The following is a 282,938-nucleotide window of genomic DNA, read 5'->3' on the forward strand; positions in this document are numbered from 1 at the left end:
AAAGTCTGCAAACACTTTGGTGAGAGGTGTCTCTTAGTTTCTCAGATCATTAAATAAAAGTGAGGTTTTTCTGCATGTGAGCATGTTGGGACAAAATGGCTTTAAACACCCCACAAACTGACTCACGGGATATTCTGAGAGATTTGTTTATCATCGCAGCAGTGTGGGGCTGAAGTTAATTACGGCTTCATTTAATCTTTTAATGCAGGAAGGGTTGCCGTTTACGAACAGTTCTGCAAGACATGTTTCATGCTGTAGCTCTTTCAGAAAGATAAGTCGTGATGTAAATCGGTAAATCATTTGCAATCTGTTTATGCAGCAGTGTTGAAAACAAAACATAAATGGCTGAAACTAAGAAATGCTTTGAAAACAGCTCTAACCAATCAGAATTTGAACTGATCCTGCAATTTAAACACACCAAATGACCATAAGTGGTCAAAATCTTGTGACTGATGGGTGTATTAGCCTAAAATCTGTGAGTGACTTGCCAAACCACCAAACACATAATTTGAGCGTAGACATTATTTTGTGGAGGAATTTGGTGTATAAATTAACAGATATATCAACAACAAAAAAAAAACATCAAAAGTGAACATTTTATTTTGGACTGCATTTGCTTTCCTTCCAATTGAAGAGTTAAATGCCAACATGCAGGTGGAAAAGTAATTTTAAAAAAGTTAACAGAGAGGTGAAAGTACATTAAGGCTCCCAAGTGGAACATAAAATTAGATTACAGTGTGGCTTCTCATTATGAAAATGTTTCAAGGTTGTTTCAAACCCGCAACATTTTCCTTATTTCTGCAAGCTGAAGAGCAATTGCAAATGCAGAACCAACTTCTCATGTTTGTTCAGTGCCTTCTCAGTTCAAAACAGAAAGTAAGTTTCTAGCCTCCTGCTCACCCTGTGCCCAATTCTCCAGAATCATCTCCCTCCACAATAAATAATTGCTGCCTTCTTTGTAATTGTTGACTAATACACTAATCAGTTGCACAGCACACCAAAGAACCGTTCTTAGTGTGTATTCTCCTGTGCACCACTAACACACCCAGCAACTGTAGAGTCATTTGAGGATTTCTAGAGTTGGGTGGTTTGGGTGCAGGGCATTTTTCAAACAACCGAAACCTTTGTCTGACTGATTCGAGGCAGGTGAGGTCTTAATTTCTACATGCATAAAACTGATTTATGAAGTACCTCTGAAATGTTTTGCCACCCCTGGAGAACGGGACGTTAAAACATCGCACAGTAATGCGTAAGAAAAGGACTTTAGATTTGAGTTAGACTGTGGAGAGTTTATCCATGTCAATTAATAAATGGTTTCTGTAAAATTACCTTGGCCATTCTTACTTTGCTAATAGTATTTACAACTTAAGTTGTTTTTTCCAGCACTATACATAATTGTGTGCAAATTAAGTACAATCAAATTATATCTGCATAAAAACAAAGAAGAGCCTTTAAACTTGGTATAGGCGAGGATACAATTTAAAAAGTCAGATTAAAGTATAGAGACACAATAATGTACACTGCACAAAGGTCTGTGAAAGGCCTTTGAATTCAGAAGGATGTAACCTGGAGAACGAAATACTACCACTGTAAATATGAATATATATATATACTGTAAAAATATATTTACAAGGGTAATATTATGAAATGGATCTGGATATGGTAACATATTTGCATGCATAGTATATTGCTTGTGTTTAGAATGTGATCAGGCAAATGAACTTTGAGATTATGCAAAGTCACAACACACATACTACAAAATGCAAAAGACTCAGTGCCGCTGCTGGTTTTACAGACAAAAAAAAAAAAAGAACAAACAAAAAAAAATGAATTCATACATTTTTATATAAATATCTAACAAATGTGGGCAGGTTAAACATTTATCACTCGTTACCTTTCAAAGTAACCAAACTTGAAAACTATTCCTTTAAATCTTGATGACTTCATGTGAGGTGTCTGCATTTTATGTCCGTTGCTCGTCCCACAAAGCTACCTCAGGGCCTCCACATTCTCAGTAGTGTTTCCTCAGTGAGGCAGCTTCTATATTAAGCCCTGAATTAGACTGAGCGCATTGTTCACCTTCTCAGATTTTCTGTCTTTTGAATTTGCATGAGGAGCCTTCCTTTTAAATTTCAAAAGAACAACTACTTGCTTTGCTTGTTTGGCAGAAGCCTAATTTAAGGCAGACATATTGTAAAATGGACTCAATCTATTTCTAACTGGCGCTGAAACACTGTATAAATATTGTATTTGTTACATCTTTTTCCTCCCTGCTGTGATTAGGATTCCTTTGAAGCTTTTACCTGAGCACATAGCTCATAAATTTGGATTCTTATGGTAATCAGGCATCTCATTAATACCAATTAAATTCAAGTGTGGAACCAATAAACTCCTCCTGTAATGACATAAATTATATATTTGGGTTTCATCTGCACACTTCTCCTAACAATTCCCTCTCAGCAAACAGGAGCCTGCTCTCCCTGACTGCATTTACAGGTCTGTTTTCAACAGGGCTTCTGCGTTTGATGCCTCCGCTGCTGTGAGTGCTATGCCAAGCCCCTTCCCACCCACCTCCCATAGCTAAGCCTTATTCTCAGCCAGTGCCAGCCTCCAATATGTGCACTCATCTCATCCGCGCTGTGAGATCTTAGCACCAGCTCGGCCGTACACTACGCTGGAGAGTGGGTGGCATCACATGGCCCGCCGTCCTACCTTCTGGGAGTTGGCTTGGAAGATTGTGCAAACACAGAGGCCCCAGTGTGATTAAGACCACCACTCCTGCGGGTTCTGACCAGCTCCTTCCCCCTTCCCTGCTTGTGGAGTAATTCTACCGATTCTCAAATCATAGTTGCCCACACACCTCAGTGGAGCATAGACCCTTTCCAGCCAGCGGAGCCTCCCACGCCTCGGATGATTTGAGGACAACTTGTACCACCCAAACGCTCTCTCATTTGTGTTGTGCTTTTTTTGTACTCACTGTCCTCTACTTCAGAAAAGAAGAATATTTTAAGTTTCTGAGCCTAAGTTTCTGCTGGGTGCAAAATCTCACGTGGGAACTGTGCTGACAATCCAAAGAAAAACTGTGACTATAGAGATAAATCAATCAAAGTGAAACCGCCTCCTCCACCCCCACATCCTGTCTGCAGGGTGATACTAGCAGAGATGAGTTCCCGCTGCTCGTATAAATGTCTGTACTTTGCCCCGCGTCTGCAGCAGTGTACCTTGGTTAAAAGAAGAAGCCTGGCTTCTCGTGACATTCAAATCCATCAGATTTAGACAGAACATCTACAAAGGCGTGCATCTTTTGCACAGTTCTGTTATGCGCAAAAGATGCGCATAAGATAATTATCAGCAGAGTTTTGTGGCAGGACTCCAATACACTCCACTGTTGTCTGACCAGAACTTAAAGAAAGATGCAGGACTGAAACATTTTTGATGTGACCAGTTTAATTTTGCTAGATGCTAAGTCTCCAACATCAAAACAAAGATAATCTACTTAGCTTTCCTCAGAAAAGTCATAATACTCATTCTCCTTTTCACTGTTTTCGTATTACAGTTACATGTGTTATAGTGATATATATTTTTTTTTTTTTTTTGCCCAAAACAAAGTTTCAAATAACTGTAATGTGGAAGAAATTGGAGAATCTGAAAAGTGTGGCCCGAACTAGCATTTTCTCCCTCTGTGTCAATAGAACCGCCATTCCAGCTGCAAGTGTCCTGGTGCATGTCTCTGCCAGCTGTGCTGTTCTAATGAGAGATGCTTTTCCTCGTTTGCAATCTCATTTAAGCTCCATCCACCTTCCCATCAACTCCAACGTCTTCTTTGTCCCACAGGATGATGCTGCCACTACCATGTTTCATGGTGTGGATGGAATTTTCAGCAGTGCAGTATAAGTTTTGTGCCATGCATTATATTTTTGTGGAAAACTATTAAAATGTTAAATTTCAAGTTTTATCTGACCAGTCCACCTTCATCCGCACGTTACATGGCTTGTGGCAAACAGCTGAGGACACCCTTTGTGGCTTTCTTTAAAAATAGTTACATCTTACCACTCCTCCATAAAAAAGCATATTTAGTGAAACACACACATTTCTCACCTGAAATGTATATCTCTGATGCGCCCTCAGATTTGGGTACTGGTTGTTTCTTTGATTTATAATCCCGGTAACTCTTAGTAGGTTTTTATGTTCCGCCATAATCTTTTACAAATCATACCTTGAATAGTCCTCTGGGAGATATTCAGAGCTTTAAAACCAAACTCGCTTTAAGAAATTCTCCAGTACATCTTACCTGACTTATCTTCTGTGTAACTTGGTCATTCTGATGCCATTTGCTCTCTTTTGCTCCCTAATAAAACTATGAGCTCCTCACAGAGCAGCTACATTTATATTGAGATGAAAATGAAAATGGTAGGGAGGGGGGGGGACACAAATTGTGGTGCTGGATTTCATTCAGGGGTAAAAGAGGATTGCTTTGTTTTGTTTGTAAAAGGAAATTTGAGAATATTTCACTTGCACTTTATGACCATGGTTTGTGTTGTCTATATCTGTCATGTTGGAATAAGCCAAAAAATGTGAAAGGATTAAGGAATCTGTACGTGCGTTCTTGTAAGCATTTTCTCTAAAATGCTGTCAAAAATAGGCTTTTGGAAAACGCCGCCTGTCGTGGCCAGCCGTTGTACTGAGGTGGTGCCAGGGGTGACAGCTTGTCTGTGTCTGCAGCTCCAACCTGCCTGGAATCAAGAGGAGTGCAGAATGAGGAGGAGAACACCGGGCTCTTCATTGGAAAAAATATACCGCCTGCAGGCATTGTGTTTCTTTCAATCTAAAACCACATATGATTCACTTTTAACCACACCTGTTACCTTTATTGGTGTCAGAAGCCAAACTCACATGAAAACAGGAAGGGGCCGCATTTGGCGATTTTGCTGTAAAAGCGTTTCGAGATGAATTGAGGGACTCTGTTGGCTTGTATCAGGTTGACTCTAGTGTGTGTTCTGCACAAATAAAAGCTGAAGCACGTCTGTAAATGATCTATTGCGCCGCAGCAGCAACTTCAACCGAACCATACACAGATTATCTTTCAGTTTGACCTGAAGTTGCAACAAGGAAGGAAGGAGTCCCCAGCAGTTGTTGCTCCACCCTCATATGATACCCCAGCAGTTACTGTAAATATTTGCATGCGTGAAATGCGGGAACAAAGTGAACTTCCTGTTGCAAGAATAATACAGACTTGTGAGAAGTGTAACCGGGGAGTGCAGCTCTACAACTGTTCAGTGACTTGTGCTTCTGTTCCCAAGAACATATTTACAGTAATAAAGAAAGACCAGACTTCATGGCGCAGGAGGGGGACTGGCAAAAATAGTCCTTCAAACACTACTAAAGGTGCAAAAATAAATCTTTATGACACCCTCTTGACTTGGTCAGTCTAACAGAGCTTTTGCTAGTGATTGCATATTGAAATTTTTAGAGGATTAAATGTGTGAAATGTGTGATGCAGGAAAATCATTTGCCTTGTTATGACCCCTGCAGAAGAAAGCATTTACTTGTGTGCTGTAACACTGATTAATGTAATATGGAACCTGGAGTTTCTCTGTGGTCTCTCACCGGCAAGTTGACACCTCTTGTGTCATTCTTCATTTTGGCTCCATTTTGCAGCACTTGCAAACACTTTGTACGTACCTGACAAACCACTGATTTCACTTACTTTCACATCCAAATGTCTAATCTGTGAAATTTAGATTTTTAACTACATTTGGATTAAATGCATTAAAGAATAAGAACTTTCATAAACAGCGTTGCACCTTCTCGTCAGATCTCTCTCATGTAGCCTCGAAAAGTATTCTGTATTCTTCTGGCTAAAAGGAACCTACATTGTTGCAGACTTCACACTGGATTTCTTGAGGCGTTCTTTCAACAATGACTTTCTTCTTAGTTTCACGTAATGCAGGATTAATAGTTATCCTGCTGACTTGGTAGTTCAAGTTGCTGTTGTGCCATACTCTCCGTTTTTAAATGATGGATTGGACTGTAGGACGTCAACAGCTTGGAATGATGTTTTATAACATAACAGATTTAAATTTTATCCCAGACCTATCTGCTGTGTTTCTTGGTCTTCACAATGTTGTTTGTTCTCTAATGTTCTCGAACAAAATTGAGGATAATTATAGTACATCACAACAGGATAATGACATTCACAGTATAGTTGTCAGTGATTCAGAAAATTTTGGAAAAAGCTGCATAGCAGTTTTTCAGAAGCTGCTCACAGTGATACTCCAGACAATATATTTCATAAAAATGACTTCTGCATTGGGACCGTACATGGTTTGCATGTATGTCTGTTCCAACACACTTTGTTAAAATGGCCGAATGATTTCCTAAGCATCCCATCAAATTCAGTAGGATCCTGATGTTAGATCACAAGCAAATTATTTATTATAAGATGAAGCAGAGCAAAACTTAAACAGGTTCTGACCTGCTTTAAAATGTCTGACCACAGAGAGTTGTAAGTCTAAGTAATTTTTTCTCCCATATGACACATGCTTCAGTGTTTGTTCTGCTAAATGAAGGTGTAAGAATAAGTATTTAAGATATTTTACTTAATATTGCAGAGAATTAACCAGCCTATGCTTGCCTCAGTTTCGGGGTCATTTCTCTCTGATTCAATCCTTATAAATTAAAATGTATTTTAAGATATTACCTTTTAAGTAAGAGTTGTCTTTTCTGGATCTCAGAAGTGTTGCTTTAGTGACTTCCTGATGTTGCTTACAAAATGCAAAACTGGTTGTTGTTTACATTACCTCTGGAAACAGGTGACCTGCTTCCCTTTTTAGCTGCGTTTTAGCTGCTAGGTTACGTTAGGTACCTTGTGTAAAGTCTATTACATAAAGTCCTAATTTCTTTTATGGTCAACATCAAATGGATTAAAAAATTACCAGTTTTTACTGACAAATTTAATTTAAAACGTATTGTAGCTTGTATTGAAACCAGACTCACTGTAACATCATACAGATTTCATGTTTTTTTCACCTTAGCTGTGTTTGTGTTTGCATATTGTAGATCTGCTTCTTTGTTATAAAGATTTGTCCGGATAGCAGTACTCAAAAAAAGCTACAAGGTACAATGAGGTCTAATTAAACTCTAAATGACACTTGGTTACTCACTAACCTTTTGGAAATATGACAAAGCTAATTATTGTGGCTTATTTTATGAATTTATTTCCAAATGTAAACTCACTATTTCATGCATACAAGTTATGACAACATACATTATTCAACAATCTGTTATTTCTCATATTTGCATAGGACATGGTCACAATATATTGTCTAACATGTAAAAAATAATGCCATAAAAAGATACAACAGAGCAGCTAAGACCAGCACATTACACGTGTGTTGAATTCATTGAACTGTACAACTGTAATACTTGAATGTAGTGATTTTGGTTTGCTGAAGAAGAAAAAAAAAAAAGAAACACAATAAAAATAGAATAACAGAATCACCTGAAGGTTTTAAGTGAGGTCATTGAGAGGAATGTACTGGCCATAGCTGAGCTGAGAGTTATTTACAGAACAGATTATAATGGTGCTATAAGAGGGGAAGCAGCACCATGGAGTCACTACAACAGGCAACTGATGGTGAGGGTGCAGAGGAAAAAACACACAGAGGTATCAAGAGAGCAACATTACACTGAGGAGGTGCACTGAAGACAAACAGGTACAGGAAACAGAACCGAAAAGGCTGGTGAGAGGCTCTCTGTTTGTCAAAGAGGTCATTGACACCACTGTATGCTGCATAACCTGAAACGAGCTAATCCTTAAAGGACAAACATTATCCAACAGACTTTCTCTGCAGTGAGGAACAGATGCTGCACAGCGTCTCTTCAAGCAGACAAGTTCAAACTAAAAGTACCAACAGTTTGGATCTGCTTGTTTAATTTTTTTTTGTTTTGTTTTGTTTTCGTTTTTGTTTTTTGTTTTTGTCTTGTTCATTTTAGACTCAATCTGAGTACGTTGGCTTGGGTGACTGAATGATTTTAGTTCATTCAAATGACTTTGCAGAGAAAAAAAAAAGAAGAAACGTTGCCTACTTGAGATGTAGAAAAAGGTCCATGTCAAGCACGACATCCATCTATCAGCTAGTACAACACATTGAATTTGAACTCCATTGGTACAAACAGAGCTGGATTCAAAACTACTCCAACATTCATTCTTTTCCCTTCAGAGCCTTTGGTAACAAAGATCAACAACCCTTCTTTAACTCTATATGGCGGCCTCTTAAAAAACACAAATAAAAGAAAAACCCCGACTGTGAAAAGCAAAAATTTTAGGTTTTTGTCGTGTGGGAAGACATGCTCTGTAACTTTTATGTTTTGTAGGTAATTTTGTAGGTAATTCGTTCAAATTGGCTTAGTACAAACATAGTCTAATGCATGTGTGGCATTAGAAAACGTACCTTGTATACTGTCAGGACACACTTCTATTCAGAAACCCACAAAAAATGATAATAAATCAGGTCAAGGGAAGCAGCACTTTCAGAGCAAATGCAATCTTAAATCCTTTGGAATGGACAAGCGACTATCATCAAAAGTTGTTAAGATGTTAAAAACAGCTGCAGTAAGCAATATACACTGCTTCAGCATTGAACAGAAACAACAGCAACAAAAAGGAGCAAAATTAATGACAATAACAACACAGTTACACAAAGCAAAATGCTCACATAAAGCATAAAGAACAGAAACATTTAACTTAGAGCAGAACTGCTTGATCAAATCCTGTACATAACATTTGACAGGTCAAACTCTATATAAAACTATACAAGATTATTTTTTTTATATAACGTCTGATAGAAGCTAGATTATTTACGCTCAACATTTGTATCCTCTTCAAGAAGTTACAGCTATAGTTTTGGCACACGACTGCGCGGATCATGCTTGTACTTCTGCTGACGATGTTTGATCAGTAACACACTGATGTCTTTAATTAAATATATATTGTGAACTTTAAATTGCTAGCTTGCTGCTTGAATTTGTACATGTATTGTCAGTATTTGAGAATCCTTGCATGTAGAATTATGTGATCTTCAGCAGAAATATGGATCTGAAGTCAAAAGGATGTAAATGCTGAGGATCACTTTGATACTCAAATAGCTTCTTAGCATGAAGCAATAAAAATATACAAATATTGTCTGGGAAAGATGTTTTTTTTTCTTTGTACTTTGAGTTACATGCAGGATCTGGCAATATGGAACGGTTACGTAAAATGCAGCCCAGTGTTTCTGTTTTAGTTTTTTACAGAAAAAAAAAACAAACTCTCTTTGTCTACTTCTTCATTCAAGTAGGAATAAATGAAACCAAATTTTTTTTTGCTACTCATTAAGCAAACATAAGCTACATGATGGATGCTCTGAAAAGATATGAAGGTAAATGAAAATTCAAATATCTCAAGAGGTATAATTCTGCAAAAAAATAAAATGAAAACATAACCTCACACAACAACAACAATAATAATAATAATAATAATAACAATAATAATAATAATAATAATACAAATAATGACTACATTGCTAACTCACAATTCTGTGGTCTCTAATAATATGGAAAACATTTCAAATAATCTAAAGCAATAAAAAGAAATCAATCACTGAATCTGAAACTGACATAGACAGAGGTAAAAAAAAAAAAATACCCATCCACCCCAAAGTTTCTTTAGTTTTTTTTTTTTTTTCATTTAAAGGAACTTTTTGGAATTGCAGATAACAGGATTTACCCGCATCCCTGACATCAACAGAGTAGTCAGGGGGAAAAAAAACCCTGCTAATAGCGCACAAACTTTAAATTTACACATAAACAAGCTCGAACCTCGAGCTGCGATGTACTCTAAAACAGTTACTGAAATGAACTGACAAAAAAATCTGAAATTAATAAGAAAAAAAAATGAAACAAACAATTCAGGCGATTATATGCCTTTTTCTCTCAAAGGCTCGGACAGCAAAAAGCAAAGAACAGTAAAATCGGACATGTACAAAATTGTGTTCAATGGCCTTGCGTGTTGGAATTATTCAAGTACATTAGATACAGTGAGAGTAAAGGTTTTTTTTGAGACGCTCTGTCTGTGGATGCCTACATGTCACTTTTGCAGTCTGGCTGAAGGTACAGGCTTTTCTGTTCAAATGGTTGTATAAGTTAAAACAGCTTCAGAGTGGATCGATAGCAGGATTGTGCGATGTTATCAAGACATGTAATAGGCGAAAAGGGCTGCACTGAGGTTGGTCCTGTGTTACCAGCATGGTCACACACTGACCAGCAGTGAACACTGGGCACCGAGGACCACCGATGGGGCAGCCACATGTGGGCAGCCTGACATATGCGTGCGGTGACTGGTTTTACGACAAAATCCACAAACTGTCCCATATCTGCTTGGCAGATGTTGACCCTGAGGAAAATGTGCAGATTGCAGATTAAAAACTGATTAATGCGTAATTTTTTTTCTCCTATTTTTTTTTTCTTTTTCTTTTGCAAGTGAGCGCTTTAAACCAGGTTCGAAAAATTATAACCAAAACAGGAATATACAGAAGGTAAGCTGATCAACAGCAGTTGTTGCTTCAAGAAAAAAAATGGTGAACTCTCACACCTCTGTCTTTGAGAGCTGCAGATCAGTGGCATTCAAAGTGTCATCTTGCAGCCCGCAAACTATTTTAACATCACACAAAGGATTGTGTTTTGAGATAAATTCATTGCTTTTCAAGCTAAATAAGGGAGAATGAGAGGGGGATTCATAATGACTTTAAAGAGAAGATGGCTGCAGTCGAGGAAAAAGGACAAGGCCTGACATTCATGAACTTACACCTGCCAGACCGACTCAAAGGGGGAAAAAAAAGGAAATACTCCTCGCTTTCAGAGCAAAGTTAACATGCATGTAGCGTCGAACGCAAGATACCGCTTGAGTTAGCTCTGATGGCAGTAAGTCTGAAGGAGTCTGAACTGCATGGATGCGGATCCAACTGCAGCAGTGAAGCACTTAAAAAGTGCGGGCATAACATATAGACCGGCAGGGGTGCAGCAGTTCTGATAGTGGTGCTTGTTTCCACTTTCGCCTGACTTACTGAGGCATGTCTGTCGGCTTTCTCACAGGGACATTTGAGCTTCAAATGCTGGGTTGACATCAGTCTGGTGAGAGCTGCAATTTGCTGATATGTTGATTTTGGTTCCGATGTTTTTGCAACTCTTCGAAAGTCCCCCAAATCCCCCCCACCTTGCAAAGAGACAGGAAGTTTGAAAGCAGCTGTTTGGAAGCTCAGGTTTATCAATGCAAGCCCAGAGCGACGGTTTCCTCTGCATTGTGAAATCTGATTCTCCGGCTCGTGTGAGAAGGAATTCTGTTTGTGCTTTGGATGGAGTCAGGCACTTCCCACCCACGCTGCTAGTGCTGTCTACAAACAGCTCTTGTTCGTACACATTTCCTCTTATCCTGCAGTTCAGATCAAGCTACCAATTACAGCTATTTTTCTGCTGGCTGTTTCTACAGTTGGAGGGGGGAGGAAATGGGGGGTGTCTGCTTCTGTGTGTCTCCTCCTTTGTGCTGTTCGGCTTGTGATAAAACCTCTCCTCTTTTATCAGGACCTGCCCTCTCTTGCCTGTTTGTTGCTGATATCTGCTTTGTTCCCTCAGCTCAGATCAGCCAACGTCTGACCTCCTAATTAGGCAATACTAATGTAATTCAGCTGGCTCGCTGAAAGAACAGGTAGAGCCAGATGAGAAAGGCCTCGCCGGGCGAACGACATGCTAGCACTACCTCCGGCGGGGTGGGAATGTCTTCTTTTGGGTGCAGCTGTTTCCTCCAGGGAACTTGAGCCAGGAGGAAGTGACTGAGTGTGTGACTCTACCTGCGATGCTCCCTACAGCACTGAATAAAAAGCGCTTCTTTGGTACATTCTCCCATGTGCTTGATGAGATGGAAATATCTTGCTGCTACAGAAGCTGTTTTGTCTCCATTTCAAGTGAAATATGTGCTGATCAGAGAGTAATCAGGGTTTTTGCAAGGTTTCCAAAAGTCCTACTTTGAGCTATCTCGAGTTTAGGCCTGATTTTTTTCAGATTCAATCCTAAAGTACATTTAGCTATGGCTTACCTCATTCAATCATTCATTCACTGCTTCTTTGATTAATCTTTGTGTCCTAAGTTGGTGATTTGTAGCTCTGGCTGAAGAATGTTATTGTTTTCATGCTGTGATAAAACTACATAAAGCATCATTTGGCCTTAAAATTGAATGTTTAGATAATCAAAATCTAAGAATTCTAGTTGTTATCCACAACCAGCTCCTTCGTCATAGGAAAGTATTTACTCAAAGAGGTTTGGTGTGAAAACAAGGATTTTCGTTTGGCTAAAACCCGTCATCAGTAATTGTTCTGAAGCTTACAATAAGCTACAGGAAAGTACATGGACCTCCTAAATTTGACCTTTCATTTCCAGTGACTATTCGTTTTCCTGCCCATTTGAGCTCATGTGTCTAGATTTTATGGTTTTGACAATATTAATCTCTAGTTTAGCCCTTCTTTCTTTCTTTGACTTTTGCGCCCTATCTGTTAAGTAGGATATTAATTATGTTGATATTTTGCACAGAAGTCTTTTAGATTCAACTTTTTATTTAATTAAGAGATTAAAAAAATCTCCCTTAAGAAGATGTTTTGACAGATTACACTATAGATCTTGAGACTGAGTTATTTGTTGACTTTAAAAGAGTTTAATGTACCTCATTAACTCCAAAAATGCCTTGAAGGGTTGAGTAGCCTTAATGTAAAGGAACTCAGCTGGAAAACACCAATTAAAGTTGGCAATGCTGTGTTTACGTTGCTTAAGCTAATAATTAAGCAATTACAAGCTTTTAAGTAAATGTTTTTACGTTATTCCTCATAAATCATGCAGGTCTTTAATGTAAATCAAAATAGTCTTCAAAAGCATTTCAGTGAACTTACAGAAACTTGCAGGAACTCTGTTACTTTTAGGCACCAACAGCTGCTTTTAAACTTCGTTCTCAATGTGTAAAGGTTCAGTAGGGTTTCTTTTTTTTTTTTTTTACCTATGTACATTTATAAAAAAAATATTAACCCAATATAATCCCAATCCGCCTGAACATGTAGATTCACACACTTTGCACTGCCAGAACTTTTTAATGCAGTGCACATCTTATCCCCAGTGTAGCGTCAAAAGGTATTAGCTCTGACGTATTTGTTTTCCACGGCAGGTTCAATGATTGTTTTCTCGGAAATGAAGAGTTACATTGGACCTCCACCTTAGACGTAGGACAGAACACGAACTGAAGCTTCGCAAAAAAATGACCGCATGACTTTATGACTGGTTTCTTCAAATGTGAAAGCCAACAAACAAAGCATAGAGTGCAAATTGTGTTGAGTGTAAGGCTGAAGTATAGTATGTACTGTATGTTTCTCTTCACCGTGTTCATTCTTTCAAGCTAACAAGGCCATCCCTGAGCAGGGCGCAAAATTCAACTCCCCGTTGAATTTTCGAATAAAGTGATGAGTATATTGTGCAGTCAATGTGAGTACTCTTGAGTACTGTGGTATTACAGAAAGAGCAACTGTCTTCGATCCTGAGGTGTGTGTGTGAACCCCTTCTCCTAACCCATTCAATAAAATAAAAAGAAATCTGTTAAAATCAAAACATTTTGAGAAGACATATGACGATGCCTGTTTTGTTTTCCTTCTTCTAAACTGTGAATATACAATAAACAACTAGCCATAGTCAGAAGCTTAAAAAATACAGACATGTGGTACAGAATGGAGGTATCGCCATCTGGGAAAGGCATTATCTTCTTTTAGGATCACACAAGTAATTGCACTACAATAAGCACTTATGTACAGTATGGTACACCACAGCAAGCGCAGGAATAGCAAAGGAGGGGGTGGCGGGTTGCTGACAACTGTGCAACAGAAGTGTTATGATGAAATTGCAGGCCTCACGTCGGTGGGCCTGGAAAGTGCGACCAGGTTTCAGTTTAAGGCGAGCTGGCTGGACTGAGGGTGGGGCTGATGGTGGGACTGGATGCATCCGAGCGGCTGTAGTCGCTGAGAGAGCTGGGGCGCGTGGCGCTGCCACCGTGGGGCTTCTTCAACATGCCGGGCTGGAAATCTGAGTGGCGCCGGGCGTGCTTCATCAGGTGGTCGCTGCGCATGAAGCGCTTGTCGCAAAGTGGACAGCCAAACTTCTTCTCGCCCGTGTGGGTGCGGTAGTGGCGGGCCAGCTCATCAGAACGGGCAAACTTCTTACTGCAGTCGGGCCAGGTGCATGGGAAGGGCCGCTCACCTGCAGAACACATACGGGAGAAATATGGAGTAAAAGTTAGATCCTTCTAGTGTCTGGATAAATTGTCTCGTTAAGACTGTAATTTATTTTGTCAAGACAGACGAGGAGAAGAAGGCAGCAGTAGAATGCTGCATGCCGAATGAGACGTAAAAACCTGCAGAGATTACTGATGAACAACTTGTTCATCAGTAATCTCTGCAGGTTTTTATGTGTTCTATCAGGATTAGTGAAAATGTCTGATATAGAGTCCTTAGAGACAGAGGTTGACCCTTCATGGCCACAGGGGAGAGATAAGACGTGATAATGTCCATTTAATGGGGTGATAACCTCCAAAGTGGGATGGGTTCCATTGATTGCAATGTTACAAGAAGATTAAGTACATTATGTAAGGTTTGTGTGAGGCCACACTGTTTTTAAACTCAAAACGCCTGTGTAACTTCTAATAACATTAAAGTACAATAGAAACTTCCTCTGTGGATTTTGCTTCCAAACTGAGAAATTTCAAGTTCCCGTGCTAAGTACACACACACACACACATACAGACACATGTGTACAGAGCCACGTCTGGCTCATTTCTTTTGCCGACATACTGGTTTGGAGCTGTTTCAACATACGTTTGGTAGTGTCAATCAATTGCTGAATGAAAAATTGTGATCCATTTTGTTCGATTACAGGAGAGAGCAGCAGGATTCTTGTGATTCTTTAGAGACTTCCATTTTGAACTATTCAGTGACTCATTCAGACTTCCTGATCTCTTTCACAGGAGGAAACAAGAAATGGTAAAATCGTGGAAATATTTGGTCGGTTTAAAATATTACCTTTCAAAAAATGTTGGTATACATTCATGCTGGTAAATGACTAATTCTGCGTAGCCAATAACAGATTGGTTGCTTTTTAAAAAGTCACATGTTTTACTGTGGAACTAATGTAAACCTAAAAATCAGTTAAATTAACCCAAACATCACTTCATTTGTAATACAACTTGTGGCTTATTCTGTCCATGCTGTTTTTAGTGTTAAAATGAAATCATTCCCTTTAGTATCTAACATAAAGTATTGACTGTAGTTATGTTGTTTGTGTATGCTCCCTATTATAAATCTAGAAGTGAGTGTTTTTAATACTGTGGTCAGAAACGACTGACTAGTTTGGAGGTTTAAAGAACAAAGTCGAAACATGATTTAACTTCTGAAAAGGTAAAATATTTTTTTGGAGAATGGCATGCAGGAATGTAAACTGCATGTGATTAGCAGTAAATGGGCCACAACAGGCCTCTGCTTTCATTTGATGTTTGATTACGTTGCTATACCAGGCTTGCTTGGCAGCACTAATAGTTTGAGTGTATGTGAGGGAGCCATATGGAACCTGATAATAACACTGGTTATCTTAATCAGATAAACACCTCATCACCAGGAGTGATGACTCATTCGCTGTGAATAAACAAACAACGTTACTCCTACAGTCTAATAACTCTGTAAGAAGAATATTAAAAATCATAAGAGTTTTCTGAAAACATGACAAAACTAATAAGCTGTAACTGCTTTAGTAGTGATAAATTACTAACAAACTGGCGTGACACTGAACTAGCAGACACAGTTTAATTATACAGCTCCAGATGCTAATCACACTCACAATGGCTGCCCAACCCATTTTCAAACATGCAGCGATTTGTGCTTTGGAACATGGAAATTCACACATTCTCCCTTACATCATGCAATTAAAGTGGGGATTTAAGCAAATCTACTAAAAACTGCTGAATACTACCCCATACATTATGTTTTAATGTCATTCTACTCTGTAAACTGTGCGCATGAAAACGACCCACAAAGTTTGCCTGATAGATCATGCTGTTGAGTACATATTCATTGAGTTTCTGAATAATAAAACAACACGTCCAGCGAACACAGGACTTAATCTTTAAACATTTAGGGTTTCTCCTGTGAATAAGAATTATCAATCATTATAAAAACCTATGCCAGTGGTTTGAGGCATGAATGAGAAAAAATAATGGGATGCATAAATGTTTATAGATGGCACAAAAAGGGGGAAAAAAAAAAAGGCCACCAAAGGCTTTCTTTGTTCTTCGGTTTCCCATGTGGGCCACAATGGAAACAAGCACTGTTCACTGTCAAACATTCATACGCTAGCATATGCCAGGGAGTCTCAAAAACATGAACTCGGTTCACTACAAGTCTAGATCCCTCCTAGCCCCCCACCCCCGCTTTTTGCATGCTTACAAAACATGCAGACAGACAGAGCAAGTCTAGACAGTATAGCTTGTGTTCCTGTCTCTGACGCCTTACCTCAGCTCCAGACAAACACAGCCGGCCCTGCCTACTGCAGTTCCTGCAGGTTCACGCATCACTTCATGTATTTAAACTCACTAACCGATGAGTATAAATTTGCATATGGACATAATGTGTGTTTATTTTTGGGGGTTTTTATGAGAACTAGTAAAAACACATTGATTTTCCAACTTGAAACTACAGTAGGAATACATATAGTGCCTGGTTAAAAATGAGTTTAAATTACTAGACACTCATCTGACTGAGGTGTGTCATGTTGGACTGATTTAATATCATATCAGCAGCAGGAGGGAGCTTGGGCTTAACCCTCCTGCCACTGCAAAATGAGTTACTGCCCTAAAAGTAGAGCCAATTTCTGCAGGCTGCTTAAGGGTCAATAACCAGAGTAACAGATCCAACCAACATTAATATTTGAACAGATGAAAAGCTGAGCTACCCCGTCTGGTTGCCCTGATAAAGTAACGTATCGTGGAAGCATCAGATATCTAACTTCAGTAAATGAGACGAAACCCCAAAGCATTCTGAATAAACTTTAAAAAGGTTTTAGATTTAAAGACTACAGTATACAGGCATAGTCCCAAACAACTCTTTGCTATGTGGTGGGTCTCATATACTAAAATGCTGCAGACTCCAAGGTTTTACGTGGCCTCCAAATGGGGCCCCATAAAATCATTATAAAAAAAAACTAATCTGGTGAGAAGACAAAGTGGTGAAAAATTTTTCAAAAGTGCCAAAACCTGGTTGGATATTTGATCACGCAGATACCTGAAGGCATCGATGAAGAGGAATTTAATCTTTCTGCATCACTGTGGGTCCGTGCTTGAATTAATAAAATGAAGATTTGAGTTTTGGATTTGCTGAGGCAAAGTCCAGATCTAAATTCTGGACTTTGTGGATTAGAGCTTAATCTCATAGTTTTGGAGAGTTACCTCAGGGCAAATATTGAAAAATTAGTGGGATGCTAATTGACTCCCAGCATAAAAGACTTAAAATTTAATGAAAAGTTGTTCCTCCTAAAAAGTATTGAGAGTGGCCATTTTTTTGCAACCTGTTTTTTTGGGGGGGGTTTAACTTAAATTTTACATTAAAAAAAAAGAATTAATTTTGAAAAGATTTATCATGGACTCACTTGTTACATTACCAAAAAAAAACCCTACTCATGCATGTTTAGATGCTTTGAATGAAAATGATAACGCTGCGTGCGCCGTTGGGATGTCACTGTCCAGGCTATTTTTGTAGACTGCAGCGATTACTCAGCATCTCTGCTGAAAAAAGAATGTGACCAGAGCTTGCCTTTCTTCCCATCCAGTTAGAGTCCTCCCACAGCGGGGCAGCGTGGCGACTGTGATGTCAGGCCCCACCGATTGGTTATCCCGTCCCTGGCAGTTTGCCACATGCATGGTTTGCCTTTCGCAGAACGTGTCAGTTGCAGAGGGCGAGGGCAAAAGGAGGGGCTGGTGGAGGGAGACAGGAGGGAAGCTTCTCTCAAACGAACACAGTGACCTAGTTACCCATAAAGTGAGTTACATCATGCACGCAAAAAAACCCCACCTCTGCTAAGCACCAGTGTCCCCCACCTACCCCCCCACTCAAAGGTGGTGTGATTATGTCACAGGTGCTGCAGTTATATAACTGTTCTCACCGAGTCCAGTGGGTCAGTAAATAAGCAGCTCATCCCTCTGTCCTCAACTCATTCATATCTCAGTGGTTTCGCAGAAAACGCTCGAGAGAAATGGAATCTATCCCTGAGGTGTAAAGGACTCTATCTGCAAAGGCGAGATCAAATCTCTCTTCTGACGCAGGCAGACGCAAGCACCGGTGCAGGAACTCGATCACCTGCTCCAACAAGGGCTACCAGCATTTCAGCTAAATGTAGATAAAATTCCTGTTGCATCCTCAGGCATAGGCACACAGCATGCACCTGAAAAACTCTATTTGACTCCCTGCCTGAAGTGAGCAAGAGTAAATTCCTTGGTTGGGGTGATTGGGAAAATTACAGTTTCTTAACATAATTCAAAGATCACCTTGAAGTTAACTTTCTGTTTCCTGCTCAGTTACAACCTGGATACATATTTTACAGAACCTAACACATAAAATGTGTTCTTTTTGGATACTTTGACAGCGTGGAGTTTTGGTAAAAGGTTTTGAGCAGCTAATATCTTCCCCGCAGCTGAAAACGCTCCTGAGATCTTTATTTAGCATAAACCCGGATTAGTTGGTCCCTGACACAAACAACTACTCTGAGCAAGACCGAAGCAGACGTCCGTCTTAAAACTCAAAGATGCCAGAACAGTTAACGTGATTGGTACTTTAAACTGTTATTGTGTTTGCTTCAAGCGTTTTAACAAAGTACGTTATTATGAAAATTGAACTGGTGGGTTTTTTATAAAATTATTTTTATAAAAATAGTCATTGTCTTCTCTTTAATAGCCTCTCCGTATGAACTGCACATAAACCTAGAGTCCTACTAAATGACAATGCCAGAGGTGGGTTTTTCTGAGTCACACTTAAGTTGCAAAAAAATAAAGCTTAATGCTTGACCTTAAATCCATAGGTCTGGGATTTAAGTCCCATGAACAATCGTTCTCACAAGTTATCAGGAATCAAAGTAAGCCAGTAGTTAACAATTTGAGGTAATGACTAATATTGTCGGTTTCGCAAAAGACAATGACTGGTTGTAATTGTAATTGTTAGCGTCATGATAAGGACCACAAGAATGCCTCAAAAACTGAAATGTGCATTAAATAACTTCAGGCCAGGTTATTGCTAAATAAGCACAGCTTAAATCTGACATTTTATTCTAATACACTTAAATTAGGGCGGCAGTTCAAATACATCTCTGATTCTTTATAATAAAAGTACATCCTGTTAATTCAGAAATTCAATATTAACTAGTATTAGATTTTTAGTAAGATAAATATTGTAACCTACTAGGCTTCTAAAAGAAATGCTTAAATTTTAAATCTTTTTGCATATTCAGAAAATAATTCATATGTGTAGTTTTTATGTGCTAAGTTTGGCTTAAGGTTAATGGCTTGAATTAACACCTTCTTTGCTGTCAGTAGACCAAATGACACATCTGCAATGTGAAAATGGAAATTTCAGCCATTATGGATTTAACTTGAGTTTGAACAAAAATAACTTGAAGGACGCCATGACAGTAATCTACTTTAGGCAGCATATTCACTGCTTCTAACCTTTTGACGAAGCTCAGGTGAAAAACCCTGAAGCATTTCTTTAAACATGCAAAGAATTTTAGAAGCAAACGTCTCAAGAAGGGAACAAATTATTCTAGCCAGAATGCAGCCCGTACCTTATAGGAGTTGGATTTACTCCACATTTGTGTCAGTTTAGTGGAACAGCCAGCTTGGCAACATGAAATGAGAGGGACACTCACTCCAGTGGTAGAGCTGAGCACAACCCAATAATTTTGTCTCATGTTTACAACACTATAACCTGCAACCAGCTCGGAGCCAGCAGACAGACCAGTCGCTTGGCTTTGAAGAACACCAAAATGATCACCGAGTCCCTCATTGCCACAAACTGCTGGAGCAGACGGGGTTAACCCACCGCACCCGCCCTCTTTCCCTTTACACGCACCATCACGTGCCAAGACGATATAAACACTAACATGTGTGGGCAAGACAAAAAAATATATATATACATTAAGGCTTCTGCAGCTCCTCCTATCATTGTTCACAAAGCAGCATACACAGGCTCTGGATATGCAAAAATAACAACACAGACATGCGGTTTGCAGAAAGACACAGCTTGAGTCGAAACACATCTGTGATCAGAGCGACTGTTTATCCGTCTGCTCGGCTATGAGAGAATAACTCGTTGGGAGAGAAGACAAATTAGCAGGGGAAAAAAATCACTAAGTAGCAACATGTTTTTTTTGGCACCTTAATTAAGAGTAAATTGCAAACAAGCTCTACTGGAACACCTAAGGTGATGTCAGGTGTTTCAGAAACATCTATGTTTCCTGTATTATCATCTTTTGCCTTTATTGATAGGGCCCTAGCTAGCTTGCTTCTGTTCGTTAGCCGGTAGCTGTCACATTGAGAACAATAGCAGCAGCCTTTCTCCCAGCAGGAGTGGCTCTCTTGTAATGCATTTCTGTCGGACGGGCTGCTCGCGCTAACCGTAACTCTCTCCCACCGGCCAGCTTGCAGGCCTATTGACATTCACACACAGCCATGGAGGTGAGTTAAATGGGACATTCTGATTTCTGCTCACACTTTGACACACATTACTTCATCCATCCAATTATTTAGGGAAAGGGCAGTCTGCATTGAACATCTCTTTACATTTTCCAACACTCAATCACTGTGTCAGACCTGAGGACGCGGCGTTAGATGTGCTGCAGGCAGAGTTATGCTTCAAAGCCAAGTTAACCGACAGCAGACAAATAGTCGTTGTCATTAAAGGGTGTTTACAGTGACTCCACAGTGATGTCCAATCATTATCTACAATTGTCAAGCAGGATGATGCCAGTTCACATGACATTTTTGACACCGTCGCTCCCATAATATCAACATCCTCCATGGGCAGTGAAAAAAGGCCAGATCCTGTTAGGCTGTGATTGGAGGAGATACAGGCTGGAGAAATTTCCAGTTGCCTTAATAAAGGCTAATGGCGGATGAGAGAGAAAAGTTTTGAAGTTTTTCTGACAAAAACAATGAGCCACTCTCTTCCTTAACCCGTAACAAATAACTGCTCATTTAATCATACACTATTGTTCACATTGTCCACACGTTGCACAATACAGTGAAGATACTACTTCAAATTCAGTTTTTGATGACCAGAAATTAAAGTGCATTTCATTAGGATATGCTGAGATGGAGAAAAGGAAGTACTGCATAATTGTGATGTAGAAGAAGAAAGACACATGACTAAAATTTTGTTTTTCAGTCCATACATTGTATACAACTGCTTGTACTTGTGGTTTAAGTGGTATATCTCCTAAAGCTGGGCATACACTAAACTATATTTTGAGTAATTGCATTCAGCTCCTACTCAAACTGTATGACTACATCATAGGGTTCAATAATTCATAGCTCACAAATTGTTCTCACATTGTACGACCTGACTGCTCACGCTGTACGTGTGTGTGCAACAAGTCAGTCTCTTGAATTCAGAACTGCAATATAGAAGGAGGAAAAATCCCAGAAGTGAAGGAAACACACCTGAGAATGAGATAATGTCCAATAAAAACAAACATCTTTGGCACCATGCTTGCCGTTCTTTCACTCCCTCTTCTGTGTCGACGCATGCGCAACGTGAGAGGTTTAATATAAATTTGACTTGAGGCTCTGCTTTAATTGTGCCATACTTTCACGAGGGGTCAACAGAATTTCAAACTGTTTTGATTTTTGTGTCACCCTAAGATTGTTGATTAAGGGTGAGTGTTAATCGTTTGTCGTTGTCCCCATGTGCTACACAACGGCTCGACACACGATTAAACCGAAAAAAATCATCACACGATTAGAAAACTGACTCAAAATGGCACAAAAATTGTACAGTGGATGCCCAGCTTAAGGAGAATTTAAAATATAAAATGTGTACCGTACAATTGCTTTCAGGGCCCCGTACTTTGCTAACCCCAAAGTCTCATCAGCAGACTTTAGAAGTCACTTAATTAGAAAAACAGAGTCCACCTGTGTGTAATTTAAACTCTCAGTTTGTTGGGGAACATTAGAAAACAAACCACACCACAAAGACCAAGGAACACAACAAATAGGACAGAGACAAAGTTGAAGAGAACTTTATAGTGGTTAGGTTATAAAACAATATCCTAAGCTTTCAGCTTTTCTAGAGGACTTTTCATCTAAGAATGGAAATATTATGGTTTGTGTGTGCAGTTGTAATGTGCCAAAATCGAAAAGATCCAGAGGTACTAATGGTTTTACAAGATACTGTAGAGGAACGAACTGAGACGCAAAGACTTGAGTTAAACTTCTCCCACTGAAAGTGCCTAAAGTTGATCTCTTATTTAACCTGCTTTTAATAACACATAGTGAACACAGTTAGTGTAATTTGCTGACCGAAGGGGGTTCTGCTCCTAAGGTTGTGCACCCACAAACCTTAATCAAATTGGCTGTAGATGCAGTTGAATAAATGACCTACATTAATAGATGGCACTGACAGTGAATACCCTGGTATATAACCCCACCCCCATCCCGCCGCACTCTACTGTACATTCTGTCTTTGTGCTACAGATCCCTTCATCGCATGCAACATGTAGCAGTTTTCATACTGTGGTTGTGGAGAAAAAAACTCACAGTCTTCCACAGGTCTGTATCCTTCTATTTCCAATCAACCCCACTCCACAAGACGTGGCCAGATCTTGATCTCTCAACACAAACCGCTTCAGCACCTACTACGCTTCTCAGGCAGGAAAGCAATGGGAGAGGCGGGTGGAGGACAGAGCAGCTTTTATAGAGTTTCTCCACAGCTAGCTAAAGAATACATGAACCCTGGGGGCCACTGAAAACACCACAGCCAGGGCAGGGGCTGACAGAGGCCATTCAGCACTATGATTGTCAGCGCTGCATGCTCGACTGCTTCGTTCGCAGTCAAATTGAGAATATATTGCTTCTTTATCAAGAATCTGATCTGCTGCCGGCACATGTAGGATAACATATGGTTAGCATATGCACCAAGAAACGCCTTCGAGATATCTTCAATGGGACAGTAACCCTGCACCAGAGGATTACCAGGCAAGATGGTGGCTCCACTCTGGCTTTATTATCATCATGAGGATCAAGTAGATTGAACTAATACCTTGTTTCTGTGGACACATAAAGTACTGGTCCACTTGGGCCAACCAGTTATAATGTCACACGCTGTTGCTTCACAGCAGAACAGCAAAAATATACACTGCAACAAAGGAACATTTGTACATGTACAGCAAAAGTTTTCCAACGTGAAATTGTAATTTAGACTAAAATAATGAAAGCTAACATGCAGACAAGGCATGCTAATTGTTGTGAGAGAAGTTTGTTGTGACAAACTTCTCTCAGCAATACCGGCTAATAACATTTTTCTTAAATCAATACATTTAAGCACGTTTTTACAAAAACAGATTTTACTGAAGCATGTGTTTCTGACTCAATATTATACAAAGTCAGATGTGAAATTAAAGCTTATTCCTCTTTGAACATGTCTTTTTAATGTATGATAGATGTACTGGATAGTGAGATCTGTCTGGCTCAGGGGTCTCCATCTTTCCTATTTGCAATACTGACTTTTCTAGAACTCAATAAAATTTGACTTCAAGTACAAAAAGCTTAGGATGTTTGCTCATGATCATGTTTTAAGCCCAATTTCAAATAGAAAATAGTGAAAAGGACCATATATGGAATATTTCAAAAAATATTAACAGGGCCAAGTAACCAAATAGAAGAAGGGCTAGACCAGATATATACATGACTCCCATATGGATTTTTCTTTTCTTAAAGGGTGAAAATAGGAAATGACAGGTTTCTTTTATGGGTCTGAGGTCGTTGCCGGGTCTCAAATATGTATCAAGAAATTCAGTCATCTGACACAACTCTGCCCCATTTATTATCCAGGGCTGCACTGTATTAACATGTAATTGGTGGTTAAAAAAGGGCCAATAACTAACCTATGAAAAATACCATCTGGGGGTCATTATCAGCCCATTCTCTACTCATGCGAGTCTCATACATAAATGTCTACAGGCTCATAGTCATGACTACAAAATATGACATAAATACTAACCTACTCTTAAAAAGATCTGAACTCACCAAGGGTTTCTTGCATGAGACCCACTTAAATTTACAAAATGCAATATGCATTGTCAAAAACCATTATGGCACCCAAAATAGGTCTTAGTCGGTTTTCAAATAGATATCTAGGAAAGGCAGTTCAAATTGCAAAATATGTCTTTGCCAAATACAAGCCCAAACTTTTCTCTACAGTTTTCTTGCATCAGACCTAAAGGCAATTAAAATACATAACCCACAAACAAAAGCATTTGGGATATTCTTTGACCTATTTCCCAATTGCTGTAACCCCAGATTTAAATTTGGCTGAAATATTCTTATGGCTGCTGCAAAAATATTGAATAATAAAAAAAAATAAAAAAATAAATTAATTATGCAATGTATCTTGGTGCTTATAGGTTATGCTTCTTGTCCAGAGCAAGCCATTTTCTACTTGAATAGGCCCTATATAAAAATGCTAGCAGGATGTAGCAGCAGCAGCAGCAAAATCTGACATCATTATCTAAATATCTGAATGTGATTCAAAGGTATCATAATATGTTGTACGACGGCATTATTTGGTGGAAGTCCTGCTGCTGGTCAGTTAGTCAGACTGAACTCTTCAGCCCCTCAGTATTTTATTTTTTTTACCCATTAGCGTGCCAAGAATGGATTCAGGAAAACCCAATCCCCACCCTGATACCTCATCACTGCCACCAACCACACAGGAACACTGAGCACTCTGTGTTACAGTTCAGCCAAATATAAAACCACTGGCGGGGATGAAGCATATATAATGAGGGACTCCTGCTGCTCTTTCCATGTGGAATTTGGGATAATTTCCCATGTAAAAATGTCATTAACCAGAGTTATTTGACTAAAAATAGGTAGCACATTTGAAGAACCAGGCTGTAGCTGTGCTGCCAGGTGGTACCACTTATTGTTTAGGACAGTAAAGGATTTTACAACCATCTAACAGAATTAGCGGTACCAAAGCAGAACACAAAAGAGGTTCCGAAAAAAACATTAACCCAACTGTAAAATATGTCATTAGGCTCTTTGTCATTAAGAAATATTGGCCCCAGACCCTTCTGTGTGAACAGCAGGTTTCACATGTGTATTGTACCCTGAAAAGACAGGCTTTTGTAAGATCTGGCTGTGGGGGGGGGGGGGGCTTGGTTGGAAGACAAGCGAGGGGCCATCAGTTTTCTGGAGATGGCAGTGTGCATGACATGATTACGGGATGTTAATGAGACTTCACTTAAAATCATAACACATCACTGTGCGTGGGTCTAATACATTAAAACTTGAGAAAATTTGAATTAATGTTGAAAAAAATATAGACCACTACTCATTCTATTTGTAAATCAGTCTGAAGTCACCACATTTTTTCTTTCTGCTTTTTTCACGTTTTACTGGACGCTTGCAGTGGAAAAAAAATGGCTCCACCTCCAACATAAGGATACCAAACAAAAGCCGTCTGGTAACCTTAGACCCCTAAACTGCTCTGGATTCCTAAGCATCAAACTCAATGCAGTATAATGAGTGATTTAAATTCAGTGTGTACTCCTGTGTGTGCTACACCCAGGATGTCCCCGTTGAACCCAGCGTGAACAAAAGGAAACGTAAAATGAAACCTATTTATCTCCAATGAGGGGGTCCCCTCAAACGGTAACTGTTTATGCATTCAAACTTGGGAGTTCCAAGATTTCAAATCACAGGCCAGAGAAGAAATGTGTATTTACATCTTAAGAAAGGGAAGAATTAGAATATGTAATGCAAAGGAAGTAAGGGGCAAAACCAAATTAGCAGCATAAAATAAATGCTTTAGTTTTGTTCTTGTTTTGAGGAACTGGCCCTTTACAAACCCCCTTAACAGCTTGCAACATACTTAAACAAACTAAAAATGATAATTACATGTTGTTTCAGGAATTTTCAAATAACATTATAAAATTTCAATGTTATAGGCCAGGGGTTTTTTTTATTGGTCATGAACATTTTGTAAAAGAGAGAGAAAAAAAAAACACAAACAAAAAAAAAACAGACTGCTCCTTTAAAAGGCCTCTACAAAAAAAAATCTGGCAAACCTGAGTGTCAGAAGCCAGAGGGAACATCTTGTCCCTGGCTCTTTGTTTGTTGTCTACAGTGTTTCTCCTTCAATTAGAAAGCAGCACTTGGCTGAACCTGACTAGGCTGGGATCAGTTCTCTCGTGATTCTGCTAGTATGGGCTGAAAGGAAGCAGGCTGCCTGAGTCTGACTCCATGAAAACATGCTAAGATTGGCTGAGGCAGCCCTGCTAAACTCAGATGACCCACATTTTGGACCTGCCCAGTAAAACGGGAAGAGAGGGTCATTATTATCAGAATTTATAGGACACTGCCCAGTGGAGCAAGCCAGACGACGGAGCATATCCAAACAGAGAGGCAGGCGAAAGGAAACGCTTATTAGGCACGGAGACGAGGGCAGGGCTACCACGGAGCAATAAAAACCGCACAAAACTCACATGGTCTGGGCTGATGGAGGGGGGAACTGACTGCTGGAAGCAAGGCTGGAGCTTTCTCTGCGACAAGGCAGCAAAATTAGGAGTTTCTGGAACTTACCAATTAAATCAAAACAAACCATCCTTATTAAAACAAATTAAAGGACAAAAGCCGAGCAACAAGACAAAAGAAAAGGCTTGAAAGGCCAAACGAATAATGAGCTGTGGTAACGCTGCACTAAAACAAAACAAAACAGTAATTACAATAGACACAATCTTCTTTGTTGTAATTATAAGCCACATTTCTCTCCTTTAGCGTTTTCCTAACAAATGGCGATTTAACAGCCGGCAGTCGGCTCTGCTGGAGCAACAGTAAAAGTTGACTCCAATCAATAGTAAATGACTTTGTACCAGCCACAGAGAAAATCCTCAAGCATTTGGCCTCCCAGTGTGTTTAAGGCTGGTCTGTTCTTTTTGTTTTCACCGGATAGTATATCTTCGTGCAGTTGTTGCGAATGCTGCTAAACCTACCAATAAAGTGAGACGAGTTTGAGACGAAGGAAAGACAAAGGCTGAATCCCATTTCTCCCCAATAGAGATTTTTTTTTTAGGGGTGTGGCGTTCCAAAGCTTTCTGTAGAGCAGGAGGAGGGCTTTCTACCCTCTAAAAATGGACTCCCGGTTAACATATTTTTGACGGCACAATGACCATTGTATTACATGTGGTTTCATTGTTAATTATTGCTAATCTGCATATGGTAAAATTAATGTACCTTGGGACATTTACTGCCCACTTATATATATATATATATATATATATATATATATATATATATATATATATATATATATATATATATATATATATATATATATCCCTCCAAAATTTATCAGCATAGTAATACCTTTCAACTTTGGAGACTATTGTACTAAAATTGTACTAAAATCAGCTAAAATCAGCTGTTTTGTAACAACTCTGTATGAAATGGTTAGTACACTGGATTACTGACCTTTTATAGATTTAATCAAATAAAGTGTATATTAAAAAAATGCTTGTTTCTCTTTTTTTATTAATCATATTATTTATTAGCAGCAGCAATACTAATATTTCAGTCGTTGCGGTGCAATATCGTATGACTGTAAATGAAGATTGATACTCAGAAACACAAAAAGAACAGAAGAATTCAGTTTTGTCTAACAATTGTAAATATTTACATATGTAACTACTTATATTTCTCACTCATGGAAAAATCAAGAGTCAGATTTTTATTAGGGCTTGTTTTTTTTTTAAATAATTTTTCACAGGTGTCTGTGTCTAAAGTCTCACCTATGTACCATGGGACATTTACTGCCCACTTTAGAAACGATTTAAAGCCATTGTCCATCCTGTACACTAACGTGATATGTTCTATGAACACAAATAATACCAGCAGGAGGTTAGCCAATTTGTTTTTTGTTACAATCTGTTACATTTTATAGTCTAAACAAGGATCAGAACCGGGCTGCACAGTGGCGCAGTTGGTAGAGCTGTTGCCTTGCACAAGAAGGTTCTTGGTTCAATTCCCGGCCCGGGTCTTTCTGCATGGAGTTTGCATGTTCTCCCTGTGCATGCATGGGTTTATTGGCCTCTCCAAATTGTCCCTAGGTGTGAGTGTGTGTATGAGTGGTTGTTTGTCCTGTGTGTCTCTGTGTTGTCCTGCGACAGACTGGGTCCAGGGTGATCCCGCCTCACACCCGAACGTTAGCTGGAGATAGGCACCAGCACCCCTCCGGACCCCACTAAGGGACAAGGGTGTAAAGAAAATGGATGGATGGAATGATCAGAATCACAATCCAATGTAAGTGAGTGTAATACAAACTTCTTCTAACAAACAACTGAACTAAATTATATGTGAGATTTACACATTTTTATAATTACTTATCTCCATTGTTTATGAATACACTAACCTATGAGGAAGAATACAATAAGTTTTGACAAAGGGGCAAATTGACCCAAAGGCTACTTTTTTTTCTTCCTGAATAAATATTTAGAAAGTATGGTATGCGAGTGGCTATTTAGACTGCTTGCTTTATTCAGTCTGGCAGAAATCAGTAGGAACTGATGATGAATCAGCTCCTTGAAGGAGTGTCCCATTTCCCATAACCACTACATGAGCTAAACGCTGTGGGAAAGGGGAAAATGGCTAGAATTGGAACTCAGACTAAGGTGTGTAACTGTGGATAAAAAAAATGCCTTGAAGATGAGGGTGCCCTACATATGTTGGATCTCTTGAAGCTGCTTCTTCATGCTTGCACGTTTCTGCAGCAAGTGACTCAAATGTGGGTCACGCTCACGCAAGGTGCTTCATCCTGTGATCCAGAGAGCTCAGTTTTCTTCTCAGCCCTGTCAAGATGATGCATGTGCCTGCGTGTGCAGAAGAAGAGGAGCGAAAAGATGAGGTGTGAGCTGCAGCGCTCCCATCACGAGGAAACGGCAGTGAGACTCCTCAGTCGAGGCTCAGCTAGCTGAGTCTGTTGCTGGCCAGATCAGCTGGCAAGTCTGTCTAGCGGGGGTGTGGCACATCATAACAAAGGGCTGTGGGCAGACAGGCGACTGACTGCACAGCTCTTATCAATCCCCCAATTTCAGTCGATCTGTATCTCCCCTCCCTTCTTCAGTGTCCTATCCTGTGGAATGCAAAGCGCTAAAAGCTGGAGGTATGGGCATTTTTTTGGGGGCTATATGTGTGTGTGTGTGTGTGTGTGTGTAAGGGAAGGTCACATGCGACACACGCTGTTGATTCACAGCGCATTTATTGGACTTTTTGGACTGATTCTGCAAACTTCCTGCATGCCCATGCACACTTGACTGATTCTGCGCATTTATGGCTACATGTTTTGCTTTTTTTTTTTTCATAAGCTCATGCTGCTTTGAAGCAAACCATTTCTTTTTACTTTTTTTTTTTTTTTTTTTTCAAAAGGAGCAATCGTCTTCAGGAAACGTAGCTTAATGTAGTTCTACGTGTACACCGCAGTTTCAGTTTGAACATACTGTCCAATGCGGTGGTGGATGTGCGTGCGTGTGTTCAGTGGGGTGGAGGAAGAGTGGAGGGGGGAGGACAAAGCTTAAAGACTTGAGTGGGAGTGGCACTGTTTTCAAGCCTCCCTTCCCAGAAATTAAAAGGACATTATAAAGTTTATATAACTCAGAGCCGTGATCAATCAGGCATGTTATCATTATGAAGCTATGCAGCGCGAGCGCGTTAGTTTCATTTATTTCAGGTGGATTCCCGAATGTCACCAACAACAAAAGCAGTTTTAATGTATAGGCTACCTTATTTAGATCAGACAGTATTCTCAGTTTTATTTTACTCCCGTGTGAAACGGGAACACAACAAAGCAGCATTCAGCACCTGCATCCGATCGAACTGACCTGTGTGTGTCCTTAGATGAGCTTTGAGGTGGGAGGATTTGCCATAAACTTTTTCACAGCCAGAATAGTTGCATTTGTGCTTTTTCTGAGGTGGCTCCTGCTCTGTCCGACCTCTCGATCTCTTGCCTCTTTGTCTGAGCGCAGGATCGGAGGTGGCGGTAGGTGTGGCAGAGTTTCCATCCTCTCTCAGGTTCGGCGTGCTCTCCTCCTTTATCTTTGCCTGCTCGGCAACGCCGTTGGGTGTCTGCTGGTTAAAATCCGCCAGGATCCTCGCCACCACGAAAATCGAGGAGTTCTCCTTCACCAGGGGCTCCTTTATTTCCTCCCCTGTCCTGGAAGAGGTTGGGATCTCCGGTTTAATCTCCCTGTTGCCCTTAGGAGGGTGAACAACTGCACGACTGGACATTGAAACAAGGCACTCTGCTGCAAAGTGATCCATTCTGTCTTTGAAACAGCCTCCTCTGCTTCTTAATGACATTCGGGGGAGGAAAAATGAAATAAATCCGCGTGTAGGAGGTTGTTAAAAAAAAAAAAAAAGTACTTGCACCGTGCTTCCCTTTGTGTAGTGGCGGTGAGGTGGAGGTCGTTCTCATCGGAGAGAACTGACTTTATGATCTTACCCGGCTTTCCAAAATCATCAACATCCTGTGCGAGAAACGCCTCGCACCAAAAAAAAAAAAAAAAAAAAACAACAACAAAAAAAAAAAACGCAGAGATCTCTCTCTCTCACACAGAAAGAGAGGGAGGGAGAGAGATAGAGAGAGAAAGAGAAAGGGAGGGAGAAAACGGAAACCGGAGTCTTTGTTTAGTGCAGCGACACCGGTAGCAGGAACTCTTGAAACTTGGATGCGTTAACTCCCATTGCGGCTTCAGACTGTCTCCCGCACAGTGAGCGCGTCTCCCGAGCGCCTGCTCCAGCTCGCTGTATCCATGCTGGGGGCGTGTCGAGCCGGGCAGCGCTCGGCAGCATCGTCAGAGGAGTGGCTCATTCATTGGGTACAGCTTGTCCCCAAGTGCTCCGAGCAACACGAGTTACTAGAAAGTTTGAGCTGCGCTGTTTCTATGCGTCCAGAGGATGCAGCCCTCTACCTGCCGCTAGGAATTGTCGAGGCAGCCACACTGATGCAGCAGAAAGAAACCCGTGACTAGGTGTATCTTATTTGGTGCATTTTTTTTGATCAGCCGGGCAGAGGAATATCACCAGGGACGTTTCGAGATCATTCAGTGTCACGTGACCTCTTTGTGCGACCCTGGTCACAGAGGTCACCTCTGAAAAACAGAAGAAGAACCAAAGCACAGACCTTAACTGATAAACACACACCGTACACTCGTGGGAGTCAGGTTTGCTGTGTTTTCAAAAGTATTCATAACCCTTGAAGTTTTTAGCATTTTGTCATGTTTCTGCCTCCAACCTCAAAGTACGTTAATGGGATTGAACATGATGCAAACAATTCAAAGCCTGCAAAGTGAAGGAAAAATTATACCTGGTTTTCATTAATAATGACAATGATAACAATGACCCTTTTCCCAAGCACCCTTCAAAACACACCAGGACCTTGTACAGATGCACCTTTGCATCAATTACATATTGAGTAATTAACAGGAGTCTGTAGAACCTGTGCATATGAGGAGATCATTCAGTTATTTCATTATGGTGTGTTGGACGTCCAAAAGTTGCAAGACACCCAAGCCTCAAAGACCACAACTCTGTGGTTAATGCTCTGCTTATTTGGTTGGAGTTTGACCAACCAAATTCTGTATTTCCCCAGTCTTATTATTTGCAGTAATAAGTCTGGAAAACGTGGAATTTGATTCAAACAGAAAAAAAGAAGAAAGCGGAAAAGTTTCCAATCTCTAATGGATGAACATCTCAAAATGTAATATATAGTTCCAGTAACCTGAGTTCTTGTTTTACTCACAATTCGTGAGAGTCAAATTTTGTTATCAGGATGTCAATGTGACAAAAATGCCAGTAAATGCTGTACTTTATGTGAATGTTTAGGTTCGAAAGTGCTAATAAAATGTGTATAAACTCTGTGGGTGTGGTTGTGTCTTTATAGTTGCAAAACATGTAATTAAATATTAAAAGAGGGCAGGGACCCCCCCACTGTGCCTCTTCACCATGCTAATCTGCAATCTGCCCAAAGAGGGCAAACAAAATTCTAGATCAAATAAGGACGGATGGGCAGATAGACATTTTTGGCATGACCAACTGCACCACTGGTACATTCAACATGAGTGCCATTCAATATGGTTGCTTTCAACATGCAACATTTTTTATTTTGCAAAGAAAAAAGCTTTCCATAGTTTCTACGGGCATGCAATCTGCCATAAAGACTTGGTTAAATATGAATCTCTTGTCTTGAAGACATAAAATAATTTAAAATAATGGAATTTGAGAAAGAATATTCTTCATTTCTGCATTTTTAAAGTTGAATGATGCATCTAAGGGGCAAGATAGAAACACTTATTGGGTTTGTTTACGAGATGCAGTAGGACATACGATGGCTGGTCTATTCCTATGAATTCACTCACTTTCCTGATAAAGTGGCTTTCAGACCGAATGTGGCATTCGCTGAACTTCCCTTGGATGTTTTACAGGGAAACCTGTGTTGCTAAAGTGAAAATATCCCTGATAGTGCCAGGCTCTATTAAACCGCAACAGAGAACATTTTAAAGAAATGGATGTTTCATAAGTAGATGATAGCCATATTTTATCTTCAAATGCATTTTTATTGTGCTAAAACCATCAATAAAAATGAACATTTTGTTGTGAGATATGAAATAGCTAGATACTCCGTCTCCATTGGTTGCACAAGTATCCGCCAACCACACAGCCGGCCGCACACCACGGTTAAATTTTTAGCAAATTCCAGCTTTGGAAAGAGTGCAATACAAGCTCCACTAAGCTGCTCACACCTACACAGCAAAGTGGGATGTGTGCGCCACTTGAGCTTTGTTTCGCGCAACGCAAAACCTTTGTTGCACAGATCATGAGGTACAAATGAATGGATTTGAGAGCACAGCAAAGTTAGTGAAATATTCAGCCTGAAAGCCCCTTAATGCCTGCCGAAGCTTGATAAATAGAACTTTGTGTCAAGTCACTTCTATTTTTCCTGCACAAGTTAAGTAACATACTGTACAAAATGGAGATTGTGCAGTGACCTTCGTGAGATCTGTTGGTGGTACTTGGCTTTAGTGGTGCTGGAATTGTGATAAGCCTCCAACTTTGCCACTAAAAATGGCAACTTCTGTTTACCTCTGTAACCTGGAACTGATTAAATGGCATCTTTCAATTAAATGTAATAATTCAATGAAAAAGTATGTTTGTTACTCCTATTTTTTATTTTATTTTTTTTGCATCAATGACAACCCTTCCACATGACAAAATTCCTTAAGAACTGCTGTTCTAAAATGGTCGCCGTAATAGTGATTCATGAAAAACAGCAATTACTGAGGTTGTTATGAAAGCGCAGCTCTATCAAGTTAATAAGTGACAGATGAATTACACAAGCTTTTATGTCACATCATTCTTAACATTTGCTGGTGTCAATAACAATAAAGAGAGATTCTACATGTGACCTTCCAGTTGCCAGGACAAAAACCACCATCAACAGCCTTCTAAATGTTAATGAAAACATCTGTATGTGATCATCTGCGAGTTCGATGAGAACCTTTCTTTTACCACAGAAAATATTACGTAATCACCTGTTTTAAATGTGTCAGAAGTTATGGACTTGTTGTCAAGATGTGTTGAGTTGATGAAGAATTTGTAATTTGTAATTTTATCTACTTTATCTTGAACATTCTTTACAGACAGCAGGCTACAGAGTTGGCAATGAATTTGTCCTTATCATTAAGTGATACATGAAGAGAAAAATAATGAATGAAAACCAGTGGTGGGAAGTAACGAAGTATAAGTACTTCGTTACTGTACTTAAGTACAATTTTCGTGTATCTGTACTTTACTTAAGTAGATTTAATAATGGATACTTTCTACTTTTACTCCACTACATTTTACAGTAAGTATCTGTACTTTCTACTTCACTACATTTCTACAAAAGTGTTGCGTTACTCGTTACATCATTGCTCTTTTTTTCTGTTAAAATGTGAAGTTCTGGGATTAAAGGTGGCGCCGTAAAATCCAAGCAATAACGTGACTTACGTGTCTGTTGTCACCCAGGACCTCCACCTTTACTCGCACACGAAGCTCCAAGACATGCGCAGTGGTTTCCTCAGAGCGGGAGAAGGTGTCTGTCTAATGGTCTGTAATAGCGCTGCATAAATAATAGATTTGGCGACATGTAAAATAAGCAGCGCTTCATTTTCACAGACGGTGGGACTTCATCTAACTTTTAGCGTCACTTCGAAGGAAAGCTTAAAGAAAGGTAAGCTCCGTGGACGTGATGCTAGCAAAGCTAGCTGTACTGACTGAGACACACATGTTGCATCTGCGATGAAAAAAAGTTGTCACTCATGCTCTGAATTATTGTGTGGAGGTTTTGACTGAGGTGTTGCAAATATGGGACAATGCTGTGACCAAAGTCTGCATTGATATGACATTCAGGAACGATCCGATTCTTCTGGACGGATCTTTACTGATTAAATTTATTTAAGCTCTAAGTATTTAATGTCTAGGTGTTTTATGGGAATGTGGATCTTTCAGATCAATTTGAGAAGCAATTTTGATAGGTAAAACTTAATTTTTTGTGTCATGTAGCGCGGGATGCTGGTCTTGACTTGGTCTTGGGTAGGTGGTCTTGACTACAACTCTGCTACATGGCTCCTCGGTTGCCTGTCCTCTCCCACCCACCTTCTTTCCATCCCCTTTCTGTTGGATTTCTTTATAAATAAATCCCACTAGTGGCAAAAAAGTGAAGTTCATGCTGTTAGGACAGGAGACAAGATGTTTCCATCCCTGAAATTATGATGCATAGAATCACATATCTAAGTCTAAACTATGTTACAGAGTAAACACAATAAAAACATGCTTTATCTGTGGCATTGTTAATTAAAATGGCACATTTCTAATGTATTAAAATTAAATATGATGTCTTCACTTAACGATATTTTATTAGGGATTAGGTAATGCATTCAGCAAGTACTTTTACTTTTAATACTTAAGTAATTTTAAAAGCCAGTACTTTTTTACTTTTATGTTAATGTGGCAGTTTTACTTTTACTTGAGTACATTTTTGTCTGTGTATTTGTACTTTTACTTAAGTACATATTTTGAATACTTTCTCCACCACTGATGAAAACACACATTAACACAGAAGTGCCTTGTGTCATTAAGAGAAATCAATCCTGATTTTACTATTTGTGAAGCATTGCCAAATTTAGCCCAGTTGTTTTCCAACCTGAGATGGAAATTTTAATTCCTTCTTTTGTTTTGTCTTGGCTGGATTATTGCAGGGTGCTTTTCAGCTGTTAAATTAAGACCGGCTGTAGTCGGTACAAAATGCTGCTTTGCTTCGGACTAGATCTTAAAAACTTTGTCACATGACTCAATTACTAATGCAACTTCAGTGGCTCCTGGTTGATTATTGAGTGCACTTCGAGGTTAATTGTTTTGACCTGGATAGCTTTACATCGTCAGACACCGGTCTACATCTCTGGACTACTACATCATTACACCTCCATTAGGGCCCTCACGTCCTGTCATCAAAACCTACTGATAGTCGTCCATACAAGATTGAAAACCAAAGGAGAGACAGCCATTCTCTTCTGTGTCTGCAAGACTTTGAAATGTCCTTCCTCTGACTCTAAAATCAGTGGATTCAGTGGCTTCCTTTGAAGGCATGATGAAACATTATAATTTTGTTTGGTTTTTTTAGATTATTTAATATTGTCTTGTGTGTCTTTATTGTCTGATGAAGCTATATCTTTTGTTAAAAACTTTGTGATTTTTATATTGAAAAGTGCTGAATAAATGAAGTTTTACTTACAAAAGTTTTACATGCATCATGTCACCTTTTTGGAACAGTTTTGCACACAGTAAGGGCTCTGAGACTTGCAATAGCGCACCAGCAGCATTTACCGCTGCCAAATTATTGGTTTTATTCTGCAGAGATTCCCCAGAGAGAGAATAATTCTCCACCACAGGATCTCAAATGAGTTTAATTATGTTCTCGACAGAATAGACATGTAAGTGTGTGGGGTGAAGTCAGAAGTTTAAAGACTCTCATCATGGGAATTAAGGTCATATTAATTTGGAGCTTTTCTGATGATTTAATTGTTGTGCTCCTTTTCCAGGGTGAGATTATCATGCAATAAAAAATGCTGGGGTTTTAAAAATACAAATTTTTTGGATAAGTTTAAATTTACTAGCGATTTTCTTAATAAATGGCCAGAATAAACAATTCAAATATAAACATACATCCAGACAAATCCTTTAATAAGTGACCTCAAATTGACCTCTAATGAGCTATCACGATTGAATGCAGATGGTAGTTCTGCTGGTGTTAAACTATCATTTATTTTTATTAGATAGCATACATTAGATTAAGCTTTACTCAGAAAAAGTATCTCTATAACAATTTAAGAAGGATAATTAAAGATTTCCACAAATTGGAAAAGTCTTCTGGAGCCTAAACCACTGCAGATTCCAAGAGCTCTAGTTCAACTAAGTACAAGTAAATCATTATGTTAAGGTTGGTTATGATGTTCAGGCACAACACAGTCACAACCAAGGTCACTCCCCGTTCCTGAACTGGAAAGTGCCATAAATGCAATTTAATTCTTCACTGAAGCCCAGGAGCTCAGATGATGCAAGAAGAAATCATCGTCCAAAATGGACAATTCTAAAATATTTTGCTGCCCACATTAACAATCCAAATTTATTCTGGGGAAACATGGCTGTTAGGAGTAAACTTCAGGAGGTAAGGTTTTCAATACCAAACAGTATTCTAAATGTCCAGTTTGTTGGGAAGTTGGGGGCCTGTGTCACTGTCAGCAGTACTGGTGCATTGCACAGAAAAATGTAAAAAAAAAAAAAAAAAAAAAGAGAAAGCCTACAGTCTTCAAAATCTTTTAACTTTAACCCAAATTCACATCTAGATAATTAGAACTGGGAGTGGATGTTTGAACAGGACAGTGAAAACGGATCATTAATTGAACAAAGCAAACTAACATTAAGCATCTGGAATCGTCTTCCCAAATCAATCAATCAATCAATCAATCAATCAATCAATCAATCAATCAATCAATCAATCAATCAATCAATCAACTACACTTGAGTTTATTCACACAAATGTTATTATTAATTAACCAGCCCATCCGCTCACATTTTTTACAGCAGACGAGTGAAAAGGGAGCAGGAAGAAAAAATTGTCCCAGGAAGCCAAACAATTTTAATGAACTCAACAAATTCTGCCAGAAAGAGTGACCAAAATGGCCAAAAAGGCCAGATATAAGCGAGGAGCTTGCTGGTGGCTGCACAGGCAAGTGGTCAAAGTACAACTTGTTGATCAACAGTTCACCAAATATTAAGGGGTTCCATGTGAGCAGCATGAATCTATTGGCCCCTCTTTAGTCTTGAGAACCGCCTTTATTCTTTGTGAAATAGATTTAACATGATGTTGGAAACATTCCTCAGAGATTTTCTCATTGACATCACACAGCTGCTGCAGATTGTTTTGGTGACACATCTAGGAGACAAATCTCTTGTTTCAGCACATCCCCAAGGTGCTCATAGTTTAAGATCTGTGACCGTGAAGGCCAATGGGATACAATGAATTCAGGTTTAATATGACATATCCATCCATCCATCCATTTTCTTTACTCCCTTGTCCCTTAGTGGGGTCGGGAGGGTTGCTGGTGCCTATCTCCAGCTAACGTTCCGGGCGAGGGGCGGGGTTCACCCTGGACAGGGCAACACAGAGACACAGGACAAACAACCATGCACACACACACTCACACCTAGGGGCAATTTGGAGAGGCCAATTAACCTAACAGTCATGTTTTTGGACTAGTGTGAGAAACAGGAAACCGGAGTATCCGGAGAAAACCCACACATGCACAGGGAGAACATGCAAACTCCATGCAGAAAGACCGGGGCCGGGAATCGAACCCAGAACCTTCTTGCTGCAAGGCAACAGCTCTACAAACTGCGCCACTGTGCAGCCCTTTTTTAATATGAGATATTATTTTAAATTATTTGATGCTTTGTGACATGGTGCATTATCCTGCTGGAAGTAAACGTCAGAATATTGGCAACACTGCAGTCAAACAGGGATGGACATTACTAGACCGTTACTTAGTGCTAAGGGGCCCAAAGTGTGCCAAGAATCCCCCACAACATTAAACCAACACGACCAACCTTATTTGTTGATGCAAGGCAGGAAGGATCTGAGCCATGGTTTCAGGTTTCAAATATAATATTGAACAGACAAGCCTAATAAAGTGCCTGATGAGTGTGTGTGTTACTGAATCCAAAATAACTTTGTGGAGTCTCGGTATTTCATCATATCTTAGTGTGCAACGTCCTTCTAAATGCATGTGTTGTGCATTTTTGGAGAAGCATTGCTGCGATTCAGCAAACCAGCAATTTGATTCAAACCCCTGCTCTGAGCAGCTCATTGGTCTGAGCCAAATGAAATCCAGCCAGGAGCCACAAACACAGTCTTCCTTAGTTTATCCTCCAGCAAGAGACAAGTGACACCATTATTGAAAGAAAAGAGGAAAGCTACAAAGCACTGCAACACGATGGCTTTCTAGTTTCTAGGCTATTACGTAGGTGATGAAGCTATTGATTTTGATAAGTTTGATGAAATTCTTAGGTAAAACGAATTTAGCTTTTACACTTTATGTTTAAAGTAACACAGTAAAGTCATTCAATTAAAAAAAGAAAGTCATAACTCACTCAACAGTACTGATTAAAGTGACACACACACTCTTGTTTTTCCATGCTTAAGTTGGTCCTTTGTAAACTTTTGCTTAGATTCTCTCATTTCATGGCAACATTTGCTAATATTTTCTCTATTTCATGTTTAAAAGTCAGTGAAGCAGTTCGGTACAAAAAAAGTTTTTAAGGGGAATCAACTCATGCTTTACCAAAAAAAAAAGCCTATTTTCCTGCAGCTGCTGAAATCCTTGTGTGAGGATGAATGCACATTTTCTGTATTGTGCACAAAAGCTCACATAGTGAAGTTCCCAGTGTTTAGTGTGAGCAAGGCAATGTGGCATTCAGAGGGCCATCTGGCTGTATTATTTTACATATTCTTTCACCACAAAAAAAACCCCCCAAAAACAACGTGGCGTTCTTGTGTTTCATCTGGTGCTCTAGCAATCTTTTCTAACGAGAGCACAGCAAGAGGGTATAGTTCCTCTTTCACAGAGTTATTTCCCAGAGCTGTGCAGAAACTGTGAGTGTTTATCAACTACCAATGGGCGTCAAGTGCAAGAAAGCCAAGCGAGACAGAGAGACGAGAACATTGTACAACTGATTCTCAGTGAAGTAAAAAGCAGCGGTAAAAAGTGATCTTTAAACTCGGATTCAAAGCGGAGTTTATCTATCGGCGGAGCTGGAGCATTGTGATGATTCAAGAGCGCTTTTGTACGTTCCCAAATCCTCGCACCAACCCCCGGTGTGCAGTGTCCAAACAACACACTGTCTGGCACTGACATAATGTTCTCAGGCAAGAACAGCGATTTGATTGGCCTCTTCACTTCTGTTTGCAGTGGAAAAGATCCTCTGTGTGAGCACAGGGCAGTCTGACCACTGTAACAATCAGGCTGCTTGGACTGCTGTGTCAAAGCTCTGGTGGCAGAACAAAAAGAAGATCCCCTCCTCCAACAGGGGGAATTGCTATAAAAGCCACAAACATAAATGAGTTTAAATGAGGTTTTCTTCTCTTGGCAGAAGGTTGTGGTGATCAGTGGAAAATACTGAGCTCTGTGAGGCTGATAAAGTTTGAGTAAAGAAAGACGCTGTTGCCAAACTTTAAAGAGGTACTATGCAGTTGTTGTTTGTGAGTGCAAAACCCCTTGCAGTGTGCAAGGAAGTGAAACTCAGACGGAAAGTTTGCTTTAAAAAAGCAAAGCTTTTAGAAAAACTAAGGAACATGATTCAGTTTAAATTCACGTCTTTACATTGCACATTCCTGAGAGCTGTAACGCAAAATCATCGTTAAAATAACACAAATTATGTCGAATGCATCAAGAAACCACACACGTTAGTAGATTTGTACATTAATGACATCTTTATTAGTATACTTTAACAAATTTTCTGCTTAGTGTCATTTGTTGTAAGCAATATATATATACTTTTTACAGCATGTTTCATCTGAAATTACAAAATATATTTCAAAAAATGTCATCTAAGGCTGAATTTTGAACAAAGCGAGAACCAAAAACAAATCACTGGAGCAAAATGTAGGTTTATCAGGAAAAAAGAACATAGCAAACACTCAGTTACATCCACTAACCTGTCAACCTCAGAATGGGTTTTTCAAGTCAATAAAAATATGTGGTTGTGTTACAAAAGAAGGCTGCATACCTAATGGTTGAATTATAAAAAAAATATACCATCCAAAAAATAGAGCATACCTATGTGGGTAAAGAAAAACATGGACTTTTAAGGGAAGTGTACATAGATTTTACTTTTATTTCCCAAATTCAAATGTTATAATCTCAAACATGGACTTAACAGCTTCAGCACAGAGCTTGAAGGTTGGATTTCAATTTTACTGGAGTGTCAAACCTTGAATTGAGGAATGACGTCAACCAACTGAACTGTATTTGAGTTGCAAACCACAAACTGGTGAAATTTCCTCATAGTTTAACTCAGAGTCAATAACATTATTCTGTGCTCCATTTCATGCATCCAAGCAGGTAAAACAGGTACGGACCTGTTTTACCAATCAGGGATTGGGGACTGTGCGTGCGCCCAATGGTTTCTGTATTCACTCAGGCCATCTTTGCCCGATTTTAAAATTTGATTCATCTGACACATTTAGTGTGAGAAACAAAAACAGAAGAAATAAAGTTTTTTTTTTTTTGTTTTTTTTTTACAGCACTATAGTTTAGCGCAGGAGCTCCCTCAAATAAATGGCAACACATTCAAAATAATAAAACAAGCGCCATGTTTAAAATCTTAATCTTGCTAATGCAGAGTGTATATCTAAATCCATAAAGATATGTGGATGGTTTTACTGTTAAGGGACCAAAGTTTCAGACAAATTACAACTTTGACCCAGTGTTCTACAGTTAAGCATCTCCTTGCCGCCTTGGTTGCTTTAAATTAAAATGTAACTGCTCATAAACCCGATAATTTATTAACTTAAACAATTTGTCACCATTTCCTTTAAGCCACTGTTGCCGTTAAAAAGGCACTTGTCAAAAATCTCTGAAAGCAAAACTGACTTATCATAGCAGAAGAAGTAATAAAGCACTTAAAAGTGTTTTAGTGCAGTTCAGTTATAAAGTTAGTACTTCTGGTAATGTCACATTTTCTTATCAAATATCAGTTTCTTTGGAATTAAGACACTGTGAGTCAGGAACTCGCTGACACACACACACGCACATGCACACACCCACGCACACACACACACACACACACACACACACACACACACACACAAAGTTGTTTGACGACAGCAGAGTAAGATACCAGAGACAGGGTATGAAAATACACAGTTTCTCTTTTGTGTTGCACCTCCTCAATCTTACTCATAGTTAATAAGACACTAGAGATCAGCGGTTGGGCCTCATGACTAATGATGACAAAACAAGATCACATTTTCACCAGTAGAGAAAATAAGATTAGTCATACAAAAGACACGCAGGTGCTAAAGTCTAAACATGTAAGTTTAATACACGTGATTAAACACAGAGCTTACACCCGCCCACCTTACAGCCTCCCACATGTTTGTGTTTCACTGAAGTGCAAGTGAAAGATTGTTCCTTGTTCCTTTGACCAGGAAGCGAAAGGAACACCAGATTGTGAACGCAGTAATCTCTGATGAATCCGTCAGGTGTAGCCGAAACAAGAAAACAAGTTCAAACTACATGTAATTGTAGCAAAGTGAGGCCTGTCTGCCTGCCTGCCTGCCGCTCAGCAGGATTTACTGGTTACAGTGTTACTGGGTTGCTATAAAGATTCAACTGTCATGAGATCCCCATCAGATGGCAAAAATGCACGTGGGCAGAGGGTGAGAATGGACAAACACTGTCGTGTCTCAGGCATGAACCAAATTACTTTTCTGTTCTCAACCTCCATATTGTGTCATCCAAAAAAGCCTAGCTTGCTAAACCAGGGCCAGCCCCCTAATATTTAATTTTTTTCCTTTGTTTTGACTGGAAGTAATATTAACCTTTTGGTGTGGTTCACCCAAAGTTCTGACTTGAATCTGAAGAGAATCATGAAGCGATCAAAAGATGAGGGTGCTGGCAAGGAGTCCGTTGAGCCTCGGGGTTTTGGAGATAATAACAATTTTAAATCTAATTCTGCCAGGGATGGAAAGGATTTTTGGCTTGACTGTAGCTGACTGAAGTATAAAAAGTCCCCTAATCATCTTTTGAAGAAAAAAAAAAAAGTCTTTTTTTTTTTAATTCAGTACAAGATCCTTAGCAAGTGAAGCTGTAAACTGACAAACTGCTGATTTGGCAATGCTTAGTAGTTTTTCTGAACTTCCTTGTTATTTATCTTGTACTCTTGTTTACACACAATGCTTGATAGTGGCTAGGTCACAGTTCCTTAAGTAGTGTCGGTAGTCTGTGTGATAAACTGCAACCTTTTTTCTTTTTTTTTTGCCATCTGTCTTATTTTCTGTTTTTCAGTACAGAAGAGGGAGATGAGCCTGATCTGTGCTGGGAGATGTTTGGCCTAAACGTTGAATTCGGTTGTCTCCCCTCTGCCTTCAGGCTCTCGACATTCAGCCACATAACAGAAGCTGCTTTTTTTCACCACTATGTTAATCCTGCCTGCATCCCCCGCCACGCTGCCGCCGCCACAAAGAACAGAGCGCTGCCCATCATCGCTGACAGACCCTGTTGTACTTCCCTGCATAACTTCAAAAAATAAGACACTTATTTTGCTCATGTGACGCAAACGTGACGACCCTTATGTATGCAACTGAGCTGAGTTCACAATAACTGCGTCAGTCAGCTGACCCCGGGCTGATGCTGAGCCACGATGACTTGGTACTGCCATCATTGTTGATCCTCACCACCACCACAGCGTGGGGGCTTTGTCTCTTCCACACAATGCAACTCAAAAGAGCAAAGTGAAGGCGACACAGTTTTGTTTTTGTTTTTTTTGCTTTCATTTGCTCAGTGGCAGCAGCTCTGTTCAAACTGCATGGATCACTCCAGTGTGTGGATGTCGGGGGGCTGGGGCACAAGGCATCCGGTGAGGGAACCTGATTCTGAAACACAGAATTCAGTCTGCAGAGTCTGCATCATCTTGCACTTTTTATGCTGTAGGGATGACTAACTTTTCTTTTTCTTTTTTTTTTCAGAGCCATTCAGTGGAAGGTGTAAATGACATGTAGCCCACTGGGAATAACCATTGATGAAAAAACGAAAGCCATTACACACTGAAAAAGAACCTCATCAGAGCATCTATATAAAGGTGAAACAAGCAACACATGAGGAGCTGAGGATGACTTTATCACTTCCACACATGTGGAAGATAAAATATTACAAAGCAGAAGGCACGAAATATGTTATGTTAATAATATATCATAATCAAAAGTATCAATGGCCAAAAGTGTCACATTGTGATAACTACTTTATTAAATCATTTATTTTTTATATGTTCAAATTTAAATGTAAATAGCTTTAATAAATGAAAAATTAAATGCATTTTGCGTGATTTAAAAGTCTCAGTAATTAAGTATAAATATAAAAATCAACATGTCAAATTAATTCATTAAACGTGTATCATTTTATCTGTTACAATTCATAAATAATTTGTTCAGAATTTAATTATTGGACCCCAGGAATTGATTGGACAATCTGCACAACAGTTTAGCTTCAGAGCAATTGCAATGATAAGAACAGTGGTAATAATCCTGATTACGATGTTTGAGCTGACAGATCCATGATGTGCTTCAGCAAATAACCGCAAATTTAATAAACCGTGACATAATCATGTAAGCTATTTGTAAATTGATGTATTACATATTTAAACAATTAGCTATGCATCTGTTCTTATAAAATGTAATAATTGATTTGCTTTTTGACTGTGGAATATATGTGAAATGAAACACATTTCGAAGGGCTAGAAGGCTGCTCTGTTTTGTTTTGTTTTGTTATTGTGGTTGTTTCTAAGGAAGTTGTTTGATTTTGCTCTTGCTTTGTTAGAATATGCAAAAACATGTCCACCGCATTACGTGCAACTTATGAGGAGATGTGACTGGGAAAAAAAGGAACTCAACAAAAAATGTTCTTGTGAATTAAAAATGTGCTTTTTAGCATTTATACTCTTTCCGCAGCATCGGAACACCAAACAGTGCATCTACATACAGAAAAGAATAAGAATATCCTTTATTGTACTGCATCAAGTAGGTCTTTCAAGGAATTTGACCCTTTCTTCCTTGCATTATTGTTTTAGTTATATAGCCACCGTCGGTTTTGTGTTTCTGACCATTAACTGCTTATCCAACAACATCTCAGTCCGAATTACCCTAATTGATTAGCTTATGGTAGCAACTGATAGTTTGAGATTCTCCTTCAGGATGTACTTATAAATTCATAGCTCTCTATATTAAAGCATTTCTAAAATGTTGTCTTAGTTTTGATCTCACACACAACAGGACAGTTTTCAAAAAAAATCCAGTTTTGTCTCTTTCGTCCAAAGAATATCTCCAGGAAAGTCTTGATTGTTGAATTGAGAACACCGACCTTAGCTGAGGCAAATTATGTATTTACTGGTAAGTCATTTACTGGTCCCAAGGTTTGGCAGAAACCAGGCAAAGGTAAGGCTTGTGAATCTGAACTCAGCAGTCCAAATTTTGATTTTCTTTTAACTTTGGTTATTTTTTGTCTGGCGTTACAATCCGCATTATAATCTAAAAACATTTAAGTTTCTTAAAAAAAAAAAAAAAAAAGATCCAAGGCAAAAGACATATCTGAAAAGTGTAAACACTGCATTGTCCCACTCCTGAACCGTTGTCTTTGTTGAAGCTCCATTATGACGTTTGCATTTTACAACTTTTCGCCGTGCACCTTTAAGACGCATGACAGGCTCGCAGTTTAAAAATGTGGGAGAAAAGGCTGTCCTTTCGGCGCCCCCTTTAAATACTCTACGGTGCAAAGAAAGTTCAAACGAAAAACAGGCAGGCTGAATTTCAAAACAAACGATTTCCACAGAGGTGTTCTTACATCACATGGCTGTTTTCATGGCTCCGACCAGTGTGTGCACTGGTGTCACTGGGTTCATAAGTGGGCGAGGCTCCACGCACACAACCCCCGCAGCTCGACGCATGAACCCGCTTGACCGCGGAGATGCTTCGGGTGCGTGAGTGGGGGGAGGCCAGAGTGGCTCCCTGGAAAAAAAAAAAAAAAAAGAAAGAAAGAAAACTCGTCAATCCATCGCTCCTGCCTCGCCACAGTGACACCGATTATAGGGGACTGTTTATCCTCAAGTGACCCCGGCGCTGTATAGAGAACATCCCGTTCCTTAGATATTAATAGTTCCCCTTGCGTCACCAAACTGTGGCGGTCCGCTCTGCTAGGCACGCAACGGAGCCGTAAAGTGTGCCAACAACATGCCCCGCTCCAAAACAAACAGGTAGTCATCATTCTCCACCAGCTGTCTGCGGGTGTGGACAACCAGCGTGATTACCGCTTTTAAACTGTTGCACACGGTGTTATTAAGGAGTCTGTCCATGACAACAAGTCAATCAGGGAGCGCACTAAAGTTTTAATAGAGAACTGCTCGGATTTGCGCACAGCAGCAACGCCATGATTTTTGGCTTCCCTGAAATCATCCATCCTGCACTTTTAGTCTGTGGCTTTTGGACAGCGTTGGGGATCTGAAAAGCTATATAGCCTGCAATGCACAATAAGCCATATGTTAAACCAGTCCCTGCACCCACCTCCCCCTCCAAAAAAAAAAAAAAAAAAAAAAAAAAGCTGAAGCAGGAGCCGAATGCAACGAGCCCGCTGCCTGCCTGGCCCGCATCGCTCCAGCCCCAGCCAGGAAGGGGAGGGGAGGGAAAGGTGGGAGGAGAGTTTCTGTTGCTATGTTCTCTGGGAGTCTCCCGTCTGCAGGATGCATGCCCAGCCTGACTTTCTGGGCTGACATGGCAAGTTGAATGTAGGTCACCAGCAGTGTGAAGCCACTGCAGCGACTTTCTTTTTTGATTTAATGCGGGAAATCTTCAGTTAGTTTACAGGCATGTAAACAAAAAGCTCACAGACTGAGACTGTGTCTCGGCCACAATGATCCATCTGTGCATATCTTCCAGACCTAATGTGGCTGCATGGTTTTTAGAGCAACAGTTGTCTTTGTTCTTGTAGTATTCTTTTCCCATCAGATTAGTACCAAGTAAAACGTCCCAAAGAAAACACTAAAGCTATGTGAAAATTGGGGGGTAATATTTCGTCATGTAAGATGTTACATAGGCTTTCTTCGACACAAGATAGCCATTGTTAGAACACTTTTCCCCTCAGATTTTAATGATTGTTAATAATCTTTCTCTATGGTCTCACCTTATAAAGCTACATATAGGCACTATCCTGGAATATCATTTTAATAGAGCAAAACAGCCATCTCCTTTGTATGGTAAGCCTTAAATGCCAGAATAGGACAGATGAACAAAATAAATGATAAAGAAAAAACAAGTATCTTTAGGCTCATCTTGTGAATAAAAATAAATTTGCTGAGGCTGTTCTCAACCAAAAGCATCACTATGCTTTGATATCTCTTGGATGCTATGCTTTGCTCTTTCTCTCAGATACATTTGGTCTCTGTCAAAATATGTATTTGTGATTTGGCAGAGGGCAAATCTGCCAAAACTGCACTGCTTACATTTTTTTTTTTTTGTGTAATGTAACTTAATTGTAATAGCTTGAGATACACCTATAATGCAATACATTTACAGTACCCAAATGTTAAATTCCCACACTAGATTTAAGTATGTTCTGGTTGCAGGGTAAAAACAAAAATCTATGGGAATTACAATTTGCTGCTATGCTTATTATTGTTATCAATAAAAGCCAATAAAATCTAATTTTCTTTCATTGTGTGAGCTCAAACATCTTCATAAATAGAAGTTGTATGACACTATCAGCTGCCACTGATTTAAAGGATACAGACCATTGCAGATTCTAATAAATAGTTTGCACGTGCAAACTTTCAGAATCTTTTGTGAGTGGTGCAGCCATATCGGGCATAAAACTAACGGCTGTGAAAACTAGTTTGCGGGTCTTGCAGTGACTGAACACATTCCAGAGAGCATGCAGCCTACATAGGATTCATTTATTTTTAGTCATAATTTGTTTTATTCATTTCACACACCTACATTTCCATAAAGATCCATTGGTCCAAATCCATATTTAACACGAGACACTGAATCGACAATAAATGACTGCAGACAGTTTGGTTTGGCTCATTGTGCTGGGCATTTCGCCTCAGCTCAGTTCGGTTCTTCACTGGTTCGTCTGCTGCCACTGCCTCAACAGATTACCCCTGTGGTATTTGCTTAGGCTCACCAATACCATCTGTGTTTCAGATCATGCAAGGCAGTTCTAATTACAGTCACTGCCAGGAGCCCACAGATAATGACGACGCTGCTATGATCAGCAGGATTAGATAGGTGCCCGTCGACTTGCACCTATCTAATCAGACTCGGGTCTGTGTGACCTGCAGCCGAACAATCAACGGAAAGCCTCTGCTGTCTGCAGCTTTCTTCAACAGGTGTTTGTTTTGCCCAGTTACCCAGTGAAGACAAGTTTCATAACAGTCGCATAAATGGAATAATGAAGTCGTTTTATGACAGTGCCAGTCTGAAGTTTGCATATGGTTTCAATTAAAGCATTTCAACAATTTACTTTCCAGGGTGAAATAGCATTACAACTTAAAGCATAAATGCAAATTATATAGACTTGCTATGCATTTAAGTTCTGCATTTTTATTCTCCTGCCCAATTTAGATTTAATATTATTTGCATTCAACAAAGACGTTTGTTTCTGGTAGAAAAAGAAACAGAAATGTCTCAAACAATGGTAATACTATGTATTACCATTGTAATACATAGTTTACGGTAATACATTGTTTATGGTAATACATAAACAATGGTTTATGTATTACCATAAACCATTGTTTATTACCATAAACTGGTTTATGGTTTATTACCAGTTTTGTCAAAACTGAGTTTTGTCAGTTTTGACAAAAGTCTTTTGTTTGTTATTAACTTCCATTACATTTTTTTATTTAAAAAATTTGTATGTCAAAAAATATAAATAATTTCATCAGTAATCACATTCATATCAGTCCATATCTTGTTACAGATTATTAGCTGGAATTAGGTATTGACATTGACTAGGCCATGTATTTATTTTAATCAAAACCGTTCCAGTGTAGCTCTGGCTGCATGTTTGGTCATTGTCCTGCTGGAATTTGAGTTGATCTCAACTATTTACCTTTATCACATTTTCTTCCATGGTTTGTTCCTCCACTTGTCATGATCCGTGTTTCTATGTGTTTATTTTCTAGTTTCTGTGTGATTCTGTTCCCTGTTAGTCCTGTCTCTGCGTCTTTCCCCGTTGATTGTCTCCCAGGTGTGTCTCGTTCCCGTGATTACCCCGTGTGTATTTAGTCTCCCCTGTTGTCTGTGTTCTTCGTCGGGTCCTTGTCTACTGACTGTCAACTGAATGTCAATTGATGTCACCTGTCTCCGTGTTGCCAGTCTCCTCGTGCTGTTTTCCCCGTTGTTCCTTGTTAGTTTTTGTCATTAAATTCATCATTTTCGCTACATCCTGGTTCCTGCCTGCGTCTCTACTCACCACAAACCATCGCCTCATGACAGAAGGACCCGACCACTAAGGGTGAGGAGCGCAGCCTACTCCGCCATGGACCCAGCAGACCGTCGTTCCCTGTTAAGGGAAATCAGGAAGTATGACGTCGAAATGGCAAATCCGAGTTCCCTGTTCAGCCGTCTCAACGCCACCACACGTATGGCGGTCCACCTGGACGGATGGATCCCATTTCTTCCTCTGCTGGGCTTGGAGGACTTCTACAAAGAGGTAGAGCAGGAACGGCGGGCAGTGGTGGCGGCGCTGGCTGCGAGACCTAAGCCAGCTCCGTCTCTTCCCACAGCCTGCCCGTCTCCAGCCGCCACAGCCTGGTCACCCTGTCCTGCGCCCGCTGCCGGCGTGCAGCTCCCCGAGCTTCCTAGCGTCCCTCCAGAGTCCCCTAGCGTCCCTCCAGAGTCCCCTAGCGTCCCTCCAGAGTCCCCTAGCGTCCCTCCAGAGTCCCCTAGCGTCCCTCCAGAGTCCCCTAGCGTCCCTCCAGAGTCCCCTAGCGTCCCTCCAGAGTCCCCTAGCGTCCCTCCAGAGTCCCCTAGCGTCCCTCCAGAGTCCCCTAGCGTCCCTCCAGAGTCCCCTAGCGTCCCTCCAGAGTCCCCTAGCGTCCCTCCAGAGTCCCTAGCGTCCCTCCTAGCGTCCCTCCAGAGTCCCCTAGCGTCCCTCCAGAGTCCCCTAGCGTCCCTCCAGAGTCCCCTAGCGTCCCTCCAGAGTCCCCTAGCGTCCCTCCAGAGTCCCCTAGCGTCCCTCCAGAGTCCCCTAGCGTCCCTCCAGAGTCCCCTAGCGTCCCTCCAGAGTCCCCTAGCGTCCTCCCAGAGTCCCCTAGCGTCCTCCCAGAGTCCCCTAGCGTCCTCCCGCCTGAGCCCCCAGCGCCCGCAGCAGCCGGCGCTCCGCCAGAGCTCCCAGCGCCCGCAGCAGCCGGCGCTCCGCCAGAGCTCTCCGAGTCCGCTGCCGGTGCGCAGCTCCCCGGTGATACTCCCGAGACTCCAGCCGGCCGTCCTGCCGGTTCCCCGGCCTCCGCTCCGCCCGAGCCCACGGCCTCTGCTCCGCCCGAGCCCACGGCCTCTGCTCCGCCCGAGCCCACGGCCTCTGCTCCGCCCGAGCCCACGGCCTCTGCTCCGCCCAAGCTCCCAGCTCCAGAGCTCCCCGAGTCCGCTGCCGGTGAGCAGCTCCCTGGTGCTCCTCCCGAGACTCCGGCCGGCCGCCCTGCCGGTTCCCCGGCCTCTGCTCCGCCCGAGCCCCAGTCTCCAGCGCCTGCAGCAGCCGGCGTTCCGACCGGCACACCGCGGCACAAGCTCCGCCTCCAGCGTCGCCGCCCACCGCGGCTCAAGCTCCGCCTCCAGCGTCGCCGCCCACCGCGGCTCAAGCTCCGCCTCCAGCGTCGCCGCCCACCGCGGCTCAAGCTCCGCCTCCAGCGTCGCCGCCCACCGCGGCTCAAGCTCCGCCTCCTGCGTCGCCGCCCACCGCGGCTCAAGCTCCGCCTCCTGCGTCGCCGCCCGCCGGACCGCCCACGAGAGGTCTACCTCCTGTGCCGTGGTCGGCCCCCGGAGGGTTTTGGTGTTAGTTTCGTTTTGGATTTGTTTTTTGTTTTCTGGACTCTGGCCCTCCTGCCGTCGCCCCTCCGCCCACCCTGTTGGGTTGTTTTTTGTTTTTTGGACCTTTTGTTGGGCGCCTGGTAGTCGCCCCTTGAGGAGGGGGTACTGTCATGATCCGTGTTTCTATGTGTTTATTTTCTAGTTTCTGTGTGATTCTGTTCCCTGTTAGTCCTGTCTCTGCGTCTTTCCCCGTTGATTGTCTCCCAGGTGTGTCTCGTTCCCGTGATTACCCCGTGTGTATTTAGTCTCCCCTGTTGTCTGTGTTCTTCGTCGGGTCCTTGTCTACTGACTGTCAACTGAATGTCAATTGATGTCACCTGTCTCCGTGTTGCCAGTCTCCTCGTGCTGTTTTCCCCGTTGTTCCTTGTTAGTTTTTGTCATTAAATTCATCATTTTCGCTACATCCTGGTTCCTGCCTGCGTCTCTACTCACCACAAACCATCGCCTCATGACACCACTCATCTTTCCAGCAACTCTGATTAGATTTCCTGTCCTTGCTGAAAAAAAGCGTCCGCATCATAGAACGTAGTGGTGGCAGCAAATGTGGTGAGGACGATGTTACTAAAATTACGTTACAATAAGGTGTAAAATAAGGCTGCCGGTGGTAGTAGTGCATTACATAAATGAGTGACAAAATGAAGGAGACCAACTATTCCCAACTTCATCAACTCCACCACATATAATTAATTAGATGGGTTTAACTTTGGGCAAAGCTAGATGTTCCAGCAGAATATGGATCCCAGAACACAGGAAACTAGTTTTGGAAAGGATGAATGGATTAGGTTATGAGATAACTCTGTCCTCAAACCTATTGTTTAAAGTAAAGCCAAATGCTTAAAACGGTGTTTCTGGAACAAAGTCATCTAATCCAAGTGAATTCTACCAATTCTGTATCTCTATCTGAAACTTGAAGTTGTAAATCTAGAATTCCCTTCAAAAATATCTTCAGATATTCAACCTTGCCAAAAAAATTTGAGTTTGAATTTGCTGAAATCAGTTGAAAATTAGCCTAGAGTCTATCCAGTACATTCTGACAATAATGTGATCCAACTCCAGATGTTTTTCATTCTGTATGTTCACATGTGTTCATCACCAGAGTCCACATCCACTGCTGTGCCATAAAAACGGACCAATCAAAATGTCTGTACTTCTTTGAATCCCGGAATTCAGCATGAGTTGAAGTCGGAACAAAATACTCAGAGCTCATGGTTGTCTCACGCCACACACGGATGTTTATGTGTGATCCGGTAACAGAAACATTTTGGTGGACTACACAGAGCCGCCACAGCATTAATAGCAGCTGGAGCAGTGAAAACGTCGACTGTTTTTGGGGTTCATAATGCTCAGTGATCCTTTTCACACCAGCTCTTAAGCTGATGGGAAAATCAAACGAGCACAGCGCCAATTATTGATTTTTACTTGTTTCGTGGTGTTCTGACATTTATTTGCATCTGCTATACTGTGGTCACGCTCTGACGTAAAGACAATTTTACCATGTGGCTTCAGTTCCTGGTGCAGAAGTGATGATCAGCAGTTTTGGGCTTTTTGTTGGTCTAGCTGTCTGCTCCCATCCTCAATCTCCGAGTGTTACTGCAGACCAGATCAGATTATTCATCTTTTTTTCTTTTTTCCTGTAAATCTCTGTGGTTCCATTAGAAGGTCAGGAAAAGTGTTTCGGAAATAAGGCTTTTAAGTTCAAATCCCACTTTGGGGTGTTTGGATGTTGGCCTGTGACCTGATTCTAGAAGTTTACGCAGCTGAGCTCAGGATTGAGGCAACTGTTCTGCTTCACTGCTCTCTGGGAAAGTACAGACTCAGTTCTCACAAACATGTAGACTTATGAAACCCTTATGATCAAAGGAAGGAGCTACTTTTCATTTCTGTTAGGGGCAGATTGCGAAATGAAGACAGCAGTTGGGGGAACTTCCTCCAGCTTGTTTTATGGCCCCAGTACAATATATGGATTCCCTGTTTAACCTTTGTGTGGGCCTCCATTCGGTCGATGCTGGAAATTCCTTACGCCAGCGGAAAAAAAATGGAATAGAGTTAAGTATGTTGGCTGGATGATAAAGTATGAGATTCATAGAACCCATTTCTCCAGGGAAAAAGGCTTTCCAGGAATATCCTTGCTATAGCGGTGCGTAATGAGCCAGACTGTGAACACAAGCAGACAGAGCAGTCTGCAGAAGCCTGTGTGTTCATCTGGGAAACTGTCAGCCACATGGAGGCCTAGCGTCTATCACACCTCCTCCTTCCTACTTCCGTAAAATCCTGTTTGTGCTGACATGAGAGTACAGATCAACCACCACCAAATGAATGACTGCATTAGATTTTAGTCTCCCTGAACATGTTACTGAGCAATCGAATTCCAATCTCCTCTGCACGGCAGATTAAAAGAACTTTTTGTTACTTTTAACGAACAGCCATTAATTCAATGAAAAGTGTGAAATGAGAAACATACACAGGTTTTCCACTATAAAGGACTTTTTGGCACGCGAATGAACTTTACCGCTTTTAAAATTACATTTAGTACAACTTAGTTTATTTATTTAAAGGTTTCCTTGATTTCTTAGTAACAGCCACAAATTATACCTAATGCTTTTATATGTGGATGCACTTTGGCAGTGTGGTCAGCACTGCTGTCTTGCAGCAAGAAGATCCTGGGTTTAAATACCAGTCTGAGCTGTTTCTGCATGGAGTTTGCGTCTTCTCCCTATGCATGTGTGGGTTCTCTCTGGGTTCGCCCCACAATCCAAAAACAGAAGTGTTTGGTAAACTAGTTACTTGAAAATGCCCTTAGGCATGAGTGTGTGAGCGTGGTTGTTTATCATGTGTTTCGTGGTTTTACCCTGTGATGAACTAGCAATCTGTCTAGTGCGTACTCTACCTTACAGGTATACACAACGGATGGATGAATTTTCATGCATCTCAAAGAAGGAAAAGCAAATGTAATGTAAAACTTTTTTTATTTTTTGGAATTATTATTTAAGGAATAAGTCTGAAATGTAGACTGTAAAGCAGTTAAATTAGGTAAAGTTATTACCCTCAGCATGGATGGATTTGTGATGAGTGTTTTATTATTCCTTTTAAACTTTTATTGTACAATGAAAATCTAAAACACGATAAGTTGCAGTTATCTTGGGGAGGGGAAGGAACAGAAGCACTCACTCATTACGCATTGCACATGTAAAAGATAATTCAACAAAATTCTAAGGATATGTAAAGTTACCCTCTAATTTGGTTTTATTTTGGGTTCTGGGCACACGGCTTTTATCTTATTATGCTATATAGGTTATAATTACATGAGAAGACCTGAATACTTTCTGGGAACTCATGAAGAGCACATGTAGGGAACATGTCAGTACATGACCCAAATCTCTAAGCATCACTTCCTTCACTGAAGTTCCCGCCTTCATCAGTTAAGACAGGAAAAAAAATGTCAATAGTCTTAAAGGTCATCATCTATGTGATGCATTATTTTCCTCTGAATGCTTTGTGTACCTTATCTATATTTCCAACATTGTGGACTGTATTATCAGATGAGCGTGTTTTCCTCCTGGGCAGCACGAGGGGACTGAACTCACCTGAAGCACCAAAGTCTCCGAAGAGGGTGTTGTCTGTTTCCTTAGCAACCAGGACAAACATTGGCTGATCACCAGGTCAGAAACAAACAACTTTTGCTGATTTGTTCCTGCAGGTCAGTGTTGATCACCTTGATAAAAGCCAGAGTGCCCACATATCTTTGTTTGGTGTGGTGAGCCCTCCACCTCCCCAAAAACAGGTTTCTGTGGTACTGCTCTGTGCACTTCAATATTTGGGTTTCCTTGCTCGAGGCTGTACCAATAGACTCTTCACCAAAACAAAGAACAACTTCTACAACAAGGATCATCTCCCCTTCCTGAAACGAGTAATATTCCCTGTTGGAATCACATGTGGAAGCAGTTTCAGAAAAAACCTTTCCAGCTGCTGGCCTTATGCCATCTGGTTTAAATGATGAGATGAGTCAAGCCCGTATTTACAAATCGTCAAATTAAACACAAGAAGGTAAACTGAGCCTCGCATTACAGGGAGCAAGCAGGGACACCGTTGTAAACGTCAAATGTGTAGATCCAGACCCAATTTTTCTGCGTGAGCATGCAAATTTCTTTTTTACGTGTTCAACCTTTGAAACAGTACAACTTTTGAGACAGCTGATCATAACAAGCAGGGGCCAGCACTGTGAACAAACTCACTCCTTCCCTTTGAACATGGTGCACTCTAGTGGCTTCGGTTGAGAACTGTCCTTGTCTCTAGTGTTTCTTTTCTGCTCGAAACAGGTAGTGCTCATTGCATTAATGTTCTCTTAATGCTTCAAGTGAAACGGATTAGCAGAACAGATGCAGAAACAGCTGATGAGAGATTAAAATATGCAGAAGCATTTGAAAAAAATTAAATCTTAGAATAAATCTGGGTGAAAATCTGGGTGTTGCTGAATTATTGAATCCCAATGAATCGATTCACACAGTGGCAGTTCTTGCATGAATAGTCCCATAGATGAGCATCTTTTTGGTTTTCAGGAATAAGGGTTTCAGATATTAAAAAAAAACAAACAAACAAACAAACAAAAACTGTTTTTACAACCCTAATTGCTATGGTAAATTATTCAGAAAAAGTATCAAAGTTATGAATTAGAAGATATCCAAGCCATTTGTTGCTTGATAGAGTGGAACCAATCAGTAACTAAAAGACTGAAGTAGCACAAAAACATCAGAAATAGTTAGAAGACAAAAGAATTTGAAAAAAGAACAAATAATCGAAGGTTTAGTCGAGGCTGAATGTTGCAATAATCAGGACGTGATACAGGGTGCATCTGCTAATAATTAATATGAGGCAGGCGTATCAATCATTAACATAAAGCTAGGTAACAGGCTAAGGGTTAATGGAAAACAAATTCGTGTGGATACATTTGGTAGGAGGTTTCTTCAGTGCTAAATTTATGTCAGTTTTGTGTTGCTTAAAAAAGTTTTAATATGAAGTTTTTGACTCTAACGTATTAACTTTATGAAGTTTCAGTTTACTGACTGAGTTTTCTGATCATCAAAGTCAACTGTAAGGCAACAGAAGAACTCAAACCACAGACAATTTGACTCATGGAAAAGTAAAACCTCAAGTCTGCATGACTTACTTTGCAACTGATTCCATCAATATTTAAGTCAATGGTGGCAGTTTACACAGCAACGAAATACAGTCATGAAAATTTGAATTCAATTACTCACACCATTTATTTCACATAACCACAAAATGCCAGGCTAAATGCAAAAGTTCACTTCTGTTTAATAAACTTTGTTTATGTGTTCGCAGGAGTGGCCTATATATTTTTATGCTGCCACATGTTTCAGTGAATGTTCCTCCCTCCTGTGTGTCCTACTCCTCACTGGGCCTAACTAATCTCCTCCACTGACCAATGCAAAGCCACTGACAGATAATAAAGCTCATCTGTGCCTGCTTACAAGGAGAAATTGCGCATTATCTCTTATGAGACGCATTCAGATGCGTTCGACACACCCAAACAAGGAAGTCATCTACCAGTGGTTTGCATGCAGTGCTTGTGATCATTGCCAAAGGGGATCTGAGTACAGCAGGTACAGTTGTTTCTCATGGCTCATAGTGATTGACAGTGCAGTCAGGAGAGTAACCGTCTCCTGTTCGTTTTTAAATGCTGCACAGCTCTTCTTCAGAAAAGCTGTTGATAGCTATCATAACATTGTAAAGCTCAGACTGTCATTTTATTTTACTTCATTGGGATTATATGGCAAGCCAGTGCTAAAATATTGCATAAATGTAAAGTGGAAGGAAAATAAGACATTGTTGTTACGAATAAAACAAATTGAAAGAGTGGCATATGCATTTGTATTCAGTCCCTCGTTAGTTTAGACTTTGTAGAACCATCTTTCACCAGCTGCAAGTGAAGAATGTCTCGACCAGCTACATACATCAAGAGGCTGACATTCTTTCTTAAATTAAAGCTCACTTGAATGGATGTAGAGCCTTGCTCAAAATACTCAATTAGATTATGGACAGAACTTTGACTGGGTCATTCTAACAAACAGGTTTTGATCTAAAATATTTTTGATTAGTGTCTTCCTGGCAGGTGAACCTCCACTCTACCATGTTTTCTTCCAGTATTGCTCTGTATTTCGCTCCATCTTTTTCTGCCCAGCTTCCCGATTCTTGCCGAGGAAAAAAAAAGGCCTCAACACAATATTATGCTGTCACCAGCATGCTGCATTGTGGGAATGTCTATCCAGGTTTTCCTCCACATTTACCATTTTGCATTTAGGGTAAAAGGTTTCATGTTCGTCTCATCTGATCAGAACACCTTTACGTCTCACTGTAGAGGTAAATTCTTATGGCTATGTCTTGGAAAGGTTTAAGTTATGCCATACTACTCCCACGTTTTTTTTTTTAAAGTAACAGACTGAACAGTGCTCCTTAAAATATTAAAAACCTGGGCCATGGTTTTCCAACCTAACCCTCAAAAAAATGTTCACAGGTCCATATCTGACCGGTCAACTCAGTTCTTTGGTCATAAGCTTCTTTATTTACTGTTGTTCTCTAATAAACATCATAATACTAAAACAGGCAACGATTTTCTGATTATTGTATATGAATGGTGTTTGAAAAACACATGTCTTTTTCCTTCCACTTCAAAATTTGTTGTTGTAAGATGACAAAATGTGCAAAAGTGATGTGGTGTGTGATGATCACTGTCGCATCGAACACAACTGAATGCTTCTATTTTCACTCAAAAGATCATTACAACGTGTGTCCAGCAGAGGGAGTTGTCCAACATCTACTTTTTCAACTGGAACGTTGTTTCTTCTGAAACATTTTAAATGACATTAGTTCTACTTTTTAATCTTGGTTTTCACATTCTCACAAAGGCTATAAAGGAGCGCTGGTGAATATCATGCATATTTTGTTCACTTGGAGCAAGACGAACTTTGAACAATACTCAGTAATGAGCTTCTCTCTGTCCATGCTACTCGAAAGCAGTGGAATTTGAACATGCTGAAACACATGGCAACATAATTTAATACAACGCATCAGTTCAGAACATTTTAGCATTTTTGCTAACTCAGTACAGCTACTACAGTGGAACTGCTTTTGAGTATCTGCTGTTCCCTGCACCCTGCTGAGTTCTTACTGTCTCCCCTTCCAGACACATGGAGCTGGGAGCCTCATCTGGTGAAACGACTGTCTGCTCTCGGCCAGTTAACACTGGCATCACAGCTTTCACGGCCCCTCTCAGCCCTTTTCAGCGTTGTGGTGTACCAAAGCAGATTTACCTTCAATAACCATTTATTAAATCTCTATCCATTAGACTCTGAGGCCTCAAGAGCTGGCTGCATTAAGCCTGATTATGGGATGCCTGGCAGAGGAAAAGGGTCTATGTGTCAAGTGTGTCATCAAGTGATTTATATCCCTGGCTGGAATATCTGTCTTGTCATTTGAGTGAAAGCTGCAGAGAGGGGAGAGAAGCACTCAGACCAGCACTGATGGAGAATTGTAGGCCTAATTATTTCGTAGTTTGAATTTAGAGGAGGCAGTCATGCCTCAGCTTTGTGGCTGAAGCTCATTGAGGATCCCTTTTCTGTGCTAAAGCTTTCAAGATGGACACTAAGGGCCAGGCTGGCACTTTTAAAAGATCCTCCCTGAAACGCAGCACATCTGGCTCGCAAAAGGTAAGAAGAAGCCTGCAGAAAACAGGCTATTTTCAGTGTTTTTAAAGTTGTCATCTGGAATTGACGTCGTCTGGTTTTAGTAACCTGCAGTCATTTGGAAAATTACTTTTACCTCTTGAACTTTTTCACATATTCTCATGTTACAGTCAAAAGTTTATATTACTAGGATTTCATGCAATAGACAAAAACACAGAAGCTAAAAAAATTGTAAAGTGCTAATCAACTCTGATCACATTTCATGTTTCTCCCGAAAACATTAATCAGTCAAATTTTATTTGTATAGCACTCTTCAGCAACAAGGCCTTTCAAAGTGCTTTAGATCATAAAAATACAAACACACAGTCAACAATATGACATTTTGCACATCAGATGTAACGTCTTCCTACAGCATGACGTTGCCACCGCCATGTTTGGATCGTGTGTTCAGGGTGATATTCAGAGTTAGTTTTCCTCAAAAAACAGAATTTTCCATGCAGTCTACAGAAAGAACCTTTTTCTTATGATTTTTCAGATAAGAGGTTGAACAGTATTCCATGAAATGCTCAAAGCTTGGATACCGATTTCCAACCCAATCTTGCTTAAAAGAAAAAATCCCTCAGATTTCTCCCTGACCTGCCTGCTGTGTTTCTACTTCTCCATGATTCTGTTTGTTCACTAATGTTCTCTAACAAACCTCAGAGGACGTCACAAAACAGACGTATTTATACTGAGGTCATGTCGCACATATTTACTCAATTTACTAACCGATCGACAGCTGAATGGGAGTTTGTTGATCTGAGTTTCATATGAGGTTTTTTGAATAAATAGGGCTGAATTTAAAAAAAAAGGCACACTGCAGCACAAAACACTGGAATCCACATATGATCACACTTGTTATCACACCATGAAAAACAACAACAACAAAAACATGTTGACTCTTTCACAGAAATGCAGGTTTGTTCAGGTTATATGGACAGAAGTATGGCTATAAGGTCAGTATTTTCATCCAAAACCCATCTAAAGTCACCATTAAGTGGTGTTTAAAACTGAGCATCTAGTTTCCCCTGAACACAACTTTAATCCTTTAAAATGGTCTCTCTGTGGAGTCATGACAGATTGCAGACTCTTTCTAAACTCTGCTTTCATGTGATTAATACGCTTCAGTTCACATCATTGAAAGCATGAAGGATCTAGCTTGTATATTTTTCATGAACTAAGAGAGAGCAAATCAACAATTAAGCTTTTTTTTTAATTTTTTTATTTTTTTTACCTATTTTGTGGAAGAACACAGTAGTGCCAGAATGCTACAAAGACCCATCATGTGGTATAGAACTATGGTTCATTTCAAGCTTTTTGGATCATTCAGTCGATGTCGAAAACTTAAACATCAAAGGGTAGCCGTGATTATTAGACATTAATGAGAACAGACTATGATAAACCTTGCTCTTTTTGTGAATATTTTAGCAACCTTTAAATGTTTTGGTGCAACCAAATTAGAATACATTCCTCAAACTATTTATATGAGGTTTTTCCACTTGGCAAACTTAAACTATGCTCCAAAGTGAACAGTTCCGTGATATTAATAGTATCAAAAATCAACGAAGTACCACGTTCAATGTTTTTTCTGGTCACATATAATATTTTGGTTGCTTTCATTGTAGATTTAATTTTCTATTCCAAAATAACCGTAATTTATGGTGCTTCGTGGTATGGACCACAAATTCTTTTTCATCCTTGTCATTTAGAAATTAGGTTTAAAAAAAAGTCACGAATTAAAACAATGAGGGCAGATGTCGTGCTCGTTGGGAGCATTAGCCACAGGTTCCGCATCACCAAGCACATTCAGCTAAGCGTGCTCAGACTATATCACCATGTTGCCATTAATAAAATTAGGAAAGCGTTCATCTCTATTCATCCTATTCTGAGAAAAAGGTTCAGCTTGGAGTATGAAAGAAAGAAGTACATCCAAAACGCCTTTAGCCTGAGGGGTGAAATTGTGGGATAAATTTTTATGAACAAATTAATCGCTTCCATTGTTCAAATACACAAGGGCAGGACAGCCAGTGGAAATTTGATTAACAAACCCAGTGATTTTCAGCCTCATATGACTGTGTGTGATGTAAGAGTCAGGCTCAGGTCAGGTGAGGGCCAAAGAGCGTTAAAAAGCTTAAGGGCTCACATCTTGAGAGCGAGGTTTCACTGTTTCAGGCCGAGGCACAGCAGGCTCTTTGTGTGAAGAAAGCTCATGAAAATGAAAACAATCTTTAAATGTGGCAGCATTACAGAAAGGTTCCTTAATGCTAAATGAAAGCAATATGGTTGTTGTACTCAACTTTTATGAACTAAAATTATTTTGTTCTAATGAAAAATAATAAGAAAAGGAACTTTAAGATGAAATTTGAAGGTTTGCAATAGGATTAAACATTCTACTAATTATTAAATGTAAATCAGATTGGATTATCTGGAGCACATGACAAATTTGGATGACCCAATAAAGCATGTAGAAAAATCCTAATATAAACTCAATATTCACCGAATAGAAATAAGCATTTTTAGCATAGTCAAACTTTATATATACAGGTGTAAAATGCATTACATTTATGTATATTGTGGAAAACTACTTGTATGTTATCACACAAACATGCCCCTATGGTATTTATCTGAAAGCTGAATGAATACTGAACAGGAAGTTAAACTGATGCTCCATCACACACACTTTAACTGCAATGGTGTTGTACATATCCTTCAGGAAAAGAGACAGGCTTTGTGTTCCAGAGATTAAAGTGCTTTGGTGGGGAATGTGTAAATGAACCTCGGAAACCAAAGTAAATATCTGGTGAAGATGTTGGCTGCAGCTGGTTAAAAGTCTCATTAGTCACAGTGAACTAATCGCATGGGCTAACGAGAAGAAGATTAGGTTTTTGGATGGACTAAGGAACAAAAGAGAAAATTTCTAGAGAAACAACTCAAAGTGTTAGGCCATAATGATCCTCTTTACATTTCGTTGAAAAAAAATTGGAAGGTTGTAAACCTGAAAACAGCATCTGTGCTGGGGAGCAAACAGGTGGCAGCATCATGCCATGTTGTGGTGGTGTTTTAATTTAGGTTAATAGTACACTTTACAAAATAATGGTACCATAGAAAAGATATTATGTAGAGATACTGTAGAAACAGGAGCCAGGAAGTAAAAACTTGGCCCCGAGTTAATTTTACCAATGGACAATGACCATAACCATACAATCAAATTAGCTACAAAGTGATTCAAAGACAACAAAGGGAATGTTTTGTGCTCATTGCAAGGTCCTGATCTCAGTTACAGAAGATTTCTAGACAGGTCTGAAAAGTGTGTGTGAGACTCTATTCCACCAGTTTTGCCAAAAGGAATGAGAGGAAACCCCAGCAACCTACTGAAAGAAGCTTAAGGAAGGAAACCCAGAACATTTAACTCAAGTTATACAGTTTAAGAGAAAAAGAAAATTTATTAAAACGTCAGAATTTGGAGAATGTCTATCTCCGCAAGATTGGACTGAAAAATGTCCAATCTTGAGTTTCTAACACAATTTTGTCAAAGAATATAATATAACTGGATATTTTCAACAAATTACAGTTTTATAAATTATCTTTGTCATGAATGACAGTAGAAAAAGGACTAGTTATCATACTCTTCAAAATAGGAAAGAAAGGAGAACAGAGCATTTTGTGCTGACAAGCTGTGCTGACAAACCAACTGTGCCACGGCTGCACAGTGGCGCAGTTGGTAGAGCTGCTGCATTGCAGCAAGAAGGTTCTGGGTTCGATTCCCGGCCCCGGTCTTTCTGCATGGAGTTTGCATGTTCTCCCTGTGCATGCCTGGGTTTTCTCTGGGTACTCTGGCTTCCTCCCACACTCCAAAAACATGACTGTCAGGTTAATTGGCCTCTCCAAATTGCCCCTAGGTGTGAGTGTGGGTGCGTGGTTGTGTGTCCTGTGTCTCTGAGTTGCCCTGCGACAGACTGGCGATCTGTCCAGGGTGAATCCCGCTTCTCGCCCGGAACGTTAGATGGAAATAGGCACCAGCAACCCTCCCGACCCCACTAAGGGACAAGGGTGTAAAGAAAATGGATGCAAGCTGTAAGTTTGTTAACAAGTAGTAGCTAGCAGCAGAAATTTCATGTAAAAAATTTAATTACACTGCTTAAATTAGTTTTTTTTTTTTTTTATCTATCTCCAAAAATAAAAACCACTATCTAGTTTCTCTGAGATTGGCTGTAATTCTCCTAAATGTTTACATAAAAGCAAAATAACAACTGAAAACTGCTGCGCACTTACCCATATTTTCATCATTTTCCACTTAAAAGCTTTTTTCATAGGTGATAAATACGCCTTATCAACACACCAGTACAAAAAGACATATTGCGTACTCAAAATTCTGTTATTTTTTGTTTTTATGAGTTCATTTATTTCTGCCTTTCCATCTTTGGGGGAAAAACAGCAGCTCTAAAACATGTCTCATGACTCCTCTGACTCTTGGGGATAATCAGCGACATGTCGGACTCGTGACGCCTAAATGGATTTTCAAACTCTGGAGGACAATGAGTTCATTTACAAGCAGGGCCGTCTTAAAACAGCCTGCCTCACAGCGGGAACCAATTTGCCAAACCAAAGTTTCAAAACTGGAGAAATTTAAAAATCAATGCAAAAATCTTCTACCCTCAAGTCAATCCTTGTAAAAGAAAGCTTTTTATGTGTCCAGCACATTTATTACAACTGTGTTTTCTTTGTGCCACAGCTCATTAAGCTCTAACTCTATTGCCAATCAAAGCCGAGCAATTAGTTGCTTTTATTTTCCACTTCAGTGGGATCCCGATAGCAGCTTGAAATGAATCGTTGCAACTTGTTCAAATGGCTTTTAGGGGTTTAATGGTGCAATTGTAGCTCCACTGAAACAAATTAGCTGCTAAGCTGTGGGTCAGGAGACCAACACCATGTGATTTCAATAAAAAAAAAAAAAAAGATGAGAATGGATGGCATGCTGCCTATGTGGCCTGTATGTGTTTGAAAATGTACAGAAAATCTACAATTTGTAAGTAAGTGAGGAAAAAAGTTATGGAGAAACATGTGAGGGCTATTAATGGGGTTGGGGGTCACAGTTTCAAGAGAACAAAATAATTCTACGTACAACCTATAAAACTCTAGTTTTATAGTTTTTAATATTCATCTCTTTCAACAAACAAGAACTTATCATGTTCAACTTGCACAACTTTCCTTTTGTTTTAGGCAAATATCTTCCCAGAAAAGCATGCGTTCCAGAATGAATGTTGGGTTTTGTTTCGACGCTAGCGTTAAGTCTCGACTACTTGCTTGGTGTGACACAATCTGTTCCCGCGACGTCTAAATTCTCCAGGGTCTTTGCTGGTTAAGCGCTAAAGGCAAGCTCCTAACGAGGGCAGCAGTTTTGCTGGCCGACTGGATTCTGGCTTTAGTTGCTGTGGTTAATGAGTTTAAATAAGCTGAAATAAATGCGTAATTACTCGCCAAATATCCCCTGCTGAAAATGCGCTTTACTTTTGCTGTGCTGAAATGAACAATGGCTTAAACTTGAGCAGGACAAAAAACAGGAGAACTCTGTGGATGTTGGGGTTCTCCCACGCTGTATTTTCTATCGTCAGCTCAATCAGGCTCCAACTGCTCTCTTTAGCCATAAAAGGGGCTCGTATGAGAGTGTTGACAGAATACATTTAATGCAGAACTGCTTGAGGTTTTTAACCAGATTTCACCTTCTTTTGCCATGGTTTAAGCACATTCTTTGTAACACAAAGTGAACAGGATAATTAAAAAGCCTGATTGTTTTTTTTAACAAGTTAACAATCGGAAAAGGCTGGTGTGGATCTGTGTTTAGTCGGCCATGTTCTGTTTGTAAAAGAACAGGGCGACGAGTGGTTGTAAGTTGAGCAAATGTGACCAAACTCAAGGGGTGTGAATAGATTTGCTATTTTTTTCACTTCTCTCCATAAAAATGTGGTGTGTGGAAATAGAGATTAACTGCAATTAGCATTGACTGACCTTGCCCCCGTCTGGAAACGAGTCATTCTTTAACAAGGTGTCCCACAAAAGTATGTCTGCATCCAATTCTCCCAATTATGCAAATGAAGTTGAAATCAAGGGAGATTGGAGGGGGGCAGGGGGGCTGGTAATGACGGGGGTTGAAGATTTTCAGATGAAAACCTGAAGAGTCTCTGACCAACTAGTTTAGGCGTTCTGTGCCGTCTTCCCCAGACACATGCACAAGATCATCCACAAGATCATCCACAGAAGTGCAGGGGGAAAACAAAGAAATGAGGTTTAAGCAAATTGGGAGATTAGGGGCTGGTTATCAAAGTAGATTTATTGTGCCTTGTTTCAAGCCAAGGATGAAAATACCCCGTGGGCATGCAGAAGGGGGTCATGGGACTCCCAAAAGGATTACCTTGAACTGGAGTCATGGGACTTGGGCGAACAAAGACCTTGCTCACATGCTCATCATATTAGGCTGCCCTCATAAAGTGAAGAAGTTTCATGTCCAGTGGGATTCAATGGGAGAGCTTGGCAGGGTATGCAGCACGAGAGGAAGGCTCAACCAAAGGAGCAGCAGACTTCTCTTCACGTCTCAAACCCTAACGTGTTGTAGTACCGGAGAGGGGGACTGTAAGGCTACAACAGAGGGCTGCATGTAAGTGAATTTACAAATCTAATTTATAACAATATTTCATAAATACCTAATAGACTGGGAGGTAATTTGCTCTGCAGACCCTGAAGAGTGAATTCAGACGAGTTAAATATGAGCAGGCAGCACAGCAGGAGCTCTAGTTGTTTAATGATGCATGATAAGACTGCAAGCCAAGACGATTCAGAGGGAGAGAAAAATAAGATGGAAAAGGCAACAGTAAAATACAACGGGTTGCTGATAAGCAGGCGAAATGCCTTTCGTTTCAATGACAAAAATAAAACTAATAAAAGATTATGTTTCCACTGGTTTAGAAGACCTAAACAAAGTGTGGGAAGAAACAAACTAAAAGGCTCAACCTTTTACATTTTTAATACATGTGAGTTTGAGGTGAGAGCGGTTTGTGTCTGCAGAACTTATGACAAGTCACAAGACACCAGCAGAGTTTGTGCATGGCCTCTAATTCATTCTCATGTGACTCAGTTGGATATGCTTTAACATAATTTAATACCTTTTGTTCTGCCTGAATTTTTATTTCTAATTGATTGGACGGTATGTCAGCAGATTATTTAGCAGATTTGACTGGAATGCAACTGTTCTAAAAAGCTCTCTGGGAGGGAGCTGGGGGGGCTGAAGAAAGATAGAAAGAAAACATGTGTCGTGTTCTGGGAAACTTTGATCCACCCTGGAGAACAAGAAATGTGTGGGATTCTTCTTTTTTAACTTGTATCAAGTTCTCACTCTGCAACATTCTGCGCTATTAAAAGAAAACGGACTGGTTTTCTTCTAAGCTGGAGCCACTGGATCGAAATCCACCACTAACTATATTCACTCTATTTCAGGCTGAAATATTTTCCCCTGTCAGTTATTTATGCATTCTTTGCACATTTCAAACTATCAGCATCTTTTAGCCAGGGATTACAACTAAGAGGATTTGGAAAGTGCAACTTAAATTCAGACAGATCGCTGAGGCTGATCTCCTGGGGAAGCAATGATAAAGCTCGTAATGCTCACGTAGGTTCTGTCATGTTTTGTCTTCGCAGGCACAGAAAGCTTGGATTGAGAGGACATTCCTGAAAAGGGAATGTGTTCACATATTTCCCAGCAAGGACCCAACCAGGTAAGAAAAAAATAACAATAAAAAATAATTTTGTGACATGTCAGATTTTCAACAAGGATTTGCAGTTATTAACAAATGTTTAGATCAGTAATTCTTAAATTTGGTGTCATGGAAAAGGAAGAGTGTGGTGTTAGGATTCTTCACATAAATTCAATGATATCAAACAATGTTTATGCTGTAAAATAAAAACAGTTCTTAAGAATTAATCAAATTTAATTATTTGCAGTTGATCTTGTTCAGAAGAGTTGAATAGAATAAAATAAGAAATCTTGTCCATTGTAACTTTGTTGGTCAGAAGCTGATATGTAATTAAAGACATTAATAAAAGACAATGAATCCTAACCTTCACCCATAATAAGGAATTCATATCTATCTAATCTATCTACATACTTCTATTTTTTGTTAGAAATATGTTCTCTGTAGTGTGCAATTGGTTTTCTAAATTATTTAGTGCTCATTAAGCTCAAAGTACCGTCATTGGAGATTTTACAAAACGTACTTATTGCCTGGTGTGCTGCTGACAAGAAGTGCACATTTTTCAAAGAACATGAAAAAAGACACGTTCAGGAAAAGCCCGTTTTAACCAGGTCATTTCTCTCACAAGTCTTTGAGGGAAAAAAGTCAAAGCATTTCTTAATTCACAAGCAATGCATCTGCTGCAGATGTGTCTGTGGTCAGCTGGTGACGCAACACGTGGCCATCCCTCCTGGTGCCAATTCCATAGCAGAGGCGACCCCACTGGTGCAAATCGAGACACCGAATGATAAGTGGAGTGTGGTGAAGCACACCAGGACCTACCCTACAGACTCTTATGGGATCATTGAGTTTCAGGGAGGAGGATTCATCAACAAGGCGATGGTGAGTGACTTGAGATGTTCCCCATTTGTCACGCAGCTTAAAGCAAACACAACCAAGTGAAATGATTTTCTTCCACAGTACATTCGCGTCTCTTATGACACCAAGCCTGACAACCTCCTGCATCTGATGGTGAAGGACTGGCAGCTGGAGCTGCCTACGCTGCTCATTTCGGTACATGGGGGTCTCCAGAACTTTGACCTCCAACCCAAACTCAAGCAAGTGTTTGGCAAAGGCCTGATAAAAGCGGCCGTCACCACGGGAGCTTGGATCTTCACGGGCGGAGTGAACACAGGTTATTCTAATGCTTTTACCGTTCACTAAATAAATACCAGATTGTGACATTAGAAGATTACCTTGACTCTAAAATGTCATTGCATAACACCTCTACTGTAATTTCCTGAGGGAAGAGGTTTATCAAGCACATTGTCACAGATTTAAGCTCTATAATTAGAACCATTGCTTGGAAATTTAGCACAAATTGCAATTCGTGTGGATTTTGCCAAAGTATGTCCCATGACAAAGCTCCGTGAGGTTTCTGGAAAAAGGTTTTATTCATCGTAATCTGTTTTGCTAATCTTACTTTAGGCGTGATCCGTCACGTTGGGGATGCCTTAAAGGACCATTCATCCAAGTCACGAGGGAAGGTGTGTGCAATAGGGATTGCTCCTTGGGGCATCTTGGAGAACAAAGAGGATCTCATTGGAAAAGATGTAAGAGCAGAATTTCTTTCTTTCTTTGTTTCTTTGATAGCTCTGTTTGACAATTTTCTTTCCATTGCTTTTCTAGGTAACCAGATCCTATCAATCGATGGCAAACCCATTGAGTAAGCTGGCAGTGCTCAACAGCAGCCATTCTCATTTCATCCTCACCGACAACGGAACCTGTGGGAAGTATGGCTCTGAGGTCAAACTCCGCCGACTGTTGGAGAAGCACATCTCCTTGCAGAAGATCAACACTCGTAAGCAGGGGTGGATTCAGGAGATCTTGGGCCTCTTGGCCAGAGATTATGTACATGTCCCAGTGTGGTGCATCCAAATTATCTTAGATTTGTAGTTAACTATTATTTTTTAATGTCTTTAGCCTTTGTCCATATAAAAAAAATTCTAAACACCTGTGTTCTGTCTAGAAATGTCATCCATGCAAAAACATTGACCTAGAATATTGTAACTATACAAAGCCTGAATGCGGCAATGTAACACTGTTACTAAAATACACAGAGATAAAAGAAGAGGGCGTGGTGCATTCATCAACGCTGTGTTCTCACAGCTGGTTTGCTTGGGGATGAGTTTGAGGATTTAGATAAAAACCCAACAGACTGATAGAGCTCACACAAATGTGGGCTTATATGCAGAACTTGCGAGTGTGAGCGAGGTTCTTAAAGGACAAGTTGTTGGAGAGCTCCCCTGTGACCCGTGGGCTTCCCTTTGTCATCCTATGCCTGGAACTTCGATAAGGCAGGGACAGCAAAGGGATGCTCAGCTGTCACCACTGACTTCACTCCCTTCTTCCTCCATCACATGAAGTTCTGTTTCTTTTTCTTTAGTGTCTGAGTTGACTGGTTGGACAAACTCTTTGTCTTTGTGTGTTCCAGGTTTGGGTCAGGGTGTTCCTCTTGTGTGTTTGATAGTGGAGGGAGGTCCCAATGTCATCTCCATCACCTTAGAGAGCCTAAGGGATGAGCCTCCCATCCCTGTGGTGGTCTGCGATGGCAGCGGCCGCGCCTCAGACATCATATCCTTCGCACACAAGTTCTCAGAGGATGGAGGGTGAGGTCTCAGATAATTCGTCTCTCGCAACGCCTTGGTGGCATTCTCAGGTCAAAGAAGTTTTAAATATGATTTATCAATCCTCTCCTGAAGCCTGGTTAACGATGACGTCCGAGACCAGCTCTTAGTCACAATCCAGAAGACGTTTAATTATAGCAAAAGCCAGTCCCAGCAGATCCTGCTCATGGTAATGGAGTGCATGAAAAAAAGGGAGTTGGTGAGTAACAGCGGAGGTATTATTCATGTTTGAAATCATCTTTCATGTGGGAATATTGTGTGTTTGTCACATAATAAACATTTCTGAAATCATCCAGTGTCCATTGTCATTCATGCATCCATTTCACTCATCTGTGTATATCTCCATTAACAGTGTGAATAAACAAATAAATTGTGTTTTTAGCTTTTTGGATCATGTCGGCAATTAAATCCTTTTTCTAAATTCATTTGCAAATATATTTATATTCCTCTAACTTCTTCACATTTTATGACTTTACAACCAAAATCTTCACCATATTTAAGACAACATTTGCAATACATTCAATGTTATGCAGTACTTTGAAGTTGAGGTAAAAAATGAGACATGGTTTTCCAAGCTTTTGACAAATAAAGATCTGAAAAGCATATCATGAATTTGCATTCAGCCTAAATAAAATCCAGTGCAAACAAATGACATCAGAGGTCACTGAATTAGTAAACAGAGTCCACTTAAAAACAATTCAAATACCACTGCTATGTAAAAGCCTCATGGGTTTTGATAGAGAACATGATTGAACCATCGTGGAAGATTGTACCAAGACCAAAACTCAACTTTGTGCCCAGCATACAAATCTATGCAGCAGGGAAATGAAAGCTGGGCAGAAAATATGTTGGAGGTTGCAAAAGTCTTAAGCAGGGGTGAAGGTTCACCTTCCACCAGAGAATTGACCTTTAACACAAAGCCTATTTAAGTTTTACAATGGCCAAGTCAAAATTAAGACTTAAACCCCAATCAAGAATTTGAGGCAAGGCTTGAAATTTGTTAGTTTCAAACACTTTCCTTCCCCCGAGATTAAGCTCTTTTGCAAAGAAAAATAAGCAAAGCTTTTAGGTTCTAGATGTGCAACGCTATTAGAGACACTCAAAATACTTGCAGCTGTAATCAGTCTCACATGAAGCCCCATCCCCCCAAAACTAAATTACAATAAAGTATGTGATTGTACCTCATCAAATATGGGAAAAAGTTCAAAGGAAATATAAACACCTTTCTAGGACCCTGAATGTAGCATTGACCAGGCTTGAAATATGCACAAGATTAATCCTAATTATAAAAATGTTCGCAAAACACATTTTTCAAAAGTAGCATCTGGAGCAGAATCCTCACAAGTGATGCGATGAGGATTACCCAGCATATAAAGCCTTGATGAACCATATAGAGCTAGATGAGGAAGATCAGTGCACACTCAGTCTTGCTTGGTGGAAGTGCTTAGTTTATGTGTTCATAGAAAGCATGTTGCACGCAGACACAGAAGAGGTTCTATGTCGCTAATCCTCCCTTGGCTTTCAGAGTGCCATCACTCCTCCGACACACTCTGATGTTTTAGGCTGCATAATTCTCCGATAGACCAGGATAAGCAACTTAAACAGCTTTTTCAAGGATCATGTCACTGTAGGCTTTACACAATCTGATGCTGCAATGTTTTAAGCGCAGGTGAAAGTGTGTTGACCTGATACAATCCTCCCATTCTATGATAAGTGCACCACTTGAAGCAGCTGGATTAAACTGGTGAAAAAGCATAAATAGTGAGACACTTTTATCTAATAAGAAAACACAGACAAAACAACTGGCAATTGCATGAACAAAAAATGTTTACAGTGTTTAAACTGTTGTGTTATGCTTATTGTTAACCTATCTCGTGGCCTGGTGTGCAGTGTCAGCGTTCAGGCAAGTCTAATTCAATTTGCTATGAATGCATGTGACAGAATGGTCTGCATAATATTGTTGGATACAGCTGAATGTCTAACAAAGCGAGCGCTATTCCTCCTTGCTGAGAAAAGTGGCTGATTGTTTTCATAAGGATGGACATAGAATGTAGAAGTCTGAAGTTCTGGTTAAAACCGAAAGTGAGTGGGAAAATACTTTCCAGAAAAATTATAAACTCTAAGGTAATTTAGTTCTGTTTTCTGTTGAACCATTAAACCATTATTAAACTACTCTCTTTTTCTCCTTCCATGTAGATCACGGTTTTTCGAATGGGCTCTGAGGGGCAGCAGGATATTGAAATGGCTATTCTGACTGCCTTGTTAAAAGGTATTCTAGTGTTGGTTGATTACTTTTCCACAAATCCAAAGTCAGAGCAGCCATCTTCCCAGACATTTTAGACTACCTAATCCTTCATTCAAATGACGCACCAACCGAGTATCGTCTGAGCTGAAAATATTTAGTTTAGGGTTACAATATCCTCTGAAACACTTGAGACTTGCCAAACACTTCCAACTTTAACTCACAATTAGGATCATTTGTAAATAGTGAATATTTTACATTAAGATTCAGTATTTGGTTACATAACATGAGCTTTTATTATTGCTGTTTGGCAATTTGGCCATTTAAAAAAAAATTATGAATGGTTGCAAGTTTTAAAATTAGCAGTCCTGAATCATGTTGATCTGTGCTGTACTTGCAGAATAACTTCACAGCAATATTTTTTTATTACTGCAGGCAGCATTGATCTGTTTCTTACAGGTTCTCTTTGCTTTTGATTGTTTGTTTGCATCAGGCACTAATGCATCTGCGGCAGACCAGCTCAGTCTGGCCCTGGCCTGGAACCGAGTGGATATTGCCCGCAATCACATTTTCGTTTACGGGCACAACTTACCAGTGAGTGGTCCGTGTATATTAACCAATCAATACAAAATGTTCCGCAGCAGCTACGCTGCTTCTTATACATGGCATTTAGGACATAAAATATGGATATGATGTGGACGAAAAGGGAAACAGCCTTAAGCAGTGTAGATGAAAGCTCAGTGAAGAGAACTTTTTTCTGTTAAAGATAGAAGGGTGATACAAGTATTTATTTATTTTTTTATTTCCAATGTAAAAAAGCTAAATATTCAAATCAAATTAGAGGAGGACCCCAAAAATTATTGATGTTTATTACTCAAAAGAGAGACAAAAGTTTTCTTCTTTAATTTTACTTCCTATCAGCCTGCTGGAGCCATTGCCATGACAACAACTAGTGCTGCCACAACTCAGGAAAAGCCAAAGAGTCCAGCCAGCGCTCCACGCAGCAAGATGAGGGCCAAAAAGGGGAAAGGAAAAGGAAAGACCAAACCTGAGCCTCCTGAGGAGACAGATCCCAGAAAGCTGGAGCTAATTCGCTGGGTGAGGATGAAGATTGTAGGAAACATTTAATGGAAAATGAGAAAACATAATTAAGGCTAAATTAGTGGCTATGTTCCATATCTTGCCATGTGCTAGGTGAACTCTTTGGAGCAGGCTATGATGGATGCTCTGGTGTTGGATAGAGTGGACTTCGTCAAACTGCTGCTTGAGAACGGGGTCAACATTCATCATTTCCTCACCATCCCTAGAGTGGAGGAGCTGTACAACACTGTGGGTCTAAAACACAAAGACATAAACTGAGGTGAAAATATAACTAAAACGTGTAGAAACATTATTACTAACCTTCTTCCCATCATTAATTTTCTCAGAAACTTGGCCCTGCAAATACACTGCATGCTGTGGTTAGAGATGTTAAAAAGGTAAATTATATTTCACAAATTCAATAGTATAGAATCAAAATTTCATTAATATTTCAGGCGAAATATTTTGAAAGTCCTAAATATCTTAAACGTAACTTTTGATTCTCCAGGGAAATCTTCCTCCAGATTATCAGATCACTTTGATTGATATTGGTCTGGTGTTGGAATACCTCATGGGTGGAGCTTACAGAAGCAATTATACAAGAAAGGCTTTCCGCAACCTCTACAATAATCTATATGGCCTGAAAAGGGTATGTATAGATGGAAGAGAATAGATGAATGATCCACTCAAAGTAATAGCATTTTAATTAACCTTCCTTCTTGTGCAGCCAAAAGCTTTGAAACTCCTGGGAATGGAGGTGAGGTTGAAAACTCATTTTAGTTCATTTATTTACCAGCTGCAACAAAATGCTCGAGTCCAAGTTTGATTTTTTATTATAATTTTTTTTTTTCAGGATGATGAACCGAGACCAAAAGGCAAGAAAAAGGCCAAAAAGAAGAAGGAAGAAGAGGTGGAAATAGATGTGGATGACCCAGAGGTCTGCCGATTCAAGTACCCGTTCCACGAGCTGATGCTGTGGGCAGTTCTTTTAAAGCGCCAGAAGATGGCGCTGTTTCTTTGGCAGCGTGGGGAGGAGGCTATGGCGAAGGCCCTGGTAGCTTGTAAGCTGTATAAGGCCATGGCCCACGAGTGCTCCGAAAGTGAACTGGTGGACGACATATCCCAAGACCTGGAGAACAATTCCAAGTCAGTGCTGCAGAGTGAAACACTGAAATAAAAACACACACTTTAAATGTTTTTTTTTTGGTTTTTGCTTGTTTAGGTCTTTTACATAATGCTTACAGCTGTCACCTTTTTTCAGAGAATTTGGGCAACTAGCTTATGAGCTGTTGGATCAGTCCTACAAGCGCGACGAACAAGTAGCCATGAAACTCCTAACATACGAGCTAGTCAACTGGAGTAACTCGACCTGTCTGAAGCTGGCGGTAGCTGCAAAACAGCGGGATTTTATCGCTCACACCTGCAGCCAAATGTTGCTCACTGACATGTGGATGGGCTGTTTGAGGATTGGAAAAAATCCTGGCCTCAAGGTGGATCCTTAAATAGTTTTTTGCTAAGCATTTTTGGAAACCTGTTTAAAAATAATTTTGTAATCAAATTGATGATGTCCCACCTAGGTTATTCTAGGAATTATATTCCCCCCACTGATTATGCTCCTGGACTTCCGAATTGGAGAGGACACTTCTTATCAAAGACCCGGAGAAAAAGAAGAGGGAAAGGACAAGGACGATGATGCAAAATCCAGCAAGGTCAGAGTTCATGCTGATGACTAGTTTCACATTCTGTTATCGTCATGATGAAAGATGACAAGACTTTGCGTTTATGTTGTAGGACCCCAACAATGATGGGACTTCCCGCAAAGGAGATGAAGAGGAGGGAAATGCTAATGTGCGCAAAATTCCCATTACAAAAAGGTTCTTTGAATTTTATGATGCGCCTTTTACCAAATTCTGGTTCAACACCGTAAGTTCAACTAAAACTTACTCAAAGATCAAACATTTTAAAATCTTCTGAGTAAAGATTATCTTGAATGTCTATTCTTACATTGTTTCCCCATTAGATTTCCTATCTGGGTTATTTGATGTTGTATAATTACATCATTCTTGTAAAAATGGAGCGATGGCCATCTATACAAGAGTGGACGGTCATTGCTTACATCCTCACTCTTGGCACAGAAAAAGTTAGACAGGTAACAGATACTAAAATGGTCCTACTAAAAATTGGAATAATATTTAAACTTCGATTGGTACAATGTTAACTTATAAATCCTGGTGTCTAGATACTGATGTCAGAACCAGGAAAGCTGAAGCAGAAGATAAGTGTTTGGATGGAGGACTACTGGAACATCACAGACCTTGCTGCCATCTCTACCTTCCTTCTGGCGCTGATGCTGCGGCTACAGCCTGAGCCATACATGGGCTATGGCAGAGTCATCTACTGCATAGACATCATCTTCTGGTACATTCGTGTGCTGGACATCTTTGGAGTCAACAAGTACCTGGGACCATACGTGATGATGATTGGGAAAATGGTAAACACAATAACGTCATACAGAATCTTTGCAGGTTTAAAAAGCAAACTGAGCTCAAGTGTGTTTGCTTCTTTTTCCTTCAGATGATTGACATGATGTACTTTGTCGTGATCATGCTGGTGGTACTGATGAGCTTCGGCGTGGCTCGGCAAGCCATCCTTCATCCGGATGAAGAGCCGACGTGGCGCCTGGCCAGGAACATCTTCTACATGCCCTACTGGATGATCTATGGGGAGGTTTTTGCGGACTCGATAGACCGTAAGACTAGAATTCATAGTAAGATTCTGTTTCCTGATTCTGGGCAGATGATCAGTGTCTTAAAATTTCAGTAAAGTTGACACTCTGTTGTGTACAAAATGGTACACTCCATACTTTAGCTCCCTCTGCTGGCAGATTTGTGACAATTCTTGTGGCATTTATGGCATTCATGGCAATAATGCTGCATGGAACAGGAACAGAACAGACAATACATGTCTTCTCACTAACAATCATCAGCCATTAAGATTTGTTTTTCTGTGAAAGCCGCTTCTGTCAAGTTGAAGACATCAACACATAGTCAAAATTGGCAATTAGCAAACAACATGTAATGTTTTTACATTTTTTAAACCCAACAATGACAAAAGAAATATGTATGACATGAATGTCAAACAAGAATCATTTGGTTTGCACATTTGCTCAAACATTTTCTTACAATAAACAACTTTGCAGTATTCTGTAAATGTTCAAGAATTGCAGAGAGCAAATTTTTATTTTTTTTATATAATGCTTTCCTATTCTTTTCCAATAAAAAAGCTGGTCTTGATTTCTGGAATTTCTATTCCTAATTCATAGGCTTTGGTCTCCTTGGCCTATGACATTGATCTCAAAATCATTAAGGTCAAATATTTGCACACACTGTGACATAAGGTTGTAGAAATGTTTATCACATGGAATAAACACCATTTAGAAATTCAATAAATGAGGACTTTGTCTGACTTTTAAAACTCTGCTGATGCACATGCTTTCAATTAATCCTGGGTTTATAAAATTTAAAAATTATTACATTGTTGTATATGGCTAATTTAAACTGTAAACTAGTTATGTGATTCAACTCAAAAATTACAGCAAATCATAAGACAGGGATAAAAACATTCATAAGCACCCAATTTGATGGAAGTGCTCTAGTATGATCTTTTCCTTTTTTTCATATACCATCTTCACCTTGACAGAAATCGAAAACATGATTTCTTTTTACATTGATTTTAACCTTTTCCTTTTGTCCTTCTGCAATTGTTTCTTTGTATTTTCATAAGTCTATGCAATGGAAATTAATCGTAAGTAGTCTTTAAATCATGGATTCTCAACTCTAATCCGTTTGCCGCTGAACTGTTTTTAATAGCAAAGCTAATTTTATCGCCTCTCTCCTCACAGCTCCGTGTGGAGAACATCTATATGATGAAGATGGGAAAAAGCTTCCTCCATGCATCCCCGGTGCATGGCTCACACCTGCAATTATGGCTTGTTATCTTCTCGTGGCAAACATCCTTCTGGTTAACTTGCTCATTGCCGTCTTCAAGTAAAAAAAAAAAAGAAAAAAGGATGAATGACTCTAATTGAAACATCTTCAGAGTTAAAATGACAGTCATTATTTTTTTTTATCTTTTCTATCTTACAGCAACACCTTCTTTGAAGTCAAGTCCATCTCCAACCAGGTGTGGAAGTTTCAAAGATACCAGCTAATCATGACTTTCCACGACCGCCCAATCCTGCCTCCACCTCTCATCATCCTGAGTCACCTCTACATCCTCTTCAACAGGCTTTTCCGCCGTTGCATCAGGAAAAATAAGGAAGGAGAGCTTGATGAGAAGGATCGGGGCCTCAGTTAGTCTCCTTCAGTTGAACAAAATTACAAAGATCTTGTTTTACCAGAAAACGGTTCTGTTGATTAAGCTAAAGTTTTGACTAACTTCATGTTCTAATCTTTCTTGCAGAGCTCAGACTTAATCCAGAGGAGCTAAAGAATCTGTATGAGTTTGAGGAACAGTGCGTGGAGGAATATTTCCGGGAAAAGGAAGATGAGCAACAGTCTTCAAGTGACGAACGCATCAAGGTTACTTCAGAGAGGTAAAATGCATTCTCAGTTGTACTTTTTGTTCTTCCAATTACAGCTGTTTTATGCTCCCTCTCTCATCTTATCTGCAGAGTTGAGAACATGTCAATGCGTCTGGAGGAGGTCAATGAAAGGGAGAACACCATGAAAGCATCTTTGCAGACAGTAGACCTGCGTCTGGCCCAGCTGGAAGAGCTCCATGGACGTATGGCTTCCGCACTGGAAAAGCTTGCAGGGCTGGACAAACTGGAGCTAACCAGAACCTTCTCTAGAAACTCGTCTGTGTGTGATCATTCTACTCTCCTCCGGCAGGGCAGTATTAACAGCGCAGATGGTTACAGTCTCTACCGCTTCCACATGGACATGGAAGAGTTTGCGACCAGGCAGAAGGACACGGACGAGAAAGTAGGCCTAGAAAGAGAGCGGAGTGTGCGACAAGCCTCGAGCACATGTGCTCTCAACGCAGCACAGACGCTAGAGGTTGGTGGTTTGGAGAGATCGCGACCTAGCTCATGTGTGGACATTCTCATATCTCCATGTGAACAGAGGCTTTCCTCTGGGGCTTCAAGCCAAGAGACCATAGCCAACATAAAGCAAGGCAGCACAATGTTTCTGGACAAACTGTCAGACCAAAACAGGCTAAAACCTTTATCGCCTGCCAAAAGGGCCAAGTCCCTGAAATACTTTCCTGCTGAAGACCAGCCCTCATCTCCTTTAACAAAGAGAAGATCTAGGAGCACCACCACTGCCCACCCCACTGATAAACCAGAGAGATCTGTTGAGCCTACAACCGAGGCAAAACCTCTGGTAGCACCTTCCTCTTCTCCAAGGAGGGCAAAATCTCTAAGAGATCTTCCACTTGAAAGCCAAACATCTCCCATCACTAGGAAGAGGGCTACCAGCAGCATCATCTATGATCCAGTTGAAGCAGGTGATACAACTCAAACAGCAGCAGATTTAAAACATCAGGTCCATTCTAGTGGAAAAGCATCATCAGTCAAAACCCTGGCTCAGCAGTTTCAAACTGCTGCTTCACCTGAAGAGTTAGAAATGAATCACACAGATGTAGTTCCTTCAGATAGTGGGACAGGACAAACAGAAATGGAGCAAGACGAAGACCGCAAGACAACAAAGCCCAAAAGAAACCCCTCAGATGGTACCGACTACCTGACTGTAGCCGATGAAAGGTATATGCGGTCTCAAAGGTCAAAGAGCTGCAATGCCAGCGACAGAAAAGTAAAGCCCATGGTGTTCTTAAAAGAGCCGAGAGCCTCCAGCAGTGAGAGAGACCTCGTCGAAGCAAGCAGAGTGTCGGACCTTGGATGGGAAGAAGAGAAGAAGATGATGAAGGCGGGAAAAACACATGAGGGTTTGCAAGACAAGAAATAAAAGCAATCAAGAAAAAAAACACATGGACTATAAAACCAAGACAAGAAATAAAATCATCCTTAGATAGTGATGGTAAAATTATTTGTTAAATGTTAAGGGGTTAAAGCAAAATCACAAGAAATTTCTGAAGATTTTTCTAATTTACTGTTGCTCTTTTCTGTAGGTGTAACATATGAGAACTTACAAAGACTACCAGTCACATTACAGTTTTTTTCCCCAATTATGTGTTTTCATGGACAGGAAATGTGAATGAAAATCTACTAAATATTGTCAGTTTCAGTAAAAAAAAAAACATAAGAAAAATGCATGCATATACAATGTGAACAGCAAAACACACCAACATTCTATATATGGTTGACATTTTCAAATACTATCTGTAAACATTTTCTTTTGTCAGATACTCTGTGCTTAGTACTGAGCCCCCACTGGGATCTCACTACTGCTTTCATGCAAAAACAATACACTTGTATAACACCGTGAATTCAGTCCTGCTTCTGAGAAAAAAACACTCCTTCCACAGTTTCATTTTAACACTGAAACATCTATAAATGTTGGTTCTATGAAAAAATAAAAGAATAAAAAAAATATTAGAATACATAAGTTGTATTAGTATGCTTATTTTTTAGCTATTCTAATTTCTATCACAATTCTCCTTAGCAGCAGAGCTAATGTCAGTGCAACAAAAAGGCCAAAAGCTTAGTAACATACATGAACTTCACACAGACACATACAATCAATGCTTAAACCTGATATCTCAAAGCATCTTCATAGGAATTCTGATAATAGGTAGTATATATATATTATAAAAATGGTGCTACGGTAAGTAAAATAAAAAGACAACAATGTGCAACCTATGTATTTTTATATTATAAACGGCATCAGAATTATTGCCCACTGCAAGCAGGCACTGCAGGGAAAGCTACAAACCCCTGCACGAGTATTTTGTATGAGCAGACACAAAGTATCAGGCCTTCAGTCCATCGATACTCCTCTGATCAGCAAATCAGGGCAGCGTCTCGACTGCCCAAGACCTCAGGTGGCAGTAAGACCGTGTGTGCAAGAGCAGTGCTGCTGCAGCGAGGAAGCCCGAGAGGAAGGAGTCCTCTAAAACAGGCAAGGTCACGATAGAAATGTGACAACTGTCCGCCTGCTGCTTAGAGAAGTGAACACTTGAAGAATTTAATTCTCTTTGACTTCTTATCAGTAATCTTCACCGGTCTTCCGGTTCCTCCGCCGCTGCTGTCAGTCTACCAGTCAAAGAAACAACAAACTGAGAAAAACAGCAGCATCTTTTTTTAAAGAGTGTCTTCACTACCTACCGTCTTTGAGCACAGATTGTTCAATATGTCTCTTGCAATAGTATAAAAGGCCTGAGAGGGAAAAAAAAAAGAATAAAAAATGTTAATTATGTAAATAATTTATTTTATGTGTGTTAATACAAATTTTTTCACATTACAAATTTCAGAACAATTTCAATTTCATGTGACTGAACCATTATAAAGTAGAGCATAAATATGAAATGTAAACGGGTATTTCTAAAAAACAACAATCTGAAAAGTGTGGTGTGGATTTGCATTCAGTCCCCTTTTCTCTGGTAGTGCTAAATAAAATACAGTGCAACCAATTGCTTTCACAAAAAACCTAATTACTAAATACTGTAATTTTTTTTAAGTGTTAGAGGTAAATACTCTAATGCTTAAAAAGGTGACCGATTCACCGTCCAGCAGAATGACGACCTTAAACATACAACCAGATCTGAAACCGAATGGTTTCAATTTGAGCATATACATTGGACCCAAATCCAATTAAGATTCTGTAACAAGATATAAAATCTGGTGTTCAAAGACATTCAATCTAACTAAGCCTGGGCTATTTATTTTGGAAAGAATTCCAATACACTGTGTTTGAAATGTGACAAAATATATAAATACAAGGGGTACTATTGCTTCTATCAAGCTGAAAATGTTTCACTTACCTCTTCTACATTTAAGCCAGACTTTGCGCTAGTTTCTAAGAACTTCACTCCATAATCAATAGCCAGCTGAGGGAGATTAAATACAAGTATTTATTTCAAAACTGCATTTGCTTTTTAGATTTGTTTTTAGTGTGTTTTGACTAACTAAAGACTCACTTTTTCACCCCGGTCTTTCGACACCTGCCTCCTGTCAGTCATGTCACATTTGTTACCCAGGACCATTTTCTCCACATCAGATGAGGCATGCTAAAAATATTGAAAAAGATAATTTAAAGAAATAGATTGTTGAGAGTAAAAACAAAAGTAAAGCACAATAATTTTGACAATTCTTAATCAGCTTTTAGAAGAAAAAAAAAGCATTTTACGTTGTTATGTAAGGAGAGTTTACCTCTTCAATGTTTCTAATCCAGTTTTTTATGTTGTCAAAGGACTTCTCGTTGCTGATGTCGTAGACTAACATAATACCCTACAGAGGAGAAAACCTTCTGAAGTTTCTGAACCCTGTAATGAAAATGCATGGTAGATTTACAGTGAACAGATTGAAAAGGCAGGGACTTACCATTGCTCCTCTGTAGTAAGCTGTGGTAATGGTGCGAAACCTCTCCTGTCCCGCAGTGTCCCTGAGAACATCAATTAAAAAGAAATACGATTTGGCTACATTCGTACAGTTTTTCTTCCCCCCCCCCTTCAGGATTAAACTCTCAAAAGGTTCAGTTACCAAATCTGGAGTTTAACTCGTTTCCCATCCAGCTCTATGGTTCTGATCTTGAAGTCGATCCCTGTGTCGGAGCAAACAAATGGGCTTAGAAAAGGAATTCAGGGTTCCTACATGTATTTCATGTCAAAATGCTGTATTTTTCAGTTAATCAAGTATATTGGCATAGCACATTTGAACAAAAAGTCAGTTCAAAGTGCTTTACGTAACAAAAACACAAGAATAAGAAGTCATAAAAGCAACATACAGGCAATAATTGAGAAACCAGTGACAAACATTACGTTTTGACAAGACGGATACCTAGATGCACAGTTGGATGGATGGATGGTTAAATAATTAGGTAATGGATGGATGTTGGATGGTGCAAATTACCATGGGTGAGGGGAGCTTTGACCCTCTTAATTAAGGCTTTGACCTCCCTAAATAAGGTTAAAAATACAAGGTATACAAGAGAGTATAAAACACTTAGCGATTCCATGCTACTTGTATTATACAATTACATTAAGTGTGTTGAAATAAGCTGAAAATACTCTTGTAATAACCAACTTTCCCCTAAAATGGAACATATCTTCAAACCTTGTCAAAACGTGATTGGCAGTAAGTCACGAGTTTGTGTAATGATGCATTCACATTTGGCTTTTTCACCTCAGAGTTTCTTAATTATAGTTTGGAAAGAGTTTCAGGAGGGAATACCATGATTTGTCTATGTAAGGTGAAGTTAGTTTACGATTTGTACCTAGTGATGGGCAACTTAAAGAACTGACTAAATTAAATCAAATGCAGACTTCAATTTTATGTTCTCCCTCTGGAAAGAGTGGTGAATTGATAGTGTAACAGCTAGAATTCATTCCAGATTTAGTCAATTAATATAGGATAAAGTCTGAGAACAAAAATATTTTTTTTAATGTGTTTTTTCATATTCAGACTTGAAAGATACTAAAATCAAATTCCATAGTTTTCCAGAGGTTTCTCTGAGCATTAGATTAATCTTGCCGTTGATCACTACATTATCAAACACTTCTCCACATATTAAAACAGTAATGATCATTTTGTAAAAGCTAAAAACAATTAAAAGAATATTGGTACAGAGGGATAATCATTGTTGACCACAAAAGCCTTATGAGGTTATGGAGACTACATCAGTATCATATCAATGGTATCAGCCATTAATCAGTGTAGTATCCTGTACTGAACCTAATTGATGGACGTAGTAAGCTTACAGGAAAGAACCATTACCATTTGCCTCTCACGTCCATTGTCTGGCTTTAAAACCCTCACAGATCATTAACACAAAGCAGGTCTCCGTGATATGCATTAAAGCTGCTTTTTTACGAACGTTACTACCAACAGAGTCTTATCGAAGGTTCAGTAAACCATTTTTTAAGTTTAAGATGTGTATTTTTTTTCCTTGAGGCGTCCTCGGGATACTCACCTATTGTAGATATGAAGGTGGTATTGAAGGAGTCCTCGCTGAATCTGAACAGCAGACATGTCTTACCGACGCCGCTGTCTCCGATAAGCAACAGTTTGAAGAGGTAGTCGTACGTTTTCGCCATTTTAAAAAATAATAGAGTCCAGTGTTTAGGTCTTTACAAAATGCCGTTAGGAGCAGGCGGAGTCCGCCTGGGTGGATATCCTCAGCTGTCGGCTGCCGAATCGGGGCAGACTGGCTGCACAGCAAAACCGGTGCCGGAGGTGTTGACGTCATTGTTTTCGCTTTGCTTTGTGGGATATGTAGTTTCAAATAAAACGGCGACTTAAAGGGATATGAAGCCGGAAATAGTAAATCTCCTGCCCCCTCTCAGGTGCGACTATTTGTTTTGTTGCTTATTACAATTTAACACGTATTTATCTCCTTTTTGTTTATTAAAAAGCAAAATAAACATTTACACAAAAAGATACTTTACAGTGTTAAGTGTCACTGGTATAACAACCCACACACCAGAGGTGATTGGTTTATGCTGGCACTGCATCTCATTGATACTTCTCTACATTCTGTCTAGCTATATTGGAAACTGACCTTAGGGTTGCTTTGAGAGCTCTGACTTTGCAAGTACAATCAGAACACGTAATATTTCTGGATTTTAAAAAGCTATAAGCAATTAAAATTTTAGCTGTTGTGAATGACTCTCACAATGATGATGATGTCTTAATATGAATTCCTGTTAAGATATCCCAAGAGACTAAAACTGACTGGTCCAAGAGGAGCAAACACCAACAATTAGTGCAAATACTGTATTATTGAGCTTTAAATTAAAACCATGATTGTATTAGGCACCTATTTTCAGAGAGGTCCATTATTATTTACATGGGAAACTAAGTCAGGAGGTGGATTCGCCACCAATAGTCTTCCTGTGTGAAACATTTTTTTGAATGCAACATGTTCAAACAAATTAATAATTGATATTATCTATTTAATATCAAAGTAAAGCACAGAATAAAAAAAACACAATTATATTAGGTTAAGTGAGACCTTCTTTCTGTCAGTTACTATGGCTGTTTACATTCTAATCATTTTGCACATACCCTGACTTTCCCAACCTTAATTTTTTCATGTAAAGAGCTGCACATAAGTTAAATCTTTAGTTTATTTTTGAGTCTGGAGTCGTTTCAATAGAAATTCACTTTGGTCTTGTGTCGTAGCTGCTTTGCTCAGAATTCTGACCTTTAGGGAGACATTGGGTTTTAAATATTTTAGTCCGATTAAAAAATATAAAAAAAACATCTTCCGTTTGTAACATTCATTAAAATAGGCTGTAAAACAATTAATTGGTAATTATATTTTAGGCTGGACTCAGATTAAGGTTTCCTTCACCTTCACTGATTTTTTTTGTCTTGAAAGGTTTCTCCGTCAGGCCATCCATCTACTTATCAGAAACAACTTAGGCAAGAATACAATGTGCAAACTACTGGTGTGATGACATACATGCTGAAACATGCATGTAAAACACAAGAAATAAAAAAATAAAATCCAGATGAAGATCCCTATACTTTATTAAATGACCCCAAATGTGTCATAGTTGACGTTACCTTCACAGAAAGCATACGAATCGTCCTTACAGGCTCTGAAAACAAAGAATGAGTGTAGAATTGATAACGAATACATACAAACAAATAAAAGGAAAATAATTCTTAAAATACAGAAACAGTGACATGAAAATGCAGTTTGTAAAACAAAAGACCACTTCTTCAGTTACATGTTTGTGTCAAACACACATATAAAGCAAATAAAAAATTGGCAGCTGTGTTGTTTTCGAGTCGTTCTCTCCTTTTAAGTCCATACTTTGAAAACTGCAGTGAATCAAACCTATTCAAAACCAAGAACTGGAACCTAGATTACAATCACTGTGTCTGACATTGCACTCCGCCTCTGGGACCCTCTTCTTCCTCCTCATAGGCTTCTCTGTGGTAGCGTTTCTGTTGTGAATTGAGATCAACCTCACAGAGGTCCACCTCCTCCATGTCCTCCGTGATCATCACATCCTCTCTGGGAGGAAGCAGTCTTTCCAGCTGGAACATGAGATGCTCAGGGAGCCAGTGGTTTTCTGGAAACTCCACCTGGAAGCAGAAAACATGATCAACCAGTTGCCGGATACGCCACAAAGGTTCCACTTAAAATCTGTGTCGGTTGTGTAAAATGCGTCAAGAAACTCACCTGGAACTGAATGATGAGCATTCCTCTTTCATAGGGATCCCGGTGGATAGGCATGCCCTCATTTTGAACACATTTGATGTCGTTGTGCCTGATGACTTCGCCTGAAAGAGAACAAAAAGTGAATACATCTATAAACCTAACAGCAAAAACGCAGGTAAAGACAGCTGGTCAACCAAAAGAATTGCTGTACCTGGCATTGTGCTGATGATGAGCAATCTGCTGTCTAATGTCCGGATGGTCTTTCGGAAGCCACACAGGGCCTCTGCAAGTTTGATGTCCATCTTCATTAGCAGATCGTCTCCTTGCCTCTGGAAAACCGGGTGCTCCTTCTGATCCAGGACAATGACAACGTCTCCAGGTTCTAGTCCCGGTTCCTGGTCACCCTCTCCGTGAAATGTAATTTTCTGGCCATCTTTCATACCTGAAACGATTAAAATCAACATTTTATCCAAGTTTCTCGTCTAAGTTATATCGGATTACTTTACTTTTGCATATTTCAAGTCTTACCTTTGTCAATGTGAACTTCAAGAATTTTCTTCTTGCGCTCCAGTTTGTGTCCGTTGCAGTTCTTACAGCGGTCCTTTGCGTTAAACTTCTCCCCTTGCCCCTGGCAGTCGTGACACATGCTCTGGATCTGCTGAATCATGCCCGGCCCGATCTGTTGCACTCTGATTTGTACTCCCCTGCCTTTGCAAGTCGAACACTTCTCCAAAGTCCCTTTTTTACCACCGTAACCTTTAAAATGAAACCATGATACATTTATTTTCTGTCTTGAGAAACCGTTTTTGGAACTTTTTAAAAAGTATCCTAAAAAAGGTCCAGTACTTACCGTCACATTTTTCGCAAATGACATTCTTCTGAAGTCCAAGCTTCCTAGTAGAACCATTGTACATTTCTTCTAGTGTGACACCAAGCTGGTGAACAACATTTTTTCCTTCAGGAAAAAAAAAAAAGCAATTTAAAACATAAATATTCAAAGCACATCACATCCAAGTTGGAGTTCTTAGACTGTAATTATATCCCACCTCTTCTCTCCCTCTGCATTCGACCTCCACCTCCAAAGAACATGTCAAACACATCCATTGGCGAAGCCCCAGAGTTCATGCCTCCCTCTTTAATAGCTTGTTCCCCTCCTTGGTCATATAGGTCCCTCTTCTTTGGATCAGACAGCACCTCGTAGGCATGAGAGATGAGCTTGAACTGTTAAAAAAAGAGAGAGTTTTAAGTGGCTTTAAACTTGCAGTTATACATGTTAGACATACTTTATTCTCTACTAGAGGAAGACGGGTGATTCTTCTTTCATACCGGATTTTAAAACAGCATTTATATTTCTATCAGCTAAACTATGGAGGTGGTTTTGACAGATTAGTGTGCTACCTGATCAGCCTTCTCCTCGAAAACAGCTCTTTATTTATACTTAAAATATCGGTAGTTGAACAAAGTAGTTTTGATATGACAATATTGTGTTTGATTTGCCTTATACAAGAGGTTTCTCTAAATCCTCCACAGTGTTCTGTTATTTAAAGTTTTCTAGCACTTATAGCATGTTCCACTGACATGCATCAATTTGTAACCATCACCAATTATTAAAGATCATCTGGAGACTGAGGGAAATCCATTCAAAACTTTTTAAAATCAAGTCATTTGCGATTTTAGGTCAAGTTTTTTTTTTTTTTTTTTAAGATTTCTGTTTAGACTGGGGAACATAAATTGCCCCAGGATTTTAGCTTTTAAAAAACTGCAGCTGTTTAAAATGCAATTCCTGAGACCTAATTAAAATAATAATAAAAACACACATAAACTATTAAATGGAATCGGTTAGCTCTTCCACTCCGGTCTAATCTCCTCCAGTGTTAACACAGAAGCAGCGCTGTGGATGTTTCCAGAAAGTTCCTCCTGTCTCGTCTCTCAACAAGGAGGTTTAAAAACGAAAAGCAACGGTCCACTAACTGAACATTTTCACACATTAGAGTAATCTCTGCATTTACCTTTTCGCCTTCATTTGGGTTCTTGTCCGGGTGATATTTCAGTGCTAGTTTTCTGTAGGCTTTTTTAATTTCGTCCGTCGAGGCTTTTGGGCTGACCCCCAGGAGATCGTAGTAACCAGTTTCGTGCACCATGGTGACTATACTGTAAAAAAAAAAAATAAAATAAATAAAATACATAAATAAAATAAAATATATTCTATTTAATTCCGATGCGTTATCCGAATTGCAGGCTTGGAATAAAAAAAATGTAAAAAGAAATTAGAACAAGTTGTGAACGTACTCCCTTATAAAGATATTTAAAATGGAATTTCCTCTTTCAGTTTTAATACACAAAAATGAACTAAGCAGACTGCATATTAAACTTGACGTTAAAGGGTGGTTAAATAATATTAAAAACAGCAGCTTACTCTGACCACTGAGTTTAATTAAACTACATAGCTTTATAAAGATCAGTGTAACAAGAAAAAGTATCCCACTTACTTGCTGTATTTCCTGCAAGAGCTGTTAAGAGCGGTTAACTGACAATGGACGAGGAGGACACGGCTCCTTTTTATAGCCGAACCGCTGTGCAGAAGTTTCTGGAGAGCTCGGAGCAGCGCCACCCGGATGTGTCGTAGACTTACGCATTGAGTCTAGAAAATACCAGAGCGGAAAAAAAAATGGCGCGAGGGAGAGGGGTGGCGGTGGCGCTTCCAAACCGGCTTCTCGAATGACTTGACCTAATTCCTGTCTTCATATACGGGGCAATAGGTGAAGGTCTTTCAAAGAATATTATGCAACACCGCTCGGAGAGAAGGAGATAGGGGGATAGTGTTGCTGTAACGTAAAGAAAAAAATTAGCAACAACAGTTAAACACAACTGTTTTAGGAAAGTTTTAAGGTTGCCTGTGCGGTTCATGCTTCGAACCGATCTTCCAAACTCACACAGACTATACTGATTTCCTCAGTAATCTAATCAAAATAGTCAGATATTCCTGCTGTCACTTACTCCAAAAATGTTTCTTGCTTCTTAAGAGGAAACATCTCTACAGTACTAGTATTCAAGTTTTCTTTTAGACTTCTTTTTTCTTTCTGGAACCTGAAGTAATTATTTTCCTAGGAAACGTACAAAGACTCAAAGGGTATTTTAAAAGTGTTTGCCTCGTGCTGTATATAAACAGCTGGGGGAAAAAAAATCAGAATTTATTTAACTGAGTGCATTGGAAATGTTTCCCAAAATTACCACTCTGCCAGATTATGATTCCAAGAAATCTGTTAGATGTACCCACATGTTTTTATTGCTGGAATTATTATGTTTTGGAGAGGCCCAGTCCTTACTGAAATCTGTCTGACAGAGAATATGTGGAGAGAGCTAAAGATTATGATGGCAAGGAGGTTTTGCTACCTCTCGGATTATCTGCACTCAGTGGAAACATTGAAAATTAGATGGATATGCTGAAATGATAAAGATTAGATGGACACTGAAATTCTTTGCTAAGTATGCAGATTGGACTGAGACAGGGCGTCGGTGTATTAAAAGAAGGAATTTTACTAGCACCCATTTACTTTTACAAAATAAAGACTGTATTTTGACACGGTAACACATTTTTGCCTTGCAGCTAGAAGGTCCTGGGTTTGAATCCTGGTCTGGGGTCTTTTTGCATGGAGTTTGCATGTTCTCCCTGGGTATGTGTGGGTTCTCTTCAGACACTCCGGCTTCCACCCACAGTCTAAAATTATCACTGTTAGGTTAACTGGTCTCTCTAAATAGCTCCCAGGTTTACTGAGCATGGCTGTTTGTCCAATGTCTTTAAGTTGCCCTGTGATGGACTGGTGACCTTTCCAGGATGTGCTCTGCCTATGGCCCAGTGATTTCTGGAGATAGGCATTTGCAGCCCTGCAAGAGTAAGTGGATATACACAATAGATAGAAAACAAATAAAAATTAAGTTTTGGTTAAAAATGCTTTGTCATTAAAACAAACAACAAGCAGGATAGTCACTGCTTCAAAGTATACTATTGTGAGGACATGTTTATTTCCTCTCTTACATTGGGAGTCCTGCTGGAACACCACAAGGTACAAGATGTCCTCCGAATACTGTTAACTAACGACTACTGCCACTCAGACACAGAGTATCTGAGATATCCATGTGTAATTAAAGTGGCTTGGCTGGTTAGCTTACAGTTGAGTGAAGTACTGATGTCCTTGGAAAAACTGCAAAGAGCAAAGAAAGCTGCTGGAGCTACTGCAAGATTATTTTCCACTCTTGACTGTTCAAATGAAAGCAATAAAAACTATATTCTGTTTCACGTGCAAACCTTAAAGAATCAGCTTGATCCTTGCAGCTCATGAGTTGACTGTATGTTGGCAACCCTTGCTACAAATCAGCTGAAGCAAAGGTTAACTCAGATGATAGGGGCAGTGCTGAAATTACAAATAAGACCATACTACGCTTTTTGTAGATGTCTGCATAATTTTCCTAATGTAGAAAGGACTGCATTTATCAGATTTAACCTGTGTTCTCTATATAGGACATAAAACCAGCAGTGCTTCAAGCATGTAATAATTTATATCAAAGTTGTTAAGTATAGGAACCAGCATGCATTGCTGGAAAAAATGAATGGGGAAAGTGGAAATGTGTTTTTTCAGAAGTGCAAAAGCTTTTCAATGCAGCCACAGTTTCTTCTCAATTGGATGCATTATGACAAAGTAGAGGTCCAGATTTCACTGAAATAATCTGATTTGCATCAAGCTTATATATGGAGCTCTTCATGACTGTGAACATAACGTGAAGTTTAGCTGTTAGCACTCCTTGGGGGTTATTTTAAGTTAGCTTCTCAAATGTCTTCACATGATTCCTGTCTGCATCAAAAGGGCAGTGGGTGAAGAGCAACGTGCAAAATAGTTTAGGGCGAATAAATCTGAACAAAGCAAGGGACACAAAAGATAAAAATTGACAATGTGAAATATGCTTGTAGAATATGACTAGTCTGTGTAATTTGTCAATATTTGTAATGAAATTTAGACAGCAAGCTATTACACAACTATTCCACTTTTACATCCAGTGTTATGTTTCTAAAGCGATTACAAATTGTGATTTCAGTGAAATCTGAATTTAATCAAACTCTCACTCTCAAAGAATATAACTCTAAAAGTAGAACTTTTATTTTTTTTACCCCCTTTTTTGTACATGCACACTTTATAATGCCTTTAAACATTAGAAAAGTTTACCTGTCACAATGAATACCTCTAAACATAAGAAACTGTCTTTAAAAAATAGTCTCAAACCAAGATTGGATATATGAAAATTTTGTCATGAACTTTAATAGCAAGCTAGATTGAAAAAAAAAATCTGATTATAGTTTCACATTTCTATTGGAAGAACAACACCTAGTGGTTTAAAAACATACCAAGTTCAAAATGATAAGGTTTTGTGCATAAAGAAGCATGTTTTTTTCCCCACCAGTATCAAGTGCACAATCTCTGGGCACCATAATGGAAGACTTCTGACATGTTCATGAGGACTGTCTCTCTTATTTTAAAGTGAGTTTTAAACACATTAAAGATTAATGTACAACCGTCTTCAAAAATCTTGCTTAGCATGTCATATATACAGATGTTCTTGATGATGCGGTTAAGACAATTCTTTGTTAAAGGTGCTGCAATCTAAACATTCAAGTTCATAAGCACCAGAATTCTAAATACATGCTCTGGGTAAACGTTTTAACATGGAGTCACACAGTGCAACGTAATACTATACTAACAGATTATGAGAAGCCTCACTAGCTCCTTTTACTTCATGTCCCGAACTCTTTGACAAATTACTTCTGTGAACTCTGAGCACTTGGCGTTTCCTCCCAAGTCTTTGGTTAGAACCTTAAAGAAAATTATGAAAAACTTTAGAAGGAGCATCACGTTATCAATACACCCACAGCGAGTTGTCTTTAAAAGTGAATTACCTTTTTGTCCTGAATGGTGTCAAAGCAGGCAGTTTCAATTTTCTGGGCGTGGCTATGTAAACCCATGTGGCGCAGCATCATGATGCCACTGAGCAGCAGGGCAGTGGGGTTTGCAAGATCTTGTCCTGCAATATCTGGAGCAGTTCCATGAACCTGGCAGGAGGAAAGGAAAAATACCAGTCAGCCACCATGGTTGATCAAAATTATTTGATTTTAATTATGTTAATTAAAAATATGTGTAGTAAAATATAAAACGTACCGACTCAAATATGGCCACCCCATGGGCACCAATGTTTCCACTTGGTGTTACTCCCAAACCTCCAATTAATCCAGCACAGAGATCACTGCAATGAATTAAAAAAAAAACAAACAAACAAATGTAGATTTGTTTCCGTTATATGCTGATAAGGTTTACTCTTTTTGCCACTTGTAATTATTTTCTACTTGTTATTTCTGGTTCAGTCAAATATCACCACATTTTCTGACCGGATTCTTAAGTTTTAATTTTGGAAAAGTTTATAAGGAAGAACTTATGATATATTTACTATGTAATTACCTCAAGATGTCTCCATACAAATTTGGCATCACCAGGACATCAAACTGCGAGGGATCCTGGACTATCTGTAGGAGGATTTTGACAATGTTGCCTTTAATTGCAAATGTCAAGAATGCCACAGAAATGCACATGGATTGTATGGGAATCAAATGTTGCCAATCGAGGCTCATCCAAGACCGGTGATGAGTTGACAACTGATCTGACACATGCAAAGTAAGTATACTTTAACCATTTCCTTGTAGTAAAACAATGTATCACTTATTTATCTTATTCCAACAAAGTCCATGCAGTCTTTGTCTCTATTTGAAGTTTGTATTCCATTAAATTTGTGACACATAGTTATTACTCCCTCTTGTGGTAATAAGTTGCAATATGTATGGCCTACATAGTCCGGTTACCAGTATCACCGTCCTAAAAAGTTATATTTTCAGAACCACAAAAATGTCTTCATCATGCTGTTTCTACAGTTTTAAGAACTTTTAATAAGATACAAGAGACACTGCTGGAGTGACTGGGATATTTGCAGTCTGGATGGAACATCCTCCCCTCATCATGCTGCTAGGCACTGAAGGTCAGCTGGCTGAAAGGCTACTACTTTATAATTTATTTAAAAGGAGTTTAAAAAAAAATGCCACCCGTCATTGTATCTTTTAAAACTACAGTGAAAAGACTAATATTCTCCACAATAAGCATATTTAAAGGATAGCTATTGGTATTCATTTAACGCTTTTAATGTCATCAATGTTAGAAATATCTATTAGTTATGTTTTAAATAAAATCAATTAGATAATGTAAATATCACAATACTGTAACACTCTACACACCGAGTATCTCATACCAGCTAAGGCCTAAATAAAACAAGAGAGCTAATTTGATTCCTAATAGAAGTTGCTGGAACTTACATTAAGGCACACAGTATCCAAGTACATCTCTGTGAATTTGATATCTTTGTGCTTCTCTGCGGCCTCCCTGCACTTTCGCAGGAAAAGTCCATCCGACATTCGCCTGAAAAGACGAGCAAACATCGGACAGTCATTTAGCATCTTTAGCAGGACAAGCTTTGATGGCATCTGTAGAGGAATGTAACATACATGATATTAGCCTTGTGAACAGCAGTAACACTGGACCTCTGATTGTTTTTTGCGTATTCAAAAGCATACTCTGCAATGCGGTGGCTGGCTTGTTCCGTGATGAGCTTAATACTCTGCACAACTCCGTCAACAATCTGAAAGTAGAGGTGCGTCATTAAAAATGAACATGACTAACGCCTAAAGAAACTCAATGATAAATTATTGTAAGTGAAGATAACAGTGAGATGGGATGTTTTAATATTAAAAGCAATAAAATAAAATGGCTCTAATCAAAAGAGTGTGTAAAGAGTTTTACCACGTGTTCAATCCCACTGTACTCTCCCTCAGTGTTTTCCCTGATGGTAACCAGGTTCACATCAGTATAAGGCGTGTCATAACCCTCAATGGACACGCAGGGGCGCACATTAGCGTAGAGGTCAAACGTCTTTCTCAGAAGCAGGTTCATGGAGGGATGACCTGCTCCTACTGGTGTTTTCAAAGGGCCTGCAGGTAGAAATAGTGGAAAAATATCCGCCAAATAAACTTATTTAAAATTCATTTTTCAACAAAAGTGTGAAATTGAATAAAGTAGAGCAATCTTTTCTATGTGGGAAAATGTGTAGAAAACTGGGCTTTGCAGCAAAAAGGGTTTAGGTTACCTTTCAGGCCGATTTTTGTTTTATCCATCGATTCTTTAGCATCATGAGGAATCATCCACTTTCCACCTGGTCCCTGTACAGCTGTGACGTTTCTTTCCTCCCACTCAATGGGAACCTAGTTTAAAATATATGCAAACAACAAGCACAACACTATCTTCTCAGATGATGCATATCTTGTAGATTGAGCAGCATTTTAAAAAAAGCTATATTTCTCACAATTATCCTGTCTGTCAAAAATCAGTAGAAAAAACAGATTGACAGTATATATATATATATATAAAAAAAAATGTAATAACCGACTTCAGCTGCTACAAATATCTTCACGACAGCCGCGGAGATCTCTGGACCGATGCCATCACCGGGGATTAATGTAACAGTTTTCATCTGTGTGGAAAAAGAGAGACAAAGACCAAAATAAAGATTGTGTTCACCCGTACACCCATATGTCTTAAACATTAAAACAGATTTTAAAAATGATTGTAGTAATCTAAAGTAAATTTGAAAAAAAAAAAAATAAAAAATCTACATACCCCACGGATGAAACTCCTGGATTGTAGAAGCTCATTTTTCAAAGAAGCAACTACACGTGATGCCTGCAATTTCAGAAACACCACTTTAGTAAAACACTCAAGTCATCCATTGTGAAGCTCGATAGATGACCCACTCAAAAGTTCCAATTTTCAAAACTTTTTCCTTGAAGTTCTGCAAAGAGAACTTAAAGCAGGAAAAATTCCAAAGACTTAGAACAAGCAAGCCCCTTCAACAATTCATGGTTAATCTTCAGCAATGGCCTTTGCACCACCCAAAAAAAAGCAACCCTCACCTGCATCATCCAAAAACAAAAAACTAAAATCAAAAGCAGAAATATTATGTGAAAGAATACCATTAACATCCCCCAAAAGACTTCCACATACTGTAGAATCAGTGCATCTCTTGCTGTAATGACAAACTATGGTTAAACAACTCGAGGATCAAACTCCAGCAAAGACTTGTGCAAGACAAGGATGTTAATCCAGTGTGTCATGCTCCTCATTTGTTTATTGGTGTAGAAACTCACTGTCCTCTTTATTAGAGACAACATTTTTCATACTGCATTGGGTTATATTTGCCATCAGAACTTCTTCAATCCTTCATGGTAAAAATACAACAAGTGGACAGGAACATACTTCTGATTTTTTTGGTCCATATTGACCTGATGGCATCAAATATTGGCTGAAAATTTCAAGTCTCATCACATCCGTAAGGGTGTTATTTAACTGAGATGTGGTTACTATGAACGCCGTTGGAGAACAGTGATCTTATTGACATGTTCAGAAGACAATTTGAGATAAATTGAGCTTTGAGACACATTAATGTCCCATTCTGGTGAGCCTGTGATAAGTGTAGCCTCTGAGCGGAACCCTGAGCCTGTAGCCCATCTTCTTCAAGGTTTTGCTTGTTGCAAATGCTGCCACATAACTGGTTTATTTGAAATTTGTATTCATACACAATTAAACAGGTGTATCTAATAAGTTGTCCAGTGAGTGTAAATTACTTCCAATTCAATGTGAGGATAAATGTTTACTTTTAGTCTTCTGGCCAATAAGAAGAGAATTTACTTGACAGTAGGGTTGATGATCAACCGCTTTTTTCCGGAGCAGGAAGCAAAACTTCACAGCCGCGCTGTGAAGCCGGGAAAAAGCAGTTGATCACCAATTGACATTTCACCATTTTTAAAGCGGGTGAACCACGAGTAAACTTGAGCTCGACACATAGCGTCATCCTTGTAAGCGGTCTTCAACATTTGAACGGTTTCCGTTCAAATGTTGCTCATAGAACTTCTCCATGAAGAAAAACGACGGCTGGACAAAATAGCTCTTACAAGAAAATTCACTGAGGGTAGACGAAACCTTCCACATCAACGCCGCTTGGCACACTGATTGAGAAGGCGTGGTTGAACAAATACCTAGCGGCAGAATCGTGTACTACGAAAACTGCGCGTGCAGCAGCGTCATTCTGGAAACTTTTGGGTACCCCCTCGTAGTCAAGTAGACTAAACTTTCTTGCTGTGGTTTGATTTTGTCCTTGCCGTTGATATAAAAACCAAACTTTGTTAGCAGATGAATAATCTGTAGACATGTGTTGCTATTTCTTAGGTCTAACAAGTATCTTCAACAGAAACAGCTCCCAAAATGATCTGCAGAAGAGGATAAACCATGTAGTTAGCAAGTGAGCTACTAAACTAGCAAGATTCTAGTTACTATAGTAACCATAAAGCTGTAGCTCATTTTTAATAAGCATAATTATCCTCGTAGCTTTGTCTTCCTTTTCAGCTTGGACGCAATTTACAAAAATCGGACACAAAGAATAAAAGATTTAGTGAATTGCATAAGACAGTTAGGTAAATTTTATGGATGCATACCGTTGACCTCCACATGTTTCCTGCGATTGTGAGGTAGACGAGGTCGAGCTCTGAGGAGCGGCGGCGGCTTGTCAAACTGGAAAAGACGTAACGCAAACTTCCGGCTTTCAAAATAAACACAATTTACTAAAATACATACCGATGACTGTACCTGTTTATAGTGGTTAAAATAATTACTTTCTTCAACAAGGAAACGCAATAAACTAAATGTCAACGCTTCTATTACAGATAAATATCAAATATTTCCAATGTGTGTCTAATGTCTGTTAGGTTATTTATAAGTGTATTGGACAATCACCAGCAGGTGGCAGCATGGCATTATTTGTTGGACTGCCTTATGACTTGTAAAGATCTTATTTGTTTTAACAAATACATCACAATGTATTTTGCTCTGATCGTAAAGTGGGTGATATAGGTATGCATCTTATCTGAATTTATTGTAAATAATCAAAGTCAGAATTAAATACACATTTACAGGCTTACAAATAATGTATTTTCAGCAAGTTGGTTGCACAGAGAAACCCTATGATAAAAAAAAAAAACAAGTAGAAAGAGCCAACAATCAATCAGTCAATCTTTGCATAAGCACAAGAACAAACAATAGATGACACATTTACTTTTTAAATTAACCAGCAATGTAAAATTAAGGACACCCTGTAAGCAAAGACCAATACAAATTCTAATGAGCAGCATAGCTATCAGCATTATTTCAGGCTACAGCATTGTACAAAATGCACATTGTGCAAGTTAAGACATCGATGAGCCAAACTGAGGGGCATCAGTATGGGTCAAGGTTTTCAAACCGCCTCTGTATTTATTCTGTCAACCAATGCATAGGATGAATACAGTAACAGCGAAATTCACACACTGCGGCACGGAGCACGTGTGTCAGGCAATGATATTTAAAAAGCATTTGGATATAGCATGGTTGTTTGAAAAAAGCTACAGTACATCTGTCATAGTACATCATTACAAAGCAAAAAAAGGCGGCTGAAAGTTACATAAAAGGTTTGTACAAAATAGCCCAATTCAGATGGCGTATTGCTTTGGCTGCTTCTTCAAGCTCATTGATCGCTCAGTCTGGGAAATCACATGAGTGGCTCTGTTGTTCAAGAGTCTGCATTCGTGAAGAACATCTGGAGAAGAAGAAAAAAAGAAAAGACAATTACATGAACAGGTGACATTAATTCATTAGAATGACACTGTGAAGTTAGTTCAATACTGTTATTTCTTTTTAAAAGTGAAACTCAAAAGGAGATTCATTATATACACAATTGCAAATATTTGTGGATAAACTTTTGATGCTCATCTAATGTATTGAGACGCACTTGTAATTTCAGTATAAATAATATCAAAAGAGTTGACAAATGGTAAAAAAAAAAAAGAAAAAACACAGCGAACCTCACCATTGAACTGTTTGTAGGCTTCTTCAATAATGGCATTGTTTGATCGCTTTATCTCCCAGTAACCGTCTTCTACCCATGGCTTGCAATCGGGATGTTCAATGAGCTGCCCATTCTTATATGAACCAGCTGATCACATAGAGAAAAATGAACAGTTCAACGGTATTTTACAAAAAAAAACAAAAACATTGCATTAAACACACATCCATGTAAGACTGTTGTTGGTCATTGAATAGACGTATATTTGCAGCAAAGAAAAAAAATAGTACCTTTTATGGTATCATCAATGTCTTTGCATAACTGGTACAATTCACTTCCTCGTCCAACAACTCTCTCTCCTGTAATTCAAAACAGATAGTATAAGCATATTCAGCCAAAACACAGCAATGCCTTCAAGTACTAATAGTATTGCCAAGATAAAGAATTACAGAAAAATAAATCTTACCATCCAGAACCTTGATGTTCGGGAACATCTCGAGTACAACAGCTCTGTATGATGCGCTCCTGCACACTGACAAAACCAAAGCAGCAACATAACAAACATCAATCACCATCTTCCATTTACTGGAATTGCAGATAAATTTCTCATAAATTACCTGGGTTACTGTAATTGTAGGTGTTGTCTCTCAGACGTATGTTTTCTAGCTTTTTCAGAGAAACAAGGCAATGTAGGCTCTCAGTGCTGTTGAAAAATAGCACATTAGACGTAAGGTTTTATATATATATATATATATATATATATATATATATATATATATATATATATAATTCAGCATAGACCTTAGTTAATAAGTGACAAAATCTAAATATGATGATGCATTTCAGCATTTATCAAATGAGTTGAAGTAAAATCTAGTTTATTTGTATACATTGTAAAACTAGAATAATGGCAGAAAAACCTTATGCAATTTATAATCAGTGACATTAACCAGCAATTCAAAATGATCAGTTCTGATTTATTTTCAAAAACGATTAAAATATTGTTTTGCAATGGTATCAGCATGTAAATTTGTAACATACCTGGATATGACATTACCAGCTAAATTTAAAGTTTGTAAATTTTCACAACTACGAAGTGGCTCTGGGAAAACAACCAGAAACAGAGAACACAAATAAATTTTACACAATGTCATTCTGAAAAAAAAAAAAAAAAAACTGAAATAAAGCCCGTTTGCCTTACCTATATTAGAGATTCTGTTAGAAGACAAATTAAGCACAGAAAGAAGACGAAGAGATGATAGAGGTCCTAGATTTGTGACATTGTTGCCAAATAGGTCCAGCCTCTCCAAATTTACACATTCCCCAATGCATCCAAGGTCATGTATACCTTAAAGACAAAGAGCAAATTTTTATAAATAGTAACTTAATGAACATGAACATTAAAAACGTGCACTAATCCTTACCAAGGACTCTGAGTTTCAGAAACAGAATGGATTCCAAATCAAATTCTCCTGTCCGTGACTTCAGCTGCAAAGCAGTTACCTTCTCATACTCTGCATCTGAGGGAACCAGAGTGATAAGACCGCACAAAACAAAGCACATTCACTTTCTATTCTTAATATGCAGTGCAACTACAGATCCTATAATTTGTGACTCAGCGATGCAAAAGATAATGCTGGAAGCACTGTTTGTTCTGTTAACAGGGAAGGGAAAAGAAACTTTAAATAGAAGCAGCATATTATTATTTATTTTCCTGACAGCACACAGAGGATTTTTACAAAGGAGAGGGTCACAACAGACAGATGTGCTGATGTGCTCACTGTTGTGTAATGTTATAATCCCACTAGCATGCATGAGTAACAGCTGAGGGAGTTATGTTTGCTTTAGTCCTACACATGAATTCTCCTCACTCACTGAACCATAGATAATGAGGATAGTGTCTTTTTATATGTAAATACCAGTCCGTTATTTTATTTCATGTTATTTTTTTTTTTAATTTAGCTTACTGAATTGTAAACAAGAGGAAATCAAAGTGGAAAAACAATATTGGTGAAAATATAGGAGCACCAATTGTGTCTTATCTTTGAGAAGAAATACATGAGAAATGTGAACTTTCTTTACGGTCATCTAGCATCAGCGTTAAATAATGTTAGCTACATTTGTGCTAACAGTGAGCGTCGTTCCTATGGCAGCAGCTAGGAAAAATTATGATAATCATTCAACATATAAAAAGGTGTGTAAAATAGAATAGTAGTAGAGCTCATGTTTATTTTTTTTCTCTAGAGATGACGAAGCAACAGGAAGAAATTACAAACACAGACGCGTTGTTAGCTTCATTTTCTCTGTGGACACAGTTAGCTACAGTTAGCACAGGCTGCTAGAGGCTAACACAGTAACGTAGCAACAAGCTATCAGTGAAACTTACCCTGCTCCTTGTCTCGCTTACAGTCCATGCTGGGCAACTTTGACAGTTAGAAATCAAACAAATGTCACAAAGGGTGACAATTAAACCAGCGCAAATCAAGACAGGAATTATTTACTGAGCGTGAAATTATCATTTGTCCAGAGGTGGGATAAGGACACGCTCATTGGTGCTGTAATAACAGGCAGGTGGATTAGAGACGGACATCACACCAGCCTCTGCAGCTCAACGGGGGGGAGAGTTTACAGGGAAGCGATAATCTCTGGAGCAGAAGATAAACTAGTTTATTTTACTTCAGAAGCAACAGGTTATTTGATAGAAACTAAATTATTATTATTATTATTATTATTATTATTATTATTATTAAACGTCTAACCTGCAAGATCATGGACAAGACCAAGTTAATCAAATTATTACTACCTGGACTTTTATAATTAATGTAGGCTCTCAGTACATTCGAAGTAAGGTACTCTATAGGTCTTTATAATTAACAGGATTTAATATATACATTTAAATTAGGCCTCTCATTAAACGATCTTATTTTTCAATATTTATCAAATAAAGTGATAGTTCAATAGAAGTTCTATGGCCTTCTTTGCTGTTATATCAACCATGTTGCCAGCAGGTTCTAGTTCAAGTTTACTTATTTATTTGCCTGTGGGTTGTCTGATTGGTTTGTCTGCACCCTGTTGGAAACACCACCTGGGTTCTTAAGGAGAAGCAGATCAGTTTGCGCTGAACAGGGTTTACAGGAAAATCCACTCCTCTGGCTCAACTGTGACAAGACACCAGCTATGCGGTCTTTTTACATTTTATTTTCCAGCGAATATTTGCTCTCATGGCAGGAATCTCCTGAATGGACATCAACAACAATCTTTTTTAAGTTCTTGCAACAATACTCGGCTCAACTTGTGTGGAGACTTTGACTCCACCGACCCCCTAAATGCCTTTCTCTGAGAAAAGGTGGTGGACGTTCTTTGCTTTGAATGTGTACAAGCAACAAATTACTTGATAAAGATGGGTAATAAGCAAACAATATTCACAGACGAGCAACTTGATGCTTATCAGGTAAGATGAATGCATGCTTTGCTTGTATTATGATGGAGGACGGAGGAAAGTGATGCATAACTTCCTTACAAGAAAAAATATTTCTCATACAAAACATTATAAGCATTTTGAATTGAAAGATATTTAGATAAAGTTAGAGAAGAACCATTCAGGCTTTTTTCCTTCAAGGTCTGACTGAGTTAGTTTATTAAATATTATTACTCTAAGGACTTTAGAAGAGTAAGAAGTGTCTCAAGTTTCTGTTCAGTTTCTGTTAGGTTACTTAACAGAACATGTAGGACTTTTGAGGTTTATCAATGCAATTGTCCCTGCTCTAGTCTTTTCCAAACAAGATGACAATAAGAGAAAAATAATATTGCAAAAATGAAGTTTTGAACTCCATTGCTGTCATTTTTTAATGTTAGGCATTATCTATACTTGTTTGCATTATTGTTCTTATGTTTTTCATATTGAAAACTGAGAATAGGAAATTGGTATCTACAATTGATTGCACTGTACTCCTTGTTCATTGAAGGAATGATTTAAAATGATCTGATTGACTTGACAGTCAGATTAGACTTGACATTGAAGAATGAACACAAACTCATTGTATGAAAAAAATAATAACTTTGTCCAGTTTAACTAGTAATCCAAGTATCAGTCTGATAAATACACCACTCCGTGTGCAACAGTTCACCTTGTGATTTGCTGGGGGATTAATAATTGATGCCAAGCCAGTGATATGCTGTGAAACTCTACTCTCAGGACTCAGCTTAGTTCTCAAGAGTTGCTCTGGTTACTATAGTGGCTCTTTAAAAATTCCTCTTAGAATCCCATTGCTCTTTGTTTTGTCCTGTTGGTATTTTTCGCTATTCAGATTTTCAGGCTCTGACCCCTACAGCTTGAGCGTCTTTCTGAGCTTCAGAGGCATTTATACAAACATAGGATTCATACCGTTACTAAGCTAAAGCATCTGGTATAAGACACAATCACTGCTATACTCCAGACATTTACAGTACACTCTGTTCTAGAAATCCACAGCTGCGTTCTGTTTCTTACACCTATGAACACAGGTCAGACAGTACAAAAGGCTGATGTAAACCAAGGCGTTCTTCTGTTGGGCTATTGGATATTACATGTGCCAACACATGCATGTTAGACAACAGCAGATCATGTTGCTGTGTGTACTCTCACAGCCATCAGCGCTTTAGAGAAACCAGACACCCGGTCAAGCCTTTTATCGGCGGTCTCAAACTGCAGTTCTCAAGGATCAGAGTTCTGTAACTTTAAGATGTGTTCCTTGTCCTATACACTTGAATTAAAAGCCTCGCTAACATGCAGTCAATGTCTACAGAGCTCTGCTAATGAGCTGATATTCAAGCTAGGTGTCCTGAAGCAGAGGGTCATTTTAAAGTTGCAGAACCAGGCCCTGAGGACCCGAGTTTGAGACCAGTGGTACATTTAGAAAATCTGTCACACTATTTAATATGATTTGATAGATGGGTCACTGAGTGACCGATGTAGGCTGATGCTATACTTCAAACGGTGTCATAAAAATATACGTATCAATTAATGAGGCATAATAATATGACCAGGATGAGCACACCTCTTTGCCTCCTATGCACAGCAGTGACTCAGTTTATCACTGTTTCTTTCTTGGAGCACTTTTTATAGACACTAAACGCTGAACATCAATGCAACACAAGAGCTGCATTTTTGGAAATGCTCTGATCGTTCGTCTACCTATTACAATTTGTCCCATTTTTTCTGCCTCTAACACGTTAACTCTGAGGACAGTATGTTCCTCTGCTGTCTAACGCAGGCAATCTAACAGGTGACCTGACGAGGAGATGAGCATTTTATTATTTTCACCTGTTAGTAGTCGTGTTGTATATACATATATACTGCATATATGTGTATATGTACATATATACTGTATTTCTTTTGAACTAGAGCTTTGATCTTCTGTCTACTCTTATTGCAGGACTGCACATTTTTCACTCGCAAAGAAATTTTGCGGTAAGATATTTTTCTTTGTATTGTTTGGTTCGGATTAATTGGCAATGTGCTTGTTCTGATGATCACCAGACTAAACATTTGGCCACATGTTTTGACTATGAAATCAGTGATTATGTTAGCCTATATGTTAAATGTAAGTTAAAGTTTCCTTGTTAAACAAGGTTCCACAATAAACAATAACCTCTCCAGACTGTTTTCCCCTCAAAGCTTTATTTCTTAAATCTGCCTGCAGGATCCTGTGTAAGTTATCTTAGACGTTCCACCGATTTTCTACAGATTTATGAGAAATACATTTCAAAGTCTTAGATGACAGTTTCCAGCTGAAAAATAATGGCTTTAGCAGAATAGTGTGAAAATCTTGGTACCTTTTTGATAAAGGTACTTTATGAAATATGAGTTTGTTGAATAATCTTCTGTTACTATTTGTGTTGAAACAGATACATTTCGAGTGGTTCTGAGATAAGGGTCTTCTTAAGTTCATTCATTGATGTCTTCCAAGTACTCCTCCTTTCCTGTTGCCCAAAACATTGACAAACTTAAGCCGAATTTACTTTGCCCTCTTCTTCTGTTGCCTTTTAGTCTGCAGTTTAACCAGATTTATCACCCAAAATTCATGCAAAGGTTTGTTAACCATATGAAGGTTGAATGTTGTCTCTCACTTGTAATCTGCTTTGCATAAAGTGTTTCCTAAGTGATTACAGGTAAATGAGCTGATCAACACCAGTAAGCAAGACGCAGTCAGGACACAAACAGAAAACTGTGGTCAAGAATGACAGTGAACAAGGCTCATTCAGTATCTCAGAACTTGCTCTTGACCAAAACATGAAGGCTAAAGGTTGTTGTCCATGGAGATCAAGAGAATTTTGATGCACTGGAGTTTGAGGACACTTCAAAATCTTGAAAAATTATGAATTGATGGGTAGCATCACCTCTCTTTTCATATCACTCACCAGGAGACTGACATGCAAAAATGACCTGTAATTTTCTTCATGGAGCTGAGTAGTGTTGCTCATCTTTCAGTGTTTAGTTCATAGAAGTTGAAAAATTAAGCTAGTATGTTAAGATTCACAAAGAAGGGGATGCTGTGGTGCCACAGGGGTAAAGCACAACCCTCATATGGAGGCCCTTGTCATCAGCGTAGAGGTCACAGGTTCAAGTCCCAAACCTGGCGACCTTTGCCACATGTCCTCTCCCACTTTTACCTACTTTCCTGTTTAACCACTCTCAAATAAAGGCTGCCTGAGCCATAAAAAAAAAAAAAGATTCTCAAAGAAGATTGTGAAAAGTAAAGGTGACAGTAAATAGAGTGTTTGGACAGGTTCTTTATGACTTTCTATTAAATGAGTTTGAGGGTAGCCACATTTTGGCCTAAGAGGAAACAATAAGTTGGGTAAAGCAAAAGTTTTAGTTAAATGTGAGCTTTTCAGATATCTGTTTAACATCCACATGGCAACTGATGTAAATATTACTCAGCGGGTTTCTGCAAGTTCCTTATTGGCACGGAGGTAACACAGACTAAATTTGCATAGTCAACTTTCCCTTAGAAAGAATGTTCCATCAATTGCAGTGGTTAAAAGGTGTGGCACACATTTCCAGAAATTCACAGCGAGCAGAAACCATGCTAGCAGGGGTATTCAAATCCATTCCTCAAAGGCTCGTGTCCTGCAGCTTTAGGTGTGTCCCTGGTCTAACAGACCTGAATCTAATTGCCGAATTACCTCCTTCGTATGCAGAGAGCCATGCCTTCTTGTCTACCAAATATGCTTCTGAATGAAGGTTAAAAAATACCTACACACACTCCTAAACTTAAGAGGCAGCCTTGCAAGCAAGGTCAAAGCTGTTGTAGCTTTGGTGGTTTGGCTGACGTTACTTTTCACACTATGGATGGAGTTTAAACATGAATGGTATATTTTGCAAATTATAAATTGTATTTGTTCCCATCTGCTTTGTATTTAACCTTAGGTTGCACAGCAGATATCATGAGTTGGCTCCACATCTTGTACCAATGGACTACACCAATGAACCGGATTGTAAACTGCCCTTAGCGCTGATTGTCGACATGCCAGAATTAAAGGTATAACAAAGATGATCATTTTTAAAAGCTTTTTTAAAACATCTGACAATTTATGTCATTTTGGTCTTTCTTAAAATTTTACCTGCATTCTGAACTGTTAACCTACATCTATTTTTTGATTATGGGTCATCATTTATTTTTAGCCACAAATAATTTTTTTTTATCAGCTTAACCAGTCCGAAGTCAAACATTTTTGATTAAATTACCTTTTCATTTTGGGCCAGATTGGTTTGAATAGCATCTTCTGAAGTTTTTGGTCAGCAAAATCCAATAAATGCAGTATGCAAAATCATATGTCTGTTTCTAAAACTCTTTTGAATTATGAAGTTAATGTCTTGCCAAACTATTCATCTACTAAAACCATATGTGATTCTCATGTGAAATGAGAATATTTTCAGAATATTTTTGCTTAACGACATTTGTATCACTCTGAATATTTTTGCCTGATGTGCAGGAAAACCCATTCCGCAATCGGATTGTGGAGTCATTCTCCGAGGATGGGATGGGGAACCTCAGTTTCAATGAATTTGTAGATATGTTCTCAGTCCTCAGTGAAATGGCTCCAAGAGAACTTAAGGCCATATATGCCTTTAAGATATATGGTAATAACAACATGTAAAAAGGCTTTTATGCCTTTTTATAACGTAAAATTTTATGAAATTATGTTTCAAAGTAATTCACTCAGATTTATTTCCATCTTAGATTACAACGTGGATAATTACCTGTGCAAGGAGGATCTTGAGAAGACTTTAAATAAGCTTACAAAGGAGGAGTTGACTCCTGAGGAGGTTGAATTGGTGTGTGAGAAAGCCATCGAGGAGGCAGATTTGGATGGAGACAGTAAACTCTCCTACGCTGACTTTGAAAACATGATAACCAGAGCTCCAGATTTTTTAAGGTAATGCTAACTTAAATAAGGTTTTTACCCTATGTTGTAGAGTTGTTTCTCCAAAAACCATTCCTATTAATTGAAATTAACACTACTGTTTTCTATACTCTTCCAGCACCTTTCATATCCGTATCTGAGATGGATGGTTTGACCGTTCTGATGTCAGCAGTTTCATAAACCTGGGGACTGAACCAGAACTGTCCCTGCCACATCACCACTCTGACCTTCAGTTACGCAGTAAACTCTGCTGAATGTGATCTTATCTAAAGAAAACCTGCAATCCCAAATTTAGGGTAAAAGGATACAATTGCATCAAAAGCCAATCTAGTCATGTTCAGTAAATAAGAACCCGTGTTCTCATGAGTCTCTTTAGTCAGATTAAAAATAGAATTAAATGAAATGACATGTGACTTAAATAGGGCTTTATTAGGACACGTAAAGATGTTTTACAATAAAATGAGCCATTTCTCTTCACTCACACATTCGCATGCTGATGACGGCAAGCTGCTGGAGTGGAGCTACATCTAACAGTCTGACAGAAGCGATGTTAAACGAACCTTTTGAAAATAAAAACTTTATTCAGATTAAAATTATTTTTCATAAAGCATGCATGTATGTGCCCTGCGACAGACTGGCGACCTGTCCAGGGTGACCCTGCCTCTCGCCCGGAACGTTAGCTGGAGATAGGCACCAGCAACCCTCCCAACCCCACACCCTCCCGACCAAGGGTATACAGAAAATGGATGGATGGATGGATATATTTATGTATTGAAATTATTTTTTATTGGTCTGATGGTGTAGTCTAATTCAAAATGTTTTCATTAGCTGTATGTGGAAATTAACAGAAATAAAGGCTTGAAAACGTCAGTCTGTGTGTAATGAATCTAAATAATGTGTTTCACTTAGTATATTGAGTTACTGAAATAAACGACGTATTTCAAGCATTTTCTAATGATTTTGATGATTATGACTTATAGCTGATTAAAAAAAAATTCTGGTTATCTGAAATTTTCAACATTACATGTCACCAATTAAAATAACAAATTTTAATACAGAATGTTAGCTCCCCATAGATGGTCATTGATCCCTTTGCCCTTTCACATCATACTAGTCAATCTGGAAAGGTCATAGGCCTTGTGTGCTTTCTGAACATGCAGCTGGGGAACCAAATGGGTGTGGCTTATATGCAGGATTCACTTGAGCAATTTGTGTAGATGTGCATGCTTCTAATGGAACGTTGTGTTGCGTTACTCTATTGCTGACTATCCAAATGTATTTGGTGCTTTTTTTTTTAAATTAACGCAAAATTAAGCACCATCCCCAAAGTCTTATGTTCACAAACTTTTCCCTGGACATTTTCCTTTTCTGCTAGAAAGCAGTGGTCATGACTCCATGAGTGACACCAAGTTATCCATTTGAATTTGAACTCAAAGGAATATTTTCATCTTCTGCCAAGTTGGTTTGGACAGCTGCTTTCTGTAAGGAATTAACATAATCATTTTACTTCAGGAAGATGTAGTCTGGAATGATCTGCCCCCGTATTCAAACACATTCTTGAATCCTGCACACATAGGCGATCTCATTGGAAAACAAGAGGAAATGGTCTTGCCTATGATGGTTGATGATTACCAGGTGTTGGTTTTGGTGCTACAGATTTGCATTATGTATGTATTGAGCACAGTGTTCTGTGTTGATTCTGTGCACTTTATACCAAGCCCACTTTGTTTCTGGATATTCATGTATGACTTTTAGGTAGTTCTATAAATCTTTAGTCAAAACGGTTGTATTTGTCTGACTGACTTAAACTCTTTTGAGAGGGCAGCAAATAGATTACTCTTCTCTCCCAGTTTTTTCTTAATTTTATTTTTTTTTATAAAATATTCAGGAGCCTCGATAATTACTGGTCTTAGTGGGATCATCAGCAAAAAAATTACAATGCAACGTGATAATGGGACTATGAGTAAATGTTTCTAACACCAAAAGTGAAAAAACTCACACATTGCATACAAGACTAGGGAGATCACTAACCCACTGAAGCCATAAGACATTTTACACATAAGCCATAGAGCTGATGGAGAGGAGATTCACTCCCTAAACATAAAGCCGCAGCTCCAGTGGAATAACATGAGTCTGGGTGTATTAATGTGCTGCAATGACCAAGACTTAGTAACATTAGTAAAGGAGAGAATTAGTCAATAAGCATTTCTATGTGAAGTGTTCCTTGTTATGTGAATTTGATGTAGATGAAGTGTATTTCATAACATCATACAGAGATACCACTATTGCTCAATGAGGAACTTATGCAATAATTATCCATCGCAGCTTTACACCATTTGTCGTTTGTTTTCCACTGTTGCACAATCACACACTTATTACATAAAGCTCTGCTACGACTTTACATTGTTATTAATTTTCTTAGTAACGACATTTTATCATGCAGTTCTTGGTTGTGAAAGAGCTGGTAGCAGAAAGGTCACAAAAACTGGATGATTAACATTTCGGCAGTTTAACATATCCTGGTTTCCCTTAGAGGACTTATAGGGGAAACACCTTATATTCTAATTTCTAAAACTTCTGTTCCAAACGCAACTCTGCAACAGATGTATTTCTGTTTTAGTGCAGATACACTACGTCGTGTGTCTGCACAAATTCATGCAGGCACACGAGCATGAAAATAAGCTTTATTGTCGTTTATAGGGCCCACTAAAGCAGTAACCAGAAAAGTAAAAAAAAAAAGAGCCACATGATAAAAGATACTAGAAGGCATTTAGGAACCTTATACTTATTTCCCCATTGCTGTTGAATGCGTACTTTTAAAAATCTTTATGCAAATTAGTTTTCCGTGAAAATAAGTGAAGCTCTTATGGCAGCAAAATATCAGGTGCAAGCCTTTTCCCCCATGAGCGCGCTGTATTTCTCTGAACGTGCCCACACGAGGCCTTGCATTACAGGAATGCTTCTCCAGGCAGCTATGGAGAGCTAAAGTAAGTAAGAGCGAACCATACACAGCAAGAGTTTTGATAACACTGGGAGGTATTTCTCCTACGTTGTAATTCAGCAGTTATTTGCATTTTGATATCTGCACATAGAAATGCCTCTGCCGTTCCACAACAGCCCAGCATTTTGCATTAGTGTTTCCTTATTAGGACGCAGAGGTCATCTATCATTAACCTTGCTTATTTTCTTCTTTTTAAGTGGCCAAACTGGCTCATTAGTCTGGACTTCTCCAGGAACTCATGTGAGGCAAATCATTTGACATTCTCCCCTACAAAAATATCAGATTGTTCTTCCCTTCCAGATGACAGCAATTTCCATACAAGTTTCCATTAAATGTTTGTTTTTCCTCCATGTTTCCATGCCCATATATGAACATGCATTTAGTGCTTATTATCTCTCACAGCAGTTTAGTTGTAGCTCTAAAAAAAAAGTGATTTAAATATGTCTAATTTACTGAAATGGGCTTATTGAAGCAATTTTATACATTTTCAACAGCTTTAATAAATTCAATTAGATGGGTACAAAGGTAACTTTGATCGGTTTTAAATAAATACATTGAAAGCAAATATACAACAGAAGTAGCAAAGTAGTGTTAGATAAGTGAAATTAGGTGAGCCTTTTCTTCGTTAGTTGGTTTGTCACTTCCTCTTGGTCTCGGGGAAAAGCCATTTCCATTTGTCATTCTGCAAAAAGTAAATATATAACCTGTCAATATTAGAAAATAAGGCAAAAATACATAATAATGAAGGAGTACTGAAAGAAAAGCTTGCAACTCACCTTTATCCCCCAGGACGCGTGGCTACACTTGCGTTTGGTCTCCTCCCCAGGCTCTTGAGTGTTGCTGTTGGCTTTAGGCTTGACGGGCTCCTTGTGGTTGGGGAGGATCTCATAAGTGTTGTCATTATCAACGACGGGGGCTTCAATGGAGACCTCGGCATACAGGGAGTCTTCGAGCTGCTCTGTGGATGATGCAGTTTCAGATGCTGTTGGGCTGTGGCTGCCAGCCAGGTGATAGACCGAGTGGTCGCTCAGGGCGTCCAGGCTGTGGCTGCTGTTTGACTGCGAGATGCCGCCAGAGGCCTGCCGGACTGGCCTCGGGGAAAGTCGTGGCGGCGTGTCAGGAGGTACGCTCAGTCTGTAGCATTGCTCGCCATCAGAGATGTTGTCCAGCAGAGGCAGGGACATGCTCTTGCTGTCAAGCGCGTTGAGCTCGGAGTAGAGAGATTCAGGGTCAGATGAAGGACTACACCTGCCGTTCTTTTGCTCCTTAGTGTTCAGCCTCTCGGCTTTGCCTTGATTTGAGCTGGGGGACTTGTCCCTGGAGGTGTGATGGGCTCTAGGCGTTTGCTTCCTAAGCTGAGCATAAAGAACTCCATCGTTGTCACTGACTGGGGCGCTCTCCACGTGCCTGGTCCTCCGTGGCAAAGGTGGTACTTCCTATTTTTAAGAAAACAAAAACATTTATGTGAAAAGCCGGCCATCATGTAAAATTTTGTTGTATTTCCAGATAAACAAGTTAGTAAATAATTAGATCAAGATAGACTTGTCATAGACACAACAATGAAATTGCAATTTCCTTCTCATAAATTCACAATTAAAGACAATGCCAAAACACAATAAAGTTGACAAGAATGCAAATAAATAGAAATCAAAAATATATATTTACGTTTTATGTTTCGTACAGAAAATATTGGTAGAATATAACAGTGTATAAAATATATATTTATGTTTCGTTTATTTTTTTATTCTTTGGACTCACCTCTTGAGTCCTGTTAATCCTTGGTGCCCGCACTGGTTGCTGCTCTGTGGCTGAGTTCATCTGCTGCTTATGTACTTTCTTTGCTGCTCTGAGAGGAGCAGCCGGTTTTTCTTTGGGGTTGACCTGGATGATATCATAGAGGTCCTCATTGACATCCTATAAGAACAAAAACAACAGTTAGAAGACCGATCAAATCCTGTTTAAAAAGAAAAACAAACAAAAAAAGTAAAATGGTTGAAAACTCACCCCATTGCATGGAAATGTCAGATATTCTCCAAAGGGCTCAACTGGGTTTGTTTTATAGTGTTCTATTAGGTCGAACAAAGTGTTGTGTCCCTCTGTGTCTCCGCACACTATAAACCGTCCCGTCTCGCTCTGGCTTATCACAAAGTGGCGACATCGATCTCTGCCTCTGCAAAATAAAAACAGGATATTTCTAGAAAGCTGTTGCAATTATTTTATGTGTAAAACTCAAACTTTTAAATTAATGGTAAAAGTGGCCAATAAAGAAAAAATAATAATTACATTGGGATATTTCTGAGTCTCCAAAGCTCCAAAAGTCTAAAGTTTGGATGGAGTGCTAAGAATAAAGGCATATTTGATGGTGCTGCTTATTTTTATTATTTAATATTCCAAGAAGCAGAGTTAATTTGTGAGGAAGTTATCTTTCATATGAAAAATCTGCTTAAAATAACAATTAAAAATAAATAAACCAGGTTTATCGGAGTAAACCAGTACTCACTTGTACGACAGAATATATCCAATAGCTTTATCACTGAGACGAATCAGGAAACAGCCAAGCTCCTTTTCTCTAAGCATGTCCTCAGCATCTCTGTAGACAGACCAAGAACAGTGTGAAAATCAGACCATCTTCAAATATACATTTTAAGCCTATTTGTAACTCATTTTAAAAATTCTATTATTTTTTCTGGGACAGTAAAGCACTTTCAAAAAAATTTCCACTTTGGAAGTATCACTGTCTTAAAGGAAAAACCCATTTCACAACATGCCCTTTCGAAATAGCTGACACTGGTTGTACTTAAGCAACTGTCCCACATACTTTTTTATGTAGGAGTGTGGTGTCTGCCAGAGGAAAGGGCAAAAAGTGGATGTGGGCGTACTGTAGAGTGGACACTTTCCATCACAGATAACATGTCTGTGGCTTGTATGGACGTAACTGCTTCTCTGGGTTTCCGACTTTTTTTTTTTACAATTTAAAATCTATCAAAGAATTAAACATGCATGCAAACAGAAAACTAATAGCAGTACCAAGGATTTTTTTTTGTGTGTGTGTTAAAAATAAGTTTACATTACACATGAGTGTGAAATGTGCAAAATAACAGGACATCTTCTGTGAATACTTACTTTCTGCTAATGAAGCCCAGGAACCAGCTGGGGAAGAGGCCGTTGTTGACAATAAGAGGCAGTTGAGAATCTATGAACCACTTGGTGGCCAACTCTCTAAACCTCCCCTCCGCAACTTCAGCAGCAGGATCCACAGTCGGCTCCCTTTGTTCCATCCTCACTTTGTCCTGTTCAAAGTAACACAGGCGTCCAGTGAGCACAAGCAGGATTTATTCCCCACTGCCCAGAGCAACTCGGTATTTTAACAATCTAATTTGCTTATTTTCCAGGAGGCGTTACTCAAAGCCTGAAGGCAGCACAATGTTCTTGTATGTTTTTTTTATGATTACGGCAAAGGGGGAAAAATAAACCCATCCTGTCTATTATAGTACACAATTTGTTTACTGTTTATATATAGAATTTATTAGCATTAACAAGCCCGTAGTTAAATATCCAAAAACATAGAAAAGGCCTGACCTATGGCACCCTTTCACAACAACTGATGTAATATACTGCTCAAAAAAATAAAGGGAACACTTCAGTGTTCACTTAAATGTTAAAGAGTTCCCTTTATTTTTTTGAGCAGTGTATATACTTTGCGGGTTAAAATAGCTAAATCATGAATGAACTTTAAGCTGCTAGTGACAGGTTTATTTCTTACCTTGAAACAAAACTTCACACGTGTCTTAATGCAGGGAGTCTTCGTCTGATATTCCTCCTTCTGTCTTGAATGTGAAAAGTAGCAAATGTTTTCAGATTTGGCTTTCTGTTGTCGACACAGTGCGCAGCAGCTCCTCTCGATCCCTGAAGAAAATGAATCAAATTTCACTGTAAAGCTCACATTGTGTTCCAGTAAAATAGCTCTCGGTGAGTGTGGTACATACCTGTCCTTGTGGTTACCAGTGTGTGATTTGAACCCCTTGTCATTGCAGCAAACATTAAAATTCTCCTCTCTGCTTCTGAACCTCTGTAATCTCCAACTGAAAATGGTTTGATTGTGACCCCACACTGAGAGATATAGACAGATGACATTTACAATTGCACACATTTTTCCACTGGTCTGGAAAGCAGAGGTACTCGGCAACGGCACGGCAGTCATTTGCATAACAAAGAGAGCTGAGGGTTGTTGAACAAAGCAAACGCTTCCTGAAGAGAAACGGAAAGCAACGTGTAGAGAAACAGTGGTTTGTGAGCAAACGTATGCATTGGTTTGAAAGGGGGAGATGTTTTACCCATGGAGCGTCTGATTACCGTAGTGACGGATGAGAAGATGCGTCAGTGTTTTTCTGTGTGTGTTTTTAGGGGGGGTGCTGTGAATTCAAATCAAGTTTGTAAGGAAGGACCTAAACAGACGGAGAGATGGAAATGTTTGGGAAGGTTTGATATGTTTTCAATGGGGCTTAATAAGCTTCTGAAAAGATGAGACATTTCCCCGGGTCTGCTTTTGAGGTTCTCATAAAAAAAAGCACAACTCATTCCCCCCATGGCTCAGACTGTTGTCATGAATCATTTAGGTTCGGCTCTGTAAAGCACAGTAGGAAGTCCCAGTGGGGGAGAGCCAAAAGGCAGAAATACTCTGTGTCATGGAGAACAAATAAGACATGATTTCACATTGCCCTCTACAATGGCAACGTAACTCCAGCATTTTTACTCCCTTAGTAGGGAAAATAAGCATTAGACACGTCAGTAATTTTCTCGGCAACTATATTTCTAATGGAGGTATTGACGTGGAGTGGGCTAGTCAAAGTCTGAACTTAAACCCGATTTGGAGGTTGTGGTATGACCTTAAACAGGCCGTTGTTTTAATGTCCTCTAGGGTGGCTGCAGTAGAACAATTCTGTACAGAAAAGTGGGTCCGAATTCCCCACAATGATGTTACGTACTCATTAGCAGTTATGGCAAACACTTTTGATGTTGGGCTAAAGGTAACGCAACTAGTTATTAAGTTCAGGCAGAAATCATGTTTCACATATGACCAAGGTGGCTTATAGTTTGTTTTTCCTGAATTAATTAATTTATTACCTTAGTTTAATTTAGAGCTGCATTTTACCTGCTACTTATGTTGTGTGATTTTTCAAATTATATGATGATCAGTTGTGTGCAAGTGTTAAAAAGTAAAATCAAAATAAATCTATAAGAAAGAAAATAGTTTTTATTGTACTTGCATGCAGTGGGAGCAGTGTTGACCCATTTTTTCTCCACTCAAATTCTTTAAATTTTAAAGGCTCTGGAGACTGTTTTGAGATGATGTTCAGTGATATTCCTCCTTAGAACATAAAAATAAATAAATAAACTTGGATCTCAAACCTATTTTTATTCCCCAAGCATTTCACAGATTCTTAGAAATGTTCTGTATAAATGCTTCAACAATGCTTTTTCTTCAACGGTGCATTTATTTGCATTGAGCACACTTAAAGGCCATTGCAGTTCGGTGGACTGGTTGTTTAAAAAAAACAACACGTTTTTTATTTTCTTCTTGGAAATCAGATGTTCCTCACAATGTCTCTAAAAGAGAAGTCTCTCATTGCAACAAACTTCTGAATATGGTTGGTTTATGATTTATTTATGTTATTTTGTTAAGTACTTTAGTAATTTTTGCAACAGTACAGTTATGAAGGTTTCAAGGTTCTTTTCTTGTTACCCTTTCTAAAGGCCATTTGTTAAGATTAAGCCAGGTCTCATTTATTAGCAATGATGTATAACGGGATAATTATTTTTGGCACTGTAAATTATTCTCTTATTTTTCTGAGAATAATAAGAAAATAATTTCATTAAAACATTTTCTTAAATTGATTCTGATCTCATGTTTTCCTGTGATTTTTGTGTGTGTGTGTGTTTATATTACACGTGAAGAATAAGTATCAAGTCAATAACCGTACCTTATGTTCCATGTATGACTAACAACAGCTACAGTAGCATAGCCTATAATTTCAGCATACTGGTAGCTGTGCAGACTGTCTGTTTTACAGCACTTTGTGATTCATAGTACACTCCTCTGGGGGAGATGTGAGGTTTGAGGTCAATTCTTATCACTGTACCCATCTCTGAAAAGAACAAACTTAGAACAAATGTTGCTATGCAAATGATTTGTCAACATTCAACTGATTAAAAGTGAATATAAAAGGTTCCTAAAAATAAAATGAACAGCTTCAAGAAGCTGTTTGAACTATTTTGGTTACAGTGGCTTTATGACAGCCCACCTCTCAGAGGGGGGGATGTGTAACCTTGAAAGGTCACAATTTGGCGCCCATAAAATGTCACAGCAACTGAACCGCATCCCGTCTGTCTGCTTTTCATGCCTCGAGGTAAAACAAACAACCTCCTGAACTCTTTAAGCTTTCCTAAGTAGCTAGAGTATGAATCTTACCAGAGAATTATCAGAACTTGTAATTGCGGACAGTTGGGGTTTTTCACTGTAAAGCGCTGGTTCAAAATGGGAAAAACAACAGGTGTATTTCCCAGCATAACACTAATCACCTACTGTTTACTCACTGTACTGGGGCCCACATACACCCTAGTACAACAGGTTTGTACCCATTAATCATCTGAATAACTTAAGTGTGTTTTTGTTTCACCTTCAGAGTGAGTTCCGGCAGCTTGAACTCTCCTTCTTCTCCTCTTATGAGTCATACTGTGAATATACATTAAGTGCACGCCCACATCAGAGATTGCAGCTTTGATATGAATAAATGTAGTCCAAAGCAGCATTAATCTTCAGTCTGCTGAAGGTTTTACAAGAAGGAGAGAGATTGATTATAAATACCACTACAGTTCTGTTCACAATGTAAGAAATTTTTGAGGTCATAATCATCTTTTATCGTGTATATCTTACGTTTTGTTTTTTGCAGCTGTACTTTCTAGCATGTGTTGGATGGAATGACAATGCAGGTGCTGCAGAAGTGTGGGAGAAAGGAAAACATGATGTGCAAAAAATATGTACTTATTACTTAGAATTTGTTTTTTAAGTTAATAGCAATTTCATGACTTGAATGCATAACATACATACTAAGTATGTGTGGGGAAAACCCCCCCAAAAGATAACTCTTATCTTAACCTACTTGCAGCATCACCTCATCACTTTTATGTGTTGTTATTCTAGATCTGGCTCACATGTTTCTGGAGCATGTTTCTAAATCATCCTGTCAGTCATTCAGTTGACCTTTTTCACAGTCTGAATTTGAAAGATTCAACAACTAATTCATATCTTGGGTATTGTGAAAACTATTCACCAGACATAAGCTGTCAAATATTAATTCAACATCCATTTATTCACCTGACTAATAAAAACACCTACATACAAAATGATAAAATAGAGTTGAAAGCTAAACAGTTAAAGTATTAGATAAATGTAGGCAGTGAGGATAATGGTGAATGCAACTTAAGCAACAGGTGACTCTTTGGTAGGGGGGCTATTAACATATTCAGATAAAGGAGCCTCCAGTTGGATGTAGATGCACCTAATAGGATTTACGCACTTTTACAATCAGCTGCAAAAGTCAATTCAAGATATTTCTTTGGTGTGATGGATCTCTAAAAGCTGTAGGTTAAATTTGGAGGACATAACAAGCTAAGCTCAAAACAATTTATATTTTTGTTTTAAATCTTACAGACTATATCTCATATTTTTAAATAAAAGAGGAATTTTAATTTCCTAATTGAATCTCTCACACAAAGTAGAAAAGTGATTACTCTCTGCTTCCGGTGTGTCGCTTTATTTTCCTTGCCTTATAAAACAGCATCTCCCTGTGGCGCTTCTCGGTAGCACAGCCCTCAGCGAGGGCATGCCTCTCACTAACACGTCACAACTACCTCAAACTACATTTCCCAGCACCCCCTTGTCTGGGGAAAGCAGTCATGCGGATGGACCCAGGAGTTGCCATCTGCGGGGCTGCAAGAAGAAGAAGAAACTTCTAGGGAAGATGCACGAAGGGGAGGATGGCAGTGGGGAGAGCTCCTGCACAACTTCACGGCTGCTGTCCTTTAAGTCTCTCGATGTGGCCGAGGTGGAGGGAGCGAAGGAGCAGGCCTCCAAGCTGTGCGGCTACTTGAACAAACTCTCCGGCAAGGGGCCTCTCAGGGGCTACAAACTGAGGTGGTTCGTGTACGACCCGAGGAAATGTTACTTGTATTATTTCAAGACTCCCCAAGATGCCCTGCCTCTCGGACACATTGATATAGGCGATGCCTGCTTCATGTACGACGTGGAGGGGGAAGAGGGACAGTTCGAGATCCGTACAGCTGGGAAAGAATTTCTCTTGAAGGTAGAAACTTATTTCAACAGTTCTATCACAACACTCAGTAGTAGATAATTGTTTTTGTCATGTGTCGCTTCCTTTCTGTCTCAGGAAAGGCTACAGACACACCCTTTCTAACAAATTGTTTTTCTTTTTACTTTTAAAACACCCGTTGGAATATGTCGAGTGGCAGATATTTTTAGAGAAGTCGTGTTGAAAATAACCTACCACAGGCCGAGACTTCACCAGCTGAGTGTGTGTGTGTGTGTGTGTGTGTGTGTGTGTGTGTGTGTGTGTGTGTGTGTGTGTGTGTGTGTTCGTTCAGAGCCGACCAAAAATTGAATGAGGCCATGAGCAGAATTTCATTTGACGGCCCGTCATCCTCCACATTTCCACAGACCTCCCTGTTTTCTTGTTAATTTTTACATTTGTCAATGAAAAATTAACAATGACGTTTTGCATTATAGTTAACTAGCAAGAAAATAATGAATTAGTTTAGGTGAATCAATGTTTTTCGCTAACATCCACATCAGTCTCTGCTTTACTTTTTTCTTTTTCTTTTTCTGAGATTTGGCACGATACGAAAATATCCAATGTTTATCAAAGCAAACAAATTCATCTGAAAAGGCATTCACTGAACTTTTAGATGGTGACAAGCTCTTGGATGTAGGATAAAAAAGACAACTAAAGACAACTGCAGCATTTTGGGAAAGATGAAATTAATGAATAATTTGCCCTTCCGTTTTCACTAAAATATGCAAAATGCTGCTATGCAAAATTATACTTAAAAAAAGTAGAGGTGGGACATACATTTTTGAGTTAATTATGTGGACTGCAACGAATGACTGGCAATTAATGACATTTTAGATCAACAAAATTTAGTAACATTTTAAATGTGAAAACTCGTCTTGATGCTAAATTAAACAGTTGTTTGCAGCTCCAGGACAAAAAGGTAAACTCCTTACTGCAAGCTCTACTTGTGCACTATAGTATTTTTCTGGTGTCTCATCTGGTACTTTTTTTGAAGCAGAATATAGCCTACAGTAGGTGCTGCCACAAATCTATTGCTTGTATTTGTGGCTTGCACGTCAGAGATATGGTTGTACCAGTAATGTGGAAATACAAAGGTTTCAACCAGAACTTTTTGTATCTAAAAAATGTTTTTTACTGTTTAAAAAAAAAATAATGTGTCAAAATTGACATAATTATTCATCAAAATGTATGCAATAAAGTTTCAGTGCTGACATTAATTGACCCTTTTTTTTCTTTCTTCTAGATAATGTAGGGAAATATTCAGAAAAAAAATTATTCTTGGTAAATGTTCTGCTTGTTGGCAAAAATAAAACTCAGATTATTCACTTGTGACAGCCCTTTTGTTCAACCAAAATGCATGCTTCATTCTTTAAAATGAAGAAACATTCAGCTTGCATTCTTTTTCAAATGAAACCTTGGAGTTAAATCCTGACTCTAGTATATTGTCTATATTTGATGAAATCTACTCCTTGCTTGGCTTAATTTACTTTTATTAGCCTTTAGAAATTCTTGAAACTGTGACCTACATAATCAAGCGAAAAGCTGTTATAAGGGGATCATGCAGCCAGTATCTATTTGCCCATTAATCAACTGGAGTAACAGCAGCAGCTTTGAAAAAGGGGGTTCTGGTATTTGTTAGTGTTGAAGTTGTTAAAGCAGTGAGTGTTAACCCAGTCACTGTTGGGCTCACTGGTCACGGCACTTCATGTGATGCTGCCTCAGTCTTCTCTGCCGTCATATGACTGTGAGTAAGACAGGTGGCCTGGCTCCCACTGTCTAAAGTCAGTTTCCTTTTCAGCAGATGGTCTGACTGGCTAATACCAAACAGATTGTACAACTAGAGGCTGGAACTGAGACTGAAACCAGCCTCTCTGCTTTTTCACATGACTGAGCCAAAGAGTAACCAGTTATTTGTAGAGCGCCTAAAATCACAATTTTTTATATATTTTTTTATCATTGTAACTGCAGAGTGGAAACATTGTATTTTTAAAATTAGATTTGGACTCATTTGAGATTCTTGTGGTATCATAAACTTGATCCCACTGCTTTCATTTTAAGTCGAATAAGGTGTGTCAAGACTCTAAAGGTTTACTGCTGGTTAAAAGTCAGTGTTATTGTCCTCTTAATGTGGCATCAGAGAACACATTACTTGCACTATAGCTTCTTTTAGCTATGAAACGTTTAATGTTGCACTGCCCCGCCCCTATCTATTGCTGTGTGCACTGCTGGATCGTCAACTCGATCGAAATAAGCTATCTACACTTTTTTGCTTTCTCAGTATAGATAGCTAAGAGAAACCTGACTATTACTTTTATTAACTCAACTGGATTAGTTAAAATATCCACAATTTTAACTGTTTACTTAAAGCTACCAAGTTCAAAGTCCGTTGGCTGTAACTTGTTGAATTACATGGCTAAACGGGCCAGAACTTAATATCTTACCATTTCAAACTAGGACAACGCTACGCTTTTGATAAACGGTGTGAGCAGAATAACAATCACTCCGGTTATTCTTCCTGCAGCAGTATGTACAATGCCTGAGTCAAAATTCTGGGAAACGTTGTAGCAAAACAACTCCTCTTTTCAGGAGAGTGCATTTTGGTGTGGTTTCTTGTAAATGTGATTATTATCTATGCAGATGACCTCCAACTTTACCGTTTTTGCTGGGGCATCTGAGCTCTATAAGTCGTCTTGTTTAATCAAGTACTAACAAAAATTTTATTCTAATTTTCTACAGCTATGCCCTGACAAAATGCAGGTGTTAATTATTTCTCATAACTACAAAATTAAGAAAGAATATCTCAGCTATATTGGCTGTTCCATAGAATTGCTGCTGACAGTTTCATGCATTCGTTCTTTATCTTGTGGGGGGATGATCTTTCCAGTCAGTAGCTTTATAATGATGAAATAAGCTTCCTTATTATTATTTTTCAGATAATACTCTTTTAATTTTGATACTTTACTAAAAATGCTTAGTGAGACTACATCAAGTTTTCTACCACAGCTTTTCAATCAGGTGAACTTGTGTTTCTTGCAAGCAAGGCAAAACGATAGGAGCCACCATTTGTTTGCAGCAACAGGTGGGGGAGGAAGCATCACTCTTTCTCATGCCAAGCAGCTGGCCAAAACTTTCTAAGACAAATTTTAGTTCTTTTGAATCTGACTTTGAAAATAGAAAAAAAGGTTTTCCATTGATGCTGGAAACTGCCCTATGCCTATTTAAAATGCTCCAACCTTCGAAAGAGGAAGTTTCTATTTATCCCATACATGTGAATAACTGGGTGTGTGCACTTGTTTCCAGGCCCCCAGCAGACAGGTGATGCATTACTGGCTCCAGGAGTTGCAGCAGAAGCGTTGGGAGTACAGCAACACCAGAGGCACGGGGAAGAGAGACAGCTGGAGTTCTCCCACGCAGGCCTACCCTCCCACCGGCCTCGTGGGCAAGGACAGCGGTAGGCAAGAACACACACATTCAGCAACGGCCCCACCATTCTTACACATCAGGCGACTGTGACCTCCTGTAGGCAGCAGATTAATATTTACTTTCTGCTGCAAACGGAAGTATCGGAAATATTTGGTTTCAGGGTTTTTGTGTTTCTCTGGAAACTGCGTTGGAATGTGAGGCCCTTAAAAAAATTAGAATGTAAGGGAGAGAAAGTGAATTGACATCAATGATATTAGAGCTGGATGTTTGCTTAATGACACTATTGACATTTTACCTGGGTGGAATTACTGATGTTTCATGTCATCAAATTCAAACGCAGCTTGCTTCCTGGAAGCTTCTTACAGCTAATTATTCCTCTGATTTCACTTTAAACGCCTCACTGACACTTAAAGGGGCTTACTTTTTAGATTTTTCCTGCAGTTTTAACTTCTACACCAAAGAGTGTTGTGGTCAGAATAACCTGGTAACAGGTGGTGGGTTTATTGAATTTTTAGCTTCTGAGTGGCTGACTGATCAGAGCTAGTCAATAGTAAAACTATTTGCTTCTAGTCCCTGACCGGGTCATCTCTGAATTAGATTATCAAAACTATGTGGATTTGACCTCCACAAATCTTAATGTTTTTATGTTCTGCAGTTCTTCTAGAATTTACTAGAAAGATAATTGAGTTAATGTAGTTTTATGCTAACTATTATTTGAGATTTTTCTAATAATTTGTGACATGGAAAAAGTAGATTATGAAGAATTGGACCATGTTGCTGATCTTCCAGAAACTGATCATAATAATGTATTTAAGGCAAATTCTAATGCACATTCATTATTTCTGTTTTTAGCTTTACAAGTTAACTTTTTTGTAGCAGAATAGACTTTGTCATTACTTTGAAAGAAAGTATTTAAGTTTCACTAAACTGCCCAAAAAATATAGACTGTATTAGACACCTGTGGACGAAAATGTGCCTAAAATTGTTCTTTGAGGTATTTTGTCATTCAGCTGAGTGATCTGAACTATGAATCCTGCCTTCTTTTCTGTTTCTATGCAAACAACTCGCATGCTTTCTCCTTTCTAGAGTGTTCTCTGTTCTTATCTTTGTCTTCAAAATGTTCAAATACCTGAGTTATCTTTCCTCATCTGGCTCTGTGTAAGGGTGTTTAGACTAGCATGTTGGACATGAATTGAGCTTGATGCAGGTCAAAACTTCTGAAGTCATTTTTTTTCTGAGACGAAGGGATATCTCTGCCAAGAGTTTTGGCTTTTTTATTATTTAAAAATAGTTGCTAAATATTTTGTGGATGATATAACTCTATGCTATATTATTAAAAATGTTTTTTTTGAGAATAATTAATTCATTTTAATACTAAACACATAAAAGAAGGGAGTTATTTTTTTTTATTAGCACACACCAAACAATAACAATTAGCATCTTAGGGAACTGATCAGCTTCAATCAGCATCGGTTACCACTTCCTGCAATGTTGTGAGGAAGTACAACATGTATATGTTTAAAACAAATGTCATTGTCAAACACTGTCGTTGTAAATACAAAAAAGCTTTTTTAAAATTAAGGTGTTCATCCTATTGCATCTGATGTATTATATTGCATCATACCTCAATTACTTTTTCGCAGAAGTTAGACTGGTTTAACTAATTAACTAAGAAATTTAAAACTTTTTGTATTAACTCGAGTTATTTGATATTAAAACTTCTTTGACAGAGTAACAGTATAGCAAAAATAGAAGGAATACTTTATGTAAAAGGGCAAAAACCTTTTCACAGTAGTGTACCAGTGTGTAAGTGTTGCAAATGTTCTTTCATTTCTAATAATAATTGTAAAAAAAAAAAAGTGAGATTGTCAGAGATGAAACTGTCCTGCTTTAAAAATCTGTATATGTGTAGGTGTGTTCACAGAGAAGCTTGTTTCTACACATATCTGCTCAATCTTGATGCACTTGGCATGTTGACATACCCAGCAGTTTTATTTTATCTTAAACCTTTACTTGTGCACCGATTACAGTTTTCTGATCAGTCACCGTGCTTTTTGATATTGGTTGTGTTGTTGTTCATCTAGAACGATTTCATCTTAAGAAAAAATATAATAGTTGTGCTCTCACTGAGTTTTGCTGCATATTTGCATGTTCAGTCAATTGGCAGTGGGTGTTTTATTGAGATGTCTTGTATTTAAATTAGTTTTCAAAAAAACAAATCTGAGTAACAGATGTTTTAATAATATTTTGGATATATCCAATCAAGGTGGAGGTGAAGGTTCTGGTATTGGCAGTTGCTCTGTTGCTCTTTATCCGAATATTTTTACTATAGATGCAATAATAAAAATAGTGAAAATCAAGCAATGGTTACTGAAGACTTTGTGGACCAGCAACTGTTGCTTCATGGAGCTGATCGGTGCATGTTAGAGTTAAGTGCAACTTTGGTTACAGCTGCAGAGAACTGTGAATACTTTTGATGATTAAGAGATATTTGCTGTTTGTTGCTTGCAGTTCATTGCGCTTCGATTCAAAGCCGGGCATGTTTCTCAGTCTGCGAAGCTATGGATTTGCATCATCATATCCTGTGTTCTCTCAATTTTGACACAAGTACACTTCTTTTTTTCTTAGCTGTGTTGAAATGTGTGAAGCTGCTTACCAGAATGTCTGTAAGGCCTGCTGTATTACCTCGCATCTTGGTTTGAGTGAAAGTTCAACATTTTTGTTAGATCAACAAAGGTTATTGATTACATATCAGACTTTGAAGTGTGAAACGAAACAGGGCTGTTTAATGGTAGACTTAGTTTGAACATTTAAGCAGACTGAGATATCACAGTTTCTAGATAATTTTATCAAACAACTTTGTTCTTCTGCTTTATTCCCTCTTTTTTTTGTTATAAGTTCTTGATCCTTCATGAAATGTTTCCATACACAAAAGAAAATAATATCTGATTTGAGTCGTTCTACAGAATACCAGAAAGTTGAAACATAATTAGCTTTCCTTATTTAACTCAAACTTATTGCATCCTTTTACCGGCTACCTTTATCAGGTTTATTTCCTTGAGATGAAGCGGTTGGACTATTGCACTTATTAGTCGATTCTAACAAACTCTTGTTATGATTTTCAGATGCTTTCTTCGTTGAGAAGCTAAGTGACAGCATGGAGAAAGTCCGCAGCGACTTTGCTATGGACACAGAAATGGATGCAGGAGGGATGGTGGGAATCCAGTCAGCCAGAGGGCCCTTCTCCCTCAAAAACTTTGGTACAGAGCTCAGGTAAGGCTGAAAGCCCAGTGAGGGCTCTTCAAAGCATGATTTCTACCTCCAGCTGTTTTATTACAAAGTTCAGGGTTTTTTCTAGGCTTGCTGCCAAATTATTGCAGGCTTTGTCTGGTTTGCGTCTCTAAATGAGGGAAGAAAATCGCTTTGGTTCTGCTTGAGGCCAACGGTAGTAGAGGAAGTGGTCACATCTGTAGTTCACTAGTTTATCAACTATTCAACAATCAAGAGTTCCTCTTTCTAGTATGTAGACATATTTTCTCAAAAGATTTGATCCCTAAACATGTACAGCATGTATTACATTTTCATGTTGTGACAAAGTGTTTGTATATCAGAGTCAAATGCTGCTAGTGTTGAATTTCTTACTAATTCAGTATGATGATGAATTGGAAGTTCCCTACTGGGGTAATCTTGAACTTTTCAACATGTTTTTCACATCATCAAAGACATAATTGTGTTAACACAGAGCAGCCCATGAATGTTTTCAGATTTTGTTTACTCCTAAAAATCTAAAGTGTATGGTTTTCATTTGTAATTATTGTACTTTTGTCAATAAAAAAAATAAATCAAAACTTAAGTACCTATCTACCTATCTTTCAGCTTGTTTATGCAAGTCTTTTTCAGTATGTCTCTACTAGCACTGCACAACAAGTCGGTTTTTCTCATCACATTTTTTAATAGCAGTTTTTTTTCTCATTGCTCTTCCACAAATGCCATATTTGAAAAATTTGGTGACTAATTATTCTGTCACCAAATTATTATTTCCTGGCCTGACAGTTTTTGCTGACCCTGTCTTGATGAGTTTGGAGTTAATCTATTGTTCTTTTATGTTTTCCCACGGTAGATTGAACAGTGTTATATGAGATTCAAAGCTAAGAATGTTTTGTTACCTGCTTTTGCTTTAATCATCATAGAACAGATTTTTTTTATTTAGAGAATGCTCTAGATAAAAATACTCTATTTATTGACTAAATTATTTCTAAAGGCAGTTGGTAGCATTATATTTTTATTTGCATAGATCAGAGTAAAGTTGCTTGAATGTCAAATATATTCTTTTGAGATTTCTTTTCCTTTTCAGTAACTTTGAGTTGGTCTGTCTCATAAAATCTGAAGAAATAAAGTTTTTGTTTGGCACTTGACTAAATGCGAATAAGCTGAAAGTGTATAAATATTTCATTGAGGTCCTCTATTGTTTTACACTCGAAGGACATTTTGTGAAAATGAAGTCTTCATTTAGTTGGATTGTTTCTGAGGGATCTGTGTTATTTTTCTGCAGCTTCGTTTTCCTCGGCTGACATTTAGGAACTTCAACTAGTAACTTTCACAAAGTTGCGGACAGTCAAGTTTAAACCGGTTTCTCCTCTTCTTTGTTGTTGTTTTTTTTTGTTTTTTCAGGCACTCCATGTCCAATCTGCGGCCAGGCCGAGTGGAGAACAGACGCAGCGTGTTTTACACCGGCAACCACAACAGCAGCTCAGAGGAGTGGGAGATGGTGGACGCTCCCCCTAAGGACTTCACCGAACAGAAACCTCATCTGGACACACAGAGACGTGAGTCCACTCTCGCTCACCCACGACTGCTTGGAGATGAATTCTGCTCTAGCGTTCATCTCCGCGTCTGCTCCTCCTCTTGCTCAGATTCTTTTGGCTCGGCGTTCACCTTCGATTTCGTGCGAAACCGCCAACGACCTCAGAGGCTCTTGCTCCGAGACGTGCGGGGACAGGGGAAGTTCGGACGCGGCGTGGAGAGACGCGGTTCTGGGAGTCCGACAGGGGAATGCAATGGCAGCAAATCTTTGGAGATGCAGCTCCGCCTCCAGAACCAGCAGGATGAGATGAATCAGATGCAGCAGGAGCAAATCAAACTCCGGGAGGAGCTGGCCAGCCAGAAGGTGAGCTTATTCCTCTTTATACTTTATCAAACTTTAATGATGCTTTATTTTATAATAGGAACTTTTTACAGACTTCTTTTAATTCAAAGTTTGCATCGTGCTTTCCCACGCGCTGTCTTGCCATGTCAGGCTAAGAGGTTGGGTGTCATTTCTCAGCTCTCACTGATACAGGAAGACGGGGAGTGATTAGTCATGCTTTAGTCTGAAACAAGGAAACGGCAGTTCTGTCGAAAACAATCACAGCTGGTGCATTTCTCCCCATTTCTTCCTGTTCTCCTTTTTTTTTTTTTTATTTCTCCACAGCTAATTGGTTGCTTTAGCTAAAAGTGACTCCTATTAAAGGAGACATCGCATTTTCTCTGGTTAACTCTTTCAGAGCTGATGCGGTGAATTGTTTTTTCCCCTCCACACATTTGCAACCACAATGTTGTTCATTTTCTTTTTATGTGTTGCATTACTACTTTCAAAACTGTTTTTTTTATATAAAAAAGTAAATAAATAAAAATACATGCGCAAAGATTATATTGAGCAATAAAAGTTTATAAGAAGCAAAAGTCACAATGAACGTTTCTAAGCCGGCAGAGAGATCTGATACATTTGGAAAGCCTCCCTTCAGGACAGTTGAGCTAGTTAAGAACAGGATTCTTAACTAGCCGAACTGGTTCTTTTAAAAAAAAAAAAGGGAAAAAAATGCAGGAACTCTACTCTGAGTTCTCCCAGGCTGTAAACCTGCTGCTTGTATTTGAGATCCTGCTCTTCCTGTCATGTTTTCTTATTTGGGTGTAAGTGAGGGCTGGAACATCGACGGAAATGTTTTCCCTTGTGGTCAGTAACTTTGTATCTTCTAGCATTAAGAATCACTCTGCTTGTTTATGATGAACAGTCCGCTTGTCTGTCACATGGTCTGGTTAAGATGGCAAAGACACTAAATGTTTTTTTTTATTATTATTTATTTATTTACAAACTATGTTTCAAAGAGTTTGTATTTATTGTGGGATGCTCAATTATTTTCTTGAGAGGGTTATAGATTTGAAGGTAGAACTGATCCAAGTAAGTTCAGTTGCCACAAAAAGCAGCTAAATGGCGCTATGCTACCAAAGTGTATTGTTTATAAAAATGTGTAGGAACCCTCATTATAATATCCAAAAGAGTTTTACACCTTGATGCACTTCAGATACCTCATTGCTCGTGTTAACTGAGTGGGATTTGAACACGTATTTTGACCGGTTAGACACAGATGTCAAACTCCTTTTCATTTCGGGTCACATCAGGATCACAAATGTCCTCAAAGTGTCCGGTTGTGACTGAATGCGTTGTCAAAACTACCTGTTACAAACTTTTAAAATATTACATCTTTCCCTTCATTGAAAGAGTACTTCTTAAAATTAAATGATTAACATTCTCACATTGATGTAATTTGGCACATCAATGATTAACATTCTCACATTGATGTAATTTGGCACCTTACAAATAAAAAAATATTTTATTTGATTGATAAATACTTAAGGTTCTATTTATGTGGCCCTCTAAGATTCTAGAGAGCCACATAAATAGTTTTAGCAGTCCAGATTTGGCCCATGGACCTTGAGTTTGACACGTATTGTAGGACTTGATTTTGTGTTGTATTAATGAGGTAGGATGCTTTGAGATACTGATGATTCCAAATAAGGTGGTAATAATATTTTATGTTATGTCTTAGAATGCCAGCCTAATAGAAACAAAGATGGCTACAACTACAGAAGAAAGTCGGAGCATGAAAATTATCCATAAACTGTGACTTTCTCTATATTTTTTACCCACCAAAATAAATGTAGTTGATTGCTTGCCATAGCTTCCATGTTTTCACAGTTTAAGCTTTATGTTTTGTTAATTCTGAAAAGATCTCCTCTTGCCCCTGTAGGAGCTGGTGAGGCTCCTGCAACAGACTCTGAGAACCTCCCAGTTTGAGAGGCCCAGCGTGTGGCGAGCAGCTCCGGATCCGTCCGTGGCCCCGGACCAGGCTGCCAATCCAGCCGTGATCCAGGAGGACGTCGCCCAGCTGGAGGCGGTCCTCCAGGAGCGAGACGTACAGATCCAGTCGCTATGTGGACACATGGAGCGTCTCTCTCTGGAGAAGGACAGCCTGCAGCAGGAGCTGAAGGGCCTGAAAATCAAGGTGGGGGAAATTAATGACCAGCTGGGGATGCTGATGGAGACCATCCAAGCCAAAGATCAGGTCATCGTGAAGCTGTCGCAGGAAAACTCTGAGCAGAGCGGGAATGTGAGCGACGCTGGTTCTCCACCACCTCAGCAGGAGCTGAGCATCCTGAAGGTGCAGAAGACAATTCTTAAACCAGCCAGTATAGATTGGGGTGGGGGGAAATCAAAAAGATGTTTTATTTTAAAACATCTTTATAATAAAGATGCTTTGAAATCTTTTAAAGATTTTAAACTTGTTTGCTTCTTTTATTTTCAATATTAGGACAGTCTTCAAGGCTACAAATCCCAAAACAAGTTTCTGAACAAAGAGATCCTGGAGTTGACTGTCCTGCGCAGGAACGCAGAGATTCGGGGAAAGGCTTTAGAAGCAAAGGTAAAAAAACAATAAAAAAACTGTAAACTTGCACAAGTTCAACTCGATCTTCACAAATCTGAATGTGTGAGAAATTATAACCATTATTCCCACCCTTGTCGCAGTGCACAGCTTTGGAGGCCAAACTCTGTCAAGTGGAGAGTAAATATTTGGTGCTGCTTCAGGAGGTGAGAAAGCCGGTCTGTTCGTCGGAGCAGGACCCGGCCCGGGAAGTCATTTCCAGATTACTGGAGGACGCCCTGCAGGCGGAGAGCCCGGACCAGAACGAACACCAAATCTTCAAACCAAATTCAGTCAGGTATTAATTGATTGCTAGAATTGAGTTCTTCCTTTCAGCTTCAAAATGACATGCTGGGCAAGGAGAGTATTAAGCAAAGGTGCAACCATGAGAGCTGTGGTAACTATGGCAACTATGGAGAAGCTGCAGAGATCCTCAGCTCAGTTGGGAGATTCTGCAGACTTCTAAACTATTAGAAGTGCAGTTGATAAATCTGAGCTTTATGGAAAAGTGCAATGATGAGCCTTTCCTCAAAATACTTGGAGCTGCAATTACAGCGAGAGTTGCTTCTTTAATGTATTGTCTGAAGTTGGATGAAAGAAAATACCCACCGCACTTTTGAGATTTTTTGGAGGAAAAAACAAAAGTGTCGTTATTCTTCCACTTCCAAGTTATGTGCTATGTTTTTTTTTTGTTTTTTTTATCACATAATATCCCACTGAAACAATCAGAACCTGGTGGTTTTAATGTGACAAAGTGTGAAAAGGTTTGAGAGGGAAATTCTGACCAGAGCTTGTCTGATTTTGTTTGTGTTTCACCTGAAATCTATGAGGAAGAAATCTGTTTCTCAAAGGCGAGGTTTGTGCAGCCCCAGGACCTGTTCTACTTTAATTTATAGCTGCATGCTAATATCCGTGACTGGAAAAACTCTGTCTGCTGCTTGGTGTTTTTCAGTCATTATTTGCTGTTACTTCCAGACAAGCTCAGGCATGCTATCATGGTGCAAATGTATTATTATATTTCCAAAGCAACCCTAAGAAACTTTTAGTTTCTACCTTTGAGCTTCTCTTTTTCTTTTATCTGTTTGCAGATTGAAGGTGTTTAATTTTATTTTCTCTCTCCGTCAGTGAATATGATGTGTACGGCTTCAAAACGGTCCCAGAGGAAGAGGAGGAAGAGGAGAAGCTGGTTGCAAAGTTGAGGGCCTTGGAGCTGAAGTCCCTGTCCATGACCGACCAGGAGGTTTCAGTCGGGGTGAAGTGGGAGAACTTTCTGGCCAGCACCATGAACAGAGACCTGGTGCATTCCCCCGAGCTCAAGGCCCTGATCCGCTGCGGCGTGCCGCACGAGCACCGCTCCATCGTGTGGCGCTGGTGCGTCACCTTCCACGTCAAGAAGTTCCGCGACCACTTGGCCCCGGATTATTACGAGACGCTGCTGAACGTGGCGCGGGATCGGCCCAACCCGGCGTCCAAGCAGATCGAGCTGGACTTGCTCCGGACGTTGCCCAACAACAAGCACTACGCCTCGCCGAGCGCAAGCGGGATCCACAAGCTGCGGAACGTCCTGGTGGCCTTCTCCTGGAGGAATCCAGACATCGGCTACTGTCAGGGTCTCAACAGGTACCGGACCACATCTGGCACCTCTGGGTTTCTATTATTTGCCGGCTTTTTTTATGATTCCTAATTAATGTGTGTTTTCTTTAGGCTAGCAGCAATCGCCTTGCTTTATCTAGACCAGGAAGATGCCTTTTGGAGTCTTGTAGCCATCGTAGAGGTCTTCATGCCAAGAGATTATTACACAAAGACTCTGCTGGGCTCTCAGGTAACTTAGGTTATTTATGTTAAGAGTTCTATTGTTGGGCTGCAACTGAAGGCCATTTCAGTTATCGATTATTCTGACAATCAGATAAAAACATTGGCACATTCTGCAGATTTTTCATTTAAGTCTTTTTATTTTTGGTCCCGTATCAGAAATGCATTAAAAAAATGTAAATAAATGAGTAAGTCAGTTCCTTACAAATAAGAAATTATACATTTTATAGCCTGAAATTCAATAATCTATTATTTCATTAGTGAACATTTGATCATTTGTAGCAAAGGTGCATCTGCAGTTAATAATATACTTCGAATATCAACATGCACAACATGCAAAAAAAAACTCCCATCAACTCGATGCCAATACACCGTATGTTGATTTTTTTTTTTGATTAATTAAATGGAAAACAAATTGTGTTTAATCTGATTTTCTTTTTTCTTTTTTTTTTTTTACGAATTGAACCTAGGTGAAGCTAAAACTGCCACTTGAGAAGTTTTGGGTGGAACATATGTACAGACAAAGTATTATTTTTTTTCATCTCAAATTCAAAATATATACTGTATATTTACAGTTTTGGATGAATTGCTCCTCTGAGCATGCTGCTCCTTCAGCAAATGGTCTTTCTTAGAGACTGTATACTCCTATTAACGATTAATCTATTACTAAATCAGTTGGCGAGTATTTTAATAATCGATTAATCCGATTAATCTTTTCAGCCCTAATTAGATTTTTAGTTTTACGAGTGCTTTCATATTTACTTGATGGCTGATTAGTTTCCTCTCTTAGATTCGACCTCTAACTTCTGTAAAATGTGTCTGTCTGCTTCCTGCAGGTCGACCAGCGTGTGTTCAAGGACCTGATGAGTGAGAAGTTGCCGCGCCTTCACGCCCACTTTGAGCAGCACAAGGTGGATTTCTCCCTGATCACCTTCAACTGGTTCCTGGTGGTGTTTGTGGACAGCGTGGTGAGCGACATCCTGTTCAAGATCTGGGATGCTTTCCTGTTCGAGGGGCCAAAGGTGAGACATGGAAAACCGTAAACTTTTTTTTTTAACATGGTCATAGGGCTGCAGAGCCCTGCTAAAGGGGTAAAGGAAACATCACAGTTAGACTAACACCTTTTAATTACTGAGAGTCTGTGAAGACTTTGTGTGAAACTTGTGACATTCATCATAGAGAGAGTTTATCGTCTTTCAGATTGTGGACAGTTTAACAGCTTTTTTGTTTTCTTTTTTACACAGAGGTGCAAACAGAAAGTTATATGATGTTTGTTTTTATTTTTATTTTTTTCCTTCTCCAGATCATATTTCGATTTGCTCTCGCCCTCTTCAAGTACCAAGAAGAAGAGTTTTTGAAGCTGCAGGACACGACGGCCATCTTTAAATACCTTCGATACTTCACGCGCACAATCCTGGACTCAAGGTCAGGTCACTTTGATATCAGGGAGGTTTCGCGTTGTTCAGAACAATGTTTCTGCAGCAGTAAGGAAGGAAATGATAACCCAGGCCTCCTTTCTGTGCATGAACAAACAAAAAAAAAAAGAGGTGTACTGTGATCAATTTTTTAAGTGTGTAGCATTGGTTGAAATGTTAATTATAATTTTCCACAATCTCATAAACAATTTTCACTCCGGTCTCAAATTGCAAGAGTTCATCTTCATTCTATATGAGGGAATTAGAAAAAAATCCAGCTGCTTGAGAGATTGTTGAAAACAGTGACGCTCACCAGCAGGGGGTGCTGTAGGCACACGATTTCCATTCATGTACCTGAGATAAGACAGTTCACATCCAGGCCTGCAATTTAGAGAAGCACCCAAAAACTAAGAGGATAGTGTTATCTGCGGTTTAAAATACTTTAATAAGAAGTCATTTTCTGTTTGGTTTTCCAGGAAGCTGATGAACATTGCTTTCGTGGACATGAACCCGTTCCCTATGAGGCAAATCCAGAACCGCCGCTCCTTCCACCTGGAGAAGGTTCGCCTGGAGCTGACGGAGCTGGAGGCCATCAGACAGACATTCCTGAAGGAGAGGGAGACGAGTCTGGATCGACGGAGCTTCGTCAGCGACGATGAGGAGGATAACTGAGCTTTTTTGTTTCCAGGCAGTGTCGCTTTAAGAACGAAGACAAAGGGAGCTTCTCCACGGAGCGGCGACACTTTACAGCTGCTGAAGGGTTTAATTTTCCCAGTTTAGGCGTTGGAGTTGGTCTCTGCATCAAAAATGGAATAATGAACTGAAATCAAAGGATAAAACGCATTGTATCAGTATTCCTGCCCATTTGTTTTTTCACTGTGTAAAGTATTTTTGCTGTCTATGTTCATGTTGTTCGTTGCCAATAGTTTACTTTTCTATATTGCCAAACCATGCAGTCCGAAACAGTATTTTCAAGCATTTTTATACCTTTTGAAGGAATTCCTTTTTCCTTTTTTGTGCTCACATTTACACGAAAGAAATCTCTATTTTCGTTCTGTGCTTTGTTTCCTTTCTTTGTTTGATTGATAATCTTTGTTTTTATTTCTTGTATAGGATTCTTTGTCTTTTTATCTTATGATGCACTTGAATTATTCATGCTGTAACTGAAATAGTTTGCTGAAATGTTCCTTAGTTTTTAAAGTTTCATTCCAGCAATTTGCTCGAATCTAAAAAGATAAAATGAACAGATGAACTGAAAACAAAATATTTTTCTGTTTTCAGCTGCATAAATGCCAGGTAGAATTAATGTTTATGACTGAGAGCCAGTGTTGTCCCATTAATCAGTCTATTAATATTGGTGTTCAATATTTGTATCATCTAATTATTTTAAAATCCGTAAGTAATTCTTTTAAAGTTGCATCATAAAGTTGATTTTTTTTTTTTTTTTTGCATCCACTTGCATCCCTCTTTTACATAAAAATAAATTAGGAGAAAATTGGATATTGTTTTCAACTTTGACAGCTTTGTCTGTATTTTTTTTTTGTGAATTATCCTTACTTTGCAGAAACTTTCTTTTAGTTCTTTTTTTCTGCATTTCTTTTCGCTGAGTCTAACCTCAGGGAAAAAAATCCCGTTGTATTTGCTATTGTTGTCCACCGAGTGGCAGTGTAACGTTTCTCAAGTCTTCACTCAATTTCATAGATACTCTGGTGAAAAAAATGTAATAATTTGAAAGAGTTAAAAAGTCTGCCTTTGTACTGGTTTTATAAAAACTGAATTGTGACTCATAATGAATAAGGGAAGCATTTTTCCTTAAAACTGAGGACAATAAGAGGAAAATCTTGCATGTTGACCTTCAGAATGTGAAGGACCTTGTTGCTGATCGCTGTGGACAACTTGATATCCCAACCATTTGTTTAGGAATTAGAACTTGTGTGTGTGTTTGGCTAATCAACTGTGAAAATCTTGGTAGATGGTATCCAATGTGAGGAAGATGAGAGTTTCTTGGAAGCATCATTTACAGCCGTTTAAATCTTTTCACTCACTTGAACCCGTTTACAGAGATCAGCCAGCGTTCTCTGCTGCAGTATCTGGACCCGGCCTGGTTTACAGTTTTAAATCAAATGTAAAACATTGAAAAATGTTTGAATTTTTCTTTTTGTTTTGCTGTCCTCAAACATGTTTATGAGAGCTGGCTTCTCATGAGATCAACATTTCCCAATTATTTAGGTTAAATTTTTTTTATTCATTTTTACAAATGGTAATGAGAAGTTGTTGCTCTGTAGAAAAACCCTTTCAGACTGTTGCAAGTTTAAATAAGCTACATTGAAAACTTATCTCTGCTTCTGTGTTTCCTCTTTCTTTTTTTTTTCTCATGTTTTTTGGCAGTGTATTGCACAAACGCATTAAGAAAACTCAGACTATTACAGGGCACTTCAACTTTTTTTTTATGCAAGCCTGTCTTAATCTGTCAGGTTTTAGCTGGTAATAGTAAAAGTCTATGTATCTCTTTGCTTTTGTAAAACCAATTCAATAAAAAGTTCCGACATAAGCATCTGGTTTTATTTGCATCCAGGATGTAGATACAAACTTTTTTTTTTGTTTTTTTCAGTTCCTCAAAAACACGGTCAGACCAAACGGCACAAATGCGGTGATCGTTGCTGATTGCCTGCCTCTTTTCTGCTGCACGCTATACTTTCATAACAGATCAGTAAAGACGGGTTTGTGGGGGGAGGGACTTGTGTAGAAACAAAGCCTGACGGGCCGTGCGGGTCGGTGACAGAGAGCAGCAGAGGAGCCAGAGGACCAGGTTTGTGCCTCAGCTGCTGCACCTATGAGAAGACCGCACCGGCTGTAGGAGACGTGGCATCTGATGCAGGTTTTATCCTCTTCTCTCCATCTGACTGAAGGTACGACTTCAAGCTTCAGCTTGATTGATGGCAGTTTGTGAAACTCACTAGATAGGAAGTTTGTGGTTTCTCAGTTCTTCAGTTTGTATTTGCTTGTACCAATCTGTTCACAGCCAAGGCACACCATTTGTTTCCAGTTTGTCTTTAGATTTTCAATCAGAACACCCGGAAAGGCCTTGTAATTTTAATCAGTTTATGTTTGTGCCAGATAAAATGCTTCACAGTAGAGGCCTTGCCCTAATTATGAAGAAATCCTCTTTTCCTCTCTAATCCTTTAATAATCGCAAGAACTAAACATTCCTATTTTGTCCAGCTGGTAACACTCCTGTGTTATAGACCATTTGTAGCTGCCGTTATAGTTTTGTGTTGTCTTTGCCGGTCAAATCGATGTGTTTTCTGCTGTAAGGTGAAAGTAGGTGCAGCTACAGCAAGCTGGAACATGTGGTGGAAAAAATGCTATGCCTTCAGTCAGAGACCAGCATGAACACCCTTTATTCACCAACAGGGTTGAACCTGTGGAGTTGATAAATACGAAGACTGCTCCAGGGGAGACTGATTCACAGGCTTCTGCAGCACATGTCCAGGAGACCGCCACATCAATGAGGACACCTGGCATGGCGGTATTCAAGCAGGAGAACGTGGAAGACTTCTATGATATTGGAGAAGAACTGGGAAGGTGAGGAATCCCTCAAAGTTGTGTGAAGAGGAAGGTATTTCCTCCCTGCTCTTTAAATGTCACTCTGTGTGTGTGTGTGTGTGTGTGTGTGTGTGTGTGGTTGAGGTCTCTGCGGGCTGCGTGGCGCAGCCTATGAAGGTATGCACACAGCTGGCCTGTTTAAGCTTGAGCTGGGGAGCGTCACTGTGACTAAACGGGTTGGAGTTTACTACATAGGATAAAGGCTGACATGCAGACACAGTAAGACAAACAGGATGTGTTTGGGATAATTAATTATTATTATTACTACTATTATCAGAGCTGATTTCTGGGTACAACATTTACAAATATTTGTGAAGAAAACCTAACTATCTCCTGGGGAAATGAATTTAAGGAAGTTCTCAGAGAACAATATAGACTCACTGAGGAAGCCACATATCTATTTTGTACTTGCCGGCTTAGGCATGTGCAGCAGCAGATAGAGTGGATGTAAACGGATGGCGACCTCTAACCTTTTCGCTGTTAATCCAAGTAAACACACTGTGTCCTAACGCTTTCTCATGGCCGTTTCCTCCAAAACATCTTTGTCTCGGCTGCACCAGTTGTATGTTTACACCAAAGGAAGAAGAATGTCAAACAAAGCATCCCATTTTATGCCAACATGGTATGTATAGTTTAAAGATCATCTTTAGGTCATTAATAAGTGTGGAAAGCAATCAATGATTTATGAATAACTGCCCAATCACTTATCTCTGGAATTTTCCACAGAAAACTGAAAGCTGATAATATTTACAGCAAAACAAGAAATTACTCCTACTCCTTCAATTTTTTTCACACGGCAAACACGAACCTCAGCCTGTGTCCAGTTTTAGACAAGCAAAAAAGTAGTGAATATTTGTGAAGCAGAATGGAATTTTCGAATTTGAATGTGAATGATACAACTACTTTTTTTATTTTTTTTTTACAAATTAAATTATGAAAAGCGTAATGTGCAGATGTAATCAACAGTAATAAAATAATTAATTCCAGTTTCCAATAGCCCATTGAAAAGAATTAAATCAAAGCCCAGACTTAAATCCATTTCAGAATCTGCAGCAATACTTAAAAAAAGATGTTCCAAGGTGACTGAGCTTGATCTATTTTGCAAAGAAGAATGAACGAGGATTTTAGTCTCCGATGTGCAAAACTGGTAGAAATGTGCCAGCCATGTCTTCTGCTTCTGCCGAGGTGAAGAAAGGTCGTTTCAACAAGTATTGATAAGAGGAGCTAGATGCATGTGCATGTGAGACATTGGTGTTTCATTTTCCTTTTACTTCACAGTTACTATGACCTACTTTGTTTTTGTCTATAAAATAACTCCCCCCCCTCCAAAGCTCCAAAGAAGTAAAGTTTGTGGCCTTTATGTTGCAGAATGTGGAAAAAGTTTAGCTTACAAGTTTTATTAAAATTCATGGAAGTGAATAAAAATAATTGAATAAATATAGATCACTTTTTCAAGAGTAAGTTTTCTTTTGAGAACAGCTGAAAAAAAGGACGTGCATTTTGTAAATCCTGATAATATCGGTTGTGTTGAAGCATGAAAATTCTGCTCTGAGTTTATCTCGAGACATGCTCTGAAGAACAGTCACGAGAACCCGGAATCCTGTGGTGAAAAACCACAGAAAGTGAAAACAACAACAACAAAAAAACCTTAGAGACACAGCGAGTCGCCAACTCTGTTTCATACCTCACAGGTGTGACAATTTTCCAAACGAGACGAATGAATCAGCACTGCGTACATTTAGTGATTCATAGCTTTCCACTTGAGTAACTGTTCCTCAGGTGTTGGAAAGGTTGAATGAGATCACCAAAAGGTAGGTTGTCTCCTCCATGGAGATGTTGAGCAAGTCGTTAGCGGGTTGATAATTCATCATTCTGCCCTACCGTCGATGGTGTTTTGTACCACTGAGGACAGCTGTGTTCTTTCCCCTGAACGAACCCAAGCCTGAAGGTGTAAGTCTTTAGATGTGAGGTACTGTCACTGTTTTGTCATCTACGTAATAACATCACATTCACACTGGTACATTTCCCCCCTGCTTCATGAAGTGCTGTTACAAAAGTAAATGTCAGAAGGAAGATTGGTTAGCCCTGCAAGCAATAAGTTTCATTTTTATCTATTATATGGCAACAACATTTAAAATGTAGAATTCAATCTTCTTCCCTCAGTATTGCCAGTGTCGTTCATATCTAATGGTCAATATTATGAGATTGCATTTAATTTAGTGTGATCACTGATCTGAATAACCAGTAACACCCAATCACTGGTTTGAGCCACTCCAGCTGAAGATTGTCTGATTATGGAGGTTTTTGTTTTGGTATGTCTCTAGCATTAAAATAGCATTAACTTAGTCAGAATGATGGGTGGCAATCTTTTATTTTACACGGAATGACTGTTTGTTTGGAAAGCTGAATATGTCTGCTTGTAAGGGAATGAAAGTGTGGTAGCCTTTTTATTCCCAGCCAACTCACCACTTTTAGGGGAGGGGCACTGTTGTATTTACCTGTGTTCTTACAGCTGGATAACACCCTGATCACCCTGACACTTTCTCTGGCATCTCATTAAACCCTCTTTAAATCTTCCAAACATTATCACAGATTACCGTATGAGCTTTGAAATAGTAAGTGATTCACTTGGTGTGCATTGATATTGGAAAAAAGCCTGTGACTGGTCACGATGCGTATGAAACTAGTTGTGCTGTTATATCAGGAAAAAGGTTGGATGAGACAACAAAAACTTGATAAGCTGTTGTCATCAAAAAGGGAGCACCCTTTCTCTTTGCATGCCTAAACAGGAAGAAAAGATGTCTAAACTTTTCTGTTTATGATGAAATCCTGACTGACGTCACTAAGAATTTGGCCGTTGCTCTTTGATAACATCCTGGCAGGTTTGGCATTGTTTTTTTTACAAGCGGTATTCCACACATGGCTATACCATTCTTTTATGTTACAGATCCAACTCTTTATATTCAAGCTGACATGAACGCTAACCCGTAGGGACCCTCCATAAATCACCTCCTAATAGTGTGTTGGGTCACCACTTTCTGCCAGAACAACGTCAGCACAGCTTAGCTGCGATTTTGCAAGTCTCTGGAATGCATCTTGAGGGGTAAAACATTCGTCCAAACAACATTACTCCCTCCGCGGGGTTTGTAATTTGTCACCTCTTCTCCAAAGTACACAACTTGGTGAAGATCTGGTGACTGTGAAGGCTGCAGCATCTGATTTTCATCATTTTCTACTAATTTGCTAATTCTGTGAGCCCCTCCATCCTGTGAATGTGGGTTTGTTGAGATCGCTTGAGGAGGTATTCAGTAAGAGATTATATTATCTCTGAACACATTTCTTCTAATAGATTTGTTGGGAAAAAGTCAAATGTATTAAACCACATTAGCAACACTTCACAGCAGTCCCTTTATTTCCTCTAAAAGTCAAGAAATGGACGTATTTTTTTCTTAATGTTTGCTGCTCTTATGATAAAAGAATTGTTGAAGAAAACATTGACAATCTTTCATAATAATATTATGTCTTTTCCTCGAATTAAACCTCCATTATTTTTGATTATATATATCCTGTGACATTTAGTGTGGACCAGGCAAGGACCTAAAAGTTATGTTTTCAAACCCACTGAATTTTTCCAGGAAACGGTATCTGGAGTGAGTTTTCTCTCCTCAGACAAATGTGGATGTTTGAGTTTTTCTTTTTATGATCACATTGCACGCTAAACTTGTTTGGTGATACGGTGGATAAATATCACAATAAAAATAACTATTTTATTTGCCATTGTCTATGCAAAACCACAAATGCAGTTGTTATCGTAATAAGATAAAATGCAGACTATGTATTTTTTAAGCAACTGATGGGCAAATGTTTACAGGAAACTGTATTTCTGTCCTGTCCCACAAGACAAGGTCCTGTGAAAGAAACTGACTAGAGAAACATTGTCAGTTTGAAGAAGTAACAAATGACGCTTGTGATGCAGCAACACACATTTCAGACTCAGATGTTGTGAATAAACATATAGCTGTGAAAGAGCTATACTGCCCACCATATATCTTTACTCCAGACAGGAGACATGTATTTTTGTATTTATGTGAGGAGTAGGAAAAGAGTGTGTGTAGTTTGCTCTGGAATACAGACATTACTACTTTTGAGTAAAAAAGAAAGAAAAAAAAAACACTCCATGGGGAATTTTCTGGAATTCCTAAAGTTCCTGTTTGACAGAGGTCAATTCATACGCAGCGCTGCAGCTCCTCTGATGATTAATCATTCTGAAGATGTTCTGAACATTTTCAGGGTGTAGAACATCAAAAGATGCCATTTTTAGAGCAAATAAGCGTCTTGTTAGTCTAATTTAGTGTTTTCATGCCCATTAGAGGATATCCATGTGCTTCCCCCCTGAGCTCCTCAACATTTGGTGTGCAGATGACGGAGATGATCGGTTTAGGACGGTGAATCAGCTACCATTCTGACTGTCTTTGTCACGCAGAACCAGCAGTTACTCAGTTGGGAAGCACATTTTGATATCTCGTCGGCGCCGCTTGTCGGAGCATTCTCTCCACCTGGTCTGCGGATAATGGTCCCGTCAGCTGTTGGGAATGGAAACTCTGGAGCGACGTGACACTTTCAGCCACACCGACGGGCTGAAATACGAAGACAAACAGCACCGCCACCATCACTCCTCTCTCTGCTGTTACTCTACACTTTGTAACCACACTTTAAACAAAGGCTGTACACTGACACCTGGTTCGGCCACTTTCTCATATTTTAAAGGCATCTATCAACTCAAGCTTTTACACTTAGAGGAGATTCCTAGGATTGCTCGCCATGTGACACTTCCTCCCCTCAGGCCATTTGATGCTCGCCTTTTTGCAAAACAAATTCTTTAGGTCTACTTCCCTCCTCCTCAGTTCACACATAATGATGGTCTTCAATAACAGGGTCAGCCTTTCAGGGAGGGCTCAGGGGTGGAGATGGTCTGTGAACAGATCGTACAGAGGGAGTATTTGAGTTTCCAAACTGCTTTAGCCCCCATCCACCCACTCTGTGGTTATTTTTCCAATGAGGCATGTATATGCAACAGTTTCTGGGGCATTGTTGCAAGTTAAATCCTCACTTTCCCTTTTGCTCTCTGCTGAAACATGTTCTTATGGAATACAAACCTTCAAAAGAACCCATGGCTTTAGGGCTTTAATAGAAAGGCTTCTTGAAAGTAATCTACAGCGCAAAACGACAGTTCAAATAAATTCCTCTTCAACAGACTCACAGGTAGAACACCCGTTAATGTCTTCACCTGTCTTATGGCATTCTCAACCTTGGTATGCCAAATCAGTATCTCTAAAAATTCCCCAAAACATTACAAAACAGCAACCCAACAGGGATTAGTTTGGTGTTTTCAGTTTGGTATTCTGAGGTAAACATTCGTCGGTTTACAACATAGTGTTGTGTTATTAACAAAAGGCAATGCGCAAACAGTTTTCAATGGTAAATATGCACATGGTAAAGATGAAAACAATGGGATAAGGGGGTGTGTAAAATTGAAATTCCAGGTGGGAAAATCTGATGTTTCTCCCCTATTTCAACTTCATAATCCAGCATGGCTGATTGGAACATTGTAAAAACTCCAATATAACACTGCAAAATTTTGTCGGAATACTGAAACATGCAACAAAGTACACTTTTATCAGCTTGTATGTCAAAGTGTTGTTAGGTAGGTTACCAATCACACAACATTTAGCATATCCTGATGGTCTTCCAGTTTGCAGTCAGATCAACTTGGGTCACATGTGAAACCCAGCATGATAGTTTTTCCTCCCTCTCTGTTTCTTTCTACACTGGAAATGTTTGAAACACATCCCAGAGCACTTCTGTGTTTGCTTGTGCTGAAAGGAAAAAATCAATGTGCTTGAACAAGTCGTCCTTTTGGAAAATTCTACTTATTGTAATGGCCAGAGTGACTAATTGCTCTACGTAACAATTAGTCACTAAGAGCTACTCTGGTGGCACAATGTGAACTTTCAATTCTTCTCCCATCAGGTGCCTATGTAATTCTGTTTAGCATTTTGTTATTTTCTAGGAGGGAGGTTCACAGAGGATACTTTTCAGCAGTGAGTAAGAGCTGGACTGGGTGTGTCTATAAAGCAACCAATTGGTTCAACTCTCACACAACATTGTGGTTGAAGAGGACTCAAAGAATCAGCTGTAACTTTATACCGCAATGTTTGCCTTGTATTCATTTCCTCTGAGATGCACCAGTGTTCTCTGTGTAAGCACTTATTAAAGGTACACAAGAAGGTTTAGCCACAGCTGCTACTGTGTAAGAAACCATCTCAGCCTACCTGCCTATCAAACCCATCCCACTCTGCAGCAGATAGAGATCATGTTAACAGAGGGACACAACAAGTAACGCATCATCTCATGATCTAAACACATTTAAAAAGTGATGGGAAACAAAGTCTTCGACTTCCATCAGCTCAGACAGGAAATAGTTGTTTCTCGTGGTTTGTTATACCAGCAAACCACTAGAAAGTGGGACGTTTTTCCACAGATTAAGGACTTAAATTTATCTCTCAAAACAACGTTTATTATCCAAAATGGAGTAAGTCTGGAGCCAGTATTCTTTTGCTTCCAAGTAGAACCACAGTGTTATGTAAAACTAGCCCTTGTTACGCAGGAGGTTTGTTATGAATATGAAAATCATAGGAAATGAAAGGCATTTCCTATGCCATGTGACATATGAGCTACACTCATTTGTCACAGTGTAGCTGTGACATATGAGGCTTTAAGTTCAGCCAACAGGGGGATTTCCAAATGTATTACTAGAGCACAAGCAGCAGAATCTGCTTGTGCTCTAGTCTGATGAGGTAAAAATCATGTTACTCAGAATGAACAATTACAAGTGTGGAGGAGCAGTTTAAGTAATACCTGATGGCTAAGTCATTATCCGCCTCATTAAAAAAATAACATGAAGCACATGAGGAAACAGAAAAACTGTGAAGACTCATGAACTGTGATTACAGTATTGTGACTGATAGTCATTATTTTGCCTGCTGTAAGATTGCTCTCAGGCACAACATCTCAAAAGAAAATGTTTTTTTCTTAAATATTGTGAAAACAAGTGTGTAAATTTGATACTCCAGCTTTTTGCGGATATGTAATTTAGCCCATCAGTAACAAAAAAAAAAAGACCTTACAAGGTGTGTGCAACATTTGCAAAAGATATAAGCATTTTTTTTCGCAAGCATGCCCATGAACTCCACTCATATTTTGAATGACCGAAGAATAATGGCCGAGTAACCCAGAGGTTTGTTTTCCCAGTCTGGGTGTTTGGAGTCAGGCGGTCAGTCCACAGCAGCAGGAAATGACTGAAGCAGCAGGAGCGTCAGCAGGATTACTTTAGTCTGAGAATCCCCTCAAAACAAAGTCATAGGCTTCCTATATATTGTTAACTGGATGTTGTGTTGGAAAATGTTTTCATACGTGTAGTTCATTATGTCGTTGGGCCATTTCTGACTGAAAAGTCTGATGCACACGACAGTAAAAGGAAGACGTTTAACGGAGTCAAAAGGAGCAGTCAGCTCATCCATCAAGGGTCAAGAATTCAGCGGCTGTAGCAAAACACATCCAAAACACAATGAACCAATTGTGGATGGTCTGAAAGCTGCACCTCTGTTATGAAAAATTCAGAGTTTGTGGGATTCTTTCAGTGGACTAGATGCTGGAACAGAAGGAAGAGCTTTGGCAGGAAGTTGAGTGAAGTAGGAGGTGAGAGACTCTGTCCACACGATCAGCCTGGTTGATTGTTCTCTGTCTCATCAGGAAACAGGAAGTAATGAACTACACCAGAATATTTCAGACGTTTTTGACACACAGGTTCCTGCTTAGTATTTGTTTAGCTATGTCCTGTTGTCATAAAATGTCACATGCTCCAAACTTATACACCAAACGACTGGACATATTTATCATGCCAATTATTAATAATCTTGCTTTTTTAACTTTGTGTCCACAGCGGGCAGTTTGCAGTTGTCAGGCGTTGTAAAGAGAAGAGCACAGGCACTGCGTACGCTGCCAAGTTCATCAAGAAGCGCCAGAGTCGAGTCAGCAGACGGGGCGTGAAGAGAGAGGAGATTGAGAGAGAGGTGGACATCCTGCAGGAGATCCAACACCCAAACATTGTCGAGCTGCATGACGTCTATGAGAACCGCACAGATGTGGTGCTCATCCTCGAACTGTGAGTCACTGCACGATTCAGTCAGTCATTGTGGCTTATACGCTTCTGTATTTTTGGTTAAAACAAATTAGCTTTAAATGTACATGCTCAGCTTTTTTCACATTTTGACATTACACAGACAAAGCTTACGATTTTTTAGTGTGTTTTTCATGTGTTGAGCAGCACCTTAAATTAATATGCAAGGGGATTTTGTGCTTGCCCCCCAGAGCTTTGCAAACTAAGGTGTACAAAGCTTTGCATGTCAAGGTTTTGCACAAAACCTTCACGGGTGGAGCCCAGTGTAATTCAGATCCTAAATTAAAATTTATACCTGACCATTCTAATACTGCTTGAATTTAATCCAAACCACTGTAGCTCTGGTTGTATTTTTAGGGTTGTTGTCTTGATGAAAGGTAAATCGCCCCCTCAGTCAAGCATTTGAAGGTTTTCTCCCAGGATTGTCCAGACCAGCTTTCCTGCCCCAGTTGATAAAACGTATCCCCACAGCATGACGCTGTCACCTCCATTTTTCATTGTGATGATGATGTGTGCAGCACAAGTTACTCTGGTCTCGTCTGACCAGAGTAACTTCTTCCACATGTTTGCTTTGCCCTCCATATGGCTAGCGGCAAACTTTAAACACGATTTCTGACAGCATCTTTCAGCAATCACTTTCCCATTAAGTTGAGATTCCAGGACTGAATGACAATTGTTTTCCTGGAGAAAGATTGTCCCTCCATCAAACTCTGATTAAATGACAAACAGGTGGACTATATGTTCTAATTAGGTCACTGCTGAAGAATATACATTGCACTCACAGAATCATTTAGACGTATCAGAGTAAAGGGGACTGAATTGAATGCCACACTTTGCAGATTTTTATTTGCAAATTGGTTACTGACCTAACATTTCACAGTTATGCAACGTGTTGTGTTGGTCTGTCATGTAAAATCATAATAAAATGATGCTTGGAACGTTGTCATGGGACAGAATGTGGAAGTATTCAAGTGTTTATTGGAGCCAGAGGAATCTCTTAAAAAATGTATTCCTGAGTTGAATAACTAGCGCAACTCGCTGGCCTTGAACTTTGGTGTTTCTGCTCACATGAACTGTTTGCTGAAACTGTTGTTTGTTTAAAGCCTTTGGCTGGAAAGGATCATGTGTGTGAGATAGAACCAAATGATCTGACAAAGAAAATAATGCCTTTGCCCCAGCAGAGCCCCCTTTGAGTCCAACGAGGGCCTGGGAAAATGTAGGGCCTAATTAGGACCAGAGAAAACCCAATCCAATTATTGTTGAGTGACTGACGGACTGAACTGGTTGTTAGCTGCAAGATGGTTCTCTGTTTATGCATAAACCGCCATAAGCCTTTTCATTAGGTTTATGGAGGGAAAACAGTGATTCATATGTAGAGTTAATGTCTCCCGAGTTGATGCAACAAACATATATTCTGTATCTAAGGCATCCAGGAGTTGTGCATCCAGCTCCTGAGAACACACTTTAGATAAAGGAGTGCAGAGGCCCTTGCTCTTGATTATCTGAGTCCACAATAAGCAAGTGTGTACATGTCCGTGTGTGTTCGCAGGGTCTCCGGAGGGGAGCTCTTTGATTTCCTGGCTCAGAAAGAGTCTCTCTGTGAGGAGGAGGCCACTCAGTTTATTAAACAGATACTAGACGGGGTGCAGTACATCCATTCGAAGGGGATTGCGCATTTCGATTTAAAGGTACAGTATGTTCCACCCATGATTAAATGCTTTCTCTAGGGCTTTGAGAACTTTGTGTGAAATTCACCCAGCACGTCTTTAATGTTTCTGAGTCAATGTCTCACCACTCTGATATGCATATCCTTCCTGTTTTGGGGTGGGAAGCATTTAGACTGTCAGATAGAAACTCCACAAGGTTATCTCTTCTATCTCAGAGAGTCGGGTCGCCCACGCAGGCTTGTTAAAATTGTTGTCCTTTTTTTTTTTTTGAACTCTCCTTTTCTTTTTTTTTATTTTCTGCATTTAAAGTGAGAGAGTGCTAATGTACGTTGAACCTAAGCCTCAATCTATTAGTCATGACAAATCCAGCTGGTCCTTCATTTTCCAATAAAGCAATGCTAAAGTGTATTATGTTTGGAGGACGGAAAGGGGATGATTTGTAGTTATGTATTTTTTTCCCCAAAAGATTTCCCCAAAAGACTTTTCACATAGATTTGAGATGCCTTTCCCATAAAGGCAGAAAGAAGTCGCTGGAAGTGTTTAACCACTAAGAAACATGTAATCGTCCCAGAGATTTTACCTCACAATCGGTCCAGTTTGGGTCATACAATCAGTGGCAGTTCCTGATTAAATGGTGCCCTTGGTTGAGTCTCTCCTCTTAAAAATTGATAAAAAATAAATTTAAGCAAATCTCTGGCGAGGGTAGAAATTCCAGTCCCAGTTCATCATTCTAAGCATTATAGATTTTCAAAAACTGCAACTCAATACTGATTCTCTGTAATGGATAAAGTCATATTTCATTACAGTGCTTAGATTATGCATCGTTCTGGTCTCATTCAAATAGGAAGCAGTTAACTTGCTTTGGGGAACAGCTGACAGGCTCTGAGCCATATCACCCTTATGAAAAAGCATCACTGCATACAATGGCTTTTCAGTTTGCAACACAGTGATTTGCTGCTTGCTCTTTGTAAATACATCTTGTTAGACAATATGCTTCAGCAGCTAAGGGGTATTTGATGAAAAGGATGCCTAGCTGCTGGCAGGCTCTGTTCAGGAAATCAGGAAAAGCCTTTTCAACTTCCACATTTTCCCTCATTCTGCCAAATACAGCCGGGACTAACAATATTAATTTATCTTTAAACTTCGATAATTCCACCAAAAAAATAATAAAAGCCAAGATTCCTTGAGCAAATGTTCTATTTTTTCTCTAACTCTTCATTGGATTATGATTAAACTGGATTTATTTATTTTTTTTTAACTATCTGGGGTTCAAATATTTCCCTTTTTATTTTGTTGAAATGGAGCTTCTCTGAGTCACTTTTCTCCCCTATGTGTCAGAGCTAAATACAAACATTTTTTACACAGGCCACACAGAGTAAACAGCTTTTGAATTGAGAAATATTTGCAGAATCTGACCAAAATTGTATCACGTTACTCAACCGACTCTTGCTGGCATCCTGTGTGGAAAAAGCAACAAATCGAGAGGCCCACAGACCGCCTTCCAGTTTGTGATTTGAATGTTTGCATCTCAAAGGTTTCCATATGATTATGAGTCCCTCTTATGATATGCATAAAATGAAGCTCTGTAGCAAAACTGCAGTGAGCTGATAGATACAAGAACCTTTGAAAATGTGTCTTATAATTTGCACTAACACAAATACCTGCTTTTCTTTAATGCATACATTTAAAGGCAGTTTTATCCAGGTAACCTGAGTTGACTACCTGTTCACTCATTATCCAATCTTAGCAGCAAAACAAAACAAACAAACAAAAAAATCTGTTCAAAAAAACATCTACTTTTGTTGTGCTTGTCCTGCAGCCTGAAAACATAATGCTGCTGGATAGGAGCGTCCCTCTGCCGCGCATTAAAGTCATAGACTTTGGACTGGCACACAAAATAAAACCTGGGGCAGATTTCAAAAACATTTTTGGAACACCTGAATTTGTGGGTAAGAGCTTTTTCTTTTTTTTTTTTTACCTTCTGGAACATTTTCTCACTCAAACTGCTTGTCGTCTGACCATTTGTAGTCTGCAAAGTTAAGTTTGCTTTGTCTATTTTCAGCTCCAGAGATAGTCAACTATGAGCAGCTAGGACTGGAGGCAGACATGTGGTGAGAGCCTCTAATTACGTCCGACCCTGCTGGCTTCCACACAGCGAGCCGCTGTGCATAACTTTGGATTAATCTTGTGCTGTTTTCACAGGAGCATCGGAGTCATCACCTACATACTGTGAGTTGGTATCTCAATGCGTCGGAGGGGATTATGTGGAGAAGGCCCTGGTCAGTGTGCGTGAATGTCTCTGTGCTGTTGTTTCAGTTTGAGCGGCATCTCGCCTTTCCTTGGTGAAACAAAGCAGGAAACGTTGGGAAACGTCTCGGCGGTGGATTATGACTTTGATGAAGAGTTTTTCAGTAATACCAGCGAGCTGGCCAAGAGCTTCATCAGGCAGCTACTGGAGAAGGACACGAGGTAAAACAATGGAAAACAGCTGAGGGACAATCTAACATGTAACAGGGGATCTGCTGTCAAACATCAGTCAGTCCAGATTTATGGCACACCGTGATTTGCCAAAGTATTAATACCATTTGAACGATTTCACATTCAACGGCAAACTTCAGTGTGTTTTATTAGGCTTTTATGTGGCACAAGGTGGTGCATGATTGTGCCATGGAAAGTAATACTTCACGTGAAAAGTGTTTAAATATTAAAAACCTAAAAACGACAACGCACATTTATATTCAGCCTGTTTGAGTCAAAACTTTGAAGGAGCAACGTTTCACTGCAGGAACAGCAGGATGTCTTTCAGGGTGTCTCTGTACCATCTTTGAGCTACTATAAATGAAATGTGTCCTCTTTTCTTTTCTAAAATAAACCACTATCAGTCAGGCTGCATGAAAAGCTATTTAAACACACATGTTCAAGTGTTGCCACAGATGATCAGCTAAACAGCGCTCTGGAATTTGACAGTAATGCTTTGAATCCATTGTTATTTTTGCTCTGGTTGTACGTTTATGGTTATGTCCTATGGAAAGTGAACTTTAGGCCAAGTATCATTTTTTTAACTAACAAGTTTTTATCCAGGAGTTTAGTATTTATTTGACAAATGCACCACACATTTCATATCATGCAAAATATCCATGTTTTCAAAAATAAAAATGCAAGACAAAAACTGAAAAGTGAGGTCAGCACTTGTCTTCAGTTCTCTATACTCTGATTCCCTTAAATAAAATCCAGTGCAATAAACTGCCTTCACTAGTCACATAATTAACAGTGTCCACCTCGTGTGATGCAAATCTATCTGGGCAGAAAACTGCAAGCCATCCCACACACATACTCTCCACTGAGAATAGGTGGCAGCATCATGCTATGAAAATGAATTTGAATGCACATCACACTTTTCAGATTTTATTTGTCAAAAAAAAAAACTATTTATCCTTCTTATTCCACTTTTAAATCATGCGTAACCCTGTGATGGTCCCAATAATTCCCAATGGCGCATGTTTATGTATAAGTTTAAAATAAAATGTCACACTAATATGAATAAATTCAAGTAGTACACACAGTTCTGTAAGGCACGTTTTGTACTTTGTGTTTATGACGATATTATGTATAGTATCAGTAAACATAAGCTAACTATCATAGACAAAATAATACTTATCTTTATTTGCATGCATCATCTGTTTCCATTTAAATAACCCTCCAGGAAACATGATATTCCTGCGAGCCTTTTCATCTGACTGAACTCCTCAGAGAGTTTTAATTGTAATGCATGACAGACTAGCTCGCCTTGTGTGTGTCAGACTCGTTTACTCAGCTGCCCTTTTTCTGTCAATTTCAGAAAACGAATGACCATCCAAGATGCCTTGAATCACCCATGGATTAAGGTATGTGGTGGACTCGGACTGCTCTGTGGCGTGTTTGGTGTTGTTCTAGTCATGTCTTATTGAAAATGAAACAAGGGAGGTTGCTAATGTCAAATGCCGTGCCTGGGTAACAGAGTCACTACTCGTAGGAAAAGTAGATTTATTATTAAAAGTTCAAAGATAACTGACTGCAGTCTCAGAGTCCCTGAGTTTACACCCGCTGGCTTGTGGATGTTTCTGGACTTCACTCCCACCTGGGGTATTTATTTCAGCCTTCACAACTTACAACCACCGCGGCATCATATAGACCCCGAGGGTGTGTGAAAAGTCTCTTTGTCTAAATGTGACTGAACCGAAACAAAATATCACAGGTTTTGATGGCGAGGAAATGCAACAGCCTACGACGTTGAGGAAGTTCACTCACAATGGTTGCTGTAATGCATGCAAAAGGTGTTTTTTTTTTTTTTTGCTGTTTTGTTTTGCTGTAAAGTCCCACCATCCTGTTTGGATCAGAGCATGAAACCAGGAAACATTACGCACTCATCAAGAATGTTTGCAGTGTTTTTACCATCTTCATGCACTAATCACCGCTGTGGCTCATCTACTGGGATTTTCACCACAGTGTGTGTTTTCAAGACGGATCTGTGTGACTGCCTCTCACTCAGTGTTCCCCCCTACCCCCCTTCCTCCTTCAATCCTTCTTAAGTCCTGCGGCCAAACGGAGGAGGATGGCAATGTGTCTGGAGCCGAGAAGAAAACCGAAAAGCTGGAAAGCAAACGTCTGAAGGAGTACCGCATCCAGTCACGCGGCAGCTTGCCTCAAAACAACACGTACATTAACGTGGAGTGCTTTGCTTGTGTGGTGAGGCACATCGGCTTCATGGAGAAGGGGCCGTTGGAGGTGCAGGGTCCCCACAGCACGCTGCAATGCGGCGTGGAAGCAGTTCTCCATCTACGTCGACAAGGAGGCCTAGTACAAGGGGCAGAAGAGCGAAGCTGTGAGGAAACTTCCCTCTCAGGCTCACTTTGAATTTTGTAAAATGGAGGCAGTTGCAGGAGGACGTCAAGGCGATGAATGCGACACTGGAGAACATCAGGCAGAGCCAACTGGACATCATGGGGCTGGAGCTGAACTGGGAGCTCCGTCAACTCCTGAGGGAGTTAATGGAGCATCCAGAACTGCGGTCTGAGTGCAGACGTAAACCAGGCTCTGCCGCAGGAGTCCTGCGGATCTGAACTGTGTCCAGAGGCCAAACCACGTATGAGAGTCTGCCTAATGTAGAAACGGAGTCAGTTTTATTATTCTTAAAAATCCTCATGGGATCTAAAACGCTGAATTTTTTTTTTTATGGATCTGAGCTTCTGAATGCCTGCAAATTTTCTTTCTTGACAAATTGTCCTCAAACATTTGATAAGGTGCCACCTCAGGAAATCTTAAGTTGTTTTTAATCTAAGATAACATCAGTAAAACATGGCAAACTCAGCAGACTGAAATCATCAATTTAAAAAAAATCGCCACTCAAACTTTTTATGTTTATGTTGTTGTTTAAACTCACTAATTGAAAGAAGTTCCGTATAGTGTAGCAGATTCTGGAGCTGATCGCATGCATGATGACCAGATCCCGTCTATATTAAGCATACTCTTATTTGTCTCTAAAATATGCTCATTAATTATCATAGCCTTAAGATAGCCTTACATTAGTTTCAAAACCTTTTTATTTCTGATCTTCAGTTGTCTAGTGAAAGATCCTGCTGATGGATTGGAAACATATAACCACATTTCCAATGGTAGAATGGTAGAAAATCTCCACTGACGGAAAAATGAATGCAGGTGTTGATACTTTTATTAGAGTTTGAGAACCACAGTTCTAGATGAAGGTTAATATGTGATAGAAACATTTTATACAGGAAATGTAAGTATGAGGTAGAATTTTGTGAAAAAAGCCTCTTTGTTTTTGCTTTCATGATAAAGGAGAAAAAGTTTTGCTCATTAAGTTTCTTTGAATATAAATGGACACACAGGAAGTAGCACAGAGACTGCCTGTCTACACTATTTATTTAAATATTTATATACTGTTAAGTTCTATAGAAATGATTTTAACTGGAATTTTTCTGGAGCATCATGAGGAACTGGTTGCATCCCAGCTGGATGCGAGTTTAGGTTTGCATATGCATCTGTGCAGCAACTTATAACCTGGATGTTTTGCCTCATCTATTTAAAATTTTCCTGTTTCCTCTATTCTAAAGAAATATTTATAGTTTACAACTTCTTCTAATTTGACTCAACTCTCTGCATCACTTGTTAACATTTGGTCTTGCAGGTACAGAAGTTTTCTTATTTTCCAAATCCACTCAGATTGAAAGTTTAATTCAGTGATTCTAGTGCAGTTCATCTCATGTTTGTAACAACATAAAATGTTAGAAATAGATTATTTAGACAAAGTTAAGCGATGTTTAGGAGACTGGTTTATCAGTTGAAGAAGTAGCTTGGTTTTCTCCATCTGTCCACTGATGGTTTCAGTTCGTTATCACTCATTTGCGTTCCTTGTCTAAGCTCGTCTGTCTCACATCAGGCACTAACCCACACCAACTACTAACAGGCTCAGCTGCCTGTCCAAAAATAAACTTATCTAACTTCCTAACGGTTCCAGCTTGAACTCAGACATTTTTAGAAAGCATTGCCTACTTGTAGATCATGGAACTATGATTACAGTTTGTTTCTGAAATACTTTTAAACTTTGTAATTATGTTGGTTATTTAAAAATGAAAGTATTTCACACTGAGCACAAAATCAAGCACTTTTCTTAATTTAACAATGTCAGAAAGTTTATATATTTATTTTTTTCTTTATTATTTTATTTATTTATTTATTTATTTATTTATTTATTTATTTATTTATCTATTTCACTTGATGGTAGTTATTGTTTCTTAAAGATTTATTAAAAGATGTTATTTTTGCTTTTGATTTATTTAAATTTGCACTTTTACTCGGTGTTAAAACTGTTTACGTTTTGTATTTCTTTCATGAAGATGACAAAGATCCATCACCCATTATAAGACCTCTGGTGTATAGATACATTTCTTTAATTCTACTTTAATTTGCTTTTCCAAATAAATATTTTTTTTCTCATGTTTTGTGTTTTCTTTTTTAACTCTCAAATAAAAGATGTTTTTCTTTACTATAAACTCACTTTTTAAATTGCAATTTTAGCAAGACCCTTGACCTGTCTCAGGCTTGTTGTCAAAATCTGAGCAGTGTGAATCTATAGGTGAATAAAACATTTAGCATTCACATATTTTCTTTGTCATATCATCCCATGTTGTGTGTCCTTAGCCTCTTAACTCCAGGCAGGCGATGGTGAAGAGGCTCTCAGTGGTCAACTTGGAGAACTTTAAAAAGCAGTATGCAAGACGACGCTGGAAGGTAAATTGCAGGATGAGGATTCAACTCAGATTTAATTCTTAAATCATCTGTGGAAAATGTTGCACTTGGTTAATTTTGTGATTGCACATCTTTTTTTTTTTATTTATGATGTTTTCAGTTGTCCTTTCGAATTGTGGCTTTGTGCAACCACTTAACGAGGATCATGAAGAAGGGTCAGAAGCTGCCTGCAGAGGATCAGGTGAGGAGAACGTTGCCAGGGTTCAGCAGTTGCAGTGGTGGAATATTTTAGGAAAGCTGCCTCCAGACTTTGCTGATGCAAGTTTAGACTGATGCTGCTCTCGTATATGAGCTGCTATTTCACAGCCAGTCGTCCGCAAGGGCTTTGCTTCTGACAGAGACTGGAGGCAGAGTTGCGTGGTTTACCTAACTTTGCATACATGTGTCTAGAAGCAACTTTCCTTTTAATTTAACATCAGCCACCCATAATTATGATTTTGTATTTAGGCATGGACAAATTTGTCTACAGTAGTGATAAAGATGTTGAATCTCACACTAAACAAATAAAACATTTCTACTCTGGACAATTACGTGTTTGTTTTAAACAAAAGCAGCGAGCATATTTGTCTTGCCACCTCAACAAATCGGCGCTTGCCGATAAACGTGGCTGTATCTAATTAGATAGAAACACACAAATATTTGAGCAAGAATTTGTATTTTGAGAAATGGTACTAAATTGGAGTGGATAAACAAAATACCTAATGGCTTTTGTACATTTGTTTAATTGAGAAAAGTTTACTTTTGAAAAATATATTTTTCAGATACATTAGATGTACTTTGATAGATTTTGTTATGCTTAGGAGCAGATGGTGACATTCCTTCTTTTGCATGTGTCTTTACTAGTCTATATAGATGTACTATAGATGTTTCTTTGGAAAAACCTTAGGGCATTCCAATACATATTTTTTGTGGTTCAAATGTGCATATATGTGCGGCAGTAATGCAGAGACATTGTTAGTTGGACTAGAATACAATAGTTAAAGTTGTAACTCTGGATTTTACCTTAAAAAGATCATATTTTTATTTCTACACTCTGCTGCTGTCACAATATCAATGATGCAAACAACTTTTTTTAAATTTATTTTAATCAGAGGGATTGTGAAAGTGACCAAGAGGAGGAAATTCTCAAGAGGAGGCCCAAGACCAGAAAGAGAAGCAGTACTTCCTGAAGGAGTATTGGTTAAACCCTATTTCGGGTGTAAAACAGTGACTCTGCACCTTTTTTTTTTTTGAAGCACGCAGCAGTTGTGCAGCAACCGCATGTGTTCGAGTTACGCCTGTTTAAGGCAACGTCTGGGTTAGTTTTTGACAAAGTGAGCACACATTCTGCTGCGTGTGACACGGACTGCTGCCGCTTTTTAACTGAAGCTGCTTTCTGGCAGGAGAATATATGCAGCAGCAGCTATACTGTTGACAGGAACTCTTAGCGAATATTCACACTTGCACAAGAATGCAGAGGGGGTTCCTCTCATGACTGCAGCCTCAAAAAGTGCTTCAGCTGTTGTCTATTGATAGAGTCACACGATTTTTATTTTATTTTTCTTGCTGTTTTCTGTCACTGGTTACAAGTTGGTGCTGCTGTCCGAAGTATTTGGAATTTAAAAGTTTTGGCCCCCCGGAGCATCACAAATTGGTAGCAGATCTTTGTAACCAAATGTTTACATGCACTTCCGCTTAGAGATGCAGCCCCGTCTGCGCAGATAGTGTTTACTGTTGTCCTGTACATTTTGCAAGCTCTGCAATAATTCTCATGAGCCTGTATACAGAACCACCTGTTTACTGTATACTTGTAAATGATCATATAAAAAACGCTTTTTTTTCTTATGTGTACATAAAGATGCCATATAAATCTTTATATGTGAAGCTAATTTTGCTGTTTTAATTATTGTCATAATGTGATGTATTTATGGTGTAAATAGAAGCTCTGTAGCTCCAACAAATGTCTTAAGTTTACTTTAACTTTCATCTGGGCTTTTGTAGTTTTAAACACACATTTTATGCTATTCCTGTACGAACTGATGTGTTGTGTAATAAAACTGAAGAATACTTTCATTCTTGATGTTGTATAACAGTGTGGTCAAAAGCATTGGAATATTTGCATATTTATGATATCTCCTGCTTTTTTTTTTTTTTTTTTCTTTACTTTCTCCCAGCTACTATTTATTGTCACATCAGTAAGGGTGTTTGGGCTCAGCTGGGTTGAAGGAGATTGAACGGATGAACTGACCTGAACTAAATACAAGTTGGCGATGGCGTAATGTAGGCCAGTTTGTACAAATAGTGAGAAACCAACAAGTGGGTCAGCTTGAGAGTCTGTGGCCAGTTTAGGCTTCATTAGTCTTTCATGTCGTTTTACTGTGAAATTGTTCAGAAGCCTGCTGCATGGTTGGTCTACTCAGACATATTATGGAGTTGTATGTTTGCCTAGTGAAAAACAGCAGAAAATGCTACTGACAACAGTCCATGCATGCGTGCATGTGCCTGCATGAGCAAGAAGCTAAAGAGAGATTTTTTAAAAAAAGAGGTGAACATAAATCTGTGAAGTCTGGCATATATATAAGATTCCCTTTTCCAGTTTCCCAAGTATCATAAATTCATCTCTGGCATTTGTGAGAGGTGAAGTTTCTCCAAGCGTTGAAGGAGTTTTATTTGAACAAACTGGTTTGAGTGAAAGAAGATATAACTTCAAAACAACAGGCTGAAAAAGCAAATAAAAAGCGGCATTGTTTTCATATGTCACGTGATTTTTTTATGTAATACTTCAAAGCAGACACTTTACTAAGTGTGACAAACTTACTGAAGCAGTTCTACACAAGAGCACCTGTGGATTTCTGCACAGAGAGCTCAGAATTAGCCTTGATCTTTCTCCTGTTTGCTTTTTCCATACTCTCTGTTGTAGGAGTTTCTATAGTGGATTTTACTGCTGTGGTTCTCTCAAAAGGACAAAAAAGCAAAACAAACTTTTAATCGGGCACTTTGATCTGACAGCGAAGAAATCAATACACCGTACAGAGAAGTACATGGAATTTGTTTAGCCTGTTGCGTGTGACACGGTGGACAAGGAGGCAGGGACAACGTTTACAAAGGCTTTAGTCTACAACGCAAATAAATTAAGACTTTTCAAAGTAATTATTAACAAAAAAAACAAGCATATCTTTGTCCAATTTAATTAATTGTTGACACAACTTTGAAACACGTGTTAAATGCAGAGCACAGAATGATTTAGGAATGGATCATATACAAATGAGGACCCAAAAAAAATTCTGCTGAGTGTCCAAAAGAACCATGGGTACCCACTTAAGAAACCACTAACCTTGAAATTATTTTAGCACAAATTTCACCATAAAAAGTCACACATTTTTTATTTTATTTTTTTATGCTTTAGTTTAAATATTTACCACCAATTAAATAAAACTACTAAGTATTAATTGGTTTCTCAGGTAGATTTAAGAATCTGCCTGCATTGCCAAATGAAAAGCAGTCAAAGCCTTTCTGTAATGACTGCCTGGATATAGTGTTGGTTTGTTAGCAGGTTCTGGTACTTTGTAATGACAGCTGGCAACTTACTGGCATGAGATGAGATAAGAGAGAACATTTGTTGCATGCTCAGGCCTATCATCTGTACCCCGTCTGGTCTGATGAAGCTTAATGTAAATGTTTCATTCTCCTCCCGCTGATACATGAGCTCAGGTGTTTGTCACTGGGTCAGATTCAGATGACGTGCCTTCCAGTCAGCCAGCAACGGTTCAGTCCAAGGCATCTCATGGTAACAGGAGTCACAGCCGGCGTGCTGGGATCACTTCTGTGGGATTCCAGCAGACTTATGTCAATATGACTGGAAGCACGGCTTATTCCGGCAGACAAATAACGCGTGCTATCAAAAACCTCAGTGCAACTCAAAACCACGTCCTTCAGGATGTCTTTAGAGCAGAGTTTGACTCAGCTGTGTCAGCAGCTCAGATTGCGATGTCTCCTATTTTCAGCATGAGTCAAATCTACATTATGCTCTGTTAGAATGCCACTGTGAACGTTAGACTCTAATTCAGAATAAGCCAAAAAAGAGAGAAAATATACCAGTGAATATTTATTGTCAAAACCTCCTTAAATAAATTTAAATATGTTTTCATGTTTATTTTGATAGATGTGTATCTTTAACGTTAACTTGACTTTTTATGATGAGGAAGAGGGAGCATTCTCTAGATGCTTTCTTTCTTTTTTTTTTCTTTTTGTACAACAGTGCCATCTAGTGACCAAGAGCCGAATGTGTCACAACTTAGTAAATAAACATTTTTTGTGTATTATTTAAATGAAATTTTAATAAATGCATACAAAAAAATCTAAATCATATGTTCTTTTTACATATTCACAAAAAAGAGAAAATAACATAGATCATATCTATGTAAATTACCTGTAAAGATATTGGTTAATGTAAATATTTCATAACATTTTATTTAGAGTTAATGATTGTGTTATTTGCTCCCTTGGTGCTGAGTCCAGTGATTCACAATCAGTCATACTTTCCCGGATGCTTTTGATGCTGTACACTCAGAGCGGTCAGAGGATCCGAGGCAGACCTGACCATGTTAATCATGCATGCCAGCCTCTCTCTTTATCTGTGTGATCATTAGGTCTTACATCGGTGTGATGATCACTCACTGGAAATGAGCTCCTGCTGCAGGGTGCTTCCATTATTCATACCTACGAGAGCACAGTCTGCCTACTTATTCTTGGAAATAAGACAAAATGGGAGTGGGCGAATGAAGGGGAGGGCGAGAAGTGTCTTCTGTTCTCTTGAACGCTGAGTGGCATTTCTGTGGTAGTGATCTCATTTCCCACTGCGCTTCATCTCCTATGATCTGCCTCACTGGTACCTGCGCAATTAGACTCGAGGGAGGTGACAAGGATTGCTCATTACTGCATGGAGGGTGACTACTGCTCCCTTTCAGGACAAAAATGTGACTTGAGAGATGGGCCTTTAGTTGAAGCTGTGAATCTGTGGCGACAAGGACAACTGTCAGTGCACCATATTCCCTGTGTGTTTTCAGAGAAAAACATCCAGTTGGTAAATGAAGACATGACTAACACCAGCTTTTGTTTGTAAGAGCACATATTTGGGGGCAAACAAAAAAAAAACAGCCAATGTTGTTTAAAATCATCCCATGCAAGAATATTTGTTTTACCATGGTCTCTAAACTATTAAATATCCTGGAAACAGAGAGACTCATTCCCAAACATATTATGGAGAAATTACAACAACTGGTAAATTGTTGCCCCAGGTTACCTGTTGTTGACTTGTGGGTCTGAATGTTTGGTTTGGTAGTTAAGTGACTGCTTAATCAGTGCATCAATTGCAGCTAAATTAGAAATGTAAAGCTGTTGACAAAGACAAAAGACGTGTTTTTACCAAGATTTAAAGGCATTTTGTGCATGAATAAACCCAGTCGCATCTATGATGCATAGATGTGACGGTATTTATGTGTATTTATACATAAGTACATATAGCTCCAAGAGATAAAATGTTATAATCCCCTGAACCTCTGAAATTTGAAGTTGATTGACAAACACGGTTTAGAAATTTGAATCAACAAGTCTCAACCACGTCAGGAAAAAGATCTTACAAGAGAAAAATATTTGAACACTAAGACGTGTTTTTCAGTTTCTTGTGCACACGCAAGTCTCTTTTTTCCTACTTTCAAAAATACAAAAACCTAGCAAGCCTTCGCTGTAAGATGTTGCGGCCCTTTCAGCATTGTTCTGTCACTTTAAAAGGGTAACCTATTGGAGCCAGCAAAATCGATTGCACTTCTCTGAATGCCAGAGGCCCTTTCCTACCTGAGTCACAGATGCACTTGGTGCTTTTTTGCCACTTGGAGCTCAGAAGATCTCCAGAGCGCTGCTTTTAGTCATCCACACAGAACCAGACGACGTTAACCAGTTCATTCAAACCAGACTGGGATTGGCGAATTGAAGACCCCACAGTCAGAAGCAGCTCTGGATTATTGCTACTGTTTAATTATTTGTATAACCTGCTTTTCTGATAATTGAGCAGGGGGGATATTTTCAGTTCACACATCTTTTAATTAAAGGTGCTTGGTTCTCTGACAGATGAGACCATTATCTCCGTGGAGTGCGAATGAATCACTTGCAGCTCGTAATGACATAATGAGTCTATTTGTTGCTTTGCGGGAATGGGATTCCAGCATGTGGAGGTCTCGTGGAAAATGATTTGAGCAGATATTCCACCGTTCTAACAATTCACAGATTACAGAGGAAATCAGCGAGGATTCTTCTGCTCACTGCTGCATCACATGTCGCCGTGACTCATGGGTTGCAGTCTGACGGCGAACAAAATTGGCATTCGGGAAGATTTATATAGAATTTTGTCATTATTGGCGTTACTGTAACATGGTACAAACTGGCGAAGCAGAGCACATAGACCTGAGTATTTGACCTGCACTTTACCGGCAACTTTTTAAAAGTGAACAGCACAAAGTGGTGCAATTATTTCCAAAAATAGGATCTATTGTATAGGACAAAAGCTGCACAACAGACCTCTCCATTAGTTATATTATTGGGTTTGTGTAGGAGAGCGAACTCGCACATAACAGTGTCTGCATGTTTCTGCGATGCAGTGCCTTAAATAACTGTAGCATAGCGAGGCACCATCATGCTGGCTGTAATTCAAGCTAATGCCGTTCCCATTTTACTCTCAAAGTGAAGGCCAATTAGCAAAAAGCAGCTTGAGTGAATGAGGCCCTATTTAATATTCCATCTACCCTTTTGCACCTGGAACCTTGAACCAGTCCTCATACCCCCCCCACCCTCTCCCACTCTCCTTTTGAACGTTTTTAACAAAAGGCTCTTATTTGCGCTGCTCTGGTAATGATCAGTCTTTGTAGTTCTGCCCGTAAAATGTGGCCTGGACAAAAGAAACTCAGACATCAATTGGTTTTCTAAAGGGAAAAAAAAAACATGCTGCAGCTTTAAAATGGAAAGCAATACAATTTCTCATCCTGGTTGAGAATATTGCATATTAAAATCTGCTGTTGTGCTGTTGAACACTCGTGGAAAAAAACTGAGGAGCAAAGTAACGATGACTTGGGTTTTTATAGCTGATTTTGTCTTTCAAATTTCAAAAAGCCAACAGTAGGACAGAATAATACAAGTATCTTTCGGTTATGGAAGTTTGTGGTTGTTATTGTATGAAAATTTAAAAAAACCTTCCTGTATACACTTTGCAGTATACACAAGAAGATAAAAATGTATACATTTTGTGTAACATCTAAAGCTGTGTCCCTTCATATTTCTAATGTTTTATTTCTGGAGGGCATCACAAGATGTCTGTTGGCATCCCCCCTTTTTTTGCTGCGCAATTAGAAAGGTGCCCTTTCTGTTGATGCAGCGCCTCTGGTCATTAATAAAAAACTTCAGTTTTTCCGGACAGTCCTTGCCCGTTGTGGTTGGCCATGGACACTATCAGGTCATCTATGCACGTGAGCCCGGACCATTAGCCTTGCCCTGGTTGATGGGATCTGGGACAGAGTCGCTGAAAACAATGCAGGGTGGTTAATCAATCCAATCACCCCCTTTCAGGCTAGAAAAAGTGACACGTGACTATGCGGAGCTCAAAGGGATATATGAGTGCCGTACTTTTAAAAAAAAAATTATAATCTGCTTTGATAACTTTGTAAAAACATCATGTTTTTATGCGATTGAGCTGGGGTGAGAAAAAGCAGATGTAGCACAAAGTCCCAAGGTTGGAGGGCTCAGCTGAATTTCTATCCGTTTTTCAAGAGATTGGAAATGTTATTCAGATTTACAATCACTGCTATTTGTTACTTTTTTCGTCTTTGTAATGATCATTGACAATATTTAGTTTTCCTGTCTTTACAGTCAGGTGCAGTCACACACACACCACTCCTTCCTTCAGATATTGTTATAATCAGTGAACTGGATGCTGTTTTATATGAAAATGTGTGCTTGTATAACATACAGAGCCTTGCAAAAGCATTTATATGCCGTAACCTTTTCACATTCTCATGATACAAACTGCTTTAAACTTCTCCACAGCGTTAGCCCAGACATATCTGCAGGTGTCCTTGGTCTTCGTCACACTGGGTGGTCACTTCTGTTCTCCATTAGCAGTTGTATTTATTATCTATTATATACTGATATTAAATTACACACCAGTTTATTTTCTAATCAGGTGATGTCTGATGGCTGTGTGCTAAACCTTGATTTTATCTGATTGAATTAAAAAAAAAAGATCCACATTTACATCATTAAGATGTAAGTAGAGTTTTCTCAAAGGAATAAAATATCTGAAAGAGGTTTAAAAGGCCATACTTCTTTTCCATGGCCAAATGTAATTAAAAATAATTAAATAGCATATGGTTTATTATTATAGTTTAGTAGTGGCTCCTGTACTTTAAAACATGAAATAACTTTCTATGATATTGCTCCCGTCCAAGCATAAAAGACATACTTATAAACCTGTTCCGTCTGTGTTTTATCAAATAGAATCGGAGAAATGCATTATTACTTACATGTATTGCTAAAAGTGGGTAGATATCACATCAATTAGACAACTCAACTTGCAGTTAGGATGCTCTGACCCTTAGGTATAATGTTGTTCTCATCAACTCGAATGTAAATAAGTCATTTACCTGCTAAGCAATGTGCTACTAGCTATATTAGACTTTCTCACTTTGAGCAACTTATGTTTTTGTAAAGTCAATATAAGATTAGTAATATTCCACATGATGTTAAACACTCAGCATTTGATTTTGTTATCCGAGTTTCTTTCTTTCTCAGTAAAGGTGTTATTGTCAGATATCATGTTGTCCATCTTTTCTTGCAGAATTTCAGTGAAACTGTTTTTTTTTTTTTAATTAGTTGTTTAGCAATCCATAATTAGTTATGTTTTCCAACCCCCTCTTTGGTATCTTCACTGTTAAAAGATTATTCACATTAAAACCAGTTTCAGGTGGATGAAACCCACAACTCAACGCTGTTGTGTTAAACCAACCCACTGGGTCAATCCATATGGCCCGGAGCTCAGTAAGTAGAATTAGGATAATTTAGGCCAAAGCAGGAGGCTTTGTTTTTGTTTTAAAATTTGAGACGAGTATTTAAGGGCAACTGAACAAGAAAAAATAAAAATAAAAAAAGTGAAAACTTGTAGACTGGCAAAAACCGTAAAGCTTCTTCAATTAAATCAAACAGTAAAAATCCAACAATGTATTCACAGGGGAAAAAAATATGTATATGTATAATTAATCTCAAGCAGTTTGCATCAAACAAATATAACCACATTTATTTAGAAAGTATAAAATTTCACACTATAAAGGCCACTTTTCAGGGTAAATCGACAACCTTCGCAGTAAGATTTACACAGACACGTCCCTTGTCCCTCTCAGGTGGTCTAACACACCGTCTAGTTCTGTGGCAACACAAAATGATAGTTGTTCTACTCCACCACAGCTAGTAGTTGGCAATAATTTACTCGTACAGGAAAATGGCAGGAGAGTGACAATTCCTGATTCCATACATCCCACAGAGGTGCAGGTAATATAAACGCTTCTCTATTCTTTTCCTTTTTCAATCAGACCAGCTCACAGGCACAGCTTGACTTTGCAGGCACTGTTTGCCTTCTTCTGGGAGACTCAGAAAAAACAACTCTACAGTTGACATTCTTTACAATGGCACCAGTCAGGCCACAGGGAGAGAGAGAACAAGAGAGAGAGAGAGAGAGAGAGAGAGGGAGAGAGAGAGAGAGAGAGAGAGAGAGAGCATCCTCTGTTTGTACTGCACGGCCTCGCCGTCGGAGGCCGTTTGGCTCACCGCAGATCTGATCAGGGGGTCCAGACTCTGAGCAAAGTGGTCACATCCCAACTCACTAGCCGTGACGTGGTGCTCGATGAGGTAGAACAGTTGTACCAAAAAGGATTTATCGATGAAGAGTAGAAATGAGTAACAGTCACATCAATAAACCTAAGAGTGGAGTCACTGGGAGGCGGGGCGGACAGTGGGTGTGGGGGGGGGCTAAGAGGGGTCTCTACCATCACATTTCAGCCACATTTTCAGCACAATATGTAGACCACGTATGAATATGTGAAAATCCTTCCTACCAGCTAAAACGTATCTTCCCTTCCAAGCAAAACAGCAGATTGGTGTAAACCTGTATCACTGAACCCGGGAGCCGGCGGGAAGACTCCAGTTCTGACAATACTTGCTTCGGTTATCAGCGCACGTGTCGACTAGCCTTTGGACGCTCACACACACACACACACACACACATACACACGCACGCACACCCACACGCGCGCACACACACACGCAACTCGAGAATGCAAACTAGAGAAACGAGGATAAGTCAACAGAAAATGGCGGACGCTCGTCGTGTCAGAGACAGCAGCGTGTTCGTCGACACCCGCTCCGTGCTGAAGAGGAATCTGCGATGTCCCTTTTTTTTGTTTGTTGTTTTGAACGCAATCTTGAAGGCTGGAATGAGCGAAGCTGGCTGACTGGCTCTGAGCAGGATGGGGGCAAGGCGAGGCTGGGTCGAACGCCACGTTGCCGCCGGACGCCCCAGCCCCCCTTGTGTTTGGACTAGGACCAGCTGCTGCCCATCAAACCCCCAGTCTCCTTGCGTGTGATGATGCTGTCTGTGGATTTAAGGAGCCGTTCCAGGCAAGGCGCGTTGATTTTGCCTGGCGGCGGGCCTCGGGGCAAAGAGTCTGTCTTAGCGTGGCCGTCTGTGCTGGAGGAAACAGCACTGTCTTGCGTAAGGTCTTTGTCTCTGGGCAACAGCGGGTGCCTGGGACCAGCCTGGGCCTCCTCGGCTGTGGGGGAGCAGATAGGCGACGTGTGGAGCCACTTCAGGTTGTTGGCGGAGTAGGCCTCGGGCGGAGTCAGGTCCGTGACCCTTAGAGCTTTGGTGCCGGTTGGAGGATCGCTGCGAAAGACGGAGCCCCCAGCTGCAGACGTCGTCATTGGAGATAACTGTAAGGGAACATGGAGACCTTCAGTTCTTCAACGACATTCAAAGAAACCATTCAAACAAATACAAATGTCTTAATGGTTTGTATTATCATTTTGTTTGCTTACCTTAAAAAAAAAAAGATTAACATTGTAAGTAAAGTTGTTCTACAAATTGCTACTTTAGTCCTCTAAATGCGAGATGTGTAAAAACTCCTATAAGAGGTAATTTTTCAAATAAACTTTAATTATTGCTGCAACTGTACAGATGGATAAAATAAGGCATGACTTATTAAGACTGGCATGCGTTTTCCTTTTTGAAATAATAGTTATCTTCTATTATCCATTTTGCAGTACAGCTGAAGGAAATCTGTCCCCTAATTTTTTGCATCCTAGCAAAAGAAAAAAAGAGAGTCGTGGATTAATAACTCTTTGATCAACTTTGATTAAATGTTTGGTTTTTTTGATGTGCACTTTGTGTAATTTTTTTTTTAGGAATTGGAAGGATTGACAATAATTGTTGCATCAACATGGGATGAAATACATATATATTTCTTCCAAATGAATGTATTAATTTTAATAGGCTGCATTTTTCAGACTATGTATGAAATCATGTCGTTGCAGTGAATACCCTATTATTTAAGAGTTATTGCATGGCTTTACCAGCTGTGCCAGTAAATCTGGCAGGAGGTCGAACTGGAAACACAAATCAACTGACACGACTCCTCAAGAAACTTGTTTGCTACAAGTTAGTTGGTATTGGCGGTTGACATCTTGGCTCAGGTGAGTCTAATACTCTGCCCGACAACAGACGTGAGCCAACACAGCTACTGAGAAAGAGATTTAAGTTTTTTTTTTTTGTTTTGTTTTTTTTTGCAAACAGGTAGCACAGGGAAGGTTTTGTCTGTTTCTGCGGATGACACTCAGAAACTGCATGTGAGACGCGGCGGTCGGTAATTATACGTTGCTGTAAAAGAGAGCTTTGCCCACACATGGGAAAAATTAGCTTGCTGGGGAATGAATGGTTTTCAGAGCGCATCTTTAAAAATTAAAGCGAAATATGACAGGGGGATGTTTCTTTCTTAACATTTGAAAGTTCAAGCAGCAAAATGCAGTATTTCGTATCTATGTCCCGAAAAACAACGTGTGAGTTTATTTTTCTAGGTAGGTAAGTATTTCAAGGAATTATGGAGATAGATAAACATAGCGTTCTCAAATCTCATGTGTAATCCAGTTTAGCTGTGTGTTACTTTCTGAGGGTTTTCTATTACACAACATTTCCACTGACTGTGGGTTTGAATCCTGTTTAGGCCAGTTAGCTCTTATGAAATAGGATACAATACAATCCGAGATCAAAGCAAAAATAACTCTAATTGGTCTCCTGTTGGAAACATGTAAATTATGGATAACTAGAAGATAAAAGATGATCGGATGATTACAGTCTTGTTCAGACTTATCATTTGTGGGACGGCTTGCTATTAATAGCAACACCTTTAGGGAAGGAATGATCAGGAAAAGGGGCTAACGCATTTATCACTGGGGCTTTTTGGTAATAATACGCTCTCGGCCAGCCTGTGGGGATAAATGACAGTAGACTTAAATTAATGCAGGACATTTTGCAACATGACTATATATAAACTTCCGTGTCTTGTGCTACTTTGACCTTGTAAACAGGTCATTACCTATTATTGTGTAATTTTCAAAAGTCGCCCATTTAGAAATGAGTCGCCCAACTTTCAACATCATTAATTACATGCTCCATGGTTTTTCTTTTGAAGGGAGGATTAGCAGTTTAAAATCTAAATTTATTGCCTGATGAAAACGAAAAACAAAAGACAGGACAGGTTTGAACCACATGCTTTAAGGTTCAAACCAGAAGTGAGCAAGGCAGCGCTGAGATGAGGATCCACATGCACCAGATCAGTACTGCATTATTGTGACTGAACTGTATGTTTGCTGGAAGGTGAATCTCTGCTCTAGTCTCAAAGTCTTTTACAGAGCAGATTATTTTCTTCTTTTTTCAATGTAGTCACTGAAACAACAACGCTGACAGCTCGTGAGGTGAACTTGCAATAACATTTCACCTTTACAATGACAAGAAAAACCTGCAACACGATACCTCCGTTTTTGTTTTTTTGGGGGAGGATTAGATTAACGTCAGGGATAAATACACACCAGTTAAATGCAAAGGATTCTTCCAGGTATATTCAGACCTTTCTAAGTCAGAGAGGGACACTCCTCCGGTTTTATCTTTGCTCTTGTGTCATTGTTCTAAGCGAACCTGAGATTCAATAAAAAAAAATAAAAAAAAGCTTTAAATCCTTCTTTTCTTGTCACAGAGCTGTGATTAAATAACAATGGGTATTTTTGTCTCCCCCGTCTCAACGCTGTCACTCTTGGCAGAGGCTCGTGTCGTCTTGATGAGCTCTTACACAACAGGGTTGCTTTTTCTTTTTTTTTTTTTTAAACCTTTACCTTAAGTCTTTTACTGGGCACAAGTCCCTCTGTCTGTGTGGCGGCGAGTTGTTCTTGGAGTTTCACATGAGGGAACCAGCTCTTCAGCATTGCCTCCATTTTCAGAATGATATCAACATATTTCTCTCTGGGGGAGAAGAGGAAGGGAACGGAAGCAGAGGTGGAGGAGAGAAAACAGAGGAAGAAACACAATGTTTACTTTTGCTATTGTGCATGAATCTACAAACAGTCTCGCCAACTGCTTCGGAGAACTGTTATCTCCCCGATCAGACGTACCTAGGAAATATGCAGCCTTGAAGAGCAGGCATGTGTGCATGTGCGTGTGTGTGTGTGTGCGAGTGTGTGTGGAGGAACAGTCTTGAGTACATTTCTCACATGTTTAGAGCTCACACGTGGCTTGACGTGTAATAGCTCTGCTTGTGTCTAAATATAAACACCAAAGCCACAACGGTGTCCAACAGCGTCATTGTGGAAATAAACTAGATGATGTCGTGGGAGGAGGAAGGAGGGGAGCGCGCTCAGAAGAGTCCTGACAAAACCAGATGGTGGGCAGGGGATTAACCGCCGTCACACGATCGGGACCTTCTTGTTATATTCATTTTCGAAACATGTAAAATTCATGTGGAAGATTATCCGCTAGCTAAAAAAAAAAAAAAAAAAAAAGTCACTTTGATCCTATCTGCTTTTGTGGAGCTGGAGGGGCCGCCAGCTGGTAGCACAGAGCAGAAAGCAGGGGCGGACAAACTGAAGGAAAGTGGGAGGGGCTAAGCCCACCTTCCAGGCTGTCTGCGGCAGGCGGCCACACCCACTCTTTGTCTCAAATATGAAGGCAGCAGCTGCTGGAAGGTCTCTTCGATTAGTCTGTGCCAGACTCAGCAGCATACCTTGATACGCCCAATAGAAACCGTGCTTAAATATCACGGGTGCATTTATTATTAATCCGCTTTTGTTTTCAGCGAACTCCCGGAAAAAAATAGGTCGCTTTTAAAACCGAGAGCCCTAATAAAACAAACAATTGTATGTTTATTTTTACCGACATATTTCAACAAAGCTTCAGCTTCATTAGATGAAAGATGATCATATTACAAGGACTCACACTTTCTCCTTTCTACAGAGGAGATGGGAGTAATATCATACTCCATTACACTGTATGGTCGGTGGAGAGCTAATCAAGCAGACACAAGCGTCCCTCTCCCACCGAGGAGCATGATACATTTTTAACGAGACGGCCGGCTAAAGAGCGACTCAGCCATCTCTGCAGTAAATTTATCCCGAATGCGTGTGGGGGTAGCAGCGACCTGCTGTGAGCCATGTGTCACAGACATAATGGAGACCACTTAGAAAGCAAACAGTATTTCCGTGCAGCCGGATGTGCTTCACTTCAGATCCCCGACCAGATTTAAGCTACAGCGGAAAAACACATTTAGGCAGTGCAGGTTTCCAGGCTGCAGCGTGTTCAAAAATAATAATAAAAAGGATAAAATGCTGGAGGGTACATACAGTGCTCTGTAAAAGTATTCGTACAGCCAGGAGCTTTTTAAATTACGACATGCAGAAAGCAACAAACTCCCTCGTGTTACATTAGGGTTTTATTTGATTAGATAAACAAAGTAAAACTTTGTTGTAAAGGGGTGCAAGAGTTACGGGTTTGTTTATTTATTTATTTTTAAATCTTTTACAGAGTATTTCCAGTGGCAAATCATTTGGGCTCCGTCTCTAACCGCTCTGAATGTCTAGAAAGAGAAAAGTTTACAAATTCCTTTTCCACAAAATACTGCAGCTCAATTTCAGTTGGTTTGGTTGGTTAGCTTCTGTAAAAAGCAACTTTGAATTCAGAATCTGAATTTGACTGGGCGATTGGAAAACAATCCATCGTAGCTCTGGCTGTATGTTTAGGGTTGCTGTCCTGCTGTAAGGGAAATCTCTGCCCAAGTCTTAAGTCTTTGAAAGTTTCCAAAAGGTTTTCATCCAGATTTTCATTGTATTTAGCTCCATCCATCTTCCCATCATCTCTGACCAGCTTTTCAGCCCCCAGCTGATAATAGCCACATTTCCACGGCACGTTTTAATGTAGGGACGGTGTGTTCAGGGTGTTATGCGGCGCAAATTTAACACTAGACACTGAGTCTTTGATCTCATCTGAGGAGAGGCTAGTGGCAAAGATTAAACAAGCCATTCCTTTAGACATTTTTAAAAGAACAGCTAGCCTTTCTTTTAAAAACGGCTAACCTTGCCACTCTCCCGTCAAGGCCAGATTTGTGGATTGTACAACTAATACTATCCAACACCACATGCCAACTAAGCTGTAGATCTCTGGGGCGGGTGGTTACTTTAAGCAAAAGATTTATCGTTTATAATGACGGGTATCAGAGTAAAGGAGGTTGAATACCATCAGGTGGTTTCGGGGGTTGCTACCATTTTTCTTCTACTTCACAACTAAGTGTTCTGTTGTGTTGATCTCGAACACAAAATCAAAATACGCTGAAGTTTGTGGTTGTAATGCGACAAAATCTGAAGCAGTCAAGAGGCTTTTCAAGGCACTTTATGCAACTTTTCGGGGGAAACAAACATCGAGGTATGTAGGTCAAACTCACCCCATGAAGGGGTTCTGCAGAACACCCATGATCCTTTGAATCCTGTCCATAGCCACACTCTCCTGGAAACTGCTGAGCCCTGGAAAAGAAAGAAAAGCTGCAGCGTGAAGCACGTCAACAGCAGGCCCCGAGTCTGTGCAGCAGATGGGCTCTGTGAAATGTTTGTACAAGGGAACAGCCTCCCCTGCTTCTGTGAGCAGCAAGCACTGGGTCACATAAGGTTCGGGTCTGACCAAGATCCCAAAATCTAAGCTTGTCTGGACACGGCCATTATCTGCAGTAAAGCACATGTAATGCTGCTCTGACCAAAACACAAACAGCAGCTGCTTCTCTGGTAAAGCTATGGTACAGTATGTTCCCACTCACTTCTGCCAAGTTCGCAAAGAAGCGTAGAAAGTTTCTTACCGTTGGTAGGCTAAATAATATCACTGAGTGCTTTCTTTATCTGTTGAAATGGCGGAGTCGCTAAGCAAGCCTTCACCCGAAATGATCTTTGTTACGTAACACACGGAGATGGGTTCGTGAATATTTGTGGCTATTGGATAGTCCAACAACATGTTTCAGACATCACACTCTCAAATCTCAGGGACACGTTTTTTCCACAAAGGTCTGCGTGTTGTCTGCTCCCTCCATTGTTTTTGCTGGGAGAAATGTTGACAGAGCCCTGCTTCAATTTACTGCTGAGACCAGAGAAAACGCGAGTTTGTGAGATGTGGAATGCTGCAATTATAGATGTATCAACCACGTGGCCGGTTTTACCTTCATCAGCACTGATTGGTGATTGGTAGGTCAAATACTGAAAAATCACTTTTTTTCCATTATAGAAGAATGGAAGAGCATAAAAAAGTAATATATTTATATATATATATATATATATATATATATATATATATATATATATATATATGCATCAATAAGTTTTTATCCTCATTGATGCATCCCCATAGTGACACTTTCAAGTCACTAATAATTGCCTCGTTTTACTGTATTCAAAAATGTCTAAATTTTTTCTCTTTCATGTGTCACAGTTCTCAGAATAAAACAACAAGAATAACTGGCCTGTCATAGTCAGCTTAAACCAGGAAAAGCCTCATTGGTGCATCTCTAGCTGCAACATCAGCGGTCATCTTATTCAAGTTAATTACGCAAACTGGTTGAGGACAAACTGCGCAGGCAGGCTGACTTACTTTCTTTGTATCTCCCTGAACGAAGGCCATTCAAGATTGATGACAGCGGATGGATGTAGCATTGTAGCTCCATGCACTGCGAATGATAACAGATTGATTTACAGTCAGGTGATTAAACATGAGCTAAAACATCTGAAATACATATCGAGTAGCACAAGTCAAATAACTCACTCGACCAAAACACCAAACACTCCGTAAGCAGTTACAGAGGAGGGACAGCCTTACTGGAAATGTCAGTAAAAGCAGCAGTGGGGGGCGGGGGGGGGGGGGGGGGGGGGGGTTGTTGGTGTGGGGGTGGATCTGGGTGATAGGGCATGTCCTAGTTTTGTTGGCGCCGTCAACCACCTCCAGTGAGAAACAAAACACAACAGTCACAGAGGTGCTCACCTTGTTGATAAAAACTTGATCTTTCTCCAATGCGTTGGATATTAGCTGCCGCTCCTTGCACTGCTCTCCCGTGGAGCTGTGAGGTCTTTTCACCGGTTGAGAGTTCTTGCCGTTCGCCTTTTCCCCGCGCTGCGATTTGCACAGTCCATTGCCGGAGTCTCTGTCCGATCTCGCAGTGCCGCCGGGCGATCCCCTGCTACCAGAGACCTCGCACCAGTTGTCCTCCTCGCTCGGCTCGCTGCTGCTCTCAGACAGGGGGGCCTCTCTCTGGCTGCGCCTGGCGGTGCAGTCCGGCTCTTGCTCGCTCTCATTTTCTTCGGTGTCGCTGGCCAGCCAGTCGATGGAGTTGTCCGAATCTGTAGCAGACATCCTCAGCTGCAGGCTCTAACCAGCACTGACCATCACTGACCTGGGGTGAGACAGGGATTCGCGAGGGAAAGCAAACACGTTAAGGACAGCCATGGGTGGAGATGAGACACATGACCAAAATATCAACAAATCAAGGCTGGAGTCAAAATAACCACAGGGGCGTCCTTGTCTGAGCACCGAGGATTTGGTGGAATAATAACAGTAATAAACGGTCTGCCGAAAACACAGCATCTCCAAGTGAGTAGACATGAGTAAGGACAAAGCGGCGCCAGAGCAGACGGTGGCAGTGAGACCACAATGACCTGTTTGTTTTGCAGATGCAACACCTGAGCTAGTAAACACAGACCGAGCACCACCAAACACGAAAACCTCCCTGCAGGCCTCAGATCTACACGTGTCCAAACTCTTGTCACCGTAAACCTTGACAAAGGAAGTTTTCACACATGCCAGGCTGTGCACAGATTAGTCATGGGCCGGGTACCAGTTTTGTCAAATTGTTCCTACGGCTGAACATCTTTTTTTTAATGCACTCCCTGAGAAAGTGAGACTGATCTGCTGCATAGATAATCAAGTTATTCACCCGCATTTCCACCCAGCTAGCTGAAAACAGGCTACAAAGGCTAACACTTTTCCCACTCTCTGTTTGGTAATACTTCAGGTCTCAAAAACGCATAAGGTCATTGTGTTAAAAATGAAGAAGCATCCCTCAATCTGTCTAACAGAGATAAAGCTGTTTTAAAAAAGTTGGCAGTTTGTAAAGCAGCAGACTGCAGGCTGGTTACAAGACAGACAGCCCAACTAATAACCTGCTAATATTAGCATGTTGTACCTGTGTTTCTCTAGACAGAGGCAAGCAGCATAAAGGTACAACATTCAGAGCAATAAGCATTCATTTTTACTAAACTAAAATTAAAAAATATACTGCTGGCTTTTAATTTCCTTTAAATAAGATTGATTGCATAACATTACAACTTTTTTGTGTAATTATCATCATAGTTCTACGATATTGTGTAAAATCTGATTCTGCCCCCCCCCCCCCAACAGTTGCTACATTCATCCATGGACTTCCTTCAGAAAGGGGACCAGGGCCGGGACTGGAGCGTTGACGTCTCGAAGAGGTAATAAACGACGTTGTAAAACATCAGCTCTCTGCCGGTTCGCTATTGAAGGATGTCTCATGGACAAGAAAAAAAAAAAAAAAACCAAAACGCTTCTCGCGGACGCCTAATTGCTCGCAGGGGCTTCAGTGCGTTTCCTTGGCGATAAAAGGAAGTGAGAACAGCACAGGGTTATCTTTAGTGGTGGGATTGTTAACGCCTGGCATGTCTCGGGTTTCCTGTGAAATTTGAGGGTTAGAAGGAGCAATGGCTCACTCTTTCTTTGTTTTAGGATTCTGGTCTTACAGTCAAAGAGCGAGGGTGCAGCAGCAGAGGGGGTTCACTCATTCACACAACCCGACACAGGCCTAAAAAAAACAAAACAAAAAAAAAACAGAAAATGCTGCTTGCATCTGTTCCACAGATTGAAATAGGAGCATCAAAGATCACAGAAACCAGACTGTGGTTATAAAATTATAATAGCAAGCAAGTGACATATAATAACCCATAAGGCAGTTCAAGCAGATTAGTATGAATCTTTTTATCTAATCTTTATAGAATCCACTATAAAAATCTTCTGTTTTATAACATGGGCTGACTAAGAGATCCCATACTTTATGTGATATGAAGTCTCATCAGGCAATTACACTTTACTTTCATAAAACAAATGACTTGAGCATTTGATACATCTAAAAAAAAAACAAAAAAAAAACAAAAAAACTAGCATCAAGCTGGACTTGTTAAACAACAGACTTGATTTTATGTAATGAAACAACATGCCAGGCTTTTAACACATATCGATTAACCTTGGGCCTTTGAAAACACTTCAACACAACCCAGGCCTGCAATTCTTTTATTTTGATTAAGAAACGATAGAATGTATAATTTGTCAAAGTTGTGAAATACCAGACGGCCATTGTGATGCACACCTGGGCAGGTATAGGACCCCTACATGTATACAGACGGTGCTCATCGGTTACCGACATACAGTCGCATTATGTAAGAATATTTCCGAGAGGAGGTAAAACATTGGCCATAAGGGGAGAAAAATCAGATGAAGTCAATGATCAGGGCTGTCCGCCTATCAGATCAGGAGACACAATAGACTTCCTCATCGGTCATAGTAAATTTGGCAGCACCCTGTTAGATTACATAAAGGATCAATCAGAAAAGAGCATTAGCAATACTGATCAATCTATTAACAAAAATCCACTTTCAGCTCGAATAGGTAGATCTTTATTTCTTGTGATTATATCTGTTAAATTCCTCCAGACGATTTTTTTTTTCTTTTTCTTTTTTTTTTGAAAACAAGTAACAGGAGCGTTTTCGCCGGCTCATAAGGAAATAATCTGACCAGCGAGGCGTGAGACGTGGAGGTCTACCTACCTTCCCGGGATGCGGCGGCCGGTCGTTTTCCCCTCTCCTCCTTTGTTCAAGCTGTGAATCCGGCAGGAGCGTCCGGCAGAGAGGAGCAGCTGATGTGAGGGACGTGTGCGGCGTGTGAGTGGTGAGGCAGCAGCCACAGCCAGTGATCAACCCCGTGTTGCTTCTCCCGAAGCAACGTGTCTGAGAGGGCGGGACCGGCGCGCTGCGGCTCTCCCATTCGCCGCTGCGCCTGGCCCCTGCCGACGAATCGCCTCGTCCATTCGGTGCAGCCGCGGAGCAATAGGCGAGGCCAGTTTACATATGCAAATTGCATGGAAATGACACAAACACGTGGACACGCGGATCGGTTTCCATTTCAGCAGCTGGGCGAAGAGTCAAGCCGGGGCTGGCCTCTGGTCACTACACGCTGCACAGGCATTTCGGCGTCATGATCATCTGGATGATGATGATGATGATGATGATGTTGATGATGATGATGCATGGCTCGAAGCATGTCGGTAAGTTGAGGGGACATGGCTATGAAAAGCCGGCGGTTTCAGGAAGCAGCTGCGGCGGGAGGATATAATGGACTGAGCAAATCTTTTCCCCACATCTTAGAAATTTGTTCTCATGGTGTAAAAAAAAAAAAAAAAAAAAAAAAAAACGTAAATACATAAGTGAATAGCTTTTTAAACCCAACTAGACATGTCGCCAATCCATTACCAGGGCAGCACAAAGTTGCACACCGCAAGCAACCATGCGCTTCCTAAGGGCGATTTAGTTAACCTAAGAGTTATATTTCTGGGCTGTGGGTCTAAGCCAGAGTACCCAGAGAGAACCCACACACACACACACACACACGCACACACACACACAGGAAGATACAGCCTCCATGCAGAGGGACCAGGATTCAAACCCAGGCCCTCTTTCAAATTAAAAGTAATAACAGCAAGGTGGGAAAGCTGGTTGGTGTCTCACCAACCTAAACTTTTAAATCCAAGTTGGATATCTTGCATATACTTAGCTGCTGGAAATTCAGCAGGATTTCCCAGTTGAAACAGAAACATGGTTAAGTTGGTTTTGAAGTTATTCCCTGATGTATTATCAGATTTTATAGAACAATGAAAAGTAGTCTCAACTATTATTCCTTGTTCACTTTCATCCATTGTGGTCTGTACATTTCTCCTCTGTTTAAGATGATGAAGCAGAAATGCTTGGAACAAATTTGGCTTAGCTTTATTTTGTTTGCATTCACCTCACCATACCTGCATTGAACGTCTTAGTGTCTTTATTTTGTATATCGGTCTGAGAGAAAAGCTAAAAGCTAGCCCAAGAAAGGCCAAGACCAAATCCGACTTGTCATGTTAAAAGAACTCTGATTCCAAAAACGTTACAGCAAAATTTATTTAATGATCCTTTATAATAGTTGTGAAAATGATCCAAGTATGTTTAACACACTAGGAGTATTGATGGTCAACTAACTCCTACCTAAATTTAAAATATTAAAAATCAGCTTCACATTTGCTCACCTCCATTTTTGCTTCAAAACCTTTGACTTTTATTTAATGCATGAAATTGGGATGTTTGTTTGATTTCTATACATCGAAAGCCCTGTGAGCGTCATTTCATTTGCTGTTGTAAGTAATGTAAACCGGTCGGGATTAAGGCGATAGTTTAAGGTGTTTCCTAACGGTATCTGCTGAACTCTGAACAAAAGTCTGTTGAAATCCTGAGTTAAAAGTCATCATACCAGAAAATGTTTCTATTGTTACAACACTGGTATAATCTGAGTTTCATTAAGTGAATGATAAAGTGAAATTAGAACCTTTTTTTTAAACTCAGAACTCTGATTATATTTTAGAGCACAAAACTAATACCTAAATCTAACCGGTCATTTTGATACACAGGCATTTTTAAAATATTTAAGGCATATCGTGGTGGTGTTCATGACTCATGGGACCTGTTTGGCTGAGAGGGTGGGATAAGGAGGAGCGATCTCCGTTGGAAGCCAGACAAGTGTCGATGCCTGTGAGTCACGAACCCTCTCGCTGCAAACGGGATCACGTTTGCTTTGAGAACACCCACTCCAGCAGCCAAAGAACCAGCCTCCTTTTTATTCCCCGTCCTTCTCGATCGACAGTGAGGATGAGTGGGATTTAAAACGACGTCGCCCTTTTCACTCCACCTCCAGCGTAACGAGTGCGATGTGGGGGAAAAAAAGGCTCAGTTAGATGATTAGCGAGCCAAGGACGCTGCTGCCCAGATGGTTGCAACAACCGGCTGCAGAATTGCCTGACTTTTTAAAATGCGTAGAACGACCTCTTGCTTGTCTTCAGTGCTTTGCACAAGCAGATTGTGCCACAGCAGTTAAATTCAGAAAGTCATTTGTGGCCAAGTGATCACAGGGAAGCCTAGCCTTTTGTGAATACTTCATGTTTTATGAGCTTCTGTCACAATGAGGAACACCCAGCAGCCCTGGAACCAGACAGAGAGGTTGCTCTGCACCGCTGTGCCTTCAATCACATCCCGCTGTGAAGAATGCACTCCACACACACGCACGCACACACACACACACACACCAGAGTACACATAAAGCCGGTCGGGATGACACAGCTGCCAGATCTGCCAGATTCTAATTGTCCTGCAATCTTTTAAAGATCCCATAAAAGAAAAAATAAAATGGTCTCCAGTCGTTGTGCTCCCCAGACTCAGATCCTCCATTGACCCCAGACTTTGTGACGACAGAGAGCTTCCTGCAGTTTTCCCAGCTCACTCTTATTTCCCTTTGTTGTCTTCAAGCCATCCATGTCACAGTGGAATATATCACGTTCCCTTCAAAGCGCAGGAACTGTGTGTTTAAGGATCAAAGAGGTATTTTAAATTATACACACGGCATTAAACATACAGTAATCCAGATACTTAATCTTTCATGCTTGAAGGTGTTTTTTCTGCATTAACCGCATATTGTCCTGAATGCTTAAGTAAATCGTCTGTGTGATCTCCTTGAATCTTTAAGCATTAACATTAATCCAGCTCCATTCAGCCGTCTGACAATTTCACCAATTTGTCATTTGCATAAGAAACAACGGCAAATAATTTGCAGTCTCCTCGCAAGGGAGGCAGCTCTTTTGTCCGGCGCGCTTTCTTCTCCTATCAGGATCCGAGATGAGTCACGCGACATGAGCAGTGTGTACCCCGCGGAGACAGGATGTCTCCTGCTCTCATTCATGAAAAAAAAGAAAGAAAATTGAAATCTCAATCAGAGACTCTCACCCACTTTATTACAGGTCAGGCTCTGCACATCTGTCCTCGTCTGAACTTCCCCTTAGAAGAAAAAAGAAGAAGAAAAAAAAAAAGGCAGCACGTGTCCATGAAGAACTCTCAGTGCTACACTTTACAACATATGGACAGAAATAAAGTTTGACTTTTAAAAGGCTTTTTTTTTCTTCTTCTTTTTCATAAGGTGGAGGGGAATTCACACTAACCTTCTGATTTTTGTCTCCAAAGCTTACTGTTAATGACATTCTCCCAGACATGGACCTTTGTGCGATGCCCTCAGTCAACCCCTGTTTTTCTTCACGTTATGTGAGTAGTGCCCTTAGGATTAAGGGCGTCGCAAAAGGATGCAGGCTCAAGTGAGAGTGTTTGGGTGCAGCTTGAAGTGGAGCATGTTTATATGCGTCTTATCTTACGAGCAGCTGTCCTCTGCTGTGAGACGTGCATATGACTGAGCTGGCTTCGAGCCATCTGCTCCGCCGCTTACGGACTCAAATACTTTTTTGGTTAAAATGTATGTGGTCAAGATGTGAGCGCTTCAGGTTTGCCGTTTCAGTCGACTGCATGACCCGGGGGCACATTTGTGAGCAATCTCAGTTGGGATCCGTTTCCTGGCTGGCTAAAATTAATGGTTCAAATTATTCCGTCCTGGCAGCAGCTCATATCCACACAATAACAGGATTACATAATTTTGTTCGGCAACGTTCTTTTCTGACCAGCTGCTTCGAGGCACCTTTAGTCGTTTTAGTTGTAACTAAACCCCTACGAAGGGCATTAATCTGTGGCTGAAATAAAGTATTGGCACTTGCATGCAAAAGTATTCTTTCAGCTTATGTCACAATTGAATATATTTTATTTAGATTGTGTTATAAACCAGCAAAAAGTGGTACATAATTGTACAATGAAAGTAAAATTCTGCCGTTGTCATAATGTTTCACAAATAAAAAAAAAAAAATCTAAATGTTTATTGGCCTTCATTACTCTGATGCCCCGAAATAGAAACCAATGCAAGAAACAGCCATAAAAAGTCACCTCATTAGTAAATTGAAGTCGACTTGGGCGTATCTTGATCTCGCCACATTTGTTAAATTTGCATGGAAATTTTCTGCAGAAAACCACAAACTGCATAGAAGACACGGCAAAACATGGAGGAATGTGCTCTGGTGTGCTTATCTTCAGCAGGAACATGAAAGATGCTCAGAGGTGATGGGAAAGTGTATGAAATTAAATGCAAGGAAATTCTAACAGAAACGTTGTTAGAGACTGCAAAAGACATGAAACTGATACAGAGATTCACCCTTAAAGGTACAGCCATAGCTAATATGGAATGGCTTAGACAAAATTATGTGTTGGAATGGCCCAGTCAAAGTCTTGACCTAAATCCAATTAAGAAATTTGTAGCAGGACTTTAAAAAAAATTATTTTACCAGGAGCCGTCCAGTAAATCGGATTGAGTCTGAACTGTTTTGCAAAGAAGAAAGAGAAGAAGAAAAAAACATTTCAATAAATAAGAATAATGAAGCTTTATTCTTACATGTATGTAGTGCTTCATGTTTGTCCTAAGCCTAAATTCTTGGTAATTTATCTGAATCCCTGGAATGTCAAACATTCCAGGGAATCGAACGTCATCACAAGCCACTCTTCATATATAAAATGTTTAAGTCATTCACTGCAGTTGTTCTTTTGTTTTCTTAATCATATCCTCAGATGTTGCTCATAAAAAATACCTGACATAGCTCTGGACCGGCTCATGCTTCAGGCAAAGCTTCACATCTGGGATCCCTTATACTTTCTAAGCCTGGCTTCCCCCATCTCACCAGCTTACTCCTCCTGATTTGTCATCCTGATGAAGTAAATGCTAGCTCTGCAACTTAACCCCACCTACACAGATATGTGACCACATGTAGTGTAGGCACAGTGCCGCAGCAATGTGCGTGTGTGTGTGTGCCTCCAGTCAATTGCTCTTGGATTTAGCATTAATATTCAAACTTGTGCAGGCAGAGGAGAAGCAATACTGGGGGTATGTGCCTCCAGCGTCCTGCTGTGCGTCCTCCCCTCTCCTTTGTCCCTTCCTGGTCCGGCTTCACTCAGTCACATGTGCTTCATCCAGAGAGAAAAGCTTCCAGACCTTTTTTTTTTTTCTTTTTTTTCTCCACGCATACTCTTCACATGCAAGCTGTTGAGAATATCTGGCAGCTAATCACTGTCAAGTCTCCGAGTCTGCGAGTGTGTGTTTGCGTTCATATTCTTTCTAATATCTTGAGTGGCAGCCAGAGCAGCTCAAGCGACAGTGGGATATCTATCTGCAGGGCTGAATCTTACATGTGACCGGGATATATTTTAACTAGATTATGTAAGCGCTCCAGCCTGCGCTCTCCACGCACAGATGAGGAGGACTACGCATGATGCAGAGGGCTGGGAGCTTACCACAAGCATTGCCTTCGCAGCACATTGAATAATTCCAGCACTCGGCTGGAATTTGAGCCAGCACGCGTGCACAGGAACACACACACACACGCAGGCACACAGAGTTCACAGGAACTGGCTTCTTAAAAGTTGTCTTCCACTTCAAAAAGACATTTAATGACAGTCTCAGATGAGGCAGAGCTGCCACAGCTTATCTTTCCCATCAGCTAATGTGCTCCTATTGATTCCAGATGATGTAATGCTTTGAGTTAGCAGCTCCACCACAATGTAATCTTAATGTGAAGGTTAGGGGGAGGTTACATAAGGGGATTTATGAAAGGTGGAAAAAAGGCACTGACAGCTCTTTTCTATGGCTGTTAGGAGGAGATTCATCTCCCAGCATGTGGCTGGAAATGAAGCAGGTAATTGTGAAGTTATCGCGTGACACGGGACGTCTTGACGGGTCGACCGGCCCTCATGTGAGGCTCCCCGCCGAGAGCTGATGAGATGATGAGCTGATGAGACAGGATAGCAGCCAAATTTGTGTCCAATGCAGAGCAGCCCACGCTCCCTCTGCTACCACTTTTTATGGGATCGTCACGTGGGCGGTTCAGTGTGAGATTCTATCTGAAAGTGATGTAATAGAGGCTGATAATTTCTCCGTAGGCAAACATCCAGCCACTCTGGAGAGGAACTGTGGACCACGGCTCTTTTATGCTGGACTGTAGCAACAAGTTCATTACGGGCCTTTACTTCCAGCAGTTGCAGTATGCACAGCCCAGTTAAGACACAAGATTTCTTAAAGTGTAAAAAAAAAAAATACAAAATTACAAATAATTTACACGCTTTATCCATCTGACATATAGGCTGTGCAATTCAACTTAAAAGCAAATGAACCCTGTTAAAAGTGATTTAAAAAAACCAAAATTAAAAAGTTGTATAAACCTGGTTAATGTAACACTAACACATCAGCTAACAAATGCCATGAATTTTGATTTGATTTCAGCTTTCAGTTTTATATTTCATATACTTAATATTTGATCATTCTCTACTGTAATAGTTTTTAATTTATCACATGTTTCTGCATTTTGGCATTTCCATTCCCAAATTTGAATTTTCTCTATTGTTTTGTTGTTTTAGATGTAACCTTTTGTTACCTTTTACAGAGCAACACAAATACACTGAACCACATAAAATGTAATCAAATAAAACAGCTGAGCATGGTTGCTTGCCATCAGTTATTGGCACTCCTGGCTCTGGCATGTGCTCTGGGCTCTGGCTTTCTCCCACAATATAAAATCATGCATAATAAGTTAATTGGTCTCTCTAAATTTCCTTTAAGCATGGGTGTGTGCACGTGGTTGTCCTGTATGTCTTAGCTCATGATGAGAGTGTGTCTCACCCAGCCATCTCTTAAGATGATCATACATTGTCATGTAAAGACATGCTGGTACAGACAGTGGATGGATGGAAATGGTTAAACACAGTATTAATATTATATATGAATAAATATGTTTCTAAAGAGAATTGTTCATTAATAATAATATTTTCTCAAGACACTCCTTAAAAACCAGAAATGAAGCATTTCCTCTGACTGATGTGCACGGTTAAACAAGAGAAGGGTTTTCCTCCATTCATTACCTATATTTAAACGCAGCTATTACGACAAAATAAGCATAAAATAGATTTAAAACATTGAACACAACGTCCGCAAATCTAATGCTTAGTCAGGTTCTTGTTGGCTACTATTACCCAATAACCAGTTAGCTTCACTGATAATTGATTGATTTGTTTTTATCTTGTTGTGCAAACTCAATGTGCTCATGACGGGAAAAGAGGTAACTTTTCTTGTCCGGTGTGTGTTCAGTCAGTCTGTTTGTATTGTCTGAAGAAAGAACCTTTTTGCTTATTTAAGAGTTAATCTTCAGTTTAAGTCTGATATCTCTTGGATTCCAAAGTCTAGCTGGAGTTGCTTCCCAGAGGTAGTTGTATTTCTCCAGGCAAACCATGGTAAATGAAAGCGTTTTAGGGAACTGGAAGCTTGAAATAACATCGTGACATGCTGAAGTAGTTCCCACCAAAAGGGAACTATTTCCAAGAAATGTTACTTTTTTAGCATAACAAGTTCACCCAAAAGGTTTTGGAAGATTTTAGCGAGGACATGTAGAACTTGTGAGGCTTTTTTTTTGTCGCTATTGTTTCCATTTGATTTTTTCATTAATTTGGAAAACACATCCAGTTTCTGTTATGTAGGATTTTTCTAATATTTTCTTTAGTCATCCGTTACTTTTTAATGCAGCGCTGAATATGTATCGGCTCCTGACTGATGCTTTAGTTTTATTAAATGGTTTTGATTCTCTGTAACCTCTCTCCATGAGATTTAACTTCATTTCTGTTCATTTCTCTGAATCACTAGAATCCAGAACGTTTGGTTAGTAACCAAGAGGAGTAAATGTTAAAAATGAATATAATGTAGTTTAATGAGGTATTAGATGATTTGCACACTTCTGCAAACAGACTGATTAATGTTTTTACATTTTTACAAGATGCTATTGTTCTTTAGTTTATTTTCCTCATTTCAGTCTCGTTTAAAAAATCCGGAAACCCGACTTTTTAAAAAGTTCTCTCTACATTTTGTACGATATTATAAAATCTGTTATGATCCATCTGTAATTGTTTATGTTCAGTTATCTGAAAATGTTAACTTCCTTCAAGACAAACTCCAAAATGTGACCAGTGAAAACTAAAGATATGTCCAGGGTTTTCTCATCCAGCTCACTGCAGCACAGTTCAGCCCTGTTGACAGCATAATTTCAGGTTTCTAGAAACCGCAGGATACATATTATCTAAATGTTTTTCAGTCTAAAAAAAAAACATCGTCCGTCACACCTCAGAGTTCTATTTTTGTAAAAAAAAAAATTTTAAAGCGTCTGAAAGAGTGTCAGGAACTCTATGTATTGATTTTAATACTGCGGATGTTTACCAGAGGATAAGGATGTTGTTCATAAATACATACCTTGTTTTGGATTGTAGCTATTATCTGGGGTGATAGGGAAGCTTTTTCATCATGTTCACACGGTTAATCAAAAGCAAAGCGCTAAACTGCTGGTATGTCTCAGAAACTTACAATGTTCTCTCCATCTCATTCTAGTCACTTGTGATGTCTAAGCCTTGGGTGAGCGAGAATGAGAGATTAATTAGAACCAGCAGGGAACATAGCCACATAATGTAGAATATAGGTACAGGAGAGACTGTACCTCAACCAGAAGTTCAAAGTTAAACAGTTGTTGAACAGCGGGGCAGAACATTTATTTCGCAATGTGCTGTCCTCGAAGAAAGTCTGTGTTCTTGCTCACACTGAGAGAACTTTTGCAAGACAAACTTCTCCTGTTGCATTTGCACCTTTAATCCTAATGCAAATTGTTTATCTGGGGAAAAGAGATGCGACTTCCAAAATACGTTTGAATGAGCCTAACGCTCATTCAAACTAGACTAAAAGCCAAATACATGTCCTGTCATAGTAAATGCATTTTCGCTTTGTAGCATGATCCAGCAAATCACAACTTGTCACTTTCATCATTAGCAAGCATGTGGCGACAGTGGAGTGTATAAAGTCAATTTAATAATCAAAAACTACACACCCCTGTCAAAGTCGATTTGTTTTGATGGTGCTTGTCTGTAATGGAGATACGCTAAAACAAAGTGAAGCGCTGACTATTGCAATTTATTTCACAAAGGGCAAACTATTTGTTACATGGCTTAACTCACAAAGCAAGTTCAGCTTAAGTGCAAACAGTTTAACAAGTTCTGCAAAAAGCATGACTCATGAATACTTGACTAATTAATTCCTGTGCAGAATTTAAAAAGCTACTTCAGGTTTTAAGAAGTTAATAGGAGTAAAAGAAAAAGCCGAGTTAAGTACTCAGTTAAATAAGACGCAGCATTGGCGTCACTTTGACGAAAACAAATAGCTCATTTTACAATTGAAAAAACTATAGGAATAAAAAGAAATGAAAAATGGTATACCAACAATTTAAATGCTGAAAATAAATTTCCACTTCTGATATTAAGCCATTAAACCAAACCAACACTCAGGTGAAGAACCGCACCGGCTACACCATCTAAGTGAACTCGTAACCTAATATGTTAGGATAGGACAACAGGAAATTCTTTCTCTTCTAGGACATGAACATCCTGTGGTTGTACGCTCTTAGTCAGCATGTTCGGTATGCGTTGGGATAGTCTGTGTGCAGTTTCAGTGTTGCACCTTTCTTTCAAGATATTATCTTCACTTCATTCGCAATGTTTTGACTTTAGTGTGTAACGATAAACAAGGAAAATTTAACAACGTCCTCCATTTTCTTCTTTCCTCTAGCGAACACTACGCTTCTCCGTAGTTACAAGTCGTTTGTGATATCTGACAGCTGCACTGGTTCGATACGACCTGTGTGTCTGTTTAGCAACAGTACAGATATTTTACACTACCTGTCATTATGCAATTCATGACTGTACACACAAATGTATGAGTGGGCTGACTTATCAAACAGCAAATACATCATCTGCCATTCACAACAGGTTTTTTTTTTGTTTTTTGTTTTAACCTGCAGAAGAAGATGTTATGTTTGAGCACTTTAAAAGCTGAAGCAAAGTCACACTGTATTAAAACAGGTGGCAGAATGTCAGCATCCATTCTTCACTGCCTCTAATGGTCACCTCTGCAGCAGACAAGCATTAGTCGCCCATTTAGAGTTACTTTACAGTGCGGTCACGGAGTCTGACCTCAGAAATTTCCAAACAGAACAAATCTTTAATAGCAGGGGTTGTTCGTGGCCAACACGTGTCCTTGGCCCTGCCCCAGCTGTGAGGTTTCAGCTTACTTCTCCAATAGGAAAAGTAAAACATCAACGTGGGCTATCTCTATTTCTTCTCTTTTATTATATATATATATATATATATATATATATATATATATATATATATATATATATATATATATATATATAATTTGAGTTTTATTGCAGCTGAACTCTTGCGTAATATCGTAAGGGCCATATTTGGATTCCAGCTCTTTTGTTTGAATGTCATTCCAACCTTTAAAGTGGAAAAAAAAAAGTACCTGGCTTCCTACCAATGATTTTTTTTTCTTTTTTTTTTCGGCGAGGGGAGGAGAATTAGTGAGTCAGAAGATTTTTGAGGGAGCAGACATCTCGTCCTCCATCACCTGCTTTGAATCAGAAACAGCAGGATGGCACATTAGGAGACATGAACCTCCTATGTTATGTAGCTTTAGGGTGCCTGCCGGACTTGCCTGAGCAGATATGAGCCTGTGAGTAATGGCTTTCAGACGTCGATGCACATTTACAGTAGAGTTGGTCTCTATTAGCAGCATGTGTACTGAGGAGATAAAGCCATTCAAATCAAGCTGCTATGAGGGGAATATCTATTGTACCACGAACACTGTGGAAGAATAAGGTTTGTGCCAGAGGGGAGGGATTAAAGGAAAACCTGAAAGAGGACAGGGTTAGATAAGGTGAAGGGGAGGACAGGTGTTAAAGTGTTGTTGCTACAAAAAGTACATGTGGAAGGAGCATGAGGGACTGAGGGGTCTGACTTATTGCTGCTGCTGCTCTGTCCAGAGATTTCCCCACCGCAGCTCTGAGCTTATTCTGGCATACACGTGACACTCTCCCACTCCCCCCTGCCGAATCTCTCTCTCTCTCCCTCTCTCTCTCTTTCTGGCTCACACATACCTCCCATCACTGCGTACAGTACACTAATCCTGGTTCTGCCCCCTCACTGCCCTGTCTCACATTTTACACCCCCCTCCTTTTCTAATTCCTTCAGACATTTAACAGTATGCTTTTATTTTTTTTGTCAAACTCTGTGTCTTTCTTGTGTCATCACGACTTGCCCACAAGAAAACACACATTTACTGCAGAATTGTTCTCCCGCGTGACCTTTAACGTGATGACTTTATACATCAGGTTGTTTTTTTTGCAGTCTTTCAGCCATCCCATCTCATACAAGAACTGTTTAATAATAACATACTGAAGAGGGTGAATTTTCTATTACACTTTTACACTGATGGGAACATATTATTTTTTGCGGCAAAGTTTCCCAGTGATATATGTTTTTTTTTAGTTATTTTTTTTTACTGTCAGTACAAGATGTGCCCGAGAAAGCACTCCCAGTAATGGAGAAAAAAGAGACTGAATGCTTCAGCAATTTTAAAGCCTCTGTCTGACTTTCTGTGAACTAAACTTCTCCAAAAATGGTTCAAATTGATCTCTTAACTCCAGGACTTCTATGTGACGGTGCCCCTGCAGGCTCTCCCACACGTTCCAACCACAAACATCATCATATTTTGAATTAGGTTAATTAAATTAAGTCCACCATTGTTCATGCCTTTTGTATATGGAGGATTAAAGTAATCTCTTTTTTTCAGGTGACCCAGCAACAGACTTTAACCTGTGGCCCACATCAGCAAATACTTTAGCTAATATGTTGTTGGAAATTGTTGTTGCTGAGTTAACATTTGATAAGTCAAAATGTGTTTCTTTGTGACATACTGCTAGCATTGTTTGCATTCTTGTTCTAAATAGTGTGTGACTGTTTTTTTTTTTGTTTTATTCTTGCTTAAAATTGCAGTTTTTGTGCCAGTAAAAGTTTGCATCATTTTGCCAAAGGTACAAATAAATATTGATTACACGTTAAGAGTGATTGTGGAAAGTAACAGCTCTAGACAGTGGAGGTGGGGCAACAACACTGACGCTTCCTTCCTTGTTGTCTGTTAGGCTTTAACTAAAAGAAAACACGCCACTCCTATTTTTGGCTACAATTAAGCCTGGCCATGTGTTTGTTTACATTATCTATAAAGGATAATCTCACACGCACACAGCTTTATGAATGTGACAAAAGTATTGTTGTATGCATGTGCCATTAGGTAAACGAAAGGTTCATAAATTTAGCTGGAGGCTGTACTGTCTATCATTGTGTTTGTCCTAATTTTTAAAGACAAAACCTGGGAATGAGGGATTACACAAACACAGAAAATTTACCCCATAGTTTTATTTGTTGAATCATTTTTCTATACTTTATCGCCGATATCCGTACAAGTATATAGACAGATCTTAAAACTTTAACAAAGATTACACGATGCAGCTGAGCTACAGAAGAGTGTCAGTGGTCCACGTGAGGCTTGCCTGAGCAGAAGAAAGGATGCTGAAATATTTTCTATCATTGCACAATAGTACTTGTCCAACAATGAAATGCTTAAAAATAGACCACTGCAGCAGGATGAGTGGTTGGTCTATTAGTGGCTAAGACATTATCAATATTTTTTTTTTTAGTTGAAACATTTTGTTCTTTTTTAAATTTTTTTATTTACTTATTTATTTGACATTTTTCTAAATAAATTTGGATCTAGAATACAACAAAATGGCACATCTGAATTAAAAGATGCCACTTAGCAGTTTTATTCTGGTCCAAGACCTGCTAAAACAACCTTTAACATCTGTTACACTTTGCAATTATCACCTTTGATAGTATCAGTAGAGATGAATATTTCATAGTCGAAGTCACACATCTATTCAAACCAGGTTGTGCTGTTGGGGGCTGCAAAAAGTGATCTGAGTTCTCTTTTCTTAATGTTAGCCTCCGTGGTTTTTTATTTTTATCGTTCAAAACTAAACGTAAGAACTTACAGAGACAAATGTATTCAGTTTATCCTGTTGTCAACAGGCTTCACACTTTCATAATGACCATGTTAAAGTCTTCAGTGCAGTCAAAAAGGAATCACTATATTATGAAATTTTATTTGCAAACTCAAAAAATTTAAATATACTTGCATTTTATACTAAATAACCTGCAGACAGTAAGAAGTATCAGCCAGTTTTTTGCGTCACAATCAGTATTTCTTAATTTGTTCAAATGTCAAATAATTCAGACATAAATGAACTCTTATAACAAAATAAACAGTTTTTAAAGTTGTTGTTTTTTTCACCTCTTTCACACCATTCCACAGTTTATCACCAAACTAGTTAGTTCAAAAAACAGTTCACTACACACCAAATTAAATTACTGTGCTTCACAGCTTCTGTCATAATCAGTCCAACTGCAGTACAGTCAGGAATAAGGCAGCAGCTTCAGTTTTACAGAAATGTAGTTTATGTAATAAATAACAAATATTAGACTATTTTAATGACCTTTGTCTGAATTTTTAGTTTCACATCCATAAAACCATTGTTTTTCCTCTTAACTTTTTCACATTGAGACTCCTATGCTATCCCATACTCAGTCATCTGCTTATGATTGATCACATCTTTTTTCTCACCTTTTCTTATTTGTACCCTATTTAATGTTTCAGACCCAAACTTGGAAACGTGTTTCAGAAACATAAAGTTGATCTCCACAGTCAGCGCTATGGAGACTTGAATATTGTTCCAAGTCGCATCAGGGATTTCTATCTAAAGTGAAAATTAAAGTCTATTCATATATCAGCCATTCACAGTTGGAAAAGCTATCAAAAAGTCAAATTAAATTAAATAAAAAGTTTTACACAATACTCAGTAATTAGCAGCAACCTTTCAACAAAATCAGACATGATGTCAGTGTGTGTTGTCAAGCTAAGTCTTGGGACCCTCTTCATACACAGAGGGTTACATTCCCAACACATTCCTCTTTCCCCTTCTCTTGTGAACTGGGTGTGTGTCTGTACAGTATGGAAAATTCCAGGTTTTCCTCAGAGTTGCGTGCGTGTTTACTTCTGGATGTCTCCGGAGACGTTTGCTGGGTCAAGCTCAAATGAATGTGCCAACAGCTAAAGGAGCAGCGCTGACACGGTGGGAGGGGATTGTTGTTGGTGGAGCCTTATTCTGTGGACACTGGACACAAATGTCATAGCCAGGATGAAATGCGGTCATGTAATTTTACTTCCAGCCTTTTACCCCCGTGGCCCACCGACTTCTGAAGCAGGTCTGGAATCATGCTGTATTGTCTGGAGCTCGGCTCAGCAGGAGACAAGATTAACAGCTTAATGACCATTCTGCTAATTATGGATATAACCACAACCGAATCCAGTCCTGTTACATCCATTTACCCAGTAATAAATCTTATTCCCTATCATAGGAATTTTAAATTATATGCCTTACGTTCCTGTAGAGCATTAAAAAAAATTTTATGCTACGCTTACTGTTCTTCCGCTTAGGACGTCATGCCAGATTTCAGCCTATCCTCTCTTTGGTATTTTCATTCAATCAATAAAACGTGACCAACCAGTGAGTGTGGCTCATTTTTTCCAGATACACCTACTGTACTTTCTCTCTGTGATAAACATCTGTTCCTTTGCATATGATTGTGGTTTTCTCTTGTAAACTCAAAGGCCATAGGACATAAAAAAAAATGTATTTTTAACTATACAGGAAGAAAAACATATTTAAACTGTACAATTTTAGCAAAACCAGCCCAGGGTTTGTACACAGTGTTCTAACACAGAGGCAGGAGACGGAAGGAAGTAAGTAATTATGTATGAGGGAATTATGATGTCATGGAAACTCCCGCGTATGTAAGGTTTTTGCTTATCCCTACACACACGTGCATGGTGGCAAAGGAGAGGAAGTGGCTTCAGAAAACAGGTGGGAACAACTGCTGTTCGGGGAGAAGTCTCCATTAAACGTTTTAGCATAGTTTACTGAACCTGAAGGTTCAGGAGGTTCAGAGTGTCACAGGTGGCCGGGCCCGGCAATGAGAGTCGTATTCTTTAGCAAAGAGGAACGGGCAGAGGAGGATGGGCTCTGAGCAGGTCAGTGGGTTTGTATACTCTTCCATCTACTAACAAATGTATGGAAAGCCACGTGATCCAGTGGGTTTATATCGCCATCCACACTTTCTCTCTCTTTTGCATAGAGCCACCTGTTTAACCAGTTTGCACTGTAAAGGGAAGAAAGTTACGTTTGAAACCGTCCTTTTTAATCACATCAATCCCCACATATTTAAATTGATTACATCGTTACGGCTTACAGCGTCTAATACGCTTGTAAATACGCCTTCACCTGAAATGAAGACAGATGCAGATCTTGCCAAATATGGAAACACTTGGAAAGAAAGTGACTCAATGCAGCACTTAACATGCAGTGACCTTTGATTGTCTCTGGCCTCAGTAGAGCTCTTCTGTTCATCCTTAATGAAAATATTTATCTTGATCCAAGCAAACATGAAGTACTTCACTAATCCTGTGACTAAACTCAGCATTTGTGACTCCGTAAAGGTTTTTGGGTGCAACCGATAAAGCATAGGCTTGTTATATGCCTAAACGTCTTGGTCTTGATTATCTTTAAAAATAAAATCACCACCTATTAATATACGACAAAGAATTCATGAAAAAGTGTAAAAGTATAGCACCTTTCAACTACAGATAAATAATAAAATAATACCAAAATAAGAATCCAAGAAACTGACATGACTAATATTATGTTCATTAGATTCAAGGACAGATTCACCTCAAATGTCATCTCAGCATGATCTAAAATAAATACTGCTCTACTATATATATATAGCTAAGTAATTAAATAGATCCGTTAAATTCAGCACACTCTGTGGTTTTTCACTTTAGGAAACCAAGCCGATACAAATGCATTGAGTCGTTTGTACAGAATGCAGATTCTGTATTTATGGATAATAGTGAAGGAAAAATGATGAATGATTTTCTCATATACAGAAAAGATATAGTTTGAAGGTTTGTGAACTTTTAAACATTTCTGTATTTCCTCTCAATTTTAAGTTGAGAATGATTAAATAATCCTGATTTAGTTTTAAAAATATAAGTTAAATAGATATCAGTAGAAAATTATAATTTTTTTTACTGTAAATGGTTAGTCGACCAGGTCACACATAATGTTATTCAGATTCACATGTATTTAAATACATTTGTCGCATTTCTCCACCGAAAGTACAGCGTGAAAGTAATAATAGAAAACAATACAATGTAATTCATATACACAGTGGAACACAATAAAAACAGAATGAAATAAATCCAGTACAACTAAGCTATTTAAATGATGGTGTTGACTGCAATTAGACTGAATGAGTCTCCTGTTACTTCTGCGACTGATCGTTGTTCTCTTTAGTGGCCTTTGAGATCGGCTTGTTGTGTCTGCTGGTGTCTCCTCTCTATCACCACCTGCCTGATAACGCACATCATAATGTCGTCTACCTCAGCATCTCCAGAAGTTTGTTTTGTAAAAAAAAAAAAAAAGTGAAGTGGAAGAATAACAGAGCAGCCAGCCTGCTGGGACCCCACTCCTCCTGCTGACCCTGACAGACGGTGCCACAGGCAGACATGCTGCGTCTTTCCAGTCAGGTGATCAACAATTCGGGACACAGGACGTGTCTCCAGCAGCTTTAACATGAAGGTGATTCTTGGATTCATGCAAAGCTGACCTGGTGTTTTGAATGTACCAGATAAGGTAAGATTACATGGCCCACACACTGATTTCCACCTGGTCCTGGTGAGCGTCGATGTGATTGAATCGGAACATTAATTTTCATCTCCCTGTCTGTATTCATGGCCTCAGCCATTGAATGGATACTTAGATAATAAATTATCTAAATATTCACACCAAAGTAATTCATCTTGAGTCATTCAGCGAACTGGTATATGGTTAGGTGTGTATTGTTCAATTTTGAAATAAGTGGTTTATTATTGCTTGTCCTTGCCGGTGTGTTGGGATGGGGCCTATCAGTCAATGGGCAGAGGACAGGGCATCCTGCACAGGTCAGTAGTTGAACACGGAGCAACTTCATTTGTGTAATTTTTTTATTTATTGGAACAATTTGTCCAGAACATTAAAAAAGTCTCAACTAAGCAATGAGTCGACAAGTTGGTGTTTTAGTAGAAAACTCTTTGCTTTTGACTTGAGCCACAAAAGGCCATAAAGTAATAAGAAGGACGTTTTGCCCTGCAACTCCTCTGCTGATAATCATGAAAGAAATTAAAGTTAATCCTATACTTTTATTGGATTTGTTCTGTGCTATCTGTATTTAATACTTTTTTAGTGTCAGTAGCAAAAATGCAAATAAGAAGAACCTTATTCCTTTTCCACATGTGAGAATGGTTGTTAACTTTAGAGAAAAATGTGACAAGAACTGTTGTGAAATGGACGTGTTGTCTGATGGGAACTTCCAAAGATATGCATATATTAACTGGGAAACTTGTGCAATTAGGTGAAAGGTCAGAAAGTTCACTCTGATAAATATCTGATAATACTATTGTGCAATAATAATAAAAAAAAAATCAGTCAGCATAAGATTAAGTAGTAATAAAAGTTCAGCTTCAAATGATAAATATTTTTACAACATGGTCCATAAAACAAAACATCGTTTCTGCAATGCAGCCTAATGGATAATAAAATGAGATCATCCTAAAGTTAAAAAGATAATTTTGGGAAATGGCAACGTTAAAGAAATTGAATGGATAAGAAGGTTTCCTCATTTTTGCAGGGATGGTGGAGCGCCAGGGGAAAATGTGAGCATGCACACAGAGACTGAGATTAGCAAGTGGTGGTGTTTTGTTGTTGATGATAGCTTTGTTCTTTCTTCCATGAGTCGTACTGTGAGTTGTTGGAACGTTAAAGGGTGGATAACTGGATGAGTAATTGTCAATTGTTGTAGAAAGATCATAGGAGTATAAACCAGGGGAGCAGCCAGAGAACCACTGAGGAGATTCACAGAGGGAATCTTGGAGTGAGTTGTAAATGAACTCTGAATGAGAGGAGGAAGAGTAATGGAAAAAAGAAATGGAATCTGAACTGGAAATTTGTTTTCCTGTGGGAAATGCAACATAGAAAGCAGGCATTGGAATGTCTAGAAAACATGGAAGCTGAGGGAGCGAGAGGTTAAAGTGAACCTGACAACAGATCATGTGAGCAAAACAATCAGGAATCTGCCCTTCTAAGCTCCTCCTGATTGGACCTGACAAGCTCCAGCTGTGAAGACACCTGTGGGTTACACCTTGCAATCAAAGGCAGACATGCACACAGCCCTGTGGATATGACAATCATATTAAATCCACCATGTTCATAAAGAACAGAGCTTGATTGCTCAGAAAGTTTAACCACAACAAACATTCAGCCTTCCTGTTTGCTGACTGACGCCAGACAAGTGTTAATGAGTTATAAAAAGCAAAGTCAAATATTTTTTTGAGCCCGCTGAGCTTTCTTTGCCTTTATTTTTTAACACATTGCTGATACTGAAAATAGCTAACGTTGACTTTTTTTTCTTCCTGCAGTAACAACATCTACACCGAAGAGTGAGTGTAACAGAATGATCTAAGTGCTTAAATAAGGTGCATAAGATTTTAGAATTTTCAACCAGGTGTTCATTGTGTAGAGCCAATCGAGCTGTGCAGCTCCATGTTTAATGTTACGCTAATATCTCTGTACACATGCACAGATGTACAGATGCAAGTTTGCAGAGTCACACTATAAGACAGAGTGGTTGCTCTTAAATTGCTCTAGGTTTTTATATGTGTATATCTCTTTTAAGATATTGGAGATAATCGGCCTCTGCTTGTAAATGTTTCCATCTGATTGCCGTACAATAGTGAAAAAGCTGTGTTCTCCTTTGTATCAGTTTTTTTTATACTGGAATTCACCAAGGGTGCAGAGATGTAATTGCTCTTTGTTTCTAATCCTTTCCATCCATGTTTTCTTCAGCAGCGATAGCACTGACAACAAAAGAGTGAATGCATTATGAGCTCAAGCTGAAAGCCTGTCATTATAAGTAGCTTTCTTGTGTGTCCACACTCTGACTCATGAGTGTGCTTCATTCAGCCACCCACTCCTTTTTGCACATGTCATGTGCGGCTCAGTCCTCGTCTACTTTGACGTCAGGAGGCAGGCTGCCCTCCTACATCGCCTGTCGAGGGCGACCAGTTGGATAGACAGACCGGTCCATGCAGGAAGCCTCCTTTTGCAGAGGCTGTGATCAATAGCAGACACACAACACTCCCTGTCTAATCAGCAGTCCAAAGCGGAAACAATACTCGGCGTGCAACATCAGCACAGCGTGTTCCTTCACTTCTGGCTCTGCTTTTAATTCCGTCCTTGCCTGGAGCTCAGCGAAAAGAGCCTCGCCAGAGTCCCCTCCATCTTCCTCTGCGATGCTCCAGTTACAACCTCACACGCACTCTGACCAGAGCTCAGCCGCCTTTGTGGATGCTGCAGACAGAAGGAGAAATAATTCCACAAATAGACCCATCCTCTGACTCACAGGGGAGCACGAGCCCCACTTCTGAGTGCTCTTGCCTCAAATTTCATGTGTGCCCTAGGCCAAAAGAAGTTAAGAAGGAACCACAGGGAAATCAAATTTGGAATTATTAGATCATACTGGAGGTGGCAGGGGAGGAAGACAAACGTGTGCATAAATACATATTGTTATGAAAATAGGTTGACTTTTGGAGCTTGCGGCTGTCTGTCAATAAAAGAGCACGACTAATCCAGAACAGGTTGATTGGGAAAATAACGGCCGGAAAGGGTTGATGTTTCCCATCAGTTATTGAAATGGGATTTATCTGTACTTTTTTTTTTTTTTAATTCATAAAAAGAGCCAAACCTATAGGCGATTCCTTCTAGCTGAACCTTTAAGTTTAGTGATATTAAAACCCACAAATTTTAAGGTCTGTTCTTAAGATTTAAGTGATAAACCAACACAAAGTAGTGCAAAATCATTCATGGTGTTCAACATCGTTTACAACTAGAAATCTGAAAAGCATGACATTATTCTGACACAAGTACTCAGTACTCAACCTGTACTGAGTTTCTTCTCAATTATTGCAGTTGAAACACACAAGATAAAATTAGATAAGTTAGATAAAATTGTGGAAAAACTGAAAATGGTGTAAGTAATACATAATATGCCACAGAACATTTCAATTTATCATCTGAAAATATATTTGCGTATGACACGAGTGTAAACCTACCAAGAAATTCCCACCCGCATAAACTGAAAGATTGGACAAGGAGAGTGTTATTTGGATGAACAGTGAGGAGGGGCATTGTAGCAGCTACCTGCTCCCTGCAAACATCCCCACTATGAAATGATAATGGCAGTATCATGCTGAGTGAAGTATCTTTTTTTCTGCAGGGACAGAGAATCTAATTAGTGTTGAAAGATGGACTGTGCCAAACACGGGGCAGCCTTGAGAGAAAATGTGTTAGACACTGCGAAATACTTCAGACTGGTGTCTAGATTTTAGCTTTTAACATAACAATAACCCTAAGCATACAGTAGAATGCTTTAGAATCTGAAGCATATACATGTGCTGCAATGGTCCAGTCAAACTTTAGGCCGAGATCCATTTAAAAAATTTTTAGCAGCTCAACAAAAATTGCTGTTCGTACATTCTCTTCACTAACTCTGACTGAGATTGAGCTGTTTTCAAAGAAGAAAACACTAAATTTCTGCCAAGATGTGCAAATCAGATAAAATATATCTACGGGACTTGCAACTGCAATTGCAGAAAATTCTACAAAGTGCTGAATGCAAATTTACTCTGCAGTTTTATGATTTCGATTTGAAAGGAAAATTATGTACAGTTCTCATTCCGCTTCACAGTTATACATTACTATGTGTTGGTATGGACGTCTCATAAAATCCCAAATAAAATGAAACCTGTGGTTGTGACATGACACGATCTAAACTATTACAAGGGTTATAAATACTTTTGCAAAGTCCCATAGCTCTTTCTGTAGACAGAGATAAAATGAAGGAAGCCATTTATTTCCTGGAAGCCATTAGCGAGGTGATTGGATTACTCGAGACCTCCTATTTTAGGGAGACATGTTACGCGATGCTCTATATGTGATAAGAATGGAGCAGCAGTTGTTCCTTTTAAATTGCAAGTATTTTCAAAACACGCTCCAACATGTGAACCGCATCTTACTTTGTACATAGAATAAACAAAATAAAAAAGGGGACTCTGGTTTACACAAAAAAAAGACAGTTGTCACCATTGCGTGACTTTGTTATTCACATCAACTCTGCACAAAGGCAGCTCGATATAGTAAAAGATGTATTTGGATTACGCTCGGAAGAAAATTTCATTTTTTATGAGAGTGAAACATAAGAATGGCCTTGCTGTAAGCCTTCCCTCCAAACTCTGCATAGAAATCCAGAAGAAAGTCTTGATGAGGTTTCACAGCACATGGAAGTGGGAGGTGAGAGACTGCTAATGATTGAGTCAAACCTCCATCTGTGTTGCTGCAGCTCCCGTGTTCTTCTTTTCATTTTTTTTCTCTTTGAGCTGACATGTTTTCACACCTATAGAAACATTTTTTTTTTCACAGAGCTCACTTGTCCTTGAGTTAATTTACCGTTTCTCAGTGCTGCTCACCAGCCATCCTCCTCCTCTACAGCCTGCTCTTATCATTTCAATAGCACTTTACAAAATGTAAGCACAGCTGGTGGAAAGAAAATATTTCTATTCAAAAATTAAATTAGTTCAATGTATATATATTTTTAAGTTATATATATATATATATATATATACTGTATATATAATAATTTTTTTTCAGCTGTGGTATTCACATTATTTCACCCTAAACCGAAGCAGAGATTCCTCTCCTGGATGCACGAATCACCTCTGGAATAAGTATGACGAGATCGAGCTAAATAATTCAAGAGCGAGGCCTGCGCTATGAGATAGGCTCAAGAGAGCTACTTAAGGACTGAGGCCTGAGGCACGAAGCCTTTGAGTTACTCCTGGAGGAAATGTGGAGAATATAGTATCCCGGGACAGAAGAGGGGCTTCAAAGCTCTCCTACATTATTAAACTACTGCCTCCATCTGCAGCAGACGGGAGCCTGAGGACAGACTCACACCTGCTTAAGAAGGTGCAACCATAACACAAACACGCACCAAAGCACACACATGAAATACAATGCTAAGAGGGCTGTAACTCATATCAGACTCAACACGACTTCTGAGTCGACGTCTTGAGGCTCGGAGACTTAAATAACTGCCACTTGATGTGTCTCTAGCCTTGATGAGATTTATCGTCTTGTCGTTTTATTTTATTGTGGACAAACAAAAGCGGTTTTCTTCTCCATGCGCACAACAACCATAGCTGTGATTGCTCGTGCTGCTCATACTTGCTTTATAACACATAAAAAAGCCACAATGTCAAAGCAATAGTTTTTTTCTTGTTTTTTTTTTTAAGTGGGTTTCTGTGAAGGTATCAGAAATGGACCCGTCGCATGTAGCGGGAAGTAAATAAATCCTCAGAGTAGTGGAAGGCTAGGAGGTGTGGACTACTACAGCCGCAGCGAAGGAGTTTAATCTTTTCCTGTCACTGCAACAAATCAATCCAAGACTCACCTTACATTCAATTAGATGCAGCAGGCTCCACCATTATTGACTGGCATCCATAGCATAAATGTGTACATTTGATTTTGATGTGTTGGAACAAGGATGTGTCTAAAATTTGCAGGATAACTCACGAGGTGTGAAGCTGCTACAGGCTAAGCAGGAGTTAGTAGTAAAACCTGACTTCTGAAAAAAATGGGTTGATAATTGTAGGAAATATTTTTGGGAAATAATGGTAATCATAATAAATATTGCCATAGCAAAGTTTAGCAATAGTATTGCCAGTACATATTTTTTTCTAATATCTAGCTGCCTTAAACAAAAAGTATTATTTCATAAAAAAGCGAGTGGAAAACCCAAGTGTAGTTTTAACACATACGTATCATAATGGGGATACAATTAATACTACTACCTTACAATTTATTTAATGGTAAAGTATTTATTTAGGATAACAGCTGAAGTACAAAACCTAATGGAAATGGGGTAAAAACCTAAATGAGGCTTTAATATTTTAAACACCACAAGTTATTAACGTTTCTCTAATGTCTTAATATCAATGTGTGGCATTAAAGGTTCACATGATCAGATGACGACAGCAGACTGCTGTACAGTTTGTTGACGAGAACAGATGAAACAAGTCCCTTTACTAATGAAAGGAAGGATGTCAAGGCTGTTTCTTTTGTCCCACTCCGCCCCCATCTTTGGGTCACCAATTCTCCATAACAGTAGTTTTGTTCCTTTTTTTTGGTTATTTGTATGAGTCTTTACCAGAGGGAGCAATGATTGTGGAGGGTATTGTATCTTTTTCTTTTTTCTCCGTGACGAGAACTAAGCCTTTTTTGTTTTTTTTTCTCCCCTCACAAGAAAGTGGCACGCACATCGACTGTCTACACTGTCGTTTGGAAGTAAAGAGCATGCAATCTGAAGAGAAGTGTCAGGTTACAGCTCCGACTCTTGACAACACAAAGCTTTGACTTGTTCAAAGTCGCACAGATGCTGATTAATGTATTTCCCTCTGCTGTCATTCTGAGAAAAAATAAATAAATTCTCCTTGAGTAGCCGGGGAAAGAACGAGCTCAGTCACAAATTACTGAAAATCTTCCAGCTTGTTTGCTTCTCTCTCGGTTGCAGTAAATCACCCCACTCTTCTTAGCTTCCAACATAAGTGGGTATTTCTGGGGTTAAGTTGTGAAAATGCCTCCCATGGCTGACCTCATGAGCATGCCAGGAAACCAGTGATTTCAGCTTTTGAGACTCAAATGCCTACCCATATCCCTGTTACGTTCTTTGCGTCAATACCTCCTCCTGTTATTATTGCCAACATCCTGTCTTTATCAGCTCAAATTTCACCAAGGGAGCAGGCCAACGCCACCAACACCACAGAACTCCCTCTCTTTGTATGACAGACTTGATTTTCTGCTCTTTCTTATTTTGTTTTGGGGTCGTCTTTAGAGCATTCACACTGTGTATGACAAACATGAAAACAACAATATACAAATGCCTTACTGTCTTTAGAAAGACTGCGACTCAGTCGACAAAGTTGTGTGTCCAATTCCAGCTTCTTCCTGCCCACTATCAGAATTGGGTTGAAAGACTTAAAAACGTTTCAAAATCCCCAACAAATCATCCATCAATTTTCTGTACACCCTTTGGACAAGTGTTCAGACTTTCTATTTTCATAAGTACTCCATTGTGACCCTACTGTTTTAATATCTTTCCCTGAGGAAAATTTTACCTTGAGATAATTCAATGCAGACAATGTGTGTCTGTGAAAGATAAGACCAACTCCTTTATGTGAGAAGAAAAGGATCTTTGCGATGTTGAAATGTTATTTTTCACTTTTTAATTACGCAGTACATGCTTCTGACACCTTTGCTTAGAAAAAACAAAACAAATCACAAATACATTATTAAAAATGTTACCAATGTTTTTTAAAGCTGTTTAAATTTGCATTGTCTTGCTTCCTTACAAAGAGGAAAAGCCTCTCCTCGCTCCACATGATACTGTTTGGTTGGTGTGAAGCTGCTAATTAAAATGATTAGAGTTAATTGTTTGATCCATTTGATGTTTTTTTTTATTTAAATTTGTTATTCTAATAGAACAAGAGTAGCAAAATCAATTCTTTTGTAATTTGCATTGTGCCTGAATAACAGCAGTTATGCTGAACAGCAGAGGAAACAGCGTCAGGCAGAAATATGCATAAATCTGTCTTTGGCATGAATGTCTTATTCGTTTTTCAGGGTTTTATTGTAGGATTTAAACTTTGTTTTTAGCGTGGAGTGATAATACAACAAATAACTTCAATTATTAAAAAAAACAAACATTGGAAACACATGTTTTAGTATATGAGGGATGTAAAAACATGCAGGCTCTGATTTGACATACACTCCCAATTTTATTTGTACAAATCTTGTAGGAGGTGGCAGAGAAAGGACATGTGTTTTGAAGCCAATTACTACAAATTTACCAGGATTCCTGGCATGGATTTTAGCTTTAAGAATAGTCCATAAATGTTCAACACAGTTGCATTCACGGTCTTCATTTTCACTTCAATGCAACAGATAGATGGTTGAAATATTGTTCCAAAAGTGGTTTCAAATGAAGAAGAGGAAATTACCATTTAGTTTCTGGAATGGCTTTGACCTTTAACCCCACTGAAAATGTATGAGGTATGAATTAATACAAGGAAGCCATCCCATTTAAATATCCCCTCCCATTTGTGAAAAGAGTAGTTGTCAAAAATCTTAGCAGAAATATATCAGAAGCTTGCTGGTGGTCACAAAAAAAAAATCTTTTGCAACTTGCAAATAGCAATTTATTTTTTTCACATTAAAATTTGGAGAGTATGTATGAATTTGAGCCTATATTTATAATTTTGAATGTATGTACATAATTATTTGCTTTTTGTTTAAGCAACTACAAGACTAGCAGTTTTAAATGAATCAGTAAAGAATTAATATGGTGCTCATATTAATGATGTACATTAAACTACTGACCTACAGCAACCATTCAGTCTAATGAAATCAAATTAATATATTATGCTCTTGGTTTTGAGATGAATCCCTTAAGCATTATGGATTTTTTTTCTAAACTGAGCTCAAGCAGCAAAATCGAGCTGTAGCTTGCAGATTGACACATCAGTAATAGCTCCAAAAACGAAATTGATCAACATCCTGTTGCTCCAAAACTGCTGCTTGTGTCGGCAATTTTTTTGAATGTTTGTGGGGGGGATGGTTTAGCTTCACATTCTTTATTTGTAATTTAGTATAGTCTCTCACTTTTATTTTGCAGAGATTTTACTTTTAAATCCTTATTTGGCTAGAGTACAGAAAATGTGTCATAAATTCAACTAAGCCATCGTTCATCAGCACAAGCAAAGAGACATTCCACAGACTTACATGAAACATCCCTTGGGACATCCGGATAAATCTCTTCTTTATCACGCTGTCTGGATCAGTGCCATGACAATAAAACATTTCGTCTTGATTAAAGTTCCAGCTGTAAAACTGTTGCTGCAATATTTAGTCTTCTACACAGAAATGTGAACGTGCATTTTCCAGCTGACTCTGGGAATGAAACAAATTGAACCGGAGATGTGATCGAGGTGATGTTTTTGTGAGATTTTTATGTTTTACTATTGATATTTTGGACAGAAAAGTAAAGGTGACACAAAAAAAAATTGCAAAGAAGAACAGCCAAGTAATTTGATTGAAACGTACTTACTGTACACACAGTGATAGTCAATAGATTAGAATATGCATTCAGATGAGGACAATTTTTCAGATTAAAAGTACTTTTTGTCAATAAACTTTAAGCTGGTGCTAAGCTTGGTTTTCATTAAGCCCACATTTCTTTATTAAATGTTTTTTTTTATGGGCTGATTTAATATTCTAGTTTTAAATGTCATATTTTTTTATTGCCTGCAGGTAATAAAAAGTAAGTCAGTCCATTCATACACTAACTTACTTTGATTTCTTTGTATTTGAGAATTACCTGGGTTGTTGACATTTGTGTGAGAAAGGTCTCATTAAAATTATTTAAGCTGAAAAAATATGAATAATGTATTTGATACTTGTTTACCTGCTGCATGTCACGACGAATTAAGGCAAAATAAGGTTTAACATTGTTCTAGCACAACATAATAAACTGGCTGGTAAGTATATATGCAATTTTATGAGTCATTGTTTTCAGTAAGCATATTTCCCCATCACATATATAAGGGTCATAAAGGAGAAATCACACCCTGCATGCATGAATCTATATAGAGAGAATTTGGAGAATTATGAATGCTTGAGCAGTTTTGGATTTGCTGTGTTGATAATAATCTGTGAGCAGATAATAAATGTACCTTTGAACACAACTGAGATGGGAAGACAAATGTTCCAGGAGTCCTCCAGGAAATCACTAGTACCAAGAAGTATATTGCCAAGAAATCGTCTGACACATACTTTCTCATAAAATGGAAAACTTTAATTTAACATTTCTTTGAACATAAAAAAACAAATACAATCTGTGTGTCACTGAAACAGAAAGGCATTGAGAGTTTTTTTTAATCATTTGTGTAGGAACAAAATAAACTGCTTTTTGTCTTAGCAGCCATCTGGGGCCTTATAGTCTTCATGTAGAGATGGTACAATTTACAAAAGCAAACTCCAAACCAGTTGCTCAATCATCAAAGTGAAATAATTACAGTATTAAAATGTGAGTTTAAGAATCAGAGTTAAGGCCACGTCTAGATAAGACTTTGAAGAAACTGCATTGGTCTTTATAAGAAACAAAATATCTAAAAGGGGGAATATAAAATGTACAAAATGTTATTAGAATTTAAAACCAAAATAATAATTTATCAAAAAAAGAGCATGATCATCACTGTCAAGTCCTCATATAAACGCGTCAGAGGTGTTTTATTCATTAGGAGCTTTCTTCAGGAGTACTGGAGGAATTTCTGCAGAGCTTTGCTAAGTGGCTCCTTCTCTTCAGGTTTGCTATCAGGAATCATATCAGCACTCCTCTCCGCGCTCAGCTGGATGGCCGGCCTCATCTCCTTACAGCTCTGCAGCCCAGCCTTAGTGATGTTCCTGCAGAAATCCACTCTTACTTCCTCCAGGTTGTCCCCGTGCTCTGCTACGCCTCGCAGGCTTCGGTCTGTGATGCGCACGCAGTTCTCCAGTCGCAGGCTGCGCAGTTTCTTGCACCTCTGCAGTACAGAGACCACGTCCTGGTCGGTGATGTGCGCGCAGCCGGACAGCGTCAGGGTGAGAAGGTTAGGACACCTGCAGCACAGACAGCAGTCACAGTCTTTGTTTTCGTACACTTGTTGAGAGTGGTGAGTCACTTCCACACCACACCAAAAGGAGGGATTAATATCTCTGGATTAAGTCAAATCTTAAGCAAATAACAATGGCAGATTTGTTTGCGTTTTCCTGATGAGTATTGCTGAGGTCAAAACTAGTCTGAGGAAACATAGGTAGATGTAAATGGAGAAGAAGAAACATGACCTGTGTGTAACGCTAGCCAAGGTGAATCCTACACCAATCTATCCTCTGTGTATGCTCTGTTCCACTGAGGCTCTTTGTGTGTCCACAGTCCAAGAGTATTTGATTAATACTCAACAAAACAGTCGCAGGATGTTTAGTGTGAGACAAAGAGGGCCTTCTCTGCTCTACCTACAAAAAAAGCACTTTGAACAAATAAAAAAACGAGTATCGGTGGAGTGCAGCCCACTTGCAGGCCATCTCCACCGAGGATGCAGGCAGAGACACTTGGACCAGGGGTGTCATTCATGTTCGCTGATGCAGATTATATAAAGACTTACATAATGTTACTGCTTTCCCTACATGTGAGCCAAACATATTCCAGCACCGTGCGAGTGCTGCCCCAGTAACCTTTGAACATGCAGAAGCTCAGTCATGTGCCTGGCCGTGCCATTAGAAGATCGCTCTGACTTTATTAGGTGACGGTACTGACAGTAAAACATGACGAGGATGTGAAAGAGGTCTGATCGTAGCGCTTTGAGTTTCGTTTGTTGTCTCATGACAACAAACAAAGCAAAGATCACAAACAAACTGGGTATTTATAACAGGAGGAGTTATAAAGAAATTATCAAGCATTGTTACGTAACGCACTCTTATGATACTCACTGTTTATGTGGATTAGTTTATCCTACCACACATTTCTGTATGCAACACTTTAATTTTCTCACACAGATATACCTTTTGAACTTTTTTGACAAATTTCATTTTGGAGCACTGTGTGCGTCTGTGTGCGTGTGTGTAGGTGTGCGTGTGTGTAGGTGTGCGTGTATGTGTGTAAGGGATGGGGGGGAAGGAAAAAGTGAGAGGAGGGGAATAATTGAAATTGAAAAATACAAGGAAAAACATTGCATTTCAAACCCCCCCCCCCCCCCCCCCAAAAAAAAAAAAGTCTGGTTGTCTTTTCTAGCCTTGGGGAGTCAGAAACAAACCAGACAAGTAAAGAATAAAGTTGTGAACAAGTTAAAAGCAGGGTTTGTTCGTTAAAACAATATCCCAGATTGAAACATCTCACAGAGTTCTGTTGAATCCACCATCTAAACATGGAAAGAACACAGCAAAGCTACATAGTCATGCGATATGGCCGTCCACATAAACCAACAGAGAGCAGAGAAGCAGCCGAGAGGTCTAAGGTTACTCTGGAGGAGCTGCAGAGATCAAATGCTCAGAAGGGGGAATGTATGGACAGGACAACATTAGTAGCTTGCAAGATGTCGACACAAAATGAGAAAGGAGACATTCTGTCCAAACAAGACCAAAGTTTTTGAACTACGTAAAAACACAGTATGACTGGTGGAGCACCACGTGAAGAAGAACGGACAAAAAATGATTCTCTGGAAATGTGTGAGAACCACTTTCCTTTCACTTTGATTCACTTTGTGTTGGAATATCATATAAAAAAGTAATAGGGTGCATAAACGTGGCAGCAATTTGACAAAATGTAAAGAGTAGTATCGTTTGCAAGACCTATTTTATGAAATGATATTTAACCTCAGGCACACCAATGAGTCTGTTTCTTTTTTCAAACTTTTTGTTTCTTCACTATCCTCTGCAGGTTTGTGAGTAGGTACTGATTTCAGTGACTACATGATAGATACAATATTAATTAAATAACTTGTGAGAAGTAACTGAATTCAACCAAGCAGTTATGTTACACTAAAGAACAACAAGCAAAACAGGATTAGGTAGAATAACAATTTAACTTAAATTATTTAAGGGATAGACACCATTTTGTGTGAATATAATTTTTTTGTTTTCTGATGTCAGATTCTACTTTCAATTTTCTCTATTTAAAAAAAAAATATAGGTGAATGCTGAGTTGTTGTTTACCTAAAGTTTCATTAGTCCTTAGAAACCACAGTTATCATCAAAAGAGTTTTATTTCGATCTAAAAGCTCAGGAAATTCATAACCCTCTTTTTCTCAATTGTTAGCTTCAGTATTCCAATAGTGTCAGCAACATTTCAAGGTTTGGGTTTAGACATGATGTGTTCCTAATTAAAACAAAACAGCTTAGTGAGCTGTCTGGTCCGCGTGAAACACCAACAAAATGCCAACATGTAATCACGTCTCTAATGAACCATTTGGTTTACTTAAGCCTGTTTTCCCTGTTCAAATTATCCCATCTGCCTGTTTGGGAAACTAAGATGAACACTTTTTTTTGCTTTATCATCATCAGTCTTTTGAATTAAAAGCTTCTTTTCTAGCAGGGTTTGGGAAATTTGTAGCCTTTCAGATCCAGGTGACGAATATGCGAAGCTAAACCTTTGTCTTTGTTGGCAGCAGAAAGTATAATTAAAATAGAAGCACAGGACGTGCTCCTTTTGATTTTGTAACTGTAAGCATCAATTTAGCCAAATGGTGCAGATCAAAGCTCGGAAAAATCCAACTAACAACTGCAAAGGTCGAGGCAAATCTCCGAGTACCACCCACTGTGAAACCTACCCAGCATGGTACACCAAGCATGTTTCCTTATGTTGTGCAATTAATACTGCGACCTCAGAATAATGAGAAATGAGTTATTGATAAATCATTTTACGATGCTCATCCGTTCAGAAGGAGCGTTGGATTTTAAAACAATATAAAGGGGCCTGTAGACACGCTGGCCTTTATTGGTTTTCCCAGGGAGATAAAGATAGACACAAATGTGGCGTCAGAGTTGAGGAGGCAGGCAGAGACAGACGCACATGTTCGCTCCTCAAACAGCAACAAAGAGCCAATTGTAGGCTCCACCTGCCTGCATAAATCTCCAGTTTGCAGCTGACTGGGAGTGTCTGTGGCCAAATAACTCTTTTATCACTCCCACAGCTCTTCTGTGCCCCCTCCCACTTTGTCACGTGCGCTCCGTTTCCTCTCCCTTTTCAGACAGTTTAGGAAGGTTTATCAGCATGCAGAGAGTATAGGCCTGAAAGGCACCGAAATACAAGCCCTCCGACAAAGGAGGTGGCTCCAGTTTTGAGTCATCTCGCAGCTCTCGTGTCGTGCTTCTCAAATTTCACAATGCAGGACGTGCAGCCTCCTCTCCCCCTTCTGTCCTGACCTGCCACAGCGGCTCAGCTCCCCTTACATCAGCAGTTATTACTGGCTGCCTTGAAGAAATTATCCAGAGACCTCATTACGCCTCTGTGGGTTGATTCCTGGCCTCTGTGGGGCCGGCCACACACACACGGCCAGGAGCCAAAAGAGCTAAGTTTCAATGACCTATCACATACAAATTTCACGTCACTCAGTAAATATAATTATACGTGTGCCAACAGTTGTGTTTGGCAATAGAATTAGTCTCATATCCTGCAGATGTTGTTGTTTTGATTTTACAGGCAACTTTGGATACGGCATCTGTTTTTAATGATTTTGATTCTTGGTGCCTTCAGCTAAACATGAGGGTTTGACTAAAACCAGTGCTCACAGTTTTGAACTCTAGAGACCTTAAAACATCCTGACACGGTTATCAACATGACCGCCGCTTTGTTGACATCCAAAACCAAGAAAAGGGACACAGTTTTAGAAGGCTGCTGCCAGGCCAACAGGTGGCACTCTATCGCTAGCACTTTACAAAAATGTGAAGTTCATAGTTATGTTGATCAAGACCGAGCCCTTTTCTAATTGGGGTTCTGGGCTCTCTTAAAGTTTGGTCGTCACGATAGAGCTGTTGCTTCTCCACACCAAGAGGAGCCAGTTGAAGTGGCTCCACTTAGTTGAGAACTCAGCTTTCCGAAACCCTCCCACCAATCAGAATGCGCTTGTCTTGCAGCAGCTCCTCTGACTCCTGGTTAAATATCACATACATTTTTAAAATCCCTTTCCTCACATTCAAGAACAACCAGAGCACTCAGTTGCTCTCTCCTTCCTGATATTTGCATCACTTCCACTTTTCAAATCCTGTGTCCCTCTAAAGGTGAATTCTCTGTCTGGTTGTAGCCTTCTCCAGCCTAAGCAAGTTTTTATCGTTATCGTTTGCTTTTATGTCTTTCATTGTAATGTGACTGTTTAAAAAAAAAAGAAAGGTCTATGAAAAAGGTACTGGTACTTAAAAAAGATTATTTAAATTAACCTGTTAGTCAGTGGCGCAAAGTATTTGTACTTAAATGACAAATTTGAACTGAGCACAGCTCTCCCTGGCATCAATAAATTGTGTTCTGTGGGAATAAATAAAAAAATCTAATCACATAATTTTTTAGGTAAGATAAGGTAAGGTCATTTTATTTACTAACTAATAAGTTTGATTCCTGTTCTGGGTCGAGTGTCTAAAGCAATAAGTAAACGTTCTTGTTCTGTAAGTAGCTTCTCTGGATTCTAAGTTTGTTCTAATTTTAAGACAAACATTAGCATTTTATGCAAAGAGTGAAGTTTACCATCAAAGCTAAACATCATTTAAATTTATTTAGGATACAAATGAACTTACAAATCTATAAATTGCATTTATACAGGGGAGGGGGGGGGAGCTGTTCTTTTAAGAGATATGTTAATAAACATAATTTATTGTCACAGCTAGAACCATTTCACCTAATGCTGCTTTAAAATGCCCACACTGCAAAACCAAATACAGAAGACTTGCAACCTGAATCCTTGGATGATATCTAACAAATAACGTTTTATCCACGTTTACAGGATCCCCGAATGAAATTGTGCTTTACGTCTCACATAATCTTCGATTGTTCACTTTTGTTTCATAACTTATTGTGATTCTTTACTAAGCAAAGAGCAAATGCACGTAGACACTCACATGTGGCACACATGGGCCAGGAAAGTGCTGACCAGGCTGTCATGTTTGCTGCAGATGTCCTTCTGGAACGAGCTCTTCAACCAGTCCTCAATGTTGCACACCAGCTGGACTCTGCTGGAGTACCAGCATATTGTTAAGTAACGCAGTGACGGTCCCAGCACATAGTTGTCCCATCTAAGCTGACAAGGGGAGCTGAAGTGGAGTAGGTTCCATAGGCAGGGGTCAAGGTAGACTTCACGCAGCTGACGACAGGTGAGGGACAAACTTCTCCGGCTGTCCTTGTCCAGGAAGGAGAAAAGGTGGAGGAGACACTCGCGGTTGAGCTGAGTAAGTTGCATGGTTAAAAAGTCCCGCTACATGTAGAGAGGCCTCGTCTCTGGGGGCAGAGACAGAACCTGCTGGTAGGCAGCAACAATGAACCCACAGCCAGCATTGTGTGGCCTAGATACATGATGCCCCCTCAGGCGCACGCCGAAGGGCCTGCACATATAAGGCGGTGAGGAGACGGCTATTTTGGGAAGACAACTGTGATACGTTCAAAGATGGAAGTGTTTGAGCCATGCGCTCCCTTCCCATCTGTCATGGCTCTCAACAGGCAGCAAGCCCTGGACGGGGCCAGATGTTTACACTGTCCTGGCCTACTTCACGCAAACATCAGAGCTACACACCCGCAGCAACACATGTAAAAAGTACAACTCCGACACTTACTGTGAATATATCTATTCACAAATTACTCAATTACTATTAATTACTCCACACTATATATATATATATATATATATAGAGAGAGAGAGAGAGAGAGAGAGAGAGAGAGAGAGAATTAATGTATATATATTAATTTGTCTGCGTACTTTTGAAAGATCTCAGACCGGTAAAAATATTCCCAATTACCTTCACCAGTGCTCAGTATTCTGTTATTAAATTGTGAGCCACAGAAAATAATTTCCAAGACTCATGTCTTTGTTAAGTAACCATGTTAACAATTTTAAGGATTTGGGGGGAAAAAAAAAAAACACTCATATACTTCTTGAATTTGACCAACGGTGACAGAGTGTAATTATTGTCCCATATGAAATACATTTAAAAATTCAAATACTTATGCCTCTTGCAAAAATAAAACTGTGCCTCATTCTTTGGTGCTGATGTTGAGACTTTAAACATATGTCACTCAAGGGTTAAACTTTACAAGAAAACACTCAATACCTTTTACATAGAACAAAATATAAACCGACAGTCATGCATTAATAGATTTTTTTTTTTAAATATATTGATTTAATCTAAAATTTTGAGTACTGTTGATAATCCTGATGTAGTTATGGGACATAAAACATTATGTAAATTAATCTTTCAAGTAACAAAGATCAAACAACAACCAAATCTTCAACTTCTTCATGAAATTACCCTAACTGAACTCTTTATATCCCCCCCAACAGTTACTGCAGAGGTTGTACAACATCATAATTACAGGAGTAAACAGCAGCAGCAGCGCTGGATGGTTTACACAAACTCTTCTGAGACCGTCGCATTCGAGATAATCACAAAGACAAATAACTTCCCAGCTCCAAGCTGAACTGTTGGACATGTGAGTTAGAGACACAAGCACACGTAGTGCTATGTAGGACTTGCCTAAGGCAGCCTGGTAAACTGTGACTCAGTGTGTTTGCTCAACTGGAGAGCAGAGAATGTTCTGATGCCAGAAAACTATTAGTCCACATGTATCTCATCACTCTATTTTCCAAGTATGTCCTGTAAAACTTATCAGCAGGCTGTTGAAGGGGAAAAGAAGAAAAAAAAAACCCTCAACAATAGGAAATGCCACTTTTGGAGGGTGATCACTTAATGTACCATGACATAATGTTCCCAACAAGACTTTTGATGCAAAAAGAACAACATACTGCATGTGCGCCTTCCAAGATGGAAGGCGCACATTAAAGAGTAGAAGAGTTGTTCCACTGGTTGAAGGGAGCGATGGAGAAACGACCTCGCAGCCACCTGCGTGAAGGCAACTAAGAGCAGCTGTTCCTGTGCATACTGAAGTACTTGTTCCTGCCACAGCGAGAGGGTTTACTGGTTGGCACGTGTGCAGAGGGGAACTCTGTGTGTGTGCGCCTGGGCGTGGGCGGAGATCTTTGCTGAAGGCTAAAGACGAGCCGCATAAAAAGCCCTGCAAAAAAAAAAGTACAAATATGCTCAGTCTACTATAGAGCCTCACTCTACAACAACATGGGCTGTTCAGCATTAGAAAATGTAACAGGAGCATTTGGACATTTGTTAATGAGACAAATACAGAATTCACAATGAATGGTAAGGTGTTGCTATCATTCAAGTTTTGAATAGTATAAAATTGGATTTAAAACCAATAATTGCATGTTTTACTGCTTAAAACAACAAAACAAAATACGCCTTTAACAATAGTCAGTGGTAGGATACAGAATATAACATGTCTAATTAGAATACCATTAAAATGTTAACTCATTTCAGTCACTGGATTTAAAAAGTGAAACTCAGTTCTCACATGTAAATGATTTTTTTTGTTCATTTTGATGATTATGGCTGATAACTAATGATAATGCAAAATTCAGTTTCTCACTTGATTAGAATATTACATGAGGTCAACAAAAAATAATCATGAAAACAATGGCTGAGTTGACAGGTGTCCATCAGTGATTAACTTTCACCCGGTCCTCAAGCCACGTTGTTAAATAAGCTTACTGCTCACAGAACTGGATCGTCTTCATAAAATCAAGGAAATTATGGACAACTCTCACCATTCTCTTCATGAGTCCGGTTTGGGAAAACAGCAACTTCAGTCAGAGGCTTCTTCAAATTAACTAACGCAGACCACTACAGGAGAGCTTTCCTGCCAACAGTCACAATAACTTTTTGAATAATCCTAATTAATGAGTTATTTAATTTCACTTTGGGATAAATAAGGTATTTCTGAATTTGGATCCAAGCATATTAATGGAAAGTTTAGTGGAAGGAAAACGTGTAGCAAGACAAGATACACAGTCAACAGTGAAAACAGCAGCCTTGAAAGGAAAATGAATATCTGCAATAGTGAGCCTTTTCTATTGGTTTTTTATATTCTAATTATCAAAGAACAATGAACTGTAAGTTTTAATTATCACCAAAAGTAGTAAATTGAGTATATATCACTGTGTGTAATAAAGCTATACACAATTTTTGAGTTACTGAAATACATCAACTTTTGAATAATTTTCCAATTAAGATGCTCATAAAATGTATTTGAATATCTGTCTTTAACGTGCACATTTATATGAGAACAGAAATAGAGTTCAGATATAAGGAAAAACATCACAACATATCGTATGAATGAAAAGTTTTCATTGCATTCAGTCATGGCAGCAATAGCTGATGCATACAAACGTTAAAAGATAATCCACCACCAACACAGACAAAACAAAATGATCATATCGTTTTTGTTTGGTGGCAAAAAAGGAAATACAATGTCTTTGAAATTCAAAGCCATTGCAGTATAAACACTAAATATCCACTAAAAACTGGAAAACAGAACTACACATTTTAAAATGTTGGAAAATAAAAAACTAAAAATTGAAATTTAAAGAAAATAACAGAACAGTAATATATTCACAATGACTCTGTGGTGATACAGTCTCCATGTACTGGCCTTTGGATCACCTGAGGTTTCCCAAGTCTCCAGCTGTACTTCATTATTATAAACAATAACCTTTGGAATCTATTACATACACAAATGTCTGACAAAATTACAACAAAAAAAAGAAGCAAAAAACAAAAATACAAAAAAAAAGAGCAGCAAGTCAAACATGATTATTTCAAACAACTCAAGAAACACATAAAATGAATAGGAAAATAAACTACAATAATAATAAATCAAGAACTGTGACACATCTGAGGTGAAACCAAAATGAAGGAAAGCTAATGTGAGGCAGTGAATTGTGACTGAATCAGGGTGCGGCAGTTTGGAGAGCTTCCTCTGAGGTATCTCTGTCTGCTGCAGCCTCCTGCAACGCCATCTTCGCCTCTTTTAATGGAGCCATGTTTATGCTCGCGTCTTCTTCAGTTTTCTCATCCGGGATGTTTGCTTGTGTGGCTGCACCGTCCGCCAAACACGTCTGTGTGTCTGCCGCAACCTCGTCCTGAGAAACCGTTTCTGTCGAAGCGCAGTCCGTGGCTGCCGTGTCCACGCCGGGCTGAGTTGTGGCAGTGCTGTCAGTGTCTAAAGCCTCTTGAACAGTCCTCTCAACGTAAAAGAGGATGTAGGCCTTGGCTTTCTTCACTGTGTCCTCATTGGTCAGAGTCACTGTGCTGTCGTTGAAGTGGTACCAGTGGCCCTCGTGGCTGCCATATGCTGTATAATGCCCTGATCCAACCCTGTGATCACACACAATCACGTTTTACCGTCTGAATTTTTACAGATTCATCTATTGCTGGTGGAGCACACAGGAACACAGTCAACCTGAACGTACAGCAGTGGCACAACACTGCCACTTAGTGGCCATATCTGGCATAGCAACAATTATCTGAATGTACTTTCAAGGACTCTAATGCCTTTTCTGTTTTAAACTGCAGCTGTCCATAAAACTTGTTGCTCTGTAATTCAGTGATAGAAATCTTTGGTTAAATGAGGCTTTCGTCCAGATGATTCACTTTTAAAGACCAGCTGAAAAGCACTGCAACCTGTCAAGGTTATTAGGCTGCTGCAACATAAATGTTCTACAAATACTTTTGAAATGAGTACATTGTAAGTAGACATAAGGCCAGAAACAATGAATATCATTATACTTTTTTCCATAGATATCTTAAACAAAATGACTTGCATAAACCACGGCAGTAAAGCCTGAATGATGCAAGACCTTGACTCACCCAGATCCATGGTGCACCACGACAGCAGCAAGGTCATACAAACAACTCCCTGGTAACGTGTTCTCTGGCTGCAGAGGGAAACGAAAAGATTTCAATCATGGAAATGTCATTTTTTCATGTCATGTTTGCAAAATCACATCTTAAGAGTTGCTTTTACGCTTCAGGTTTGTTGTGCACAAGATCCCATTACATGCAAAGGTTTGCAACAGAATGCTGTTGCCGAACGACTAATGGAATAATTTATAGTTTACAATCTAAACTAGAGGAAGCATGTTTGGTTCTTACAACTTGAAACAAAGACTGAGGGATTTTGCAAATATAAAAACAGGATGCAATGTATGCAATTACAGGCTTAAATTTGTAACAGGTAGAGTCAGCCGACTGTTACCCTGATGTAGGGGGAGCTGAAAAGGAAGAGACTTTCATGAGCTTTTCCTCATGAATTAAACTGTTAAGAGCTGAAACACCAAATTTACTCACAAATGTAACTTTTTACTTAACGACTCTACAGTATTCACTCATCTACCATCAAAAACAAAACTTGAGTGAGATCCAACATTCAGCTCTTCTGGGAAGGTTTCCATATTGTTTAGGAAGTGTGTTTCATTGACATTTTTTAACATTCTTCCAACAGTGCATTTATGAGGTCAGACATTGATGTTGGATGAGAAAGTCTTGCTCATAGTATTTGCTAGAATTGGAACTAAGAGTTGCTGTTTTATCAAGCTGAGGTCAGGAATCTCATTCTTCTATATCAAGCTCACTCATGCATGTGTGTCTATTGTGTTCTGGTGCACAACAGATGCACCAGGTACACAACCAGGCACCAGGAAGGGGATATTCTCAGACTGTTCCTACAAAGTTGGGAGCATGAAATTGTTCCTAAATGTCTGTATGTTGCAGCAACAAATGTTTCTTTCACTAGACCTAAGGGGTTACACTAGCTTGTATTTTTTTATTTCTTAGTAAAAAAAAGAAAAAAAAACAACTTTCCGGATATTAAAATGATATAAAACTACTTTAAATAATAATGGCAATTAAGATGTTTCCAGCTCACCTCAAGTAAAAAGCCCCTCATGTCCAGGCCCTTCAGTGGAAACTCCACGTAAGTGTCCACCTTGTTTCTCAGAAAGGCAGTCCAGTGGAACCGTTTGAGGTGCAGGCACAAGACCTACAATTACAAACCAAAACAAAACTTTTTATGCCTCTTAAGCCTCAAAGAACAAGCATAAAGTAAATAAAACAGTCATTAAGTCATAAATAAATATGTCTCCCTCACACCTTTGGCAGCTTCTGGATCCAGAACTTCTTGGTTGATTTCTGTCGTTTTTTACACTTGTGACAATAATATAGTTCTGTTTCATCAAGTTCTTCCAGGTCAGTGAAGCTACGCAAGCAGTCTACAACAAATTAAACAAATACGAACCTGTTTTAAAGATAACATAAAAAAGAATGGCCAACAAATTGGTTATCTTCAACAGTAATAGACTTACCACGTAAAGTGCATATAGGCCCTGGCTCCTGGTCCTTACTCCTCTTTTGTCTAAACTGACTAGGAATGTCCAAAGAAAGGTCTGAAGCAACAAGAATGGTAAAGAAAAGAATACTTAGTTGGATGGATAAAAGTTTTATCATGCCTTCATTGACGCCATATGAAGAAACAAAAACATAGACAATAGTATTATTTGTTCTTTTCAAAAAAAGAAAAAAAAGAAAAAAAGAATTTGGAGGTGAAAAAAAGCTCGACTTACCAAGAAATGGATCAAACTTTCGAGATTCTGTTCCACATATCAGGCAGTTAACTTCGTTCTGAAGTATACCACCGAAAACAGACGTGACAACACTGGAAGTCCCATTTCTACACAGAACCAGACAGGAAGACATTGAAAGTAGTTAATAAAACGGATACAGTCGTATTTGGGGAAAAAATAAAGCAGGCCAGATTTTACAAATGAGTCTTTTTAACATATTTAGATGCATATTACAAGCAACAATTATGACCCAACGAATGATCTAAATAGCTATAAAATTGATCATAAAAAAACAATAATCAAAGTAATAAAAAAATAAAAAATTCAAGACCATTTAATGGGTGCTAAAAACATGACTGTGTGAAAGCTGCAGCTTTGCAGTTAGGAATTTTACTGCACAACGTATGAGACACTTTTCAGTACTAAGATACATCGAGGTTTAAACAGTAAAGTCCTTTTTGAAGAGATGCCAACAAAAATGCTGGCATAATAATTATAACTATGTTTTCATATGTTTGCAGAAGATATATATGCATTTCTATTTTCAGTAAACATAATTAGATCACATTGTGTTTATTTTTATACCATGGTTTTTACTCATGATCAGGCAATACCTTGAGAATCTCATACTTTCAGCACCACAAACATAAAGAAAAAAACAAAAACTAAACTCAAACAGACTCACATGCAGCATTTACTGTCTGTGGTGGAGAGTCTGACTCCGTCCTGAGGCGAGACAGGGTAAGACGCCCCGTTGCGGCTGTACTGGAGCTCCCTGTGGAGGTGGTCTAACAGGTAGCGCATGAATTCATGAGCGTCCTGCTGCTGATAGCCCCTGTGTAAACACACACGGTCTTCTATTACAGCTGTGTATAAACACTCATTGCAAATGAAGAAACAAATTAATTAGCAAAATTTTTTTTTTTACCTGAAACTGGGCATGATTTTCCATATGGTATAAAATAAGGAGTCTGGACTAAAGGCGGTCTGGCTTCCTTGCCATAGGGAACAAAGAGTTTTCCTGAACTCCTCCACCAAGGAACTGTTTAACAGAAAACAACTGTTTTACAGCGCTGCATAATCTTGAACAATAACACTAAATCTAATACTCTTCTTCTTAAAGCTTACTTCAGATAATCTGACATATTCCCCTGTGAGATTTATTTTTGTGCTCCTCAAAATACCTCATGATTGTTTTTACATGACTGACAACAAATAATTTGGCTACAATATGATACTTCGAAATGAATGGGAGATTTATGGCCATGAATTCTCCTTCCTGCAGAAGAGGACCTTACACACTGTTGTTCCCTTGGCTGCGGGTGTGGTACATCCTCCTTCCTGCCGTCTTACCGCTGCGCAGGGCAACAGCAGGCAGCTCCTTGAAATAACAGCTGAACTGCTCGATGTTGCTGTCAAAGGAAGAACATTTTGTCAAAACAGAAACTGATGTGACATGTGGAAGCAGACGACATCCAAAAAATATGCCAGGAATCCCAGCTTCAACTTTAGTCTGCAGACACATAGTAAGATGCAATAGAATCAGAGCTGGAGAATTTTATTCATCTCACTAATTCTCAATTAAGTTGAAGGGGAATGCTACGGAATATAAACAGGAGTTTACTAAAAAAAAAAAAATTCAAATATTACAAAATAAATATCAAATATTATTTTTATATAACATGTTTTGATACTATTGGATAATCCTGCTGCATGATGCAAAAACGTTTAAGTAGAGAAACCTGGCCTTGACTGCTTCTTGTTTCTAGGCAGCCTCTGTAATATCCTCCAATGTGCAACAGACTGTATTAATAAATGCTGACTGGTCATGGGGCCCTGGCTCCTCTGGGGAAGAACTGCTGATTTTGTGCTGCAAATCCAGTGGGCCACCCACGTCCCTCAGAGCAAAGCCTTACCTGAGTGACTGCAGGATGGCGTTCATGAAGCATGTGTTGCCCAAGTTTCGAAGACCAGTGGCACCCACAGCCACTCCGTCCTGAAAGAGGGGAAGCTGAGGATTAAATCTGTCAAATCTTATGGAAAGCCATTCTAGATTATTCTTAAAGTGGAATAATACTTACATTGTCTTTTAACAGCTTTCCATCTGCAGATGAGCTTTCTAGAAGTTTCCTCTTCCTCTGTCTGTCCCCCAAAAGCAATGAACTGAAAAAGGATGAGGTTTTGTTTTTAATTTACAATATATCTGAGAAATTGTTTTAAAGTCAAATGCCATTAAAATTTTACATAATCTATGAGGTAAATTGTTTTGGTCAAATATTTTAGGAACTGCAGAGATGACAGAATAAATAATCAATCAAATGCATTATAAGGCTCTATTAGTGAATATTTTTACTTACTTTTCTAAACTCTGGAGATGTTCTCTCACCTTCTGTGTATGCCCATGTTTGGTGTCATTGACAACAAAGTCATCACATCTGTAACTACATATAAATAAACAGTTACAATACACACATTTAAAACAACAATCTCTAAGAAATCTCTGCAGTGTCACACATTAAAGCTCAAGTGCATCCATAAAAAAAGGAAAGTTAAATGTTTGAGTTTTAAAGAGATGTAGCGAAGCTGCATTTGTTCTTGGGAAAACTCACCAAAATACACTGAAGTTGCTGCAGTCCATGCAGACAGAATGATAGGTTTTATCTTTCTCCTGTTTTTCCCCCTTCCTTTGACAAATGCTGGGGCCTTGGTTCTCTTCAAAGTGTTTCTTGGCATGCCCATTGACATATCTATATAAGAATTGGTAATTTAATAAAGTAAAAACATCAATAATTACCAGAAAAAATATATTAAGAATAAAAAAAAAAGAATCAGGAATTCTGATTTTCAAGATATCTTGACTTTTACAACCCATGATTATTCTGTTTAATTATGCAATCAGACAATGCAAATTAAGGACTATGCTCTCTATCCAAAAATGCATAATTTTTAATTGAAGTTTAATAATTCAACTATATGTAATCACAGAATACATGTCTCATGTTTTCCTGTTCTACACTTCATAGTAAATAAGTTGAGTGGGACATGTTTCCAAATTTTGTATAAATCATGGCCCCAATGTATAAAGAATGTAGACACATTACATCCAGGCTGTATCTGAACAATGTTGGGGGAAAAAAAGTGATGTATCCATCCATTATCCAGCAGACTAAGCAGAAAAGTCCAAATTTATGTAGTTGTGAATAAATAATGCAATGGTTAGAACTATCCAAGGCTGACAAGTTTTTTTTCATAATAGTAAAACTTAACAGTATTAAATATTTTTAATCAATACTTCCATTTTGTCTAAATACTAAATCTTATTGGAACAAATGACAAGAATTGGTTAATGTCAAATACAGGCCTAATTTAAACAGTTTTTAACTAGGTAGCTTCAAGTCCATAACATATTCAAGACCTACCTGGTTAAAAAAAACCTCACTTACCTGATAAACTTATATCTACCTTAACTTGAGCAAGTTAAAGATAATTATGTCAAACTGTCCTTCCACTGTAGACAGGCCTTCCTTGATTAGACAGTTTGACCTATGTCCTGTAATCTATTTTTGCTTTATTATTGTTTCCTCTTTTATATACCAGATTCGTTTCAAATGTAAAGAGCTTAATAAAAAATGCATTATTATTAGTATCACAAGAGAAAACTAAATGATAGTTTAGTTGTGGTGTCTTGTCAATAGCAAAAATCAGCTACTTACCGCCCACAGTGAACCATCAGACAGGTAAGGCAAATCCATGGACTTTTATTCGACCTGCAAACTAAACATAAAACATAACATAATGAAGCAAAACGGTGCGTTCCATTGAACCATTTTTTTTTACTATTACTATAACAACTGTGATTTGCCCTTGTGGCTGTTTACTTGTAGCTACAGCGTGGCTAGCAAACTGACACATAAACGATTTCATGAGAAGTTTGACTTGGGGATAAGGTTAAAAAAAAATCATAAAGTACCCCAGACTGCTCCAATTGAACTACCTTCACTTTAGTTTTATAAACGGAACTGAGACAAATGCCGCTCTTACCATTACAGCACCAGGAGGACGGTGTACCGTTAGGGAACCTGGGGGAGTCGGTGGCACAGCTTACGTTAGAGCTGAGATGAGGGCACTCCATCAGCTTCTCAACTCTATGGACAGAACAACACGAGCAGTACCAGGACAAGGACTCTACAAAAAACCCTCAACAATACCAATGGTATCCGGCCAGCTAACAATAGTTAGCCAATTAACCTAAAGCAGCTAGCGAGTACACGTTTTCCTGTCTTCGCTAACGCCAACGCGTTAGGTAACTAAAAGAGCTTTCACTTTTCAGACTAAGAGTTCAAATAAAATCAACCCTCGGCAGTTTCCACCCACACATATTGTAAGGTAAAACAGTAACGATATCTTTGGTGTTCACGCAGTAGGTAACTGCTGGCCACAAACAAATGGATATAACTCAAGGAAGTGACGTACATTCCACCGGCTCTCGCTCGTTTTCGTCACAAAGATGAAAAGCCTCAGAGAAAAACACTTTAGCGCTTCCGTCTTTGTGCTTAAAAGATAGAAATGGGTGTGTAGGCAGTCTAATCGTATATGAGGTAGCACTATTTCTTTTTAATGCATGATTTCTTACCTGTGCAAGTTCTATATTTAAATTAAATTTAGCTAGTTTTTGTAAAAACTTCCTTTCCAACAACATATGGCAGCCAGTTGTGACATATAATCGAACCTTCGCTCCCTTTTTTAAAATGTTTTTGAAAACCCATAGTGATTTTTTTCTAACTTATGTTCTTATTTGTCGAAACACTCCTCAAAGTTACACTAGGTAGTAGTGGTTAGAAATAGCACAATAAAGCCTTGCTTTTGTCACACTACCCCAGAGTTGTGGCTACAATCCAGTAGCTTACCATCATCAGAATGTGAATGTGTGCATGAATGGGGAATAACTGATTTGATGGTAATGCGTTTTTAATGGTCCTGAAAAGCAGCAGATAAATATGTCATTTAATGTCACAAGTAACTTATATAAAATGTGTTGTTTTTTGTTTTTTTTTTTACATATTTTTTAAAACTGCCACTATGCCACAGCAGAGAGCAATAACGAAAAAAAATCAACCTCCTCTGGGTCCCTCCAGTGGTCTGCAGAAATACAGCGCTCCTGGGTCAGAAACAACCAATCAAAGCTAAACTCAAAAACTGACCTATCAGAGGGTTTCTGGAAGGAAGCTGGAAAGATTTGATCCAAATGATATAGTTAAAAAGACAAATATCCCTGACACTAACCAAATGTATGTAAACGTCTGAATCCAAAGAAAGTGGCACAAAACATTTCTTAAAAATGTTCTTGCTAAGTTTTTCAGACATTTAACAAATAAAAATAATTTTGGTAACGGACCTAAAACAATAGACATTTGGTTTGATTTAAGTTCAAACAGTGAGAAAAAAAATGTATGTATCTTTTTATTCGTAAATATTTGGTTTCAATTCTGACTGTTGAAGGCCATATGGCTCCAGCAGCCTAAAAGCTGGTGAGTCAAAACCCGATGTTATAAACTGAGTCAATTAAGTTTCTGTTATGTTCTACAGCTCTAGTACAACCTCAACCCTAATGAAGTAGTTTTTATCCTAAAAAGCTATTTTATTCCTGAATCTGCTCCCCCTGATCAACATAAAGTTTGGAAGTGTTCATAATAAACTAGATTGAGTGATGAAAAACTGTCTAAGCAAGTTTCCAATTTTAGAATGAACAATTCAGAACATTACACCAAAATGATTCATAATACCATGTACCTTCCTGATGGTCATGTCATGGCTAGTTAGTGTGTTGCAGAACTTTGTTGCTTTGTATTTTAATAGTCACAAAAGAAGATTTTCAACAATAATGCTGAAGAAACTGATAAAAACACAAACATAAAAACAAAATTTATTGAAGATTAAAACTTCACCTTATTAAGCCCTACTGCAATGTAAACAGTATATAAAGCACCAAAAAATATGCAGAATGGATTTCGGTAAATAAGACGGAATATTGATTTGAACAAAAATAATAATGACATTTGTTGAATGTTCACAGCTATAGACTTCGAAATGGAGAGCTAAGCTGGGTTTTCATCCAGACATTTGGTAGAACATACGGCACATTCTGCAAAATCACAATGCATTTTATATCCAAACACCTGCCAACATATGCACAAAATGAAATATTTGAAGAGAATGTTGTCCTTATCTATAGGGTTGCTTTTATTTCTGTTTCAACAGTTGTTAACTGAAAAAAGGGCTTTATTGTAGACAAAAAAAACCCCAAGATATCTTAAAAAGTGAGGTTTCTAAGAACATGAGTTTTTGAATATGTACCTTATTTCTGATTATTTACTTGTCATTTTAAACTTACAAATATTTTAATGTGATTGCATTTTAAATCTCTAGCTTCAAAAGTTGAATACATTGGTTAAATCTATGAAAAGTAAAAAAAAAAAAAATCTCTTAGCATGTAACCGAAATTAAACAATTCTAATTTTTAAAAAAATCTGCTTTAGAGTGTAGTTCTCTGGGACAGAAAAAATATGCATTTGGTTTTAGGACACAAAACTTAGTTCTTAATGGCAACCAGGTGAAAAAGATGCTGTTTTTTGGAGAAAAGGAGCCTTCCTATGTCATTTCTATCCCACTCCCCTGAAGTGGTGCGTCGGTCTGGGGCTCCTTGGCTTTCTTCTTTTGGTGTTTTTTCCTACAAAAGTGCAATAAATGATGAAATACATGAAAAAAAGTGACTTTTTCAAATGTTTTCATACGACAAATGTTAATATATTTTGTAAGAATTTTCTAAATTAGTATCAGAAGCACATAATTGTGAAAAGGAAGGAAAATGACTTGTGATGTTTTATTTATTAGATTTATATATATAAATGTGAAAAAAGCATGGTATGCATATCCAACCCCCTTTGAATAAGCGTCCTGAATCAATCCTTTCTGCAGAGATTAATATATTTACCCAGTCCTCTATGCAAAATAGCTGAAGCTCAGTCAAAATTAGACAGTGCCCATGCAGACGAATTTTCAATTATAGCTGCAGATTCTCAGATTTAGGCCATTCATGTTCTATGGCTGTACCATGTATTAAGGTTTTCCCCTTACTGCACAGTAGACCTCCACTTCCATCTCAAGTTTTTTGCAGGATTGGTGTATATTTAAATCCATGCTTCTCCCCATCAGGTCTAAACATGTGCCTTTTCCCTAACAAATATATTTTCACACCATGATACTGCCACCACTATGCATCAAAGTGGAGATGCTAAGTCGGGGGGGAATGTGCAATTTTGTTTTCCCGCAACATGAGGTGTGCTTCTTCATCTTTACAGGTCAAGAAGGTGTGTTTATACTTATGTTAAATAAACTCAAGTGGATTCACATTGACTAATCATGAGGACTTCTTTGGGCAATTTGCTGCAAAGAGAGTTTTAGAAAATCACACCTAACTTTTCAGATTTGTTTTGTAAAAAAAATATTTGAAAATAGGTATTATTTTACTTTCAATTCTCAAGTATGCTCTTCTTTTTGTCAGAAAAAGTACAATTAAAACACATACTGTTGAGTTAAAACACTTGACAGAATATGAAAGAGAAGAACAAAAAGCAGACTTACTTTGACTTCACTATGAGGAGAATCACAGTTAACAGGACAGCAAAAATGACAATGGAAAGCAGAACCGCAAAGATGATGGCTGTTGGAAAAGGCAGCTGTTAAGCTAATGTTTAAATTGTAAATTACTGAAAATATTGGTAGAAACTCCAACTTGGCAACCAATGAGAATTTCAATAAAGGCAAACAAGCATTTATTCAGTCACTGAAGACATTTGTCCCCGTCTGCACTTACTAATAGGAGTGTCCGGTTCATCCTCCTCAGGCTCATCCCCTTCATCTAAGAACCAGATAGATCAACATTAACATGTTGTTAAAAAAACAACAAAAAAAAACAAATACACAACTTGAGATAGTTATTAGCTCACCATGAATGCCAACGCAGGTACTATTGCAGCTGTCTAAGTCAAAGAATCTGTTTCCATTTCCAAAGCATCCAGTCCAAAAGAACGTTTTGCATTTGTCATGAACGGAGTCGTAGTAGTATCTGAGGCGGTTACTATTACACCCTCCAGGTGCATATTTAAAGTGACAAGCTTCAGTTGCTGTTAACAGAAGATACAATTAATTTCAAGATAATCAGTCTGTCTGTCTGTCTGTCTTAGATTTTCACCACTTGGTGGCGCATAATTGCTACAAATTGTAGAGAACAGTGGCCTCCTGGCATTACATTTAAAACACTCCCTAAATCCTTTCTGTTAACAGAAAAAAATATGTTATCCTATGTGGAATATAGTTGAGGGGCATTTCTTTTGTCTTTCTCATTCAAAAAGGCTTAGTTGTTTTGTCATGTTTCTTTAGGCCATTAAACGGTTATCATTGAGTTCTAACTCCAAAGTCCACCAACGGCATGAAGGATGTTCAGCAGTTATATTTGCCATGACTCATACAGCTGAGTAGTGGTGAAAATAAAATGAACTTTTTAATCAAGTAATTTTTATTTTGCTTATCAAACAAAAAATCTTCTCACCGTCCGTTGGGTACAACTTCTCAAAGTTGAATGAACAGTTTCTCAAGCACTGTCTTTCACTTCGGAAACGGTTGGCGTTTCCTCCCTCGCCTTGGTAGAAGAATGGCAAGCACTTGTCTTCTTCAGGTTTGTAATACACAGAAAACGTGAAAGTTGTGCCTTGACCTGGATCCTGGGGCAGTTTGCAGAATTCTGTTGAATGACAAAAAGATAAGTTTAAGATATTTTTATTTTCAAAACAGCCAAGTTCTCTTTTTTATTCAGAATAATGCATGCTTAAACAAGACCTTTCTGTAAATCTATAACTAATGTTTAACTAGCATGATCACCAGAGATCCACTCCCTGTTTTACAGCAGCAATAAAAGGTGTCATATATTTTTCAGCCATGTTGCTCTTTATGGGCTTCACAGAAAAGAAGTGTGTTTCAAGCAGTTCTTTTTAACAAAAGTAAGCTTAATATGGGCAGATCACCTATGTAATTGACACTCTTACTTTAACAAAATGAAAATCAATGCTTAAATTCTGGAAAACGAAGACAATTTGGGTTCTAACTCTAACCTGTATCTTTAAGTGAAGATACAGGTTCGTTTCAGCTCAGCTTAGATACAGGTGCAGAACTAAGGTGAGTTGTGTGTAAAGGTTTTGAATTACAGCGGTAGAAAACATCTGGTCAGCTTAACACAAGCAGGAGAAAAAAAAATATATATATATATATACATATATACATTTTCAGCAAAATAAACAATCATAAAATACTATAATTTGAGCTTCAAGTCATAACATTAACATGACACAAAGGTACAATGATAATGTAGTAATAGCTGTTTAAAGGGTAATGTTTAGTTTTTACCTGTAAAATCAACAGACTTTTGCTGAACTGACTTGTTTTGTCCTGTTAGTCCATGTCTACAGTTTCAGTCGTCCCTTGCCTCAGGAAAAATAACACCCAAGTCGCACCAAAATAACTCAAGGTGAAGTCGTACCTCGGAGATTACAGTGTCGTTGAAATTAGCTCATTCAGCTCAAGCGAACAACGTAAATCAGACTGAATTCAGAAACCAGTTCCATACTCTTACAGAAACACCTACGCCCATGTGCTGGTCTAGATTATAGAAAGCTAGCTTCAACTCTCCAACATGTATTCCTAATTATCTTTAAATTAACTTTCATTTTAAGAAAAAAAGAAAAAAAAAATACAGCCATACCTTGTCTTTGTGAGTTGCTGGTGTGAAGTGCTGACAAAAAAAAAAGCAGAAGATTCTTCATTTTGCTGCCTGTCTTTGTGCTGTCTTTCCTGGAGTGACTGAGGGATATAAACTACGATGGGAGTGGGTGCTCATTATTGACCTTTGGACATGTATTGTCCTAATGATAACTCTGTCAATCGAAACTGAAGTTAATGGGAACTCTAGAGAGTTCCTCTCTGTTACAGTTGTACTGTCATAAAAAACAGTTTGTAGGTTGTGATATTTGAGCGTAGATAGACATGCTAAGATCCATTTTGCAATAAATGTGAACTGAAGCCTTGTTAGGTCAGTTCAAATACGATGTTTATGTATTTATCAGGATGAACATGGAATAGAAAGGATCTACCCATCCTGAATTTTATTACTTTTTGAATTTGGTAACTCACACAGAACTTTTGAATTTTCCTTAATTACTGCAAAGAAGGAAATAACATTGGTACCAATATTTTATGGCTAATTCAGGAAGCAAGTAAGTACCAGTTACAAAATACTGTATAGTTATTAGTGTGTCAGCATTGGTACTGACATCTTCTATGGCTTATGAAATATTCAGCTTTTTGTGATCATCTTGGTACCGAATGGGGAACATCCCATAATTTCTGAAACATTCTGCTAAAAACATTGCACTTTTTCACAGCTGAGTGCTTCCACGTACTTACAGCTAGAAACACCATTCAAATTAAAGGGTAGTCATATTCACCAACTACTTCTGTTTATTTCAGCTTTTTCATATCTTCTACAGATTTAATAAAGTCCCTCTTCAAGTTTTTACTTGGGTTAGGAAAGATTAGAAGAAGCTTACCTTTTTGATTTAGTAATCAATTACTTTCTGTTTCCCTTTGGCATTAATTACAATATTAAAAGTTGTGTGATATTTCATGTTCACTTGCCTTTTCTAATCTTATCCTGTAGGGGAGAAGTTGGAGCCAGTAGTCCATAATGTTTTTGTTTTTGTCTTTATTGTTCATGCCTGAATAAACTGAAAAACCATCCACCTCCAAAAATGAACTGTGCCACAGTAAATCAAAATTTCCCCCCAATATATATGGACTAAAAATTCTCATCAGGTTCTCATGCACACTCTCTCATTGAAAAAAAAAAACGATTCTCATTTCCTCCCTGCCCTCTTTAGATGAATGGGTTTGCAGCAATCATGTTTGGCGTAATACTACAGAGCATTTGTGAAGTTTGCTCCATGACCTGCATCATGATGATAACATCAACTGCAAATTAGATTCATCTGAGTAAAATCTTACTTAATAGCTGAAATCTGGAGAGTTTCTGTGTGAAAAGGTTTCTTCAGGGGTAATAAAACATGACCAATGTTTAACCCACCTCAATTCCAAACACCTACTCCCTCTTATAATGATGATAATAAAAAAGCCAGAAATGTGTGAGCCACTTTGCTTTTGTCAATTTCCACCAAGGGAGTTTATTTAAACATTCTCTTTTCAAAACTGACATGATGTGTACAGAAACAGGTTAGATGTAGATTGTAGCAGTCAGACTCAGACAGAATAATCTCATTGTTTACAATTTTCAAAATTACAGTGAAAGAAAATGAATCAGTGAGCTCAGCGCAAATAGGAGAGGGTAAATAATATTTGTAGCTTAGTATACACAGTTGTAAATACTATTTTTGGTAACTCCCCAGAACAGTACTTGTTAGTCCTTAAATAAAGAGTAGTGCAGATGACCACAAAATTACATGAAATGGGTTAACTAGTTTATATATACAAAGAAGAGTTGCATACCTGGGCTTACAGAGAGACTGATGTGACATATTGACAGAACAACTGCAAAATACACAAGACTCTTCATCTTGCTTTTTATTTTGTACTGTCTGGTGTGAGGAAAGGCTGTAAAGTACAAATGCTCTGCATATTTACTTTTTGTTTTTAACCAATCACCATTTGACTTTTTGTTTCACTCAGTAGAGTGGATCCATAGGATTCAAAAGCGTATTGCATATATTTGTTGATTCTTTTGTTTCTCATTTTTATAAAATAATATGCAGATAAAATAAATTATATTCCTGCTGCAGGATGTAAAGGGACAGTAATGAGTCAATGCACAGGCTTACAGCTCAACAGTTTTTTTTGTGTTTTTTTTTTGGTTTTGTGGGATGTGCTCTTTCTACATCTGACCTTAGTTGACCTGAAGAAGTGTTGGCTTCTAGTGCCATTTTGTGGTTTGACACACATTGTACATTCAAGCTCCTTGTTCTTGCTTTATCACAGTTTTCAAGACTGAATTACACAGGGTTGTGATGTGGGCTTTTAGCTAGAAAAGAAAGACTTACTGTTGATTTGATCTCTTTTTATTTATTTTCTAGCTAAAAGCCCACATCACAACCCTGTGTAATTCAGTCTTGAAAAGATAAATATATCACAAGCACAACAGATAGCAGAAACTGGCTTTGACAAGCAAAATCAAAACCTCAGAAAGCACAAAACAATTAAAAGCTATAGCAAATAAAGATAAATAAAAAATTTTTTCAGATGTCCATACATCTGATTCTTTTAATAAGTATTACTGTCCTTTCATTTTTTCCACTTTTGTTGCATTAACACCTCAAAGTGCAAGGTGTTTTATTTATATTCCATGTGACTAATGCAAAAGTAGTGCATAGCTATAAAGTTGGTGTAAAGTGATTTGTGGTTTTTAAAATGGTCTTATAAATAACAATTTGGAAAGAGAGGCTAGCATTTGTACAAACCCTCCTGATTCAATACTTTGTATAACTATGTTTTTGCTGTAGTTAAGATCCTTTGGCGTATACTTCTAGACCAACTTATTTAATTTCCCTTTGAGATCAATAAAGTATTTTTGAATTAAACTTTGCGCATCTGAAGACTGAAGTCTTTGTTCATTTATCCAATAACAGCTGCAGCTTAGTCAGGTTGGCAAGCTTATGCGACCATCGCTTTCCAAGTCTTGCTTTGATCCTCCCTTGAATTAAGGTGTAGAATATCGGCCATTCCAACACCTGAATCTACTTTACTCTAAACACTTTACACTAGCTCCAGTTGTATGTGGTTGTCCAACTGCTATTCCGGGTGCTACTCCTTTAATCTTTGCTAATTGGCTGCCAAGATGGACTTTTATAGACTTTTATCCTAATATTGGTCCAAGATAATAATGATCGAGATGCAAACAATCTCAAGGGGAGGTTTAGATCTCATGAGATTATAGAAAAGAAAGAACAGAGGAAAATGACATAATCATTGCAATATACAACAATAATGTTCCAACTATTATGCAGCTGTTGAGTTAAAAAAAACAAAAACTTAGCGTGTTTGTTTAATATAAGGATTAAAGACTACAAAACTATTTCTCTCTTTTGATAATAAATTCAAAACTATTTTTGAATTAACAGTTGAATAAACAGCAGAACTGATCTCTCTTCCAATGCCTGATAAGTTGTCTCAACTTCTTCTCAGACCAATGTGAATGACCTCGTAGCCATGCACCAGGTGCCAAAATGTTGATTCTGTAACAGGTTTGCACCACATTCGTCCCTATTTTTCTTTTTACCCTAATTCAGCTCTACATAACAATTATGGTCTTCTTTGATGTTAATTTATGACATAAAATCAATCTAAAACATGTTAACAAGACAAAAAACGTGAAAAAGTTCAAAAAATATAATTACAAGCTACACTTCATGATCTTCCTTGCAACAGGATATAAGCTGGGTTATTGCTGAATGTCACTTTACACTTGAATGACTTAATGTATCAAAACCAACATCATAAAAGTCCCAATAATCCAACATTTACTGTTAATAAATTTTGTCCAAATGTCTAGACAACCACAAGTCTAGACATATTTCTTTTTTAATCATAAAATGAAAAGTGCTGGCCACAGAATGCATCATCATGTACGACATAGAATCACATAAATTCATTCTCTGCACAGAGAACGAAAATTAATCATCTGCAAGAAAACGTTGCAGTGGAAAGGATCAGCATTTCGGCACACTGTTTAAAATATGTAATAAAGCTGGAATAATAAAAAAAAACTTTAATACTCTGAGTGTAAACATGCGGCTTGGACGTAAGAACGCCAACAGGTTGCTGCAGTGTGTAGCGCTCACACTTCACCTGACAAAGCGCCGCGCTCAGCGTTACTGCTGCGCTACTTCAGATTCAGCATGAGGTGGAGACCTGAAGGAGCCGCTGCATGGCTGTCACCCTCCGGTGCCCCAGATGACTCTTACCACCGAGATTGTTGATGCTCTGACGTCAGTTTGGGTCAACAGCATGGGTATAAAAGAGCTTTTTGGAGACGAGTGCTCCAAGATCCCGCAGCTGTGTGTTGAGAGGAGGTCAAGATGCGCGTTTTGGGTTTCATCGCCAGCGCGCTACTGCTGCTGACTTCCCTCAGCTTCCTTCACGGTAAGGTCTAGGCTACAAAAACGGAGCATTTCCAGTGTACTTTGTACACATCGACACATCTGCTTCACGAATGAGATGACATATGGTTGCATTTGTCAGTGTTAAAAGTTACCGCTCCTAAGAATTTTTAATCACAATTTTATTCATTTATTTTCTGTCCATTCCAGGTGCTGAATGGACATATAGTGGTAAGTCTGTATTTTATTACTTTTTTTTTTTTTTACAATAAATTGCATGAACACCACACATACTGTATGTAGTGTTTTTATATATACTGCTAAAAAAAATAAAGGGAACACTTAAACAATACAATATAACTCCAAGACCATAACATTAACTACAGCCCAAATACACTTTTTAGAGTGTAAATCAAACTTCTGTGAAATCAAACTGTCCACTTAGGAAGCAACACTGATTGACCCGACGAGGGTCCCCGTTGTCAATCAGTGTTGCTTCCTAAGTGGACAGTTTGATTTCACAGAAGTTTGATTTACTTGGAGTTATACTGTATTGTTTAAGTGTTCCCTTTATTTTTTTGAGCAGTGTATATAAAATGAGACGTTTTTTGTAACTATTTATTTTTATTCTACATCCAAAATGAATTATGCACTGCTTTATTCTAAACATGTAGCAATATAGTGGCACAATGAGTCCCTAATTTCTCAAAAATGGAATAAAGATAGGCATAAATATGTAGACCATTCCCTTTCTTCTGGAGAAATACCTGACTGTTATTCATTCCCTTTCTACTTAGTTCTACATTTTTTAAATAAATTTGTCCAAAATATTTTCTTATTCATATTATTTTTGGAAGTGAATTTCAACATAAGATAAATAAGATTATCAGAAGACTATAACACTGTGAGCAAAGGAATAATATTAAAAATATATTATTTTTATTTTTGTGGATTGAAGGCACAAAGCAAATTAGAATTAAAACGTAGATAAAATATCTTTAACTTTTGCAACGTTTTTGTTTTAGGCATGAAGACGATTGAATTGACTATCAGAATTTGGTTTCATGTGACATATTATTTGAAAAAGGGTGTTTCTGTTTTGGTTAAATGACAAGACAAAGCTGGAAGTGTTAAATGAAGTGTCGTATGGTAAGGAAAATAAAACCTTCTGTTTTCCTCCGGCACTACCTCACCGTCGTCACCTCGTGTTATTGTAGGGTTCTTTTACAAACTCTGCATTCACAACATTGCATTAGTGGTTGACTTGCCTTTGTGTCATGCCTTTAGGTCTGAGAACTTCTTGACCCATGACGCTCTGTTACATAAACTGTGGTCACGACATGACCTTGTCTCCGTATCGCTGCATATAAACAGTCTTTTGCAATCAGGGAGTGGATTTTACAGAAAACCAAATTATAAGCATCCAAATCCGTCAACGAGCACAGTTTTGCTCAGTGAGGCAAAATTACAAAACATTACAAAAGCCATCATTAGCAAATGCTTTATTTTCTATTTTGTCTGGTGTTTATTAAAATAAAAAATACAATTTTGTGATCTTGTGCTAATATCTCCATCTAGAATTTAAAACACCCAATTAAAATAAATTCAAATAAAGTTTTAAAAATGTCTAGTAATATCTTATGGAACTGGTTCATTAAATCACATTAAGAAGTTTAAAAAGAAAATCCCACATTTCCAGACTGCTGCTACTACATTTCATCTGCACTTCACATCCAGAGCCCTCAGAGGCTTTGTGTCATGGTAGTCGAGTCATTTCTAAGGCTGGTAGCACTTTCTGTTGACAAGTCCCCTGCTGAGTCATGCAATTTATCCCAACTTCAACACGTCACCCTCTAGCAGAGGACAAACAGTAAATTTAAATTTGTGACGTTAATCGTGGCGGCTCTGAACAGAGTACTCTAAAAAATGTTCTAACCCTTTTAATGTATGGTTCCTTCTGCACAGAAAAGACTGTATTTAGGAAAGTACCCACCAGCACATATGATCAAGCAGGCACTGCCAAAGGACCATCAGATTGAGCTGAAGGACAGTCTGTCTCAAATTAGAGCACAAATGAGGTGAAGAGTGAATAATTATAGATACAAGTCTGCATTTTTTTTTCACTCAGTGTTGGTGGATTTTCCTCAGTTGAACTTTGGGCATTGCACGAAACTCTTTGGCATTCATGATGCAATTGATGCACATTTATCTGAATGTCTCTTAGGCAACAGCTTCGTGCTGCATCATTCATTATTAACCATGGCTGGCTGGCATCTGCTCAATGGTGAAATATCAAATTAATTCCTGATGGGCAGTGATTTAGTGCCAAACACTCAGTGGGGGTGTATGTTTTCAGTGCTTTTCACATCACTGATCAAATTCATCGTCTTTTATCATGATTGGTGCTCTAACTTCAATAGCTATAGCTTTTATTCTTAAACTTAAGCTTTATTTTGAAGGTCATTGTTACTGTGACTAATTTATTTTGCAGACACATCACAAAGAGACATGACCATGCAGTTGAGGTAACTTTGTAAAAGTGCAAGACTAGAAAAATGTGGTTATGTTTGCCATCTTGTGGTAAATGGAAACCACTTATTAGATGAAGACAGAGTTGTCCCCTGTGTTTCAGTACTTAATAGAACCACCATTTACTGCAATTACAGCTTCAGGTTTGTTGGGATATGTCTACCAGCTTTGTACAGCTACAGACTTTTGTGTGAGTCTTTTTTGCTCCCAAAGAGCTCAAACTTCATCGGCATGAATGGAAAGCATCTGACCAGCAGCAGCTGTCTGAGAACCATTACCTTAAGAATACGTGTTGATTTAAATCATTCCAGTGAAGCTCTGGCTGCATGTTTCCTGCTTGAAGGTGAGCCTCTGCCTCTGCCTTAACCTTTTTGCAGTCAATTAAAGGTTTTCTTCCAGGATTGCTTTGTATTTGGCTGCATCAGGATTCCCATCAACTTTGACCACTTTTACTGCTTGTGCAGAAGAACTGTGCAACACAACTCTGTGTCACGATGGGAATGGTATTGAGGGAGACGATGATTTTTTTAATTTTATTTCTTTTACCACTCAATAGAAGCAGCTGTGGTGGGAATGTGTTTAGTAACTGGTGGGTTGCCAGTTCAAACCCCTGCTCTGTCTGTCTTAGTAGTTGTCTTCTTGAGCAGCACACTTCACCCACCTCGCCTGCTGGTGATGCATGGCAGCCCTGGCTATACACCACCACACTATGTGAATGTGTGTATATGACTGAATAAGGCGCTTTGGAGTCCTCTGGACTAGATAAAGCACTATACAAGTACAGCCTATTTATCATTTATTTATCATACAGCCCTAAAATTTCCACCCAATGCTCTCTACACAGCTTGCAGCAAACTGCAAACAGAACTGATTTAGGCTTTCATCCATCATTAGCTCTTTTTGCCTTCATTCTATAAATTCCAGTTTTGTGGCATGGGAACACAAATAGTTATCCTCTGGATAGTCTTGCACCTAAGCTGTAGATCTCTGCAGATCTTCCAGAGAAACCATGGGGCTCTTTGATGCATCAGTGATTAATGTGCTCCTCACCTGCTCAGTCAGTTTAAGAGGATTTTTTTGGAGCTCAACATTTCTTTTAACCTATAACCTGTTTTAAAGTTCTCCACATCTTTATCTCTGCCCCACCTTGATTTCTCTTCATAGTGATGTTTGTTTACTCATGTTCTCCTCCAAATGTCTGAGGTCTGCATAAAGCTGCACGATTCATTCCTGTGTGATTTCTTCTTAAAAACACACAATGTTGGCTGAATTTACAAACAACATGGTTTCTGTTGGTAATTTACACAATCATTTTTTATTTGTATTTTTTAGGGGATCAGAGTAAAGGGGACTTGAGTACAAATGCATGGTACACTTTTCAGATTTTTATAGAAATAAAAGCAAACTGTGAATAATTTTTTTCCCCACATTACAACTATGTTTTTACTTCACATTCATTTGAGCAGGGACAAGAGATAAAACAATGTTATAATTAACAGAAACCATCTTCCTGTCTGCAGGCTCTCCAGCCAAAGCCTAATTTGCAGGTCCAGTCCCCAGTTAGGGTTCTAGGACTTAGACCCATGCATTACTTTGTTTTGGTCTGTCAGATAAAATCCCAATAAAGTACAATGAAGGTTATGTAACGTGGCAAAATATGAAAAAAGTTCAATATACGCTTGTAAATCCTGCACACACCAGCACAGTTTTTCTAGAAGAACACCTGTAACATCTATGACAAGTCACTCAATGGTTTATAAAATTTTGTGCATTAAACATAATGTACTTATTTTGATTTACACAAAGACTTTTTTCCCCACACACACAATTGACATCTTTAAACTGAAAAAGAGGATTTAAAATCACAGTGAAAATGTTAGTTGCAAAATAAAGCTTGCTACTGGTCCTTTAAATCTAAGGAGATATGTGATTTTTTTGTCATGTGTGATTTGCCAGCTGCAGATGAATACCTTCACCGTGTTTTACTGCTGTTGTTACAGGACCTACAGGACAGGATTACTGGAGCAACAAATACCCTTACTGTGCCGGTTCTTTCCAGTCTCCAATACACATCACGTCAGACCTACTGAGGTTCAGTCCCACTCTACGTCCGATTGAGGTGCGAAACTACAAACTGTCATCGACGGAACAACTCACTCTTAGAAACGACGGACACTCTTGTAAGTATAAATGTGCAGAAAACACCAGAAAGTAGCTGACAGGGACAACTTTGAATCAAGACAAATATCTTTGTTTGGTTTGAGATGCAGAATCTCTTTAAATCAAATTAGATTAAGTAAACAAGGTATTCATTAGACGTGGCCACATATAAATGTGGAGAGCTAATTTCTGGGTCAACACAAAGAAAACGAAGGGAGGATCGCCCTTCCAAATCTGCCACGGCAATTTTCTGTACTCACTGTCTTATTATCTTAGCTGTCATTTTGTCCACAGAAAGAGCTCCACACGCCAAGAAAATTCATGCCAAGGGTGTTCCTCAGCTATGACTTTTATTTTAGACCACAGAAATTGCATCAGTTTTATGTGCGGTCTCTATTTTTAACAGTATCTCAAACAGTAAGCTATCTTTTAACAGCTTACAATTAGGACACACTGCAGACAACCATTCTTGTGTGGTGCATTAGGCAGGTTTTTGGAAGTCTGGTTCAATGGATGTCTGACAAAATTCCATCAGGAATTTCATCATAAATTTCAGTGACAGTTGTGCTTAACATGCATGCGACATCTCCTGGGTCACAGTGATGATTCAACATGAGAAATCTCTTTAAGTGTACTTTTTTTTAAACAGGTGACAGAATGCAAAGAGCAGACAAATGCTTATGTTTGCATATGTGATGGACCTTCACACCACAAGCTGAGTGGCATGCTGGTGTGACGTGTGTTTGAAAAGAGCTGACAAGGGTTTTTCATGCGTAAGCAGTCATGACACACGCGTGAACATGTTGAATCACTCCAACACTAGCTGTGTTCGATGCAGCCTCTTGACCTTGAGGTCTCAGAGCAGGGCCGTCCTGACCTCCTCACTTCAGATGAGGTTAAAATTAATGCTTTCTGATTGTTGTATATCAAAAGTGAATCTCTGTTGTTGATTTCAATTGATTCGCAGTGAAACTATCTTTGCCCCCGACGATGTACGTTGCCGGCTTGCCAAATCAGTTCACTGCAGCCCAGCTCCATTTCCACTGGGGCTCCTCCAATTGGCCTACAGGATCTGAACACTTGGTGGACAGCAAGCAGTTTGCAGCAGAGGTAAACTGACCACAATACTTCTTTCTCTGTGTTTATTTACAAGATGGCATACAAAAGAATCTCAATTCTGCTAACTTACTTACATTTCCAGGATGGTTCATTTAAATGTCCTATTAATGTCATTCTTTTAATCAAATCAAGTTGATGGAATTTTAATAACAAAAAACGGGTGTACAAGCTTGAATTTAGTGTGAATTTTCTCTAATTCACACAAGGTAACAATTCCTCACACAAGCTACATACACACACACACACACACACACACGCACACACACACACACACACACACACACCCACGCACACACGCACACACACACACACAAACTCCTACAATTATTTACTTCAGTGTCTTGCAGTTGGTTGTGCCTTGAATACGCTTTTTTCTTTTTTTTTTAAATATTTTTGAAGCCAACAAGTTTCAGGTATAATTCAGGGAGGATATTTGACATCTCCTCTTAGAAGAAGTGGTAGAGAGAAAGTGTTTTCCTTCTTATAGTTTTATTCTTGTTTTTGCTTTGAATGCTTAGGATAATCAAACAAACTTTGCTACTGTATAAAGACAATCTGAGTAGATACATAAAGCAGTTTTCAAATGATTTTATTCAATAAGGGAAAAAAAGACTGCGTAAACCAACAAGGCCATTACATTTTTTGATTATGGCATCAACCACTGAAAGGGGTGTACAATCTTTTACAGACTTTTTCTTTGCTGACTAGAGGCCCTTCAACTTAAAAAAAAATATTAGAACATGTATGACTTTCATTTGTAGAGTTTACATTTCAAACAGCAAAGCAGTTTATACATTTGTAACAAAATGTAAATATTAACTACAGTTATAAAAAGATCTCAAACAGAACAGTGATAACATGTCAGTGTAATAAAACCATGCATAATGTTCATATGAATGACCCTTATTTTATCTGCTACTTGAGATGACAACATCTCTCTCCTGATTTGATGCTTCATGACAAAAATGAGGTCCTTTTGATTGGCACAGACATCAGAGATGATGACACAATATACTGTTGATGCAGCTCATTCTGAAGAAACTCTGTTTTGCATCTGTTGCAGTTTCCTGACACTGTATTCAAATTTTAACCAGTCTCGAAGATGGCTTCAAAAGCGTCTTTTAACAGCAAGATTCACATATTGTGGTCCATCGTGTCTTTCGCTCTAAAACAGGATAGAAGTCCACTCACGGCCCACTTATGCTGCCCTGTTGTGTTTCACCCCAGCAGGATTTTAAGGGCTTAACACAGAAGACAATTATATGTTGTAGTTTACATCTGGAAATGAGATGATCTGGTAGTGCAGTTTAAATAATGGAAAACAGACCTGTTTCTTCATTTGATTCAGAGTGGCTAGATGCTATCACACCTGGGTGAATTTTATTTTACTGTGCCTCCCTTACAGCAACCACATCCAAGGTGGTGAGGTTTGACTTTAGCTTAATGTCATATATCTCCTTGAAGACTCTCCAAGCTTCAGGACCACAATTCCATGATGAGAGGTCCTTTTTATGGGGTGAAATGAGGAGGAATGAATCATTTCCCAGAAACAGTGAAAATGCATACGTTAGTCTGCATACACATTATCATTAAATTTGCCCTCAATGACAAGCTTGACTTTGTGCTCAAACTGACGGGAAGTCATTACGACCGTTACTTCTTTCTGACTGGCATTTGCTTATGCTCTATATTAGAATGGAATATACGTTTTCACAAACATGACAAAATTTTGGTAAAGGAAAACATATTTTCTTGTTGCATTCCCGGTTGATTTGGTGGACTGAACACTAGTGTCAAGTGTTAAATCTATTCTCTTTTGTGAGTCTTAAGCAGAACCGGCTCAGAGCATAAACAAATGAAGCACCTGCTTAGGGCCTTCAGACCTTCAAAACTATAATTATAACATTTGCTTAATAAAATTAGCACACTAATAAACATTTAACGGTTTCAAAATAGATATATTCAAATATTTTAAATTGCTGAACATTTAAAATTGAGATTTTGTAAAAGTGTGAATAATAATCCTCATAGTTTGATTGTTGTGTTATAATAGATACAGTCTGATGCTATGAGTTTAGTCTTTGTATTTGAGCTTGATTTGTTCACAAATACACATCAGCACATAACCAGTGACTTCTTTTAAGTACGGCCAATTAAACTTGGCCTCCTCTTGCAGATTCAACCAAATCTGTAATGACATGAAAGGCAATTGGTGGCGGTGATGTTTTTAACAGGAAAAGGGGCCCATATTCAAATTCTTATATTTAGTTCACCTTAAAGCATACATTTACAACGAAAAGGCATTTTTTTAATTGCACTTTACGTAGTTTAAGCATGAAGTTCCTCTAGATAGTGAAAAGTGACAACACATACTTCTCTTTCTTTGTCTTGTTTTGTTGCTTCTTTTGAAAATGTTGACATTTTCTTTTCTTTTCTTTTTTTTTCCCACAGCTGCATATAGTACATTACAATTCAGACAAGTACCCCGACATTAACACTGCTATAGACAAATCTGATGGTTTGGCGGTGCTGGGTGTCCTCATTAAGGTGAGACTTTGTGGATCTTTATAAAGTGAAAATGCACTTTATAAAGTGCACTTTATTTGTGCATTTTGTTTGTAAAGTTTAATCATATAATGACTCTTTCTCCATAGATTGGAGATTTCAATCCTGCCTATGAACAGATTCTGAGGTTTATCAATGGTGCCAAATACAAAAGTGAGTAATAGATTTGATTTTTTTTTAAAAAGAAACAAGATTAATGATTTTTCTAGCCCTTAATATTGTTTAATATAAATATTGCACATTAACTAATTTGACCATATCAGAATCCTATATTGATGCCCACCCTTAGTTTATTGGTGCAGTGCATTTGGGTGGGTCAGTATTTTTCTGTTATTCTAACAACATGAGAAATCAACAGGTGAAGTGTACATTGACATCTGGAGTCTCTTAAGCTTTTATGAATAGTAAACTGTTCTGTACTCAATGATCCTTAATCTATTGGGCATCTTTGTACATGATAATAAAGAGCTCATTTGACTTATATATTCAGTAAAATACTGTTTGTGGCTCTTTATGTTAATGGATCCTGTGAATAAACACAGCTGCTGGTACCAAATATTTCACATTGTAAGGTACATCTAGCTGTACGTTTGATGCTTTATCCTTTTTCTTAAGAATTGTATTAGTTCTGCATTGAGCTAATGCAACTGTCAAAAACATTCCTCACAGATTTCTGAAAATGCTAATATACTGTAGTAGAAAATGCAGTTTCAGCAGATTTGTTGGCATCATATCTATGATTCGCAACTCTCGCTACAGCACATGCAAAAATGCTCTGATTAATATTTGGTGGCTGTGGAGTACAGTGAATTCATTGTCATTGCCTCATTGTCATGTTCAAGCAAACAGTTTAAGATTTGTGACATTGGACTCATCTTGCTAGACAAAGGGATCGGATGAATGGAGGTGATTCCCAATGCCAACTTTCTTTGCAAAAAGAACAGTCACATAAATATGAAGACAAAAATAGATATTTTTTCTCCCCAAATTTCAGCCCAAGCATATTGTCTTCAAAACATGTTAGACCATGAGAGATTGTCAAGCAAAGTAAACCAGATTTTACTTAATATCTGTTATTTTGTGTTCTCAGATTTTGAAGTGCGGGTACCTGGCTTTAATGTTAGAGGACTGCTCCCTGCTCGTTTGGATGAATATTACCGATACGATGGGTCACTGACGACTCCTCCGTGTTTTCCAAGCGTGCTTTGGACAGTTTTTCGAAATCATGTCACCATTTCTCACCAACAGGTACTTTCACATTAAATGCATTTTTTACCATATCTTTTAGAAGTGTTAATGCTGCATGTTCATAACTTTTATGTTTGACCCATTTCTTCTTTTTTCCCAAGTATCTGGCTCTAGTAACATCCCTACACGCCTCCAGTGTCCAGAACGCAGAGGTTACCCCACTAAATAACAATTTCAGGAAGCCACAGCCCATCGACAGCCGTGTTGTCCTGGTCTCTTTCAAGGAAGGTTAATATGAGTTTTTATATGTTTTGCTTCAAAGAAGAAAGGAAAAAAACACCTTGTGCTGCTTTTAGAATGGCTTAAAAACTGCTTTTGAATGTGTTTTTGGCTCTGACTTTGGGTTGTACGGCATTACTTGCTTGTGGCTGTGTTTTGTGCTAGCAATATTACCTATTATTTATGCTTTTTAATGAAGGCAGCCTATGTCTTGTTATTGACATTTGCAAAAGCCATCACTGGCACTCTGTGAAACATTCATGTGGTTGCCTGCACTGTAAAATCAAATTAGTTCACATTACTTAAAAAAGATTTATTCAAACTCAATGCTTCAAAAAAATGTAAGCAAAGTAAGCTTAAAATTAGTAAGAAAACTTCATTTATTTTAAGTAAGCAGCACTAACTCAAGTAGTACAACTAACAAAAAACAAATAAGTAATTTGTCATGCGTTGTTAACTTAATTTTTTTAATTTGTGTGGATTGCTTGATATAAATTTAGTCTCCATTATAATGACTAAACACCTACAACTTGTTTAGTCATTAACAAGTTGTTAATGACTAAACTACAACTACTACAAGTAGTAGTTGTAGTTGTTACAACTACAACTACTACTTGGTTTATTCAAGTTCACTTAAATAAACCACATTTCTTGAATGAATCCTTGACCTTCCTCTCTCCCATTTCATTTAACTAAGATTTTATTGTCTCTAGTGGCCTTTATTTGAGAGCAATCAGACAGGAAAGTGGATAATGAGAGAAGGGGAAATCACATGGAAAAGGTCATCAGGTCGGGACTCGAGCCTATAAGAGCTGCGTCGGGGTCTAAAGGCCTCCATGCACGGGTTGGGCTTTATGACTGCACCACTGCAGCACTCTGCTGTCCCGCTTCACAGAATTATTAATTACCGTACGTAAAATATTTGAAATACATAATACAAAAATATATTCTGTCGGATAAAATAGGCAGTAAATAAAGATCAATCTCACTCTCAATCATCAGTGTGCGATCAATGTGACGATCTCAAGCCCCCCACAAACCCGCTCAAAAAACTTTAAGTTAGTTGACTGCGGTGAACACAGGTCGACACACAACAGTAGTCCTGTATTTGACAAGCACAGACTGTTAGTGTTGGCAACAAAAGTTAGCATAGTGCTAACAACCCATCTGAAGATAAAACTATACATTGAGACTTGTTATGATGTTGTGAATGCGACCCTATTCATGGAAACGCCAGGCTTAGTCTCTCTTCACGAGTCAGATGAGATACATTGCTGACTCCAGAACAGGAAAAAAAACTCAACTTGGATGTATGTAGTATTGAGTCAAAGCACAGTTATCAAAAACATACTTTTTCAAAATTAATCCAGGTCAAGTAGAATGAGTTGGAGGCTTTTCCACCACAAATTCCTAGTAACTTACTAACAGTGACAGTTGATAGCAAATTTCAATTGAATACCATGTTTGCATTTGCAGTGTGGTTTACCACATTTTATGGTAATTGGCTTCGTATCTTGGGGCATGTATGTGCATGTTTTTCCTCATTTTTGGTGTTTCTCTCTCAGCAAAACTTTTTGTGGCAGTTTTGCTGGCACTTTTTAAAAGCTTTTGCTAACAACATTCCTGAGAAGCAATTTAGGAACTGACTGCCCTCACTCTTCTCTGAGCTGTTGCATGGCAGAGTTGAAAAGGCAAGATCATTGCGAAGAAATACCCGATATTCTGGGATGTTTTAATAACGCTGGCTCTGTGTCTGATGCAGGCAGAGGACTGCATGGTATTCTTACAGTTTCACCTCCATTCACGAGGAAGCGAGTTGTTCAGCAGCTGCTGGCTGGCGACCTTGCAGACTTGGCAGACGAAGGGCTGTATCAGCTCCTACCGAGTGGTTCACAGACACTCCGAGCTGGCAAGAAAAAAGATCCCATGAGCCGGCAGAGTGTGACGCTGGCCAAACCAAAGCAGCAAACTAAGAATCCATCTCTTTGGAAGAAGAGTCAGACCAACTGTTATGTGGGAAAGCTGGGAATGGCTGAAAACACGCTTTGCTACACTTCACTGGAGCAGAGAATTTCCCATCAGCTCAAACAGACCCACGTGGGGAATGAGTTGGTTGAAGCTCTCAAGGACACAATTTACCCAGAGCTCAACCTCAAGAGCTATCTAGACTGTAAGTCAGATTTAGCCCTCTCTACCATTAGACGCATTCTCTGCAGACGTCCAACGGATGAGGCTTTGGAATTGGACCGCTCCCTGACAAAAGCCTTGATGAATCATAAGAAGACTTCAGTGGCAACTAAACATGAAGGGTCACAGACAAAGCACGATGGCCTTTCCTCTGCTGTTCCTCAGAAACCTCTCAGGCAGCACCATCCACATCCTTGGCTTTTGCCAATGGAGTGGGAAGACTAGAGAGATTCCAGACATAGCTCACAAAGTCAGTTTTGTAGCTGACAACAATGAAAGACTATTTTTGATCCTTTTTTCCCTCCAAACCTGCCTTAACATGTTGTATTTAATAATTGTTAATTATGCACTCTCAGATATGTACATGGTTATATACAAATGAACTCAGGACTATAATCAATTTGTAAATAAAGTAATTTTGTTGTTTTTAGATGTGGTTTACAGCATATTTCTGGCTGACTTTTGGATCATCGATAGCTCCTCAAAGTAGATGAGAACATATGTAGAGCTGAAACGTTTCTCTAGTTTGATGACTTTGCAGCTATCTTTGTAAAGACGGTATGTAGAGATATAGTCTTCTTTGTGTTCTCTAACATTTTTTGATACTTGTAAGGTAAAAAGAAGAAGTAAAAAGGGCATGGAGTGAAATGCTACTATCAATAAAAGCACCTTACTTGAATGAAACATGACAAATCTGTTCCCTTATTTCACACTTTATCTCTAAATCAGAAGAATTTATATTTTAAAAGCAGATTGAACAGAATCTGAGTTTAAAAAGCAAGAGATATTTTGTGTACAAATAATTAAACAAATGTTGCCACATATAGACTCCATAGTAAATCACTTTTATAGTTGTGAAATATCTTGCTCAAGATACAGTGCCTTAAAAAATATTTGTCTTATACAAACACATCAATATGACACCTTAACGGTTATAAATGATATTATTTTAAATTTTTCTGAGATACTGATGTGTCTGTTCTTTTGTATTTTACTATTGCTTCTTTTCTCTTTCTTCCTGGCACTCAGATGACTCTTTTTGGATAAACACTGGTATGTTGATTTTATATGTTTGGTTTTTAAATAATGTTTTGAATGAAATATCCTATTTATTGTAACAAACAGAAAAGCATATACTTGTAACGCATTACTTCTAGTGTAGATTGTAAATACACTATGAAAGACAGAACTTACCCCTGACCTCATCAATGCAGTAATGTCCATGTTTACCTGTAGATGAACACAGAAAGTAAACACACAAAGAATAATCTTTACACAAACCACTCTGCTTCCTCTCTACTCTGCAGGTTTACTGGTTCCCATATTGCTGAGCTGCTCCATACTGGGAGTTGTTCTTATTGTCGCATATCTATCCTGCCGGTTAAGACAAAAACGGTAAGTCAAGGGGAAAAAAAACTATCCCAAGGTAACATTTCTTATATTCACTTAAAAAAAATTATGAACACAAGCCTTTGCAAAGTAGTTCAGAGCTGGTGTATCTTGAACTCTGAAGAAATCTGCAGTTCTAAATTTAACAGTAAAGAGCCCTTTTAGAGATGAGCCACATGGACCGCGTATAAAAGCAGCCCATCAAACACAAGACTGACGAGTACTTCAATAAAATAGGTAATCTATCAACACATAAGCAGTTTAAAGTGTTTGTGCTTTCACAAAGTGAACTTTTTAACAATAATTTGTGAAATTAATTATTGTGAGACACCACATAAATAAGAGGGACAACATTTGTAATTGTGAGGATGGTCATTGAAAAATATTTGTATTTAGTAAGAATGTGAAGTTTCAGGATATTACATCTTTGTCTTTCTAACAGCTCAAAACCAGTGGTGGGAAGTAACGAAGTACAAGTACTTTGTTACTGTACTTAAGTACAGTTTTCGTGTATCTGTACTTTACTTAAGTAGATTTAATAATGGGGACTTTCTACTTTTACTCCACTACATTTTACAGTAAGTATCTGTACTTTCTACTTCACTACATTTCTACAAAACTGTCGCGTTACTCGTTACATCCAAGTCGCGTTGCTCTTTTTTTCTGTTAAAATGTGAAGTTCAGGGACTTAAGGTGGCGCCTTAAAATCCGAGCAATATCGTAACTTACGTGTCTGTTGTCACCCATCGCCTCCACCTTTACTCGCACGCGAAGCTCCAGACATGCGCAGTGGTTTCCTCTGAGCGAGTCTAATCATCAGTAATATAATAGCGCTGCATAAATCATAAGATATGGCGACATGTAAAATCAGCAGCGCTTCGCTTTCACAGACGGTGGGGACTTCATCCAACTTTTAGCGTCATTTGGAAGGAAAGCTTAAAGAAAGGTAAGATCTGTGGACGTGATGCTAGCAAAGCTAGCTGTACTGACGTAGACACACATGTTGCATCTGCGATGAAAAAAAGTTGTCACTCATGCTCTGAATTATTGTGTGGAGGTTTTGACTGAGGTGTCGCACATATGGGACAACGCTGGTACATTCAGGAACGATCCGATTCTTCTGGACATATCTTTACTGATTGCATTTATTTAAGCTCTACGTATTTAATAACTAGTTTTTTATGGGAAAGTGGATCTTTCAGATCAATTTGAGAAGCAATTTTGATAAGTAAAAGTTAATTTTTTTGTGTCACGTAGCGCGGGGTGCTGGTCTTGACTTGGTCTTGGGTTGGTGACCTTGACTACAACTCCTTTAAAAAATAAAAGCTACTGGTAGCAAAAAAAAAAGTGAAGTTCATGTTATATTAGGACAGGAGACAAGATGTTTCCGTCCCTGAAATTATGATGCATAGAATCACATATCTAAGTCTAAACCATGTTACAGAGAGTAAACATAATAAAAATATGCTTTATCTGTGGCATTGTTCATTAAAATGGCACATTTCTAATGTATTAAGAGCAACTGGCAGCTCAGAGTTCCCATGCACCACATACCGGTGAAACACCGTTACTGCACCCATCGTCTTTAACCCCTGCCATGCTGCTTACAATGACGTCATCAGCATGACTTCAAATGATGTCTGTGTCATGAGGCCCTTCTGAGGATGACTTTATGATGTCATAGAGTCCATGACATCACCAACTGATCAGTTAATTCTCTGATCAGTTACCACAAATCGGTTAACAAGTCAGTCAACTCGAGATTCATTTGGACGTTTTAGCTCAGCACAATAAAGATGAACGACAAAAGCCCAGAGAGAGAAATGGATGTGAAACCTAAGGTTTCTTTTTGGACGAAAGTGAAAAAGACATTGTCCAGCAAAGTTCATCCTGGTCAAAGAAGCCCAGATTACAAAAAGAGAAACTTTCTCAGTGAACTTCTGTGGGAAGTGATAGAAAAGGCTGCAGATGGACCAACTCTGCATCTTGTCCGACAAGTCTTTGAGGAACAACATAGCAAAATTTTGAAATTGCTTTTGAGAAAAACTGGAGATATAAATGTGAACGTACTCTCGGAGATTTCAGAAGAACTTGGTGAAAGGATTTTTCAGAGTCTTGCGAGAGATGCATTCCACTTTGCCAGTGGACTGCATTTAATCGCACTACTGGATTACCCAGAAGGACACCAAGTCATCGTGGAAAAATTCAAAAAGCATCTGGAGAATCCTGTTCCTAAAGAGAAAATGTTCACGTCTACCAAAAGAAAGATCCGAAAGACTTTTTTTCCAACTGAAGACTTGTACGCAGATGAAAACTGCCTGAGTGAAGATTATACTCAGGCAACCATGGACCCTGAACAATTTTTGAGGGACGCAAACAGGATGGGATTCAGACGTGGAACAGAAGATGAAAGGAGAATTATGGTTCAAAATATTCTATGGAGATTGATTTATAAGTCCAGTTACAGATCTAGCTATGGGCATTACAAAAGGAAGCACACCGAACCGGTCCAGAGAAAGCTTGCTCCAAAATATGGAAAGAAGTCAAGGACATAGATTTTGTCATTTATGACAAAATGGAAAAAAAAGCCTGCCGAGACATCCTGCAACTTCTGTGGGGCAATGAAGACGCAGTTAGAGAACTGCTCTTCAAAATGATTAAAAGCAACAACCCAATAGTGATTCACAAGGTTGTGGAATGCTTTAAAAGAACCCTTGCACGACCGAGAAAAATCAATCTCAAAGACACCTTTCTCCAAAAGGCATGGGACCTCATCAAAATGGCTGCGGGTTGTGGAGACAATCCAGATGAAGAAGAGAGGCAAGAGCCCACCAAGAATGGATCAAATGTTGTGTTTAGTCCACACTTAGCTGGGCCTCTAAATTTGGTCAACTCAGAGGTTGGTACTGACTTGGAGGAGTCAGGGCCGAACTCAGAGTCAGGGCCCGCCTCAGAGTCAGATCCCGTCACCGAGTCAGGACAGACGTCTGAGACGGGACCCGTCTCAGAGTCAGGACCCATCCCCGAGTCAGGACCCGTCCCCATCTCCGAGTTACGATCTGTCTCAGAGTCTGGACCCGCCTCAGCGTCTGGACCCGCCTCAGCGTCAGGACCTGCCTCAGAGTCAGGACCCGCCCCAGAGTCAGGACCCGCCCCAGAGTCTGGACCCGCCCCAGAGTCTGGACCCGCCTCAGAGTCTGGACCCGCCTCAGCGTCTGGACCCGCCTCAGAGTCGTGGCCTGTCACCGAGTCAGGACAGAACTCTGAGACGGGACCGACCTCTGAGACAGGACCGACCTCTGAGACGGGACCGACCTCTGAGACAGGACCTGCCTCTGAGATGGGACCTGCCTCTGAGATGGGACCCGTCTCTGAGTCAGGACCCGTCCCTGGACCCGTCTCCGAGTCAGGATCCGTGTCAGAGTCAGGACCCGCCTCAGCGTCAGGACAGACCTCTGAGACGGGACAGACCTCTGAGACGGGACCTGCCTCTGAGACGGGACCGACCTCTGAGACGGGACCGACCTCTGAGACGGGACCTACCTCTGAGACGGGACCTGCCTCTGAGACGGGACCTGCCTCTGAGACGGGACCTGCCTCAGAGTCGGGACCCGTCCCCAAGTCAGGACCCACCTCAGAGACGGGACCTGCCTCAGAGTCGGGACCTGCCACAGAGTTATGACCTGTCTCTGAGTCAGGACCTGTCTCCGACTCACGACAGACCTCTGAGTCCTCATGCCTAATCTCACCAACCTAGTGACACCTTGTCAGAAGTATCAAAACTGTTCCTCAGAAGAACTTTGCATCTTACCAGAGCGGATGATTATGGCCTTAAAGATTGCTTACAAGTTTTCAACCTGAGAATACCAGAAACCATTAGTCATCTGTTGTTACGGTGAGAGAAAGACGGGTAGATTAACCCGAAGAATCAGAATTGGAGGCCGAGGGAACGATGGCCCACTGGGAGGCTAGAAGGGGTTCGAAGAAGAAGGAGAGAAGGTGGGGGGCTGACGTATCGTTAGAGAGGAGGGGGAAGCGAAGGATTGAACGAAGGAGAGACATTGTGGGGGGGCTAGTGTACGATGAGAGGTACACTAGCCCCCCCTCAATGTAGAGGTAGATGTGAGTGGTCAAAGAGAGTGGTGCCGGTCTAGCGTACCGTTGAGTGCTGGGGGGGCGGATGGACGGCGAATTGCAAGAAGGGGGAGGAGGTTTGGCTGCAGAAGGAGGGGGCGAAAGAGAGACATTGGGGGGCTAGTGTACCATGAGAGGTGCACTAGCCCCCCTTCAATGTACAGGTAGATGTGAGGGGTCGTAGAGGGTGGAGCCAGTCTATCATACCATTGAGTGCTGGGGGGGGAGGCCGGATGGCGAATTGCAAGAAGGGGGAGGAGGTCTGGCTGTAGAAGGGGGGGGTGAAGGAGAGACATTGGGGGGGCTAGTGTACCATGAGAGGTGCACTAGCCCCCCTTCAATGTAGAGGTAGATGTGAGGGGTCAAAGAGGGTGGGGCCGGTCAAGCGTACCGTTGAGTGCTGGGTGGGGGGGCGGCCGGACAGCAAATTGCAAGAAGGGGGAGGAGGTCTGGCTGTAGAAGGAGGGGGCGAAGGAGAGAATTAATCCCCCCGATCAACCTATAAATCCTATTTTATTTATATAATTAGGGCTATTGTAAACAAATATTTTAGTAATCGCGTAATCTATCGATTATTCTTACGATTAATCGAGTAATCATATTAAAAAAAATTGACAAAATAAAGTTTTGGTTAATCTGGCATAACAGCAGTGTTACTATCGGATATCAATATCAGTCCAATTTTTCATTTTTGAGCTTCCCTAGCAGTTACTTTTTTGTTGTTTAGAAAACTAACCTGTAATAATAACAACTCGTTTTCTAAGTTAATATGAGAAAAAGTCATACAAAAATCAAAAATTAATTTCAATTTAATAAAAAGAGGCAGGCTCACAAATACGCTTATTAAAAATATCTATGATTCAGCTTTTAGTTTATGTAGTCAGTCAGTAGATGAACTATCACGTTGCCCCATACATGTCAAGCTCTGAGTTTGAGAATATGGGAAATGTCACCTGAAGTGGTGGTGGGCCATAATTTAACAGTTTGTTCATGTTAAATTATTGGGGAAAAAACTGTTAAATTATGGAAAAATTCTGCTGAAATTCCATAAAAAACAAGAAAGTGTACTGGCAGAAATTACCAGGATATTTCCCTATTTTTTCATGGAAAACTTTGAAATAAAATACTGTTAAATTACGGGAAACTTCTGATGGAAATTCTGTAAAAAACACTGAAAATATCATGGCAGAGAATTAACAGGACATTTTCTGTATTTTTTTTTTTTTTTTTCAGAATTTCCATCAAAATATTTTCCTTATTTTAACAGTTTTTTTATGTCAAATTTACCAATATTTTGTTAACCCAAAACTGAAATTCTCTCTTTTTACTCTGTTTTTTGTGATGCATTCACAAACTTTTTAAAAAACCTTGGACATTTCCAAATACCATTGAAGTCTGTATTCTATACCATATGTTAATTATAGAGTAAAATATATTACAGTTAATGTATTTAATATATTATTAACATAATTTTGAAACAAAATTAAATTCTAAGTCCACAGGAAATGTAGTTGTAGAACACAAAACACTTAGTTTGAAAGTATCTCATGCAAAGTGATGTAAAAATGAAACCATTCTACAATCAATTTGCAGACTTTATTTTGTAATTTAAGACCATAAATTGACATGTCATCTAGTCTTTATAACTAACATTTACTATTATATATTAAGAGCTAAACATATTCTTGAGCTTGCTAATGTTTATCTTCTGTACATCACAACTAATTTATTGCATTTTACTATACAAATTTTCAATGTATAAATTAAATGTAAAGCAATCTCGACTCTAGTCTTTGAAGTCAAATAAACAGTTTTGTTAAGTTATTACTATAAGATGGAACATAAAAAAATTGCTTTTGAACATGAAAATCATAGTTGTAAACAGGATCAACATACTTCAAAATAAATGCCGAAAGTCAACCATTATTTTTATGAAATACAGGTATAAATATTTTGTTAAAAATCAAATGCTACATAACACTTTACCGGTAACACTTTACTGAAGGCGGGTGAATAAGACTGACATGACACCGTCATAAACATCTGTCATGGACATGAATAAGTCTTCATAAATATTTATGACTGTTGTCATAAAGCGTCATTCAGTAAATCATGACACTTTTAATACAAAGTTGACATTATTGAAAATGTCTTTGTTTTGACAACTTGACATTAATCTAGACAAAATGATTAATGATTGATTAATAGTATTCAGCAGGTTGTTTTCCAATGTATTAAAATTAAATACGATCGGTACACTTAATGATATTAGCAATTAGGTAATCCATTCAGCAAGCACTTTTACTTTTAATACTTAAGTATTTTTAAAAGCCAGTACTTTTTTACTTTTACTTAAGTACAAATGCTAATGTGGTAGTTTTACTTTTACTTGAGTACATTTTTGTCTGTGTATTTGTACTTTTACTTAAGTACATTTTTTGAGTACTTTCTCCACCACTGCTCAAAACACATCCGTTCAACCTGGCTATTTTTAACTGTTTATCTTTTTTTTTCTTCTCTAAAGTCACCTTAGATTTTAGAAACCCACCCTGTATAAAATGTATTTCTTTAATTATTGTTGTTGTTTATAACAACAACAACAAAAGTTTCCAAACAACACAAATGTGACCAGAATACATAATTTTTTTGTCTGAAGATTGCTTGCAGTGGATATTAAGAGTGCATGAAATTAGTTTATTTTGTTGTTGTTGTTTTTCAAAGATCAAAAGCCAAGATGCTATATCTTTCTAGTATAACTGAAGAAAACGCACATTGTAGAAACTTTGACTAGGTTTGAGGCAGCAGAAGCTAAGATTTAAAGGGGCGAGGAGGAATAATGTATTTCCCAGGCACATACTGGCTTTTTATAGCAGAGTCAACAGGTTTTCCAGTTTCCAGTTTCCCAGTGTATTATAAGCCTGGTGAGGCATCAGGCTTTATCCCCCCCCACCCCCATGCTCAGTGTCGTTGGTTTATTTTAAGTAAAGGGTTTTTTATACACCAGTAACAGTGACAATAAAGACAGATTAAACTAGGTTTATAGTCGATGCATTGAACTGGGCCTCAAATGGGTGCGCATCAATTATGGCATCCCTGCATCTGGCCGTTGACCTCACACGCTTTTATTTCCAAATTATGGTGCTTGCTAATTCACCGCCAAACTTTTGTAACTTCTGACATTTTTTTAACACAAAAACACGGTGGGCCAATTGTGGAGCGCCCTAGTGCCCCTACCACTGGGCTTAGCAGGTTTTCTGAGGAAACAATGGACGAGTAGTTACGTTATATTTAGTTGTTATGAAAATGTTATTTATAACAAAGAAACTTGATTTTATATACCAGTCAGAGGTCAGAGAAACTTTTCAGAATTTGCCAGGAATACAGAGTCAGTGTGATGTTGGGATTGTTGCTGAGTTAGGATCAGCTGCTGAGATTTATGCAGAATGTCACGTTCAGCTGCTCTCAGAAGTTGAAAAACCAGAAATACTGTACACAGCCGCAGGAAACTGTCACTTCAACTAAACTTAACTTTCATTTCCTTTCAATGCAGAAACATTTAGTGAAACGGTTTGAGTAGAATTTCTTTTTGATTCAAATCAATTCAGTTTGTGCAGCACAAATTCACAGCGCCTCATCTCAAGGCACTTTGAACAGAAAGAAACTTTAATCCAATCATAAAGACAAATTCCAAGTCAAGTACGCACATTCCAATTTGATCATAGTTATTAAACAATTGCTTGCAATGTTTTGTTGACTTTGCAGCAATTCTGCATCCTACATCAACATATGTCATAAACATATCTACAGTGGAAATAAATTCTACCCTTTAACAGGAAGTAGGCTTTAACAGAATCTGCTGGCTTGTTGTGAACAGCCATCTGTCATGACCCACGGAGCATTTGAGAATACAGACCAAACACACACACGCACGCACACACACACACACACACACACCCCCACACACACGCGCACACACACACACACCCACACACACACACACACACACACACACACACACACACACACACACGCACACACACACACACACACACACACACACACACGCACACACACCCCCACACACACAAAAACAATCATCCAGTGGTCATTTCTATGTTATAGAGAAGTTTAAAAGTTTTTAAATGACAACTGTTTCTCGCTGAGTCTGTAAGGGGACATGGAGAAAAAAAAAAGAGATTCTGACTTACTTTCACAAGAACCTGCAAAAGTTTCTTGAGATCCTTCAAAATATTTGAAAAATACCAGTTTCAGTTGGTATGCTAAATTATACGACCCTTCATGATCAGTACCCGCAGAGTACAACATCATGCATTTCCCTTCTCAAGGTTTCAATACATCACTGGCATATGACTCATTCTCAGTTTTGTTCTACTTTCAAGCGTCACCTACTAAACGAACTAACTTTGGTTGAAGTCCACTGATTTGTTCTGGCTTGAAGTGAGACACACTGAAATTGATTGGATGCTTCTTTCATTAAACATTGTCAAAGTAGTCTCTCGTGCATAATGTTGATAAAACGCATAAGCCCCCTTTGGTGTCAACCCTCATTGTTTTTTTTTTTTATTAAAGCAATTTAAGTTTTTCCACAAGCAAAAACAAAACAGAAAAATGATATTGAAATCAAAGCAGATCTTTGCTAAACCTAGTCAGTGGTTTAAATAAAATCTTCTCCTGAGACGCAGTTATCTTGCAGAGTAAGTCAGATAATCCTTTAGGATTTGGGCCAATATTTCTACATTGAGAGATTTTTGTCTCATCAGGTAAAAAAAACCTTGACCTTGGAGTCTCAAACAGTCTTTTGAATTCAACTGAATTACTATTATGAACTTTTCTTTACCAGTTGCTTTCTCTTTGCCATTCTCAAATTCAATTTAAATTGATGAATCCTTTGGGTAATTATTGCTAAATGCAGTCAATCTGAGTGATGAAAGCTCTTAACTCATCCGAAGTTGCAAGTCTCTTGGTGGCTTTTCTCACCTCTCTTGTTTTTTCCTATTCTCTCTGTTTGAGGATAGTCAGCGAGTTAGATTTATAGAGATATGCCATACCAAATTAAGATTAGTGTGTTAAAAAATAATTTTATTCTAACATAAATATTTAATGATATTTTTGTATATTTTATTTCAAAAATAAAATCAAATAACATTGATCAAAATTTACAAACCAACAAAATGGTTTGTAAATGTTACAGGCATTCTATAAAACATTATCTTGATGGGAAAGCAATAACCAGAAGGACCCCTAACTGTCTATGGAAGACAGTCCAAGTGAAAACTAAAATTTTAATGCATTTATGCAGATTAACATGTCTTCTTTTTATCTCTCTTTTATTTTATTTTATAGATCTGACCAGAATAAAAGCAAGAGTGTTGTGTACAACATCGGGGACAGAGACGAGTACGGCTCGAGAGTATAGGACCTCCCATCAAAGAATCTTCGTTGTCTCTTTTTGTATTCCATTTTGTTTTAGTGAAGTTCTCCTTTGGCTCATTTTAGACACTTATGCCTGCATGCAACTTCATATAATAAAGTCTTCATGGAGATTCAGGATTGTGGGAAGCTCCTTTCCTCTCCTTCAAGCCCCAGTCAGGCTTCGCTTAGCACTGACGTGGCAGAAAGATCGTGATTGGCCTCCATGCTGAATTTTTTAGACTGCATGATTTCTCCCCTAAAGGAAGGGGTTGAACTGTCCGAGCAAATCCCACTTCATTTGTGTGACATTGTAGGGCTGGGTTTTGAAGGAAGGTGCCATGCGGAGGCTTCCAGGCAAGTGGAGTGGGGCCAGACCTGAACTGGTGAGGATCTCAGGTCAAGCCAGATCAAGACATATTCCACAGGGCTGTCCCGACATGGTGGAAAACCTAACCACAGCACAAACAATAGGGGGACAGGATTCGGCAGACATGGCCTGAGAGGGAAGGGCTGCACTACATTTCCACCAACCCTGTACTTAGAATTGCTCTTCGGATTTTATAATAAAAGGGTGCTCAGCTCCGTACAAACACAGATCCTTCCCTGTGAATAATGCTGTGGGTGAAAAAAGGCTTTTGTGTTTTCAGACTTCATGTGGGTTGACTTTTAACCCCTGTCCGATCACAAGACTAACTTCATAGCTCATTAAAGAGCTTCTCTGTAGCTTGTACAGTCAGAGCCCTGGTAACATGTTAAACCTATGCATTCATTTTACTAGAGCATATATGTCCTAGTGTTTAATTTAACCGTATTTCTCAAAATTACAGGATGATGTAACATAAAGGAATAAGTTGATAAGCATTGTGCACTGTTTGGTAAAATATCATACAGCAGTTATACAGTGGCTCTTTTCTCTGCATGCTGCTGCTTTCCCCTACATATCATAGCTAATATGCTGCTGCCATATTTGTATTTTCATGATGTGTCATGACATGTGTCAAGATGTATTTGTTACTTGCAAAATTTGTGTGGTTGTTGTCCAAAGCAGAATTTTTCCGTGAGTCTGCACCAAGTGTAAATAACTTGTGTAAATCAAACAAAAATGAATAAAACTTAAACGTGTTTTCAAACATTTTTTTTTTAGATAATTTGTTTTCCAAATCAAAGTTGTTACCCTGTTATTAAAGTTACCATTGGATACACGGAGTTATTTCAGTATTACTCTTGATCTTTTGGTGATTCAAACTGGAATACATATTTGTTTTAATCACCCGATACACATTGAAAAGAGGAAATTGTACTTACGTGACTCATGCGTGACAAAAACGTCGCACTATTTTGTTATCGAGCAACACTGACATCTAGCGGCCAATATATCTAAATGCAAGAAGAAAATAAACATATCTTTACTTCCGGGATCTGCCTGCGTAGACCTTTTGAGCTGTTCACGTCCTGCTACAGTCCAAACACGTTTGCCTTTGTGTGTGTGTGTTTTACCTTTCATTCGTGATGTATCATCTGCCTGTGTTGAAGAACAGACGCACTCTCCTGGAGAGAGCGGAGAAGTTTATATCTGATATTTACTTTACAGACTGCAATCTGAGAGGACGGTAAGGCTTTGTTCATTGAGCTACACTGACCAAATGTCAATGCATAATCACAAAGGAGACCAAACACTTTATTTGAGTTTGCTTATGCACAGTGACTTGCAAAAGTATTCATCCCCCTCAAACTTTTGACGTCTTAAGACGCGCATAACGATGTAGCAAGCCTTTTATTTATTACCAAAAAATGTGTCACGTGACTACATGTCTTGACCATTTGAGTCTACACCACTTTCTATGACCACCAATAGTTGAAGCTGCAACTGCACGTTCTTTGTGCTACGACTTTACTAGTTTTACGTATCTACGGCTCTAGACAGACACCTGTTTTTATTTTCTAAATCTGGTCATGTGATCCTGCCAGCATGCCTAGGTGGACGCCATATGGGGAAAAGGAGGGCAGACCAGATGGGTCCCATATGGGTTTGTCTGCGGGTTCCACGGTGGCCCCACATGGGTTTGCCCATGTAGGGCAACAGCCCACATGGGCCCTACATGGTGGTGGGCCCACATGGGTTTGCCCATGTAGGGCCCACATAGGTTCCAATTTTGATTGATTCCAATTGATTCAAATTTTTACGACTGCAATTTCTTTTAGTCTAAAAAGTAATTAAATATAGGTACAAAGTCTCTTAAGTTGGCAAAAGTGGAGTGACTATTATTACCCAAGTACTTACAGAAATGACCTGTGTCAGTCTGCCGTCTTTAACAGTACAGTGAAAGTGGACAATTGTTGATTTTTAGACCTTTGCAGAGGTAGATAAGATTGGTGGATAATGTTGGTTTTTCATGCAAGTCCTGGCCAATCACCAATCTCCTATAATTAAGGTAATGTGTGCCACTTTATTGCACAAACTAAATACATGAAAGTTTATGCTTTTCACACCACAAATAGTAATACTGAAAATTTGAATTAATACTCATGTATGCTGCTGTAGTTCTGTCAAAAATAATGTTGCTTTTGCTTCATAAATTGTTCATCTTTGCAGTCTTTATGGAGAGTCTCATCCACTGGAAACCATCAGCTTCTTCCTGTCTCAGACCAGAATCCCATTTGCTGAAGCTTCCAAACAAAACTTTGCGCCTTATAAAATCGGTGATACCTTTGGACCGACGTAAGTGATGCATTGTCTGATTTCCTTTTGTTTTTATTAGCCCCTAATCTTTACACATTCAAAATCCGAGAACTAACTCAATCATGATTGTTGTTCAAGATGGTGGACTTGCTGGTTTAAAGTGTCGCTGACGATCCCCGAGTCCTGGAGAGGAAAAGAGGTCCATCTCCTCTGGGAAAGTGATGGGGAGGGAATGGTTTGGAGAAATGGACAACCAGTTCAGGTAGTTTTGCAGCAACTTTTATTAAACTTAAAAATGCACCTGAACCAGATGTAATCTGTGAAATATATGTTGTTTTTTTTACAGGGATTAACTAAAGAAGGTGAAAAGACAAGTTATATCTTGTCTGACTGTCTGAACGATGAAGAGCCTCACAGGTCAGTGCAGGATTAAAACCTGATTTAAATACTATTTCTGAAATTTTTAAAATCTTTTTTGGATGTTCCCATCTTTGTATAAAGCGTCACGCTATATGTGGAAGTGGCCTGTAATGGGCTTTTTGGCGCTGGTCAAGGATCCATGATCGCAGCTCCAGACCCGAAAAGGATGTTTTCTGTACAGAAAGCAGAATTGGTCATTTTCAACAGAGATGTTCAGAAGCTGCTGACTGAGTTTGAGATGCTTGTTGACATTGTTCAGGTACAATTACTTCAACCAAAGCACGACAATACAGGAGTAAGAGATTATGATGGGGGAACCTGACTTTCTTCACGTTTTGAACAGGAGCTCGGAGAGGGGGAGCAACGGGGCTACCAGGCGCTCTTCACTGCCAATGAGATGGTGAACCTTTGTGACCCGTTTGATCCCAGCTCCTTTTCCAAAGCTCACAGCCTGGCCCACAAGTTCTTTAACCAGCGGAATGGAGACAGCCAGCATACTGTCCATGCTATGGGTCACTGCCACATCGATTCAGGTCTTCTTTTTTTAATAATTTAATCTCAACTATCATTCATACAAAGAAGTAGAGATGCTTTTTAAACTGTTCGTCAAAACGGAACACAATCACTGGTAGCTTTAAACAACCTGTTTGACAAAATACGTTACCGAGAATTACACTGTCTTCAGTGCTTTACGTAATGTTGTGCTATTAAACTGTAGGTCCTTGACTCGTGAAACGTTGTTTCCAAACTTCTGTGTTGTCTAAGGAAAAAAAGCGTTTTGACACTTGTGCCACGACAGATAACGTATATTTTCAGCAAGTACATTCAACGTTTCTGCTGCTTCGTCCACAGCCTGGCTTTGGCCGTACGAGGAGACGATTCGCAAATGTGGCCGAAGCTGGGTGACGGTCGTCAGTTTAATGGAGAAGAACCCGAAGTTTGTCTTCACTTGCTCTCAGGTTGTTGTACACTAAAAGTGGATTTTTAAGAAATTTTCCAGATATCTGTAGTTATATCCCATTTTTGGCCCTTTTGTTTGCCACAGGCACAGCAGTTTGAGTGGGTAAAGAGCTGGTATCCAGGACTTTTCTCCAAGATTCAAGATTACGTGAACAAAGGCCAGTTCATTCCAGTGGGAGGAACATGGGTGGAAATGGCAAGCCGATTTAGATAAATAGATAATAGCAGAAAATACTTCTATTATTGCTGCATCAGCTTTACCCTTACATGAACGTAAAATAATAATAGTATTTGTCCTTCTCAGCTGTCTTCAAGCTTGAATAGTTATCCCATCTACATACCATATATTATGTATAACCTTTTTAAATGAAGCCATAGTAACAACTATTTATCTGTCTTAAAGGATGGCAATCTGCCCTCAGGTGAGTCTATGGTTCGACAGTTCCTGGAGGGCCAGCGCTTCTTTAATCAGGAGTTTGGCATATATTGCAAAGAGGTAGGATTCTTTATAAATACCAACAAAACTTTACATTAACTTTTTTTTTTTTACTAATGGCTGTTTATTATTATTATTATTATTATTATTATTATTATTATTATTATTATTATAATGTCTGATAATTGTTCTAAAGTTTTGGCTTCCAGATACATTTGGCTACTCAGCCCAGCTTCCACAAATCATGCAGGGATGTGGCATTTCCAACTTTCTGACCCAGAAGCTGAGCTGGAATCTGGTTAACACCTTTCCTGTAAGTATTTTTGCATGTGTTTCCTGTGAAAACATTTTTTTTATTTATTTTTTTTTAAGTAACTTCAATTTTTTTATATATATATATATATATCTATTTTTCTAAGCACAACACATTTTTCTGGGAGGGTCTGGATGGCTCCAAAGTTTTAACCCACTTCCCACCAGGGAATTCCTATGAAATGAAGGGAAAGATTGAAGATGTGAGTCTGCAGTGCGGCGCTTACAGGTACAATAAATGATGAGGAAATATATCTAACTTTCCTCTGTGTTTTATTCCGCCCAAAGCTGGTGAAAACTGTGAAGAATAACAAAGACAAAGGGCGAGCCAATCACAGCGCGGCATTGTTTGGCTTTGGCGACGGCGGCGGTGGCCCTACGCAGCTGATGCTCGATAGGCTGGGCCTGGTCAGGGACACAGATGGACTTCCCAAGTAAGTTCCCGTCTTTCACTTTAAATCATCAGGCAGTAACAACAATTGAGCCCCGTCTGAGCAGGAAACACTTCCCACCCATGTTTTTATTTTAGAATTATGACGCAGTATTACGTCGCTTTGCTTTGTGTTTTAAAAGGGTGGTTCAGACATGGTTAAGGTTACAGGAAAATGAAGCAGATCTGCTGTTATTGTGCAATATTTTAGTTTTTCCAGTGTCAATAAATGTTGTCATGGTTAGTCAGAAGAAATTATATTTAACGTTGAAACTATATACTCACTTCTATGCCATGTTAATGGGTTTTTCTCAGGGTCCAGATGTCCAGTCCTTCGAATCTTTTTTCGCAGCTGCAGGCTGATTCAGGGCTACTGTGCACTTGGACCGGAGAGCTCTTCCTGGAGCTGCATAATGGCACCTACACCACTCAGGCACAGGTAGAGTCAGAACAGAGGCTGCATCCATAGTCAAGGCTGAGTTGGTTTAGTTGAAATAAAAGATTATAATAAGGAAAACACAAAACATGTTGAGCAACACAAGTCAAGACTACATTTGTGCAGTTTTTACTTCTTGCCACACATTCTCAATTTAGTTTATAATTTTCTAGTCACAAAATTATTGTTTTCTCTTGTTCTGTTTCACAAATTGGGGAGGATACTGATAAAGCCCAGTGCAGTTCAAGATTTCTGACTTAAATCTCAGAATTTGAGTTTGGAAAAGTATGGGATTCTGAAATCGAAATGTTGTTGAACATCTTGAATGTTTTTTTTTAAATCAAATTTAAAATAAACATAAATGTAGCTTTTTCACATTGATGCATCACAAAAAGACAGTTTTAAGTTTCTAGACATGGTTTCTTGCGTCACTGCGTTCAGGTTGTTTTTTGTTTTTTTTTCCCCTGCAGATTAAACGTGAGAACCGCCAGTGTGAGACTTTGCTTCATGATGTCGAGGCGGCCAGCAGCTTGGCCCTCTGTCGAAGCAATACGTTTCTGTATCCTGCAGAAAAACTGCAGCGCCTCTGGAGGTTTAAATATAACTTTAGATTCAATCAGAAGTATTATAAAACACAATTATTTACATTTTTGTGGGGTTTTTTCTCTCTCTCTGACAGGCTGCTTCTTCTAAACCAGTTCCACGATGTGATTCCTGGCAGCTGCATAGGGATGGTTGTGGAAGATGCTCTTGATTATTATAAAGGTACAATGTTTAAGATGGGGGTTTTGTGTTTACATTTCAGACATATCTAGGGTACAATATTTCTCCATCCTATTGAAGATATCAGAAACGACGGTGGGGTCCTTCTTCGGGAGGCTTTGGAAGCCTTGGAGCCAAAGGGCAGCTCTCCTGGTGTATTTAACTCTCTGCCCTGGGAACGATGTGAAGTGGTTCAGATTGCAGATGGGCCAGACAGTTCCAAGCTAGGTAAGCTTAATATTCAGAATATTTAGGTTCTTCAGGTTTAAAGTTAAAACTTGCTGCTCTGTGGTCCTGCAGCCCTGGTGAGAGCTCCCAGCGTCGGTGTGGCTCCTGTCAAAGAAACGCAGCCTGCAACTCCAGTCTCTGTCACTCCTCAGGTATTCGCGACAGACATTAGCACTGTTCACGTTTTATATTTCTAACTGAGTCCTGTGCATGTTTTCAGGCGGATGGCAGTGTTCTTATGGAGAATGGGATTTTACAAGTAGTCATCAGCAAAGATGGCACACTGGCATCACTGTGTTTAATCAGTGCTAACAGGTAAACTTAGATCATAACTTTACTCTTGAAAGTCATCTATTGGCACATCTAATAACGACTGCTGACGCTTTCAGAGAAGCCATTTCTGATGGCTCTTCTGGAAACCAGTTTGTCATATTCGACGACGTCCCCCTGTACTGGGACGCATGGGATGTGATGGACTACCATCTTCAGACAAGGTCTCATCACTGTCACCTTGTTACAAACATCACAGAGTTAGGAGGAATGTGTTTTGAAAGATTGTGAAATCTAAAAAAAAATCAAACTCTTTAGGAAGCCAATAGTGGAAGTGGTGCAGCCTGTCCAGGTAGCGTTCCCAGGAGGGGTCAGAGGCAGTGTCAGCTTCACCCTTAGGATCAGCGATAAAAGCACCGTCACGCAGGAGATCATCATGGATGCCATGTGTCCCTACGTCAAGTTCAACACAAAGGCACCCTGATTTCTGACGCAGTGTTTGTTTCTCTCCAAGATCCCTTAATTTGTCCAACTGAAGAATACATCTGTGCAATTCCAGGTGAAGTGGGCAGAGTCGCACAAGTTTCTCAAAGTCGAGTTTCCCGTGCGAGTACGAAGCCCGAATGCGACATATGAGATTCAGTTTGGTCATCTGCAGAGACCTACCCACTGGAACACGTCGTGGGACTGGGCTAGGTTTGAGGTATGGCAGTAAAAAGTCACTCATTATTTCCTGTTAGTCATGACCACATCATGGTTTTTAATGTGTTTTCTTGCCAAGGTTTGGGGTCACAAGTGGGCTGATCTATCGGAGCACAACTTTGGAGTGGCTCTTCTGAATGACTCCAAATACGGTTATTCCATCCACAAGAACGCAATGACTCTTTCCCTGTGAGGTTTCCTGTTCTTGTTTTACGTCATAATGCCGGTTGAGCCAAATTTAGTGTTTAATTGTTGTAACTTCTATTTTTTTTAGACTGAGAGCCCCAAAGGCGCCGGACGCTACTGCCGACATGGGGAATCACCAGTTCACATACGCCATCATGCCCCACTCAGGTGGATCTGGTTTGTTTCTGATGTAAGCGTTACAAACCAGACAGACTCGTTGAGCATGTGTGTCTCCTACAGGATCCTTCCAGGATGCTTCAGTCATTCAGTGTGCTTACAGCCTCAACTACCCTCTGAGGCCAATCCAGTGCCGCCCCGACTCCGCACCCTGGAGTGCCTTCTCCCTCAGTCCATCAGCAGTCGTCCTGGAGACCATTAAACGGGTATCGCATCACAAGCCAAGCTCCAAAACAGAAAGCGATTCATAAAACTGTATCTTGTGAAAATATTCACGTCACATGAAACTTTCCAGTTTTGAACATGTCACAAACCTTGATGTACCTTATTGGAATTTTATGTGAACAGAGCTACACAAAGTAGTGCATAATTTTTTTTAAAAAGTGGAAATAAAATAAAATATAATTTTCAAATTGTTTTTAAATTATTATTACTCCGACTTTCCGAAATACAATTTGGCGCAACCACTGAAACTAACACAGCAAGTCACCCCGATCACCCTGTCCCCAAAGTAAAACACGGTGGTGACAGCATCATGATGAGGGGATGGTCCTCCTCAGATGGGTGGAGCTAAGTAAAGAATAATCCTAGAAAAGCATCCATCCATCCATCCATCCATCCATCCATCCATTTTCTTGCACCCTTGTCCCTTAGTGGGGTCAGGAAGAAGAAAAGCAGTAAAGCTTCAAAAGGTTCACCTGCAAATAACATAAAATATACAGCCACAGCTACAATGTATTGATAGGGATTCATTTATTTCAAACTATGCCATATAGATTACCTTTTGTAGTATCCGGAATAAATTTTAATACTATTTTAAAGGTGAAGACAAAATAACTGTGTTGTAGAGCAGTAAAAAAAAAAACTGTAAAGATTTTTTTTCTCCAACCTCTGCCATCCTGTAATATATTCCCATTCACAGCTTGAGAATTTCAGGGTAAGTTTGTTTAAAAGGCTCTGAAGTGTTGTTTTCCTTAACAGGCAGAGGATGGAAACGGGAACCTTGTCGTGCGTCTCTATGAGTCCCATGGGAGCAGTGTTACTGCAACTCTGCGCAGCGACCTTCCAGTTAAGGAAGGGTGGCAGTAAGTGCTTCTAATTTCAGTTTTTATTATGGTCCTCTATGCTGCTTTGGCATAATTTTCTAAGAACAATGCCATTTCTTTCAGCTGTGATTTGTTGGAACGGCGAGACCCCACCAGGCCAGCACGCATCACATCTGAGGGAATCTCTCTGAACTTCGAACCCTTTCAAATTGTGACACTTCTGCTCTGCTTTTGATTTATTCCAGCATGTTTCAAAACTCAGAGGGACTTGAAAGAGGGAATATTTGGTGTAATTCTACTAAAACGATGTGATCACTTTGCAATGAATGAATAACCACATTTTTCTAGCATTTTTTTTAAAATGAGTTTTTATTTTAAAAAAAAAAAGTATAAAATTATTTTATAGAAAGATTTGGCTCCACGTTTATTTGCTGTTTTTTCTGGTTACTCTCCCACTTCGTCTCTCTCTGCCTGCAATGACAAGCATGGAAAAGAATTTTCAAACTCATTTTACAAAAAAAATAAAGCATTTTTAAATGTGACCTAATCCCAGGTGTTTACCTGCAGCAGCTTCTACACTGCTACTTTTCTTTCTACGTGCACTTGACTTGGTTTCACTCTGCGGTGTTCCTTCCTGAGTCTTTTCAGCTTTTCGTCTCTTTGAAACGACTTCCTTCAGATGTGTGGGATTTTCTTTTTTGGGGGTTTCCTTTTTGACCACCCTTTTCTTTGTTGTGCTCTCTTTCATGCTTTTGGCCACCTGAATAAAGGAAACTAGTGTTACTAACAGTTCACACAGACTAAGGCTTTGAGCAGTTAGTGACTTTTACCTTTTTCTTCTCTGTATAATCATGGTCATCATCCTTCTTTGCCCACTTTTTTTTCTTGGGTGATTTTGAATCTTCAGCGGGGGAAAGAAATCGAGTTATGTATGATTCAGTTGTTGCACTCACTCAGCCACAGAATCATTATTCCCCCCAAGAATAATGATTCTGTAGAAATTACAGAATCATTATTCTTGGGGGGAATATCCAGCTACTTTGCAACAAATGTATAATCAGAAATAATGCCCTTAAGTAGTTCATTTTCATAACTGCGCATTCTGCCATTGTAAAATGGAGCACTAAAAAAATACTTGAATAAAGTGACTGCAGATTGTCCCTTATAGTAAAAATTTTAGACTGGCTTTCCTATTAAGCTTTGTTTTTCTCTAATGTAAAGGGATTTCCTCCAGTTGCAATCCTCTTGTGCTGCAGATAACAAATAAGCTTTGCAGGATGGAGCCTCGTTATGTACCTTGTTTGTTTTTCTTACACTTTATCCCATATTTCAATCAGACCGAGATCCTGTTAAAGCTTGAGTTAATTCGCCTTTCCTGAACAAAAGTTAATGCTCTTCACTCAGCTGTATGAATTTTTTTGTTAAACCTTTCTACTGATGGCGGGGGAAAAGTGTCAAAAATGTCAGTGTCTACCTGTGTATTCACTGCATCTGTCCTGCATGCAGACCTTCATCATCAATGATAACATTTTTAGGAACATTTTAAAACTGAAGTTAATTTATTTCAGTAAGTCAATAAAGAACTCTCATATTTCAAGTGTTTATCCATTTGATTTATGATTACACCATAGTTTACGGTTTATGGCTAAAAAGAAACCCAGTTTACTTTTTTCAGAAAATATTACTATAAAAAAATATTGAAATATTAAAATGTCAAATCACAATTATCTAACAATTACAAAACAAGTTGGCAAAACAAGGAAGTGGGAGGAAAAGTGGCTGAAAAAGGGCGTATGCAAACACAGGGGGAGCTGCAAACTTGAAAGGATTTCACAGTAATGCCCATTCAAGAGTTTCAGGAAGGCTCAAAATGTTTAGACTGCAGACCTGCCATGGGCTAAAACACACAGTCAAAAGCTACATCTGCACATTCCTTGTGTTCAGGAACTTCTTAATCGGAGGCAGACAATGTGAAAAAGGACTGCTCTGCTCAGTGGACCAACATTCTCTTAAGTGCTCAGATTCTACAAGAAATGTGAAGAAGCCTGAAATCTGAGTTACTGGTATGAAGATCCCAAAGGCAACGATGACCGAAATCTGCTGGTGTTGGTCCACTTTATTTTATCAACTCCCACGTCAGCACATTTCATCAGTGTCGCAGGCAGACTGACTCCCTTCCACACTGCAGTGATGCAAAAACTTCATGCAAAAAGGAGCTGCAACGAAGTATTGAGTACATGTTCTATACAGTTTATTGATATACTTTTAAACAGGTTGACATGTCTGTTTTACAAATGCCTTTGTGTTTTTAGTCGTACATAATATTCTGATAAGTGAAACTGAACCTAGGAATTTCTTTAGCTGTAATCATCAATAATAATCAAAATGTCCAAAAATGAACACTTGAAACACACTGTGTGAGTATAAGTTTCACTGTTTGAAGTAAATGACTGAAATAAATTAGCTTTATAGTATTATTCTAATTTACTGAGATATACCTGTACCTAGATTTTTCTGTTTTACAACATAAACGTACATTTTAGACACAGGTGATTGTGGATTTTCCTTCAATCATTTCAACTTTAAGCTCTATTGTTAAGGTTCTGTCTCCAGTGAGTCAGTCGGTACTCTTGTGTTTTAGAAATGCAATTTAAAGGGATTTCCATATTTTCATTCAGATATAGCAATGTTTTCCCCTATACCTGATCTGATCAAAATAATGTGATTTTGTTATTTTTAGGTTATGAGGGTTGTGCATTTAGGTGTAATATTTACCTTTGGGTGCCATGGGCCCTGGGTCTCCCTGGAACAGATCAGAATATTAAATTTTTACAATAAGTTGAAACTTCATTCTAAAAAAAAATACCCAATTGTCCCATTTACTCGCCTTAAACCACATTGTTCTGCCATTGTGGTCCCGAACTGATTTCATTCCATCAACATAATAACACCGCAGCCATGTCTCAAAGGCAGAGTAGTCCATCTTCTCAGGGTCGTAGCCCTTACCGCCTATTACAGAAAATTTATCTTAAGATTGTAAGGGAGGAACTGGACAGGAAATGAATCAGAACCCACCTAAGCTGACGACCTCCAGAGGAACTGTATGACAAAGTCTGAGGACATCCCCTGCCTCCCGTTTCATTCCTTTCTTTTTAGCCCTCTCTGGAGTCTTTTAGGAAGATTAACAGTAATTCATGTTAGAATAAAAAAAAAATGCTGAAGTTTCTCAGGAAAACAAAAGTGAGCCCGTTTCTCTTTTTCACCGTTGTGTCTGTGATCTCGTCTTTCACTGGCTTCCCGTTCTCAAAATCATCCTCTGACTCAAGGCCTTCCAATGCGTCTCTCGCACACACAAACGGTGGGATATTCAACCTAGGACAGAAGCAAATACAGTACTGCAATTGTTTGACAAAACAAAAACAAAAAAAAAAAACTTTTTTGCTTTGAAAATTTGAAGACACGCCCTCATACAGAGACAAAAAGCCATTCATATTGTGCGTGTATCAAACTAACGTTGGAATTTGTGAAAAAATGAAAATGCGTGCTTGGTTCAGTCTGTTTTTCCAATGAACAAAGCCACCTTGTTTCTTATAGGAAGAAGGTTGGAAGAAAGGAACCTTTCCGGGTACAAAAACATATTATTGAGTCTGGCACAAACCTGATTTATTGCTTTTAATTTAATTTGTTTTAAGAAATATTTTTGAATGTATGTAAATGTTACAAAGCAGTCTGATGTGATAATTGCCCTCAACAGCAAATGGAGGGAAAGTTCATCTTACTTAAATTTGCTTTGTTTACTTAATCTTCCTAATTTAATTTAGAAAATTAAACACGTTGGATAAATTCATAAAAATGTTTGCACTTCAATCTCTGATTTTAGATGATTATAGGTCAACGCTTAGAACTATTGCTTCAAAACTGCTAATATTGCAAAAGACCAATATCATAATGGGATTTTTAGTACAAGATCATTGATCTTCTACAGGATGTGTCAACTCAGTATTGGTTTGGGCTTCTTTTGCATCAAAACAGTGTGGAACTGAGGTGATCGTAACAGTATAAGCTGAGCTTGCTTTGTAACTTGGCTTACTGAAGTGTCACACATGCATTTTTTATGATCATTTTTCAAAGATGGACGATGGACCTGCAGATTGTTAATCAGGAACAAATTATTTGAAGATTAATAGATAAAACTTGGTAATTATTACAGGATTGTTGTCAGAACGGCATTTCTTATAATTTGGATTTGTGAGCATGTTGCTTTAGTATTTAAAAATTTGCCGAGCTTCACACGCATGTGAAATATGTCATGTTATTTTCATGCATGTTCATCACCTGTACAGGATTTCAGCTCTCAAATAGTTCCCAATACCATTGAAGTACTTTTGGTTCAGCAGGACCTCACAAATTGGGCGATCAAAAGCCCGATCGCTCAGATGAGACAAGACATTCTCCCTGCAAAGACGATTGCAAAGATCAATCTGAAAGCAGGATTTGTTATAAGTTGGTGACCGGTCACATTCTCGGCATTACAAACCTGAAACTCTTGTACTCAAACATGATGCAGGGCCCTCTGTCAGGCTGCCAGGTGCCATTGGGTTGCCAGCTGCCAAACCTTCGTGTGTCTACAAAGCTCAGCACTCTGCGAGGTTTCTCCTTGGTGTAGAAACGTAGATGGGCATGTTTAGGAACTTCGTCCTCTGACGTAAAGCGGAAAAAACCCGACATCCCGAAGCGAAAGACTATGTCCATATGTTGATCTGCCTGTCCACCTTTTGATCGCCGCTTCCCACCGTCGTCACTCTTCATGGGCGTCAAAGTCAACTTCACTTCCTTCCCTCTGGAAGTGGCTGTGATGCGGTACGAATCACAGGTGAAGGCCACTTCTGGATTTTTGCTGACTTCAGATTTTATAACCGGTCCACTAAAGACCACTCCATCACACATTTTGTTTACGTACAGGCTGGCCAAGTGGAGTTCGGGTCCCTCGGGCATTCTGATGGAACAAGTGAAGATGTGCTGCAGAGGAAGAGAATTGGATAATGGTCAATAGAGTTCCTTGCAAAAGTATCCGCTGAACGTTTAACCTTTTTTTTGTAACCACATAGGGATGTCCCATGTCAAACTTAGTGAATCATTATAAAATGGAAAATGTGAATCTATTTTGTAGTTTTTTTTAAGAAATAAACAATATTTTGTTTTGCATTAATTTGTATTCAAAGCCCTAATTCAATACATTTAGAATCATATTTTGCTGCAAAACCATTTGTGTTTTAAGTTCATTCTCAACCAACTTGTGTGTTTGCCCAGTCTTTTTTGCAAAATAGCTCAAGCTCAATCATACTGAGTGTTGTGTCTACTCTTAAGTGTTGTAAAGCTTGCCATAAATTAGGTCAAAGTCCAGTCAAAGTCTGGACTTTGACTGGGCCTTTCTAGCACATGAACAGGCTTTGATCTTGGCCATTTTATTGTACTTCTGGTTGTATATCCGGGGCTGTTGTTTTGAAGGTAGAACTCTGACCCAGTATCTTTTTGAGCTTCCAGTCCAGGGGCCTTCAGCTCTGGACTTTGAAGGTCAGTGTATTGTACTTTATAACCTGCTAAACAGAAGCATGCTGTCTCAACCATGTTTCTCGGTAGGGATGGTGTGTTCAGAGTGATGTCCAGTTAGCCGTCTCCCACACGTTGTATTTGCATGTAGACCAAAAGCTCTATTGTGGTTTTATGGTTTTCTTTCATGGCTGCACAGTGGCAGTATTGATTTGCAGCAATACTGGGACTCTTGGCCTGGAATCCCAGTATTGCTGCATGGAGTTTGCATGTTCTCCCTGTGCATGCATGGGTTCTCTCCAGATACACTGGCTTTCTCCCACAGTTCAAAAATATGACTAGGAACAGCTTTATTCTTCACACTCATAACTGCCAGATTTGTGGAGTTTTGTTTGTCAGCACATTATTCACACCCAGGTGTCATGAGTACTAGCTGCTTCTATAATTGATGCTCTCCAACTAAGCAGTGCTTTCCTTACACTTGTGTTGGTCTATCGACAGTTTGTCGCTGTTATAAGACTGTGGAAATTAATCAAGTTCACGAAAAGCAGCACTATGAACTTTTAGCATGAAGTGTGCTTTATAAATTAAATTTATTGGTTGATTGATCCATCCATCCATTCATTTTCTTTCACCCTTGTCCCTCAGTGGGATCGGGAGGGTTGCTGGTGCCCATCTCCAGCTAACGTTCCGGGCGAGAGGCGGGGAACACCCTGGACAGGTCGCCAGCCTGGTTGATTGATTTGTAGCACATTTCAGCAGCAAGGTAGTTCGAAGTGATTTACATCATAAAAACATACACACACAAAAAACCAAAAGCTAATGTTGTAAGGCACTGAATATCGTCTGTCACAATAAAACAGAACACGGAATCCACTGATAAAAACAGACTTCACACTAAAGCCCCCTCCTTGTGCTGAATGAAGTGAAGTGGACTAACAAATCATCCAGCAACGATCCAAAAACACTCTGAACGAGTCAAATAAAGCTTATTTATAAAAATATAGAATAAAAAAAAAATCTGAAATTCAGATGCACACTAAATATTTTTTTCTCTTTGTTTAACCCGAGCAATGCTTTCTGTGTAGTGTAAAGAGACAACATTGTATTTATTGTGGAATTTGCATGCAACACTCACCCAAACCAGGAAGTCGTTTACGGGTAAAATCGGGGATTGTTTAGAGCAGGCACATATATCTGCGATGTATATTTCAACGAATATGTGCTTTTTTGTTGCTAATTGGTATAACATAAACCCTAAGACCTTTGCAGCATGCGTTTGTTACCAAACAAGTTATGCAATCGCTGTCGCTCCGAAATGATGAATCTCGCGAGATGTAGCTTGTTTAGTAAAGAAAAAAAATTACCATGCAAATTGATCGTTCTTTATCTTTTCAACAAATTGAAATAGCTTTAAAATTAATAAAGTTTGTATCTTTAAGCAATTTTTTCTTTCTATCTTTTTTGCAGAAATGGCACGGCAGATAAATGATGTTTGCATCTAAACCAGATGCATTATGGGATATGTAGGAAATGATTGCGCAAAGTTGCGTTAACTTTTTTAATGTGCTTTCTTCACAAGGAAGCATTTAAAAAAAACAAAAAAAAAATTATATATATACACGATTCAAACAAAATCATGTCAAAAATTATAATTATTACAAAAAAGAAAAAAATGCCTATGTCTATTGTTGGTTAAGGGATAAATTATAGCCAAAGAAAATTCAACCAAATACTAGCAAAGTGGGTGAAATACACAACTAAATATCATTACATTCAAGTAAGACATTAAACTTTATTTTAACATGAACAAATTCAAGCAAATAATACTGTACAAGATGCAAATATGGCACTTTTGGCAGTTCATCAGCATCATTTGTATCTCGCTCCTGATCAAAGGTTTGTTCTTCATTCTTCATTGTAGTGCATTCATCATTGCCTGTGCTTGTTTGAGCTCTGTGAAGCAGACACCACATTGTTATTGCAATGAAGAAATTTTTTGAAAAAGAAAACATGATCAGAAAAGGGGTAAAAAATACAAACCAGTAAGCAAAACTCTGAACTTATCCGGAGAAATGGACACTACAGTTGTGTCAGAGGAGCCTGGCTCTGTTCCTTGTGTCTGCAGTTTAAGATGTACCAGAGGTTCATTTACTTCTCTTAGTTCACTGGAGCTCAGAGTGTAATCGACACGCCAGGAAACTGAGTCGAGTCTTCTCACTGCAGTTCATGACAGGGCAAATTGCACACCTCAGTAAGTGCTCGGTCAGCAACTTCCAAGCAGACAGCAATCGTCATCAAAAACATTCACGTTCTATTTCATAAATAAGGGAGGCTGACAAAAAGACTTACATCTCAAGCTGGTATCTCTTAGTTTGTCTTGAAGAGCACAATGCTTGTCTTCATAGGACTTACAAAGCCCCGTGGCATGTTCTATGGAAGTACATTTTTTTAATAAATAGATTTAAGGAACAGATGCATTTTTATGACAAATAAAAATCTAAAAACCCCAATGACCTTAGCATTTGAGGAAACACAACAATAATGAACCATAAAATAATGTCTTAATGGACCACAAAACCTGATGCAATCCAGCAGAAAAACCATGCCAAGCACGAACCTTTAGGCAAGCCAAGTTGCTGCAGCTCACTGGACAGAGACTCACTATCAACATCATGTTTTGCAGCACTGGACAAAATAAAGCTGAGCACTGCCACAGTAGCTTTGATGTCTCCGCTTTCTAAAAAAAAAAACAAAAAAAAAACAAGATCATAAATGCTAAATGATCATTTAATGTTAAATGAACATACTCCAGTGCTAAAGTTTTACATTCATTACATCAAGCATGTTCCAGAGTAATAACAGGAGAAATAACATGCAATCTGATAACAGTTTTAAATGTATTGAGGGGACACATACCAAACTTTGCATCTGCAGTCAGCTTTCCAACTTTGTCATACTGCAATAAGAAAGACGGCACATCTAACTCTTAAGTCTGATGTATATTACATATATTTACATGATTATGAGTAAGCGTATCTAACATCTTACATCTATACCCTCGCCCAGTAAATCCTTCAACACCTGAGCACAAAGGAGTTTCATCTTCACGCTCGACTGTATAAAAATGCAGTAGAAAATTAGCATTTTATATTACATTTCCTGAGCATCAACTTAGCTACTTACAATCTTTGCTAATGTGCTGATTTCGGCCAGAACCCAATCTGGGCAGTCGAGATCCCCACAGAACCGGAACCGCTGCAGAACACAGACAACCGAATGAGTTGTTGTTCGGCAACAAACAAGATGTACTTACTGTGACAACTGCAGGTTTGTATCACGGGATGCTATTGTTATTAGCTTAGCATGCTAGCTACATGAAAGCTATCTTAAATGGCAACTCTGCTCAGTTGACTTAACTAGCATTAAAATCGGTGAAAAACATACAGTGCCAACGTTTCTGCTAATTTTGCTAACTCATAATAGAAAGCATTTTGTAAAAATAACAATAATCATGAATGGGTTATTACCATTTGAGTAGCTCACTGGACGGACAGTCGGACGGACAGTCACAATTACGTCACAATGACGTTTCAATACGTGACACGTGATTCTTCCGCCGTCAATTTCAGCACTACCCTGTATACTCCGTAACGTGAGGTAAAATATTGTATTTATTAAAATGAGATTACCGTAGATTAAAATCATTTAACTTGGACAAAACGTCTGTTTTTTTTTTTTTTTTATCAGTCAAGAGGTGACCCAATGTGGTGACCGTCATTGCTGTACGGTTTGTGACAGGGCCGTGCAGAGACCACCAAAGGGGCAGGTGCTCAGCAACAAAAAAAGGGCACATCTTACCGCATTCTAGGACAGAATATGAACAAAGCCACTCAGCTTTCAGAGTTTAATAAACAATAATAAATTACAAAAATGTGACATGTACAATCAAATCTAAAGAACATCTCCATATAGAGCATACAACTATGTCTATGTAAGATATTTTATTAGTAATTTCTTTCTGTGGGTCTATTTTGTTATAGGAAAGTATTGCAATATTCAAACCCGCAATTTAGCAAAATATGTAAATCAAAGCTAAACCACCAGACATATTTTGTCTTTACAGAATTACACTATTAAAAATATAAATAAGGGCACAATGCAACCTTGTAGTGGACTGTAATCTATAAAAAAAAGAGCTGCCTGTTTGGTGCAGATGAAGATGGTCCATCAGGAAAGCAGAGCTGCATCAATCTTTAACGTGGAACTGCAGAAAAACGAAAACAAAAAACAAAAGCAAACATTGAATTGTTTGCTTTTGTTAAGTCTGATGTAGGCTTTTCTCATGTCACCATGAGAAAAGCCTACTGAGTTTTGCTTAAAAAAACGTTTGTAAACATTTAAATCATATTCGTCTCATGAAGTGCATTTTTTTGCAAAACAAACTTATTTTGCATGTCAGAAATCTTTTCTTTATATTCTAAGTTTTTGTTGGAGTCAAAGTTTTGCTTGTGATTCTTATATGACGTCTTGAGCAGGGCCTAAAATCGCAACAATGATGTGTGCAAATAAAAGTTTATGTTTGGCAAATAACTTTAAGTTCACAAGACAAAAATTAGTTATTTAATTTAAAAAAGTTTTTTAAACAAAGCGATTTGTTTTTTAAAAAAGAAATCCTTACAATTCCAAAAGTTTTGATTACAATTTTATTTTACTTAACTGAGGTTAGTTTTTTGTTTCCATTGAATAATTGGGAAAACAAATTTAACTGCATACTCTGCGAACCAGACCCTAAACTTAAAAGTCTGGATTGAGTGTTTTCCCCTTCATTAATGACACACTTTTATTACATTCATTATATCTATCATGGTAATTCAGGGTGAGTTATTTTTAATTCTAAATGAATATCCTTGTTGTACTTTTATTTAAGTGCTATTCTCCTTCAAGACACATTTACCTAACGCTAGAATAAATGAAATGTACATTATGTAGTAAAGGGCGATGTGCCCTTATTGCATAAGCGATACTGAAGAATGACTGATATCATTAAAGATACAGGGAAGGAGCTTTTCAGTTATCTTGCTTTGCTAGCAAAGTCTTTAGCTAGCAGCTAGCTAATAGCACACCAACAACAGCCTAATGTCTGTATGATAAAAATACTGAATTGGTAGATAAGAACAGTTTCTCCTCACCTGGCTGTCTCCTCCTGCTCAGTAGTTCTTCAGAGAAAGGCAGACGCAGAGGCCTGTCGGTGTCTGTTGTATTTAATTACCTCTCTGCTTAAACCGTGACTCCGAGCTGAAAATAATAATACAAAAAAAATAAAATTAAATAAAAATAAAAATGGACCAAAAGGGCACTTTGGGGCAAGGAGCAAAAAGGGCAGTTGCTCAAGCACCCCCAGTCCCCCCCTCTGCACGTGCCTGGTTTGTGACGTTTAAGAACATGTCTAGGTTAGATATCCTAATACATTAAACTTCTGCCCTGTGATTGGCTGATTGGCTGATTGGCTGATTTGCCTTTTGCGTTAACAAACGTCTGACTAGCCATATGAAATGGTTTTGGAACGTTTTAATTCTTTCCTCAAAAATACTCTTGGGCATGCTGATACCATACCACCTGAGGGAATTCTCCAGGAAGACAGCTAAACTAAACAGTGAGTGGATAGAATGATGTTGTACAAGGTAGAAATGAACAAATATGGCTTGTATTTTGGGTTCTTGTTAATAGCAACCCTGATAATAATGTCAAAATGTTTGGTTTGCTCAATAATGTATTCACTTTTCGATACCTTCATTGGTAATCTACAATATTAAGTGTCAATGAAATATTTATATAATATAATGTTTGTTGTGACTTTTTTACACTTATATGTTGTTCAGTATAGTTTGCATAAATGACTGATTTACTATTATATGTTAAGCATAATTTACATGATGATTATTATTAATTGAATTGAACATGGTAGTTTATAATTACAAAGGTGAAGTGAAATATATTTAAGTGCGAGACATGATTTATTTGAATAGATATTATTTTGAAGAATGCTTAACAGGATCTGGTTCTGTTTTGTCACTCTCTTGCTTTTGTTGATTTTTGGTTGTTAGGTAACGAACAGCTGTTGCCGTTATCAGCTGCTGCCGTTTTTCTCTTCAATAAAAACTGAACAGAAAGGTTCAGTAAAAGACATACGAGCCTCCGTCTTGTTTGAAGAAGCTTTACTCCGTAACAATGTTATTTTCACCCTGTCTAAAGCTCCTCACATTTTGGGAGGATTGTTTTAGGACCTGGATGCCAAACAAACTACAGTATGTACAATAATGTGTGGAGTGACTATAAAAATAAAGAGACTTTGTTCACTGAAAGCAATCCAGCATTTATTTTTCTTCTTTTGTTGCCTCAACTCTTCATGGAGCTCTGCCATCTCAGTGCTGGTAGCTCTTCCTCCTGAAGGAGATCCAGTTGTTCTGACGGTTCTCCTCATCGTTCACCATCATGTTAGCCATGTTCCTCTTCTTTCGTTTAAATGTACTTAAATAACAGCTACTGAGGTGGTAGTTACATACACAGAAGGAATTATTTAAAACAGACATGTTACTTTATAGATGTAAACACTTGTATTTTTAGCAAGCAGGTCAGCCCCGAAAAAAAGCCGGTGGAAAAGTTTGGAAAGCGAGCCGAGCAGAGCCGGGTAAAGCCGAGCCGGTGGAAATGGGGCATATGTTTCTTGGGAACGCTTTGGGATTCCCCCGGAAAAGCTGGAACAAGTGGCTGGGGAGGGGGTAGTCTGAGCCTCCCTTTTAAAGATGCTACCCCCGTGACCCGACCCCGGATAAGCTGAAGAAAATGGACAGACGGACAGACGGACGGACAGACGGATGGATGGATGGATGGAAAGACTGACTGACTTTTTCATCTCTGAGTCAATTCTGGAACTCTGGCCTTCAGTTGAATCCTATGAATCGATAAATATTTTGTCCCTTACTTACTTTTTGTAAATTATAAATTTTTAACAGTGGCTTAACTGGAAATGAATCAATATTGACTTAAAGTAAAAAAAAAAAAAATCCTGGTAAACTGTAACCTCCTTAATCCCAGACAGATTACAAGCATTGATCTTAGTCCTGCTGTCTCAACTGTCAGGTTTTATGTATTGAATTAGATAAAAATGTCTCACACTGTGTGTTTTTTTTTTTTTACATGAAACTCACATTTTAAAATCATTTAGATTTTAACTTTGACCTGAATTGTAAGTTGTGTATTACAACCAATGTTTCAGTTCACAAGTAAAACATGCTATCAATTTCTGACAGCTTTATTTCTTAAAAATACACAAGAAATAAACTCTAGTTTACATATGCAATTCCTCTACTGTCACAGCATTTTCTCACCACATACACATAAATTCCCGGAAATCAGAAAAAAAAAAAAATCAATTTCACAATTCATTTTCTTTTTGTATATAATAAATTAAATAGGATATTACTGTGGCAATATAAACATTTCACATTAGAGTTATCCTCAACATCTTAACATCCATGTCTTTGTTTGACTTAATATTTTCTAAACAATTCAAAAATAATTTTCCTCGGAATGTCTTATATCTCTTCTTGTGTAAATGTTCTTGTGTGGCTCAAGGTCATGATAGTGGTCCGAGAGAGACGGCGTGATGCATGATTCAGATGGTTCCTTAAATGAAATATCAAAATACTTCGTCAACAGGCTTTTTTTAGTGACAAACCACAAGACTGGATACAAAGGACTGTTAAAATGTAGATGTGTTTAAAACTGGAAGGATGTCAGGGGCAGATGTTTTTTTTTTTTTTTTTCGATGATTCACCCTCAGATATTATTGTAAGGTAATTTTATTTATTTAGCACATTTTCAGCAACAAGGCAATTCAAAGTGCTTCAGATGAGTTAAAAGGAAATACAAACAAAATAACAAACCAAAGGAAAAAAAGAGGAAAGAAAACTAATTTAATGTTGTTCTAAACTAAGTGCTCCCGTTCAAGGTTGCTAAATATCTAATTCCATTTCTAAATAGCGAGTGGGGAAAATTTTCAATTTCCTTTTACTTAAGGGAAAATATTATGCATTAACAACAAATGATAGAAAGTTCTTCAATATGGAAGATAAGTTAAAGGTACCAGATAAATATTTCAAAAACCTGCACTGTGTTTCGATATAAGGCTTGTGTTACATTAAGAGTGGATTGCTGATTTTGCTAGTGCATTTTTAGTAAATAACAAATAAGATGCATTTTACATGACAGTTACATGATTACTAATTCAAACTATAAGCATTCCTAAACCATCAATTCAAATATATCTGTGCTTTTGACACAGACAATGATTTCTGAAAAGTCAGACAGCTGCAGTTGATCCTTACTGTTTCATGTTCTCTGTTTCTGTAGTTTTCTACTTATCGTATAGTTCTAATCTACCATGGATTTCCAGAATCAGAAATAAACATGGAGAAGCAGCAGTTGTGTTTTCATTCTTCTCAAACACAGAAAAAAACAGAAAACGAAAACATTTTGAAACCCTGTGAGAAATCAAGGCTAAAGACTATTTCGCTTAGAGCTGCATGGGATTAACAGTAACTGGGGCATAATTTATTGTGGTCTGCATTTTAAATTTTCTTCTTGCATGTAGATCCTAGTTGTGGATTCAAAACGATTACCCGTCTGGAGTAATAACATCTATCTTTGCTGTTTTTATTTTTTTTTTTTTTGTTGCCATTTTTTTAAATAGAAGTAGGGGGGGGGGATGACAGACAGATGAGAAATACCACAAGTTCATCAAATGAAGAGGAAAAACGGATCTTAGCTCTCTTTTTCCCAGAGAATGTTGAAATGATTTTACCCAAAGCAGCGGTGAATAAGTCTCATCTTCAGGAGATAGGCTACCATCTTGCAACTTTTAGACGCATCCCTGCTCCAGCACGCATGACTCACGTAGCCTCATCAGCAATTATTCCGCTCTGCAGAGATCTGGTAATGACTTTATGGCAGGTGTTAGAGAAGGGGCGCATCTAAAAGGTGCAGGATGCTAGCTCTTGAGGACTTCGGCACTGAATACTATCAGATAAATATCCTTATGTTTTTGATAAATAATGAAAACGTTTTTTGTTTTAGAATGAGTGGCTCGCCCCGTCTTGCTTCTTTAAAATGCTGACAGCGTGACTTGCCAATATGAGCACGCCTCTCAAACAGTGGGTTGTGGGACGGAGGCTCTCATTTGAAACATTTCTTTCCACAGAAAATGGTTGTAAATTTAGCGACTGGAGAGGTTAACCATTTCTGCCCTCACCCATAGCAGAATTGCGCAAAATGAAGCCTTGCGTTCATATTCATTTTTGTTTCGCGGTGTATTTCGATTTGGTCTTTTCGAAGGATGCACCGGCCCTTGGGTCTAAAAATAGCCCGAGGCTTTTGATACCAGGTAAGACATTTGTAAACCACCATTAAGCGTTTAAAACCCTGAGTTTTTCGACGGAGAAAATTCTATTTCAGCACCTCCAGTGAACCAGTGCTGTATTTAGGACACGATTAATCTTGCTCATGATTCCTGCGTCGTGGTCTATTGCTGTGCATTGTCAATAGCAGGGTTTCTTGTTTTTTTTCTTCTTCTCTCCCGTAGGTATTATCAGTGATCAGTATAAATATGAAGTTAATCAGACCAGTAGTGTGTTCTCATACCGGGAGGAAGAACAGGAGCTTTTTGTCGGAGGCACAGACTTTGTTGTAAAACTTAATGCAAATAACTATAGCGTCATAGAGGTGAGTAATTCTTATTTTCTGTGTGCTTAAAGTTTTTGTTTTCACTTGATCACCTGCCGTCTTCATGTGCATTGACGCCACCAAAGGATCCCTTTACAACCCATTGTTTGCCACCCTCCTCTCTGGCCAGAGTCTGATCTAAAAAAATATTTCAGTCTTGAATTAAAGACGGGACAAAGCTTCAATGGATTGCAACGTTTTGGCACATTTATATAAATACCTTTTAATTTTTTTTTGTCCTATTTAATGCCTGTTTTAATGTCTCAGTCCTGACCCCACCCATTTTCAGGTCATTGGCTGCCAGACCTATTTTACTTTATGTACGACAGAAATCCAGTTTAAAAGATTACAAGACAGTTTGACTGCTTTGAAGGGAAACACACAGGAATTGCGGGAAAAAAAGTAGATGAAGATGACTTAAAAACTGCTTTAAATCCTTTTGCTGTTCCATATTTGTGTGTTTGGATGACTTTGATAACAAAACTAGAGATTGCTGTTTTGACAAGACATTTGGAAAAACAAAACTGTTATAATTACAGCTACAATTTTAAAAGTATGGCTACAAATATTATGAGGACTATAAGAGCCTGTTCTAATATAACACCACCTGATATTTGGTATAAAGGTGTTCAGTAAAAATACTTGACATATTATAAAGTTGTAGACTGAAATTTGGACCAAAATATTAGATTCATGCAGAGCAACATACCTAAATAACACGGCACTAAAATTAATTCTGGCTTTTATTTCTCCTTTCTCACCTCGTGATCTCTAGTTGCCCCTATTTGGCCACAGCACCATGTCTAAAACTTTCTTGATATATTCTCAGTGTCAGGATTTATCTTTTAGCTTGATGTCTGCACAGTTTCTTAAAAGAGGAAGAGTGATTCCCATTCTTGGCACGTATTGGGTGCTATAGTAAGAAATGGCCTGGTCACACACACACCTGTGACCAAGTGTGTGTGTGTTTTTTTTTATCACTTCCTCATCACTTTATAGTCTTCACACTTTTATGATGAATAGGTCTTGGTCTCATATACACTCTTTTTAGCTTGTGGCAATGAAGCATTTTGAGTGACATGTTATTAGTTAAAACTTGAAATGTTTGTGATTTTCTGTGGAGAAATGCAAAAAAAAAAAAAACTTATCTATTTTTTTTATTATTATTTATGTTCTTGGTAGAAATTTCCAATAAAAACAACTGGACACCATAAGTGCTTTAACGTGAGTTACTCCTACAGAAATGTACATAAGCTAAATTTAAACTAAACACACCATCTCAGTTTTGTTTAACATTGTACTGTGTGTTTTAGCGTCCCTGTAGAAATGTAATCACCGTCATTGAGAAGTTTCAGGACAACATGTTTGTGTGTGGAACCAATGGACACAAACCCAAGTGCTGGAAACTCGTAAGTGTCTACATATGTGAACATCCACGTAAACACATAAGGTCTGTAATATACTGCAATTTTCCTGTGACCTGTTGACTTCAGCTTTGCCTTGAGGCAACAAGGCAAAGCTGATTAAAGCGGGGGAGCTGCTCTTGCTGTTGCACTTTACGTCCTTGATGTATAATTAAGTGGGTGTCTGGTGATCCATTATTTGCTAATGCAATTTCCACCAACGCTGCGTTTAAATGTTTTTGTTTCCCCTTTCTGTGCAGTTCCCTTCTGTGAAGAATCAAACCTATGAGATAGTGGAGAGTTGTGAGGGAGCAGGCATCTCCCCGTTGGTCTACACGCACAACTGTTTGTCGCTCACAGTTGGTATGTTATAGACAGATTTTTAAAGGTTTTAAACAAGATTCAGTGCTGCATGCCATCTTGCGTAACCACATCCAGTTGTGTTTTAAAATGGCTGTAACACGGTTGTCTTCTCGTTGAAATCTTCTGAATAATTCAGCATTTCTGAATAATGCCGAACATGTTGTGCTGTTTCAGATGGGGATTTATACGCAGCAGCGCCTTTGGACATTGAGGGAAACTCTTTGCAGTTCAGGAGAAAAGCTGGCAAGCGGACTAAAGTCTGGATGTACGACAGATGGTTATCAGGTGAGAGTGATTGGGCTTGATGTTACACAGGAGCTCACCTCTGTGACGTGCAAATAAATAATTTATACACAGCCTTGCAAAACTTAACTATATTAATAGTTATGTCAAATGTATAAAGTTTAATGATTCAAACACTGATGACAAGAAAGGAAATGTTTACTGAGCTGTGGGGGGTCTGAGTAATTAGAACAGTACCAAATCTAATTCTGTTCAAGGCTGGAAGTCAAACATTAAGTATCCACTTGTGTGTTATGAAGTAAAATGATTGCATAAAAAAAAAAGTCTGTGCAAAATTTATGATTTTTGGTTTACTGTTATTCGAGCAGTTAAAAAAAATGCAACAAGAGTGCATGAGAAAAGGTCAAAAGAGGATTGACTTTTGTACACAGACATCATTAATCTTGGTGTAGAGTCTTTAAGTGAAGCAGACGACATTTGTACAAAATTACTCACTTTCTACGCCTAACCTTTGGCATTAAAGAAAAGGAATTTGAAAATAGTAAATTGGCAATAGTTCTTTTTTTCCCTTTTCTTTTGCTTTGGTTAACTTAGCTTTATCTTGTGCTTCCCACATATGTTTGGCTTTGCTTTGCTGTGGTACGTCTTGTTTTTGTGACTGTTATGTCTCACCACTGGTCAATAAAAACTGTTTATGGTTGCTTTAAACAAAACATCGTCTTGCAGAGCCTACATTCATATCAGCATCCTGGGTGAAGCGTAGCGAAGATCCGGACAATGAGAAAATCTACATCTTCTTCCGCGAAAAGAACTCTGACCACAGCCCAGACGCCGATCCCTGGATTTCTAGGGTGGCCAGAGTTTGCAAGGTACAATGCACACTGCACACAACTGAGCTACAAATATGACTGCTTCCTAGCCAATTGAAAGCTTCTATTTCAGTGCCATACTGTCATTGCAGTTCAAACACAACCAGATAATTTGTCAACGCTGTGACGACTATAGAATTGACACTTTTCAAATAAGCTGTGTGGAAATGACTATCATTTCAGAGAGCAGAAGGTTTTTAAAATGGACAGATTTTAATGTACTGACTAAACCACACCAGTGTCTACACAAATGGCTAAGTGCTCAAAGTTTTGCATTGATGCTTGAAAATGGGGTAGAAGGTGAACCGTGAATGAAGTCCTACTGTTTCCAAGCTCAGTTTGCATTTTTGAGAAAGAAATGTTCCTTTTGGTCAGATTAACTCCATTTTTGCGACAAATACATTGTGGACACATTAACAAAGATTAAAGATACTGTTGCAGCATGACTTGCCAGCAACAAAAAACAAAAACATGCCCAGCACACCCTGGGTATTCATCACATTTTGCAATTTAATAATGCATAATTGGGAATTCATGTGACAAACTCAAAGCTGTGCAAATTTATAAAGTAGCATGAAATATTGTTTTCAGTTTTTCTAAAGCAGTCTGAAGGTTTGTGTATATGTAATGAGCCCCATTTCTTCTGATGGATTCTTCCTTTCAGTATAACTGTTCTGTAATGTTTGGAGAACATTAAATGATTAAAAAGCATCTTGATATGTGACATGTGCAGAGAAATTGAAAGTAGGGTTAGGTTATGAAATAATATCCTAAGCTTCAAACATTTCAGAGAACTGTTTGCTTCTTCGTACCAAAATGGAAACAGCATAGCACTACAGCAAGCCTGGCATGTTCATCCATCAAACTGACAAGGAAAGAAAATCAGAGAGGCTAATTTGTGCATAGGTCAAATGAGACCAAAACTTAACTTTTAGGGTTGCATGCAAAATACTTGGTGCAGAGGAAAACTACCAGTGTGCATCATTCTGAGCACATCATCGCCACTGTGACATATGGTGGAGGATGCTTTATTTTTTTTTCTGCAGGAACAATGTAAGCTGGTCAGAGTTGACGTACAGCTGAATGGAGGACAAAACAGGAAATGTCTGAGATTCCAAAACCCTTGAGACTGGGGTGATGGTTCACCTAAACTCAATTGAGAATTTGTGGCAGGGTTTGAAATTCCTTTTTACATCCAATCCGACTGAGCTCAAGCTATTTTGCAAAAATAGCATTTCGGTCTATAGATGTTCAAAGCTCATCGAGACATAACCCAAAAGAGTTGCAGAAGTAAAGCACATTGACCGGTGGTTCCAGTGTGTTGACTAAGTCGACCTGACTTTATATTGATGCAACACTGAAGTTTTAATTTTGTAAGCAAAAAATTAAAACGGTGTTTGATGTTTTTTGAGACTACTTTAGGTATCGCACACTTTGCATTGGTCTATCATAAAAAAACATCTTAAGTTGAGGGGTGTGAATACTTTTGCAAGACACTATATTACATTTTCAATAACATTTATATTGTACTTTCCAAATTGTATTGTATGTTTTCACTTCAGTTTGAGAGTTGTGAACATTTTGTGTAAAACGAAAACATTTAAACCCGCATGTTAAATGACAAAGGTCGGCATCACTGTTTGCTATTGACATTACCCTTCAATAGGGAACAGTGGAAACACAGCTTCTGTTTGCTGGGTAATCAGCAAGTTATGTCGCAGTGTTGATAAGTGGTGCTGACAGTTGCTGTCCTTGATTTGATCATAAGCTAAAATAAAAACAGAAGGGGAACTAAAACACTGGTGCTAAAGTTTTCTACCATATCTTCACATGTTAAGACACACTATATATATATATATATATATATATATATATATGTTCCTTAATTGAGCACTTGCTGCAGGATGCGTTTACTTGCTAGAAAACTAGTGATCAGGTCTGAAATCTTGATGTTGTGATGGACTCAGACCCGAAACTTCATAGCCACATCGAGACAGTTGCAAAGTCGGCCTTCTATCACCTGAAGAACATTTCCAGGATTAAAGGGCTAATGTCTCAGTGAGATCTAGAGAAACTCATTGATGCATTCATCTTTCGTCGCATTGATTACAGCACCAGCGTCCTCACAGGTCCTTACATTGACTCTCTGTAGCTCAGAGATTAGACTTTACAATACTGTTGGTTTATAATTGACTGAACTACTTAGCACCACAATACGTTAAAGATCTGCTGTTGTATGAACCTTCCAGACTTCTCAGGTCTTCTGGTTCTGGTCTGCTCTGCAGCCCAAGAACTAGAACCAAACATGGAGAAGCAGTATTAAGTATGCACCACAAATCTGGAATAATGATACAGAAAACTGCAAAACAGCTGAAACGCTGAATTCCTTTAATTCTAGACTTAAAACTCACTGGTGCAGAGTTGCTTCCAAACTATAAGAAATGAGACGCTGACCAACATTTTGATGTGTAATGATGGCACTTGGCAACATGTAATGTTTGCTGGTTTTCTCAATTGTTGATTGCATGTTCTATGACTTGGCATTGTTGTTTTTTATGATGTAAAGTACTTTGAACTGCCATGTTGCAGAAATGTGCCCTACAAAGAAACTTGACTGATTTTTACTTCCATTACCATAAGCCAAATTGCAATTTCTTATGTTACTGCTGTGGAAGCAGTAACATAAGTAACATTTCTTAGCATGTCATCCATGCTAAGAAAAACCTTGAAGAGTTCTTGCACTTTATTTAATCTCTAAAGTGGGTGCAGTCTCAGATATTTAACTCTCTATGGACAAAATAAAAATAAAACTGATTCTCTTCCTAATAAAGTCTTTTGACATGATTTTTGTAGACCGATGAAGGTGGATCAAAAAGTTTCTTCCAGAACATGTGGACAACTTTCCTAAAGGCTCGTCTCGTCTGTGGGTTTCCTGATGAGTCACTGTATTTCAATCGTCTCCAGGACATCTATGTGATGCACGCCGATGACTGGCGCCAAACCAGAGTCTTCGCACTTTTCACAAGCAGCTGGTGCAACACTTTTTCTTCCTTTTTTTTAGTGTTAGAAACTAAGCAACGGCATAAGAAGCAGTTGCATCATCTTTATTTTTAGTTATAGCTCAAACATCAAATCTGAGATTACCAAAGCTTTTCTCTAATAACAGTGGAACAATGGAGCTTCCCTCACCACAGCATGAAATATTTGATTAACCACTGAAACTGTGATGGCATGAATGGTACGATGACCTCTCTTATCATTTCTGTTTCAGGAACTCAACTGCGGTTTGCATCTATTCAATAGAAATGATAGAAAAGATATTTGAAAACTCAACTTTCAAAGGCTATGCTAAAGAAATCCCTACACCAAGGCCTGGAACTGTAAGAATCTATTTTTGTACTTCCTCTTCCTTATTTTTGCCTGTGTATTTTTGAGTGTAGGCATTCTCAAAAGACTATTTAAAATGGGCGTGTTGCAAAAATGGGTGTTACTATGGAAGTTATGTCAGGTTTACCTCACCGTGTTCATGTTTTCCATGTACTTGTTGTGGATATTGTGGGTTCCGTCATGAGCTAAGTTTTTTTTTTTTTTCATAATGTGTTGTGGAGACTATGTGATGTACATGGGGAAAGTTTCATGCCATTGTAGCCACAGTGTACTCCACACAGCTGACTAATAAAAGGAGAGACTTAGGTTTGTCAGCAACTACACCCGCCCAATGAAGGTTTACAGCAGACAAGTCTGTTTGTCTTCCTACAGTTCCTCTATGCCAAAAAGGTGCATCAAAATGGCTTATAACGTGACAGAAAAAAAGTTAAAAATATTAAAAACCTTTGCAAGGAACTATTACACTAAACGCAGGAATGATTTGGTGTTGAGTGCAATTTGATGGTTTCCAACTCAAGTGATATTGTTGCTAAAACCTTGAAGTGGTTGGCATGTGTTACTATTCAGATTCTATGTAAATTAGGTGATAGAATTCTCTCCACATTTTCTCTCATTTGGTTTTACTTTTTGTGATCCAAGTAATTGTGTTGCCTTTTCTTAAACATTGGCTTTTTGAGTAAACTTTTGCCTGATTGTGTCTTTGTAGTGCGTCTCAAACAGCAAAAGCCTGCCGCGGGCCACAGTGAACGTAGTGAAGGATCATCCCGAAATGGTTGACTGGGTGCATTCCCTTCATTCAAAAGCTCCTTTTTATGTAAGCAACTATAATTACACCAAAATAGTCGTTGATCGGGTTCAAGGAGCAGACCAGCAAGTGTACAACGTTTTGCTCCTTGCTACTGGTAAGCCAAGGTCGATTTGTGCCGATTTGTCTTTTCTTGGCCAGGAATTATGCATTGTTTACAATCTCTGCTGGGAAACGATGGGCTAAAAATGTATCCGTCCTAGAATAACAACACTGTAATGGTTGTTCCAACAGATACCGGCAAAATCCATAAAGTCCTAGAGGCTGGTTCAGAGCCTTTCATCATATTGGAAACGCAGATCTCCAAAATTTCTTCTATACAGGCAATGACACTTGACTCTCAAAAGGTACAGTTGGGTTAAAAAATATTTTCTCAGTATTGTTTGTAATGTGTTTAATTGCTTAACATTTTGAAAAGAATGAGAAATGTGCAAAATGCAACCTGAAATGTGTTTCTCCATAGAGCTTTTGTTAGTTGCACAGAAATGGACCATTTTAATCTGCTCCCGGTTTGATGGTCCTTGACCTCTCTGTTTTTGATTAGTCCCAGCTCTGTTATTGCAGTTATCACGCTCTCTGCTACACCTGGCAGCCGTTTCGAAAGAACCCCTGTCAGGCCTTTGTTATCCACTGATACTCAAAGACACAAACAAAGCTTTGTATTTAAAATTGTGAACAATTGCTTAGTTGTTAGACAAAAGTTCATTTCTTGCCTTTTGTTTATTCATCAAAGCAGTTTGAGACATTATACTAGGAAGACAATAACAAGGCTTTGTGAGCCTAAACAAAGCTCAAAGGCAACCAGAGTACAAGTAGACTGTGTGGATTATTTATCCTTATCCACCTTCCTGACATGAAGAAATGAAAAGGACGATCACTGAGAGTTGTCTTCAATAATTTTTAAAACACAAATGAATGTTACTTGCTTCAGATGCACTTACATAAGTCAAAATCAAAGAGGATAGTAAGAAACTTTGGAAGAATGAATGTAATTTTTACGTTTACGTATACTATATTTTGAATGACATTTATAAGAAATAACTTTTTTTTCATATTTCTCAGAAAAAGTTAGTGGTGGGTTTCTCTGACAAAATATCTACAGTGGACCTTCAAAAGTGCGAAGAGTACAATGCGTCTTGTGCTGACTGTGTCCTGGCACGGGACCCTTACTGTGCATGGACCACATCTGGATGCACCCCTTCTAACCTGTAAGTATGAGCTTTATTCCTCAGATATCTAATAATAGTCCAAAATGTCCACTCAGTTCTCATCAGACAGGTCTACAACAGCCAGTGTTTGGATTGGTGGGGTCTTGGTTCCCACAGACTTCATCAAGCTTAATCAACACTACTCATCAGAGTTGTTTGGAGTCTTTGTAAACATCTTGATAAAAAATTATCCACCCATCCATTTTCTGTACACCCTTTGTCCCTTAGTGGGGTCGGGAGGGTTTGATCAAAAATCAAGTGGGAAAAAATCTAAACAAAACTATTGTTTGGTTCTTATGGTAAAGATAAGAAGTATTGATGTACATTATCTTTTATTGGATAGTCGTACACTAATTTTAGAACTCAGAAAAATCTAACTGTTGGAGTGCCTTTTTCTCAGTGCAGTAAAACATCCCCCTTTAAGAAAACGTGCTTAATTGACTCCTAAGGCAGGTGTAGCAATTCCTTTTTAAATCTTTTCAGAAAATATGGGAAAGCCCTTATATTATCATGGCTTTTGAGAGCTAGCTAATTGGAAGCATTTTGTCAAGCATTTTGCTTGACATGAAGTCAACATATCAAGACGAGAATTGCAGTTGTCCCAGTTTGATAAAATTGCCAGTACCCTAAAGGTGCCATGTTTATCTGTTGGAACAATTACGAGCAAGCAGAAATGTCTAGTTGTAGATATTATCCACAGAGAAGCAAGTGCTTTACAAACATCAAAAAGATCACTCAGCTAGGAAGAATCCATTCTTAAAGCCACATAAAAAGCCAGATTACTGTTTGCAAGTGGAAAGGTTTTCTCTTTTTATGACCTGTCCTGTGGTTGTTAAGTGCCGTTTGGTACGATGTATGGAAATATAAATTGCCTTTTGTCGTTTTTCACAGTGGGGGAATTCAGAATATAAAGGATGGACATACAAGTGTTTGTTATACACCAGCAAATGGTAAGTTATAAAATGCCACATGCTGTACCATAGCAGCTTTATCACATCTTTACCAGCTGCCTTTTCTTTTGTTTTTTCAGAGTCACGGGGACTGACCAGGTCCAAAAGGCAGATACGTTCACCAGAGAGTTCAGGGACAGTCCACTCAGTCCCCGAAGGGGTCCCTTTCTATCTGTCCTGTCCTATAGAGTCTTATC

General features: G+C 38.9%; 19 protein-coding genes and 1 long non-coding RNA gene across 26 annotated transcripts in view; 8 read left to right on the forward strand and 12 right to left on the reverse strand.

Moving 5' to 3' along the window:
• Positions 1-7,191: 7,191 nt before the first annotated feature.
• Positions 7,192-31,312, reverse strand: klf13 (Kruppel like factor 13). Its single transcript, XM_008412258.3, has 2 exons — positions 30,244-31,312; positions 7,192-14,319 (listed from the first exon to the last, which is right to left on the reverse strand). The coding sequence occupies exons 1-2, from the start codon at positions 30,719-30,721 to the stop codon at positions 14,012-14,014; spliced, it is 786 nt and encodes a 261-aa protein (XP_008410480.1). The 5' UTR covers positions 30,722-31,312; the 3' UTR covers positions 7,192-14,011.
• Positions 29,415-45,201, forward strand: LOC145552000 (uncharacterized). 2 transcript variants are annotated; one of them, XR_014087924.1, is made up of 4 exons: positions 29,415-29,528; positions 34,427-34,631; positions 43,024-43,594; positions 43,704-45,201. It is a non-coding gene; the product is annotated as an uncharacterized LOC145552000 (long non-coding RNA). The 2 variants fall into 2 exon arrangements; XR_014087923.1 differs by having other exon boundaries at positions 43,024-45,201.
• Positions 45,202-56,325: 11,124 nt separating this feature from the next.
• trpm1b (transient receptor potential cation channel, subfamily M, member 1b) lies at positions 56,326-78,729 on the forward strand. 2 transcript variants are annotated; one of them, XM_017305470.2, is made up of 29 exons: positions 56,326-56,431; positions 58,012-58,358; positions 58,455-58,534; positions 66,239-66,315; positions 66,978-67,173; positions 67,252-67,465; positions 67,759-67,883; positions 67,960-68,131; positions 68,765-68,939; positions 69,033-69,156; positions 71,154-71,226; positions 71,693-71,793; positions 72,121-72,297; positions 72,394-72,528; positions 72,627-72,677; positions 72,788-72,928; positions 73,007-73,036; positions 73,133-73,425; positions 73,541-73,769; positions 73,857-73,988; positions 74,071-74,202; positions 74,300-74,428; positions 74,519-74,770; positions 74,854-75,028; positions 76,063-76,083; positions 76,181-76,325; positions 76,425-76,630; positions 76,741-76,873; positions 76,952-78,729. In XM_017305470.2, exons 2-29 carry the CDS (start codon positions 58,349-58,351, stop codon positions 78,246-78,248), a joined length of 5,025 nt encoding a protein of 1,674 aa, XP_017160959.2. In that variant the 5' UTR covers positions 56,326-56,431; positions 58,012-58,348; the 3' UTR covers positions 78,249-78,729. The 2 variants fall into 2 exon arrangements, with proteins under 2 accessions (XP_017160959.2, XP_017160961.2); XM_017305472.2 differs by lacking the exons at positions 58,012-58,358; positions 71,154-71,226; positions 71,693-71,793; ... (15 more) ...; positions 76,741-76,873; positions 76,952-78,729 and having other exon boundaries at positions 56,343-56,431; positions 69,033-69,248.
• Positions 75,513-82,640, reverse strand: LOC103466581 (ras-related protein Rab-8B). The gene is made up of 8 exons (XM_008412257.3): positions 82,371-82,640; positions 80,942-81,002; positions 80,783-80,843; positions 80,612-80,689; positions 80,380-80,469; positions 80,224-80,289; positions 79,568-79,618; positions 75,513-79,495 (listed from the first exon to the last, which is right to left on the reverse strand). Exons 1-8 carry the CDS (start codon positions 82,492-82,494, stop codon positions 79,403-79,405), a joined length of 624 nt encoding a protein of 207 aa, XP_008410479.1. The 5' UTR covers positions 82,495-82,640; the 3' UTR covers positions 75,513-79,402.
• Positions 82,641-83,914: 1,274 nt separating this feature from the next.
• On the reverse strand, positions 83,915-87,214 carry dnaja (DnaJ heat shock protein family (Hsp40) member A). Its single transcript, XM_008412255.3, has 8 exons — positions 87,062-87,214; positions 86,582-86,723; positions 85,619-85,793; positions 85,423-85,527; positions 85,101-85,328; positions 84,784-85,014; positions 84,594-84,694; positions 83,915-84,496 (listed from the first exon to the last, which is right to left on the reverse strand). Exons 2-8 carry the CDS (start codon positions 86,711-86,713, stop codon positions 84,281-84,283), a joined length of 1,188 nt encoding a protein of 395 aa, XP_008410477.1. The 5' UTR covers positions 86,714-86,723; positions 87,062-87,214; the 3' UTR covers positions 83,915-84,280.
• Positions 87,215-89,703: 2,489 nt separating this feature from the next.
• idh3a (isocitrate dehydrogenase (NAD(+)) 3 catalytic subunit alpha) lies at positions 89,704-95,532 on the reverse strand. Its single transcript, XM_008412253.3, has 11 exons — positions 95,206-95,532; positions 93,335-93,397; positions 93,105-93,188; positions 92,805-92,919; positions 92,462-92,649; positions 92,167-92,300; positions 91,978-92,080; positions 91,076-91,140; positions 90,779-90,863; positions 90,520-90,672; positions 89,704-90,436 (listed from the first exon to the last, which is right to left on the reverse strand). Exons 1-11 carry the CDS (start codon positions 95,218-95,220, stop codon positions 90,353-90,355), a joined length of 1,089 nt encoding a protein of 362 aa, XP_008410475.1. The 5' UTR covers positions 95,221-95,532; the 3' UTR covers positions 89,704-90,352.
• Positions 95,533-95,623: 91 nt separating this feature from the next.
• Positions 95,624-99,179, reverse strand: lrrc61 (leucine rich repeat containing 61). The gene is made up of 9 exons (XM_008412252.3): positions 98,974-99,179; positions 98,012-98,107; positions 97,789-97,935; positions 97,629-97,689; positions 97,205-97,290; positions 97,054-97,119; positions 96,878-96,946; positions 96,612-96,737; positions 95,624-96,341 (listed from the first exon to the last, which is right to left on the reverse strand). The coding sequence occupies exons 1-9, from the start codon at positions 98,999-99,001 to the stop codon at positions 96,235-96,237; spliced, it is 786 nt and encodes a 261-aa protein (XP_008410474.1). The 5' UTR covers positions 99,002-99,179; the 3' UTR covers positions 95,624-96,234.
• Positions 99,180-99,306: 127 nt separating this feature from the next.
• On the forward strand, positions 99,307-105,866 carry cib2 (calcium and integrin binding family member 2). Its single transcript, XM_008412251.3, has 6 exons — positions 99,307-100,038; positions 102,002-102,036; positions 103,999-104,110; positions 104,565-104,712; positions 104,813-105,008; positions 105,115-105,866. The coding sequence occupies exons 1-6, from the start codon at positions 99,988-99,990 to the stop codon at positions 105,134-105,136; spliced, it is 564 nt and encodes a 187-aa protein (XP_008410473.1). The 5' UTR covers positions 99,307-99,987; the 3' UTR covers positions 105,137-105,866.
• Positions 105,867-108,472: 2,606 nt separating this feature from the next.
• On the reverse strand, positions 108,473-112,301 carry LOC103466573 (uncharacterized). The gene is made up of 8 exons (XM_008412250.3): positions 111,984-112,301; positions 111,761-111,903; positions 111,121-111,287; positions 110,498-110,587; positions 110,002-110,167; positions 109,756-109,911; positions 108,774-109,433; positions 108,473-108,679 (listed from the first exon to the last, which is right to left on the reverse strand). Exons 1-8 carry the CDS (start codon positions 112,129-112,131, stop codon positions 108,635-108,637), a joined length of 1,575 nt encoding a protein of 524 aa, XP_008410472.1. The 5' UTR covers positions 112,132-112,301; the 3' UTR covers positions 108,473-108,634.
• A 3,615-nt stretch (positions 112,302-115,916) lies between these two features.
• tbc1d2b (TBC1 domain family, member 2B) lies at positions 115,917-133,306 on the forward strand. The gene is made up of 13 exons (XM_008412249.3): positions 115,917-116,360; positions 119,667-119,817; positions 122,915-123,062; positions 124,461-124,615; positions 124,703-124,956; positions 126,857-127,267; positions 127,418-127,528; positions 127,633-127,826; positions 128,654-129,148; positions 129,233-129,350; positions 130,177-130,362; positions 130,644-130,765; positions 131,232-133,306. The coding sequence occupies exons 1-13, from the start codon at positions 116,019-116,021 to the stop codon at positions 131,425-131,427; spliced, it is 2,883 nt and encodes a 960-aa protein (XP_008410471.1). The 5' UTR covers positions 115,917-116,018; the 3' UTR covers positions 131,428-133,306.
• A 102-nt stretch (positions 133,307-133,408) lies between these two features.
• dapk2b (death-associated protein kinase 2b) lies at positions 133,409-153,624 on the forward strand. Its single transcript, XM_008412248.2, has 12 exons — positions 133,409-133,664; positions 134,170-134,340; positions 142,364-142,585; positions 144,150-144,288; positions 146,087-146,216; positions 146,330-146,378; positions 146,470-146,496; positions 146,584-146,736; positions 148,106-148,151; positions 151,465-151,554; positions 151,673-151,753; positions 152,664-153,624. Exons 2-12 carry the CDS (start codon positions 134,264-134,266, stop codon positions 152,739-152,741), a joined length of 1,092 nt encoding a protein of 363 aa, XP_008410470.1. The 5' UTR covers positions 133,409-133,664; positions 134,170-134,263; the 3' UTR covers positions 152,742-153,624.
• Positions 153,625-160,861: 7,237 nt separating this feature from the next.
• ciartb (circadian associated repressor of transcription b) lies at positions 160,862-172,542 on the reverse strand. Its single transcript, XM_081608216.1, has 6 exons — positions 172,048-172,542; positions 169,196-169,604; positions 168,809-168,884; positions 167,622-167,700; positions 165,028-165,154; positions 160,862-162,576 (listed from the first exon to the last, which is right to left on the reverse strand). Exons 2-6 carry the CDS (start codon positions 169,562-169,564, stop codon positions 162,184-162,186), a joined length of 1,044 nt encoding a protein of 347 aa, XP_081464342.1. The 5' UTR covers positions 169,565-169,604; positions 172,048-172,542; the 3' UTR covers positions 160,862-162,183.
• A 27,101-nt stretch (positions 172,543-199,643) lies between these two features.
• On the reverse strand, positions 199,644-206,030 carry fbxl22 (F-box and leucine-rich repeat protein 22). The gene is made up of 2 exons (XM_008412247.3): positions 205,320-206,030; positions 199,644-200,339 (listed from the first exon to the last, which is right to left on the reverse strand). The coding sequence occupies exons 1-2, from the start codon at positions 205,655-205,657 to the stop codon at positions 199,991-199,993; spliced, it is 687 nt and encodes a 228-aa protein (XP_008410469.2). The 5' UTR covers positions 205,658-206,030; the 3' UTR covers positions 199,644-199,990.
• Positions 206,031-208,647: 2,617 nt separating this feature from the next.
• Positions 208,648-216,433, reverse strand: usp3 (ubiquitin specific peptidase 3). Its single transcript, XM_008412246.3, has 15 exons — positions 215,981-216,433; positions 215,653-215,713; positions 214,549-214,686; positions 214,297-214,380; positions 214,021-214,102; positions 213,856-213,935; positions 213,238-213,351; positions 212,868-212,981; positions 212,625-212,774; positions 211,940-212,046; positions 211,682-211,762; positions 211,470-211,588; positions 211,246-211,359; positions 210,189-210,256; positions 208,648-209,696 (listed from the first exon to the last, which is right to left on the reverse strand). Exons 1-15 carry the CDS (start codon positions 216,069-216,071, stop codon positions 209,270-209,272), a joined length of 1,830 nt encoding a protein of 609 aa, XP_008410468.1. The 5' UTR covers positions 216,072-216,433; the 3' UTR covers positions 208,648-209,269.
• Positions 216,434-217,846: 1,413 nt separating this feature from the next.
• On the reverse strand, positions 217,847-221,814 carry LOC108166355 (kunitz-type serine protease inhibitor bitisilin-3). The gene is made up of 6 exons (XM_017305193.2): positions 221,754-221,814; positions 220,548-220,739; positions 219,946-220,122; positions 219,813-219,857; positions 219,581-219,659; positions 217,847-218,666 (listed from the first exon to the last, which is right to left on the reverse strand). The coding sequence occupies exons 1-6, from the start codon at positions 221,812-221,814 to the stop codon at positions 218,588-218,590; spliced, it is 633 nt and encodes a 210-aa protein (XP_017160682.1). The 3' UTR covers positions 217,847-218,587.
• Positions 221,815-225,839: 4,025 nt separating this feature from the next.
• ca12 (carbonic anhydrase XII) lies at positions 225,840-249,266 on the forward strand. Of its 3 annotated transcripts, XM_008412245.3 has the most exons (11): positions 225,841-226,195; positions 226,363-226,383; positions 230,682-230,861; positions 231,809-231,951; positions 234,412-234,507; positions 234,615-234,678; positions 235,616-235,773; positions 235,875-236,001; positions 239,209-239,232; positions 239,487-239,574; positions 249,067-249,266. In XM_008412245.3, the coding sequence occupies exons 1-11, from the start codon at positions 226,132-226,134 to the stop codon at positions 249,137-249,139; spliced, it is 1,038 nt and encodes a 345-aa protein (XP_008410467.2). In that variant the 5' UTR covers positions 225,841-226,131; the 3' UTR covers positions 249,140-249,266. The 3 variants fall into 3 exon arrangements, with proteins under 3 accessions (XP_008410466.1, XP_008410467.2, XP_081464343.1); XM_008412244.3 differs by lacking the exons at positions 239,209-239,232; positions 239,487-239,574; positions 249,067-249,266 and adding an exon at positions 237,755-239,202 and having other exon boundaries at positions 225,840-226,195; XM_081608217.1 differs by lacking the exons at positions 225,841-226,195; positions 226,363-226,383; positions 239,209-239,232; positions 239,487-239,574; positions 249,067-249,266 and adding exons at positions 226,767-228,230; positions 237,755-239,202.
• A 1,346-nt stretch (positions 249,267-250,612) lies between these two features.
• man2c1 (mannosidase, alpha, class 2C, member 1) lies at positions 250,613-258,980 on the forward strand. Its single transcript, XM_008412240.3, has 26 exons — positions 250,613-250,745; positions 251,729-251,854; positions 251,954-252,077; positions 252,162-252,232; positions 252,317-252,494; positions 252,579-252,768; positions 253,088-253,194; positions 253,281-253,391; positions 253,599-253,691; positions 253,828-253,944; positions 254,051-254,146; positions 254,232-254,377; positions 254,689-254,812; positions 255,280-255,401; positions 255,489-255,574; positions 255,653-255,799; positions 255,872-255,951; positions 256,020-256,114; positions 256,189-256,293; positions 256,388-256,544; positions 256,629-256,772; positions 256,851-256,960; positions 257,046-257,125; positions 257,198-257,340; positions 258,116-258,219; positions 258,304-258,980. The coding sequence occupies exons 1-26, from the start codon at positions 250,645-250,647 to the stop codon at positions 258,413-258,415; spliced, it is 3,069 nt and encodes a 1,022-aa protein (XP_008410462.1). The 5' UTR covers positions 250,613-250,644; the 3' UTR covers positions 258,416-258,980.
• On the reverse strand, positions 258,531-265,060 carry neil1 (nei-like DNA glycosylase 1). 2 transcript variants are annotated; one of them, XM_081608218.1, is made up of 10 exons: positions 264,869-265,060; positions 262,718-263,199; positions 262,516-262,635; positions 261,444-261,552; positions 261,256-261,349; positions 261,064-261,189; positions 260,956-260,979; positions 259,011-259,081; positions 258,742-258,940; positions 258,531-258,651 (listed from the first exon to the last, which is right to left on the reverse strand). In XM_081608218.1, the coding sequence occupies exons 1-10, from the start codon at positions 264,980-264,982 to the stop codon at positions 258,605-258,607; spliced, it is 1,386 nt and encodes a 461-aa protein (XP_081464344.1). In that variant the 5' UTR covers positions 264,983-265,060; the 3' UTR covers positions 258,531-258,604. The 2 variants fall into 2 exon arrangements, with proteins under 2 accessions (XP_081464344.1, XP_008410463.2); XM_008412241.3 differs by having other exon boundaries at positions 260,956-260,983; positions 261,068-261,189; positions 264,869-265,059.
• Positions 265,061-265,505: 445 nt separating this feature from the next.
• Positions 265,506-267,380, reverse strand: commd4 (COMM domain containing 4). Its single transcript, XM_008412239.3, has 8 exons — positions 267,261-267,380; positions 266,917-266,988; positions 266,782-266,847; positions 266,650-266,689; positions 266,351-266,470; positions 266,083-266,163; positions 265,774-265,950; positions 265,506-265,686 (listed from the first exon to the last, which is right to left on the reverse strand). Exons 1-8 carry the CDS (start codon positions 267,261-267,263, stop codon positions 265,646-265,648), a joined length of 600 nt encoding a protein of 199 aa, XP_008410461.1. The 5' UTR covers positions 267,264-267,380; the 3' UTR covers positions 265,506-265,645.
• Positions 267,381-272,728: 5,348 nt separating this feature from the next.
• The window catches only part of sema7a (semaphorin 7A (JohnMiltonHagen blood group)), a 13,797-nt gene continuing 3,587 nt past the window's right edge, over positions 272,729-282,938 (forward strand). The window contains exons 1-14 of one of the 2 annotated variants that reach the window (XM_017305427.2): positions 272,729-273,175; positions 273,374-273,513; positions 274,696-274,737; positions 274,827-274,922; positions 275,177-275,279; positions 275,454-275,564; positions 276,249-276,391; positions 279,245-279,423; positions 279,663-279,771; positions 280,485-280,680; positions 280,818-280,930; positions 281,646-281,791; positions 282,683-282,741; positions 282,822-282,938. The exon at positions 282,822-282,938 is cut by the window's right edge and continues 3,587 nt beyond it. In XM_017305427.2, the coding sequence (XP_017160916.1) occupies positions 273,064-273,175; positions 273,374-273,513; positions 274,696-274,737; positions 274,827-274,922; positions 275,177-275,279; positions 275,454-275,564; positions 276,249-276,391; positions 279,245-279,423; positions 279,663-279,771; positions 280,485-280,680; positions 280,818-280,930; positions 281,646-281,791; positions 282,683-282,741; positions 282,822-282,938 (1,666 nt within the window). In that variant the 5' untranslated portion in view covers positions 272,729-273,063. The remainder of the gene's footprint in view (positions 273,176-273,373; positions 273,514-274,695; positions 274,738-274,826; positions 274,923-275,176; positions 275,280-275,453; positions 275,565-276,248; positions 276,392-279,244; positions 279,424-279,662; positions 279,772-280,484; positions 280,681-280,817; positions 280,931-281,645; positions 281,792-282,682; positions 282,742-282,821) is intronic. The other variant, XM_008412238.3, reaches the window with a different exon arrangement.

Source organism: Poecilia reticulata, chromosome 6, assembly GCF_904066995.2.
Source record: "Poecilia reticulata chromosome 6, P_reticulata-male-v2, whole genome shotgun sequence".
In the NCBI taxonomy this organism is placed as follows: Eukaryota; Metazoa; Chordata; class Actinopteri; order Cyprinodontiformes; family Poeciliidae; genus Poecilia; species Poecilia reticulata.

What these genes read in the sequence shown, in the direction of transcription:
- tbc1d2b (XM_008412249.3), top strand. Translation starts at nt 116,019, where the DNA reads ATGCACGAAGGGGAGGATGGCAGTGGGGAGAGCTCCTGCACAACTTCA. An exon ending in AACTTTGGTACAGAGCTCAG is followed by an intron (nt 123,063 to 124,460) that starts GTAAGGCTGAAA and finishes TTGTTTTTTCAG; the next exon opens with GCACTCCATGTCCAATCTGC. An exon ending in AGGAGCTGGCCAGCCAGAAG is followed by an intron (nt 124,957 to 126,856) that starts GTGAGCTTATTC and finishes TTGCCCCTGTAG; the next exon opens with GAGCTGGTGAGGCTCCTGCA.
- dnaja (XM_008412255.3), bottom strand. Translation starts at nt 86,713, where the DNA reads ATGGTGCACGAAACTGGTTACTACGATCTCCTGGGGGTCAGCCCAAAA. An exon ending in AATGCAGAGGGAGAGAAGAG is followed by an intron (nt 85,528 to 85,618) that starts GTGGGATATAAT and finishes TTTTTCCTGAAG; the next exon opens with GAAAAAATGTTGTTCACCAG. An exon ending in TGCTCATCATTCAGTTCCAG is followed by an intron (nt 84,497 to 84,593) that starts GTGAGTTTCTTG and finishes TTCTGCTTCCAG; the next exon opens with GTGGAGTTTCCAGAAAACCA.
- trpm1b (XM_017305470.2), top strand. An exon ending in CCCAGCAAGGACCCAACCAG is followed by an intron (nt 66,316 to 66,977) that starts GTAAGAAAAAAA and finishes CATCTGCTGCAG; the next exon opens with ATGTGTCTGTGGTCAGCTGG. An exon ending in TTTACGGGCACAACTTACCA is followed by an intron (nt 71,794 to 72,120) that starts GTGAGTGGTCCG and finishes ACTTCCTATCAG; the next exon opens with CCTGCTGGAGCCATTGCCAT.
- LOC103466573 (XM_008412250.3), bottom strand. Translation starts at nt 112,131, where the DNA reads ATGTCATCTGTCTATATCTCTCAGTGTGGGGTCACAATCAAACCATTT. An exon ending in GTGTGAAGTTTTGTTTCAAG is followed by an intron (nt 111,288 to 111,760) that starts GTAAGAAATAAA and finishes TACTTTGAACAG; the next exon opens with GACAAAGTGAGGATGGAACA. An exon ending in GGATATATTCTGTCGTACAA is followed by an intron (nt 110,168 to 110,497) that starts GTGAGTACTGGT and finishes TTTATTTTGCAG; the next exon opens with AGGCAGAGATCGATGTCGCC.
- commd4 (XM_008412239.3), bottom strand. An exon ending in TCAGCACATTAGCAAAGATT is followed by an intron (nt 266,848 to 266,916) that starts GTAAGTAGCTAA and finishes ATTTTTATACAG; the next exon opens with TCGAGCGTGAAGATGAAACT. An exon ending in AAGAGATACCAGCTTGAGAT is followed by an intron (nt 265,951 to 266,082) that starts GTAAGTCTTTTT and finishes CATGAACTGCAG; the next exon opens with TGAGAAGACTCGACTCAGTT.
- man2c1 (XM_008412240.3), top strand. Translation starts at nt 250,645, where the DNA reads ATGTATCATCTGCCTGTGTTGAAGAACAGACGCACTCTCCTGGAGAGA. An exon ending in AAACTGCAGCGCCTCTGGAG is followed by an intron (nt 255,402 to 255,488) that starts GTTTAAATATAA and finishes TCTCTCTGACAG; the next exon opens with GCTGCTTCTTCTAAACCAGT. An exon ending in CGCCATCATGCCCCACTCAG is followed by an intron (nt 257,126 to 257,197) that starts GTGGATCTGGTT and finishes TGTCTCCTACAG; the next exon opens with GATCCTTCCAGGATGCTTCA.
- usp3 (XM_008412246.3), bottom strand. Translation starts at nt 216,071, where the DNA reads ATGGAGTGCCCTCATCTCAGCTCTAACGTAAGCTGTGCCACCGACTCC. An exon ending in GTCCTCCTGGTGCTGTAATG is followed by an intron (nt 215,714 to 215,980) that starts GTAAGAGCGGCA and finishes TTTTATGTTTAG; the next exon opens with TTTGCAGGTCGAATAAAAGT. An exon ending in GTGGTGCACCATGGATCTGG is followed by an intron (nt 209,697 to 210,188) that starts GTGAGTCAAGGT and finishes GTGTGATCACAG; the next exon opens with GGTTGGATCAGGGCATTATA.
- neil1 (XM_081608218.1), bottom strand. Translation starts at nt 264,982, where the DNA reads ATGTTATACCAATTAGCAACAAAAAAGCACATATTCGTTGAAATATAC. An exon ending in TAAACGACTTCCTGGTTTGG is followed by an intron (nt 263,200 to 264,868) that starts GTGAGTGTTGCA and finishes CTTCCTCTGCAG; the next exon opens with CACATCTTCACTTGTTCCAT. An exon ending in TCTGGAGGTCGTCAGCTTAG is followed by an intron (nt 261,190 to 261,255) that starts GTGGGTTCTGAT and finishes TTTCTGTAATAG; the next exon opens with GCGGTAAGGGCTACGACCCT.
- ciartb (XM_081608216.1), bottom strand. Translation starts at nt 169,564, where the DNA reads ATGTCTGCTACAGATTCGGACAACTCCATCGACTGGCTGGCCAGCGAC. An exon ending in TTCAGGGAGATACAAAGAAA is followed by an intron (nt 167,701 to 168,808) that starts GTAAGTCAGCCT and finishes TTTCTTTTCCAG; the next exon opens with GGCTCAGCAGTTTCCAGGAG. An exon ending in TGCCCAGTAAAAGACTTAAG is followed by an intron (nt 162,577 to 165,027) that starts GTAAAGGTTTAA and finishes GTTCCCTTACAG; the next exon opens with TTATCTCCAATGACGACGTC.
- LOC108166355 (XM_017305193.2), bottom strand. Translation starts at nt 221,814, where the DNA reads ATGAAGAATCTTCTGCTTTTTTTTTTGTCAGCACTTCACACCAGCAAC. An exon ending in GAAGTTGTACCCAACGGACG is followed by an intron (nt 220,123 to 220,547) that starts GTGAGAAGATTT and finishes TTCTGTTAACAG; the next exon opens with CAACTGAAGCTTGTCACTTT. An exon ending in TGAACCGGACACTCCTATTA is followed by an intron (nt 219,660 to 219,812) that starts GTAAGTGCAGAC and finishes CTTTTCCAACAG; the next exon opens with CCATCATCTTTGCGGTTCTG.
- dapk2b (XM_008412248.2), top strand. Translation starts at nt 134,264, where the DNA reads ATGAGGACACCTGGCATGGCGGTATTCAAGCAGGAGAACGTGGAAGAC. An exon ending in TTGCGCATTTCGATTTAAAG is followed by an intron (nt 144,289 to 146,086) that starts GTACAGTATGTT and finishes CTTGTCCTGCAG; the next exon opens with CCTGAAAACATAATGCTGCT. An exon ending in GGACTGGAGGCAGACATGTG is followed by an intron (nt 146,379 to 146,469) that starts GTGAGAGCCTCT and finishes CTGTTTTCACAG; the next exon opens with GAGCATCGGAGTCATCACCT.
- LOC103466581 (XM_008412257.3), bottom strand. Translation starts at nt 82,494, where the DNA reads ATGGCGAAAACGTACGACTACCTCTTCAAACTGTTGCTTATCGGAGAC. An exon ending in CGAGTTAAACTCCAGATTTG is followed by an intron (nt 80,844 to 80,941) that starts GTAACTGAACCT and finishes TGATGTTCTCAG; the next exon opens with GGACACTGCGGGACAGGAGA. An exon ending in CTTACTACAGAGGAGCAATG is followed by an intron (nt 80,690 to 80,782) that starts GTAAGTCCCTGC and finishes TCTCCTCTGTAG; the next exon opens with GGTATTATGTTAGTCTACGA.
- idh3a (XM_008412253.3), bottom strand. An exon ending in GTTCACAAGGCTAATATCAT is followed by an intron (nt 92,081 to 92,166) that starts GTATGTTACATT and finishes TCGTCTTTTCAG; the next exon opens with GCGAATGTCGGATGGACTTT. An exon ending in ACACCATTCAGGACAAAAAG is followed by an intron (nt 90,437 to 90,519) that starts GTAATTCACTTT and finishes ATTTTCTTTAAG; the next exon opens with GTTCTAACCAAAGACTTGGG.
- lrrc61 (XM_008412252.3), bottom strand. Translation starts at nt 99,001, where the DNA reads ATGGACTGTAAGCGAGACAAGGAGCAGG. An exon ending in TAACAGAATCTCTAATATAG is followed by an intron (nt 97,690 to 97,788) that starts GTAAGGCAAACG and finishes TTGTTTTCCCAG; the next exon opens with AGCCACTTCGTAGTTGTGAA. An exon ending in GAACATCAAGGTTCTGGATG is followed by an intron (nt 96,947 to 97,053) that starts GTAAGATTTATT and finishes TTTGAATTACAG; the next exon opens with GAGAGAGAGTTGTTGGACGA.
- ca12 (XM_008412244.3), top strand. Translation starts at nt 226,132, where the DNA reads ATGCGCGTTTTGGGTTTCATCGCCAGCGCGCTACTGCTGCTGACTTCC. An exon ending in TAGAAACGACGGACACTCTT is followed by an intron (nt 230,862 to 231,808) that starts GTAAGTATAAAT and finishes ATTGATTCGCAG; the next exon opens with TGAAACTATCTTTGCCCCCG. An exon ending in TCACCATTTCTCACCAACAG is followed by an intron (nt 235,774 to 235,874) that starts GTACTTTCACAT and finishes TTTTTTCCCAAG; the next exon opens with TATCTGGCTCTAGTAACATC.
- cib2 (XM_008412251.3), top strand. Translation starts at nt 99,988, where the DNA reads ATGGGTAATAAGCAAACAATATTCACAGACGAGCAACTTGATGCTTAT. An exon ending in TCGACATGCCAGAATTAAAG is followed by an intron (nt 104,111 to 104,564) that starts GTATAACAAAGA and finishes CCTGATGTGCAG; the next exon opens with GAAAACCCATTCCGCAATCG. An exon ending in AGAGCTCCAGATTTTTTAAG is followed by an intron (nt 105,009 to 105,114) that starts GTAATGCTAACT and finishes ATACTCTTCCAG; the next exon opens with CACCTTTCATATCCGTATCT.
- fbxl22 (XM_008412247.3), bottom strand. Translation starts at nt 205,657, where the DNA reads ATGCAACTTACTCAGCTCAACCGCGAGTGTCTCCTCCACCTTTTCTCC. An exon ending in CTGGCCCATGTGTGCCACAT is followed by an intron (nt 200,340 to 205,319) that starts GTGAGTGTCTAC and finishes TCTGTGCTGCAG; the next exon opens with GTGTCCTAACCTTCTCACCC.
- klf13 (XM_008412258.3), bottom strand. Translation starts at nt 30,721, where the DNA reads ATGTCATTAAGAAGCAGAGGAGGCTGTTTCAAAGACAGAATGGATCAC. An exon ending in TCATCTAAGGACACACACAG is followed by an intron (nt 14,320 to 30,243) that starts GTCAGTTCGATC and finishes TGTGTTCTGCAG; the next exon opens with GTGAGCGGCCCTTCCCATGC.